Genomic DNA, 268,828 nt, shown 5'->3' on the forward strand with positions numbered 1-268,828 from the left:
CCCTTAGAACTAAATGGCAAAGTCTTGCTCCAAAAGCTCAAGCAATATGAGATATGGAGAAACTCAAATCTAATTAGAAATGTAGCTTCATTTAGTCTGAATTAATTATGTCACTTACATAGAAACTCCATGTTGCTACACCAGCCTGGTGATTCAGTGCAACATTTACAAAGTTTTTCTCCCTTTTATTTGCTAAAATATTAATGCAAATGCAACATTTGCCAAAGGCATTGGATTCAGCATCCTGTGGGGTAACATGCTAAAAAACAGCGACGTAAAGGGCATAAGAGCTGCAGGGAGAAGTAGTTTCCTACCCTGAACACTTACTCAGCTCGTCCTCAGGAGGCCCTGGGGCTCTCTCTGAACCAGCTCCCTCCAAAGTTCTCCAGAGCTTCAGGTTTCTCTCACTGACCCTAAGCAAAAGTTCTGAGACACTGCATTGCTTTCCTGTACTTGGATCAGGAACAAACCAGACCTTGAAGTCTCAAGGGCTTGATGGTGCCCAGAAAAGTCCCCGGAGAATTATCTGTTCTGCCCTGGATACCTACCTCAGGATGAGCTGAATCACCTTTCAGAGGTTCTGTTACACTTGCACAAAATATCCTGTAGTGCCTATTGTTCTCCCAAAATATGCACACATGACCACCTCTGTCCAGACCATGGTGCAGGATCAGAGGATGCCACAGGGCAAGGACCGCAGTAATCAACTTCTCCTGGCTCCGAGTCTTTGCAAGATAGTGCTAAGCATCATATGGCATCAAACATAAGTCAGAAAATCAGACAGCCCTCAGAGTATATAAATATTGTTTTGAACAGGGATCCTAGAGCAGGTAAGCGATGAGGAGGCAATGCTGCAGGTGGATACTTTGTTAGAGATCCAGACACCTACTCAGGGCTGTGAATTTGCCTAGATTATAAATTAGCTGAGAGCTGGGCATTGCAATGCCTAAAACACATTATGGCCACATCTTCTAGACCCTTCACAAGAGGGGAGTGGGAAAAACAGTGAAAAACTTTTCAACACACTGCTCCAAGCCAAAGCTTCATCTGACTGAATAGTTATAGAGTGAGAGTAACTCTCTGGGAAAGTATTTTCCCTGCACCGGCTCAAATTCAAGGTTATTATTCAGAACACTTTACTTCTTTCAGCCTAAACAAAAGCACTGATCACTTTAAGTAGTGCCCACAACTCCTTACTTCTGTTTTTATGCTTCTGTCTTTACAAGATTTTTTTTTCCTTAAAGCTCAAGATGAACATTATAAATTGCTTGCTACACACAGGGAAATGCCACTAAGTTGCATACATGGCTCTGCCTTGGGAAAAGTTGGAAGAGAGTTTATGAGAAAACTCAGGAAAACAGCCTATTTAACAATGGCCATGCCATGTTTTTCTGCTTGTGATTAACACCGGAGAGCTGACACTGCTTAGCTCAAATGGTGTTTTCAGCATAGATCTGGGAAGGGTCCAAAGCTTCTTTCTGTTAATTTGTCAGAGCGGATTAGTTTTTCAACAGCCCATTACTTGAATGCAGCCTGCCCAGCTCCAGGCTTCATTGTGAGGAGCCAGTGATACCGAGATGACAGCAGTCGTGGGCAGACAGACAGAGCCCAGATGTGGCACAGACTGCAGGAACTTTTTGAGGACATCTGGAGATCAGCTTGCTGCTCGTGAGTAAGATTCAAAGGATGTATCTCAGACAGAGCTTACCTACTTCCACCACCAAGCAACCACTTCCCAAACAAATCAGTGCCAGAATCACAGCTGCTGGTTCTTGGAAATTATCTGCCCTTGACTTGCAGCTGGAATGGGACACCCAAAAAGACAATATACGGCACAAATGTTAATCAAACAGTGGATACCAACCCTGAAATATTCCACTAAACAGGCTCCTGTTTAGCACTGACTCTCATTTAACACCAGTAAGAACTTCTAATGAGGATCAAGTCCCAGGAACTACAGACAACCAAGGAGAAGCTTGGTCAAATCCAAACTTTTCATCATTGGGATAGTGAAGGACAGAGGTATCAAAACAAATGGTTGTGATGAGCAGGTCTAAGACTTTTTCAGGCAGACTCTGAATTAACCATCTCTGTCCTGCAATGCAGAACTGCAGCACAAAAGGATCAAACTGCTGTCTCTGAGTGACTTTTTATCTCTAGAACAGCACAGAAGAAACTATCTCAATATAGCACAGACCCTGGACAGAAGGTATGGGAAGCTGTGTTTGTCGGTCCAGTACTCTTTATTTCCAGCTAGACAAAGGTTGCTGTAGTAGAGACACTGTTCCCAGTCCACACACATCCACAGGGTGTTAGAAGTGTCCCTGCTTCCTGCCCTGTTTGCAAAGCCACAGGTGAGTCTGTACATTATTATGTATATGAGGTAAATGAGAAAAATAGGTCTGATTCAGGCATAAAAGTGGGTTCCTTTTCAGCAAAACCAGAACACTGTACTTTTTACTCCTGTGAATTCAGTAATTGCAGTGGAGGTTCTGCTGATTTCATTGATGCATTTATTGACCATTTTCTCTTGTGCAACCTAAATCAGCATAACTCTACTGAATCCAGTGCTTTGATGTGGCACTTACAGACATGGTTTAGTGGTGGAATTGACAGTCCTGGGCTAATGGCTGGACTCAATGATCTTAGACATCTTTTCCAACATTAATGATCTTATTATTCTCTTGCATCCTGTAACAGATCAGTGTAGAAGCTTCTCTTTTCATTTGCTATTAATTAATGAATTAATAGCATGGGACCTTCTTAACCTCTTATGTATACATTCACAAAACAGATGAAACATCAATCACTAAAAATATTGTGATGGAAAAAAGCAGCATGAAGTGAAATTCAGGCCCTTTGCCATCTGTTCTCCTAGCTGTTCTCTATTCAAAAAGAAAGATCTATAGCACACTCATTGGCTTTACCTGAATAAAGAAGAGCTTGCATAAATCAACACGAATGTTGGGCGGGTTAAGTCTGAAATTCATGAGCAAATGACAATGACAATTGAATGAAAAATAACAATGGAATCATTGGGAAGACTGCAATGTTAAACATGATGGAACAGCTTGCAGACACCAGCAGTGAAGCCTGATTTGGATGTACCTTTTATTTTTTCTGCAAGTGCGGGGTTACATTCTCAAAAGCTGCAGATTCACGTGGCCAAAAACAGCTCGTTATGAACCTCAGGAGTCTTTGAGAGGAGAGTTGTTTTCTGCTGCCCCAAGGGATGCTGAGGTACAGGGTCCTGTTCCACCAGAACTCCCCATCCCAAAGTAACTGTTTCTCTTGAGTTTAGGTAACAAACTCTTAACTCGTTAAACTTTTCAGCTTTACAGTGTTGAATACAAAATCCTTAAGCGCAATTATTCAGAAAGGCAAAAAACTTACAAATTCTTTGAGGTGGACTCCCAAAAAGTAAGATTAAGACATTATTGTGGCTGAGTATACAGTGCCCATTGTGGCTGAGTATACAGTGCCCATTTTCTAGAGGAGTGCCTGATCATCAGGATAGAGGACTGAGTATCACTCAGTTTTGTGTGTTTCTTTGTATATATGTGTGCGTGTACATGCCTTTTAATGTGCTTCCAGTTCTCCAGCTGAAGTTTTCCTTTCTGCATGGGATGAGTGCTCCCTGCGACAGAAACCAGGAGTGATCTCAAAAATGTGTCTAAGTTCTGTGAGTGAAATATGAGAATGAACAGTTATAGCAAGAGCTGAGTTGTGCTCTTCAGACCCCTACAACTTCAATATTAATAAATCACCTCATCCCTCACTCAGAAAAGGAAGAGCAGCAGCAAAGGCTGGCTTCTATCTGAGGTGCTGAGCCTTTCAGTGCTACAAAGATTCATATGCACAAGGGCAGGAGTAACTTCTACAGCAGCAATCAAGGTGAAGACTTGAGATACAAAAGACCCCAAACAAAAACTTTGCTAATTCTCAGATCTTTCTATCATAAGTCACAGGCTGAAAATTCACAGACGCTCATTATTTTCAGGGCATGGTGAGCAGCTGCACCATGCACTGTGTCGTGTTTATAAAGCATCTTTGCCCAATGACTGCTCAAAATACACACCACTATTAAGTTATTTTGCCTCTGCTGTTATGAGGCAGCAAAGGACAATGTGCCCTTTGAAACATAATGAATACACTCATAGAAGTTCAGCAAGGAAATTATGACCATGTTATGAATAAAACCAAAGATAAAATATGACACTAGAACCACATGACATGCAACTGAGGTTGAAAGATTTAAAAATTCACAACCAAGGCAATCTTGTATTTAGAAGTTTGCAACTATAAATCACATTGCAAAGGTCCCTCTTTCAGAGGAGATAGCTGGTTTTGAGACAAATGACTCTAAAGCAATATTCAGAGTCCTGCACTGAGCTAATCAGTGCAAGTCACTTCCATGGACCTTGAGTCCATCAATATTTCACACATTCAAATGGAAGTTCTACTAGCTTTTAGAACTGTTTTGCCCTAAGTAGTTTTATTTTACACAAGAATGCGCCCATGCTTCTGTTATTTCCATAGGATCAGCAATAAATTCAGAACCCTGCTTAGAAATCAAAAATATCACTCTTCCACATCATCAATATCTCACAATTATCATGAGGGGAATTTGGTTAGAGTCTTTTTGAAACATGTCCAGATTTCCTCTGCTCTGAGCAGTAGATAACGCTTTTCCACCCAAGCACAGTTAGGAAAAACATCTCCTTGATTAAACATATTACAGCCATGTTGCCATAACCTAAGCAGGACCTGTCTTAGGCCATATGGTTGCTCCACTCCACAGACTTTAATGTCTCATTACGTACTAAGTGTCTCATTACTCTCTGGTATTGAGACATTCCTGTAGCTTGGACATCTAAAGGAGTGTTCTGACCTGAGAGATCTGAGTTTGAGCCTTTTCTTCCATCAGTGGCTGACCAGACTAAGAGCAGAGCTACAACAACCCAGACCCGCCTTCTCCCAGGCAAGTGCCCCATCTCCTGTGTCATTTTGAATGAGCACAATGTCTACACAGTGACAATACTCAGTGCAGCAGATCTCATAGGGCATTTAGAAGCAGAGAATTTCTCCAGTTATTCACAGCATCGAGTCTTAAATATCCAATATTGGCCATAGCTCTACACTCAAAAGAGACGTAAGCACTTCTGAAGGAAGGTAAGAATCATAAATAGGAGATTAAAGATGCACTGATCCACTTCCCACCTACATGCTAAAGTTGCCTGACATTTGTTATCCCTCTGCACACCTGAATTCCCTTTGTCTATATTTTTATATTGGTCTTGTCTGCTGAAATAGGCAGATACCCAAAGGTGGTCAGTCTCTTTGGGTGGTGGCCAAGGACTAGACACAATACAGTTTCTTGATAAGATGGCCAAACAAAGCTGCAGAGATGGGGCTTTTTCCCTGCTTTTTCACCGGGCAGAACACACTGCTGTCCTCTCAGTCATCTTGGGAACGTACTCTTTGCAGAGCACCCCAACACTCCCATGACCTGGGAAGAGGAAGGAGGAATCATTGCAGCCATGACAGAGTTTGATAGGGAGTTGGCACCCAGCTCCAGAAAACGAAGCCTGAGGGAGAAGTATCTGCAAAGAAACACCTCATTGTTACCCCAGCAGTCATGGAACCAGAGCATGTAACCCTGTTATTAATGGTATCCTTCACTGAGGGACGGAGAGGTGGCTGCCAACCCTCATCCTGGTTTTGTTTTGAATGCCTGATCCAAACAGCCTGAAGGCTTTCACAGAGCTTGGAGGGGGGATACCTCCTCACTAACAATATTCCTCTGCCACACTATCAGTCTCCCTGGGAGAGGAATGGCTGGAGAGGCTTCACCTCTGAGTGGCAGCAGAGAAGGTGTTCCACGCACACCAGCTTTCCCTGTCCTGCCCAACTCCCACAGCCCCAAGATGAGCTTTGGACACAAGATGCCATTTTTTCCTCTCTGAGCTCTGTGACTGATGCCTACAAACTCCAGCAAGCACTGATGGGCCCCGGCCCCATCAAGGGCCTCCAGTGAGTTTGTCAGCATGATGCCAGGGAAGTGAACTCAGGACCTTCAGCTTCTCAACTGCTTAAATAAAAGGAAAATCCCCGGTGACTACTTTCACAACAAGTTGGTTTCAATTAATTGGGACAACTAGTACTCAGGGACAGAAGTCTCACCCCATTGGCAGGGACATCAGTTGAAGAGGGTATTGATAGCTCAGGATATAGACAGCTCAGAGTATCAATAGCTGAGGATATTGATAGCTCAGGATATAGAAAGCTCAGGGTATCAATAGCTGAGGATATTGATAGGTCAGGATATAGATAGCTCAGGGTATTGATAGCTCAGGTTATTGATAGCTCAGGGACTGATAGCTCAGGATCTAGATAGCTCAGGGTATTGATAGCTCAGGGTATTGGTAGTTCAGGGTATTGATAGCACTATGCTATTTCTGGGTTGCTCTATCACCAGAGTGTGGGCCAGAGCACACCCTACATTCAGCCATAGTGCATTGCCCATGGGAGACAGTGTCACACATTATACAATTAGGAGGAGCTGTCCAGACCGTCTAATAGTCCTCTTTTGACACATATATCAAGGCCTTCTCTGAATTTCCACCTGATCCAGAAGGAAGAATGTCATTCAGAAACCCCCTACACTGATTAAAAATTTCCTGCCACATAGAAACCATCATATGTTAATTTCTTCCAATCCCTGATTTTTGCTGTTATTAAAAAAGTCTGGTTTTACGTGCAGCCTGACTTTAGCTTCAGCTTCACTACCTCCTGGTGAGTGGCATTAGCTAAGGAGTTTTCAGCAAAACACTTCCTTTCTTAAAAAAAAAATGATATGTGGAAAAGAGCTAGTTGTAATGAGGTTTCTCGATTCATCCCTTCATACCTGTTAGGCAATTTTTAATTGAAATATTCCAGATTACAAGTCAAGATCTAAGGGGTTTTTTTCTGTCACTATAATAGCTTGATATGAACTAGAAATGGCCCAAATTAAAATGACACATTCAGAAACTATTTACTCCTTCATCCTTTCACTGGAGGAGATCTGTGTGGGTGTATTAGACATAAACACTGACTGCTCTCACTGCTGCTTTTGCTTTTCAATGGCAATTTGCAGTAAGGAAGTAAATATAATTAGTTCACATTCAAATGGCATTTTTCCATCCTGGAAAACTGAGCATATTTCATAGCCAGTGTATAAATAAGCCTCTGGTAAATCACATCCCACTTGTTGGCCATACAGCTCCGGCCACACCAGGAAGAAATGAGATTTTTCTTTTGTGGAAGGTAGAGAAGACTTATCAGAAAAAGTTTTTATTGCTGAAAGTGGCTCATGTTCTGGAAATAAAGCTTTTAAGGCTTGAGCTTTCATCCAAAAGGAGCAAGTAACCTACTGGAGACTGTGACATAGCCTGTGTTACCAGGCAAAGAAGCCTCCAGGAGGAGGACTGTAGCTGGGAGGGATTTTGGAACACCTGGATGTTGGGGAGAGGGACCCCAGAAGCGGTGCTTAGATTCAAGAGGTTCTCCGTTTCTCAGACCTCTTGTTCCTGACCCTCTCCTCTTCTCTCCTTTCCTCTCCTCATCAATGAGCCAGAGTCCATTCCCTGGTGGATCCCAGCCCTCAGCAAGTGAGCTGGGGAGAGGCTCCTCCTCACCAGCCTCATCCCTTCTTGTGCTGGTGGTGTTTGTCCTCCCTTGGTGCACAAGGGACCAGCACCTCTGGTACTGCAGCCCTGACCATAGATCCAGGCAGAAAAACTGCTGAGATGCTGATATATTAAAGGAAGCATTAAGGGAGTCTCAAAAACACTCCAAAATTGTGAGTGGCAGCTTTCAGGGTCTTGTCAGACAGCTTTCAACCTTCCCTCCCAGGAAAAGCATCCTGTGGAAGTGCTGTCTGGGGACATGAGTAGTCTTCAAGGCACTATCAGTAGCAATCACTTTTTTCTGGTTTTTCAGTTAGTTCTCAGAAGCAAACTTGTCATTGCCAGACCACTTACAGTTCCAGGGGAAAAATTCTGCATTGGTTTTGGATGCAAAGTGACCTGTTCCGACTCACATTGGTTTGCTTGATCCCTCTTGAACTTTTCTCTTAAACTGTCCTTTTAAAAGATGCCAGGAATGCGCAGATACATTACTGGTACTGTAATCACTTTCAGAACTTGGACACCCAGGACAGCTGTGGGCTGAAACAGCAACATGCAGAGGTCCAGTTGGGTCTGTTACTTCAGAGCAGCACAGCGCTATTTCCAGAAAAGAAAGAAAATAATACAAAGAACAGTTCTGAAAAACCGTCTCATGCCTCAGAACTCTGCTGTTCATGGGTGGTCTAGAGGCTTCAAAAATGCAGGAGGAAGGAGAACTACTTCTGTCCCTTCTAAACAATCTGTTCATTTAAAACGTCTCCTCATACCAGGAATAAGGAGAGGACCATTCCTCATAAAGGGAATTTCAAAGACTTCTGCAAGAAATGGAATGTAAAAATTACAGCCTTTTCAAAAGCCAAAGGATGTTTTTCCATTATGGCACCACATCCCCAGAAAAGTGCTGTGGGGAGTTTTGGTTTCACTCATGATACAGAGTAACATCAGACTCCAAACACCAGAAAATAAACAAAGTCAATGCTCTGACAGAAACTACAAAGAAAGATACCTTTTCACTTAGATGTCCCATTTCGAGACTTTTAAATGCCAATTTCCATCACATCATTATAGCTTATATTTCTTCATGAAGTCATAATGAAAAGGGAAAGGTGTTTTCTAATAGCTCAAAGAGAGAAACTTGACTTTTTTACCCATCTGTTGTCACTCTTAATCCTCAGAAAGCTTTTGCTCCAGGAACATAAACTTGTTATGCAGGAGAAATGATTGAAGTTCTCAGGAGGTGCCAAAGGGGCAATGTTTGCATTTGGCAAAGGACACAAAGCCTTGGCAGCAAAAGGTTGCCTCCAAGACTGCATTTCCCCTGTTCAAGCTCAGACTCACCATGAGGATTTCCTCTCCTTCTCAGCTACCCAGAACAATGTCCTTCGACAGAAAAAACTATCCAAATACAGGTTTTGATTTTTGCCCTTCCACCACCACCCCTGCCCCTAATCCACACGTTGCTCAACAGAAAAATGGCAGATGAACCATTGAAAGCCAAGGTCCATCCCAGTGCTGTAACCCAGGTTTCTTCAGCAGCTGGTGGAAAACAGGGAGCACAGGTCCCCAGCCACATAAGAAATGTAGAGAAGGAAAAATCAGCCATAGGAATGTGGTCTGCCACAAATTACAGCCCTGGCCATAGATGGGCAATCTAGAGGTGAAATTAGAGGAGGATTCTAAGAGGTTGCTCAGAAAAGGAGTAACATAGGAGGGACTGGGACATGTAAAATTAAAAATGCTTCCAAAGAATGATGGATTGGGCATTTGCACAATAGCATACCCCTCTCCACTGATTAGAAGTTCCTCTAGTAGTACAAATGATAAGAAAATATCACATACACTCTGGAGAACTCTCTTTTATAATGAATGTCTTTAAATCAAAAATAAAGAAAAATCCCACAGGAATATTTTTCCAAGCGCTTTATTTAGACTATTATTGTCGAATTAAATAAAATAAAACACACTTGGATTTGCTTAGATCTTGGGAGGGATCCTGAGGCTTTAGTTTTACCAATTCATTTTTTCATTAGGGTGGAAGGTGAAAAGACAAGGCAGGTGTAACAAAAAATAAAATCACGTGGTGATTTTATGGAATTAAAAATGCGTCCATATCGGTGAAGGCTCTCAGCCTACAAGGAGCAGCAGAGGTCACTTGGCTTGTTCAGCTTGGAAAAGAGGAGACTGAGAGGAGACCTCATTGCAGTTACAACTTCCTTGTGAGGGGAAGAGGAGGGGCAGGCACTGATCTCTGCTCTGTTGTGACCAGTGACAGGACCCGACAGAATGGTCTGATGCTGTGTCAGGGGAGGTTTAGGTTGATATTACTGAAAAGGTTTTTCACCCAGAAGGGTGGCTGGGCACTGGAACAGGCTCCCCAGGGCATTGGTCACAGCTCCAGCCTGACAGAGTTCAAGAAGTGTTTGGACATCACTCTCGAGCACAGGGTGTGACTCTTGGGGTGTCCTGTGCAGAGCCAGGAGTGGGACTTTGATGATCCTTGAGTCCCTTAAAAGTCAGGGTATTCTATGATTCTGTGATTTAGAAATGTTTTCTGGATGATTCTGACAGGCCTGAGTGGTTTGGGAAGCAGATGTGTCTACAAGTGCACAAGAGCAACGTGAAGCCACCACTGACACATACATGTAGGACAGTCTACTCCCACCCCCCAAATTAGTGTCTACTCCAGCACCAAAAACTCAGACTGTCCCTCATGTCTCTCAGGAACTGGCTCCAGAGGAGCAGGCCAGGGAACCTTGCCATGTTTGACAGGCTGTAGTAGGAGTGGTGGATATCACACATACCTGGCCATGCTCATGGGCCTGACCTCAGTGCCCCAGTACGGTACCAATGGCCTTTGGTCATCAGAGAGCGGCCCCATTCCCTTGGCTCCTGTTGAAGCCTCACTAACAGGGAGCCTTGTTTGGTGATTACAGGTGTGGCCGCAGGAGTCCCCTGCCCCTCATTCCCAACCTGTCAAGGGGTCTGATCAGAGATTCGGTGTGGAGCACATTGGGGCACCTCCTCTCCTTCTGGAGACCTTCCTGAGCTCCCCACTGGTGATCAGACAGAGGGAAAACAGAATCAGTGTTGCCATCCATTAAACCCGACTCTGGAGTTTTTCTGTCCATATTTCCAGAAACCTGAACAAGGAATGTATCTTATCCCTCCCTTCAGCAAGCAGAGACCTCCCAAGGGAAATCATGGGCCAGTTGCACTCGAGTTTGCCTTGAGGACAAAGCCATCCATCCTTCTGGAGAGATCCACCTGGGGAACTGACTGGCTCTCATGATATGAGCAGCTGTGCCCCTAGAACACACTTCCCAGAGCATCCATGGCACACACCCCTCCAAGCAGCTCCCATGGTCGTGGTTCAGCACACACACAATTCCCAGTGTCATCACCCCAGCACCCCATGGGGTGCAATCATCCCAATGGTGACATTACATCACTGTCACTGGAATAGATCCATTCAGTGCCCAGAAACTGAAACCCCCCAAAGCAACTGATTTGCTTAAATATTTGCTTAAATACTACTGAACCACCACATCACTCAGAGTAAGAGAGCACCTTCAGCCCAGGGGTGTAGGAAAGCACACATAATGGTGAGCTGCCCTGTGAGGAACCAAAACTATTTCTGCCTTTTTGATTGGTTGTGTTTAACTAAGAGTCATTGAGACAACTGCAAAAATTAGAGGAAATTACGTGAGGGGGAAAGCTGCACCACCTCTAATGAGTGGGCAAGCAACATGGAGAATTTTTTTATTGGGGTATCTAAGGACACTGGAAACTCAGATCGGATTATTAAAACTGCACTACAATGAAACCTTCATAATGATTCTGAGCAGAAGGATTTCTAGGCCAGGCTAAGATGATTAATTGCTTGTGACACCTCCAGAAACTTGAGACACTCCATGCAGCACAAAAGGAAATTCAGATTCCCTGCAGCACCACAGGCATATGCTGTACATCCTGGCAGTACCATGGCTCAGGGAGCTCACTTTATTTGTGTAGCCCCTGGGGTGCTGGGAAGAATGGCAGGCAAGGGGTTAAGTAGTGGCACCGTGGTTTCTGGAAGGGAAAGGCACACCTCATTAACCAGCTGGAATTCATAGAGGATATGAACACCAGGGTGGACATGGGAAAGGCAGCAAACACCATATTACTAAGATTTTCAGGGTACATTGAACACAGGTCCACCAAGGAGGTCAGTGCCGATGGCCAGATGGTAGCAGGAGGGGAAAAGGGCCCTGAGAAGTCAGGGGCAATGGGGAGAGAGTAGAAGACCAGGGTGGATGTCTGACTGGAGCAGCCTTCCCTGCTGCCACCTGTCCATGCACAGCCATGACTTCTGTAACAGCCCCATCTGCCCCACCAGATAGGAGGGTGACAAACGTGCAGTCGATGCTTTGAAATCCTGAGCCATCGCTTCCATGTGTTCATCTGCTCCCAGGAGTGCAACCCTCACATTTCCAGCCCATCTCACTCATTTACTAAGCTAACGTGGTACAGCTACATGACTCTGTGGTTACCAATCCAAGTTTCCTGCAGCTTGCAAGTGGTGTGAAAGTGTCCAGCACAGGCACTTCACTGCTCAAGGCTCACTTGCCCCAAGCCTTGAGCCCAGCAGATGGCACGTGACAACTGCAGCGCTGCTCCTTTAAATACAATGTCATGTTTTTCCCCCTATTATCAACTCCAAGTCCAGGACTGCTCAGGTAGGCACAAAAAAATCCAACTGCTCAGCTGTTCAAAATCTGCAGTATGAAGAGGGATGGCTTTTCAGAGCTCTAGTTTTATGCAAATTATATTTGTGCCCTGTGACACAGTTTGCCTTTGAAGTCATAAGCTAAAACCTCTCCATACTCACACATAACAGAATAAAGCATGATAAATCCCGTTACAAAACTCTAGGGTTAAACTGAGGCATAAAGAACAGATTCACATGGAAAATGAACTCAGCATCTCTTTACCAAAAAGGTCAGTGATTAGGAATTTCATTCAGGAAACAGGAAAAATTGATTTCAAGTCCTTTATCTGTCCTGGGGAATTTGAAGAGTGTTATTCTGGAAATAATATTTAACTTTAATGTAAAAAATCAAGCAAACATGGAAGTGAGAGAGAGGAGCTATGCATAATCTCCTACAAGAGGGATTCATGGTAGGCTGGCAGAAAAGCAGTTGTCCTCTGCTCCCTGGCTCTAAGAGTGTTTTAATATTTCACATGACACATTGAGCACAACACCAAAGGTGGAAACCAGACAAGCCCAAACCTCTGTATGCTTAAGATATTCTTTAGTGAGGTAAGAAATACAGATTTGACCCCAGCCCTAGTGAATCCAGCTCTCCCATACTCCAGGTGACTGGTTTTGCTCCATTGCTAGAGCTAAAGGCAAACCATCAACTCCTGCCCCACGAATTTTGACCGGGTTTTATCCCTCAGACAAACTATTCAGCACTTTTGAAACAAATTGAGAAATAGTTACCAAACAACTTCAAGTCTTTTCCTTAGTTCAAAGGATTGCAGTCTTTCTTTATCTTTAGTCAAAGTCTTCTTAGAAATGCAAGTCCCTGAGACAAAATAGGAGCTAGAAGGTACATGAAGGTATTGCTTGTGTTGTGAAGACAATGAGACTACTTGTGTTACATCTTTTTAACTAGGGCAAGGCTGGGATGGGCTTGTCTGCTCCTTTTTATTTCAAACTTCATCTGGAAGATTTACAGAAGCACTAGCAATGCTAAGGGAGGACTGTTCATCCATTTGCAACTCAAGTTTGGTTGTGATTTACATTTGAAGCAGATATTATAATCCCACAGTTGTATATCAGGTATACTCAGATTTACCACAGTTGTTCTTTCCTCTGGTCAAAAAAAGTCATTTGGGAAAATCATACACATAAATCCATTCATTTATAACATTTTTAAAATGAGTTTTGCAAGCTATCTCCCAGGACACAGCATTCTAAATCTGAAAATATGCTGTCCTTTAATCACCAAGGCTGAGGGACTGTATCATTGTTGGAGAAACACATGGCCAACAGAACTGACCCCACTGACCTCACCCTGTCATTTTGCTCCTCTACACCCTCAGCAGAGCGTGTTCAACATTCCAGCTAAAGCACCTGGCGATGCATCATGGCTTGGGACCTGCCTCCTGCTTTATTTCTACATATTAGAAGCAAAAATTACATCGCAGTTCAATACTGAGCCTTTCCATTAGAATCTTCCCAGGACCAGACCTGGAATCGCTCTGCTGTGCTCAAATTGCCTTCCCAGGTGAAGCCACCTCTCACCAGCCAGCCTGACCTCTGACATTGCCAGTGCCACCAGCTGCAGTTACTCAGCTTTGCTCTCACCCTGCAAGAGCCAGAGGAAGTATTTGTGGGCACTTCTAATGCAGCTTTCCTCATCCAGGGAAAAGCCCCAGTGATCCCAAAGAGTGCCAAGAAGACCCCAAATGCCACAGGTCTGTGCCACCATGCAGCTGTTTGGCACAGCACACAATCCCTTATAACATCCTCAGTCATCCTGTGGGCAGGTCCACCCACCTCCATCTCTCCCTTAAGGCTCAGGAAAAGCTCTGGGTAGTCAGAGCTTTTGATCTGTATTTTCCTTGCTGGCATTTTGTAAACCCTCAAGATTCTGGAAATAATATTTCCATGCCTAAATGACAGAGGAGCAGACCCCAAAGCCATGCAGGCTTCAGCAGTGTCTTGATGTGAGAAACACTGAGTTCTATGACTGAGGTGATGTGAAGTAGTGCTTGGGAGGGAGCAGGGTGGCGATATCCTGTTGAAAACTCCAGAGGACAACAAGTGAAGAAGCTACTAAAATATTGCACCTTTTCTTCCATACTTTTTTTTTTCTTTAAGTTCATTTAACACTTGCTTCTGGCACAGGCATGGTGTCTCGGGGACAGACCCAAAAATCATGAGATCACTTGGGAGCGGCCCCTTGAGTACCACCCCATTGCTCAGCTCTGCTGCCCACATGTACCACAGAAGCTGATGGATGGGCTGCAACCAAAAAAACCAAAAAGGTGCTGCCAGTTCCCTGCATGCAGAAAACATCAGCCTTGATTGCTTGCAGAGGTGTGCTACTCTTCCAAAGATTTCTGTCAAGCAACACCTATGCCAAAAGTGAGGATGCAAATTCAAATGTATTGAAGCAAACCAGAGTTTATTTAGCATTTATTACCCATTTTGTTGTCAAATGTGACTTCTTCTGTGTTGGTTTTCCTCTGGTAAACAAAGACTTTTTTTAATTTCATTTTTTTAATAAAATATATAAAACATTGTGCATTGCTATCCATAGGAAAACTGTAGTTTAACAACAACAACAACAAAAAAGAATAAGGCACATTCCTGTGCAGCATCTTCAAATATATATATATATATATTTAAAACAAAACAAAAAGAAAACCTTTTTCAACCTCTTTGAGGTTGTTAACTTCTCACCAGTCACTGACACATCTCTTATATAACTGTAATTTCACTGTTGGAGATGGGTTGGGTTGTGTTTGACAGGGGCCAGCAGGGAGAACAGACTCAAAAAAAATAATAGGATTTTATCCCTGAGGTGTCAGTAAAAAAACCCTAAATGTTCCCATTGAAAAGGAAGATGAAAAGACAGCCATAAATAACTGAATACACTATGGCAAACATCCAAGCACCGAGATGATTTCACGATGGAAGAATCCCCCTCCCCCCCATCCCCCAGTTCTTAACAAATCCTATTTGCTGTTGGTTTTTAATTAGGTTAAACTCATGGCTTCTGAAGTCACAAGACAGTCGGTCAGGATGTACCTCCCCCTCCCTCCCCAAATCATCTTTCCAGATTTGTCCTTTTGTTCACAATTCTGCCACAGTCTTCAGGAGAGGGAAACCAAAAATTCCTGAATGGAGACCAAATCCTGGACAGCCTCTGCCCAGAGAAGAGAGGAGCACTCACACCATGGCGTGTCCAACGCCATATCCCACATGGGAGGACTGCCATTGTCTCCTCCCTGCCTGCTACTCAGAAATGAAGTTAGCAATCACTTCTTTGAAACCAGAAGGTGTCCGTGAAGAGGGGTGATATCAATATGCCAGGGAGAGAGAGATGGGGAAAACTTCATTGCTGTCCATCCACACCGCTCCAGGTGGCACACCTGACAGGAAAAGGGGAGACACCCACACTGTATTCCTTCCCTCCCTCTCCTCTCTGAGGTGTGGGGCAGCCCCGGGGAGAAGGGCAGGAGTGCTGGAGTCCCCAGGGCTCAGTAGTAGCGGTTGAGGCTCCTGGTCCCGGGAATGTCGGGCTGGCCGTTCATCCAGATCTCGCGGATGATGCGCTCCCGCTCCTCCAGCCGCTGCGCTCGCTCCAGCTCCTCCGCCGAGGTGAACACGTTCATGTTCAAAGTCCTCTCGAACCTGCGGTGCCTGCGGGCAGACAGGTCCGACGTGGTGTCCGAGTCGTCATCGCTGTCGCTGCTGTCGCTGTCACTCTCCCGCTCCCGAGGAGGTTTTTTGGAGGAGGAGCGCTTGCAGTCCGTCCGGCAGGACACCCTCAGCACCAGGGCCAGCAGGGTCAGCACGAGTCCAATGCACACTCCGGACACAAAGTACAGGGCAGCCCGCTCGGGGTTTTCTGCAAGGAGAAAGGAGATGATGGAGGAGAACCACCCTTCAAAGAACAGAACACACACGGCCCCTCCGTGCACACACCAGACACGGTTTGAGTTTCCAGTGGCTGCTTTTACTTCCATGCCCTCCTTTGTCTCCTCCCCCCAGGGCAATCAGCAATTTAAACAGTGGATTTGCTGCCAAGGCATTTGCCCACATGCAGAATGCGGGTTTGCTGCAGTTGTGTCCTGGAGTTGTCTGGAAGGGAAGGGAGCAGCCCACAGAATTAAGTCTAATTCCCACGGGGCTGACACCAGGGCGCTGCACACCCAGTTGCAGGTAAATGCATATTACTGTCACATCCACTGCCTTCAAACCAGGCATAAAGATGATTACAAAACTTTATATGCCCTGTGCTGTGGCCCAGCTGAAATGGGAGGCTTGGCAGCATGGCAAAAATGCATACTATTTATTCACAGACTTCATTTGCTTATCTAAGGGAAGAGTGCTGGCTTCCCGCCCAGACCACCAAAATATATACCTGTGCTCCACAGGCAGAGCTGGAGTCAGTGCACCAACAGGATGAGTCCTGCATAGCCACATTTCTGAGGTGATATAACAAGATTCCAAAGGATCCACAGTGCCTTTCAAACTAGGTCATCTTGTTTATTTACCACCTTTTTTTTTTTTTTTTGGCTCATGGGACTACTTAGAAGTGTAATTACGATAAATGTTGTTACTGCCATTCCCCTGGGCTGAATCATCTTGGTTTATAGGTACACTAAATGGGTAAAGGTGAACTGAGCAGAAGTGTCAAGGCCAGATCTACTCTGCAGCGTCTGCTGGGTGTCTAGAGCTCAAGGATGGAGTCATTTCCTCAGATGAGTTTTATTCCCTTGAACTCAGTGATGGATCCGTAACACCTTCCACCAGCTGAGACTCTGACATTTTGCCCCAGAAGATCTCTGTAGCTAAAAGGCTTAACTTCCCTGCACAGCGCTTTTAGAAGTGCCCTTTCCAGCTGATCTCCTAAAGCAAAGTTTGTAAAAGGTGAACTGCAAACTATTTGGAGATGTTCAAAATTCACCAGGGAAGACACTGCTGTAATTTCACAGCTGGCTCTAAATTTGAAGTTAGCCATATTCTGAGCAGGAAGTTGGACCTGGTGACCCCCCAGTGGCCTCTTCCAACCTAAATTATTCTCTGAGTCTGTGGTCAGAGTCCAAACACTGCCTTGTGCTGTTCTAGGCAGCATGTAGTTCAGTGCCTGGGGGTGCTCATGGAACAGCTACAGAGATGAAATGCTTTTATGCTCTTCACTTCACTCCCAAATGAATCTCAAAGGTGACTGACAAGCCAAAGTGGAAGAAGATGTCAAGATAGTCTGAGAATTGGCTAATAAAACATTAGACTGATGCAAGAGTGGTTGGTGTGGATGACATGGTGAAAAATCAGGCTGAACATAGGACAAAGAAAGATGAGGGAAGTGCAGCAGGTAAGTCCAAAAAAAAGAGAGAGGTGGACCATCCTCCTGCAAACTCAGCTGTAACACAGAGAACAAGCAGGACACTAAACTGAATGTGCCAGTGGGCCCATGACACGGGGGTTGGAACTGATGGCCTTTAGATGGTCTTTGAGGTTTCTTCCAACCAAACAATTCTATGAAATGCAGCAGTAGTTGGAAGGTCAAGTGAGACCAAAGCCACAGGCTTTAAACAATGGTATTTTGATAAAAGCGAGACAGCACAATTCCGAAAGTAAAAGAGAAGATACCAGAGCAGGCAAGGAGAATGTGCCAATGGCCCCTGCAGCAGCTTGGCTGAGTGAAATCCTAGCTCCAGTGAAGGCAATGGCTACTCTGAATTCAAGGGTCAGGACTCAAAACTGCAGCCTGCTTTGTGCAGTAGCAAAGCTGCTGCTGCTGCCCATCCAGTCCTAACTGAACAGTAAAGAAGTGGCTTTAAAAACCCCAGGAAAAGCAGAATCACTACATGATAACTCTTCTGCCTCTGATGCCTAAAAACAGAGGCTAGACAAAATTAAGATAATAAAAGCAGGTATATTTATTGAAGGGCCTTTGGGTACACTTTGGGCAGTCAGAGCCCTCAGGGACTACACCCAAAATGGATGCCCGGGTCACAGGTTTTCATACTTTTATAAGTTTGGTCCATTTGCATATCAGGGTTAATCCTCCAATTACAATTTCAGGTAATTACGTCATTTACTCCAAGTTGTTCCCCCCCAACCTACTGTTGTTTACATTTCTCAGGACCTGAGACAGTAAGGTGTCCTTGAATTTCAGGCCTGCAGAGGGATTGTTTTGACTGACCAAGCTGGGAAAACAGTAGCTAACACTCTATGTGGAGTTTTAGAGTTACACGCTAAAGCATTGCAGAATTACAAATATATGAAAAATATAAAAGCTAAAATCCTAAGGCATCACCTCCGTGTGCAATTTAACTGAGGACAGTAATCACCCAGCTCCTTCTGCAAGAAGCTCTAAGAAGGGCTCTGGGGACAGGCACTGGGTGCAGTCTGCCTTGGCTCTGCCTGGCTGTCCTGAGCACCACGTTCTGCACACACATGGGCTTGATTTGGTTGCATTAGTTCCACTGCTCACTCCTTTAGAGCAGCTCATAAAAAAACCATAGATGGGAGCCTGAGACACAGACACATGCGGTTTCTCTGTCCCTGATTTTGCCTGTGTCCTGCTTTTCCTTTCTCCTCCACACTCCTTTTTCCATGCTACTGTATCCTGTTCATGAGCAATTTTACCTCGATTGCTACTTAAGCAACCATTTTTCTTCCTCTGCTTGTGCTCCTCCATACAGCCCTTCATGCAGTGCAAGGGCTGTAATTGAATCTTTGGGCTCCAGTGGCATTTATGAGCTCCTACAGCTACTCTGTCAACATCTGAGACACGGTCTGGACTTCCTCATGGAGCTGTAACCCTGTGCTCAACTGCAGTCTTGGCATTTATCATACATACAATCCACTTGCACAGCAGCATCTCTTTTTTTTCACAGCAGAAAGAGCAACTTAAGCTAAAAACCACAGGCTCTGCTTTTTCTCACTTGAAGTAGCCAAGTCACCAATAGCCTAGATTTGGGGCTTTGATGGTTGACTAGTGATTTTGAGAGCCTACCCCATTGCATGTCTACTTGTAAAGACCAAAAAGAGGCACCCTCTTCAACAAATGGATGCTCAGAGCACCTTCCAAAAGCTCAAAGGTGGCCCAGATTCATCACACCAACAGTGAAGCTCCTCAAAACACTCATTATACTTGAAAAAAAGTTCTTTAAAAGTATATGGACATCAGTAGCAGGAGTTAGCACAATTTTGGTATGCATTCTTGTCTGTGTATCTCTAAAACATAGATTTTGACCACTGAAGCTTTTTCTTCCAATGCTGTGGATGATAGCTCAGAGCTTCCAGCAGGACCCAGTTTCTGTCAATCTCTTTGGCTGGGGTTACCTTTCCCCTTCCTTGTATTTCTCTCTCTGGATTGAAAGCATTGATGAAAATGTCACTGATTCAAGCCTGAATTTAATCCATGCAGACAAAAGATACATGCTCTACACAAGCCTCTACACAAAAGCCACCATTTTCTAGGCACTCAAACTGGCCAAAAAAAATTAGAAACACATTTTATTTTATTTTTCCAACCAAACCAGCAGCAATTACGGGGCTTGTTTCCTGAGAGCTAACAATCTGCTGGGAGCATCAGCCCAGACTGCCATTAATTCCCCAGGAAATGCCCCAGGCCAAGGTTGTTATTGCTATTACAATAAATTGTTTCAATAAATAAAAAACAATGTAGGCATTAACGCTGCTGGCTTCCTGTAATGGCTTCATGCATTCCAAAACCTTAGTGGGGAGGAAAATTTCAGAGGGCCCCCAATAAAAGGTTCAGCATTAAGCATGGCCAGACAAACAGTAGGAGCACTATCTTCTAGGGAATTTACAGTCAGCCCCACAGGCTGCCAAAATCCCCTGATAGAACAGAGGAAGCTCTCCAGGAGCCCCTTATTAAGAAGGCTCAGGCCAAGCAGTCTAAAATTTGGAATGATCTCCCCTGGGTTGTATTTTGGAAGCCCCTTGTTAATAACTTGGCAGCAAAGCTTTGCTTTTGGAAGAAGAATAAAACAGGGATTTGTGGAGGTTTCCCTCCAACTGCTTTATCCTGAATGCAATGACAAAACTGGGATAAGTCTCCTGTCCAAAAGGAGGCACTGGAAGAGCTCTGATACATTTTGAATGTTTAATATTTATGTAGGGACGTTTCTGGTCTTGCTAATAGACTGTGACTGCAAAGACAGTTCCAGCTGCCACTGAGGCTGGTGAAGTCTTTCCAAACACTCAGACAGGTTTTGGAACAGGTCCACGACAGATAACAGGTCCGAAGTTTGTAGGCAGAGATTGCATCTAATTAAAAACCTAATTCTATAAAGAGAATTAACTTTCAAATAAAGGGTGTCTCTGAGTCTTTTGCAAGACTGAACTCTAAATAATATTTATCTGTTTGATCAGCTACTAATTTCATTCCTTATTGACATTATTCACACTTTTTCCCAGTTTCTGAAGAAATAGCTTCTGGAAGCTGGGATGAGACTGACACCTAACTGGCTTTGATACCTAACCATGATAGCCGCAAACCAAGACTCTTTTGCTTCCTGCTGTGCTGTGATTTTTACTATTCAGTTGTCCATAGGAAGATTCCCAACTTTTATATGGGACTATCAGTCAAAAAGATGGTGGAAGTGAGCGCAGAGGCTTTTGCTAATACTTGCACTTCTCTGTGCAATGTGAGACTCTGCATGTGTGACTGAGTCTGCAGACACTTCACCTGCAGACTCCCACCCAAAACTGCCATTTTGAGCAGAAAACGTGAACACCATTGAGCACAGAAGGCATTCCACTATTTGTGGATGCTCTCCCCTGGCTAAAAAACACCCCACTGCCAGGAGAGAGGAAAGGCAGCAGAGAGGATCATCCTTTCAAGCCTGCACTTTACCCATGAAATAGCAAAATACCCACAGCTTCATTTTCCTGCAGTGGGTCTGAGGGTATCCACCACCCTCTGCCCCAAGAGAAAAAATATTTTTCTATATTGTCCCTGCCTATTTACAATTTTCTTTTGCAAACTCCTATTCTGAGACAGCTCACCAGCACAGGGAATCCCTGAATGCAGCACTTTCAGTCTGCAGAGAGTACCTGAGGGACATTTTCAGTGTCATGGAACAGAGCAGTTCTTGCACTACTGTTTCTCTTTGGCACCAGGGCCATGGTCAGGAGCAGTGGGAAGATGTGTGACACAAAAACAGCCCTCCCTGGCTGCTCAATACCCTGCCTCTCCTGAGCCACTATAATGGATCCTCTATGGACATCAGCTGTGGCTTGAGCTGCCTTCAGGGCCCCAAACTCAGGCAGGCACAAAAAAAATCCAACTGCTCTGCTGTTCAAAATCTGCAGTATGAAGAGGGATGGCTTTGCAGTGCTCTAGTTTTATACAAATTATATTTGTGCCCTGTGACACAGTTTGTCTTTGAAGTCATAAGCTAAAAACTCTCCATATTCACATAAAATAAATAATGACAAATCCATCATTTTCACTAAAAGCAGAGGCTAAATTACATGCAGCAAATAAAGATGGTTTAGGACATATGCTGTTTCAATCCATGGGTTCAGTCATCAATTACTTTTATAAGAAATAACAAACTGGACATACACGTCATGGAGACTAAAACCCATCTAACAGACATGGTGAGGAACATGGGAACCAAAAGATCTTTAAGGTCCCTTCCAACCCAAAACATTCTATGATTCCATGATACATTGGAAAGCATAAGCAACCAAGTCCTGAACTCAGCACTGGAAACCAAAGTCATGAGGTCTGAGTTTACCTATTTGGCATCCAGTGGATGTGCAAACAACACAAGGAGACCACATCAAGAGAGGGCAGACAAATCCCACAGCAACAGGACAGTTAAAGTTGTTTGTGCTACAGTAAAATCTGGAAGCTCTGGACAAGGCTGACAGCTTGTGAGGGGGATGAATCAAGACCCTGTGCCCTAAAACCAAGGTAGAGTCAAAGAGCTCTGCTGTGGTCAATGGAAGCAAAGTCCATGGGGTGTTGTCAGCAGCCCTGAATCACAGTCCCAAATATCCTATCATTAATCCTACAACTTTCTCTGCTCATTACTGTTCAGATGGGGAACACAATATTAACAGCATTTGGTTTTATAATAGGGATGGGAAGGTAGGTATTTTCATGTAAAAAAATGGTAGCTATAGGTAAGGGTGGAGAAGTGGGATGGATAGATAGAAGACTCCTTTAAAGCTCGTTTTTCTAACTTTTCCTTGGAGAAACCCATGCAAGAAAACAAATTATCCTACTCAGCTATCTTCTGTGAAGAACACTACTAATTCCATTTAATCTGCCTGACTCTTAGGGGTGGCATGAAAAGATGGATCCTGATGCTACCACTGAATGTGTAGAAGAGCAGAAATTTGTATAACCATTCATGGTCCTTTTAGAAGGACCCTTCACTAAATAATATGCAGAAACACTCTCACTAATCTACTCAGTGGTTCCAAAACGCAAAGCCCAAGTCAGCTACTTCAAATTCAAACACCTGGATTAGCAGCCAGGTGGTATCTCAACAAGAGCAAGAGCATGACACCAAGAATGCACTACTGTTTAATGAATTAGCAAGACTGAATTAGCATACAGACATGAAAAAGTAGCTCACAAATGCTGGAGTTTTAGTTTTAGCCACAATCTCTCTGGGCCACCTGTGCCAGTGTCTCACCATCCTCACAGTAAAGAATTTCTTCCTAATGTCTAATCTAAACCCACTCTCTTTCAGTTTAAAGGCATTCCCCCTGGCTTTGTCACTTTTCTTTCACCTTTTAAAGTGAATTTTTTTAGAAGACATCTCCCCTGTTACTTGAAAGATACACGTGGGTGAAAGATAAAATATGATCCAAGGAAATCTTACTCTAAACTAGATTTAAATATACAATTAAGTAGACTCTCAAGTTACTTCATCTTCACACTTCTACTGAAGATAAGCCAAATTCTCTTAAGCAGTGCAAAGATTTGAGTGCTGCTTATTTTCCAAATTACAGGACAACAAACTTGCCTCCCTAATGAGCCAGGCTTTGATCTCCAGGAAAATGAAGCACTAGGAATAATACCATATGTAAGATTACATTGTATTTAACTCCAGATGAGAGCAAACCCGGTGGAAAGCAGTGCACGATAAACTCTGTTATACACTGTCTGCTAGAGCTGCCCCGGTCAGGCCCTTCAAAGGAGAATTCGCTGAGACGAACGAAATACACAAACAGTTCAGAGAGGCAGATTTAGCCCCAGATGACTGTGAAAGGAGGGTATACTGAAAGCTTGCAGGAGCCCAGGGAGATGTGAGGCACCAGACGTACCTGTGATGAAGGCATAGGCTGCCAGGATGTTGCTGAGCAGGGCCATCTCCGTGCTGACGCCCACGGGCTCCATGCTGCTGCTGCTGCTGAGCGCCGGCGGTTGTGTCTCATCCACAGGGAGCAGGAGGGGGGTGTTGTCTACCGGGTAGAAAGTGGCTGACCTCCCTTTCTTCTTCTCTGCTTTGACACAGAAAGGGAATGAGGGATGAGGAACGTAGAACGTGACCCAGCCCTACGCTGCCTTATCCCCACCAGGTCAGCATCTGTGTTCAGAAATCTGGAGCTGCTCGACAGGGAGACACCCAAATTTGCCCCTTTTTGGGGGGTAACTAAACCTTCTCAAGCAGCTTCAGCTGAGCATATACCCCATCTGCATCCAGGCATCATCATCTCTCACCCATCTCCTGCTCTTTCATGTCACCACTTAGACACGCCCACCTATGCTACAGCAAATGTATAATCAGGTTTCTTTTCTCTTATGTAAATCAAAGGAACCTTTATCAACAGTGGGTTCAGCTAGGCTTCAAAGGAGGACTGGAAAACACAGGCAGAGCCTGCAACCCTCTGCTGGTGTGGTGCTGTAGTGATCCATCCACACCTGGCAAACAGACATGCTTTCCCTCTAGCCTTCGTGGGGAAGGGCAGACCTGAGTTTATGACTTCCTTCAGAAGCCTGCTTGTATTGTGTTTCACCCAGACACCATTTCCCCTCTGGAGAGGTGAGTGAACATGGGTTAATGATTTGATTTTATTTGTTGAAGACTGGAGCTAAGGAGGCTCAAAGAGACCCTTTCCGACCTTATCAGCTCACTGTTGAGGGCTCCCCACACCTTGATCTGCAGGCAGACACCCCCACTACTCACAAAACAGTAATTGTTTTCAACACAGGAAAAAGTGCAGAGGATCCAGCTCCATCATCCCTATGAGTTTTTAACTGTAGATTTTCAGGCTCCCTTCCCTGGGTGTCTAGTTCTGGCCAAAAGCAAGAATCACTCTGTAAAATCACAGACTTGCACCTGGATTCCACTTATCTGCAGGTATTAAATTCAGGACACTGCCAGCTCCATCTCCAATGATGCCATCAGTGCCATGCAAGCAAAGCATTCTGTCAGGAGCTGTGATGTGAGATGGTCTTTGTTCCTTGGCTGTCTGATCCATCTCCTTTCCCTGCAAACCCTGATGCCTTAGGTTTTAACCTTTATATTTTTCAAATTCTGTATTGCTTGGTGTGTAACTCTGAAGTTTCTTGTAGCCTGTTAATTTCTGCTCTCTCATGCTAGGTAGACATAACAAAGCCTCTCCGGGCCTGCTCTCCAAGGACACCAAGACTGTCCTAGGTAAAAAAGTATAAACCAAAGAGCCTCCAAAGGTAGGGTGAGCTGTGGGGAAAACTGAAGCTTTAATTGGAGAATTAACCCTGCTATGCAAATGAACCAAACCTATAAAAGGGTGAAGAACTTGTGACCTGGGATCCATCTTGGGGTCCATCTTGGCAATAGCCTCTGGCTCCCCAGGGGGTACCTTTGAAGGCAAATAAATACCTCTTTCAATTCTTTACTCCTGTCTAGTCTCTGTTTCTAGGAGGCCTCTCAAGGCATCAGCCCAGCAGCATGAGGCATCACGTTCAGCTTCCTGCTGTGGGCACCAGGAAGCAGCTCAGCCCAGGGAAGCAGGAACAGAAAGTGTGGGGTGTCAAAGAGAACAGGTAATACTGGATGGAGAGGGACAGGGCAGGAATGTGCATGCAGTGATGCCAACTCCTAATCTCCCTCGAGGAGAACCAGAGGGGATGGAGTCCAGGTGTCACTGTGAGGGATCAGCCCCAAGGAATGTGGGCACAGCTGTACCTCTGCCACTGAAGAGCTGCATGGCCTTGGGAAAGCCACATGTTCAAGGCTACCATGGTGTTAATGACTGGCCTTCAGGCAGAGTGTTTAAACAGGATTGCTTGGGTGTCATTTCTCAAATGGTAAAATATCCCAAGAGCCTCTTTCTTCAAGAGAACAGACATCTCTGCAGATCCCTTGTGCAAATGGGACACCAAAGATCCAACAGCACATTCAGCAGGAAATCAATAGCAACATTTCAGATTTTTTTAATTCAAAATTTTTTAAAATTCAGATAACATGCCCCCTAACCTCTCCTTTTTTCTCCCTGTCTGGTAAATCTGCCTGTACAAATGTTTTAATTTTTCCCTACCACTGCTCCAAAGAAATCCACGGAAGCAGGGTAAACATTTAGTTTCTAAAAACTGAACCTAAAATTTGGATATTTCAGAGCATCTCAAGTACCACCATGCATCTAAACTAAGGCAAGAGAATCCTGCTATCAAGGGATGGATAGCAGAGAGTCATTCATCTCTCCCCACAGCAGACACTTAAAGCTTGATGTACTTGCTTATACACAGACATCTAAGACACCCCAGGGTCAGGAGGACATGAAGGGATGTAGGGGAAATGTTCACCCTTCTAGAAGCCAGGTGAACACCCCAGGACATCACAAATGACACATTTATATGAGGGTAACTGAATCCTGCCTGAGATGTCTCCTGACTGTTAATGTAAAATCCCTTCACAATCGAGGAAGATGAAGGGCACCACCAGGATATAATCCCATGCGTATTTCATATGTCAGATGGACACCACCTCTGTTAGGTATGGAGCAGCCCTTGTAAACCACTGTGCAACAACAGTGTCTTTAGGAGACAGAGTAAGGGATAAATCCTCTTGAGATGTGAGATGTAAGAAGAACCCTTTTTGGTTTTTTTTTCACTTCTAACTTGTCCAAAGAACAGATGCAATCAAACACGTTTTTAAATGAACACTCATCTGCATACACTAAACTCCAGCAAAGAGCACCACAAAACCACAGAACTGGTTTTATCATTGGCAGGATTGTACAAGCACAGACATGGAAGACAGAAAATGACTGGGCTTATGCAGGAGGGAAAAAACAAACAAACACAATTCCACAAGGGCCATGTGTTGCTACACTGTGTGGTTCCCTGGTCTGCCATTCATTACAGGATCATACCAAAAGATATTCCCTTGCCTCCTTGCTAGCCTTGAAGAATTGTCAATGCCTAGTCAGCTCACTACTACTGGTTTTCTCCTCAGTTCCTTTCCTAGCTGTTCCCAGTCACTTGAATGGTTTCCCTGTAAGTTTACACCAAAGCTGAACAAAATTCTTTCCGCCAGCAGTAAATTTGCCCAACAGCACAGTGTAAGTACAGGAAAGGTTATTCATGATCCCAGGCTGACATTAGCAAATAGATTTAATAAAAGAAATAAAACAGGAAGGGAGATTACAGAAATATTTTCTTTTGTTATTTTTGAAACATTCTTCTAGCTTTTAATTTCAAAATTACATCTTTGTTTGAAAAGTGGTGCATATTTTGAAAGTGAATGAATAAACGATGTGAAAACTAAACAAAAGGTGTCATTTGTAGAAGTGAAATGTTTAGATGATTAGAAATGAGTTCAGGATATGTTTCCTTGCATAAAAGAATCTCCAGGATCACAATATTTATTTGGAGCTAACTCAAAACTCTTTTCCTTGACAGTTTTTCAGTAAGGCCTCCAAACTGACAAATCTGTTATTGCCAGTTCTTATTTATTTGTGAATTGACTATCCAAGCTGTGGATTAACTTTGCCAGGAGTGTAGACAGAGACAAGCTCTGCCCATACCCACCCTCGAGCTGAACCTCTGGGAGCACACACTGGAATTTCAGTAGTGTCATAAACCATCTCCTGCATGTTGGGAAACACAAAACCACCAAGGAACCCAACACGTGCTCACTTGTGCTTTTCCTTTATTCATACACCAGCCCTGCCTCCTACTCACCTATCCCTAGAGATGGCTAAGATCTGGCTTCATTCATATCTCTTCCCTTTGCATTTTATGAAAAGAGCATCATATTTCAAAGCTCAGTTGAAAACGACTCTGTCCCCTGTGAGGCAGAACTACTGTCTCTGCCCGGGGTTTTTTCTTTTCTTTGCCACTGTATTAGACAGGCCTGAAAAGTATTTCTGTGATGAGTTTGGACACGCATGGCCATGACTGCTCTTCCAAGAAACCCGGCGTTTCTTGAACAGTTTCACAGTTCACTTTAGCCTGTCACTGGTCACGTCTTAAAGCTGTCACAGCCCTTTCTGACTGTGACATGGATGGGATTTAGGAGCAATACAGAAATCCAGAAAAGGGGAGATGGAAAGGAACAGTTACCACAACACCATTAGGTTTGGGTCAACATCACAACAGTCACAGCTACCTGGGAGAGCTCGTTCTATGTTGGAAGGAGAGACATCCAAAAGGAACACACCGTCCCCTATAACATTGGGATCAAACACTCCCGGCTGCAGTGGAAAATGTGGCTTCTGATATCCTTGGTAACTGGTTGGTCTTGCCTGAGTTTCATGCAGAAGCTTCTTGGGAACTGAAAGAGAGGAGCAAGAAGAGCACAGTTGTTAGAGTGAGTCATTTCAGCTGGTCAGAATGAGCATTGTCACATCAGGCTACGGGCTCAGTTGATATTTAATTATCCCATGTGCAGCCCAAAGACACTCATTTTCCACTATGATGAATGCTCTCCAAATGCCAGCACAGACACATTCAACGAGAGAATGCTGGAAACTATAGAGTGATTAAGATACTGTTTATTTACAATTAAGCCTTGAGACTAGTCTAAAGACCAGATTCAAACATTCTGTTTAGACACTCATCTTAGAAACTGAAATAGAGCCTAGTAAGCCAGGCTTTGGCCTCAGCTCTAGGCTTCAGAGCACTCCAGTTAGACGTCTCTGTTCCTACCATGACAGCAGGCTGGACAGGATGCCCCATAGCAAGGGGGGCTATAGCTATGCCTGAAATCCTGCCTCTCTCCAGGTGTCAAGCTGCTGGCTCAAGACTGAACATCAGAAGTTTCTGTCCACTCCAGATTTACAAAACCAGACTCTAGAGGATGCTGTTCATGTGAAATCATAAAGCTTAAATCATCCACCACAAAAATAAAAATCCCTGCTGTAAGAAACCCTCTGCACCATGTGAGATCCAACATACACTGCTTCCCATTCGGTTTTAGGCTAGTAAGATGGGAAAGGCCCATTCTCCATTCCCACCATCCTGAGGAGCATGAAGACTCAGCTAATCCCTACTGCTCTCTGTGTTTTGTCAGCCACAGCACGAGCAATATGCATGTGAAATGATCGATTAATACGTGACAGGTTTTTGGACATCTTTGGTCTCTTCTTTGGACCAAAGCACGGCCTAATAACAGGAGTGTTTTCTCCTCCCTGATGTTCCAAGGCCAGTTCTTCAGCTGTACAACCAGGTAAAGAAATCAAAGCCAGTGTAGCTACCTCAGTGTACACCCACTGAAGGTGAATCCACACAGCAAATTCACTGATTTCCCCTGTAGGGACAAAGAATGGAGTCATCGATGGAGCTGAACCAGTTCTCTGCCTCAGCCACAGCCAACACCTGAGGCTATTTCAGAGCAAAGTGCCTCTCCGTACAAAGAGAAGAAACATATATACAGGTCATTTTCTTTAGAAACTAGAGGAATTGAGTGATGAAAGACAAAAATAAATTAAAACTTCCAAAGGAGAAAGATTTATTTTCCCTGTCAGTGACTTTATACTAATGCAAAGCAGATAACCAAGACTTTAGTGTGCTGAAGACACAAGACTGTTGAGCACTAGGCACAAGTTCAGTAGAACCACATGAGCTTCAAGAGAAGATTTCTGGGATGCCCATTTCCCCTTTCTTCAAGTCTAACACCATTTTCCTCTCTCATTCTAAGGAGGCTGCCACCTCCCAGTGCCTCAGTTTCCCCAGGGCCCCATTTGGGATCATGCTATCTCTCATCTCCACCCTTCACAGGGGCGTGAAGAAGCGCAATTAAAAATGCAAAGCACTTTGAGATGCTTGGCAGAAGCTTGAAGGAGGACTTGGAAAGAGGGCAACTCTGGATCAGAAAGGAGATTCCTGCCTGCCCCCTGCAGCTAATCAGCTGCCAGACTGGAACAGGAGATTTAATCACATCCATTAAATTTGCCTGCATCACCCACCACATTACTGGTGAGTGAAGTGATCCAACCACCTTGTTTACATTATGTTCAACTTACTGTCTTTGCTGAGGCAAAGAAAATTGTAACTAGATTTACAGACTGACCCCTGGTATTAGGCTGCCAGGACACCAGCACTGAAGTTCTTGCATTATTAGTGGAGTCATGCTAGGTCAGGAAACAGACAGAAAACCCCACAGCTTCTGAATATCAAAGAGCTGGCACAGCGGTTTCTAGTGAAACCTGAATTGGCAACGGTTAGAAGGCAGCAAAAAAACACATCCCCTGGTAGGAACCAGACAAGAATGAGGGGGATACCTGTGCCAGGGAAATATCAGAAAGTCTGGAGAGGAGGTGGGTAGAACAGATTATCCTGCAAACCACAGCCAGGGAGAACTGCAGTTCTGGGTGCTTTATTTGAGGCACCCAAAGGGACGCAGAGGGCATAGGGCTCAGCACCCTCCAAAAATAAACAGTCCTATTGCTGTATCTCAGACTGAGCACCTGATAGGCATTTAAAGACACAAGATAGTTTTCCCTTACACACTTTTCACCCAAACTGCATCCCAGTAACCTGTCAATAGGCATCCAGTGAAGAAAATGAAGCAAAAGGCTTTCATGTTTCAGACTTCCACTTCTTCACAAACATCTCCTTTACCTCTCAGCATTTGTGACCATCTCCAGGGCACAAGACAGGCTGGGTGGATCTGCATCTTTCTTAGAAAAAGTGACACTACCAGACACTTAAACATTTGAGTCAAGTAGGAGAAAGAAACACCATCTTTTCCTAAGCATACCCAGAGAACTGAGATATGGCTTTTCCATCTTGGCATCTGTGCCACCACCACTTGAATGCTACCTACAGGACCAGGGGAAGAATCAGGTAAAGCAAAACATTGCTAAATAAGACAGAAACTGGTCAACACCATCCCAAGGAAGAGTAGAGATTTAGAAGTATTCAAGGAGAAGCACTGATAGAGAGCATTTATTGTCACAGCACCTTATGGAGTAGGGCTGTGCTGTTATCTCTTTGGGATGGCCGAGGAAGTAAGAACACTATCAAGTAGTCATTTGGTGCCTTAAACACAGGTGGCTGTGAGGACAGATTCCGAAAGGCAGGCATGTCCTTGACATCTGTGGTTAGCACACACTTTGGTACTTTCAAAAATCCCAAGAGGTGCTTTTCTTCCCTTCAGCAACTAGATCCCTTTAAAACTCTGGAAGAAACTTAGTACAGCACAGGATGTCTACAGCACATAACCCTGGACTTTTGCATTTCAAGGGATCATTTTTCTCTGTGGACTCCATAAACATCTTGAGGACATTTTGCCAGGAAAGGCCCATCTTTGCGAAGAGTACACAGAGAGATGGCATGCAGCAAGCCTGCTCTTTTTCTAGTTTATACAATGCTCAGCTGATACTCAGCTTTTCTTTGATTTAGAAAGACTGTGAAATGAAAAGCCTTTCTCAAGTGTAAAATACCTCACAATTTCCAGTTAGCTCCTGTGTGGCAGCCAACTCCACAAGAAAGATTAAACATCTGGTTCCTTTGAAATGCCCTCCTTAAATTCTCCAGAGAGGAGTGCATCTGACACAAAGCATGGCATGAGTTGAAGCAAAGTGTCAAAGAAAATTATTTATTATTAAAACCACCAGAGAAAAAAGTACCAAGGATTTTAGTCTTATCTCAGTATTAAGCACAGAAATCCTGGCAGGGAAGGGTTGGCACTTGTTCTGCTCCATTTAATTGAGCAGAAAAATTAAAGCAACTCAGTCAGCAGAACAAGTGATGGATGTGGACAGGAGGGGAAGGAACAGCTTCAATCAAAGTGCTAGCACATCTCATAGTCAGGAGCCCTGCACCTAAAAATGAACACGAGAAATGAGCTGGGATCATCTGGAATAGAGAAGAGTTGCTCTGGGGACCTCTAGGGACTTTCAGTCTCTCAGGGGGCAGCAGTCAGCATTGAGATCTGGGTATTTATCCAAAAGATAAAATTCTACAGAACTTGGGCTGTGCATCTGAGAAGCACAGGCAGAGATGTAACTTTCCAGATGGCAAGCCCTGCTCAGCCGCCCACCCTGGGATTCAACTCGGGCATCACCACATGGATTCCATGTCAGCCAGGACTTGATCTGGAGACAAAGTGTCACCATTGCTGTGACATTCCATGAAGGCACCTGCAGAAGTTGGTTCTAGGTTATAAATCTGCAAGGGAGCTTTCGGACCAGCAGGTTCATTCCTCTGCCATTACAGGCTTTAAAGTCTTTATATAATCCCTCTGTGTCTGCTTTAAAAGCAGTCCCAGCTCCCACTGCTCATCCGCCCAAATCAACATCATGCTAGCAATAATTTATACCAGTTCCCAACCCAAGACCTGCATTACCCATTTGCAATGAATTAATGGCACCAATCTTACAACAAAACCTCCCCTCCACTGCCTGGCAGCCTCCCCTCTCTGCAGAAACAGGGGTGAAGGAAAATCAAAGCCAGAGTGTGCTCTCATGGGCAGAGCAGATCCCTCAGAGTCAGTATGAGCAGCCAGCAGGACAGTGTGAAAAGGCGCATGCTGGTGCTGCTGACAGTATCCTTATTTGTACTTGGTGGAGATGCCTTCTGCTGGAATTTTCGCACAAGCAGTTTCTTGTGTGGCCAGAAAACCCAGGGTTGATGAAAAGAAAAAGTTACTGTGTCTGCAAGCAGCAACATTCCGAATTACAGTGCTAAGAGATGGAAAAGGCCAAACAATACCTCACCTCTGTTCATTAAGGGCAGAGAATCACAGACTGGTTTGGGTTGGAAGGGACCTTAAAGATCATCTCATTCCAACCCCCTGCCATGGGCAGGGACACCTCCCACTATCCCAAGTTGCTCCAAGCCCCATCCAACCTGGTCTTGGACACTTCCAGGGATGGGACAGCCACAACTTTGCTGGGCAATCTCTGCCAAGGCATCACCACCCTCACAGTAAAGAATTTCTTCCTAATATCCAATCTAAACCTACTCTCTTTCAGTTTAAAGCCATTCCTCCTTGGCCTATCATTACATGTCCATGTTCCCCCCCAGGTTCCTTATAGGCCCCCTTCAGGTACTAAGAGACCATAATGAGATAATTTGCTGTGTTTCCTATGTCAATCTATCTAGTTTTAAACACACTTTAAACGGCTGGGGGTTCGACCAATTGCCACAATATATTATTTTCAGAGGAATACTGCTCTTTCTGTGTAGTTATTTTCCAATGTTGCTGAGTGTTTCAGTTTAAGCACATATATTATTCCCCTAATCAAAACATTTGATGCTATAGACCCCAAATGTTATGGATGGGGAATTGGCTCAGGGCCAGAGTTGGGGAAGTGTTTAAATATCAAAACGATTTGCCCAATCTCACAGAGGGAGTCTGTGCTAAAGAAAGGAAACAAGCTCAGCCTTGCACTCAAACCATTCCCCCTCTCTTTGCTAATTTGATCATTTGATGTTTTCTAATGCTGGCTCCGTCCTACACATGCTTAAAGACTTCCACTCCCAGGAAACAATTATCCCCTGACCTCCATCTTCACTGGATATGCACATCAGTCAACTGGAGGGGATCAGTGAAAGCTCAGTGTTAAAAACATAGAGACAAGGGGGTTGTCATTCTCCAGTCACCTGCTCTATATTCTCCTGTGCATTTCCAGCCCATAAGGTTTGCTCCCAAAGCTCGGCATGATTAAAACAGATCTGCAGGGCCTTCAGCAAACCTTCCTGAGCATGCTTGAAGCAGAGCACAATTTGAACAAAAACATTACTCCCTCACCAAGGAAAATTACAACCAAGCCTTTTATATGGGCAGGTTTGGGCCAGGAACTGTTGGTGCTCAACTCTTTTTTAAAATAACAATTAAAAAAAATCCTCCCGTGAGTAAACACACACTACAAACTACTGCAGGCTTTTAGAGGTAGTAGCACTGAAGGATTTTTGTTTGAGACTTGAAAATGCATGGTATCCAGCCTGAAATGGGATCATTCATGATTCCAAGTTGTTACAAGAAAGCAATTCCTTAGCACACATGTACATGGCTCTTTCAGATTGCAGAATGAAATGTGCTTTTTGTGCACCCTTTGTAAAACCCAAATTCACTAAGCAATCAGTCAACAATACCTATTAAAATAATGAATTTTGGTTGTGCCAGACCACAAAATATCACAGTACAGAGAGCAAGAAGGAAAAATCCTGTGCAGAAGAAGACTCTGCACTGGTTACAACAGTAACACCACTGCGTAGCTGGAAACACGGGGGTGGAAGATGCTAATTTGATTCACAGAAGTAAATTGAGGCACAGCCTACCCCCTTGGCTTTATCCCAAGGGTCTCAGATATGGCCAAGGAACAAGTCAAAACCTTTTCCACCTTATCCATGCCCCATCTAGCTCAGGGCCTCACATGGAAAGAGGTTTTGCCTCTTCTCATGACCACATGTGTTGTGTCAGAAATCTAAAGCCTACCTTCAAGTCCTACCCCACCACCAGACATTCTGACAGGGGGATTTTTGATCAGATATGAATATAATCACCTGACAGGAGATCTTCAGATCCTACAGCTCTCACATGTCTCCATGAGCCATGGAAAAGGCCGAGTGCACTCAACATCAGCTCTGTGCCTTGGCTTCAAAGCCATGTCATACCATCCTATATCATATTTAGAGTGAAGGCACAATACAGTTTAAACAGGAAGTGTAAAGTGTCCCAGAATACAACAGGAGACAAGAAGGGACTTTCTGCAACAGACCATAAGTCTGAAAGTTGGGATTTGATCAACAAGCTGCCATGAAAAACCTTCGCTCTCACAAAAAAAAAAAAAACAAACACCAGGTCAGAGACTTAACAAACGCAAGTGGTCCAGACCTCAGCTTCCATCTCCTTCAGTTATTTTAAAAAGGACATTTTTTCACCTAGCATGGATATAGGCTGCAATCCTGAAACTGAATGCAAAGCCCAAGAGCAGAGGGAGTTCCTCAGCCTGCTGCAGGCATGTTTTTCACACATGGTGGTTCCAAACCACCAATAACAAGGAAGTGACTCATGCCAATTACAGTAAGGCCACTTCCAAGCACCATGCAGAAAGCAAGAGAGACTGTCTGGGAAAAGAGCTCTGTCATAACCAAAGCCACCTACACCTCCCCAAGCCCACAGCCTGAGCCAGGGCCCTCCTTCCCTGCCCCTCCCTCCACACTCTGCCTGAAGCAGGAATCTGTCTGTTCTGCTGGTGATTTGGGGGTGGTGGGAAGTGGTACAAGCTGGGATATCTAACACAACCCATACAAACTTTCGGATCACTCTGCCAAGACTCCTGAGACAGCCCAGATGCTTTGCCTTTTACTGGATCCCCTGGCAGCAGCCAACTACAGAAATGTAGTGCAGTAAGGATATAAATATAATACAGACAGCCCCTTCTCTTGTTTGCCCTCCACAGAAAAGGACATGCTTATCCTTTCCTCATGCAGCTGCAATCAGAGAAGCAACTTCAGAAGTGGAAGCAATTCCAGTCCAGAAACAAAGCCTGTGGAACACAAATTAGCTCAGTCTCACCATTCCTCCCAGAGAAATCTCTCGCAGGTAAAAGGTCCAGTGATGTGAGAGGCTTTAGGAGATGAAGGAGATTTAGGAAACACTGCACCTCCAGCTGAGACTCCACAGGGAAGAGACAAACATTCCCTCCCAGGCTCTCCTCCTCCTGCACAGGGCAGCAGAACACTTTTCCCTGGCTCCTCTGATTTCTGCCTGCCCAGAAATGCAATAACCTTCTTAAAAGATACAATTCACCTCATCTGGGAACTCAACCCATGCATGCCCTGTGGGTACCTAAGGAAGAAGTCCTCCTTAAATAAGCTATGTTGCTAAACTCCCTGTATCATCAACAGTGCAAGGTGGGTGCCTTTGAAAGCCTCCAGGGGAGATTCTGTCTACTTAAATTTAGGAGCCTAATTAGGGATAGTTAATGAATCATAATGTTACCTGTGGATTTATTCTCCTGAGTGTATCTGAGTTGAAATCTTATGAACTGCCTGACATCTTTTACTCAGATATTTTTCTTCTATCTTGAACTTTCCAAATCAGAATTTGAAGCTATAAACACCTTAGTTTCTATCCAGTGATGCATATGCTCAATCTATCCACAGGCAGTTTTCCTACTGCTTTCATAGCCATGAAAGTTAGTTGTTCTTCCTTCATCATCTGAAATGTAATAACAGAATATGAAGCATCTATTGCCAGCAACGCATAAATCTCCTGCTTGATGTGGCTTTTGGTCTCCAAAGGGCACAGGGGAAAGCATCACATGCACCAGTCTGCTCCCTACATGTTCTATTTGGAAAGAAAAATGGATCAAAAGGAAGAAAGCCCTGTCAGAGATACCTGCAGATACAAAGAGTTACTTTCATCTGGTAAATTTCTGCCTGCTCCCAAAGTCAGGAGAGTTCTGCATTTTCACAAGATAACGCATCTTGAGGAGGATGAGACTCAAGCTGATTCTTGTCCAAATTCCAGCATGCTCAGCTACATCCAGCCATGGGACCTTTGCCACCCGTAGCTGGAGGACCTCGCTGGAGTATGGCTGCATCTCATCTCCACCAGGCCCAGAAAAATCAGATTTATAAGGAAGTCAGGCTCATTCTGCCAATCTTCCCAATTCCCCCTGTCTGGGCTTCATTTGCCACATACTTCCATTGGTACTTTGCAAACCAGCCGTGGCTTTCTTAGGCATTTAGGGAATACTTGTTTATTGGTGTCTTCAGAGAGACTTACTACAAACTGGAATTTTATGCAATGCTCCAAATATATTCACCTCGCTTTGGATCAAAGTAGAGCTACACTAATTTTCAGACTTTGACATAATTCCTATTTCTTCTCATCATCTTCACCCATTTTAGTCAGACACTTAACACTGAAGGACTTTAGCTCAGTTGGTTAGAGCCTGGTGCTAAAAGTGCCACGGTTGTGGGTTCAGTCCCTGAATGGGCCATTCATTTAAGAGCTGGACTTGGTGATCCTTGTGAGCCCTTTCCAGCTCAGAGTATGGTGATTACTCTTATAATACAGAACTGGTTTGACATTTAGGCTATAGGGCTTGGCAGAAATTCTTTTGTGCAGCTTATCTATTTTTCAGGAAAGTATGTGGCACAATATGTGGCTCCCAGGAGGATGCTGACAGAGCAGTGAGTATTGTGTGTTCAAGTGTGGCTGATCCAGAGCCAGGGCTTTGCTCATGCAAGGAATTGCTCACCAGCAAGGGAGAGTCTCTGTGCTCAGGATGCCAGCACATACCCAAGTGGTTCCAGCCCTGCAAGTTATCAGGAGTCAGCTGAGTCACAGCAACCAATTCTGTAAAACCTGGGCCAAAAGACACTCCCTTAAATTTCAGTGAAAGGTGTACACAAACACTGTCAGGGAAAGTGGCCCTTGGAGGTCATCATTACTGTGTACCCAAAAGCAGTGGCTGGGTGAGCATTATCTATCACTGTGAGACACTTAAATGAGAGACAGGGCAAGGTTATCCAAGATAAAGTAGGGAGAAAGGAATAGAGTAAAGGGCCAGAGGTCCTGAAACACTCTAGAGCTGATGGGAAGCCATGCTAGCCTCCACCAAGGACAGGAGAGGAATGGCAGGGAAGCAGAAGCCCAGACAGGAAAGGAAGGTACCAGGGAAAGTAACATCTACAGCTACATTGCACTGCCCAAATATTTTTGAATATAAATATACTCTGATATGAATATATCAGAATAAGAAGCCTCATGCTTGAGCATCTGAGCCAACAACTAGCCTGACATGATCCAATCATTATATTCCAAGAGTTAGGAATATCATTTCTCCTCTGAGACTACTGACCAAGATAGATATTTTGGGGAATTCCTGTGCCTGTCTCTGAAGCAATGTCACCCACCCTGTAGTCCACTGACCACTGATGACCCATGAGACACCAGAAAAGCAATCCAGAAAAAAACCTAATTCAAAGAGAAACCACAACCAGCATATCTCTGGATGTTCCCCCATGTTTTGTCTGTGTCTGCTGGCAGGCACAGCTTGGAGATTCTTCCCATCTGCTCTCCTTGCCTAATTAAAATGTTTGTAATTATTGCAGCAAAACCATGCTCTGTACAAAAATATTTTCTTTATATCCAAGTGCTACTTATCCAAAACTGTGTGCTAGTTCTTTATCAGTTCATCAGCTTTTCCTCTCTGCAATCAAACAGTAGAGAACTAGGCAAGGGGCTAGAAGTTTTTCCCAAAAAGATACCAGTGTCTTGATAGCAGGAGCTGAGGAATGTCATCAGAAAGCAGCTGGCAACCTCTGCCATTAAAGGCAGTGACTTTGTCTGGTCACATGTTTGACTTAGTGTGGCAATTTCCAGAGTCCCATGAGATGCCCAAACTGGAAACCTTGCATATGGAAAGGTTATCAATGGCATTGGAATAAAGATTAGGAGTGAACAAAACTGTGTAAGGCAGCTACAGTGCTAAATGCCCTTCAGTTATACACAGATGAGTGCAGATCAGTATTTACTGAACAAAAACACAGTTTAGTTTGAGACCCAAAACTCAGTGTGGGGATCACTGGCTGCTCAGTGGTTCAGCACTTGGCTTATAGAAGCCAGGCTACACTAACAAACTTGAAATCCAAGGATCTGTGAACAAAGTGGCAAAACTGTTTTCAATATAAATCCTTCCATTCACATGGTCATAACCTGTGAGACATCCTCCTTTGGGACTGATATTTCCTGAGCACAGTGGAAAGTTTGAGGAAAAACCCTATAGATGTTTTTTAATTACGAGAGTATTAAGCCTCCCCTGTTTTTTCAAAGAAGTACATTTACAGGCAGAACGTCTCTAACACACAGCATCAGCTTTAAATAATCTGGCTTAGAGACTGTGAAAAGTTCTTTGCATGGTTTATGTATTTTATTTTATTTATTTTTCTGGTAGAAAAACACGTAGCATGCATCATCTCGCTTCCATGCATATCCCGAGGGAGCAGTAAGGACTGAAAGGCCAAATCTTACTACAATTGCTACTGTGAGTAACTGCCAGTTTTGTGAAACAGCAAATTATAGTCACTTTCCTGACGCCACATAAAAGCAAATACACACCATGGAAAACAATGCCAGGGGTTTGTTATAGCCCAGCGAGGATGTTCCTGAGCACCTACCCCACGCTCTTATGCAACTTGCCCTGCAGCTACAGTCTGGGAGCACTGGGAAGAAAGTGTGGGAAGAGCAGTGCTGGATTCTTGTGGCAGCTTTCCAGTACTTAATAGTGATTTTTTTTTTTTTTTTTTAAGAGAACACAAGGTTTTTTAAAGCTAAGTGTTTATTTCTATTAGGCTTCATGAAATGTTCAGCAGGGACATTTCATGTGCACCAGTCTGTTCTTTTCCACTCTCCACACGTGTTATTAAGATTTATTTACATGAATATCTCAAATGATACCTGGATTCATGCCACGTAATCGAAGGCACTTTACTGGGATGGGAGGTGGTTAATTTGTCCCTCCATCAATTATACAGGTAGACTGACTAATCCCTCAGTTTAACCCCTTCTGTTGAATACCTGCATTAGTGCATGTAAAGTTTTGCAAGACTAAGCTGCAAGCTTGCAAATTATGTATGGATAGACATTCAGGAGTAGAACATTGCCGGGAAAAAAGCTTCTCTAATTTATTCCAAAGTTAACAGAACTGAACAATCCTGAATCAAATCCTACCCACCAATTGGTGCAGAAATTATTCCAGGACTGCTTGGGGCTCCCTTGAGACCCCTCGAACAGGCTGGCAGGTCTCTGAAGATCCTGACCACTCCCAATACTTCATTCACCAGGTTGCCACCCCAACAGAGCCCCAGGGGATCATTCTGGGAAGGTCAGCAATGCTCTTTTTCTGGTGGCCTTTGCTAAGCACAGCCCAGTTTCTGCCTGTTTTCGTAGCAAGGTCCATCCACTGGCATCACTGCCCTTTCAAAATTACAGAGTTCAATCAGTTAAAATGTGTAAATGGAGACACATCTTATCCTGCCATATGTTTGAAAGTGTTTCTTATCACATATTCCAAAGGAAATGCAGGTTGCTAACTCACAGCCAAGGAACTCCATACTGTAGGACCTCTATTTTTAGGCCTCCTTTCTGGGATTCTTAGAAAAAACATGAAGACTTTAACACATACCTTTGCTGCTAGCAACCTGAACCCAGGGCAGAGCCTTTATCTGTCATGCACTCAGTTTAAGGTGCCACTTCTTTCAAGTGGAATATAATGCTCTGTACTGCAGTATTTGTTCCCTCCACTGGATATCTTGAGCCCGCCAAGGCTGATATCTTATCATCAGATAAAAGGATTAATCCAACACAAAGAGTCTATGAACACCTTTTGAACAAGTAAACCTTTAACAAACAAATTTCCTGAATGAGGGGATAGACAGGGGTGGTTTATGAGACCCTGTAAACAGCAGAGAAACTCATAAATACAGTCCTTCAAAGTACTTCTGTCCCATGCTGGGATGACCACACCTCATACCAAGGGAGCCACTGCCCATCTCTGTAAAGACACGTGCTGCAGGATTTGCTCAGCTCACAAATAGGAGCTGCCAAAGGAAAATGAATCCCTATCAATGCAGCTGCACAGGATAAAATCTACCTCACAACCTGCTTGGGTTATAATGACAAGATGTTATTAATTGCAATTCCAATAACCATCCACGTTACTCAAACTCTGAAGTAATTCACCTTAATTGCCTTAACTCTAATAACTGCATGGGATCATAACAGCTAGAGGAGAAAAATAGTGGTTAACTTCTTGACTGCCAGATGCAGACTGCTGATAGGAGATATATCAAATATTAAAGTATTAAAACTGACCTCAGCTTGGCAGGAGAAGGCTGTGATTCATGCCCATAACTCCTGGGCACAGGGGGGGTACAACAACTAATTGAAAGAAGATCAAAGCATTGGCTGTTTCACTGGAATAAGATGGAGATTAAACTCATTTACACTCAGGTAAACCTCCTTCCTAACTTTCCCCCAGTTCAGCAAAAACTTCAGCAAGTCCACTGTACAAATCTGTTAGATCACTGCCTTGTTTAGACCTCTACCATTCCATTAAAATCAATGTTACAGTGGAGGGTGACAACTGGATCTCTAGTCTGTCTAGTCTGAGCTTTCCATCTTTGAGTTGTTTCAGACTTCTCTGTTAAAAATAAATAACCTATCTTAAAAATCTGTATTTAAAAAAAAAAATCTTGCATCAAAGCTAATTTTTGTCACCCTTGAGCAAATAATTCACTTCCAATTATTTACCAGGTAATGGAAAGTCTAAGACAAATAGATATCAAAGTGAGGCCCATTGTGAAAGAGGCACACTAATTACAAATGTTGTCTGGAGAAGAAATGGCATCTTTGTGATTGTACAGCAGCTGGTGCAAGGAACTGCCTGCCCAGTTTCCCAACAGCAACACAAGCTCTGGGGGCACCCAAGTACCAGTTTGCAGACAAGTTTCACAGAGCTGGAAACCAAAACCCATCTTCAGGCTGGTCTCCCTACAGCAGGCTGATAAAAGGAGTGAAATGGCCAGGCCATTCTTCAAACCCAGGCATTTAATGGGACATATGAGCAGTAACTCTGATATCCCACCTGTTTCCCAGGCTCTTCCTAGAGGAATCACAGCAGTTTGCACAGCAGGGTCTTGCACCAAGCCTCGTGCAGCTTGTACCACCCTGTAAATCTGCTGTCATAGGACTGAAAGGACAGAGGTGAGACAAAGAGTCAGATGACTCTTCAAATAATCATAAAATTGTTTGGGTTGGAAGGGACCTTTAAAGGTCACCTAATCCAAGCCCCTGCAATGAGCAGGGACATGTACCTGGCCTTGAAGTCGCAGCCTACCTGTTTCCCTGCAGGCCAAGCAGGCAGTGAAGTGCTTGGTGATGCTTGTTATGCATGAAGACAATGTCCACCCTCAGATTTTTTATTTCCCCAGATTGTCTTCAAAGGCAGAAAATATTCTGCTTCCTCAGTGGGGTCTTGATGTCATCTGAAGATGTGTTTTGTTAGCTTTTCCTGAAAGGTCAGACTAAATATCCATCAACAGCTATCTGCAGGTAATAAACACCTGGGTAAGGAAGAAGAGGGATGCTGTGATCTGAAAAGGAACCCACACATAGGAGGGATGACTCTACCCCCATCATGCAAAGGGTGCCTGACATTAAAGAAAAGGGTGCCTGAAATCATCACACAATCACAGAAGCATCAAGATTGGAAGGGACTTTCAAGATCAACTAGTCCAGCCATCAACCCAGCCCCACCATAATCACCCCTAAGATAGATCCACATCCAGACACCTCTTGAAAGCTTCCAGAGAGTGATTCCACCACCTCCCTGGGCAACTTACTCCAATATCCAACCACTCTTTCAGTGAATTTTTTTTTCTAATATCTAATCTGAACCTCCCCTGATGCAACTGAAGGCCATTTCTTCTCATCCTTTTACTTGAGACCTGGCAGAATAGACTGGCCCTCACCTGGCTACAACCTCCTTTCAGGGAGTTGTAGTGAGCAGTGAGGTCCACCCTCAGCCTTCAGATGAAACACCCCAGCTCCCTCAGCCACTCCTCACAAGACGTTTTCCAGACTCTTCACCAGCTTCATCGCCCTGAACAATGAGGAAACTGGGAAGGGGAATGTGTGTGGTCCTTCCGGTGTTCTGTTTAGACCTGTGAAGATTTTGTGATAGATAAAATAAAGATCATCTGATCCTTGGAACTGTTTACAATGACACAAAGAACATTAACCTGCACTCTTACATGTTCTGGAAGAAGTAAACTGTGGTTGCTGTGATGCAAGAAAATTAAACACGCCATTCACCTGGTACAGTGTGACTTTTGTGTTGTTAAACTCTCTTCACACTCAAAACAAGGTGACTCCATCCAAAATGCCTGCTGGGAACAGCATGCTGTCCCTGCTGACTTCTAAGCCATGTGCAGACCGTGTAACACAAAATGTCATTTCTGCAACTTAGCAGAATGGTCCCTGGATTTCCAGTGTCACAGGATCATAGAATTATGGAACCATAGAATGGTTTGGGCTGAAACAAACCCTAAAGGCCACCTAGTTCCAAGCCCCCTGCCATGGCAGGATGCCATCCATTAGATCAGGTTGCCCAGGGCACCACCAACCAGGCCAAGGTGTCAAGATCTGGGCTTTGGCACTGTTTTGTTCATCAGTACAGATGTGCTCAGTGAAGTCCAGAGGTCAAGCACAAAGATTAAGCAGCTGCCCAAGCTTGGGAGGTCACTGCTGCTCCTCAGGGCTCAGAGCATGTGGGACATCACATCACAGGTCTGTGGCAGCACAACAGACACGGGACCCAGTGATGACCTGGAGATGTGTCCGGCCAAGCAAAGAGTTGAATTTGCTGCCTGTCCACAGCAAAGAAAGCTGGAATAGCCCTGTGGGACTGTACCCAGACACAGGGCTGTGACACATATTCAGCTCAGGGATGTTATCAGCTGTGTGTTACCCGAATAGACAGCCCTTTAGAAACACTGAATGCTGAAATGCTCCACAGGCAAAGAAGATGGCTGAAAAAAATTGCCTGGACTCCCCTGAACTGTCCCTGCACACGTTCCAGCCATGTCTGTGGCAAAAATACTGATTTATACAGAGGTACCTGCTCCAACAGCCCACCTGTGCTGCGCCATCTGCCCTCATGGAGCATGACACATCCCTTCAACTTGTCAGAGCTCCATGGAGAGCACCTCTCAGCCTCCTCCAAGGATGAAGGGACTGAACTCAGCCAGCCTGAGCTGAACAGTTATCAAACTACTTTTATCAAACTACTTTATTAGCACAGCGTAGAGCTGCTACTGCCCAGAAGCAGGAAGGAAATGCATTACCATATCTTTTCCTAATGTCCTCTTGTCCTGTTAAACACAAGAAACACAAACGTTGTATCAGAGAGTCCAGCAGGCTCATGTGATTGCGAAAGGATTTCATGCCAGGCACCTCATCCATCAAGGACACCAGCAGGGTTTAAGGGAGAGATGGTGGGATAAAATAGTCTCCTGGGTCAAATTCAAGCTATAAATGTTGTTCCTTTTTATGTCAAAGGGAAGTCTTTGACTTTTAATCTTTCCATATTTCAGTTAAATGATGCAAATAACAGAGAACTAAAATAGATGATAGATGCACAGCTAAACCTCCCCCATGTTCTTGGGTTCCTAAGATTCCTCTTTTAAATACCCCTACAACTACTCTGTAAAGCTATGGTGGAACTTACTCTTAAGCCATACTTGTATCAATCATTTGATTTAATGAGCAAAGATTGCTTCCCATCAGTGCTTTTTTCCTGTGCTAGAACCAACAGTAGAGATAAAAGATAACTTCCTATGCTCATACTCTCAGCCCGCAAACATCCCCATCTAGACAAGGCTTCAGAGCCACACAATTGATCATGATTGCATTTTTGCAAAAATGTGTTGTTATAGTCAGATATTAAAAATCCTTTTCCCTCTCAGTTTGACTGAGTGAAAACCAAAGTCCATTTTCTGATGGAGCTTGCTCAAGCCAAAACCTCCAGCTCTTTAAAGAAGAGTGCCCTGACTAAAGAGGGTAGATTTACATTGCATATTAGGAAGAAATTCTTGACTCTGAGGGTGATGAAGCCCTGGAACAGGTTGCCCTGAGAAGCCATTGACACCCTATCCCTGGAAGTGTTCAAGGCCAGTTTGGATGGCGCTTGGAGCAGCCTGGTCTAGTGGAAGTTGTCCCTGCCTATGGCAGGGGGTTGGAATGAGTTGATCTTTAAGGTCTCTTTGAATCCAAACCACTCTATGATTCTGTCATGCTTTGATTTCTTACAGGCATGTTTTGCATTTATTTATTTTCTTGTATTTCTATTGGTATTTATCAGGTGATTTTCAGCACGGAAGACCCTAACTGTACTCTCAGAAAAAAACAACAGAGGAAACAGTCCTGGAGAAATAAGTCCATGTCAGCACTGAGAGTGTGGAGCAGAGATACAGCTCTCGCAAGACAATCACCCACAGACACGACAAACTGCATCTTCCCATTTCCACAACAGCCAGAGATTACAAGCACTGCAGCTCTCCTGGGACAGAAACTTTCCACCCAATCTAAGTACAGATACAGTTTACCATGGCTGTGCTCCCAGGCCTGGCTCCAATTCCTCCTAGGAATGATTGTTAATGGAAGTCTTGCCCCAGAACACCTTGAAAAAGAGCTCAATAGGATGTCTTACACTGGCTTCTGCTACTGTTGGCGTATGAGCACAGATGGACACAAACCACCATGAAAGATGGACTGTCAGGAGAGGGATTAAAAGCTGGCTGTGCCATTAGTCCTGACCCAGCCTTCTTCTATCTCCTTTGTTCTGTGCTCCAGCTTTAGCACTAATGGCAGCAAAGAGCTGTAAAAATCCTGCTGATAAATGTGGGCTTTAATCAAACAAAGCACTTTTAATTATTTGATTAGGAATCATTTCATTTTTACAAATATAGGGAAAATTCAAAACAATTGAGGCCTTCTATGTCCATAGGGTGGAAGTGACCACTGTGGAATTTGAACAGAGTTTGCTGAGGTTTCTGACTGCCAGGCCAGCATGAACCAGAATCCCGGTCTCTTGGGAGGAATGTTTGGATAAAGGAATTGCTCTTTTCCCCAGGTGGACACAACCAGTCAGGCATCAACAGATTAAGATTCAAGCACTATGCAGATGTCAGTCAAAAAATATGCCAAAAAGGCAAAAGATTATGTCTGAGTGACGAATTAAGTGAAATGAATGTGCTACCCCTGTTCCAGCAGTCAGCAGGAAAAGTCACAATTACCAACAACTCTAACAGGAAGGCTTGTTGGGTGTCATGGTTTGAGTGCTGAAAACATAATGAATGTCCCTTCTACCCTGGGACATCATGGCTCTCGTATCCAGATGTGGTTGTTCCAAAGCTAGCTTGTGACAGGGAGGTGATGTGTGAGGCTGATATGGCTGAGACTGTGTGATTTCTGCTGACAACCAGTGCATATCCACCCCAGGCTACAGCCCTGTCAGCTCCACAGCCTTCATTAGTCCCTATTTGCAAGCCAAATGCTGAACGTTACAAACTGTTTATAGACTGGTCCTGTGTCTCTGCCTGCAACAGACCTGAAGAGTGTAACAAAGGATACGAGCCAGTGACCCAATAAAAACCAAATTAAATTTGATTTGCATATTAGAACAGAATATTCCACTGCCATACATGCATTACCATCAAATCTGACTGAATGTATCCTTTGTCAAGAAGAAAACATTTCCTTTCCTTAAAGACCACTTTGGTCCATAACAGATAATCACCAACTCTTTCTCCGCAAAAATGAACCCAACCAAAACATTTCCCAAATACATGGTACATTGAGTCTACAGGCACATTCCCCCCAGCCACCAGGTCTTAGAGGTGCACTGGCTCACACCACAAGCACTGTCAGCTCTCAGAGCAACCACAAAAGACGGGGTTAGAGCTGGCACCCTGTCTGTCTGGGTGCTCCCAGCTGAGTGTCTGGATACCTGGCCAAAGCACCAGGAGCACAGCACGGAGCTTCTGTCATGAGTTTAGAAGAAGGTTTCAAACACTGGATTTCTGGTGTGAGTCACTAATTGCTGCAAGAGTACAGGGTTCAGCTGAGTGACATGCTGTTCTGCCAGGATGGAACTCCAACACATCCTACAGAGCTCAGCTGCATGGTCCTCCCAGCACTGAGCTCCCTGGTGTGCTGGCACTGCTGCTGTAGGTCCTCCTTGCAAACTAAGGAGGCCCAGGGCATTGGTCCAAGCACTAGCAAGTGATCATTTTTACTCTTTAAATGTTCAAACAGTGCTCGACAGCAACTTGGCCCATGCTAGCTAGCACTCTCCCCAGCCACAGCTGGCCGTAGACTGGATCGTTGCCCTCAGGTAGTTGGGATACGTGTTACTGCCTTGCTTTGAAGGAAAAACATCTGAAGTCCTGCTGTGCCACTCCTCCCTAGGAAAAGAGAGGCTTTGCTACATTTTATTTCACAGGACAAGTGCAGTCCCTGTGCTTTGAGCAGTGCCTGTTCATCACCCTTCATTAACACCTAGCACAATGAGTTTTGGTAAGGAATAAGACCCCCAGCACAGATGCTCATACCTTCCCATTTGCGGAAGAGAGAGCAAGCCAGAGTCTGAGCTGATTTAAATTGTCCTGAGAAATCTGGCAGGGACTCCTGTTCTGTAGAGTGAAGCCAGCTGGAACATAAGGCTTTCCACTCCATGCTCTGTGCACCCAGCCAAAAATCACATGTGGGTAGCGTCACCAAAAACCAAACACCTTTTCCTGTCCTGCCTCAAGTTCTGTGTGAAAACAAACGTCCGCCTTCACGGTTGGAAAACCCATATTTCAAGGTAGAGTTTTGTGCTTCAGGAAAAAACATCCCAAAGTGAAAGAGCAGCATTAGCTTTGGCACTGCTGAGGAGAAGTCCACAGAGAGTTCGACGGGCAAACAGTCAGAGGAGAAGCACAGCAAACCCTGGCCCTCTGAACAGCACACTACATGGGTTTAGGCAAGTCACTAGTTCAGCCTGAGGCAACTGCAAATTACAGCGTCACAAAGAAACAGGGCTGCAAATTACTTTGCTGGGTCATCTGGTCTATGCCTCTAGACCCGTAGCAGGATCCCATCTAGCTTGCTTTTAAAGACCCTCCATGATGCAGACCGCATGATAACCATTCAGACTTTTCCAGAACATCTCTCTTTTCACCTCTATAGCATTTTTCTGAATATGTAGCTTGAAATTCCTTTGCTGCAATTAATGCTCTTCGCCTATAATCCAAGGTGATCAATAGGCAATCCTCCACGTCTCTGCCACAGCCTTTCATCTGTCTGAAAACTGCTAACCTACTCTCTTCCCAGACTTCTAATTTTAGGCTAAATGAGTTCAAATTAGGATCATTTTACCCAAAGGCAAAAACAAGGCTGAGGTCCTTCCTGGAACCACATAAACATAGTTTAAGAGGGTCTCTGCTCCAAAATATTTATCATCAACAGCAAAAATAAAGGGAAGATGAAAGCAAAAGGGACAAAGAAATATTTATTCCTATTTTAAAGGTAGGAACTTGGTACAGAGAGACATGTGTTTAGTCTTTTCAAGAACTCCCATAGCTGCAAAGGAGTTTACAGAGGGCTTAATTCCTAACCAAATTATTGCATTTGAAAATGGGGTTATTTCTGCCTTTACTGAGCTTCTAGATAAACTATTTTGAATTACAACCTGAAGATGTATGAATATTCGTGACAGATCTGGGAAACACAAACCAGATCCTCCAAGTGCCCCTCCAAAGCCCTAATCTCAAAACCATTCTTCCTTGTGGGGGAAGCAAAGATGATTAATGGCATTTCTCAAAGCTCCCCAAAGTTCATATTTTTTCTACAGGAGCTTGAGACAAAATGATCATTACTTGCCTGACACACTTACGTGCAAGGCAAACCCTAACAATGTATACAAGTTGAAAGGATTCTGCATATCAAATTTATTGTACTTGCAAATTTCCTTCAGACAAAACCATTAATAATTGTCTGAATGGTAAAATTTAGGATTTTCTAAAAAGACCTTCTGAGTTTGTATGTGCATTCCTTATTGTCCATCTGCTTCACTGAGCAATCACTCAGCATTTTAATTCATTCTTTTTGACATTAGCACACACATAAATTCCCTGCTTGTTGCAATTTTATGCTTTAGCAACATTTTACATGCCCTGCACTGCCATGGTTTCAAATTCAAATAACTCACACAGGAGAGGCAAGCATAATTCCAGCATATCCCCAGAATACCAGACAGTTTATGCCAATCCAGATGACTGCAATATTAGAATTTATCAGACCATTAATATATTGTAATAAATGTAAAGTTAATGCCAATGAACCAAAAAAAAAAAAAAAAGCAAAACAAAAACAAAAACACAAACACAGGGAACAGAATGCCTCTAAATAAATATAAACACTACATAGTTGATTTTGTGGTGGGGTAGGAAGTTGCATATGAGGATGGAGTTAGACAAACAACTTGATGAAAAAATCTGGTCCTAAAAGAACCTCAGGGGAAGCAATAAATCTTGAATTGCTCAGATATTGTAGTGGTTTTGATTCAAAATATCCATTATTTACTTATTTTTCTTCTGTGAGATAAGAATTAGGAGAAAAGCAAAGCAGGCACAAACCTTAAACAGTTGCAGTACAATGAAAGAGCTTTATTACTAACAGAATTAAAAGTAAAGAGAAAACAACAAAACAAAATTAAAGTAAATTCCCCCCCCCCCCCCCCTTTCCAGCACTTCTCTCCTTTTATCCAGCTCACACAAGGGATAACAGAACATGGGATGTTAGTCAGTGTTGCAGTTCTTGAAAAGTCTTTTCTCTTATGCTTAAGGAAGAAAAGGTTTTCCTTCAGTTGCACGTGGTTCCCAAACTGCCACCAACAGCACACCCGCCCGGAAACAAACAGTCTGCTGTGTGTAGAACATCTCTCCCATGAAGAATTTCACAGTTCTTTCATACTACAAAACATGGGCCATCACATGGGGTTATTCATCTTTTTAAGGATAAGTTATTTTGGCCTGCACACAGAGGCTTTTCTTCGCCACAAGTCTCTAACAGCCTCTCACTACTTCTATATAGCCTGACATAGGCACTCTTCACAAACTTCATAGGCACACGAGGATACTCCATCCCCCCATGTTCTTCAAATGGATTAAAGAGACAAACAGTTTGTGGTATTACGGTTTCTTACCACGGCATGCAAGAAGGTTTCTTTTAAGCTGCGCGCCAGAATCGCGGCACCGCCCTCTTCTCTCCTGTCGCCATTTCCAGCTCCGTCCCACGTGACTCACTTCTCTTTCTCTCTGACTCTGAAGCCTCCATGTTGAAGGGTGTTCTTGTTCAGGCTTTACGGTGGGGAAAGCCTCGCTCCCTCTGTGCTGCTGGCTGCGTGGTGTCCTCTTCAGTTCAGCACGAAGTGTGCTGGCTGCAGACAGGAGGCTCTGCCGGCTCCCGCTGGCTCCGCCGGCTCCGCATGGAGAGGAGAGGGACCCGCCTGTCCCCAGAAGCTGCGCTGGATGGGTTTAGCTGTGAGCAGTCCATGGCTGGTTTTAGCTGCCTGCGGCTCTGGGACAGTCCCCCCCAGCGACCCAGGGTCCGTGCCGTGGTGCTGAGAAAGGGGGAAAGGGGCAGTGGCCCCGGCCCGGCCCAGCGGGGCCGGGAGGCTCGGAGCCCCCCCACCTTCCAGCAGGCGAGCTCCGACCAAAAAGGGGAAGTCCCGCCTTTCTGTGCGGTTTAAATATGTAAATTGTGAGAAGCGTAATTGGTCTTAAAGACTGTCCATCAACTCAGGGTCAACCCAACACATTCCACCCCTCGCTTCTTAAAATTTACATATCCAAAAGTTACTTAAAATAGCAAAACCAGAGCTAAAAGAAAACAAATTACATAAACCTCCACCCCTAGAATTTTTACCACTACTACAAAGCAAATTTCTTCTATTATTCTACTTAATGTTATAACTTTCTACTTGCTCTGCTTATTATTTTCTCCTAATTAATCTTCATCTCACAGCGCTCATTAATTGCCCGCATTCTCCACCATTGATGTAGCGGGTTGAGTTCGAAACCAGGCAGAAACACCAATTAAATGTAGTGGTTTTGATTCAAAATATCCATTATTTACTTATTTTTCTTCTGTGAGATAAGAATTAGGAGAAAAGCAAAGCAGGCACAAACCTTAAACAGTTGCAGTACAATGAAAGAGCTTTATTACTAACAGAATTAAAAGTAAAGAGAAAACAACAAAACAAAATTAAAGTAAATTCCCCCCCCCCCCCCCCCTTTCCAGCACTTCTCTCCTTTTATCCAGCTCACACAAGGGATAACAGAACATGGGATGTTAGTCAGTGTTGCAGTTCTTGAAAAGTCTTTTCTCTTATGCTTAAGGAAGAAAAGGTTTTCCTTCAGTTGCACGTGGTTCCCAAACTGCCACCAACAGCACACCCGCCCGGAAACAAACAGTCTGCTGTGTGTAGAACATCTCTCCCATGAAGAATTTCACAGTTCTTTCATACTACAAAACATGGGCCATCACATGGGGTTATTCATCTTTTTAAGGATAAGTTATTTTGGCCTGCACACAGAGGCTTTTCTTCGCCACAAGTCTCTAACAGCCTCTCACTACTTCTATATAGCCTGACATAGGCACTCTTCACAAACTTCATAGGCACACGAGGATACTCCATCCCCCCATGTTCTTCAAATGGATTAAAGAGACAAACAGTTTGTGGTATTACGGTTTCTTACCACGGCATGCAAGAAGGTTTCTTTTAAGCTGCGCGCCAGAATCGCGGCACCGCCCTCTTCTCTCCTGTCGCCATTTCCAGCTCCGTCCCACGTGACTCACTTCTCTTTCTCTCTGACTCTGAAGCCTCCATGTTGAAGGGTGTTCTTGTTCGGGCTTGACGGTGGGGAAAGCCTCGCTCCCTCTGTGCTGCTGGCTGCGTGGTGTCCTCTTCAGTTCAGCATGAAGTGTGCTGGCTGCAGACAGGAGGCTCTGCCGGCTCCCGCTGGCTCCGCCGGCTCCGCATGGAGAGGAGAGGGACCCGCCTGTCCCCAGAAGCTGCGCTGGATGGGTTTAGCTGTGAGCAGTCCATGGCTGGTTTTAGCTGCCTGCGGCTCTGGGACAGTCCCCCCCAGCGACCCAGGGTCCGTGCCGTGGTGCTGAGAAAGGGGGAAAGGGGCAGTGGCCCCGGCCCGGCCCAGCGGGGCCGGGAGGCTCGGAGCCCCCCCACCTTCCAGCAGGCGAGCTCCGACCAAAAAGGGGAAGTCCCGCCTTTCTGTGCGGTTTAAATATGTAAATTGTGAGAAGCGTAATTGGTCTTAAAGACTGTCCATCAACTCAGGGTCAACCCAACACAGATATGAAACATCCAAATAGGAAACCTGTTGCTGGTCATTAGCCACAGGGCATGCTTGGGTTGATGACCTCAGTCTGCTCATGCCCACACAACTGTGGCAGCAAACCTTCACTCAGCAGAGCAGCAGGGCAGGAGTAGAGTCAAATCCTACCTAAAGGATGGAGTTTTGGCTCACTGAGAGGGTGGTCAGGCATTGGAACAGGCTACCCACGGAGATGGTGAAATCACCATTTCTGGAAGTGTTAAAAAAGGTGTGGATGTGGCACTGAGGGATATGGCTTAGTGGTGAACACAGTGGTGCTGGGTTAATAGATGTCAGAGGTCTCTTCCAATTTTAATAGTTTTATGATTCTTGTAGTCTATTTGCTTTAACTTGAAAAAAGATGAAGACACAAAGATGAGTTTGTCATGTGATTCAAGACCTGAAAAAATGCTTTATGCTGGAAAATGAAAAGAGAGCGATGTTTACTGTATCAACATGGAGTCTGTGAAAGATGCCTTGATGTATGAAGAGAAGGAAACTGCCAGCTTCCAGTGAACAATTCAGTCTAGCAGGAGTCATAGCACACTTCCCAAATTATAGAAACATTGCAGGTCTTAAACAGCCAGGAACACTAATCTTTACTATCACTGCCAGAGGTGTCTTGTCCTTCTTATGGGTTCTCCAGACAAGGTCTAAACCCCAAGATGGGATGTGTTCATTGTACTGAGCTTAGTATAAAGGTACATGGGTAAGATGTAATTAGATTTATATGTATTACATCATGTTGGATGATCCCACAGTCTCTTCTGGCTTTTCAACTCCATGAATGAGCCTATGACCTTTATAAAGCACTGGATGTACTGGAGAAGATATTTAAATGCATGCATAATGAGTTTCCCATTATGCTAAGGCATGCATCTTTAACTCTGCTTCTAACATCACTTAACCTCATGTTTTTCCAAACATGGCCCATATACTCCCATACTATCAGCTCCTGCAGTACTATTATTATTTATGTGCACACAGAGGTAGTGTTTCCTGTGATCTCAGCACCATCAGACTCCCTTCTTTTCTGCCAGCATTGTCTGGTCCCTTCCCAGCTCGTCCCCACATACTCATGCAGCCAACAGTCCTCCTGTTCCCCCTAACTGGTGTCCATCTTGCTGTTCCACCCTGCTGTCTCTGAGGAATGCCCCAAATTAGACATCACTTCTTAAACTCTCTGCCTTGCTTTGGGCCAGTCCTTCAGGAGCCATCTTTCTCCTAGTACACTTAGGGATGACTCCTCCTTAGCTTTTAATCCTCTCTTTTCCCACCCCAGACCTCCCAGACAGACAATTTAGGGCATTTTGCACCAGTTGTCCTGTATCCATGTCTATGTGTACAGTGGTAGCTGAAGATGACTGTAGGGTAAAAGGTTTTAGTTCAAAGCTCTTCATTGTGGTTCAAACAGAAACATCTAATTTAAAACCAAAACTAAAGGCTGAGACTTTCAGTATGCAGAGAGAAAGGTTACATAACCATCTCAGCATCTGTCCTGTTTCCCAACATCCTATATGCTACCTGCTGCAAATCCCTGAGCAACCCAGTCTGCCCTGTAGCTGATCCAGCTTTGAGCAGGAGGTAGGACCAGAGCCCTTCAGGGCTCTCTCCCAACCTGAATTACCATATGGCAAGTGATCCTATGATCCTATTTCATTGCCTGTTTGTGATGGAATTCTGCCTGCAGCCACTTGCAAGAATCAGGGTTTATTTTACCTGGTTTGGCTCTGGGTATGTTTCTGTTCTCAACACTGTGGATCACATGCTTGGGGGATGAAAAATAAATGAGCAGAAAGGCAGGAAGGTCCACCTGACCAGGAATAGTATTTAAAGTAGGCAACAGACTCTTATGCATAGTCATCTCTCTAAGACGAGCTAATAAGACCCTCTAACCTAAATAAATGCATTTTGCATGTGTTTATTTCATGTTAATGCTCATTTCTCACATTCCTTATTCCTGAAGGCTACTTGAAACCTTCCTGCATTGGCATCTGTCCCATAGAGACAACATGTAAGTCACTGTGTCTCACCCTGCCACCTCTGAAAGTTGTCCCATGGCCCCTCCGACCCAAACCCCTCTTTGTTCTCTGCCCAGTTGTTTCCCTTCCCTCTCGAAAAGCCAATGGTTAATGGCAATCACATGTGCATGAGGTGTCACCTCCCCCCCACCCCCCCAGGACAGGCCTGCCTGGGATTTATCACCCGCCACTTCCTGGCACATGAGGCAGCCCAACATCTGGTTGTGACTAGTGCCCCATTTTGGCTCGTTTCATTTTCTGAGAGCACTGAGAACCAGCAATGAGAGAAGGGGCAAACCACACCCCACTGCGCTGGGACAGGGCTTGAGTCTTCCCAAAAGCAAGTGGGGAGCAACTTTCAGCAATGTGCATCTACAAAACACAGTCTGTTTAATTCCTGTTTACAGCTCATATGACCAGACTCCCCTCTATGTCCTGCTGACACTCAAGATGAGGTTTGCAAAGCACTCAGAAATGGCTTGTTAAGGAAAACTTATTTTTATCCTCTTCACCTTTAAAAATTTGAGGAGCTTTCCCAGTCTGCTTTCACAGCATGCAGATGGCTTGAGAAATAACAACTTACGTGGCAGAGGGTTAGATCAGCATGCCCATTCTCACTGTCCAACTCAGACATCCTAATTATCATGAAATCTAAATTCAAGATGATGATGAGCAATTCAGAGAATTGCCAGAGGCTCAGAGCTTGGCTCATAACATCGTTAACAGAGAAAAATAATCACTGATTCTATGCTGGAAACGTGTAACAAGCAGACCTCATAATTGCCAATCAATCAAAAGTGTGAAAAAATCAACCCTTAATCAACATCATGGAGCTGGTAAACCTTGACAGTGGACCAGTTCCTGTTGGAGCAGCTAAGGACATTTTGGAAAGTTTTTTAATAGACAATGATCAAAGTGAGGACTTAAGAGAGACCTGCCTGTGAACTTTCAGAAGTATCATCTGGAAAAAAAAAATATCCCAATACACTTCTACCCTGTTCCATGATGTAATTCCCATGGTAGTTCAAACTCCTCATTAGAGGTGCTGGTGTGACAGAGCAGGTGCTAGTACATAGGTCCATTTCGGGACCATTATTACACAAAGTCAGAAGAAAAGAAGTTTCATCCCTAGTCTGGAGACCTGAAATGGCCTCTCAAGGCAAGAAGTGACAGACAATGCTGACAGCTCCAGAGCAACAAATGACAGCCTGGGAACAGCAGGCCAGTGACTGAGGTTACTACTAATGCACCTGAACTCCAAAAAGAAACCATTCTTCTGATGCAATGTTTCCCACTGAGGTATCCTTTATAGCTCAGGGTGAGTTATTCTCCCTTTCACATTTTGGCTTTGAGTGCTTTCCCAGACCATCTTCCTGACCTAGGAGAGACACTTCAGAACAACAAGCCTGAAATATAAGCAACAGAACAAGAGGCAATGAGCAGAAACTGATGCCCAGGAAATTCCACATGGATATGAAGAAATTCTGTCCTGTGCAGTGATCAAGCACTGAAACAGGTTGCCCACAGAGTGTGTGGAGTCTCCCTTATTGGAGATACTCCAGACCTGTCTGGACAATCTTGTGCCCTGTGCTCTGGGTAATTCTGCTTGAGCAGATGACCCACTGAGGTCCCTTCCAACCTGATCCATTCTGTGATTCCATGAAATCTACAAAAGAGAGTTGCAAAGAAATCTGATGTATAAAACAAACAGAAAACCTCTCAAGGTATGTTAACAGGAGTCCAGATCATAGAATCACGTAATGGTTTGGGTTGGAAGGGACCTTAAAGATCACTAAATCCAACCCCCCAGAAATGGGGATTGAGGTCAGGTTGCTCAAAGCCCCATCCAACCTTACCTTGAACAGTTCCAGTGATGGGGCATCCACATCTTCTCTGGGCAACTAGTTCCAGTGTATCACCACCCTCTTTTTTTTTTCCTTATACCTAATCTCATCTACCATCTTTCAGCTTAAAACCATTTCTCCTTGTCCTGTCCACAGGTCTTGGCAAAAACTCTCTCTCTGTTTTTCAGGCTGCAAGCTCACACTGCTGGCTCACATCCAATTTTCATCTCCAAGTCCTTGTCCACAGGGCTGCTCTCAATTCCTTCTTCCTCCAGTCAGTATTGGTACTGGAGATTGCCCAGGTGCAGGATCTGGCACTTGGTCTTGTTGAACTTGATGGAGACTGCCAAGGTCCCTGTGGGTGAGACCTGTTCCCTCAAGCTCATCAGCTGCATTGCTCATCTTAGTGTCAAACCAGGCACAATATCCAGTATCTTTGGTGTGGGAGTATGTGGTGACCAGGGGATTTTAGCACCAATAAATGCTTCTGCTAATCAGTATTTGCATCATTCAATGTCCTGAATATTAGCTCCTCTAACAGAAGGGATAGAAGCCTAGGTAGAGACTAAGCATACAGAAATGTCTTGCTTCATCTTTGTCTTGATGTTTTAATGTTGATAATTCCATGTGTTCTGGCCTGATATCAAGCTTTCACCCAATGTCAGTCTAAAATTTAAAAGATTAGTTTAAACTAGAATGGAATCCCCTATGTCACTAACAGGTGGAGACAATTCACCTTCCCAAGGCAATTCAGCCCATCCTGCAATAGGTGCTACTGATTCTTGGACTGGCCTGTTCTTTGAAGTCACCTACCCTTCTCCATCACCTTGAAAAGTAAGTGCTCACCAAAACACTTAAGCCAATTAAGAGCCTGCTGTTGCAAAAAAGGGGAGGTTTTAGTTTCCCTCACCTCTGTCCTGCTTTTCTCTCCTTCTGACCCTGAATCCCTTTTATTTCCCTACTTCTAGTTATCCCCACACCCACACTTGATCTCTTTCCCTGCCCAGTCAAAAGCGAGCTGGTTTTATTTGCAAATCCAAGCAGTCACTTTTTTGCCTTTTTAATTTTCTGCCATTTTAGTGAATCGAATGAGCCAATTTAGCAAACAGTTGGCAGGAGCAATCAGCCAGGTTTGTCCTGCTTTTGTGTTCAAGAGTTTGTAATTAGCTCAAGTCATGAAGCACATGTGTAAGCATCCTCATACACTCAGCTGCTCACAGAAAAAAGTTAATGAGTCAAAAATCTAAACAACAGTATTGCCTTTCTCCTCTCCACACCATAAATTAGGTATTAATGAAAAAAACTATTTTGAAGACTAACCCATGGCTCACAAAGTGCTAAGCCTAAATCACAAAAGACCCTTTGTCCAAACAAATTCAGGCACATGTGAATGGTCATGAAATTCACCTATGTGCAAGTATTAACATCTGGACTTAAAAACAAATCTGGCGGAAGTACAAGGGGAAGGAAACCTTGCAAATAAATGAAAATGTGTATTGAAGTATTTTATACCTTTTCTTATAATGGAAGGGTTCTGCAGCCACTATGTCTCTGCTTATAAATAAGACAGGTCAAGGCTCATTCTCTGACCCTCAGGGCAACAGGCACAGCACAGATTGTGTCCATATGGCTAGACTTTCTCCCTTGCACCCTCTCACATGGTATGGCTTCATTCTTACTGCTCACTGGGAAGAGCCATGCTGGCTCCCAAACCATGTGTGGATGAGGGTTATGTAGCAGGGGGAAAAGCCAGAACAAAGAGCACAGAAACAATTAAACCATTTGGATGATACTTGAGCCCAGACCTTGGACCTTGCTGGTATGGATGCAGCCAGTGAGAGCAGTCAGAAACACAGGCAAAAAGCCTGCATCTGAGTACTTAATATAAATAGCTTGATCAGAGGTGAGCTAAAGTCGGATCTGTGATGCAAACAAACTAGAAAGAAAATTAAGTTTTACCCATCTCCCAGTGAATGTAGTTGCACTATGAAAAAATCCCAGCAGCAAATTCCTACCTGTTTATATGCAGTATCATAGAATTGTAGAATCATAGAATGGTTTGGGTTGGAAGGGACCTTAAAGATCATCTCATTCCAATCCCCTTTCCATAGGCAGAGATGCCATTCACCAGACCAGGTCACTCAGGACCCCATCAAACCCGGCCCTGAACAATTCCAGGGATGAGGCACTCACAGCTTCTCTGGGTATCCTGTCCCAGTGTCCCACCATGTTATGAGTACAGAATTTCTTCCTGACATCTAATCTAAACCTGCCCTCTTTCAGTTTAAAACCATTATCCCTTGTCCTGTCACTGTCTGCCTGTATAGAAAGTCCATTTCCCTCCTTTTTATAAACCCCCTTAAGGTACTGGAAGGATGCAATGAGTTTTCCCCAAAGCCTTCTCATCTCCAGGCTGAACAACTCCACCTCTCAGTCAGTCTTTGTAGGGACGGTGCTGCTCAGATCACCTTTGTGTCCCTTCTCTGGACCCACTCCAACAGGTCCACCTCCTTCTTGTGCTGAGGACCCCAGACCTGGATGCAGTACTCCAGGGTGGGACTTATCATATATTCTTCCTGGCTGGATCTTATTTATTATTGTTGGTAAGATTCCTATGTTTTAATCTAGAAAAATGTCTTCACAAACCAGCACTTGCCAATTCTGCAAATAAAAACTATTTTCCAGGTGAAGGCTGGCTGCTGACTTCCAATCGTGCAGCTCTTCAGAAAGGTGTGAGAACACCAACACTCATTCTAGACAGTATTTCCCTGTCTTGGGAAAGGTGTTTTGGAAAGGGAAAAATTCATACACCTCTAGTAAGAAAGTCAGTGAAATGTTCTGAAAAATGCACTGTTTGCCTTGTAGCATCAAATGCTGTGTGGTCTTGAGAGCTGTGCGGCTTCTCAGAAAATGAAGGGAAAAAAATGAGCAGTAGCCTTCAGTGTGGCCACTGATTGTTCTAGCATTTCATTTATGGTCTGCCTTCACCAGAGGATTAATTTACTGCTAATCTGAACCTTCCTTATGCAGAGATTCCACATCATCAGTGTCCTGGAAACAACAGTGTCTCTCAGGACCTTCTCATAATCAAACTACAGAAGGACAGTGTGCTCTTAAGGCAGGAACCAAACTAGCTGGAAAAGTGTTTAGTGTGTAGTTATCAAGGATTCATTTTTCACAGTGAAAGGATACATCAAGTGGGGTTTTGCAGAGGTCAGTCCTAGATCCGGTTCTAATGAAAATATTTTCATTTTCCTGAACACAGAGTACCTGGATAATGACCAGGATGCTGGAATATAGATAATGTTTATTACATTTGCGGATGATACCACACTCCAATAAAATGAGAGTGAGACAATTCAAACGTGATCTTGAGAGACTGGAGATACAGGCAAGTCCAAGATACCAAAATCAGCCAGGAACATTCCATGAGGCAGATACAGGATGAAAATCAGCTTTCCGCATAGCAATCCTGCAGATCAGAATGATGAACATCAACCAGGGATGTCAAGTGGCTGATTGTTGGGGAAGATGAAACAGGAAAGCCTTATAAATATGATTGCCTGACAAAAGATTTTGGGAATATGAAAACTACAGGCAACATCGAAATGAAAGCCACTTTTGAAATACCAAGTCTTAGTTACTGAACAACTAGAAAACAATGGTATGGCCGACTGAAGGTAATCCCCTCTTGATGGAACAATACCCTCTGCTTGCAAACAGGTCCAAGGGTCAGAGCAGACCCTACTAGCTCAGCAGAAGGGGTCCAAAGAGTAGTTTTTAGAAGTTAAGATGTAACACTCTATGGTAATATAAGAACTCTTATAGGCTGTATGTAAATGCTATAGGATTTGTATCTTGTATTAGATTGGTTAGTGACAATTAGAATATTCAGTACAGAAGACGATTTATTGTATTGTAACCAGGACTTCAGACACTTCCACTTCTACTCTTGCTCTTACTCTTACTCTTGCTCTTACACTCTCCCTCTCTCTCTCACCCGCTTACTCTCTTGCTCTCTTGGGCCTGCTCAGAGCTGAGTCTGGCAGCTCTGAGCAGTGCCCCTATACCCACGCCCTTTGCAATAAACCCCATGTGTCCCAAGACCTGCCTATAGAGATCTCTCGTCTCCGTCCGTCTACACCCGGTCCAGACTGAACACCATAACCTACAGCTGATGAACCCCAGACCAGAAGATCTAAACCCTTTCCTTTTGCTCAGCAGTAGTAAGATCTCAGCTAGAGTCCTATGTGTGGTCTGGTGCTCTGGAATGCAAGTGAAACATGGAGCTCCATGAGAGATTCCAGAGGAAAAAGAACAATCACAAATTTTAGGCAGCACTGATACTGTCACTATAACAGCAGGAGACTGAGGAGGAACCTGGGAGACATGAAAACAGGCTTCAAAAATACAGAGGTTGCTAGACAGCAGAAAGAAAGAATCTGTTTTCTGTGCTCATTTGGACATGTGACAAGTCATGGGCTAAGAGAAGATACATCAGGAAAACCTTGGTTAGTCACTAGGAAAACACTTCTAATGGAAAGGAAAGCATGGAAGTGCATTGCCAGAAGAGTCTCCCTGCCTGAATGTCTGTCAGGAGTGGTCAGTGTCTACCCTGCTTGGTGACTAATGAGCTCCTAAAAGGAGCTCTCAGTTGCATGACTCGGGAGTGAGCAGTTTCCTCTCCATGTGAACCAGAAGATGCTGACAAAGCCCACCTGCATCAGCAGCTTTAAATTGCCTGCTGGTCATAGACATAGTACTATTGAAATCATGCTTGGTTTCCCAGTTACTTTCCCCAGATCTCCAGAGCCTTCTAGACTCAATCCACACTAATTCAGTCACAGTTGTTTGCTCAAACATCAAATCCCCTTACCTGGATGTGACAGCTGAGTTTTGGTCACCTCAGTTCTAGGTGGCAGTGCTAAGGTCTGTAATAAGTCACTGAGGCATCATGTACCCAGCTGACCAGGAGCTCTTCCCAAAGCATGATCTGGATGGGAGCTTCCACAATGCGGTGTTTCTAAAATCATCACCAAAGTGTTGCAGAGAGCTAAAGCCTGAAATAACCGAGTGTTCAGCGAGTGACCAGCAGTGACCTGATTCTGGCAGCCAGCAGTGTTGTTCTAGCAGAGGATGTTGCTTGACACCTAACCCAAATAAATGCATCATCCTGGCAAAGCAAAGAGAAAAAGAAGAGAAGCAGACAAGGTTGCCTTTCTCTGCAGACACTACAACAGACAGAGGAGAACTCCAGAGCTGTGACCACTGGCATGAAGGATTTTGTTGGTGTTACCACATCAGCCCTAGCAAAGACAAAACCATAAGGTTGGGCTCTCCCTGCTTTTTCTTTGCCCTCATTTTATTTCTCACCCTGGGAGTACCACTGGAGGTAGGATTCATGACACAGCAATCAGGCACACGAATTTCACTTCAGGGAGAAGGTACACTAACAAAATGAGTCACAAAAAAAATACTGATTTCCTGCCCAGGCACCTCACTAAATTCCTTCACACCTAGACTTCCTTTGACATCTAAGGCTGGCATCCTCTGCATGTGCCTGGGAATGCCACTGGCTCAGCTAAGCACTCCTGAAGGACTCATCTTCTCCAGCAGGATCTTGTCACAGTGACAGCCCAGGCTTCAGAGCAAAGCCCAGCAGTCACAGCCACAGCCTAGGCTTCAGAGCAAAGCCCAGCAGTCATAGCCACTCTCCATCAAACAAGTGCACACCAAAGCCACCTTCTGCAACATTGTCAGTGGAGCTCAGGGGACAAGAGCTCCACTTACAAACCTCAGCTCAGCCTCAGGAGGGCTTGATAATTTCCACATCATGAAGGGACAGAGAGGCTTGCTGAAGGAATTGCCTTCTCCTCCTGGGGAAGTTCAGCCCTGCATAGCCCTGAGCCCAGAAGACACAGGGCAGAGCCTTGCTGTGAAGCTTCTTCACCGCATGGGTGGATTTGATTTTGGCAACCCCAGTGAGGAAGGGCTGTTTCTCTGACAGCAGCCATGATGGTCCATACTGCTGCTCTTCTCTCCGGAGCATCCGTAAGGAGAGCCTGGCCCTCCCAGTCATCCCATCTAGGCAAAGAAGATGATGAACTGTTCCTTGTTTCAGACATCAGCCACACAAGGCAGACACCTGCTGGGTGCCTCCAGTGGGCCTTAGTCAGGGAGCCATAAAAATTGCTGGCAGCATAGAATTGAGCTCTTGCAGCCTTCCAAATGGGACTGGGAGAATGGGTGTGTGGTCCTGATTCCTGGCTGATGCACACAAATACCTAAGAGCTCATGCAGGTCAGGATTTACACCTCTCCTGGCCTCAGTCCTGCATTCAGCACCTCTGTGGGGCACTGAGGGCTGACATAAAGCTTTTCAGGGACAGCGAGTGGGACCCATACACTGCTCTCACAGGCAGGTACAGCCTTTCCCATTGCAAGCACTACAAGAGGAAATGAGTTAAACCACATCCATGTTCTCTCCAACCTCCTTAGTGAAGGTTACTAGCTGGAGGAGTTTTCATAGCAAGAATCCAACAGCATCCTGAGGAAAGAGGAACTAGAACTAGAACATCATGCTGTCAGGACTGTCTCATGCTTTCATTAGCCCCCACTACAGTGTTTTTATGGTTTTCTTGCTTTCCTTTCTGCTCTTTTTCATGGTCCCCCAGAGTTTCAATCAAAGTTGCATTTCTCCGCTTCTTGTCCCCCCCAGCCCCTTGCATTCCTGGAAGGAAAACAAGGACAGACGGAGGTGCCTGACTATAAAAAGCTGTTCTTACAATGAAAGCAGTGCTTTCAATAAAACTTAAGCAGTCTGGCTGCACTGCCTGTGCTCTGCTTCCCTGCTTAAGGGCACATCTGCAAAGATAGAGCAACCTCAGATGGGTGACATAAATAATACAGAATCATTCTTAATAATCAAGGAATGTCAGCGTTGCCAAAAAAGTAGCTGATAACACCCATTCCAACTACTGCACACTTATAAATACGTTGATCTCCAGAATCCCCCTTCCCCCAGAGCTGGTGACTGAGCCAATCCCAAGCTTGATTTTTCTTTTAGTTGGGTTGTTTATTGCCAAATTCCAAAACAAAACTAAGCAAAACACACACACAAGTCACTTTTCAGATGTGACTTATGAAGTGTCTCTAAGTAAGCGCATGCATCACACATAAAAACACCCCAGGCTGGGGTTCCAGCTGCACAGGAAAAACAGCAGCAGGAACTCTCACTGCATAATAAACTACCTGAGCAAGCCCTTTGCTTTGCCTCTGAAGGCTTGGGGACAGATCTTCAGGGAGAGGCATAACTGCAGCACTTCATTACCTTCCTTCAAGCTGTGAAATTATGTCTTTTTTGTTTCATTCTGAAAAGCTTCTTTTATACAAAGGCACACACGCACAAGAAAGGCAACTATCAGCTTTCGGTCAGTTCACATTACGCCATTCCTGCATGTCCAAATAGTTTAACACCCCTAACTTTTAGCCTTTACTCTTCTTTACTCTCTCATAGAAGAGAAAGGCTGTCTAATTTTATTCTAAAGGAGGAAAAGCACATTAATTTCCAGCCCATCTTTGGTTAACAACAGTGCTGTGTACTCTGTCCCAAAGCACTGTCCACTTTCACAGCTATTGGCAGAGCAGAGGCTCTTGTATCACTCTTGTAAACTTAGTATGTAAGTCACTGAGCTGCAAAACAGGGTTTTCAGCAAGGACAGAGGTCATTTGCATACTCTGAGTGGCTAAATTGAGCGAAACATTTTGAGCCCCATTACACACTCTGTGGTAGTGCCTGGTCCAACAAAGGTGTTGTGGCAGGGTGTTGGGGACCTGCAGCCCCTGCTCAGCCCTGTGCAGAGCTCAAAATTGCACCTCCAGAGGTCCATGCTCTGTGCTTCACCCTGACTCCTGCTCTCCTCCCCAGGCCTGTGGAAGTTCAGATATTTTTAGCCATTTGCCATGAGTGAAGGAATGTCTTTTCCAAAGTTACCTCACTCCTAAGGGCAGCTCTGCCAAGACAAACAGGTCCTAAGTGTGATTACTCCAACCGCAGCCAGGGGAGAGAGCTCACACCACAGTAATGTGCATGCTCGAATCCTAAGTACTTGGAATTATTACTATTTATGGTGCATGAAATTACATTCCTCGCTTCCTCACCTGGCCACACAGATAGGAGGGGGATGGAATTTCAGATCCTTCCTGCCCTTACATAGCTAAGCACTTTTGAAAGCTCTGAGCACTTGTGAAAGGAGCAGCCCTGAGAACCTCAAGACTGATGAACGGTGGGACTTATCATGGGATGCTCCCTGGACTGGGGCCTTTTCAGGAATACATGCCAAAAGGAAGGCCAGAGGCCAATACCAACTCAGTTTCTCACCTGGGGAAATCTGTTCTACCCCAGGCTTGTTTTGTTAATCACATGCTCACCTCCATATGCCTTTACTCTCATCTTATTAGGGCCATCCCATGAGCATACAGCAATTAACATCCCCCAGAGCAAAGGGACCAAGAGCTCAGTGAATAACATCTACGGAAAACTATTGTGCCTCAAACACCAACTAATTAATTCTCAAAAACACCATCGATGTTTTAAAACCAGCATAGCATTTACCTCTCACAAGTGTGAAAGCTGAACTGTGGAACTTACTTGACTTGCCCATGGCCACCGAGGCAAATCCGTGTCAGAGGAAACCAAAGCCAGCAAAGCTGCTGCCCGGCTCTGCCCCACACTGCCTGTGTGATCCTAGGTCTGAGGCACCATATGATGGGAGAACAGGACCTCTGCTTCTGAGGGCTGTCAATAAACACCTTCAAGGTGTTCAGACACAATTTTACCTGCAGATACCACATAATGATGGCCACTGCTTGGAGTTCTGAGCTTAAGCACTCCAGCGGTGCCAGGTGGGGAGATTTAGATATTAAAAAATTCAGCGATCTACCACTTACCTATTTTTAAAAATTTATCATCCTCCTCCCAGAAATATAAGAACAGCTAGTTGAGTGCACAGATGGAACTTTTCTCATGTTATCCACCACTAGCAGGAGGTGCCCGATCCACAGGGAACCAGTAAACAAATAGGGTTAAGATGGGGGAAATATTGATATGCAGTCCCTCCCTGCTTTATCCATTTTGGACACTGCCTCAGAATCACTGAGCAGCCTTTGGCCACAGCCTCAGAGCTGCTCTGCACTGCCCAGGCTGTTGCCCAGGCTGGCTTTTCATTAACAAAAATTGTAATACAGGTGATGACAGGCAAAGAGACAACAACATCCATTCCCTCTCAGGGACACGAGTTCCTCATGGTGGGTCTCCTGCACAGCATTTATCATCCTCCCAGCAGTGACAAACTCAGGACCAACAACAATAACAACAACAACCAACAGGCTTAATCCTTTCCAGGGAGTTCTTGTCTGGAAAATCCTCCTTATGAAAGACAGATGTGAACCTGCCAGTCCAGTCAGATGCAGAAAGCCCTGGTAAATGCAGGAATGAACATTCTCGAACACAGAATTGGCAAGGAATAACGGGGAGATTCAAACAGTGAAAGATGTAAATCATTTCAATATGACAGGCTGGATTTGAGAACAATTTCAGGCCATGGACGTAGAAATCAAAGACCATCATCTCTGGTAATCCCAAAGGAAAACAATCCTTTCCTTTCCCCAGAAGGTAAAGTTAGAAGTGAAGGTGAAGCAAATTGAGACTGAGGAAGGGAATGATCCCTATCCAACAAGGCACATTGCAATAATCAAAGCACACATGTTAGCGGAGATGTAATTTAAAGCAGAGATCAAATTCTACAAAGCAAGACACAAAAAAAAAAAAAAAAAGAAAGAAAAGTAATAGTAAAGCAATTCTATGAGCAGCAGGAAACCTCAGCACTGACAGGGCTTTGCTGAGCACTACACAAACCATACAGCATAAGCTGCACCTGAGAGGACCTTTCCTATTGCACAAGTATTCAAACCCCCTGCCAGACTGTGAATGTGATTTTGCTCTGCTTTTCATCAGCCGGGATCAAGATCCAGCATCTAATGAAAGCTCTAAGTCTCTCTAACCAGCAGGAATAAGAAAGATGCCAGCTGAATTTCCTGGATTAAGACAAAACAACAGGAAAGCTTGGGAGGTCTAAGTCTTACCTTGGACTCCTGGCAGCAAAGTGTGACAGCACCACATCTGCTTCCCACATCAAAGAAAATGCCCAAGCCCACTTTAAGGGTGATGTGAACAGCACCTTTCCAAACTAAAAAATCACTACTGTTCAGAAATACAGAGCACCCAGATAAAACCAGTGAGGCGACAAGTGGCAGTCCATTGCTGGACATCACAGTACAGACACACCAACTCCCCGAGTTACTCACCCAGAGGGGAAACTCCCCACTCTCAGAAATGCATGTTCAGGTGGTAACCTGAAAAGCCTGAAAAATGCACTAGGATGGAGAACCCCAGTCCCAAAACAATGGTCTCTTCACCCACCAAATGTCCTACCCTTGCTTACCAACTCTGCAAGGACAGGAGATACTGGTTGTATTAATTCTCAGCCTCCATGTCTTGTCCCTTTTTTATCCAATTTGAAATCAATGTCTCAATTCTCCCCTCAAACAGATTATTAGTTCAATTACTTTCTTGTTTCTTTCATTCATATTAAAGGGTTCCCAAACTTTCTAATCAAAATAATAGCAATTTAGAAAGCTTGATTTGTAGGTGACTAAGGTCCTTTCACACCTCTCCGACCTGCAAATCTACTAGCTTTGACTCTCACAATAACCTTGGGAAATTGGGATCACATTTTAGGGAAGGATACTGTGATTAAGAAAGCACAAAATATGTATAGCATTGTTTGCTATTCTTCTACCACCTCAAAACCATTTTGGGGTAACGTGGCATTTCTACACTTCCTTTCTTTGCATCAACTTTCACATCTGGGGACACACAACTTCTCCAGTCTTCCAGTTGTTTTTCTCCCCAGAAGATGTCAAACCTCTTTTGCAAGCTGCAGGGATGTCCTCACAAGTTTCTAATCACAAGGGTTTCTGCTGTGGGTGACTGCAGGTGACAGTTCAAACTGTGCAAGTCCTGTTCCAATGGAAAAGCAAAAAAATGCAGCTGCTGCTGCTTGGAACGAGGCCACTGCCCAGCAGAGCACAACCACCCTGTGCCTTCCTAGGAAAAGCAAGAGGGAGTCATTTGTGCAGCACGTGAAATGTTAGGTAAAGCCGGGAGATTTACAGGTGAAGAAGAGGTGGTGATTCCAGCACCATCAGCTTGGGCACCAGTGCAATACTGACTCCTGCAGTGACCCCCACAGCTCTTCCCAAATGCCCTCTTCCTTCTTTAACCCCAATGAATTCCTCTGCTGAGACAAAAAATCCAGGAACTGGCTTGCTGAAACAATAAGAGGATCTTAGTGCAAATTGCCTTTTTTCAGCCTTTTTTTTTTTTCTTTTTCTTTTTTTTTTTTTTAATAGGAGTGCTAAAACACTGGCACAAGTTGCCCAGAGAGGTGGTAGATGCCCCATCCCTGGAAACATTCAAGGTCAGGTTGGATAGGACTCTGAGCAACCTGGTCTAGCTGAAGATGCCCCTGCTCATTGCAGGGAGCTTGGACATCACGATCTTTAAATTCCCTTTCAATCCAAACTATCCTGTAACTCTGTGAATCTGTTACAAAAGCAATGCCTGTCCTCTCCTGTCCACCCAGGGGTGTCCCACACAGGCTTGTAGGTTGCCATAGTTGAGGGGAAAAACACAAGCAGCTTCACATTGTTTCTTTCTTTTCACAGTTCTTTTTCACCTGCTATCAGTTTCCCATATTTATCACTGTGAAATCAAGTTATATATTTGAAAATATATATCAACTGTCTGACATTTGAAAATCTATTTACAGTGCTTTTCTTCCCATTACCCTGTTTACTTTACAACTTTGATTTTATTGAAATGCCATTTTGGAATATTGATTTCACTTGAACTGCAAATAGAAATGGGCTTTCTTGGAGAAAATTAAATATATATTTCATATGCAACAGACAGGAAAATCTCTCTGAGTCACTCTTGCATAGAGAAGTAATTGGCCTATTTAAGAGGGTTGTGTAATGTTGTGTAGCTCAGGACACTGAGGGCTAAATGTTGATGTGCTGGGAAGATCGGACATTTAAAACCTTCTCACAGTCCAGCACCATCAGACCCATTTATTCAGTTTGTGTTTCCACTTTTCATAGTCCTGACGAGTAAAATCTCTGCAGCAAAACTTGGCATTTGACTCCTTCTGTTCTCTACTCTCTCTACCACCAGCTCTGCATTTCTCTCTATAAAGCTTTTAGTGAAAGGTGGGTGAGCGGGACTGGGGAAGGTACATGAGGTTGGCTCCTTCTGTACATAAACATTTTGCCAGTAACACTTTGTCCATGAGACGTTGTGAAAAATGACACAGCTGACAGGGCTATGCAAACAGAGCAACTCATGCTGGGGCCAGGAACCCCATTTGCTGCTTAGTCTATCCTTCTAAGCAATAAACTACAGGGGGAAAAAAAAAAAAAGCCAAAAAACAAACCTTTTGTCAGAGACTAGGTTTGTCTTTACTGGGAAAATGTATTAATAGAGTTTGGTTGGTAGACTTGCAAATCAAGTTAAGTAAAGCAACCCCTGTATTAGAGGAGGAAGAAAAAAGGTGTGATTACAAAGGATGAACAGCCACTAGAGATGGATCTACCTTTCTACCAGAGAGAACCCCTAAAATCCTCTGTGATGTAGTCCAAGTGCCTCCCCATCCCAAATGGAGGCTTATTGTGAGCTAAACCCTGCATACCAATCCTTGCCCTACCACAGGGGAAAGCGTCCATGCATTCAAAGAAGGAGCTTTGCAAGCCCTTATGGGGCTTCACATACGGAGCATTCCCATGCAGACGTTTGCTTAGAAAAAACCACAAACATTCATGAGAACTATTGCAGAAAGCATCAGACCTTGAAAACCTAAAGGGAAGAATTTCGGACTCAGGGAAGTCTTCTACATCAAAGGAAATGGGACAACTGGAAATATGGAAGCAACCCAAACTTGCCACAAAGTGTCTCTGCAACTTGGTACAAAACTGACAGACATCTGTATTCCCTCGTGCTCCTCCCGTGCTTAACAACAAAATAAATCAATAGCTGCAGTTATCTGTGTCCTGAAAGAACAGGCACATCCTGTGGCAAGTGCCCCAGGGTGTCAGGACTGAAACTGGACCCCGGAGAGCCCAAATGGGCACAACCTCACGCCTTGGGCTGCAGAACAAGCAGTCCCTTTCAGTCCTACAAGCAGAGCGGATCCGTGGGGCGCAGGGCTGCGGAGCCAGAGCGGCTTCAGCGGAGCCAGCCTGCTCACGGGCAGCTCAGCAGCGCTCCCTCACAGCAGCAGGGGCGGGTCCCAGGGGGTGGGACGGCATGTGCTAGGATAGCATATCCCTGCAGCACCTCATGGGCTTACAGCTGGCCCCTACAGCAGGTGGGCTGGAACTAACGCCTCCAGCCGAGTCTCCAGCTCAATGTCTTATTAATGCAAATCCCTCCATGACGCTCCTAACTCGTCCTGGCAGGTGCCATTTGCTGCTCACGAGAGAGGCAACAGGAGCTTCTGGGTAGGAGGGTCCTCCTAGATACAAAACTTGGTAACAAGTGATGTCTGACTCCAAAGAATATGTATTACCTATGAGCCAAACACCAAGAGGAGAATTCTGAAATTTTTGAAGCAGTTATTAATCATAGAATCATTAAGGTTGGAAAAGACCTCTAAGATCATCGAGTGCAACCACTAACCCAGCACTGCCAAGCCCACCACTAAACCAGTCCCTAAGTGACACATCTACAAACTTTTGAACACTGCCAGGGAGTGATTCCATCACTTTCCTGGGCAGTCTGTTCCGATGCCTGACCACAACTTTAGTGAAGAAACTTTCCCTAATATTCAATCTAAACCTTATCTGGTGCAACCTGAGGCCATTTCCTCATTACCTGGGAGAAGAGACTGACTTCCACCTGTCTACAACCTCCTTTCAGGCAGGTAAAGTCACCACTGAACTTACCAACAGATACCAGAAAGACATGTAAGATAACTTCCCTCTTTACTATAGTAAACAATGTCCATTAGCCAAAGTGGCCTTTCTAGTGACAGACAGGATGTACACATTAATTTTAATGTATACAATAGGAAGATCACGGAACAGGTTGCCTGCATTGTAGATACTTGCCTTGACAATGCTGTCATTGCACTGCTTGCATTGCCTCCTAGTCCATCTGCAGGAAACCTTCAAATTCGAAAAGTTATTAAATCGAGAAATGATAAATTATCTACAAGGAAAAGGGAGAAAAAGTAGCTCCTTTAATCTCCCAATAAAGAAGCAAAGGAAATTACGTCATTCCCAGATGGAAGACCAGTGTGGCTGGCCAGGCAGACAGAGGGATCACTGCGTTGGCATCAGTGATGCTGCTTCCACAGACACAGACAGACAGACAGTTCCAGAGAAAAGGGCTAAAGGGAATGCCTAGATCCAGCTCCCTCCGGGCCATCTAAGAGTCTTGACACAATCTTTGTATCTGGTTACTCTTTCTCATATACAGCACATCAAATCCCCGGCCCTAATGCATGGGGGAAATGAACTTTGCTGCTCAGACACATTTCTGATGCGGTTCTCAAACAATGTGGGAAAGACAAGTTGTAATTCCCTTTGGCCAAGTGCAAAACCCACCAACTACGAAGTGAAGCTGAGCTGAAAAACTACACTTGTCTTAATTTTTAGAGGAATGTAAAAAGAAATGAGAAACAGATTTTGACTGAGTATTTTTGTTAGTACTGCAATTTTTTAAATTTTTTTTTTTCTGATGCATTATCTCGTCAGTAGCAACCGAGTTTATTTTCTGGCCTCCTTCCACAAGCTCTCTGGGTGAGATAGTGGTATTTGTTTTAACGTAATAAATATTGTTGTTAACCAAAAAGAGGCAGATGTTTATCCCCAGAATGTTCCCCACACGTTCTCAGCCCCCATTCACTGAGATTATTTCTTGTCTAAATTAAGTGCATTTAAAAACCTGTCTGAATTAACTACTCCAGAGGGCAACAAATAACTGTTCCTTAGTGGAGAATGATATCCTGTAGTCTTCGTTCCTTCTGGTCATGCCCTTCACTGTTTACACCTCCCCAGAGCAGAGTAACTGTTGACAAATTAGAAAAGCACCATTTCAGACTTGGTTTCAGAATCACAGAATGAGTCAGGCTGAAAGGGACCACAGAGATTCATCTCCCAACCTCCCTGCTCAGGCAGGGTCACCCCATAGCACATGGCACAGGATTGTGTCCAGATGGGTCTGGAATATCTCCAGTGAGGGAAACTTCACACCCTCTCTGGACAATCTGTTCCAATGGTTGGTTACTGCACAGTAAAGAAGTTCTTCCTCACATTCAGGTGGAACTTCCTAGGCATCGGCTTCTGCTTCTTGTCCTACTGCTTGTCACCACCAAGGAGAACTTGGCTCCATCCTCTGACACCCTCTCTTCATATATGGACTTATAAGTCTTCCCTTCTTAGTGCCAGTTAGGAGGTTTTTCTGTGGATCTGCCCCTCTGAAGACTTAATGTATGGAGACCCTTACACCATTAGCCTTAACCCAGCTGTAGTGACTCTCCAAAAATAGAAGGAAAGGAATAGCAGAAATCTGCAGGAAGCCAGGTTCACAGCTGACTAAATGAAGGCAGATCAGTGTACCATTGCCTGAGACCAAGCTCACAGCCAGTTTCTACAGAGCCACCGAGAAGCAGCAACTATTGCTTGTCTGAGCCCTTCAAAGCCCTGATATTCCATCTGCTTCTGCTCCATCAGACATCCAAACTGCAGCTTCGTGCTCACTGGGGACCATCCTACAGCTCTGACAGCTGAGGTGTTGCTGCTCACTGATACAAGATCCAGTTTAGGGAACGGTTCTTCACCTTGCCTAAACTGGCCATTACTAAGGATCCGATGGAAAGCTGGGTGCAAGATCAAAGACAAATATATATCTAACCCCAGAGAAGCAGAAGAGACATCAACAGCACTGACAGGGAGCTCCAGATTTCTGCAGGGACTTCAGCATCTACATATCAGCCTGAATGACTCGGCCAGGCAGAAGTTGACTCAAAACCACAGAAGGGGGGAAAATCATTTAAATATAGAGGCAGGCACATTTATCAGCTAAAGGAAAAACCTCCCTCTCCACTGGGGTTTGCCTTGGTAAACACAGAAGACACAAGTCAACCGGATCGCCTGGCCAACCCCTCACCCCACACCCAGCCAACACTCAGAGCCAGTCCCCTCTGCTCACTCCAGCAGGACGCTCTGCAGCTCCCCTCCTCTGAAGTTTGCTTACATTACTGCCTCTCTTTGTTGACATTGGCATCTTTCTCAAGCCTTTGCATAACTATTTTTTCTTGGATATACTTAATCTATCTTATTTTTATCCCATCTGTGAGAAAAAGCAGCTGCAGCGCAAACCAAACCGCTTTGGCAGTTCCGCCAGCCCCGCAGATCCCATGACCCCCTTGCCAGGCTGCTGTAATGTTTGCTGTTTATCTGGTGCTGCTCTTGGGCACTCACCCATGTCCTATCCCAAACGCAGCAGGAATGTGCAAGTCCTCCTAAAGGCCTCTTTCAAGGTGAATTAACCGAGCCTCATGCATACAATATTGCCGAGTGTGGACTTTCAGACTTTTCTTTTTCCATATAAAGTTTTAAATGGGTTTAGACTGAAAATTTTCCTGAGGGATCTCACGTGTTCTGCATACACAGGTCCTGCAAATTAAGTTGGATGTACTCCCTGGGAGAATCTACTACAGCTGAGGAGGTTTCCAGCAAGGACACAAGGACCACTAATGTTACATCCTCTGCTTTAAAAGAATACAAGACCAAAAGGAGAAACAGTGACAGCTTTACCCGTGTCAGCTGCTGGCAGAGGTGGAAATACCACTGCCAACAATGAAAAGACATTTTTCATATTTTTTCACAGAAAAAATACCACATGAAAAGCAAGGGTGGGATGCCTGTTGTAATTGCCATGGGATTTAATCCAAGGTAAATCTGTGGCTGCTGTTATCCAGGAAGATGGACTGAATGGTCTCACTAGTCCTTTTTGAGCTTTTACTTAGGTACCTAAACAGCTGGGTTTGCCTGCTTTGTGAGATGCTGTCCAGAAGGAAGTGAGATGGTGGCCAGTGATGGGTGCTACACCCTGGATCATGCTGGCTTGCCAAGTGCTGGAAAATTCTCCAGGACACAAGGAATCATACAACCATTTAAGCTGGAAGAGACCTCCATGATGATCAAGTCCAAACATTAATCCAGCACTGCCAAGGCCACCACTAAACCAGGTCCCTCAGAGCCACATCATGTCTGCTAAATCTCTTCAGGGATGGTGACCCCACCACTGCCCTGGGCAGCCTGATCCAATGGCTGACAACCCTCTCTGTGAATATATTTTTCTTAATATCCAACTTAACTGCCCCTGGTGCAACTTGAGGCCTTTTCCCCTTGTCCTGTCATTTGTTACCTGGGAGAAGAGATCAACACCCACCTGGCACCAACCCCCTGTCAGGGAGTTGTAGAGAACGAGGAGAGTGAGGCTGTTTCTCTCCTTCTGCCACCCGAGGTGCTAAGCTATAGTTTGGAAGCATGAACAATATGTCATTGTCACAATGAGATCTGCAAAACCACTTCAAGCAACTGTTTGTAAATCCATTTGGGTTTCTAAGTCCAAACATTTGTAAATCCATTCCCACCAACTGGGAATACATGAGTCAGTGACTATCTGACAAATCCCCACAGTTTATACAGGAAGGCATAAAGACATCACCCTTTTAAAATCAATATTTTTAATCAAAATTTCCTGAAGCAATTGAGTAAAACAAAGATTTTATTAAAAAACCTACCTAAGTACTTAACTCTCCCTTCCACTCTCCTCACTTGTCAATGAAGGAGCAGGACACAAAATGGTCCTTTATCAACAAGGACTGACAGGTCAAGTTATACTCTTATATCACCTCACTATCTCACTTTAAAAAATCCATATCCCACCTTGCACAACATTAGAAAATTATTTTCATTTATACATAATTGGGTAAACTTTGAATATTTACCTCTTTATTTTTATTTCCCCCTTTTTTTTTTCACTGGCCAGCATAGAAATGTACAAGCATGGGTCATCTTCATTTGTTTGCAGAATGCTTCAGACTTAGGGATTAATTAATTCAAAAGAACCAGAGTACATGGAGTTCTTGGGGAGAGGGATATAATTACTACATTTAAAGTTCTCCTGGAAAAATGTTAAAGTGGCAATTTTTTGGAGTTAATGTCTTTTCCTGCTGGTCATTCTGGCTGGAGGCATCCTCCTGTCTTTAGGATAAAGGAGATGTCTCCTGTGAGATTGGGTGGGGAAGAAGCTGTGGTCCACAGGTGAAGCAGGGAAACACAAAAGACCTGGAGTGCTCATTTTCCTAAGGATTTCACTTAATCAAATTATCACCAAACTGCAAGCCATTTCTAACCACTAATTACCCACTGCCTGGAAACTATTTTGAACAAATGTAAATGTACAAAATCTGGTTGATGATAGCCTTGAAATGTAGATCCTGGGAAGCCTGTGAACTTTAACAACTGTGGAGAAACAAAACCAGAGTTTCTTCTCATAACTTTGATCCTGTTCTAGGGGCAATACACAGGCACACGTAACAGATCTTTCCTTCCTCTCTATTTTCCTGCCACAGATACTCTTTGGAAACAGCATTGCAGTTACTCCACACAGTTTATCCTTCAGAATGTATCAGATGTTATTTAAACAAATGCATGCTAGAACTTTTCTACAGTGCCTCCTGGTAAACTGCAGCCATGAAGAACCTGTGTTCAGACTCAAGGGGCCAAAAAAAGTTGAACTGAAGTCAAACAGAACAATTCAGTCTCATCCTACAGTACCAGACTCTTCATGGTGATATTACAGATTAAACAATTATGAGAAGGAATGAGGGACCACAGGTGTTTCCCCACAAACACTGCAGCCTGCCTTAGGACTGACTTCTCCTTCTCCTTTGAACTGTACAGGAATGACTTGTCACTGTGCATTGTACCACAGCAGTGCCACAGCTGAATCAACCACCCAGGCATGGATGGGGGGGAAAAAACCCCACAGATACCCTCAAGCAGTCCATGGCTCAATGGAAACATGAAGGTAGAACTAATTCCCTTAAAAGCCATGGAGATTTTATTTTAAATTTTCCCATACTAAGTTTTTAATCTGAAGATCCTTATGGCCCTTTGCAGATTGAAATAATGAGTTTGTTTTCTGCAGATCAAAGTTCAAACCCTGATGGAGGTTCACCTTTTCCACGTAGCCATTTAGTCCCTACAGTCTCCATCACAAAGTTTCTGCTCAAAATCAAGATCCAAAGCTCAGGAATTCAGTGAGAGGATAGAAGAGATGATGCAGCTCCTCAGCTGCCTACCCTGCAACAGGGTCTTGAAATTATAATTGCCCAGAAATAAAATTTATGCAGATTCAGAAGATAAGCAGGACACGGGCAAGCTGCATCCGTTCATCAGTAAAGCAAAAGCAAATACAGATGGAACGGGAGATTTTTTTCCTGAGCTCCTGTTTGGAATCTTCTTTTTCTTCCAGGATCAACAAAACCTCCAGCTTCAAATTTTTGCATATATGCTTTAAGAATTAGCATGCTGTGAGGTCTCGCTGCAGACAGCACATGTTTTCTCAAGCAACATATACAACAAAAAGTCATGGGAGTTTTTTCCACCCTTCCCTCCTTATTAACACAAAGCAATCACTTAGAGCTTTTCAGTTTTCCAGGGCACCACAAGCAAGAAGGAATGAAACCTCTGACAGATGGCTTTGAGGTAGCACCCTCACTTTGCAATTTGATGAGATGACCTTCCTCATGTCATAGATGTTGGGCGGGGAGAGGTCACAGGCTTCCTTGCTGTTCCAGCTGCACTTGGTCTCCCCCTCAGGTCCCGCACATTAGGTCCCAAGAAGCCACTGAGACAGGGTTATAATTTAGGGTGCTTGCGTCAAGCTGTGCTTTTTTGAAATTACTCTAGGATGTCCAGGAGACATGGAAAGACAATGTAGGAAGTTTTGTGTCCACTTCACAAGCTTGCTTCTCTTTAGTAGGTGGTTTTCCTCATATCTTTGCCTGCATTCCTGTATTTCACAGAAAATACCTTCATTCCTTCCTCCCTAGGTCAAGTTTTCTTTTGCTTATTGCTGTATGCTTTCACTTCATCTCTGAGATGATTCACACTATGTGATCTCTGCCATGAGGGAGAATCAAAGGTCAAGAAAGCTCTAGTGGTGTTTCTGTAGCAGTGAGTTCTGTAGCAACGAACATTGCAGGTTCTGGAACTTTTCTATCTATGCTATTGCACAGCTCTCTCACAAGGTTTGTGCTTGAGTGTTAGAACAGGCTGCCGAGGGAATTGGTGGAATCATTATCCCTGGAAGTATTCAAAAAGTGTGTAGATGTGGCGCTAAGGGACATGGATAAGTGGTGAACACAGTGGTGTTGGGTTAAGGGTTGGACTGAATGAAACTAGAGGCCTTTCACAACCCTAATGTTTCCATGATTCTGTGATTTTAGTCCAAGCCTACTGGTACCCACCGAGGTAAGGCTCAGGAACCTGACTGTGTCAAGTGCATGAACCACTGGAGCACTCAGTGTCTTCAGACACAGGTGCTTCAACCTTCCCAAAATTTCCCTCCAACATCCATTGTGGCCACCAGACATCAGCACTTTGTCCTAAGCACCTGTCTCAGAGGGAAAGATGAAAATTCACAGTTTCTTATCCATCTCCTCACAAAGGTTTGCAACACACACTCACTTCAGAGTAGGGAACCTATTTGTCTCATTCTGGAGTCCACTTGGACTACTGTGACAGCAACATTTACACTTGCTTTAAGGATATTTTATATACTCAGGAGGTGGTGGAAGCAGCTTAATGTGCCTGAGAATTGGTTCCACAAAATCTCCACCTTTCCTTTAACTGCTATTCTCACACAAAATGGGAACAGCAAATGTTTCAGAGAACAAACCGTACTGGTTTAGGGCAAATGGGTGCAGAGGCTTTATCATTGTTGCAGTGCCAGGAAAATGAACAAATTTGCCCCCTGGGTTGAAGCTAAAGGAACAAAATTCTTGAGCCCTGCCTAAAATCACATGGGTCTGTTTGGCTCGTCTGATGTTGTTCCATGGTGATTCACAGGCATTGCTCTGCCTTGCTGTGTGATGCTTGGCAGCCAGCTGCACAGTCAAAGCTGTGCAGAGAGCAAACGAGGGCCCTGATGCATACTTTTTTTTTTTTTTTTCTTGCAAGCAAGCTCCTGCCTCAGAGACAACTCTAGAAATCTACAGAACAGGCAAAGTCCAGACAGAATCAGCAACTATTTAGTGTTGCTGGAAAATAAAGCCAGATTGCACAGCCTGATAGCCATATGATCCCCTTCTAACATGCATCATTTCTCTTAGTAACAGCAACAGGCAGTGCTTCACACACTGCTTTGCAAATAATGATTAAGGTCGAGAATACCTCCCCAGCTTGTACCCTGTCCTTTGCACCTGCAAAACCTGAGTTGTGGAAAGTTGACTTGAGGCCACGTTTAATCAAAGCCTTACCTACGTGTCACAAGAGAGAACCTGTAGCCATCCCACCCAGCAGCGTGACCTGGAGCACCTATTTTAAGTGTTGAGGTATCCAGCAGAGTCAGAAGGAGTCAGGAGCACTGAAATTCTGAGTGACTCAGAACCTGTACTGTACATGTAGGGTCCGAGGAGACAGGGTGTCTGGGAAGGGCAATCAGGTGTTGCCTCGTGTGCCCAGTGAGGAGCTGCTGAGAGCCAGCCAGCTGGAAACACCAGGAATGTATCTGAACAGGCACCTGCCTCCTGGCTTGCTCCTCTCAGAAGCTGGCTGACATGGCACAGAAGCCTTTCCTAAATACCAGCTGGAATTTCTCACAAGTGGTGCAGGAGATATTCACCACACAGCATCCTCCTGAAGGAAAGGTGATGCAGACCCATTCAGGGAAGCATAAGCTGAAGGTGGAAGTTGGCTTAAATATGACCACAGTGCCCACGGGGTACTTCTGTCTCTCTGGGAAGGGTTTCTGCTGCCACTGTTGCTGCCCTTACATGAAACTCATGTCTTGAAGCAGTTTGTCAGGAAGCATTAGCATGCCTGGCAGGTTTGCCTAGCCTGGCCTTCTTCAAGTAAGCAAACAGAACGAAGGGAATTCCCAATTTTGCATGTTTAAACAGTAAGACTAAAAGCTATTTAGAATCCTGCTGACCAAATCTCAGATCTTGCAGGCTTGGTGCTGTTCAAGCCTCCTTAGCAGGCTGAAGAGCACCCTTCTGACTTCTGAATTGCAGCAGAGAAAGAAAACACAGAGCTTGTCAAGAAAAAAAAGAAAGGAAGGAGGACTGGCCACTGACAGGTGATCCCTCTCTGCTTCTACCTCCTCCTGCTTGTGAGAAGGGATCTTCCCTACACTTTGGGCACATCTTTATCCCCTCATTCCTGAGCACACCTGGCACCACACACTGCTGTGACATTCACGGCATCATTGCTCCCAGGAGAGCTTTTAGTACTTGCTCCGTAATCCAAATCTACTAAATACACATTAATCTAATTGTAACCATTGTATCAGGCAGAGGAAAAGAATTGAGAAACTTCGGCTTACAATGTGCCAACTATTCCAAAAATCAGATCACTGTGGATAATAAACAGTGAGAAACAACAAAACAGGAGTCAGAGGAATTGGAGGCTTTCATGGTCACTGATGTAGTAAATCAGCACTGAAGTTTAACACAGACAAATGTACTGTAAAGTAATATATCTGAGGGAAAGGACTGGGCTTGAAAGCACATATTTAAATGTGACATTCATGCAGTACACTAGCCAGGAAAATGAGGCTGATTTCATTAAAGAAAAATAAATCTCTGAAGACTATACAGTCCATGGATACATTAATAAAAAAGAAGGAAAAAAAAAAAAAACTAGTCCAAGTATAATTTAGGCTATGTCAGAGGGGAATCACAGTGACCAGTAAAATAAAAGGAGCACAAGATAGATTTTATTAAGTTAGTGAAATAAGTCTGGATGGGAAACTCCAGAAGACTATCTTACAGGTAGTGTGTCAAGTACCAATGAGGATGGTATGTCCACTTCAGCTGCTATCTCTATCCTTAGATAGAGGGTCTGAGGACCAAGAAAAAAACTCAGATTTAATTAGCAAGCTCCCTTTATATATTTAAGATAGCACCTGCATATTTAATTTATGGCAACTTCAGATGTTCTCAGCTTTCCACTGCAACAGCCACTGTGGAAACAACTCCCACTTCAAGGACAAGCAAAGAGAAGAGAGCAGGGATTAGTGGTCTTTCCATTGCCAATGGTCAGCGAAGGAGGAAAACAGAATTATTGTGGTCACAGAGGAAATCAGAGCTCAGATCTGTGGTTTTTTCATAACCACAGAACACCTCGGAGAACTCTTCAAAGTGCAGGTACACAGACATATTTGCTCCAGTGAAAACCAGCCTCTGCTGGTGTGTGAGGGGACAGACTGCTCTGTGCTCGCCAGCTTAAGAGCAAACTAACTCTGGCCAAGGACACTGGAGGAAAACTCCTTTCTGTTAGCAAAGCCATGGTTCTGCAATGGTGCAAATGGCCTGGGATGCTCTCAGAGACTCATCCCTAGTGAACTGCTGGGAACTTCCATCAGGAAGATGAGGTCCAAACAGCTTGAGCTGTGATTTCTATCAGGTATCTCAGGGTGAACACCACCACACTGACCTTCCTCAGAGGCCAGATTTATTCTCAGCAGAGAAAGAAAACCTCTCACAGTTGCCAGATTAAGCTGATCAAGAACTAACAAGAACTGGAGAAGCAACAGGAGTAGCCTCCTCCGCTCTGCCTCCAGAGAAAAATCTGGCTTTTATTACAAAATTCCAGCCTGGAGCTTCCTCCCACAGGATAGACCAAGGAGGCCCAGACTTGTATGAATTAACCAAAAATAACACTTCCAGGGAGGGAGAGGATGATTGAGGGAATTGCTGATGTGATACAGAGGCCTCTCACCTCCTTCTCACCAGTTCAAGTCCAGAAGTCAAGAAGAAGGAGAGAAGGTCTCTGACTTTGTGAAGTTTGTTGCCTTTAGCTGATTTACTGGGAAGTAAGTGACTGCCACAACCACCATCATGTCAGGCAGCCCCAAGCCAGTGGACAGAAGAACAAAAACTGTCCTTCCCATCTCCACAATAATCCATTTTAAAGAGCTGTGGGTTGCATGTGGCAAGGCTCGGACTGATAGCGAGCTCCAGGCTCCACCAGCAAATATGTTTAAAAATAGCCAAAGCAAACAGGATTCTGTTTGGGGAGGGAGGGAGACAGGCACCTTTTTGGCTGTGTTTGGCCAGCAGTAGTACGGTCTGGTTGATCCTGACCGTTGATCTCCACTATACATCCTCATTGCTATGGCAATGTCCCATAAACAGAGCAGGGATCAGCAGCTCCCTGGAGCAAGGAGGCAGCACTGTCCTCAGGTAGTGGCACTGCATTAGAAGAAAGAAAACGTGAAATTTGTGCAGGCAAGCTGAAGACTCACTAGAGCGTGTAAATGTTACCTAAATTTGTGCATCAGCATTTAAATACCACGAGAACAGAAGCTGGATCTAAGCAAGAGCAAAGCAGATGAACACAGAGTGTCTGATTCAGCCTGGGGAGACAGGGAAGCACAAGGAGCTGGGAAGCACCCACAAACTGGGCCAAGGCTACCCCAAATGCTGCTGCTGTTCCCCAGGAGAAGCCTATGAGAAACTAAAGCAGATGGCAGCCAACATGCTGGTGGGCAGCAGCAGAGAATCCTTGGATGGGCAGCAGCAGAGAATCCTTGGCAGGACAGAGAGCACCACACCAAGCACTGAAGCAAGAAAAAGCAGCTCAGAGAAAAGGACCACCAGCACCATGAGAAGCCACCAGTAATGGAAGATCTCTCCTGGAGATCTCAGTGGCCATCGCGGGTTTGTGGAGCTGCAGCGGGGTCTGGCTCAGGGATGGGAAATAGCACAGGCCTGCTGTTACAAAGCAGGACTTGTTTGCCCTGCCCTTGTGCAAGGTGAGAAAGGGCGAAGGGAAGCACGTGCTCACCCCACTTTCCTGCAGAGTCTTCACAACCTGTGGCCTCTTAGAATACTGGTTCCCCCACTGCAGTGGAGTGGCCGCCGAGAGAGGCTTTACTCAAGGTAGTACTTTGGTGAGGTAATCTAAGACAACAGGATTAAACTGAAACAGACAATTTATGTTGTGCAACAGGAAATATTTCCAGACAGTAAAGTCTGTTGGGCTCCAGAGCACTTTCCCAAGGTAAGCAGCAGAACTGGAATGGCCATCCCTTGGCTCATCTGTCAAGGCTACGCCAGCGTAGTGTGGTGTGGAGAGCACGCTCACACAAGGAGAGAGACGGGACAGGGACCCTGGGTTTGCTGCTGTTACAGCCGTTCTGTGTAAAAACAGGGACCCAGCATTTGCTTAGACACAGAGCAAGTTTCTATTAACAGAAGAAAAAGCTGAGGTCTAGGGCAAGTATGAAAGCCAAAAAAAAGGCCAGAAAGGTCTTGGTGATACTTGAGACCTTTCAGCTCCATCATGATCTCACCCTGAGTGGGTTTCTCTTGTCTTCCTTTCTCCTTTGCAAGTGTCAGAAAAAAGCAGATATTAAGGGACTGATCCTTACGTGCCCTCCACTGCTGTAAATCAATAATAACATCACTGAAATCAGCAGGGTGATCTCAGGTTAAAATGAAGTGGGTTCACACTTAAATCCAAGAAAATTAAGGATGAAATTATGGTCATCTCCCAACATAGCACACGTAGGTAAAGTTTTAGGAAAATGACTCCCAAAACCTGCATTTGAGACAGAGGTTCATCTCTCAACAGCTGTATATATGGGTGGATTTCCAAAGGACTGGAGGTCCTATTCCCCCCTCAAGCACCCAAAGCAGCCCCTGAAGCACAGCTAGCCCTGCAGTCACCTTGCACAGGCAATGAATCTATCTACCTCAGAGCTGACTTGCCTGTTGAACCCCCAAGAAAATGCCAGCCTGTCCCCCCATTTCCTTTCACATTGCGAAATACAGAGCGCAGCTCCAGGTAAATGCTGTTTCTCAGGCTCCCAAGAGGTGCCAGGAGCAACTCCTGCTACAGTTTCTCCCCTCGCTCTGCTACATGAGCTCATTACTCTCTTGGCTATGTCTCTGCTAGTAAACTAACCCCTGCCAGAGCCCATTCTCAGCCCTGAAGCCAATTGGCACGACCTGACACCTACATATTATTAAACTCTCTTACACTCTGAAACAAGGTGACTGCATGCAAACTGCCTTTGGAGTGTCTTGGCCCTTCCTAAACTCCAGCAACACCTCGAAGTTGTCTCAGATCAAGCTGTGTGCGGAAGCACACACCCTCGAGACCAGCTCACTGGTACACGTATAAGCCAGCTGTGAGGATATTGAAAGTGAGTACTTTCTGATAAATCCTTCAGTAGCACAACACTCAGAAAGAGTCTGGGAGATTGGAAGACCCAAAAAAGGATTTCCTACTCAACTCGATTAAAAAGAAAAAAAGTGCCTTTCACAGAGGAACTGTGAAACAAACTTTGAGCTTTTACCTAGAAGCTGTCAGTAAATGTCTCCTGGGTCCCTCATTGCCTGTGGCAGCAAGACAAGGGGTGCCAAGGCTGGACAGGGAGCTTGAACTTTCCCCAGCCATGGGAGGCGATGTGCCTTGGCTGGAGGCAGGAGAGAGGGACAGGGTGAGCCAAAGCCCCCTTCCTACATTCTTGCCTTGTAACTCCTTCCACCACTTTCCCATTGGGGAAAGGGGGACAGAGAGGGCTCTACTGCCAAACTAGCATTAAACGAGGGAATTGAGAGAGCAACATGAATCAAACAGTGACTAGGAGGTAAACACACTGTACACAAAGCCTTGGGATCATTTTTCCTAGGGTCAACTCCAAGGCTTTTATTGCCTCACTTACAATTAGCTGGTAAATATTGTACATGTAATTGACCTTTCTAAATGCTGCTGGGTAGCTGGAGGTGTTGGGAGCTAATCCTGCCTATGAAGACCTGGGGTTGTGCAGCACTGACTTTATCTGCTGGTGTGTAATGCTCTGCAAGCGCTTTTTTCCCTCGCTTACTGACACATTGAGATTTACTGCCCTGTGTCAGTGAGTTCAAGAAAGCCTTTTAACTCTGGAAGCTCCGGGAACCAGCTCCAGCACATGCTTCAGGATTTATGCGTCAGTTTGTTATGCCTTGTTTGTCCAAGAAACAGTCAAGACTGAACGAGTCAGGAATGACAGAAATAGTACATGAAGTCACAGTTGCTCCACTTTAAAGCACAAGCATTTGTGTCTTTTTCCTACCAAATATACGGGCATTCGACGAGCCAATAAGGCAATGGCAGAGGAAAGGCAACACAGGCAGGATTTTACAGATGCCAGCTGAGTTGTGCCCGCTCCTCCAAGAGAGGGTAACACGGATTTCCCCAAGTATCAGCTCTTTCTGCTCAGAAAAGCAATCCCCAGAACTGTACACACTCACAAACCCCGTGAACGCTGCCGCAAGCCAGCCCTGGGAAAAACCTGTGAACACTAAACTGAAGCCGAAAGACAAACACCTAAGAGAAAACGCTGAGCAGCCCCTTCTCCTTCCCTCACCTCCGCTCACTGCCTGCCCGGCTGCTGTACATCCCCGTGCTGCTCTCTCCCGCTGTTAAACAGCCCTTTTTTCCGTCACTCACATCAAGCCACCAGCACAACAGCACCAATGCCAGCCCTCGCAGCTGACCTGTCCTACGGAGTGAGACGCGCACCGGGCTCCCGTCCCCTCCCCGTCCCCTCCCCGTGCCCCCGCAGCCCCTCGCCCACCCAAACACCAGCACCAGCATCCCGCGGCCGCCTCGCTCCCGACCACCTGCACGGACAGGAGCACGGCGGCCAAGTTTGCGAGAGAAGGATGTGTTTGCTCTCACCGCCTCAGGTTCCCAGCAGCCCGGGAAGTACAGCGAGCTGCGTGGAGAGAAGAAAGTTGTTCTGGCGTTCGGCTTCTTGGCGCTCCTGGCAGCGGGCTGGGAGCTGAGCCCGTGGGGGCAGCAGGAGCAGGAATGCGGCGTGACAGGCGGCAGCGTGAGGTGTGCCCAGCCCTGTCACATCCTCCCCAAAAGCCGCCGGCCGGGAGGGCGGACGCCCTGCGCCTCTGCGGGAGGGCTGGAGCGCGGAGGGAGCGCGGCAGCGAGTGTCGGGCAGGGCAGCAACAGGAAATGACACAGAAACTTCACCAGGCTCCAATCCAAACTTGGCCCCTGACATGAAAGAGAGGGGAGGCAATTGGGGGCGGAGGGGGCGAAAGAGAAATTTTTCCCCCTCATTAACCAGTGTAAAAATCTGCTGACTGGGGAAAAAAAAAAAAATCACTGTGACAAGTTTTATTAAAGCAAGGAATGAAGGGGGGGGGTAGGGGGGATTCCCATCAGAGTTTATTTATTTGTGCAGGAGTGGTGCGATGATGTTAGACACTGAGAGCAAAATGCCATTTTCAGCAGTTTCCTGGCTTTTCTGAGCTCTCGGATGCTCCGATGTGTGCCTGAGGGCAGCAGGCAGGAGCGAGGTCCCCACGCATCCTGTGGCTCTGCCCGGGGTGTCAGGGAGCCGCTCCGAAATGCAGCACTGCCGCAGCTCCCAGAGCAGAGGGGATGGGCCGGGGCTGCTGGGGACCTGTGCCCAGCCTGCAGAGGAGCACACGGCCCCACACACCTCGGGGACAGGGCAAGTGGCAGCCCAGGTACCGGCGAGACGTGACAATGGCAGGAGTCGCAGAAGTAGAAAATCACACTGAGCGTGTAGTCAAACATTTGCTTGGATGGATTAAAGAACTGCCTTTATCGAACAAAGTTGGGTGGATACTTCAGAATCATAGAACCATAAAATCATTGAAGTTGAAAAAGACCTCAAACGCCACCAAGTCCAGCTAACAACACGTTCAGCACTAAACCATATCCCCAGCTACCACATCCACACACTTTCTGAACACTTCCAAAGATGGCAACTCCACCATGTCCCTGAGCAACCTGTTCCAATGCCTGAACAGTCTTCCAGTGAAAAAATTTTTCCTCATATTCAATCCAATGCATTTTCTAATAGCATTATTCCTAATCTATTTGGATTATTTTCCTAATATCTGCTCTAATCTTCCAGCAAGACAAATCCTCTGAACACCTCTCTGCCTGTTGGGTGCAAGGGAACAACATCTATTGAACTTGGTGGCAGTTTTTATTGCATCCTTTAGACCTAACACCTAAAATGTGTCCTCACAGGCAGCCCAGACCTAGCCTGACTTTAGGCTCTCTGCAAATCCCACCTGCCCTTGCAGTAGGCAGTGCCATAAACTCTTTGACAGGACACCACGGGACTTTCTGAGAGGTCCTCATCTTCCTGATTTGGTTCCCACACCACTGCTGAAAGGTGGATGAGATGCCCACGCAATGAGGCCACTGTAGATTGAATAGCAGGTCAAATGGAAACTTTTCACTTCGAAGAAGCTGTATCGCTCCTCCTCTACTGAAAGCTGCCCTACCAGATGTAGTAAACTGTAGGGACAGTTGGAACCCAGGTCTAAGCTCCGAATTAACTCTTTCCTTGAAAGAAAATATAAACATAGCTATTCTGCCCACAAATATGAAAGTGGTGAGAGATTTTTTCCTAAAAACTGGGCTTTCTCAAGCTAAAGATGGCCTTCCTGAGACCTCTCCATTTACCAATCAGTTTAATAAGAATACAATATTCCCACTAAAACAAGAATTTTAAAATATTCCTATTTGATGGGGATATTTTAAGGCCAGCTGAGATCACTCATTTGATAATTTCCATCACCTGGCCTGATCACCTGCATAGCTGAAGCCACAGAATGGTGTCCCAAAACAACACCTGAATCATTACAAATTATGGCACATCATGCAAGGACACATGCCTCCCTGAATCAGAGGCTTTCAGGGAAGCACAATCCACCAATAACAGATAAGTTATTTCAGTGGCTATCACCCTGTCACAAAGAAGGGCTGCCTTTTTGATCTGCATTTGTCTGGCCTCACTCTCCACCCTCAACCCTGGCCATCGCTCATCAGTCTCTCCAGGAAGCTGCAGATCAGGCATGGACAGAGAAGGCTGCAGCCCACCAAAGTACAGCCCATCTGCAGTTTACCCCCAGAACAGCAGGAATATTTCAAGCCCAGGCATAGCTGGGGACCCTCTGATATTTTGGTTGAAAGCACCCAGGCCGTGCAGCTCTGAGTGGAAACTGGAGCCTGCTGCTCCCTCACCATGCAAGCTCAACTTAACAAAACCACAGACAAGTCATCTTGTAACCTTGTCCTGAATAAATAAAAAGAGCTGAGCTTTTTTTAGTCTCTCATGGTAAGGCAGATTTATGGACAAACCACAAACCATGCCTGTCACTCTTTCAAGGTCCATTTCCATTGCATTAAAGTTCTTTCTGAAATGTGCCTACCAGAACTGGATGTGGTATTGCCTCACCTATCTGTAAATTTTTAACAGACTTGGACTCCTATCCAGTTGCTCCATCAGATGCATCCCTCTCTTTGCTGTGCCTTTGTGAATGCAGTAGCAACCTAACAAGCTGAATTAGGGATTTATTGTTATAGTATCATTTTACTCCAAACTTCAACCTTAAACACAAAACACTTTCAGATCTGGCATTTATACAGTGTTCAACATATGCTTTGATCCAAACAAGGGCTTTGACCTGCCTAATCTTTGGTGTATTTTTTTCGCTCCTGTGAATGACTTGAGCACAATCGTACGGTATCAGCTGTCACTCCCTTAATGAGAGGTTATTTTCAATTAATCAAAGAAATATAAACAGAGCCTTGTATCGAGTTTAAATAAGCTCAGAATAGTTCTGACCTTAAAACAGATGTCTAAAGCTGTGTCTCCTTTCAGATCAGAGCTAGTGCACTGTCAAGAAGAGATCTTGCAGATCTGTTTGCTCAACCAGCTCAAAAAAACAGCTATCAGCTCCAAACCCTGACACAGTCCAGTGTGGCCCATTGAAGTCAGTGAATCGGGCAGCCCATGATGCAGATTAGGGTAACCAGGCCAAAATCAGATTTGTGAGGTCTTTACAGATTAGAGAGAACAGCAGAAGGGAATTAGATAGCACCATATTATTTCAAAGTAAGGCTAGCCCTGTATCAAGCCCAGCACACCATAGCTGCTTCCCTATGGTTCTGATCATGAAGAGGTCAAATAATAAAATCAAGAGGAAGAGATTAACTAAACAGGGTCAGGGCTGGGTTTGGTCCCAGGGCCAGCAGCCACAGCCTCATGCACTCTGGGGGCTAAATGCCCTTAACCTCCAAAGGAGAATGGCCCCATCCAGACCACTTGCTGGGACCAATCTCTGGTTCATGCTACAGGTCAAGCTATGCCAGAGACTTGGCACCCAACCCTGGGTTAAACAGGGACCATGATAACATTTAACATCATTAAAGTTTTCCAGTGATGGGGCACTGGTGCTCTTTTATTAACTTAACCAATAAACTAAATATAGCTAATTTCAGAATGACAAGTTACCCAAAAGACCCACAAGACTTTTTCTTCATCCTGAAACCTTGGGTAAATTCAGGCTTGCCCTGTAAGTCTCAGACTCTTCCACACAGCTTTAACATCCTTATTTCTTGCGCTTCAGACACTGGTTTTTGTAAGATCTCCAAGGTAGGGAACACATCTGTTCCTGGAGCTTGGCCCTTGCTTGTCATTCAAAAAACAAGTGTTTTAATCTCTGGGATGGGATGCATCTGCATTCTGCTTAGCCACCTCACAGGTAGATCTGAGCTAAATATCTGTACTGTCCCTCTCTAGTTAATAGAGACTGGCCCTTGTGGAGGATAATTTGTTTTATCCAAACACAGTTTAACACAGGTGAGATGAATCCTCTCTGGAGCTGCCCCTCCTGCTCCAGGGATTATTAGCCTTGCTAATTACTTCAATCTCTGCGCCTAATTTTCTGTGTCTAACAAGGGGGCCAAAAACAGGATATGTGTTTACCTGTCAGAGCAAAACATACATTATTTAATATCTATAAAATAAACATTATAATAGTGTTGTCATGACTTTTGATGCCAGAAACAAGCCATCTTGTGCAGCCTCTAAATGAGGTAAACTCTGATTAGGCCATTAAGTTTTCATGCAGTTACTGCTGGAGCCCAAGACACTGTGTGGCACCAAAGTACATGTCAGCAGGGATCCACTCTGGATTACAAGGTGTCAAGGGAGGGGTAAAGCCACCATGTCTTTTATTAACTCACTATCCTGAGGTTAATAAATGATTTTTCAAGGGGAATTAATCTGAAAGAGCTTCCTGTACTTGTTTTTGTTGTACATATATAGATATATACATATAAATAATGAAATATCTCTGTACTAGGTGCTATTTTCTCTCTCTAAAAATACTCACTATAATCAGTCAGCTTTTTTGAAAGTGTGTTCTGATCATCTGAGCTCATTCACAAATAGCACCTGCAGCAACACCCAGAAGAGGTAGGAGAACACATTTGAGAGTATTCCCTTGGCAACTTGCTTCCTTGAAAATGGACATCACATTTCCATTTCTACCTAAAAATAAGAGTAGAGGAAGGGAAATGTCTTGGACTGGTTTTGCCTGTTTATTTGTGAGGATGTGCAACATACAGCTGTTGAGATTCTGGGGTGATTTGGCTTCTACAGAAAGGGAATTTGTGAGGGTTTTCTTTTACTTGCTTGTCTTTGTCTGTCTTGCTTTTATTTCTTTTTTTTTTTTTCAATCCAAATGGCATCATGGTCTCTGATGGAAACCAGTGGGACCTGTGGCTGAAGGACCTGCATAACAAACCCTGGATAAGGCTAGAAGAGGGGAACCAATCTTTTTTTATCCTTTTGGCAGATCTATAACTAAAACCACAACATGAACCATGTGCCAAAATACTGGGTTTATTAACTATACTCTCACCTGGGAAAACTATTTCTGTTTGAAAGAGTACCTTAAACTGCTTACAGCAGCAGGATTAAGGTATGGTGAATTCAAACAGAAGGAATAGTCTTTTTTTTTTTTTCTTTCTTTTCATGCTAGATTGTCTGAATCCCACAAGAAAAAATATAATACCTCAGAGATATATCCTTTTCTGGCCTTTACAGTTTCATAGAGATCACTGCAGTTTTCATATGGTAACATTGGGTTATCTGCTTTTTAAAAAAAAATTCATATACCTTTCCATGCATGTCTGCTCCTTCTCATGTTGTTTTCGGTATTTATGAAGCCAGCTACACAAACTTCAGGGGCCAATGGCCTTTAAAAATTAATGAAGATCTGTAACATCTACATCGTATGTATTTTACAAAAGGAGAAAAGCTGGTTTCTTCCTCTCCCCTCTCCCCGCTCCCCCCATCCCCAAACAGATAGGAATTGTTTCTCTCAAGTCTGTCTCTCTCCAGAAAAATCTGACCTACAAATGGCTTTCTCATAACTCAGCAGACTAGTTTAGTCCTCATATGGATTTATCATTAACCACATAAGCACATGTTGTCCATTTTACCCAACCTAATGAATGTGCTATAAATAAAATAACTCTAAAAGCAGGTTTCACCATACTTATCCAAGCTGTTGCTGCAAGTCCTTGTAGCTCCCAAACCCACTTACATTAGAAACATTAATCACTTGATTATAATTCAAAGCATCAGCTCTCTACAGCTGAAACTCCCTAGCACTTGACTTTGGCTAGACCTCTAACCTCAACTTATCACTTTCAGGCGTACTCCACATTTTCTTCTCCAATCTGTCACTAATGTAGGAAAGACGTGGGAAGTCGCTTTCGGAAGGTATTTTTAACCGAGGAGTGTCTCATTAAAAAGAGAGCTTAGTATAGAAACTCTAAAACAAAACCTTTCCCACTTCACTTAGCACAGAAACCTGAAAATACCAGAGGGGTATTTCACCACAACTCATGTCATTTTAAACCAAAGCAACGTAAAGGAAAAGGAGGCTCTTTTGCAAAGACACTGTTGAGTGTAATTCCTACCGACCCCGCAAATATTTTATGTGATCATAGGATTATCTGTAGAGATTTGTATTTTCCATCTTGAATGAAGGAGGCTGAATCAAGCCATCTATTATTCTCATATGCCTGCTCATTCATTAGGAGTGTATTTGTACAGTTTGGGTTGTTTCTACGTATTTCAGCTGACAGCATGGAGATCATATTCCATCTTGACCAAAGGTTTTAGAAGCTGAGAGAAACAAAAGATTAATCATAGGATATTATTTTTAAGCCTCATGTGCCTTAGTCTGGAAATAGAAAGACAAGGATAAAACTCCCAGAAGGACAGCCACAACTAATGAGAGCTTGAGAGGAAATGATCACACATTCTTAGTTCTTCTGATGGATGCCCTTCTAGCCTTGTTAATCAGAACTTTGTGATGTCGATATATCACCAAAGTATGATAACAGATGAGGGTGAGTTTGGATGTAAAATGATCCATGGTGAAGGATTACAATAAAGGAGTAAAAGGAGGGGGAGCCAAGTACTTTTTTATAAACTGCATCCTCAGCTTGTGAGGACTTGTAGATAATAAATGTCATTCCTTTTCTACATTATCTAGGAGATTAAGAATGTTTCTTGATGTATAACTGCTGGGAAGCCTCTGTAGCACCTTCTCCAGTTACAAGGAGGTTTATATTACAACAATTGCTTTAATTTTCCATCAATTATCATTTCATTTACAAAGAGGAACTTAGAAGTACCTTTCTTCCTTTGACCTCTTCTTGAGGAAGTAGGCTCCAGAGGCTGGAAAGGAGAATCCATGCAAGACACTGATGGTTTTGATCTTGCAAGGTTTGGCAGATCCTGCTTTGAGATTCCTGCAAGTTTTCTAGTATGACCTTATCCTGCTTGAATGATCCTATGGCACAGGGGTGTCAGCAAGGTCTCCATGCCTCCAGTCACTCTAGATACAGTCATTGGTTTCTATATTCAGCAAAAACCACCCAGCCATCAATCCACGTGTCACAGTTTGCGGTTTTCAAGGAAAGCATTTCCCAGAGCACTTAAGAAATAAATAAATGCATTTGAGATGCTATTACTGATGAATCAGTTCCATTCCCTGCTTTCTACCAGTGATTTTTATGCTGCAGAATACAGCCCCGGCCATCTGAAGCAAACCAAAGTCATGCTTATATACAGCAAATTCAAAATAAAAGGTTACTAAAATGAGGCAGTTTGCCAATAAGGAAGCAATGAAAGCCAGAGGTGTAACAGACACCTAAGAAAGAAAGAACAGAAGTGCACGAATGCCTTTGAGGATGCAACCAACTGAAATACAAATTTGGGTGCTTCCCTGTACCTTTTATTAGGTTTGTGCCATAATATGGAGACATCTCCGAGCTGATGCCCTACCAAGCTTCGCTAAGTCATGCTGCAGGACTGCACTTGGTAGGGAAATGCATCATCTTAGTCCAAATGCAGTGAAGTTATGCCAGGGACATCGCCTGTTAAACTGATGGACCCTATCCAGAGGCACATCAGCTTGGATGTTCCGTGGGTGTCGGTCTTACTCCATGTGGAGCCAGCCCAAACACGTCCATACTGTACTGTATTCTGTATTCTCTAGGAATATAAATTGGGAATATAGTTGAGTTTCATGGCACTTCTCAGAGCTTTCCTGGCTGGGATGACTGCTGAGGTATCTCTGGCACTATCTGCCCAAACACTCCCAATTCCAGGTTGCAGCAACTCACAGGGAGGTAGAGCAACTGGGCAGTCGAAGGGACAGCCTTTGAAGTGATTAGATATTTCTGAAGAAAATAAGGCAAATTTATCCCTGTGATGCCTACTTTGTACTCCATGGAATAGTAGGGACAGCGTTTCTGTTATCTCTGTTCTGCATGTAGCTGTTTAATGGGAAGTACTGAAAACACACATGAATGGACATTAAATTACAGAATTTCCCTCCAGGCTTTCTAAGCCATCATGAGCGTGAACAGGAGACAAGTACATCTGAACATAAATTCTAAGCTGATATGTGTCATTTTACCCATATAGAAAGTGGAGTGAAGGGAGAAAACCAGGAACAAAAGACAATGAGAAAAGAAAAGAAAGGGGGGAAAAGCCCTATAAGTAAGCTTTAGCATCTGAGAAAAACCAAGCAGAATACCTGGTGCCCTGTGTTGCAATCTGAGGTCTGCTGTGAATGGATGCATAAGTCTGTGGCATGGAAATGAGTCAGAACTGCTGTCCCAGGGAACACACTCCACTGGAGCAGTCTAACTCCTCTCAGGGGGGTATGTTGGACTTACAGACCTGATTCTTGCCAGATGTCTGGCCATGGTCAGCTGATCACCAGCAGATTATTTTAAGATAGACTTCCACTGAGACACATCACTTCCACCCCAAGAGCACCTAATTCTTAAAATTCAAAGGCTTGAGTGCTTGAAATCAGCAAAGGAATATCCTTAAATTACAGTTTCATGCCGCAAAGCCTCTGCTCTTGAAATATGGAGGCAGCTCAAAGAAATAGAGGGGTATCCAGGCCCTCATTCCATTGCTCTTGAATGAGTATGGTATGGATTTCTAGCCCTGGATTTAGGCCTGGAAGCACATCTGGAGGGCGTCTACTCCTTGCATATGTTAGACTTGTGCTACATTAAAGAAATCATGACTTCAACAAATATCATAAATGATTAATAAAATTCCTGGCCTGAAACAAAATATTGTTGTTTATTATGTTACATTGAGACTGACTCCTGCAGAGATGATGACACCAAAGCCATAAAGCATCCAGGCAGAGCCTTGAACTGCCATAGCAGTGTTCCTGTGAAGGCAACTGATTGAAACTCCACCATCTTGAGCTAAGGCATCAAATCTTCCCGATCCACATGGTCAGTCTGCATTTGGCACAAGAGCTAAAAAATGACACCTATCAAGCAGGATTCACCTCACTGCAATATTCATGATTATCTGCAGGAGAGGATGAATTGCAGCACAAGAAAAGGAGGAGTCTTGGGCAACAGAGAGCAAGAGAAAAGAACAAACACAGCCCTTCTCAGCAAGCTCACCTGGCACAGGAGTTGGAGATAAAATACTACCAGCTTCCAGTGCCAGTGATATGACCAGGAAGAAACCTTCTCCTTCCTGGCAAGGTATTTGTTAACTTGAATAGCTCGAAAAACCTTTAAAATTGGAGGTGGAGCCACCTCTGGTCACAGGAACAGCCCTGTCTCCAGCAGCAGCACTGCTGCTAGGGAGCATTACATAAACAAGTTCATGTCAGGTCACAATCAGAAGACAGGCAGAGGCAGAAACACTCCAGCAGGCATTATTTTTCCTCAGCACAGCCAAAAGCAGGTGAATTTTAAAGAACAGTAAAATACCACTGTATCTGTAGACATCATTTAGTAATAGCAGGATGAATTTTCAGTCACTTTGTACCACTGATACCAACACCATCTTTGCTGAACTAAGTTGATGAAAGTGACATAAATTTCCAATGAACAATTATTTAAATCAAGGCACAAAACTCACTGGGAAACCTGAAAAATTCTCCATGTTCTTGATTCCAAAGATCTGTTCCCAAAGCCAAATTCATCCAGTAAATACTTATCCATGAGTGTGTCCCGTGTGCTATAGAAGAAAACGCGGGATCAAGGATCCTGTTCTTGAAAATTAAAAACATAGTAACACACAGAGGAATGATTAAACCCTTCATCTCTCTTGCATTGCACTGCTGATGCTTTCTCATTTTTTATAGAGGTTATAGAGCAGAGAGAAACTGAGAATCCCGTGAAAGTGCAGACTGTGGCTCAAGAGGCTCAGCAAGGAGAGTATTTTCTCCCCACGGGGCAGGAACAGGGGTTCCCAAACCAGGATGAATCCTGAGTCCTGGACTGGAAATGATCAGAGACCTGGAAGTGCAAAGGAAAACTGTACTGTGGTTGCAAAAAGGATTTCACAAAGAGGAAACTTTGGGAATTGCTGATCTTACGGGGTTTAGTTAGATGCTTATAGTCAAGTCATGTGAAATTTTAATTGTTTTCAATATCTCAAAGTTGCATTTCTACCCTTAGGAATGTGATGAATTTGAGCAAGGGGCTTATCATGTAAGCAAGCTGTCAGAAATAAAAATAAAATTAAATTAAAAAACAGGACAAATAAAACCTTTCTGATCTCCCTGAAGCCTATAAATTTTGCCCCAACTTATTATCAGATAGCAAACCCCTCTCAGTAACTCCAGTGTGCATCAAAACTGGCCATTGCAAAGAAGCACAGTCATGTTCTGTGAGAAATACAAAAAATGTCTCTATTTATAACACAGCTCTTCTTGGGTTTTAGCCATTAATCATTGGCCCATCTACCCAGAGCTCAGGTTTGCCAACATGTTCCAGACTCTGAGCTAAGATTCCTGAATCAAATATTCCCCCTTCCTAATCTGTGCCACTGTAACATTTCAACCTGAAATCCCCTGTGCCTCAGAGAGGGAATCTTTCTTTCCAACAGGCAGTAGCACAGCTGACAGGGAATGCGGATGCTAAGCTCCCATTCACTGCTATTTTTGAGTAATGTCTGTCATGTCAGGCTGGAGAGACAGATATAACAATGGGACAGATATGGGCACAGAGATATTTGATACAAGAAGCTCATCTGTCTGAGAACAGATTTGCACAGCAAATCTCTCCTCCATTGTCTATTCCAGTTTCCTGAAGAAGTCTGGAATTTTGTGCCTGCATCTTTGTTGTCTGCACTCAGAATATCTCCAAGACGTAGTCAAGGACCAGAAGAAGACAATGGTTAGCAACTATGACTCTCTGGATCAATGGGAACAGAAAAAAGGATCTCATCAAAATGGTGGAACAAATTCCTTTAGGAACAGCAGGCTGCTTCAAATCCCATCACTAAAGCTATGTGGTTCAATTCTTTTGCATCTGCTATGAGAAATAAAAGTGCAGCTACTGCTGTAAAAAAAAAAAAAAGTTTCTATAAATATATTACCAGCCAAAGGAGGGTCAAGGAAAATCTCCATCCTTTACTGAAAGCAGAGGAAAACATAAAGAACGAGTAAAAAGCAGAGGTACTTGCAAGGAGGTTGCAGTGAGCTGGGGATGAATCTCTTCTCCCAGGTAACAAGTGATAGGACAAGAGGAGATGGCTTCAAGTTGCACCAGTGGAGTTTAGATTAGATACTAGGAAAACTGTCTTCACCAAAAGGGTTATCAAGCACTGGAAGAGGCTGCCCAGGGCAGTGCTGGGGTCTCCATCCCTGGAGATACTTAAATGATGTGTAGATGTGGCTTTGAGGGATGTATTTTAGTGGTGAGCTTGGCAGTGCTGGGTTAATGGTTGGACTTAATGATCTGAAAGGTCTTTTCCAACCTTAATGATGCTGTGATTCTGAAATATGTAAGAGGATACACATTTCACAAAAGTCAAACTGCCTTAAAACCCTAAGAAAATAGTGTGCTGCACTTCAAACACTCTTCCCCAGAGGAGAGGTTATAAAAACAATAGTTGAAATATGTATGATCATTTTGTGTAATGCACTACCAGAAGATGTTCCAATGCTCATCTGATAGGTGCAGGAAAAGAATGGAAAATAACATAGCTGGGTTCAGACCAGGTCAAGTGATCTTCCCAAAGATTCCTCCTGTCTCTTTTCTCAAGATTCTGTATGCAAACAGCTACTCAGAAGGGAGTATGATACAATAATAAAAACCAACAGACACATTTAGAATAATATTAAATATTAAAAGCCCTTAGTGAAATCCAGTGGCTTCTTGTTATATATGCCCCCAACCCACTGCAACACAATGCTTTCCTGAAACTTCGGGAAGATTTTAGGAGGAGGTAAATAAGTGATGCTCTCCATACACCACACACATTAAAAAGGGGTAATTAGAGCTATCATCATGGGCTTGTCAGATGCACATCAATCATGGGCAAAATCGCAGAACATCTGTGACAGGGTTCAACAAATAAATAATTAATATACATCAACAACGTGTAATGGAACAGGAGTCTTATTAATTAATCCAGTCTCGCCTTTTGATGAGCCTACAAACAAGATTGATAAAAGTAAGAGTGTTGAGGTAATGGGCTTTTGAAGAGCACCAAATTTGAATTACTGAGTAAAATGCTTGGCTGGTTTAAAATAAACATAGTACAGTGTAGATTAATTGGAGACCAGCTGATACCTTTCCAAATTAAATAGTGAATGGCAAATGTTCACTCAGCAAGTGAATTTTCAGCCCCTTATAGATGCTGGCTTACCAGTTGCAATTTAATACTTTTATTGTTGACATGGAAGAAAAGGTTAAACTATTATTAAGTAAGTTTGTGGAATTTTGGGAGGCACATGGAATATGGAGGACAATAAAGCAAAACAATCCAGAGAGGAATTCAGTAAACTGCACACAAGCCAACAGCATGAATTTCAGTAAAGTCCTGAATGTAAGATTAAACTGTGGAGAACTTGCTTCTCAGGCATGAGAAAGGAGGCCAGAAGCAAACTGGAAAAAGCCTAGAAAGTGATAGAATCTAAGTGGTTTAACACAGACATCTTCAGCAGCATAATGCATGTACTAGAGATGTAAACTCAAGTAGAAGAAGCAAAGAAATTATATAACAAGCCAACCTGGCATTGGCTGCTGGTATTCAGAGCCTATTTTAGAAGCTGCAGGAACTAAAAAGGAACTAAAAATAATTGAGGGAAAAGACACAAGAATGAATAAAGAATTGGGAAACCTCATTCTGGAGAAAGACATGAGAAGAATTACCTCTTTAATTTTACAAAGTAAAGGCTGAGAGGTTTCTTAATCACAGACTGTAAGTATTTAAAGAGAGAAGTGGAATTAGCTAATAAAGTTTCTTCAACCTTAAAAGATCTCATAGTGGCCAATAGGTAGAAGTTAAATCTAGACATTCAGAAGAGAAATAAATCTAGTTTCTTTGACAATTTTGCATGGGTTGTGGGATACTTACAGTCACTGGGAATCTTCAAACCAACTTTTTTAAAGTTTCACTCCAGTTCAAACAGCAATTAATTTAGGGAGGTCTTATGGCCTCTTGGTCTCAGTAACTTATCATTTAAGTGACAGGACTTCAAATGCTTCTGTGGGAGGCTATTTTACAACCTAATAAATGTCATCTTTGGGAAAAGTTTCATGGCATTCTGCATTTGTCTTTAATACACTACTAATGGACCACAATGAGTAACTGAATCCCTTATTTTCTGTTCTCATCAAAGCACAATTAAAATAATGACCTTTCAGCAGATAATAACACTTTTTCTAATACTTGTAAAGAATAATCAGAGAATGAATCAAGCAATTAATTCTTAGTTCTCAGTCATTCCTCCCACTCAAGAGCCAAACCAATGTTCAATTAAGCACAGGAATATGTGAGCAATGTTTCCTTCAGCCAAGCACCGGAGAAGAAGAGGGAAATTTGGCATTTGTGACCGTCAGACTGCCACAGTTTGCAGTATCTGTACCCAAACCAGAAGAGTATGCAGAGAAAATGCAGATTCTTCTAGGGGCTGAAATAAATTTGCTCCTGTGGTTCACACTCAGTCCTTCTCTCCATCTTCACTTGCTTTTTGGCTGTGGTTTTTCCCTTTGGTCGTGCTTTAATTTGCTTCATAATCTCAATCTTGCTACTCAGTGTCTAAGCACAAAATCATAAAGCGTAGAATGGTTTGGGTTGAAAGAGACCTTAAAGATCCTCCCATTCCAATCCCCTGCCATGGGCAGGGGCACCTTCCACCAGACCCGGTTGCTCCGAGTCTCATGGCCTTGAACATTTCCAGGGATGGGGCATCCACAGCTGCTGTGGCCAGCCCGTGCCAGGGGGGGCCAGGGGCTCACCACCCTCGCAGTAAAGAATTGTTTTTCTGATACCTGGCCTAAAAAAGCAGCACCTGAGGGGGCACCTGGAGTTGAACCAGGGACCTGTTGATCTGCAGTCAAATGCTCTACCACTGAGCTACACCCCCTACCTGGACAACTGTGCTGAGTAAAGAAACTCATTAGGACATTCCCTGCCCCAGGGAGTTCACAACATGGAATATGAACCAGCCTTGCAGAACTGGTCCAGCACAGACAACCTCACTGTATTTTTTCCTGAGCCTTGCAGAAGACACACACGGGGGTGTAGGACTCCTGGGGCAGCACAGCAGTGTCTTATGAAGGAATAACAACTGAACCTTACAGATAGTGCTGGACAGTGCCAACCAATGCATTGCAAAATGATGAAAAAAGTGCTCTGCATTCCCTTTAACTCCCTCCCTGCACCTCTTTCCAGATATGGAACAGGGTTACCTGTCCAGCTCCTTTGCCCAGATGTGCACAGCGGGGCCAGCTGCATTGTCCATCCCTTTTCCCAGCCAGCACCATGCCCTTCTCCCCTCACCAGGGCAGGTGAACACTCACAATCCAAGTCAAAAGATAACTGTGACCCAGTGCCTCCAGGGACTGAATCTCCATCTCAAAGCAATGATGATATTCCCCAAATGACAGTCCTGACGTTCAGCTTTCATTGAGTAAATCCCAGGCCTCTGGAAACAGGCTGGACAACAGTAAATTTAGTAAGGAAACAGAAATCCTACGGCTCCCTGTTGCTTCCCCAGCCCTCTGTCTGAAATACTTAGTAGTATCAAGATGCTTGCTAGGATCACAATACATGTTCAAATACCAGGACAAGGAAACAGCATGTCCATGGGGTCAGCCAGGAGGCGCTGGGATGGAGAATCCAGTGTGGGCAAAGTCAGACAAACATTAGATAAATAAGTGGGAGAAGCTGAATCCTAATGGAAACTAAGAGAATGTGTTTGCTCTAAATGATGAACCACATGGACTGAGATTTCCAAGCAAAGCATCTACAGACAGGTGCATTCACTGGGACTCTGGGTAAGGTCCCCAGACTGAACTTTTTGGCATAATCATTTGCTGTGATTTTGATTTATCCGAAGTTTGCCAGATCAAAATTTGTTAGTACTAGTGCTTTGGAAAGCATGATCTCTCCCACGATGAGCACCATCCCAAAATGAGCTGTCATAGCCAATCCTCCTTCCAAACTATTAATAAGGATCTTAAACAAAAACAGTCTAACATTGTTCCCTTCTGTTCCCTGAGGTATCTCCCACCAAGTGCTGGCATTTATTCATCATTATGTGTTTCTGGAGCCTCCAGCCTGTTTTCAGTCTGCTTTATAGTCTTCATCTCCAGTCAATCTAAATTAATTTTTCAGCTCAGTCTTCGTGAAACAATATATTAATTGCCTCAGTACATGAATAGGCATCCTATTTACACAGATTAAATGACCATATTCTTTTCATCTACTTGGCCTGCAGTTGGATCAAACAAAGTGATTAAGTTTCGTCTGGATTTCCTTCCTACAAATCTATGTGTGTGTCATCCATGTTCATTTTCAATGGTGAAGTCAACATATGTAGAGGGGCTGCATACTTCCTACATGCCACTAAAGGAATCAAATTAATAAATAACGTGTGCTCTAAGTCACACAGAAAACTCAGTACACTCTTCTTCACCAGGGATGAGGTTTGTTTTAACTGCTTACAGATTTGCTTTGTTTAGTCCTTTCCCCAGTATTCCATGACGACAAAATTCACCCCTTCCTTTTTCCACCATTTCCATCCATTTTGGCAATTCTCCTGAGGGTTAGCTAATATACATATGGCTGCATGTGAATGCATGGCACAGCAAATTCTTCTTCCTTCCTTATTTAGACTCCTTCACTAGACATGGAAGCCAAATTTATTGGATAGTTACTAACTCTTTTAATGATTGCTGTTCATTTGTAAAGATCAATACAATATATTTGCCTCTGTCCTCTGGTTCTCATTTGATTCTTCTGGTTTTCAGAGACAACTATGTGAGCCAGCTCCTTGACTAATTGCAAGACAAACATAGCAGGCAGATCTGGTTTCCCAAGTTTCATTTCTAAGATTTTCTTGTTTCCCATGTCCCTAAAATTCATCTCACAGAGGTTGTATTCTGCCCCATTCCTGATGTATTCAGTTAATGTTAGTGTCAGGAGATAGCACAGAGATTCAGTAAATCCAGCAGTACTGACTTCAAGTTCTCATTCTGTGGGGCCTCCTAATGCTGTTAGACAGTTTGAGGGCTAAAATGGGATGAAAGGAGACAAGGCGAGGTAAATATGTCACTTCCACTCACGGCGCTCTATGGATGTTTCCCAACTCGGTGAAAGTCAGCTAACCCACAGGAAGGGCAGTAAGGTATATTGGCATGAGAAAAAGTTAGTGCCTACAGACACCCTTTTCACAGATCAGAACTCTTTTTCCACCATGCATATGGGGTCACCCCAGTACAAGAATAGGATTCTGGATCAACATCATGTCTGAATTGTCAACTTTTTGTAATTTAAAGCAGGGGGGTAACACGGTCATGAAGAAAGAACTCTTTATTTCTTTGCGTCATTCCACTAAACATAAATATGAATTTCCATTAGCAGTCATGAAATAGCTGTTTCAACAGAGTTCTGGAAGTTTGGAAACACACACACCCCAAAAAACAACCAAACATCTGAGCAGGAAAATGATGTAAATTGGAGAAAATGAAGTGTCCTGTTCATGGGCCCTACCCTTTCAAAACACAAACATTTCCAAAAATTAATGAAGAGAGAAGGTTGTTCCAGCTGCTGTGTGACTCAGACTGGCATAAGTAACTGGCCAGGGCAGTTCTGGGACAGCAAAGTGGGGAGAAGAAAGAGGCCAAATCCTGCCATGGTTCAGAAGATGTGAAACTCTGAAATGAACACCAGACTGTTGAACATCCCTCACTCCCTACTATGTCCCACCAGCTCCACGTATCTGCTGCACACACAGGCCAGTGAAGCACAAGCAGCAGCCTATATCAAATACACCAGTCACAACTGTATCTGTGATACTTCTGTCTGAAAACCTCATCACTCACTCGGGTTCTGAAAAGAGATGTGAACAGAGCTGAAGATATGGTGAAGATCTTCAAAATGGCCAGTTTTTTAGGGAGCTTCGGGCTTGGGCTGTGGGTCCTAAGGAAGGATCTCAGAGAGACACAGTTGTGGAGTTCAGCAACGATTGTTTGATGAGTTGAGAAAAGCAAGACAAAAAAGATCAAAATGGACTAAATAAGTCTCTTGGTATCAGCATCTGTGACTCTCTTGCTATCAGCATTGTGACACTGCATTACTTTCTTCTGTTGTCTTGCCTAAGACCTATTGAATTGAGGAACAGCACATCTCAGACAATTTGTGGAAATCACTTCAAGTCTCTGAGTGATGTTAATGATCAGTGACCGAGGGTGGAGTGCAGTGAGGTGAATGGCAGATGAATGGCAGATGACAGCATCCACCTTAATGGAGAGCTTGTATCTGAGCACTTCCATGGACTCTCAATACACCTCATCACATCCTACTCTTTACCTTACTTACCTTCATCACTCCTCTGCAAAGTACCCTCATATTTCATTTTTTAAACGCAGGGGTGAAGAAAGGAGGGAATAATTGACCTTTCTAAGGTCACCCAGATCTGTCCAAGCCTCCAGGACTGGTTCAGACAGAGACCTCACTCACACTTTCGGAGCTGCAGACAAATCTTATGGGTGCTTGGTCCTTAAGGATGCACTCGGAGCTCTGCTGCTCTGCCCCCCATGACACCAGACACTGCAAAACCTGTCATGAGCTGGCAGAACTGTTAGGGCATAAGTACCAGTGTCAGATTTTGTGAAGGTGCTTCAGGTTTGGTTCATGTGCTGTAGGAGCTGCCAAATTTAAAGAGACTCAAGAAGATTTTTGCAGAAGTATTCACAGAGACAGCCTGTCTCCACACGTCTATCAATAATGCTCAAGTGTCAACACTTCCAGGCTTGGATCTGAAGATGCCTTCACTTGCTATAGGTTTGCTAATGGCCATTATCTGGTTCATAAATGGGGAAAGTCAGGAACACAACAATAAAACAATTCTTCTCCAGTAACTCAGATCAGAGCTGGAATATTAAAAAAAAAAAAAAAAAAAATTGAAATCCTGGCTCAAGTATCCTGTGTTATCTACAAAGTGATTGAACTGCTGCTCTCAGAGTTTTCTCTTTCATTCCTTTTCCATCACTCCCACTTCTCTCCCATTGCCAACCATGTCTCTAATTGCCATTTCCCTTCCTGTAGTCTTTTCCACCATTCTTATCCCAGCAATGATCCCTTCCTCCCAGTTCTGCTGCTTTGCTGCAGGTCTTTCCAAATGCCATTGCATCAGGCCATCTCTGTGGGACCAGAGCCACTTCTCTGGAGGGGAACATGCAGCTGTTGGTGTCTGGAAAGCAGCCAGAGGACCCCACACTCCCCCCAGCTATGCTGCAGCATAAGAGTCAGCAAAGAGCAGTAAGAAGCCTTGGCTGCCTGTTCAATACCTGGAAGCATCCCCTAGTCGCTGGAAAAGGGATCTGAAGGAGGAAGATTGCTCCCCCTGGCCTCAACCAAATGATATTTCATCCAGCGTGAAGGAGATGCTGACAGAAGTGTCTGTGTGTCATCACAGATGAGAGATTTTTGGTGGGTAGAGATGTGCCTCCACCAGTCACATCCACTCCAGCAAGAGGCAGGACACTATCAGAGGCTCCTGCTCGCCCACAGCCAGAGGTGAATGCACAGCATTCCAGACTGCTTGTAATATGGGCTGTCAGGGTGGGCAGAGGGAGGGCACAGGCAGGACAGCCAGCTCCCCTTGTTATGTGTAAGGAATCAGGGTTAGAATTGGCTTTCATTAGGGCATTGCTGCTTTGATTTGAGCACACTGGGGTTTGAAAGTGTACAGTTTTCATGTTAACTTATTTTGGAACTCAGGAGGAAGGGTTGGACTTGCTATTTGGGAGCATCTCACTGATCTGCTCCTTGGGTCTATTAATCCATTGTGTCCTTCTCCAGTGCATCTCTCCCAGGATATACTTCATTAGTTCAACCCAACTACACACAGTTTGCTCTCAGAACACTCAAAGGCCAAATAAAGGGACTAGTATGGCATGCAGCCATGGGAAAGGGGTTTGAACAGAGCACAGGTACTCTCCAGGCCTGCCTTCCCAAGCAGCGTGTCTCCAAGTGATGGAATGCAATGCTATCAAATATCGTGACAGAAAGCACAAATATATAAAACATGAGGGTGCCTCTTAAAAATAAATGTTGCTCCATGATCTTTTTCCCAGGAGAAGGACGTTTCCAGAGTGCTGGCTCTCTGCGTGTGGTATCACATATTGCACGGTCTGTTCCCTATAAGCTCTCAACATATGCTACGAATCTGCCTCTGCACTACAAGTATTCTAAATCAGATGCTTATGCCTCCTTCTGATCTTTTGCAGTCACACGTACGTACATTGAATTTTGCCACAGGCTATCCATCATTCCTCCCTTTCCAGCATCTGAAACGCATGACCCGCAATTTGGTTTTATGTGTGTTTTACTGCAGTTTCCATATAATCACACTGGAAACTTTAATTCTCACCTTATGAGCCCAAGGCTGCAGTTCTAATCCTTGTCTCTCAGAAGTGTCATGACTGTATGTCTGGTCACCAACACTCCGTATTTCCCACAAATGAAGGAAAAATCAGATTCAATTGCAATCAAAGACTTACCTCTCACAATCAGTTGTTTACATGCATCACTTTTCACCCTCTACCCCAAAGTAATATTTAAAGCCCTTAGGCATTTTGCCACCCTCTGCCTCTGAGTCTCCTCATTTCGGCTGTGGACTAAGCACTGTGTTGCTGCATGAGGTGGACATTTTCCATCACCACAGGACAGACAGCTCTGCTAAGGCATCCATCACCCTCTAATGACCCAGATTTCCTGCAGGCATCAAGGGAAAGCTGCCTCATCCACTGTAGACCTGTCATGTCTCAAGACTGTGACTTGCCCTCTCATTCCTCCCTCTCCTCCCTTTCTACTCATTCACCAGGAATTCACCATGCCCATCCCCTTCCCCATCCCAGACTGGAAGCGGCAGACACAGCTGGTTGGCATCACCCACCTTCCAACTGCCTCTTTTTAAGGCCAAAGAAGGAAAAGGGGCTGTAGGTCACCCCAGCCCCCGGCTTACCCCAACCCCTTACCAGCTGTACAAACTCTCTTGCCTCAAGGATTGACATAATTTGGCACAGCACACACCAGAACAGTGCTGTCTGTACACATGCATGTACAACACCTCACCAAGTGATCCTGATCCCAGAAGGGCTCAGGCACCACCCTCTGACATCATGTTGTATGTGCCTCATCCCCTGCAATGACACATCTCCGTTTACAGTGAGAGGGGGGATTCTAGCACTAATTTGTCCTTGTTGGTTGAGTGAAAGAAGATGGAGGATTTTTTAGCTCTCTGGAAAGGGGCTAACTGGGAAGGGGGGACAGGGAAATGGTCTGGCAAGATACCTGCCCTGTGCATGAAGCAGATGGCACAGAGGCATCAGAGAAGCCCTGTAAACAACCAGTTAAGCTTTAGTCACAAGCCCTTTCATCTGCTTCAAATATAGGCTCTACCACCTTCCAGCTGGGGCTGGAAAACATCAGGTCTGCTCTGCCTGCAGGGCTTTGTGAGTTTGTATGTTCTGAACTCCTGCCAGGAGTAACTTTGGTGCTGGAGGGATCAATGCTGGGCTCTGTGCAACACATCCATAATGCAGTGACTTATGCATGGAGGAGGGATGCTGGGGAAATTCCCTCCCGCTATAAACTTTTCTTGGCTCTTTGCATTAGTTGTCAGCCCTTGGGAATATATTTTCCCCTATTCCCACTTTTCTGTGGTCTGCATTATCATTTGCTAAATATTAGCGTGTGCTATTTATCATGAGGTCCACAACCCTTGTCCACTCCAGGGAGTTTGCAACTAAGTCACAGCAATAAATTTTCTGATATTCTATGGGCTTTACAGCACTAAGAGGAACACAGATGAAATCATTATCTCAGAGCCTTCAACCCCTAATCTCACAGTGAAACACTCATCACCAAAGGCAGGGAGGATGCACACGAACACAGGTTGTTTATACTCACAGCAGATTCAGATTCAGGCTCCAAGTCTGCTTACTAGTAATGATGATTACTTCAGCTCCTCTGGTTTTATAACATGTTTGAAATGCTCAGGGAAACCACATTCTCTGCAACTTTCTTTCAACAGCATGTTTGGTTCATAAGAGCTGCTGGGTTAGCAAAGGAAAGGGTGTGTTTGTGGACTGGGGATCTGCTGTAATAATATCATGGTGGCCAAAATGAGCACCATGGTCTACAATTACTGCTATCCCCCTATGTTTATTGCAGAACAGAGTCACCCAAGACCTGACTCAAAACCTGTTGATTCCACTGAAAGTATTTTGCAGCAGGTCTTAGGAACTGCTTGGACAAGACACCGTCTCTTACTGACTTGCTCTGCCCACTGTGTTCAGCAATAGCTGTTATCTAAGAAGGGATTCGAACCTTGACTAGAAAGGTTTCTTCAATATCTCCATCTTTTGGATCCCAAAACCCTTTCAGAGTCATTCTTGGTTAATGACTAGAAATGTTCCAGCTTCTCTTGGCTATAGGATCTGATCCCAAGACCCTTCAAAGCAAACCAGAGTTCAGACTGAACTGGGAATATTTCATGAAGATTTGGAGGGGTAATTAAAGAAATAAATTAAATGCTACTAGAATGTGCATGTCCAAAGGAAACACTGGTCTGAGGAGTCTGTATTTTTCCAAGTTATCAAATTAGCCCAGGCTGGTTTCCACTGCCAATCTAAATAATGATGGATGTGGTCCAATCTCTTTTCCTTCCAAGTAGGCTGAGAAATCATGGACAAGGTCATTAGTATGAGAGAAGAGACATCCTCCTGCTCTGAATGTCCCAGACAGAGGTACATGGAACAGCTGCTCCTCTCTCAGACTTGAGCAGCCAAGTGGCTGTGTCCTGTGCACGGAGGGAACAACTGGCATTAGCTGGTTTTGCTTTGCCAACCTTATGGCAACAAAAACAAGAGAAAGAACTGGACAAAAATATTTGAGAACAGCCTAAGAACAAAAAATAGGGCAATTTCCCCTGCAGTGCCAGGGCACAGCCCTCTCCTCTGTTCCTCTCTTGCTCTCTCACTGTGATGGGAGGCAAGTTCAGGGTTCACTGGCCATTCCCTGGCCAATGCCAGACTCACTCTCCAACACACAAGGGCCAGACAGTTTCAATACATCCCCTGTATTTTTTGCAGCCCCATAGCCCTTTCTGGCAGTGAAGCTGTGTTGATCTGGAGCAGGGGTGTTTTTTAGCATGTCAGGATCATGAATGCCATAGCCTTTTATCCCAGAAAGACTGAAGAATAAACAAAGAGGGACTGCAAGAATAATGATCAATAAAACTCTTTGATCTGAACTTCAAATCCAGGATATATCTGTATTAATAAACTAAAGGGCTCAAGCACTGGCTTGGAATTGTACACAGGTTGTAACTAATAAAATTTCCAGAGATGTTTTGGTCTGTTCTCCACCCTGGCATGGCCCAGGAGACAGCACAGCCAGGGACTTAGCAGCTTGTTTGAGTATAGAGAGTTCCTCTATTCAGATGTGAGCTATGCCTTGCCACTTTACCTTAGGGCCAGGGAACATTTTTATTGTAGAGTGTAGCCCATGGGGACTCTCTCCAAAACACAGGTACATCTCCAAACTGGCTGCCCAGAATAAGGGATGCCTGGCAGGTCACATCTGCCTCCTTGATGTGCTCAGACTCATCCCCTGCTCCTTCTGCTGCCTGGGAGACAGCAAGTGCACAGAAGATGCTGGGAGCTTCAAGGCGGGGGGGACTCACCCTGGCATAGGAATTTCCTACCAGTAGGCACTGAACCAACACCAGCAACTCCCAGGACACCTCCATGGGGCAGGGATAGTGGAGTGGCCAAGCATGGCATGCTGCAAGACTGGCTGATGGTACTAATGGGTTTGGGGCCAGCTGGAAAAGGCTCTAATTAGGCTGTGTTGGCTTTTGCCAAGATCAGGGCTGGGTAGTTCCTGTAGAGCCTCACAAACCACACAGTCTAGTTGGAAGCTGCATGCACTAAACACGGCTTAGAATGGAGAGCTTCCCTGTGTTACTGGAGGTGTTCACTTCACTGGAGGGGCCTAGTCCCTTCATCAGGTGACACAGGTTGTCCAAGCAAGCAACTCCTTGCAGGCGTGGCTGCAGCATGTCCTTCAAACCAGGCAGAACCTCCCCTGCAGAGCTGGGCACACAGCCTGGCTGGGCAGTCAGAAAGCAGGAGGGATGTGGAGGTGCTCGTGGATCTGCTGGTGTCACCCCAGCTACTTCCATGTGGTCAAACACCACACAGAGCTGGTGAAACTGGATCTGCAGGAGCATTCTCCCTGATACAGTGCATAAACACCACCAGGAGCTTTGACAATGGGACAAGTTATCATTCTTGTATTGGTTCAAGGCATTTCTGGTTGAGAATTGCTATGTTTTCAGTGTTACAAGCTCTAGCCCTAACAGCAGACTCCTGCTTCTGAGTTGGGTAACTTCCACTAAAACAAAGGATTGGGAAAGGTTTTCTTTTCTCACTAAGTGGGAAAAGGAAATGTACTCCAGAAGGACATGGATTCCTTTGATGTCTCAAAATAGAGAAGAGGTTCTTTGCTTTTCTGTGCCATAAGAAGGACATCATTGCCGTGTCCATTTTTGGGATCCGTTGTTTTCAAAGATGGGTAAAAACAAGAAATAAATAGCAACACACCTCTCTCCTGCATTCTTGCTGTCCTTCACAGGGACAGCTGCCAGAGCAGGGAAACTATATTAAGACCACTGCATCCCTCAGACAAAGATAAACCCTTCCCAAGGTTTCATCTTTGCACAGTGACAAGAATCTGGGAAGTCAACATGTAACTGTCCACATAGGCATTCTGTGTGCAAGATCCCATTATTGTCAGCACTGGTCCAAGAATAATTCAGCTGGTCAAATACCCATGATCCAGTTAAATATGACTGTTGAGTGCTTTTGAAAGGCCCTAGGCTGAAACATCAAAGATAGATTGTGCAAATATTAGGCAGGATCTATAAATAAACCAAATTGTCTAAAATATCACTTTATGTGTATATATGGGCAACTGAGCCCTACATATCTAGTCAGTACAAAAACAAATTTCCTTGGCTACAGCAAGAGTTGTGGAACCTCTGGGCAACTATATTCAGAATCAGAATCAAAACCTGAGTCCCATCCTGCAAAACTGGGTTCAAACCCACCAAAGGCTAAGAACTCTTCAGAAGATCTGTTATTTACACAAAGCAGATATTATTTAACTATATACTAATTTTCTACTTTTCTGGTAATAATATCTGAAACAGTCAAAGACTAATAAGTTGGGAAAAAAAAGAAATTATTTGAAGCATTTTAGTCAAATTGTAATCAATAGTGTGCTTGAAGTTAATTTAGACATCATGAGGTTTGAAGACTTAGGAAAGTAATGACAAATAGTTATTGAAAATAGAAAATTTTCTAGAAAACATATTCAAGATAAGAACTATCTGGCCTAACTTCAGGTGTCAACACTGCAGATATTCACATGGTGTCCAGTCACCACGGGTTCCTTTAAAAATGAAAGAGAGAAACAAGCACTTGTAAGGGGTACCTGAGATACCTATTGAAAATGAGATAAACTGCAACCTAGAAATGCCTTTTTCTTTTCGTATACTGACTACAAAGGGAGGCCAACATATCTAGTCCATATGTAGCTGATTATACTGTAGACAGCTACATCTGGTCAGCATTAGAGCATGTTTAATAACATACCTGTTTGCAAATGCATTCCTATTCAGATCAATATGTCTGTGCACTCAGTACTCCAGCCTTCCACTTATACTCCAGGTTGCTAATCCGAACCTTTAGTCTTGAACTTCAAAGTGGGTTGGACCCAGCTACACTGAGACTTACAACTCACTCAGTAAGGTCCCTCAGGAAAACACAACTCTCCAAGCCAGGATGAGACCCCTGAGACACAGAGATACAGAATTCCCTTCAGGAAGTCTGCAGAGGAGCACTTGCAGAGAAACAGAGGGATCATTACAAGTCCCTCTACATAGGAAAATATTTTTGCCATAACCAAAATGTCAATGCTGATGGTTAAATACATTTCCTTGAATAAAATCTGCCCAAGACTTCAGGAAACACATTTACGAAGAGCGGTCGTGCCAGAAAGTAAAGCAGTTTGTATGACCTTGGGTTCAAGAGCCCCAGGTATGTAAGGAGCTGGTGAACCTTTTCTCAGTCTAGGACAGCTAAATCATTTTTTGTACCAGTCTGACTTGAGAGCCCAAAAGCCTGGCTCAGCCATGAGTGTGTCGGCATCCCGGGTGTGGGGCGCAGTTTCTTGGCCAGCTGCAGAGGGAAGGTAAGTCAGTCAGCCAGCCAGATCCATAAAGCAGCAGCTCACACTGTTCTTAGAGGCCTGCCTCCCCATCTGGAAATTAAATGCAAACATATGCATATGCCTAAGTGTTGCTTAAGAGAAAATCACTACCCTGACAACGCTGAATGTGAACAGGAAGGAAAGAAAAACAGAAAGTACAAACCAGTATCTGTGCCTTCCCCATTTAATTTTCTGTACCCTCATATTTAATTAAGCACAACTTAAAGGACAAAGAATTATGAGGTGAGGAAGGAAAGAAAATCCATTTGTTTGTTAGTACAAGCTAAGAAATATCTGACAGAAAATTTACATTACACATGTTCTAACTCAAATTTACTAGGTGGCTCGATCCTCCCAAAAGAGAGCCACAACATGGCACCGACATCCTATACTTCATTCTTCACTGATACCCAAGACATCTGCAGAAGGTTTTGATCTCTAATAGCACAGAGGAGAAAATTTACCTTTCCTCCCTGTAGGAATCATGTACAGCTTTCACGCAGCAGACCCTTTGATCAATATGCAGCATGTTAAAAAATGTGTGTTAGTATATAACCCTGAGTTATATCCCTAATGATTTGATTTTTTTTCACTGGAAAAAAAAGTAGACAGGAAGAGAATTTAATATTAGTTATTTTTCATAGTAATAAGAATTAAAACAATAAGAAACAACAAAAAAAAAGTAAGATAAATGTGAGACAGTCACTGAATTCATGACTGAGTGAATTATCCTGACAGCAATGGACATGTCAGACAGGAGCTTAACACCTGATTGTTCCGAAGCTTCATGTCAATAAAGTTCAACAGCAACTGTAGGCACTGAAAGCAGAAACTCCTCACATCTGTGTGATCATGTCTGCACTCATGCATAAACCCAAACCCCATGGGCGGTGGGGAGGCTGCTGCTCTCTCCTGCCAGATGCTGAGCAAACAGCCCCAGGGCATGGGGTCTAACCACACCAGGCAGGAGGAAGCCCAGTGTCTGCCCAAAGAGCTGATGATTGATCCAGGTTAAGCAGAAAACCTCTCGCCATTAGGCCAGTGCCCCTCCCCTGGGCCGTGCTGACTACCGTGCCTGGGGAAGAGATGTAGTAGGGGGTTGCCCTTTTGTAAGCTGTTATTTTCTTTCTAATTCTTCATGGGCCATTTTAAAATAGGCATTTCTTGTCCATTCGAAGAGGTATTTTTTTCTTCTAAAGAAAATACTTTGAGAGCTTCATCAAAGTTTGAAGGGAGTATATATGATCCAGGGACTAAATAGTGCAATCCCCTTTTACAGGTTGGTCCTTGATGCATACTCCCTGAGTGCCTGCAAGCTATGAGCGTCCAGGCTGGGGCAACTTTTGACCCAAAACAGGTTTGCTGGACTCCAGATGGAGCTGCAGTTTTCTGCCTCTCCCTGAGGCTTTGGCTTGAACCAAAATGGAGTGACACCCATTCAACAAAGAGACCTCCAAGACTCTGCCCTCCCTCCGTTGCTCCTTCCCCTCAAGGCACAGACACCAAGGTCCATCTGCTGGGATTAACCAGCCTCCAGAGTCTTTACATGCAGCTGTGAGATGGCTTTCAAAGATAAGAGGTGGCCCGGGGTGGGCTCATGGGTTAGGAATTTAGTTAAATATCTTTGAAAGGGATCTAGTAGGATTTGCTTCGTTGTTTATATTATGGAGTATCAGTCATCCTTAAGACCCCAGGCGTGTGTGTCAGTAAAGCTGGAAACACAACCAGCCAGCAAAGGATCCTGATGCTGTTCCCCATGATCCTGTTTTCCCCATACAGAAATGCTTCCCTACTCTTACATTCAGAAATTCCTACATTCTTTGGCTCAGTTCACCTAAATGAGGGATAATAAGTGAAATACTGAGCAGCTGAATACTTGGAACTGAAACTCCAGAGAGTCAGCTTTTCTTCCTGGGTAATGATGCTGCTCCTGCCTGATGCTGAAACAAACTCATGGCTAATATATGGCGAAGAGATTTTAAGTCTCTGCTGGCTCCCAGAGGGAAAATAATCATAAGCCTGCTCAGTGTTTGTTAAAAGGTACAGGTAATTGAGGAGAAGAGCAACAAAAAGACAATTGAGTGGCTGGGCAGGTTGATTTATGAGGAAAGATTAAAGGAGCTGAACATGAATGGCTTAGCTAAACAGTGACTAAAACAGGACATGAAAAGTAGCCACGGTCAACAGTATTTGAAGTGTCTGTCTGAAGGGGCATTAACTGTTTGGGTGTGGATATTTTGAATAAATGGAGGTCTCGAAAAGGAGGTCGGAAATACAAGTGCCAGATGAATGTTAAAGAAAGTTTCCTGAAGAACAAGACTTCCACGGCAATCTCCTCCCCACTGTAAGGTGGGGTGCACCCCAGAAGTTCGTCTGTGCTGAGCAGACATTACCTAAGGAGCTTCTGGGAGGTGTCTACTCTTAAATGCCTCACTGGCATCCCCATCTCTAAGCACCAGCGCAGAGACGACCAGACACTGTAAAAGCCCACTCCAAAACTTCCATACAAACAGAAGATAAAATATCCATGCCTCAGGCCTCAGAGATCAAGCAGAAATGAAAGAAAATCTCCAAAGTGAGGGGGAAGAGTGATCCTCTGGGATTCTCCCATACTACTGAAGGATGAAATAGGGCAGGGTTTGTTCACAGGTAGTGAGAAGACTCATAAATATCCGCATCTACACCCTACCATTACCCTACCATTGGCCTCTCCCAAACAAGAACTTGAACTGGAATAAGGGAAATGCTCTTTAGTGATACTAAAGAGACCCGGGTTGGTCATCATTCAGCTGTTATAAAGCACATAACTTACATAAGGCACAGCAGCCTCCTCCCTGCCTAGTCCACACAGGACTAGTGGCTTGACCATGGAGAGCCAGACCTCAGGTTCAAAACAGCAATAAATTAGAAATTAACTTGCCATATCTTACTGCTTTCTTTTTGTTTCATATAATCAAAGATTGCACAGGAAATACTGTATGGTGAGAATTCCACCTGGAGAGCAATGCATGTATCTACTCATCTAACAAAGCCAGCACAGAATATACATTGATAAGAGAGTTGATAGTTCTTCGGTTCAGCTGGCATGACACAAACCCCTGTGTAAATGCTGTCTCCACACCCAAAATCAGACTAACACTTTCTCCAAAGTTTGGCTGATCCTGCCTATGTAACATCACTCATAGCAGGAAACGCTTCTTAGCAAGTGAGTGCATTGCACAACAATCCATGCGGAGGCCTGTAGGTGTGGTAACACTCACAGAACCATCAGTGCACTTCCCAGCAACTAAATTACACATTTGGTCGTAGAATCATAGAATCATAGGATCATTTAGGTTGGAGAAGACTCTAAGATCATTGAGTTCAACCGTTAAGCCAGACAAGTTCATCAGTAAACTACATCCCTCAAATGTACTCATGCCCATGTAGCTCTCGTCAATGGTCTATAGACACCCCTGAGTGCCTATTTTATCGATTTTCTATTACAGCAACATCTCACAAACCTCAACTGTACCAAGAGACACCACCACAGAGGTCATGTATATTTGCATCTTTGGTGACTTTCAAAAAATTGCAATTTTTTTCTTCTCTCTGTCCTGGTTGTCTAATTCTCTTTTCATGGTGTGGCAGGGCATATCACCCCTCTCCCCACCACAGGTGGCTGGTGCAGATCAGAGAGATAACCCAGGTGGGCAAGGCCCAATGGGTATCATCTCCTGGTGCCAAGAGGTCTGCCGGCTTAACAGATGTGGGAAGAGATAAAAAATGTATGTGATCAAAAGGCCTGTTTTTACACTATAAAAGTATCACAGTTTATCACACAGAAGTCTCTTACAAACTCCTTGGGAAGGTGCAAGACAATTTCTTCCCGAAGCTTGGGTGCAACTTCGTGGTTACTTTTCTGGAAATTGAGGGAAAGGATTTCGATGTGTGCCCCTTCAACAATTTGGTGCTAAGAAACATCGGATCCTAAGTTGTATTATTTCTTCACTAGCAGTAAAATTAATAGGTACCTTTAACCCCACGTGTAATACTAGCTGTCTCTTTTTGTCTTACTCCTGTGTAGTAATAGTCTGTTTTAAGTCTTATGTCTGTTAGTTTTGTGTCTATTAAATAAATAATTCATTCTATAATAGTCTGAATCCACCATTATTAAAGAGCTTATGAATGAGAGTGGGTCTTGGGGTGCTGGCCACCTCAATAAAGCGACTGCCTGCTGCCAGAGGCCTGGGCAAAAGGCAGGGACTTATTTAAACCCACATGATCCATTCATAACAATGGTCAGGAACATATTTTCCAAATTTTCATTTTCCAAATCCCAGAGTATTTCCTGTTTGTTTCACATTAATGTGGAGAGAGAGCAGCTAGAAACCAGCAGGGCAGTGGTAGGTGCACAGCAGAGAAATGTGCACGTGCTGGCAGAAGGGCACCAACTGTGAATCCTTCTATAAAGGGTGCAAGGAAATATCATTGTCTTGATATGTTTTTAAAAAGGAAAGGCAAATATATATAAATGCAAATATATCTTAATCGGTCATGGTGTCAAACGCTCCCTTTAAATTTAATCTAACGGGTGTTTCACTGAGCTGTCAGCAATCTTCAGTAGCCTCCAGGCACTAATGAGTGAGCATCAAGGTGTCAATGCTTCTGGCATTAACCTCAATTAGGAGGAGTTAAGGTGAGCACTGAATCAAGGGTCAGCCATTCATTGCTGAGACATTCCTCTGGCTGCAGCCTGCAGTCTCCTGCTTGAAAAGGGCTGGCAGACTGGCTGCCAACCTCCTCACCGGTAAAGAACTCTCATACCTGCCAACATTACTGTTAATTACTATATTTGAAATCTGCACAGGTCTCAACAGGAATGGAGACACAATAGTAACCCCATTTATGAGGCTATTCAATGAAGTTCCCAGGTAAAAAAATAACCTGTGGTATTAAAATTATAAATAGCTAACACTTACTCATGGTCAGAATTTTTATAACATCATTAAGGGCATCGATACGGCAAAGAATAGGAAGTCTGTACTGCAGGGTTAAGCTTGCAGAAAAAAAAAATCACCACATAGACAACCCATGTAACTTTAATTCTGCTCCACTTCTCTCTCTCCAGAGCTCCTCAAAGATTTCCTTTAGACATATGACATCCAGATGTCACCTTGCTCAATCATTTTCAGGTAGATCTGCTTTTCTGGGGTGAAATCATGGATGGTTCACAAGTGATTTTGAGGCTGTACCCCTCCTATTCAAACATGGAGGTCTCAGAACCGCCAGACAAAACCCCCCAGATCCACCCCAGGCCTGAGATCCTTTCTCTAGATGGAAGATTGCTGTTCAGCCTCAAGGACATGTGCATATTTATGCCAGAGGAAATCATTCAGTGAGACAATCTGTTTAGTAATCTTGAAGTTGTGTCAGCCACCATAAAATATTGGTTATATTACAGTTTACTATTATAGTTATTACAGTAGAAACTCCAGGTCCATTATAAAACATTTCCTAAATTTATAAAATTATAAAATATATGAATAATACCAGAATGAAAAACAAAAGTCCCACCTGCCTCCTTCCCATCACCACTCCACTACGACAGACTGACCACCCTTCCCTGCAGTCTTCTCCTGTGACTTTTAGGCCATAGTCCTTACCAACTAAAACAAAACACAACAAAACAAAATAAAACAAAACAATACAAAACATAGAGATAAAAGGAATAAAGGTCTCAGGTGCACACACCTTATGAACAGTGCAGGTCAGGGGCTGCAGAGCACTTTAGTTATCTCTTTATGGGACATTTTCCATAGCAGAAGGTCTATATGTCTCCCAGAGTTGAGAGACCACAGCAGCAGACTTGCAAACCCTGCCTAATTGTAAGGTAGCACTTGTCTTACAGATCATTCTGCTTAGGATCATCATAAAAAGTGTCCTTTGAACTCCCTCTGTGCTTCCTTCAGCCCCGTCTTCCTTCCTCCCCATCCCCAAGGCAATGATTTTTATCTGCAAGCCTCAGTTTCTTCTCTGCAGGAATCAAAGGGTTTTCAAGCCTTTCCCTTGAGGTGACAGCATTACCTGTTCCTCCTCCACCTGAGATGTAGAGCTCTGCTTCCTCAGAATATTTATTTGCCCTAATCTGTGTCAGACACAGGCTCATTCTGCTCTGGTAATGAAGAGTTGCTGTGTCTGAGCCAGCCAGGCAAGGCGTGTTTGGAGTCTCCTGGGGTGATTCATATCAAGTGACAGAGAGCTGTACAGTAAGCAAACAGGAGCAGCACAATGACAGCTTTCAATTACCTGATTTACCAAGCTTCATCTTAAAACTAATGAGGCTGTTTGTGTCATGTTTCACATCCCAGTGCAATCACCAATGTTAAACATAAACAGCTCTTTGTCCCTGTAGCATGTCCCTCCTTGGTGCAGGGTGGCAGAGCTGCTATTGCCTGTTATGAGCAGGTACCTCCAAGCCCATTAGTAAAGCACGTGCCCCACTCACTTCAGCACTGGCCAGCAAAAGAGATGGCATCTTGCCTTTACCCTCAGGTAATCCATGAACTCCAACAGATCCATGCCATGTATCCAAATTATGAGTCTTGCTGACTGAGGGGTTTCCTCTTTGCTTCTCTCTGAGATCCAGGAAACTGCACCCACAAAAATTGTTAAGTCATCATCGAAGGTGATAAAATCACAGCCTCAGAAGTCAGAAAATGTCAGCCTTGACCTATCTGGTCACCCATCACAGTGCAGTCTTTAGTTACACTGCCAGTGCTTTTTTAACAGGTACTGTGAAATATTACTAATTCTGAATGCGAGGTCTGAGTTTCTGAAAGGACAACAAGCTCCTTGCTTTTCCTTCACCTGGATGGAAATGGGCAGAAGTCTGGAAGCAGGTTCAACAAGTCCGTTTGCTTGCAGAAACTGGTGATGTAACAGATATCACATCACCAATGAAAATCTACTCTGCCCCCTCTCCCATACCACCAGCTGCAGTCCTTGACAGTTTAGAACAAATCTGACCTTGAGAACAAAAGTCCAAAATGAGAACAACCAGACAAACAAAGAAGTCAGCAAATATACTGACCCCATCCTAGCTCCTGGAAACATTTAGGGAATTAATAAAGATGAAATGCAGAAAATGGACCTCAATTCCAATGCAAAACCAATTAATAGGAAAATCCCTCTCCAAACCCAAGTGTAGAGATCGATATAACCTTGAGCTGAGGTGCAAGACACCAAGCTGCTATTTGAGAACTTTTTCAGCAATAACACTCATGGCTAGAGGTAATTCCTTAGGAACTTAAACAAACATCCTGTTCCTCTCTTACTTGGATAAATCTATAACAGGGGGAGATCTGTCAAACAGTGGGAGTGGAAACCAATAAATATAAGTAGAAAACACTGGTATTGTCATTATGTGGCAGTGATAATTTTGACCAAAATAAGCATTTGCATAAGAATATTGTGGTTGAAAGCACCTCACCAGATTATAGAACCATGGAATCACAGAACAGTTTGGGTAGGAAGGGACCTTAAAGTTCATCTAGTTCCAGCCCTCCCCCACCATGGGCAGGGACATCTTCTACTAGAGCAGGTTGCTCAAATCCCCATCCAACCTTGCCTTGAACCCTTCCAGGGACGGGTGGATGTAGATGTAGATATCTGCATTGTAGAGGCTCTACATGTAGATAACAATATATCAGCTAAGCACCAGGAGCCCCTTTACAGTCAGTACAGGAGAACTGTCACTTCAAATATGCAGTTCATCTCTTTCAGGCACTTACTTTGGGATGAGATGATTTGTGCCTCAAAAGCAGCTGCTTCTCCACATTACCTGTAAAAGGAATTTGTCTCAGATGGGAATGTCTACACTATAAATCTCTATGGCTTATATGTCTACACTTGGTCAGATGATTCCCACTTCATGAATTTTTCAATATTTGTAGTCATTACATGAGGACAGGATAGCTTTTTAAAAAATACTCTGTAGCTTGAAGAGAAGCATAGGCTTGATACAAAAATTAATGGATAAACTTCTATTAACTTAGGAAAATAAGAGAAATTATTTGAATAGATGTCCTATCTCTGAACTCAGTGTCCTGACAATGAAAGTAGCCACATGGAATTGTATCATATCATTATTCTGTTCTTTATATATTTGGTAGGTCAAACCTACGTGGCCATGAATTTCAAATCTACATGTCTGTGAGTTCTGTTTCACAGCATTATACAAGAAGCCCAGTTAAACAAACATTATCAGACATTATACATTCAGTGGAACATCCCTAGAGCTAGATTTCCTACAATCTTTATTTGTTTGTAAACAGCAATTTTATTTCAACTTTTGAAGAAAGAAAGTCTGCATCACACATTCTGCATCTGTCTTTCTCTAGCAAGACCCTGCCTGCATTGCCCTGTTTCAAAGGGGTGTAAAAGGCTTTTGTTTTTTCTTGGAAGTCTGGAATTGCTTCTCTTCTATTTTTTCATATCTTGGAATTGAGTTTTATCGCAACAGAAAGCACTTTTGCAGTGATAAAAATACATTTTCTACATTCATGAATTCATAAATTTTAAGAGCAAAAGGAACCATTACATTCATCCAGCCTGAGGCATTGATAGATTTACTGCACAGGAGCTAATGGACCAGAGCACAGTCCCTTTGAGATGACAGGAGAGAATTTGTGCAGCTTTTTTGCCTCCCTCCTCATCACTGTCATCATGAGGGCAACCACCTCAGAGCTGCCTTGTTTAACACAGACCCTGCCTCTACTCCAACTTGAAAGAACATTTATTTAAACACAACATTTTAGAGAAAGACAGGCTGCTTTCCCAAGCACTCAGAGAAAGCAAAGGTCAGCACACCCCCATCACCCCAGAGCACCTCAGCCACCTCTCCTTGACCCCGTTTGGTCTCCCAGCAGCACCAGACACCCCAAAGCAACAGTAGCTGCTGTCCCTGTGCTCAGGCTTTGTTCTTTACCTGCACAGTTCTCTCGTTGGGATGTGAAGCACTTGGCCCCTGGGACTCAGCTTATTGCCTCATAAAGCAGGATGGCAGGATTATTAATGTGGCAGAACTGCAGGATTTTCCAAGCAATTTATGAGTTACCATGGCAGTTCATTAGCTCTCAGCCCAATGACTCCTTCCTGGTGAGCATGAATCAAGCAGGAGGCATGCACACATCTAAACATACGACAGATATTCACATCAAAAACACATCCAAGGCCATATTTCCTCCATTTTGTTCAGCACGTGTCCAACCGCAGCACTAAAATGTCACCAGTTATCAGGACTGATAACCAACCCACTGAAACACATCTAGACACAAAGGAATTCACAATCCCCATCCTTTTCTTTTATTCTCATCAAGCCATTTCTGATGGATGCCTGCATTTAAAGAGCAGCAGGTCCTTAGCAGAGGGTTTACATTTGCAGCCTCCATGGACTGCACAGGGAGGCAGGTCTGGCACTGGGGAACAGTGGACACTCTGAATGGCTACCTTGACTTTCAGTGCTCAGAATAAGGTTTCACTTTAAACACAGACAAGCCCCTCATCCCCACTCAAGGAAGGATTTGAGGAAATATTTAACTTTCATGGTAATTATCCATAGGTCTTAAAATAAAGCACACAATTCAACACTTCCTTGAGTCCAAGTGGCACTGTGTGAGTGAAAAAATTCCACAGGTTTTCATGCAGTGCTGAGTTAGGACTTCAGCACAGGCCAAAAAAACAAGTCTAGCAAGCTAGAGAGTAAAGAGATATAGAGAAATAAAGGGAGCCTTTGATGTTAATAACCGGACAATTAAGAAAATGAAAAGATCGTGAGCACAGTAAGTTTTATCAGTAAGTACAAAATCACTATCAAGCTACTCACAAATATTACAGTGTTTTATACCTAAGAAAGACAGAGAGAAAGAGAGATGCTTAAGGGGAAAGGAAACAAGGAGAGAAAGACTTCTAGTAAGTCTTTTTTGCATTCTTTTTCTCAGTTGCATTAATGCTTTTTTATTTTCTTTTCTCCTCTAAGATTTTCAGGGTATTTTAAAGAAAAGGCAGAGCTAAAATTTTTTATCTGCCTCTATTACAGCTGCCACACTCAGAACTCAACCTCACCATGCCTTATGTGCTTCCCAGAATTAACTTGCCTTTTCCTTTTTTGAAAAAGTTATTAATGTATTTATTAGTGCAGTAATGTGACCCACATACTGGAAAATCCCACCTTCCACAACATTCCATTAGCTAAATCTGGCTTTGGGCCAAAATTTCGTATTTCAGCTCCTGCCAAGATTCAGGTTTGGCATGTTTTTTTGTTGGAGGATTTTTCATCTGTTTCCTTGGCTGGGCTAATGGGACCCTAATGCAGTCAAGAGATCTCTATCACACCAGGCTGCCGGGTACTTGTTTGCTTCAATCATCTCATACATACACACGAGCTGGTGGCATTTCCCTCTCAGCTAAGGGATGCCAATAGGTCTTGAACCCACGATGCAGAGGGGTATCATTTGTTAATGAGAACTGCTGACTTGAGACATTCCCACTGGCTGGAGTAATTACAAACAATATTTTAAAAATATACAGCTGTGCAAAAAGTTAGATAACACCTTTATTTAATAACAGATTCATCAGCACAATCGTGTGTGTCTGGAGGGAATTCTCACGTCCAAAAAAAATGGAGGCTAGAGGAAGGAACCTCCAAAAAATATGGCTATGGCTTAAAGAAAGCAAAGCTGTTGCTTCATCCATTCATCTCTTGGAGATCTGGAATAGGGCCCAGCTCCTGTTGTCAGGCTAGAGAAGAACAGTGTGGACATGATGACCTGAGAGACCTTGCAGAGGTCCTCCTGCCAGGACTGGGAGATAAGACACCTCACCAGCTCTTCACTAGGCATTGGTCTACACAACCACCAGCCTGTCACAAAGTCCATCTCAGTCTTGATTTCTGCAAACAACTCATGAGCTTTCAGTTAATTTTACCTTTTGTCACCTCATTACTTACTTCCTCAGCAGATTTTTTTTTCATGAGTTGCTATCAGAAGAAGACATATTGATCTCTTTCCAGTCCTTCCCATGCTTTAGCCCCAAAAGCAGAGCTCAGCTGCTCTGTCCCCATAGTTACTGAAGTTCTTCACATGTAAAATGTCTGCATGAAGACTCTTCCACCCACATGGCCACATGAATAGCTGTTCTTGCTCTCACCACCTCTTCCAAAGCAGCACAGCAGGTCAGTAACACTGGTGAAGGACACATGGCAGTTTTTCTCACAGGTAAGACCAGTGACACATGGCAGGACATTTCTGACACAGTCTGGCAGACGGAGAGTGACAGAGAGGAGCAGACTGATGGCACTGCCTGATCTCAGAGAGTGATGGGGTCACTTATTTGAAGCAGCAACAAAAAGGGTTGAAGTGATGCTGAGAGAAGCCCATTTGTACACCCATCACATTTCCCAAGCTATGCCGGGGTCACTGCATCTTTCACTGCTCTCCAGGAAACAGCAGCAAGGGACAACATGTTTCCAAGTGCAAGAAGTGGGAAACGGACATGTACTGAGATACAGGCCACAGGGAACTGTCCATTTGTCACAGCCTGTCCCCTTTCACTCCCACAGGTTTGGTGAAAGTAGGAGAGCACTATACCAGGAGCCATAATGTGTGCAGCTTTATGGAAACCTGAAACAAAGAGACAGCCAGCATGAGGTTTTCTACATGGCTATCATCTCTAGGCCATAAGAATATCAAATTGTTTGGTTTTATCACTTCTTCTGAAAGAATTCCAGGACATAGTTCTGTCTGGCACAAGCACATGGAACTGGAATTTGATTTCTTGTTTATTTCATTTTCCATTTTGAAGGACTTTGCTCGTTGAGGCGAGAAATATGTGTCTGTTGATCACAAAATCCAGCTCAGAGACATGTCTGAGATCATGGTTTTGAAAAGGAGCCATGGCCACCTTCAAAGGATGAGGCAGATTTCACCCACGGAAAAGCAAAACATGCCATTTTGTGCTCTCAAGCGTGACTCATTTCCTAATGCAGTTAGGCTTGGACTAGAGAGTTAAGGTCAGATTAAGAAATCATTAGTGCCTTTTGTAGTGGACTTTGAGACCAGGACCAGAATGCCAGAATAAGTCTGTGGAGGCCTTTGAAGGAGAAATCCTCTTGGAAATACATAATGGGGATCTGTTTGTTTTCCCTGGATTTTTGACGGATGGAGCTCCTGTTTCTCCTGCTACATTGCCTTCATTTCTGTCAAATCCCCATGAGGATAAGCTTCTCTCCAGTCTTTTTATGAGAAAAGTGATATAAAAACATCACCTTCCTGACTAGAAAATTCACAGGGCTTTGCACAGATAGCCTTGCTACTTTTTGCCGCATCCCTTCGAACAAAACCCAACCTTCCTGCCACTCCAGCCAAATGAAACAACAGCCAGACAAGCTGAGAGCCTGATGCTCCTGCATCAATGTCTCTGCTCCTCAGGGCACTGCACATCCACCATGCTATAGCCACTACACAAAATGTTATGGTGACTCCATTTCAAATTCTTTCTGTCACACTCAGCATCCTGCAGTTACCCACGCAGAGTGACCCACAGAACCATTGTTGTCTGAGGGCACAAAGAGCTTCTCCTTTACTACATGTCCCACTGTCTGCTCAGCACATTCAGTACAGCACCAAAATTTCTACTTCTAGATGGATGCAGAAAGGAACACAGAGAGAAAGAGAGACTGAGCTAAGCCTAGCAACAACTATGTCAGCAAAACTCTGAAGGAAATATTTTTCAATATGTCAGCTACAAATGACCAAAATGTCATCACAGTAAGAAGACATATGTTGTTTTTATACTACAGGACTCAGTCAGGAACAATTTTTCCTCTGTTGCAAAATAAGATGACTACTCAGGTAAGAGCACAGTGTCTGCTCAATGCTATGACTTAAGCTCCCAACTGAGAGCTCCAACTGTTTATTTATTTTTTTGTAAAGAACAGTATTTTGTTAGAAAAATTGTTGCAATGTTTACCTGAAGATTTTGGGAGTGATTTCCTACTAACGCAGTGGATGAGTATGGATTGGTAATCACCTGGTTCTATGGTACAAAATGAAATAAAGACAGAACAAAGTAATAAGGATCCTACTGATAACCACAGCTTTGCTGCAGGATGCCAACATTCAGTGTGTAAACATCCACTGAGCAGATTAACCTCACCACCCAATTTTCCTGCCTTGAAGAAGCACTGAATGGGTTAATAAAATACCACTTCCACATTTTTTGCTTTTTTCCATCAAGCCAATGAGTACAAAAAGCGACAGAATTAAACCACTCTGGTGATCCAAAGCTTTTGCATGTTGACCAAATAAGAATCACCACGTTCCACCACATTGAAAAACTTTTAAAATCTTGTTGTTGTCTGCACATCATTGTTCAACAAACATAGACCCCAGTGAGAGTTAGAGAATTTTGTAACTTACCACAGGTGTAGATGACATTAAGATGCTTTTGGATGCCTGGGTAACAAGGATCTCCAAATTCATAGGTGCTGGCATATATGCTGCAGCTTCTTTTCCCATGACAACGCTTGATCATGAGCTGGAGAGCAGTAGCTGACTGACACTCTAAAAGGGATAAACAATACCTATCCATGAATATTTGTCCATTCACAACAGAAATTGCCTAAAAATAATTTACCAGTTACAGACTGTGAGAGTATATACAAGATTTCCATATTTCAAAGTCTTTGTGTTTACATGGGAAGGTGTATCTGAGTCTAACACACCTCTAATAAATTGAAAGAATACTGAAGAATCAGAAACCTCTATACATCCGTAGAAAGAAGGCTGAGAATAAAAGATATTTCATCTTTGTAACAACCACAAGAGGTGTCTCAAATCCCCCTCTCTGGCCCCTGCTGAAGACAAAGGTGGTCAGTGTCCCTGTCTGCTCTCACATGTAATAATTATATGATCATCTACCATATAAGTAGAAATACTGTTTTAATCACATTTATTCCATACAAGTAGAAACACTTCTCATATCAGAAATTTAGAATATGGGAAGTTCCAAAAGCAACTGTTTTCCCAACTATTTTTCTCTACCTGGTGGTTTTGCCTGTTTTCTTACCTAGGGTGGGAACAATTTGCACAGATAAGGTCTTGAGCTTTTAAATGCAAGACTGACAGTTTCCTTTCACTGTCCAGCCAGGACCAAGCTCAGGGGGAAACTGGCAAGCAGACATTTTTTCAACACTGAATTGTTGCTAAAAGGAACAGGACAGCTACAAAGAATGGAATACAAACCCCTTTAGGTCACTAATCAGGAGGCAGGGAAAGGGAAAATGGACCTCAAAAGGTATTGAGTTCTAGAACCAGCATAACAATAAAAGCCATGAGAGACACAAGAAAGCCACAGAAAACCAAGCCCAGAGGGTAACGTCTTTTTCTCAAATCAAAGGCAGAATTTGATTTCACATGCTGCAAATGACTAAAGAAGAAGGCTCCATGCGAACGTTTTCATACCGAACCATCCAAGCTTCCTTAGGGGATTTTCTGATCCAATGAGTGTCAGAGGTTCCAGTGGAAACATCTGGCATGCAGCAATCCTGATTCATTGTCTTTTTGCGAATGTCCAGTTAGAGAAAGTCATCAAATCTAAGTGCTGCAGAGGATTTCATGGAGGGTGACTATTCTTTTTACTTGCTATTGTTCACACACAAAACAGCGAACATCCTACAGCTGTCTGCTCAGGGGCCTCGCCCTCTGGCACAGAACCATACTGTGTCCATGGGAGTGTGGGGAATTACCCATTACTGGTTCTGTGAGAGGCACAACAAGGCTTTTGCATCCTGCATCCCCAGAGATGGGCAGCCTCTGGGACATTCCTCATGCGGGAATATGTATGCACAAACAAACTACAGACTCTGCTTTCCACCTTAACAGATTGAATTGACTCTTCAGGTGCCAAAGCTGTAGATTCAGCACACGGAAAACACTTCTAAGAGTTTTATTTGTCATATACCCTCACACTAACATTGACAGCTTTTCTAGCCATCACTAGTCACATCCTGGTATTGATGGCCTCCTTCCTCCCATGCAGTTCTGAGCAGGCCATGGTCTCCATCCAAATTGACTTTAGCAGCATCTGTATCAGGAAACCAAAGGGGCTAAATTATGGACACACCTTTATTCCCTTTGTTTAAGCGCTACCCTTTACCTTGGAATGATTTTGCCAACTAGCATTAGTCCAAATAGGTAATACAGCCTGAGATACAACAGGGCTTGTCCTAATAGTCAATTTGCAGTACTATGTGGTGGAGGGTTTAGTTGCATGGACATGAGGTCAGCCACCACAGGGCCAGGCAGCAGAGTCTCTCTCTCTGTATCCAATACAGACTAGCTGATGTGTCCATGGGAGGTGAGCACAATCCCAATGTTACCTTTATCAGATAGTAGATGCATTTATTTTCCCAGCCCTGTCCATGATACCCACTGAAAATAACAGGTCATACTGCCCAGAGAGAGCTGTGGGACCCTGCTCTAGACCCTTTACCATCCCAATGACCAGTGCAGATGTAGCTTGAGTTATAAGAGCCTCTTCCACGTAGCCCAAGACACCCAGATTCTTCTAGGTAGTTCCATCTGCCAGAGAAGATCCTAACACTGCAGTCCTTTGTGGCATTTTAGCAGTGCCCAGGTCCAGCCTGCACTGTTTGGGTGCACATTCAGTGGTAAAAGAAAACTTACCTGGAGTTTCTCTGGCCCTGAGGCCAGCTGTGATAGGACAACCCACTATTAAACACTCTTACTCTCCAGATCAGAGTGATGATACCCAGTACTTGTCCTACAACCAACTTCAAACCATCCCTGGAACTGTTCAAGGCAAAGTTGGATGGGGCTTTGAGCAACCTGGTCTAGTGGAAGGTGTTCCTGCCCATGGTAGTGGGATTGGAACAAGATGGTCTTTAAGGGCCCTTCCAACCCAAACCATTCCAGGATTCTATGATGTTTTGGACCAGGAGAGAGTTGTCTGGGCCAAGGCAACAAACCATGCCATGGATCATGCTACAATTTCACAGTACAGACCTATTTCCAGTACCTGTGCCCCTGGTGCTACTCATTTACCTGTATACATGTAACCCTACATACTCAACTTCTTTAGGCACAGACCAGGCCCCATATTCACAAGTATCACCTGTGAAGTCCTCAGCTCTGCAATTGCCAGGCTGCTCCACCTCAACCTATACCAGCCAAAATGAAGAGCAGAAGGGCAGAAGGGACTCTCTATGCTTCAACTACAGGTGAAGATGAAAGCCCCTCACTTAGAAAGTAGGGCATCAAGATTTTAAAAGCCTCTTTTACGTGTACTTTTTGCAAATCATAGGATAAAAAATATATCCAGGGAGAAACATCACTTGCTGGGACTGCAGCACATAAACCACCCAATAATTTAGCTGAAAGCAATATCTGGAGCCTATCCACTCCAACCTCCTGCCCAAACAGCAGGCAGATTTGATGTTACATCAGGTTGCTCAGGAATTCGCTCAGACAAGTTTTGAAAATCTCCACAGAGAAATATATCCCAAACTGCTTGGACACTTGATCCTGGGTTAAGCCCCTCTCCAGGTGAAGAATTTTTTCCTTGTATGTAATCAGGTTTCTATTGCTGCAACTCGTGTTCATTGCTTTTGGTGTTCATCTGATGTTTTCTTCTATGTGTTTCCAGGAAGAATCTTCTGTAGAACCACCTATTCCTTAGTAAAAAACAGAAATAAGATCCCACCCTGAGCTTTCTCTTCTGGAGACTGAACAACCCCATGTCCCTCAGCATTCTCCCACATGCTGTCTGCTCTAGGCCCCTGACCAGCTTGGTGGAGTTTCACTGGACTTGCTCCGGTTTTTCAACATCTCTCTTTACTTGGAGAGCCCCAAACTGGACACTACAGTACTCCAGTTAAGCTGTAGCAACTGTTGTGCCCAATTTAGTACCACCTACAAACTCTGTCCCATTATCCAGGTCATTACTGAAGATTTCAAGCAATCTGACTGCTTTTAAGTGGCTGCCAGCATGACTTCAATAAAGCACAGTGGAGGTTTCTTGTAGTACTCCATTTTCTTGGCTCTTGCTGCAAACAGTCACAATTTAGGCACGTCTTACTGTTTTCCCTGACCTCCAGACCCTAATGAACACCAAAATCTGGTGAATGCAGGAATGGCAGAAAGTCATCTGAGGCACCCATGTAACAAGATCCAGCTAAACTCTACTGACAACAACAGGCTCCCACATGGTAAATCCAAATACTCTTCTCATTTTCCCCATGGTAAGACTTGAGCCATTTTCTTGGAAACAGTGATATTTTTCCAGCGCAAAAAAAAACCCAAATGGGGTCTAAGCACAAATTCTGACCAAGTATTTGCTTCAAAGACTTCTTTTGCTCACAACGAGGAATTTTCCCTGGTTTTGCCTCCACACAATTTCTAAGCAAATGTGCCTTGTGCTTTCCCATAAAGGCCAGGGCAAGCAGCCTGCAGTGCTTTGAGGGAAGACTGCGCCAACACTGAAATTAGCTTTGTCTCTGGTCTTGGATTTCTTGGTCTGTCAACAAGTTCATCCTCCACATAACACATTGAACTGGAAAATGTAAAAGCAGCAATCAAAATCTCAAAATGGGACCATGTTCCTTACACCTTTCAAAGGGTTTGTGATAAGGAGTTCAATTAGCTGGATGCCAAAATGTCATATTCAAGCATCTTTACTCCCTTACTAACGAGCACTGAAGATGTCAATAGTACATCTGAGAGGTGGCTGAGTGACAGATGAGGCTACAGCACCTTCATAAATCACAGTCACCACCATGCCATTCAGAGCTCTAGAGGGACAACATGGTATTTTCTTTCACCCCTGTGTCTCAGGCTTATAAAAACACTGAACTTCACTCCTGTTGGATGTTATAAAGTGCACACAGGTAACTTAACTTCCAAATGTAAATAAGTCCTTGGGGAGCTCATTGAAGTGAGAGCTCCAATTATATTAGTACCTCTTCAGGAGGTGATTCCAGGTCAGAAGTCTTCCCTTCCAGGTGCCCATCCTCAGAGCTCAGAGAGGCAAGAAAACACAGGGGTTTTATCCATAAATCATGCAGTTAGCCTGCCAAAAATATGCAGGGAAGCCAAACCAAGCAATGTGGTGCAGCAGAGTTGGGCTCTGGTCCCCTTCAGCTGGCCAAATTCATTTTTTCCAGGTCTTCAGAAGTGGGAGACTAGACATGGCATTTATTGTACCAGATGCCATGCTCATTCAGGGCAACATTACAGTTGGCCTCAATGATCTTAGAGGTCTTTTCCAACCTTAATGATTTTATATTCTATGATCTCCTTTCTTCTGCTGCTTGTTTGCTTGCTAAATGCAAATTCCAAATGTTTTATGAGATACCACCCTGGCACCAGTGACAAACAAGTGATCCCATGTGTCAGAGATGTGGGAAGGACGCTCACAAATGCCAACATCATATCACTAAGTCTGAGGTAAGTACTGCTAAGCAGAGCCAGGCCCCTGCCAAGAACCTCTTAAAGTCCACAAAGCTCAAATCCCATGGTAAGGCAATAAAAACTGCTTTAAGACCTCATAGATGATAGAGAGCCCTCTTGAAGAGGTCGAGCCAGAGCTACCCTTGGCTTTTATTAGTCTTGGATTGCTTCAGTAGACTGCCAGAGAGCAAATACGATCCTGGCTATGGTGAAATTTTCACATGTGAAAGTGTTTAAAGGTATCAGCTATGCTTTTTGAATAAGGTATTTTCAGCTTGGGGCTGGGGAGGGAGTGGGATCAGCTCACTTTATTCTCTTTACCTCTGGCCCCACTTTCTAGAAGTTGCACGTCCCTCCAGCCTTGCCCCTGGTAGAAGGCGAATTCCCTTTCCCAGGATCACTTCACAAATGCAGACCACTGGCCAGTTGGATTTCTCAATAAGCCCTCAGTGGGTAATTCATCTTACCAGTTGCATTTAGTATGATACGACTCCTTGATCTACTCCATCAGCCCAGCCTCTGTCAGAGTGAAAACCCAAATGAGGGCAACAGAGCCATGATGGAGGATTTTACCAGCTGCAGCTTGCAGACAGAATTGGCTTTAAAACTGGAATTGGTCTCGGTGATGTAATGTCCATATCATCAAGCTCACCACAATGAATGGATTTTAGTCAGTCTAAGGCTGCTTCCCAGCATGACTATTTCTTTATTACCTCTTTCTGGTGAAAAAAAAAAAAAATAAACTGGAGCCAATGCCTATTAATCATATCCTTAATTTTGGTTACTCAGTGTTACTTGTTTTTCTCCAGCAAGGGTGACACATCCAAATCTGAGATCTGAGCCATATATCCCTGCTTTTGATTGAAAAACCTATCTGGGTTTGAAAGAATGTTTCCAAATTCTTTAATTTTTGCATTTTGCATCTTAGATGCTCTGGTGGAGATAGGAGCCTCTTCCAAGGCAGCAGCCATCACAGATGGATCCACAAACAGATTTAAACACTGAGTTTTGAGAAGGGTGACTAATCCCACAGTGAAGTTGGGCTCATTGCAGATGTTTGAGAACATCTGTTCATCTGTTTATCTGCTCAGGATCAGACTCACCTGGCACAGCCACGTTGAGCCTGCAAAGGTGGGTTCCTGCACAGATGAGACAGGCTGTCCAGAGCAAGCAGGATCACACACAGCTGGACAGGTGAATATGTGAGCATGCTGTAAAGCTGCCAGGTAGGAGTTTTCCACAGGCTGTCCATAGATCTGGAGAGGCAGCAGGGCATGGAGCTCAACCCAATACTAACATGCACACACTCCAAAAAGAAAGAAAAATGGAGCCTGAGAAAAAACTCCACCTACTCGTAAGAGGATGAGTCAGACTGTCTGAGACTGAATTTTCAAGAAAAATGGGGCAACTACCTTTTGCAGCCAACAAAATATAAGACCTTGAATTGTCAAAAGGACCAAATGACTGGCCACAATTAAAGGCTTCAGAAAGAGAATCACTGCCTAAAATACTACGCCTAGCAGTGCATATGAGGTAAGTGATTAGGAACTGGAACAGGACTGGTGGTACCTGATCAAGAGACAAACTCTGTGGGATGCTTTGGCTCAGTGTAAAGGCATCGGGACATCAGTGTAAAGACCCACATCTCTAATTTAAACCATCAATAGAACCCTAGCTTTCCTTGCTGTCTTTTGAGGACCAGGTGAAAGGATTGACTTAAGATAAGTTTTCCCTTGAGGAAAGACATTTACAAACAATGGACAGCTCTAGGTGGACAGTCCTCCCAAGCAGAGGGCAGGATTTTTCTCCAAAACTTGCAGCCTGATTTCCTGCTCAAGAACAAGAGAGGAAAAGTTACTTGCTGGGAGCTATGAATACAAGAGGACAGAAGGAAAGATGGAGGGAGTCAGTTAACTAAGAGGGGAGAAATTTAGTTCCTGCAAAGAAAGCTGACAGATGTCTGAATCAGTGCTGTGGTTATCCACTTGTCTGCCAAAAGAGAAAGCAAATTTCAATGGAATGGCAAAAAGGCCACAGGCAGGAAGTAACTCCAACCTTGCACGTGAGGCAACTGCCTAAATTCCTTCATGTTTTACCTAGGAGTGGCTGCCTCAATCTGCAAAATAACCTCTATCATAAGCAGGATGGAAGGAAGCTCTCCTGGTTTTAGGCAGTTTCTCATATATTTTAAAGATGTTCCATTAACTATGGTTGTTACAAACATCAGCTCCTTCATAAAGGGGCAGCTGCTAGAGGTGCCTAAGCCTTTGCTTCAGCCAAAATTAGCCATCCAGCAGCCTGTGAAGGATGTCTTCATTGAATATCAATGAATCAGTCTGCACTCTGTGCAGTACATCAAACCCCAGGCATTTTCGACTTAGCCCATGCCCATTAAGTTTGATGTTCTCTTTAAAAGCCAGTGCAGAAGACTGTTAATAAAGATGGATTTTGTCCACTTTCTCTCTCAGTTAGCAGCCCTGGGAGATAATTTCTTTATTAGTGTAAAGCTGTCACACAGTTTCAGCTGGGGACAACTGAAATACATTGGATTTCTCCTCCCTGCAACGGCACACAAGCCCCTGTAGAGGACACAAGAAGTGAGTTGGGTCTAGATCCACAAGACAAGAGGGAAAAAGCCAATCTATAAATACTTAAGTATCCTTAAGACCAATGTGAAGTTCAACCAATAGAAACCAAAGACTGCCCTTAAACAAAAAAAGCACAGAAGCAGCAGTGTATTTGCATACAGAGGAAAATGAAGCTCAAGACAGAAACCCAAAATAATTAAAAACTTAAAGGTGAAGTTCCCCACTGGTATTAGTAAAATGATAAATGGTCAACATCATCATTACAAATAGCAGCAGAGAATTTAACATTGATACAGCTGTATATAGAATGTATGTCTCGTACAATGTTGCTGAAAACAGCTGGCTAGAAAGGAAATCTATATCCAGACATTAGAAGGATGTGCAGAGAAGGCCAGCTTTACATTTAAAAAGTGTGTTTTCCAGAAAGAGAGAGAAAAATCAGTCACCACACAGTTCATAAAACTTTGGAAACTTCAGCAGTAGGCCAGAAAAAAGAAAATTATCTTAAAAGAAACCAATCACATTTAGAGACTGCAACTGAAGGATTGATTACAGGTTTAATTACAAATCCTATAGTTACATTTAGAAACACTTGGTTTATTAATGTGAACTTAAATCATCTTATCACCCTTGTATCTGGAACCAGAACTCATAAAAAATATATGAGACTCCAGTTTTGCAGGGACTGACTTAGAGTGTGCAAAGTTGACCAAATTAATAACATTTCTCAGGTTTGGGGGATGAAATGAGAATCCAAGGACAGCTTCAAACATGGCTCCAAGAAGTCTCAGAGAACAAAGAAGTTTTGGTCTGGCAATGGCAGTAAAATGTTATTATTTAATTTGCAGCCGAGTTGATTGTGGTCTGTAAGGCATTCAAGATAAGAAGCAAAGAAGGTAGCAGCTTTAGCATCACTCAATAGAAGATAGCGATGGTGCTTTCAATGCATCTACTGCCCTGTGAAGTCCTTGAGTACATTTCTATTTCCTATTCATTACAGCCCAAAAAAAGTATTTTCCTGAACATGGGGATAGTCAACATGTTCCTAGACCTAGGCTGAAGCAAGGTCTGAACTTCAGAAGCTGCAGGACTGGCCCATTTTCTAAAGAGATTACCCAGCTGACACAGCCTGCAAGTCACTTCTTGCCCTTGGTTCCTAAAATAAAGCACAGCGTGCCTGCAAACTCACAGGTTTCACATTACCTTTGTTATTCAGGTTCAGAATTCACCAGCATGGCAATTTTTCAATATTCTTGAGAGACATCTGAATTATTTTAAGATTATCAGTTTTGAACAAGTTACACTGGTTTTCATTCAGAGCAACTCCATGGGAACAAACTGAGATGCTACAGATTTAAATCTCCTAAATTCTGCCCTTTTATTGTTAGGATTATATTTTGAGTTTGCTTTTAACTAATAGTTGGGCAATAGGCATCTTATAAGATCAGCCACTAAAGAATTTCATGTTACTGATACAAATCCTCACTTTACTTCTTCAAATATCGTTCCAATAGCATCACAGAGCCTGCTAGTGCTATTTAAATTACTAGTCTCAGAATTTTTAATTACAATCACTGCATGGGGTCATACTCCACTGTAAACAGCATTTCAAAATCAACTTGAACCTTGGTTTAGAGAAAGATCTTGTCCAGACTCACATTTGAATGGACTTTTTCATTAAAAAAAAAAACTATTGTGTGCATATAAAAACCACTTCATATAAATCATTTTTACAGCTCTATGGAATCCAACAATAGTTGGAGTTTTCTAGAAACAGCTGTAAAGTGATTTTAATTACCTCCTGGTGTTTTGAGACAAAAAGTGAAACACTAAGTATCTAAAATTGAAGAACAACTTTCTGAAAGCAGGCTTTTTCCCACTTTAATTCAGCGTTTAAAATGGGAACTGCATTTCAATTTAAATTTAATAAGGTAAGATATGTGAATTAAACAGTAAATTATATTTATTTGGCCTTCAGATTTGGATACTTGTGGGTTTTATTGCATACAAACAGATTGGCCTCTAAAAACATGTTCTTAATTATGAGCTATACACATAATAAAGTAGTTTCTGCCCTGAATGTAAAAGAAGTATACACAGAGTCACACCTACAGGAGGGTGCTTTGGAAGCCTGCTATGCTCTATAGAGAGGAACAACAGGGTCTGACCACTCCAACTGCTGCTCATCCCACAGACCCAGCCTTGCAGCTGCTTTAAAAGCCAGACAGGGAAACCAGGATGAAGCACGAGAGTCTTTCAGCCACTTGGATCCACTGAAGGTCAGCTGTGCTACATGGCATTGTCTGACCAGCACAGATTTCCATGGATATCCTGTCCCTTCTCACAGTCCCAGCCACCCTTCCCCCATTAGTGCCAGGTGTTACTACTCCTCATTGGTCCAGCTCCACACTTTAGGCACTTTTTATTTTCAAGCATTTGTCTTAAGACCAAGATTAGAGCACAGCCACAACCTTGTACTGATGGGAATGGGATGGAAAATGGTCATGGGTGGTGAAGCAGAAGAGAGACAGAAATGCACAGCTGGAGGGGCAGCAGTTTCTTAAAGCCAGCTCTTGTGCGGGCAGGAACATGTAGCCTGGAATAAAATGGATTTTTTACTGCATGTATTTCATATTAATTCACATGCTAGATCTGATCACAGATAAACAAACTAGAAGGGTCCATTATTTATATGGTGTAATAAATATTTATATGAGGACTCTGCTGCAAGTCTTATATACATCTGCATTAAGAGGGAGAAATCAAAACAAACTGGGTTGGATCACCTTCTGTCACTGCATTAAACTGCCAGGCAACGAGCACCTAAAGCACTGGCTTATTTGCTGAACTCCTTCCTCTGCTCTTCCATTATCAGATCCTATGAGTTAGAGAGTGCCACTGACCATCTAAATTTCCTCAGGGCTTTGTAAACACATTCATTTTTCCCCTTTACAGAGGCACAGGAGAGAGCTTGTATGTTAAGTGGCAAGGACATTTCACTCTCAGCAGAATACTCAGCTTGACCCACACCCCAGGACCCAGAGCAAGGCTGTGGAACTGGGGTTCTCACGATCTCGCACCGACTCCAAAACCAAGCCCAGATTCCTTCTACCCAGGATGAGAAATTAAATTGCTTTGGGCTTTTTGTACACATGATGGAGAAAGACAGGGTCCTTGAGAAGGAGTCCAGGATCCTATGTTAGAGTTCATCTGAATGTGTCCATCTCACTCTGTGCTTCGGGGGGGAGCTACAGTAAAAATGAATAATGTGAGCAAGTCAGGTGTCCTGAATATGACCAAAGATATTGCTCCACTAAGCAATAAAAATGGTAATAATTTTACATTCAAGATCTTCCTCCTCAGTCTTCTGATTAGATCACTACCTTGCACTCAGATACGTGTAGGAAAAGGACATTTTTTAAATTGCTTCTCTTGGAATAAACAAGCCACTTGGAGATGCAGGCAGAGACAGCTGTAAACAGCAGGAAAAAGGGGCAAAGGGCTCACTTGGCTGAGGGATATTAATGGTTCATTGCTTGTAAATAGCCCTTTCCCCAGAGACCTCCCCATGCTCTGTGTATGCTCTCTGCACACGCTGGCAGCAAAGTGGAGGCTTTATTAAGAGAGTTACAAATAAGGTCAAATTCTTTTAGGAGCTTTTCAGAGTTCGCAAAGCATTCAGGGAGGGGTCCAGCTGTTTGCAGGGGTTTCCCATTGTGGTCAGAGACACAAGTTTCAGCATGTTTGCAGTTAAAAGAGGATCCTGACAGATTTTCACTTTAACGTGACAGGGATAGGATGGAGCTCTCCACCATAACTTTCTCTTCACAGATGCTAAGCACATTCATATAGACATTGTACAGAGAGAAAACATGTGTCTGGCATGGCATGGCAACTTGGGGATCTTTTATCACCCAAAAGCAGCACAGTAATAGCTGGGTTAAAAGGACTGCAACACCAGGATACATCGGAAACCACCTGAGCACCTAAGGGAGAATCCCAGGAATTCACTGCTAGTGGACTTTATCTCCTCAACACTTCTGCAGGAGTATAAGGTCTTGTTTTTCAAGGCAGAAACAACACAAATTGAATTGGTTCACCTTACATATGCAAAGCTCTATTAGGCCACCTCTTCTCCCCATCTTAGACCTCAGTTCTTTAAAAGCCTCACCTGCAGATTTCTAAATTCAATCCAAATGTGCATTTTGTCCACAGAAAGAAAAATGGAATTAAATTTTCTGAACTATCTTTCATTAGAAGAGGAAGAAAAGATAATCTTCACCACTTTTGGGGCAGGTATGACTACTTCTCTCATCAAGTAGCTCAGGCTGCATGGATATAAATAATCACTGTGAACTTGTGCAGGGCCTACTTCTCAGCAAAAGGCCCTTTGCCAAGGCTCAGACTTGACACAAATCATCAGTCCATGAAATTCGAACATAATAAATCTCCCTTATTTAAACCCTCCTTGGGTTCTGCCTTACAGGAACTGGATGTTGCTGCAAAGTCTGACTCATACGGTTGTGTTTGTAAGATCATCTCATTGTGAATGTCTGGGATCAAAGGCTGCCATGGAGCAGCCCTTCCCACATTGCAGGGCTGTGGAAACATGCAGAGAAATGTTCTCCAGCTAGCAAAAGCTTTGATTTATAAATTGTGATGTTTCCACCTGCTCCTGAAGGAACAGAGTTGCCTGCTGGGCTAGACAGGCCCATGAGAGGAGCACAGTTTCTGAAGCAGCTTGGGGGATCCTGAGTGCTGCTCCACAATCAGTCATGGCAGCTGGGAGCACAACCTGCTCCTGTCACTGCTGTAACTGGAGGCAGGAATGGGAGTGTTGCAGGGTGCCACATGGAAGGATCCTACAGCGGTTTCTCCTGTGGGGCCAAGAGAAATGCTAACAACTCACCTTCCCATTCCTGCATCCCCGGAGTTCTGCCCTGTTGGGTCAGCTCACACAGGTAGATGAAGGGAAGGTCATGATAAGCAGAGACTGCCTCATGCCAAGGGGATCAGTGAGCTGTAGCTGAAGAAACCTGAACAACCTCTCCCAAACATGACTGGGATTTAAGAGATGGAGCATGGTGAATTGGGGATGACCATCTGCTCACCCCCAATTTTCGTTTAGTTAAGGTCACCCCCACAATTCGCTCAGGAGTTCAGCATGCAAGGAAACATCAACATCAGCAGCTATAGTCTGTCTTTCACCCTACACACACAGTGCCCAAATGCCTGAGAAAGCCTGAGCAAGTCACTGCTCCATGGTGAGTTCCTCACATCTCTCCAGCCCTGCAGGGCATGCAGCCAGCAGATGTTCCAGACAGCCTTCCCAGCCTCCCTTTGCTGTTATGCAGGCAGGACATACCTACTCCCACAGCACCCCAGGAGCACCAGACTGACTTAAGATACTTGAGACCCCAGCAATCCCAAACATGTGGATATTTGCTCCTGTCCAACAACTTGGTCATTTTTAGCATCAATTTACAGCTTAAAACCTTGAGCCAGATTTTAGTGTAAAGCTTCCTCAGCATTCCCACCCCTGACTTGGCATTACACTCTCTTGTACTGAGCCTGCTCATGTAAGTAGTATCCTTTAGGAGCTGCCACTGGAGGAAGGGCCCTGCCTCATCCCAGCAGCAGACTGTGTGCTGCACTCTAGGATCTGACACCTCATTTCCTTGGGCAAACACCCCAATTTGTAGAGCTCACAAGGCCAATTTGAGAACAGCAGGGCATACAGGCTCTAGAGATCCTATGGCGCGTGTAGCCCTGCTGTCAGACCACACTGCTTGTTCTCCCTACCTGTGCCTCCCGTCCTGTTTTCTGGTGCCACATACCCTGCTCTCAGCCAGTACAAGTTTCATGACTTTGCAGCTGGGCAAAGAAGAGCAAAACTTTACCCTTTGTGGCTTCACATAGAGTTTTGTTTCACGCTGACATTGAAGAGTGGGTCCGTGTGCTGGTGCCTTGTCCCTGGTGTGTGCCTCTTCCTGCTCTCTCAGCATGGACAATGGAGTGGGGCACTCAGGTCTGCTCCAGAAACCCATCCTGTTTCACTGACTTGGCAAGTTCTCACCCAGCAGCCCAAACACCATAGCACCCAGTGAACACACTCAGCCCTTCCCAAACACCACACCAAAGAGGTCCAGGCTAACCTGCCATACACATCTCTTTTGGCTTCTGCTACCTAGCAACTGGGGGACTACAGAAGCACATCTAGGAATGCTGGTCACTTCAGGATACTGGAGATAACTTTTTGCAGGATATTGACTCTGCTGTCATGCACCTCACACATGGGACTGGGAAAGAGACCCTGCACTACTCAGCTGTGCTGCAAGTGCTCAGATTTTCAGAGCTACAGAAGTAAAACGCCACGCTTCACAAATAACCTGACTGGCCTCATTCCACCTCCGGGTTTCTATTGGCACCCATCATCTGCGTATCATATTTCCAAGCACTCACTTGACATGCTTCCATTTGAATACCATTTAACTCCTTAAGGGCATTGGATCAGCAGCTGTGAAGCCAAAGATCCCCAGATACAGCTGAACAGATCCCAGCACAGCAACAGCACCAGATCAAGCTTCCCTGTGCATTCTCCCCTGAAGCCTTTCCCTTTCTGGAGGCAATTCCTTTGGGAAAACAGTTAATTCCCTCTCAGGTCTGCAGAGAATTATGAGGAATGCTGAGCACAGGATTTTATGCTGTGATTGTTGCTCTCTATGTCACAGCCTAAAATACTCAAAGTCATTTCACATAGGTTCAAGAACAGACAGTTCCAGTGAATGTTTTTCAATTATTTATCTTTAACTCATGACTGTAAGAGACTCTGATAATCTGAGAGTAAAGAACCTACTGAAGGTACTGTAAGCCAACTGTAACATGATGAAACTTAACAATTTGCTTTTTGAATTTGCTCCCTTGCTTTAACTTCGGTAAAAGTTTAAATGCAATGTCAAGGCTTCAGTGGCTGCAGATGGTACATGACATCCCCAGATAATATGGTCCTCCATATTACAGGCAGAGGTTCAGTGTATGAACCACCACAAAGACAGAAAATGGAACAAGAAATTCAAGCACCTTCAATCATATAATCAGATGAATCTGTGAAAAGCCTGTGGCTTGGTAACTCAACTAGCACATACAGCTGCACCTCAGTTTGGTGCTCATGATGAAGCTCACTATGGTGCCCCACATCAGGAGCACCACCTTGGCAGGTTGCATGTCCCAGTCCCGCTTTTCTAACCAGCATCTGTGCCAGCTCTGCTGTGATGACAGTAAATGAAATCACCCTGCTCATATCAGCCCGTCATCAAGCCATCCCCCTGCTTACCAGTCATGGGCATCCCTAGGTTTTGGTATGGGCACTCCAGGCTGCCTCCTTGTGTCCTCCCAAAGACAGCAGAGTAAATGGCTATCACCATGCTCTTCTTACAGCTCAGCCTCAGCTTGTCATCTTCACAGGCTACTTTACTCTTGTATTCATCTGGAAAGAAACAAACACTTAATTACTCAGCTGATCCAGAGGTGGGCTCTCAGCAAGGCAAGACCTTCTTATCTCCTCATGGGGTAAGCTCGGCAGAGGTAGAAGTGATTCTGGGCCCAGGGGTGCACATCAGCTCCCAGCACAACCCCAGCCTGAGCACAACCCCAGCCTGAGCACTGCATTTGCTACAGGAGCACTCATCTCTCCCACTGAACATTCCCTCTCTGGCATTATCAGCACATTTAATGAACATATTTTAACCAAGCACATGTCAGTTCTATTAAATAGCCAATAATTTCATTTTGCAGACCGGTAAGTGAGGAGGTGTGGCACTTGAGTGGTTTCTACATGGTAATATGGCAAGGGAAGGTAAAAGCCAATCTTCAGGAACCTATCTGACCCATGGAGCAGCCCTTTATGTGCCAAGCATTTATTCTGTATCCCAGCAGCTCAAATGCAAACACAATCATGCTCCATGGCTTTTTTTTCACAGCACTTCTTCCACAGCAGATACAATAGAAGATATATTAAATTTGTTAATTATGGAAGCTGCTCCCACCTGTTGCAAACACAGATATGCAAAAGCTTGTCCCCAGATCCTTCTTGAAACGGGCACTCTTGCTCTTGTAAACACAGAACAATCACTCAGTTTACATCTCTCAAGAAGACTGGACAGTCATTTCATGAGAAATCACATGTCATTCCCTTCTCTTTACCATTATGTTGGGGTTTTAGTTTAGTCTGTTTTTTTCTCTGTTAAAGGAATTTTCTCCCATATGCATGTTGCTAGGGGACAAATAGCTGTACTTAAGAAAGACAAAAGGGGAGTGGGGCGGACCTGGCTACTCCTTTGTCTACACCTGGGTGTGAGTTCAGTTCGCTCTGAACGTCCGGAGAGAGAAGCTGCAGAGAAAGGAGCTGCTGCTTCTTTCTTTTTGGCCGTTCTTTCTTCCTGCTGGAAACAACGCCGGGACCCCAAAAGCCGCTTTCCCTGCCCTGCTGGAGACCGAGCTGTGGCTGCCCTGCCCCGCTGCTGCTTCGAGCTTTCGCTACGCTGTAGCCCTGTTCGCCCTGCCTGCCTGGGCCTCCGTGGGTTTTTCCCATCTGGATACATCTCGTCTGCCACCCGGGATTTGCGTTCGTCCCTGCCGTTCCAGCCTGCTGTCCCTGAGAGCCCGGGATCAACTGCCCAGCGGTTTGTGAAGCCTTTGTTCCATCCCTTCCCGGGATCCCCGGAACACCGGTGCCGCGTGTGTCCCGAGCTCGCTCCGGAGCGCCCCCTGCAGCCGCGGGGGAACCATCGCACCTGCCCTGCTCACCGGGAGCCGCCAGCGCCCCTGCCGGCTGCGAGCGGAACTGCACCCGAGGGGAAAGGGTCTGACAGCCGAGAAGGCTGGCACTGGGTTTGTGATTGCTGTTACTGCCAGAGTTGTTGTTGTTTTGTTTGACTGGTTATATACATATATATATATATAGTAAAGAACTGTTATTCCTATTTCCCACATCTTCGCCTAAAGGCTCTTGATTTCAAAATATAATAACTTGGAGGGAAAAGGGGTTATATCTGCCACTTCAAGGGGGGCCTCTGCCTTCCTTAGCAGACACCTGTCTTTCAAAACCGAGACACATTATTATTTGGATTATGGGAACCTCTAGAGGACCCAGCCTAGAACAGGCCCTTCCCATGTGTTCCTGCTAACACACCACAGAAAACAAACACTATTTTGAAAAGCTGAGTCTTTACAGCAAGAAATTTACATATGTGAAAGAAAAAGACTAAGAAAATGGAAGTGGCATAAAGAGACTAAAAAAACTGAAGTGGCATGTCTATGGACACCCCAGCCAACTCAGGGCACAGCCAGGAATATAACCTCAACCTGCCCAGCCTCTATAGAGTGACCTTCCACTTGCTTGTGTTATTTCCCATTTGAAATGTAGCCACAACAGCATCCAGATTGCTAAATGGAAAGGGTCCCATGGTAAAATCCTAAGCATGATCAGTCATTTCCTCTTGAATGCCTCTACCTGGACCAGGTCAAAGTTGTGCCATAGAGCACATGAGCATCAGCCAGTGCCTGGGGCTGCCCCTGGCCCTGTGTCACTTACTGGCATAGACATGATTTTTGTCCGTCCCTTACATGGTTCTCTGTGTCTAATATCACACACACAGATATATTTATGAGAACTTATGCAAAATCCATACTCATAAAATTACTCAGCAAATGAGAACACTAGCTAATAATTAGTTTATAAGTTAATACTTAAGTCTTTAGACCATGGCATTTAGCACTTAATGTGACTTTTTTTACTCTACTGTAACTCTAGGTTCAAGAATCATTTTTCCTTATTGGAGATGGAGGGTAGTTTTTCCAAGTTGAATCATAGAAGAATTTCGGTTGGAAGACTTCTCAGGAGGTCATCTGGTTTAATCCATGCTCAAGGAAGGGCTAATTTCTACCTTAGATTAGACTTTTTCAGAAGAAAGTGCATGGAGAAAACATGTATTATAGCAAAATGGGAGCATGCTGATTTAAAAGAAATATCCCAGAGCAAAATGACTCCTCATGCTCAACTTGGAAATTCCTACTTGAAGCCAAAAAATAGCCCCCTAAAAATAGCCTATTACTTGGTGATGAGAGCATCAACTGGAATGTGAAAACCCTGGTCCAAACCTTCACAGTCCAGATGAGAAGCTTAACCTTGGACCCTATTCCAGTACATAATTTTCCTTCACACTCTGCAGCCTTTTCACAAAAACCTCTGAACATTTCTAGGTTTTATCCCACTGCAGAGAAACTTTCAAACCTCTAAAATATTTAGTGAATTTGAAAACACTTTCTGATTCATCCCTCTAGAGGAAGACACAATTAAGACCTCACTCATTCATGGGAGGATGTGTGCAAAGAGCAGACATCCCTCAGCAGTACCTACAGGAATGAACGACGACCAGCTGAGTGTATAAAACAGTGGCAGGGATCAGAAATAGAAGCTGTCTGCAACTTCAGAGCATGTACAAAGAGAGAAACCTCAAATACCTGTGAAGACTCAGTGGTGGACTTGATAGTGTCAGGTTAATGGTTGGACTTGATGATTTTAGAGGGCTTTTCTAAACCAAATGGTTCTATTACTCTATGACTGTTTTATCTATTTAGGTATTTCATCTTCAATCACCATTAAAGCATCTGAAAGATTCACTGAACAGACCAAGGGGTTTCATCTTCACCTGTAATTGTCTCCCGTAGGAATTTTGTTCCTTCTATGAGGAAAATTAAATCAAAGCTTTAACCTGCCCATACAGTAGAAAACTTAACAGAGTATAATAAAACTTTATAGACTTAACAGAATTTCTTTCTCCAATAGGGAAAAAACATGGATTCAAGCTAAGAGCACAAAGACACAAACTCTCCAATAGGACAAGCTATACGTAGTTTATGTTAAACCACTGTCACAGAAAAGAATACTTGTGACTGGCTGAAGTGGTTGAAATATGAAATAGGTGACTGAGTTTTTAAAAAGAACAATTATGAAGTCTCTAATGAGGGGGTCCTCTGTGAAGGTCTCATTTCTTACAAGGCACTAACTCAATTTCCTCTTTCAATTTGGTTACTATTAGCTACATCTCCCCATTAACAAGTATAACTGCTTAACCACACATCCTATGGTCTCATTTAAGGTCCTTAGATTATTTATTAAATTCTGCTGACCATTCAAAGTCAGGGCTTGTCATTTGGAAGCTTGCCTGGGATTTAAATACAAAAAATATTGCATTGAGCACAGTATATCCTGGGATGGACAGACATCAGCATCTTTGCTGAAGATCAGTCCAGCAGTCATAAGACAATTAAAAACAACTTCTTCCAGTTCCTAAAGGGCTTACATGAGAGGCGGAGAGGGACTTTTCACAAGGACGGGTAGTGATAGGACAAGGGGGAATGGTCTTAAGCTGGAGGAGGGCAGGTTTACACTGGATATTAGGAAGAAATTTTTTACTGTGAGGGTAGTGAGGGACTGGAACAGAGAAACTGTGGCTGTCCCATCCCTGGAAGTGTTCAAGACCAGGTTGGATAGGGCTGTGAGCAACTTGGTCTAGTGAAAGGTGTTCCTGCCCATGGCAGGGGGGTTGGAACAAGAACAAGATGGTCTTTAAAGTCCTTTCCAACCCAAACCATTCTATGATTCCATGATCGTATGAACAACAAAACACTGTCTCTCACATTCGCCGTTCTAACCTTCACAGCCGCTCTGGGAAGTTGGGTTCAGGGCTTGTGGGGAAAGCTGCCTGATGGAAGGCTCAAGAAATCAGCCTGGGGAGGTGAACCTGAGTGCAGGCTCCTTGGAAATAAGGAGAGTTTGTGGATGATGTGTTCCTGGTACACTGAGGTGTGGAGTAAGAGGGTTGTGCCACCTGAAACAGATGTCACCTCACAGTCACTGAATTCTGCCCCAGGAAACACCTCCTGGAGCTGCCAGTTCCCAAGGCTCTGGCTGAGTCCAAATTGGTTAGGGCTGCAGTTGCCTGGGCAGGCACAGAGAGAAGATACTGCTTTCTTAAAAGGAAGGAAAAAAGAAAGCATGAAGTGCACAGTAGTATTTCAGACTCTCAAAAGGTTCCCTAAAGCTTGACCACTGGAAAACAGGGAGTCTCAGTGTTTCTGGGCAATCTGATAGAAATCTGCATAAACAAACAGCTAGAAAGTGATGCTATGGAGGACACAAGTCCCTGGAATTATGTTGTACTTCATAGCATTGCCACCTCCATTTCAGCCAGGATGAACCCAAGCCAGACATTGATGGCTCCCAGGCACTGGATGACAGTAAGGACTGTGATTGATATTAAAAAAATGCAGAGCTAAGCATCATCCATATATTTACTGGTACTTCACACCATAATAGCCTTACATAAATATTGAAAAGAAGCAAGGCAGCGTAAGTGACATAAGAGAGCTGGGACTGGGAATAAATATGAATTTTTCTCTCTCACTCTCCCCAGCAGAACTGGCCTCCTACAGATCACTCACAATCTGGTCCTAAGCCTGCTCTAACTGTTACAGTCTGGATATAATTCAGGCCAAATGCAAACATTTGTATTAGTGGGTTTCATGTTTCACCCTGAAAAATTAAACATGCTTAAATGGCCTCGAAAAGGTGGCAGTGATATTCAGCAAATGGCTTACTCCACTCTAATCCCCCGTGCAGTCATTTGTAGGGCAACAGAGATTTACCATGATTAAGATATTTGCTAAGGATAATATCCCTTTTATTACTGCCTGGTTTCAGAGACACTGGCTTAAATATAAGTCAGTAGAGAGAACCCAAGGAGGGAACAGCTGCAGGCTTTTCTAGACACGTTTTTAAAGGTCAGTATATGACACAATTGTAACTTAGCTCAGACAATTACAGGGAAACAATTATAAATGTTTCTAATAGAAAAATGGTCTCTCTCAAACAGTAAAGTCAATAAGAAGACCTTTTGTAGTTATTGGATGTGTACAATAATACTAACCTGTATGACCAATAGGAAATATTTATCCAGTATCTTAAGAACATTTTCACTTAGGGCTTACAAGAATTTTCTGAATGATCATTATTTGGAAGCTCAAAACTAAATGTCAATGCCTCAATCTCTGCAAGACCTTAGAGATAAAAGCTCCTGAGGAGATTCTGCTTCTAACAAAATGATTAAGTGCATTAATGCCACCTTGCCTAAAATGATATTTTTGAACAGAACTTGTGGAAAAAATTATGAAATTTTGCTAATCAAAGTATTCGTACTTCACATAATCAGTGCATAATAGCTGACCCTATTTCCCAGATCAAAGAGCTGGAAATACATGTAAAGAGAAATCTGTTTTCTTCACAAAATCCTAAAGGACTTAAATCTTAGAATTGAGAATGTGAGCAAAGAAAGTGAATTTGTAAGAAACAGGGATGGTTTTGCCCAATTCCTTATCAGGTCAGGATTGTTTCCCACAGAAGACTCTCTTATCTAGGTTAAAACTGTTAAATTAACGTGACTGCACCCAAGATGTCACTTCAGAACTAAACTGCACTCCATCTAAGCCAGTAATTTCTCTTTAACCCAATTTTTGCCTTGCTCACTTCCCCACTCAGCCACTCTCTCCACAAGAACTGTGTTAATGGCAGGTACATCACCAGTGTTCTGTGTCACTCTTCCCTCCTCCAGCTCCTACTGCACCTGTCAGGCATGGATTGATTGTAAAGTGGAACAGATGAAGTGCACAAGTGGAATACACAACCTTTTAGCAACCAGCTAAAATTCAACAAACTTTTACAGACACTGTAAGACATCCCCAAGTAATAAAGATGTTGATAATGCAAGTGGTGAGATTTTGGTGATTTCAGCATGGTCTAGGCAGAATACTTACATTGAAAAGTCACCACATAGCAATTTTTTGAGTCATCCTAAAGAAAGAAGCCAAAGTAAGGGTTAACCTTGGAAATTTGAACTTTTTACTGTGGATGTAGTCACTCCAGACCATAATTCACTGAGTCACTGAGGATAGAAAGCACCTCTTTCATGGAGAATGTCTGGGTCAACTCCTTGTTCAGACCAGAGTCAACTAGAGCAGCAGGTGGCTGAGGGCCATACCCATTCAAGTTTTCAACACCTGAATGATTGAAACCTCACAACTTTCTTGGGCAAGTTGTTCCAGCTATCCTGTTAGTCATGTGAGAGATGACTACAGTGAGTACCTGTTTCCATCTCTTCTGTGGGAACTAGGAAAATGAGTTTCCAAGACAGGAAACCTATTAAACACTAGGACAGACACCTCTAAGCAGCATCCTTGAATAAGAGTGCTGTTCACAGGACTGCCCATGAACAGCTCATCTTGGAGATATCCATTCAGGACCCTTCCTGGTAATCTGTGACCCCTGTTTTTATATTTTCTTTTTCTCCACAATCAGCTGATTTCCAGGAACTTCTGGAATATTTTCTGTAGAATATTTTTTATTTAGAGAATATTTTTAGGGATAATTACAACTAAGTCCATTCCATAATTAAAATAAGAGAGTGCATCTCAAAACAGTGAGAGCAAAGGTGCCTCGGACAGCATTCACCGACTATTACACCCTGCAGAGAAGAAGACAATTGTAATAAAAGAGTATTTTCCAGTTGATGCACCACCTCAAACCTTCTCCCCAAGCTTCTACCCCTATGTTATGTATTTACTTACTTTTCATTTCAAGCAAGCCTTTATTACTTCAGTACTTTATCCTCTTTTGCTCTTTGAGAGATATAAGCAGGTTCTGGCCTTCAAGACCCTAAATGTAAATCAGAGATTCATAGAATCTTAAAATGGTTTGGCTTGGAAGGGACCTTAAAGATCATCCCATTCCAACCCCCTGCCATGGGCAGGGACACCTTCTACTAGACAAGCTGCTCACAGCCCCATCCAGCCTGGCCTTGAACACTTCCAGGAATGGGGCAGCCACAGCTTCTCTGGGCAGCCTGTGCCAGTGTCTTGACACACTCAACGTGGAGGATTTCTTCCTAATATGTAATCTACCCTCTTTTAAAGAGTAGCTTTAGATGAGATATTTGTCCCTATCAGGGGACAAGTCAACATAGATTGGAAGTTTCTCCCAGTGACAAATGCCTACTATTTAGACCAGTTCACATTGCAAAAAGCTCCTTCCTTTTTTGTTTTCTTCCAATTTCACTTAGGACATGCTCTTCATATCCCGAGTTCCAGAGCTTCCTCCTAATCCATGTGAACTTGCTACTAATGAGAACTTTCTGTTCATATCAGGATGTGAATAAATCCATATCAATCCAGTCAGCATTCCCTTAGGCAGGGTTGGATGGAGGAAACCTTTCCAGAAGAGCAGAGGTCTCCAGAGTCCTCAAGTACAGCCCTTGCTATCACTTCCCCACAAGCATTTTACTAAGGGCTACCTGGTGACTCCCTCATTTCAAAGGAATCTTAAAAGGATTTTACCTTTAATTTGGAGCATTAAAAAAGTTGGAGTGTCACAAATTCATACATTTGCATGGAAATATCTTTTAACATTATTTCAGTTCAATTTTCCCTTGAGAAACTTTTTGTGAAGATGGTCTAATTTAAGTTTTAAGAACTGAAGTTTGCCACCCTCGGCAGCCTGGCATGCACCACTTACTTCTACAGGAGATAATCTGAAACTCTGAAAGGTACAATTCGGATGACAGTCCAGAATTATATTAAATAGGCAGCCTGCCAACTTCAAAAGTGCCCTGAAAACTCAAGAGTGCCAAGTTTTGGAGGTCTGAAACCCTTTCAACAAGAAGATTGTTCTTTGCAAATGACCTTGTCAGATTCCTTTAAAATTACACTTCTGATGCACCCATCCAATTTGCAGTGTTTAAAAGGCACCTCTCCCCACTGTCACTTTCATTAGTCTGAAGTAGTTGTCCTTTTATATTCTGCTGTGGAAGGGTTAGCAGTGCTGCAAATTAACTGCTAAATTTCATTTCCAATGTAGAGTTCAGATGCACCTAGTTGCACTTTCCTGTTGGACAAAGAGGTATATGGTTATCTAAGGAGGAAAAAAGGAAAAAAAAATCAAAATATGTGCTCTAGACTGTGAGATGGCAGTTAAAAATAACACCTGGGTGCCCAGGACAAATTTAATTCTCTTCCTATTTCTTCCATTAATGAAATTGGGCTGATTTTCTGAAGCAGCTGTGACTTACCGGTGCTCTGCTGCCTAAGCCTCTGCCTCACCATTTGTTAGTCCTGCTTCCAAGGACTGACTAAAGTTCAGTGAAATTTGACAGAAACATTGATTTGACAAATGTAGTGAAGTCCCTGTACATTTCTTAAGAACTAGTAGCCAATTTCAGAAGAGAGCCAAACCAGTGCCAAAGCTGGTTGTAATCATTGCACTGTCCCACCAGTCAACCAGCATGGATTTATGACCTGTAAACCAGCCAACTAATAAACTGTAAACTTGGCCAGCTAGCATGGACTTAAATCTGGACTAGCTACACCATAGGAGGCAACATGGGAAGCACAGCCAAAACTTTTGTACTCCAATGAAAAGATGGGAGAGATGCACTAAGGAAAAGTAACTTAAAGATGTATAAGGAAAAAGACATCATTAGCACCACTGCTCACAGCAGTTTTGTTTTGCCCTTCCAGTGATTGTATAAATCTGGATTAATGCTGCTTAAAGTTACTATTAAAATAGCTGAAAGGGAGAACTTAGTCTTATATCATTAAAATAGTCTTCTCCAGATATTAAAATAATGGTGATAATAATTCTGACACAGGAACATTAAAAGGATACCTGATTGATATTTTTACATATAAACCACTGGGTTGTCTAAAGCACACAATATGAGAAAATGAGGTCTACTAGAGTAAAAGCTAGCTCACTACTGTCTAAAATAATTAAATACACAGTATTCCCTCAATGGCTTTGCCTAAGAAGAAAAAAAATGTAGCTGGGAGAAATACAGTAACCAAATTTTCAAAATTCATCATGGATGCTTTAGAAGTCCCAGTTCACAAAGATGTGAATAGGTGACAACCTCCAGTGCCTTTGAAGTAGTCAGAAAAATAAGTGTGTGAGAAGAGCTTGATACATCATTAGTATGATAAACCACTGAAAATATCAGGAGATACCTGTTTTAAAAATGTAAAGTTAATTTGCAAACCAAAACTAGGACTGATATTGAAAAAATAATGAAGAAATTGGAATTGAATTGGAAAGAGTTTATTACCATGACAATAACCCAGCAAAGATTTACTCTTCTCTGTTTTTTTCATTTTATTATTTTTTCTAAAAGACATCTGTTTGAGGAGAAAAATTGATCTATATTTTCTGTCTTGAATAAGTCTATATATAGGACCTCCTGCAGAAGCTCTGTATAAATTTACTTCTCTGTTCTGTGAGTCCTACACTCATGGTTTAAACTGTGGAGTCAAAACAACAGATCCAGACTTGCACAGAAGTCAACCTTTGCAGCATCTCAGTTTGGTTTTAAGAATATGGCTCCTGGGACATGCTTTTCATCTCAGTTCTTCACCAGTACACCAGAAAATCTTGAAATCTGTTGTTCAGAGCTTGCAAACATCTACCATAGTAGGACTGTGTTGGAATTTAGACTTACAGGCTCCATTTTTCACAACTTGGTTTCCTCGTGTTCTGGTTAATCGCTCCAAGGACACTCCTTGCTTTTCTGAGGAGACTCCCAGATCACTTTGCCTCTGCCAGCAGCCAAAGCCATTTCTGACACCTGAAGGACCAGCCACCACACAGCCCTCCACTGTCAGCACAGAAAGGTGCCACAGGTGCCAGAGTGCCCAAGGATGGGCTGGATCTCCTGAAGATCAGGGGGAGCTCCTCCTGACACTGCTGTTGACCCACCTATCCCAACACTGAAAGACCATGGTCTAACACTTCCTCGTCCTTCACTTAAAATTCATTGATTAAGAAAAGAATATTGTTATCCCTTGTTTGTGTGGGTTTTTTCCCAGGATCCCACAGAAAAAAAATAAATGACAAGGACAAAGAGGATCTGTAAAAGTCACAGCTCTAGGATTTATAAAATTTAGGCAGATTTCAGAATTTGTCTTTTTTAGTGGTTCACATCTGGATACTGGAGACCTGATCTAGCAAAGGGAATCCTTATATCTACATGGTAGGAAACACCATGGTTTTTCACTGACTCCTTATTACATCAATCAGGGCTGACTGATTATGTTTGAAAGAAAAATGGGATTCTTTTTTGATTCTTTTTTTTTTTAACTCTCCAAGGTGCAGCAGCAGTTTCCTTCTCTGCAGGGGCAGGAAATTATGGTTATAATAAAAATAGTGTAATATAATTACATCAGTGATAATAACATATTTCCATTTATTATATTAGTTAATCTATTGTATTAATATTACAATCATATTTATAATTAAACTGACAGCAATCTCTGTATTTGCTGACAATGGAATCACACGTTCCTCTTAATCCTCCTCCTGGCAGTTGAGTGATTAATGTGCTACAGAGATAGGGCTATTTGACAGCTCCTGAAAATCTCTGTGCATCAACAGCTTAAAACAATATTAATCATTAGCATTAGCATTTCTCTGGCCCCAGTTGGGGGCTGATAGATCTGTCCTCTGTTATTTACAACGTTCCTTTATTTACACCTTTTCATCACCACAGCGGTCGCAACCTGAGGTTTTATTGCCCTTATAAATTTCCACTCCCTGCACCACCTTAACAGTTTTGAAATAATACAGATAAGTAAGAGAGAGCTGGTGAATGCAGGAGGCAAAAGGCTCACTCTGTTGCCTCTGTGGCTGGGCCAGGGGGATGTGCCCATTAAACATTTCCAACCCCATCGTGCTGCTTTGGGAAGCCTGGCCCACCAAAAAGCAATGCAGCAAACAATGCAGTGAACTTCTCTTGCCACCAATAAACCTGTCTGATGAAGGAGATAAATGCTTTTCTGAAAGAGTTGATGACTACTGAATTACTAATCTATCCCAGCACTAAAATCAATCACCAGCATTAAAGCAACCAGGAATACATTTAGGTCCCTCTTTGGTCTCGTCTGAAACTTCTACAAAACCTCTGTGCTTTCTATAGCCCTCTGCCTTGCTCACAGTGTTTTACAAATTCTGTCTGGGGAATGAAAACCTTGAGGATGTGTGATGAGATGAGGCTTTTCAGGCTGCGTTCACTGAATTTAACAGAAAAGGTGCAATCCCCAGCCAAGCAAAGCCAACAGCAAAGCCCACACAAGATTCAATACTGAAGGAATGGGTTGTAGGGAAATTAAAAGTTGAACAAGAGGCACTCACTGCAAGCCTAGGTGGTCCTTCCAAAACCTCCTTTCCATAATTTTCAGCCAATTCAGCTGTAATCTGATGAGCAGACCCAACCATTTCACCAAGAGACATGGAATCACAGCACAGAGCAGGACTTTTCACAGTTCTTTAATAGCTGGAGTAGCTCTGGCAACACTAATGGTATTCTGCTGTTTTCACAGGTTTTGAAGTATCCCTGGCAAAAAAATTACACATCCTCACCAAAAGGCAGACACTCCTGGGACACAGCATGGCAGCTCTATCTCTATATGATAGAGAGCATAAATTTGAAGATGACACTTTTATCAGAAGGTGATCTAATTGGAATTAATTCCTAATTGATTTTTAAATTCAGTTGCTTTCTAATTAGAGTTGCCTGGGGCTGTTAAGAAAAATAAAGTTATCTGAGTAAGATTTTGGTAAGGACATCAGGATCGGCAATTCCATGTTTGAAAAAAAGCCATTGACTTTTTACAAGAATTAACTGGGCTTCTTACATTTTTATCTCACATTTTATCAAATCTATGGTGAAGAGAATGAAAGCCTGTTCTCTTCAAAACATGTCCAGTCAATTCTCAGCCCAAAGGTTTTCCCAGAAATCAAAGCTACAGGTTCCAAACCAGAGCGAAGTGACCTCCCTCACCCCCCTTCCTCCTTCTAACCCCTCTCAAACTTTTGGCACTTTACCCTTTGCCAACAAACATAAGTTTCCTTCCCAGATACATTTCTCAGAGCCTTGATGTGCCTTTCCCAAATATGTTTTTGTATTGTTACAGAGGGATTTCAGCTGAAATTGGAGCCAAGGTCACAATCCAGGCTTTCTGAAACTTCAAAGGCTTTAGGCTTACATTTATGAATAGAAGGTAGAGCAGCAAAGTTTGGATTTACACTTTGTTACATCACTGGGATGGTTAGTACAGGGGGGGGTTTCATACCCACCATCCTTCAACTATCACATCCAGCTGCTTCACTCAGCATTTTAAAATGAAATAAAAATAATAATAATTTTTGAAAACATTGGATGGAGATTATCCCTCCCAGAGTCCTTGAAGTCATAAGCTAAAGTAGTAACTGCCCAAGAGAAAAGAGGGAAAATATCACTATAGCATTATGGGAAGCTGCAGCTTTAGGCTCTTCAGAGCTGAGAATTAATCAGTGTATCCAGGATGGTATGGCAATGGCAAAGGAGGACACAAGAGAAAGGAACTGTGTGGGGGTCTCATGGAATAAGTCAAATAAATAGGGTAGAAGCCCTCTCCTTTCTCAACAGCACTGCCAGCATATGGCCACTCACACAACACATCCAAAGTATTCCCTCTGCAGAGCAGGGCAAACATTTATGCCCCCATTTTGTTCAGGGGCATTGACACTTTTGAAACAGCAAAGCCAAAAAATAACCAGACGACCAAAAAGTCACAATGAGCAAAGAGCTGCTGTGCAGGGACAGATGGATCTCCGCTGGTGCAACAGCCCAGAGCAGCGACTAACCCCAGTAAAATCAGCTGCAATGGCATTGCTGGGGTGCAGAGAGGTGAAGTTATTTCTTCAGCATGACTTGGGCAGCCCCACAGATCCTGTTCCCAGCCAGGATTAGATCCCATAGCCCCTCCAGAAAGTCTGGCACACAAAGCAAATATTTCCTAGCTTACAATAACACACGGTCTTACACGGTTCTGTATCTCTGAAGTGAGGGGGATGAACAAACACTGAATTGTTTGAATAATATTGGTGAATCCAGATTTCAGTTAGAAGGAATTCATGTTAGACCAATTAAATAGTATGTCAATTCCCTCTAATTATCTGTTCCTGCAGCCCACACGGTAATTACACTTAATAGGTCTAAATCAAATCAGCATGTTACCTGGGAATTAATTGGATTTATGTGCATTTTTTTAATGATCCTGGATGGTACCCTGGAGATTGAAGTCCTCTGTGTGTTCAGGGTTTGATCCTAAGCTTCAATGTGCTTTGGATGTGGATCTCAGGATACATTGGCCCTGATAAGTTGAATTCCCATTCCCTGGCACCGAGGCCCACTGGCATGGGACCAGCATTCTCATCAATTTTTTTAGCTTCCAAAACAGGGTAGTAATACCCAGACTTTCCACTGGAAACCATCTCTGGCCAGTGCTAAATCCCAAACTACATCTACACTAGGAGAGAACAACTCCAGGCTTCAGTTCTGCAGCAACACATCCCCACCTTGAGCTGCAGGGACCCTGCAGGGGCTCTGCTGAGGCTGTGGACAGCAGGAAGATTTGCAGAGGCATCTCCAAGGTTAGAAGCAGAAGCTGTGCTGTGCTGAGACCTGTACTGTGCCTTTGAACATCCCCCCAAAGGGTGGTGCACGTTAGAAACTAAGGCACACATGATATAGAAAAATAAAATCATAAAATCATTGAGGTTGGAAGAGACCAAGATCATCGAGTCCAAATTTTGATCAAACACCACCATGTCAACTAGAAATAAAATCTAAGCCTCTATACACTTTGATGAATCTTGGCCCTCTAATCACATAGCAGTTTTAAGTAAATCTCCCTTGTCCGAAATTGACACAGAACAGAGCATTTTATTGATCATTTCTGATCTCCTTAAACATCCTAAATTTTAAAATTGAAAGTACACACACATATAGCGTATTTATTTATTTACAGGCACAGAGAATATGCAGGACTGCCAAACTCCTGACACTTAAAAGCAGTTCCATGCGCATATCTGAGTCCTGTACATGCAGGATGAGTGTCTATCAGATCCCAGATCCATCTATTGGATCAGAAGGAACTGTGAATAGCACAAAACTTCCCAAAAAAACACACAAGAAAATTCATTTCTCACTGCTTCTAGTTAAGTATGCACTTCTCTGAACTATTTCTTTTAATTTCTAGAGGAGGTGAGCCACAGTACCTCTGCACAACTTTTCCCTGCTTCCACTGAAAGCAGTCTCGGAGGGATGAGCACAGGAGACATACCCTCATTGCCCTCTCCCCCAGAGCTCCACCATCTGAAAAATCTTTGTCTTTCAGGTTCAGCATGATTTACTGTCCTCCATCTCCTTGAAATTCTGCCCACAAGAAACCAAAATAGCACCCTGCCTTGTGCATGAACCCCACACAGCAAGCGAGCATCGAAACCACTCGATTTCAAGCGCAGGGGACTGTCAGGGAGACATAACTGCAGTGACAGTGGCTCGAGGGGGTGACTGCACCGTCTCGTTATTCTTCAGCAAAGGTACAAGCAAATGCCACTAACTTCAGTTTTGCTTTCTTTGAAGGAAGTCTTTCTCTTTAGATAACTACCTCTGTTCAGGGGCCCTTTGAGGCTCCAGCATGACTCTGACAGTGGGAGGGCTGGGCATCCTTATTTTGCATTAAAGATGTCCTGTCCAAACTCTACAGGCCACTTCCCAAAGTGCCTCTAACACCTGTATACAAAAAAAATCACATTCATTTTACCTAGATAGGTGCTAACCAAAACAACTTCTTCAGTGACATGATCACAACAGGCTCCTTCAATAAGCAACAAAAAGAAATTTATATCCCTATCAATTCAAGACAATTCAGACCTTAAACAGCTTCTTATTAAGGTATCTCTGTTACGTCTGCTGTTAAGAAAGACAAATTCAGAAACAGAACCCAAAATATTGTATTTGTTTTTTGATAAAGTTATGGATCAATCCCTGTGCCAGGCACTGAGCTCTTCACAAAGACTCTCTGATTACAACTCTGTGTGCTCAGACTTTCTGGAGCAGCTCAACACAGTTTTGGGGTTCAGCCTTTAAGCATATATTCACTTACAGCTCATAGACAATACTCAAATAGTCAGTAACCCAAAAAGCCAACCAAAATTTCTCATGGTCCTGTATTTTGCATTCTATGGATGCATCATTCCTCAGTCCCCTCATTAGCCTTCTCCCTACAGAAAGGTGGAAAGGCTTATTGAACTCACAACAGCACTAGGTACTGTTTGTGAGACTCAAAATTAACATTTTGAATTATCAGGGAAAGCCTGACCATGACCTGGTGTCTCTGGGCAAAGCTAATTCTCATGTATTTCAAACACCATTGTTGACCTAGTAGGTTCTGATTAAAAGTTTGCCCAATCACTAAGAAACAATAATTTCTGTCAGATTACCCTGTTTCACCCTGCAAAATTGGAGCTGCCTGAAAAATGTCTTGGGGAAATGTTTTCAAGCAGCTTCCCCTGCTCCCTTTCAGGAAAATCACTTACTCTACACACTGACAAACTCCTTCTTTTCTACCATATCCATAATTAGCAAAGAATGCCAAGCCATAAATATTTATGCACAGATGGGTCCTGAAGTACCTTCAGAAGGTCAGCACAGGCCTCAATAGTCAGATTTTTCAAGCGAGCTTTGATATAAACCCTGCAGGTTCAGTAGGACTTGTCAGAACACCCTGCTAGTCACCCCTCTCAAAACGATGCATTTCTCACTCGCGAAAATCCCACAACAACTGCAGGTGCTTCATTACCTACTTCTGATTTGAATTCCTCACAGATCTGGCCAGATCCCCTCACTTCATTAGCACAGGTCTCTGCCTGCTGGGGCAAAAAGTCTTATTCTGTGCTGCTGCTGGCAAAGTCTGAATGTTTCTGCTTTTGTTTCAAACCTTTTCTGAAGTCAGATCTGTTTTTCTCCCCTGTGCAAATGGTCCTTTTTTGTTTCTTCCCCAAAAAATTTTGCTGATGTGATGCCGGGACCACGTTAGTTATGTCATCTAAAAAACTTGAGGCTGGTCTGAAATGCTATGTCGAGGCTAATTGCCATGTCCAGGTAATTCATAGAATCATTAAGGCTGGAAAAGACCTCTAAGATCACGAGTCCAACCATTAACCCAGCACTGCCAAATCCATTGCTAAACCATGTCCCTAAGCACCACATTTACACATTTCTGAATACTTCCAATCACAGTGATTCCACCACTTCACTTGGAAGGGTGGAACAGGGCAGTTTGTTCCAATGTTTGATCATCCTTTCAGTAGAGAGATTTTTCCAATTTTTAGATCCTATCTAAAGCTCCCCTGGTGCATCCTGAGGCCATTTCCTCCTATCATTTGTTACTTGGGAGAAGAGACTGACCCCCACCTTTCTACAACCTCCTTTCAGATGGTCACAGAGAGTGATAAGGTCCTCCCTGAGCCTCCTTTTCCCCAGGCTAAACAACCCCAGCTCCTTCAGATGCTCCTCATCAGACATGCGCTCAAATAGAAACAGGTCCTGTTCTCCAGCTGACATCAGCTGGCACAGTTTGTCCACATCAAACATGATCCACCTCCACACTAATGTGTTTGCTTCCAAAGCCCTGATGGAGAATGGTGTCTAGGCTGTGCTAACTCCCCTGCTGGGGCCAGGAATTGGTTGTCCTGAGCCAAAGCTGCACTGAGCTCACTCCTCTGCAACACGCATGACTGCACTCCCAGTATCCAGCCCCATTTAATTTCAACACAGCTAATGAGATCATGCAAAACACAGGTTAACATTTCCCAGCCTGATCTGGGAGCAATTAAAAGCTGGCTTATGGCATGGTGTGGGCAGGTGAGGTTCCCATCACACCACCATCACCAGGGTCTGCCTGAGGCACCCAGCTCTGAAGGAAGACTTTGCCCATGTAAGGAGCTCCCACTGCCTCTGGAGGGGCTGGCAGAGAGGGGACAGAGAGGGTCCCTCTACCCCACCAGGGCAGGAGAGTCGCTGCAGAAGGGAGCAGGAGAAGCCCACCCACTGCTGACAGCATGAGCTCAGTGCTGGCAAAGGCTGGCACTGGCACCTGCAGAAACAGTCTGCAGCTCAGGCTGCTGGAAAGCAGGAAGGAGATGGAGCAGCAGCATCCCAGCAAGGCAGCAAGTGAGGGGGAAAGTGGAAATGCCCCACACCAGGGGGTTATCTTACACTGAAAATAGAGGTGGAAGGGAACAAGAAGTCCTAGAAGGCCTCTCTGGTGAGTATTAAGTATGAGAATGCCTTGGTCTCAACAGAGCAAACAGACTGGATAGAGAAACACTTACTTGGCCTACACTTGTACCACACAAGGAGGTACTTGCCAGTCCCGGGGCACGGATCCATCCCGAACAGCCGGCTGTTGACGAGGAACTGGCAGCTCCGCCTGTCCTGGCACTCATCCAGCATCTTCTGCAGCCGGGAATGCACACAAGAAACAGAGAAACAAAAGCACATCAGTGTCCCCACTAAAGGGAACGTCAAACAGAGACAAACTGGAGAAAGGTGAGGCCATCCTTGCCTCCACAACCAGCCCTGGCACAAGGCAGGTGATGGTTCTCAACACAGTGAGTACCACAGGAGCCACGGACTCAGTGCTCCTTGCACTGTTTTAAGGAGCAGGTTTTCATCCCCTTGCATGGGTGCAAAAGGGAGGACTTGCACTGGGATGGTCACAGAGATTTTGAAACACTTGCATGCCTTTTAATCATAATATAAGACAGTACAGTCCCAGGAAAAGCAGCTTTGAGGATATGGATCCACCTTGATAGTTAAAAGTAAAGACTCAAACTCTATCACCACCAATCTGCTTTAGATTTCTCTGGAAATGCACAATTTCAAGAGAGCTCTTGTCTCAGTCATATAAAAGCTGGTACAAATATATATGTATATAAATTGCTGGTATTCCAAAAATTAGTAGTTGTGGTGGAAACACTGTTATACAGCCAACTTAGTCATTTTTTAATAGGGTTCTTTCCTCTTCCCCCATGATTATCACATTCTTTTAGCTAAACTCAGGAAGGGGCTGTGAGTCAGAGGGTTCTGTCACCACTGGCATTTTGGGTCCTATCCCCTTGTCTGCTTTTCCTCTAGCACTTGCTCCCTACTCTCTCATTCATAACACTCACAAAAACTCCATCTCAGAATCCACAGGGGCAAGGCATTCTGTCTCCTGCTAGAAAATAGCTTCATTAAGGAAGATTAATGGTTTCTTTTAACCCTATGATCCTCTAAAGCAGTGGTGTGGGGGAGAATATTATTGAGTGGGGCAGTAATTAAGTTTTAAATTCAGCTGGATGGCTTTGGTGGTATTTATGTACTCCTGGAGAGCCCCTAAAGTGCTAAAATTACCATAATGTTTGCCTGACACACATGAACCTGTCAGAGCATTTTGAGACCTCAGAGCGAGGTAATCCACCAGCCTCATTAAGTCCCTGTGATACAGAGCTGTGAATTCCAGCCCCAAAACAATTAATTTTCACTTGCAAGGAGGCACTGGAAAATCCTTCCTCAGAAATTCCCCATGACTCCCCTGGTCTCTTTTGTCTTCTCTCTGTTCATTTTTCTTACACCCACCTCGATATTTAGGCTTTCCCACAATCTTCTCCCTGTGCCATTAACATAAAGGCTGCTCCTGCTCTACCATGAGCAACCCAAACCAATTTTCTCTCTTCTTCAGTGACTACTTTCTATTTTTGAGTTCTCCCTGAACATAATATATAGAATCTTTAGCATTATAACTCTGAATGTTATGGTCTGAACAACAGCTGTTCCAGTTTCAAGTGCAATTTGAAGCTGCCTCATTTGCGGTTGCTCATAACTTCCTAAAGCTTTCACTTTTTGGGCTGACACATGCAAAAATTCATGCCTGCCTCAAGTCTGACCTTTATTTTAAAGTTCAAACTAAAACAATCCAGGCCTTTTCTAGCGGGCAGAGAACATATGCTGTTGTTTTCCACTTACAAAGATAATAAAATGCAGGCATCTCGTTTAAAAATACAGGGTTTAGGATGGAAAGGCTGAAAGGTGAACACTGAAGGAGGTGCCCGGGAGCACTAGCCCCAGCTTGACCGTCACGTTAAAATGCAGAGAAAAAGCATACTCTTTCCTCTAGGCTCATAAGGGTTGGCTGCTCACTCAGCATGTGAAATTCAATTTAATGCAGAATCCAGTGAGTTGCAAAGGAATTTAAGTGAGGATCCAGCACAGATATCTCTTTTCATCTCAAAAAGCAAAGAACAACTAGAAACAGCTCTGGAGGGCTACACATATGGAGAGAAATTCTCTCCAAATCATTGTGCACCTGAAAGGATTGACTGGCACTAGACAGCCATGGCTGTGCTTACACACAACTAGAGCTCAGAATATGGAGCAAAGGGAAAGAAGAAGCACCCCAAATGTTTCCTTTCCCTCTAGAGAAGCTTTCTTCCCTCAAAGGCAGTACACTTGGGGTTTTTATCTACAAACCTATTCACAGCAGACAGGTGAGCATTTCAAGAGCCTTCAGCGCTGTGTAATGGATGCTATTAGAACTGGTTGGAAAACCTGCCTGGGTTTCAGCAGAGACCAAGAAAGGCCAACAAGAAAACCACTTTGAAAACCTCAGCTGAGATACCTGGGCAGCACTTGCTCATCTGTCCTTAGGCTCAGCACCAGGAGCAAAGGCAACAACTCACTGACCTCAGGAACCATGGACAAGGGCAGCCTTCAGGTATTGCCACTTTGTCTTGGCTCTGCTCTAACGTTTGGCAGCTCTTACTTTTTCCTTGTATTCTACGTAAGTGAAACCTCCTGAGTTTACTTCCTGTGGTATGCAAAGGGTGGAAAAGGGCAGCAAAGAACAAAGCCCTAGGGAGAAATTAGTAACTAAATTAAGGAGCAAAAGTCATCTATGTCATTGTGAGACCACAGAAAAAAAGTGAAGTGTTCTTGGGGTTCAGTGTGCCTTTTACTAATTTGTTGTAGTGTTTAGCTACAGTTCCAATTTAATTTGACAATAGCCATGTCTCTGAGAAGTTTCATAGAGGGAAAGAAATCAATATTTCCTTTTCATTCCCATAACTGTATTTTACCTCCCCCAAAGGGCAATATTCTTCCTGAAAATATAAAAAAAATCATTAAGATTTCTGATTTCCTGTGCACTGTTTGAGTAAAGTCTTATGCATAATGAAATATATCCATAAAGAGTAAAATAAAAAAAAAATATGTTCAATCCTCAGTGAAATACATCAAGAAAAATGCAAAGAAAATTAGCAGTAGTTGACTCTGCATTTTCTTGATTAAAAACAAAAATAAAAATAAAGTTGTTACACTGGTCTTAATGTTAACTTTAAAACTTGCACGTATAATTTTTACCTATCCTTGCATGCACAGAAATCTTCTTTCCCGTTGCTTTCACCAGTATGTGCTATGTACCATCATCTTTTTAAACACTGTGCAGAACATGTGTGACCAGATGATCCCCAAAGGTACAGTTCCCTGCAGGTCCAGGGGTTCTGGTATCTACCAGAAGCCAAGAACTTGGCTTTCTGGCCTTACTCTCAAAAATCATATGTCAAGGCAGTTTCAGAGCTCTGGCAAATGTCAGATGTTGTTTCTGAAGTATTTACAGATGATCAGCTACGCTGACACCAGGAAGGCTGGGAGCTCACTTGGTAGTGAGGGAATGTCTTGAGCTCACATGGTTTTTGCTCAATGGATGGAAAAATGTAGGCAATTCATTCTTTTCCTTGTTGTTCTGGTAGTCACTGTCAGCTGTAAAAGTGGGAAAACACAAAACCAAACAGAAAGAGACCCACAAGCAATCCGAACTTGCACAGGAATAGCAGTAGGCCCCCACAACCCTCCCTAGCTGGGATGTACAATCAGCTCCTTATGTCTCCGAGTCTGGTAGGCCCCCGACTAAAGCCAAAAAAAGTCACCTCGGATTAGATTATATTATAAAAATCACTCCAACTGAGGAAGGTGGAGGAGGAATTCAGGAATTCCTGTGTGGCGTGAAAGGGGAGGGAAGAACATTAATTGCACTGTGCCATTTTATAATTGCATTACAGTGGTAAATCAGGCCTGAGGGCTGACAGCCAGTGCTCAGGAGGGAAGTTGCGGCTGTTTAAACCCATTCCAGTCCCTGGTTCATGACTGAGCTAAGAAGCTGCAAGATTTAGAGGAGATAAGAGAGCAAGAAATGTGAATTCAAGTAAAACAAACACTAATCTAACACCTGTGATTTATGCCCTGGATTAATCTCCCTGCGGTGACGTGGGTCTTAAAGCAAGGGCAGCCTCAAGCTCAAAATCATGTCTTTCTAGTGGCCACTGCAGATGAAACACATTTCTCGTGCTCATTTTGTTGTGCTCATTAGCTAAGTAATTGCTTGTGCTCATTAGATAACAACCTCTTAAATGTGGAGCTGGATGTGAGCTCTTGCAAGGAGGCCATCCTCAGCCATTCCCAAGGGTGCACTCGTTTTTAGCCTGTCTCTTCAAATCACTCTTCAAGAAGTGCTTCCCCTGCACGAGTAAAACAAACCACAACTGAGCTTAACACCCAAGGCAACTAAACTTACCTCAGTTCTTGGTCCCTCGGAGCAATTCATTGATTCACGCTTAGGGTGAAACTTTGGACCCATAGAAGCCAATGGTGAAACTCAACAGGAATGAAGACTTTGCCACGGGGCTGCTCCCTGTACAGCCTCCATCTTCAAAGGAGCATAAGGATGACTGCGGGGCATGTCAGTCATGCATGAAATTACAGAGAGGAGCCCAACTAAATTGCCCAAATTGTGTGTTGCTGGGGAGAGTAACTCACAGAGCAAGCTGCATGAGTGTTTAAGAGCTGTGTGCAGTCAAATGAAGATGGGCAGAGATTTGTACTAAGAACTTTATGCAAGAAGATACCAGTAATTTTATGCATTTTTAGGTCAAATTCAGTCCATGCATGGCCACTATGGCAGAGTTACACCAACACTTACATTGGTGCACCTTCAGAGTTTTTGCAATGGGAAGACCTAAGTACAACAAACAAGGCAGAAGGAACTCTCACTACAGCACAGTGCATTCATAATGCCTTCATGTCACATTTCATTTGAATTTTGATACTCTTTTATGTACCCTTGAACACTGGTAATACTTTAAAACTCTCTATAAACTTAGTGCTTTCAAGATGAAAACTTATTTACAGGTCCTGTTTCTGAAGACTGAACATTCATCTCTATTCATTCATGCAAATTACTGAAGTCCATGGAGCGAGAAGATTTTCCAAGAATCAGCAACAGGGAAGCACAGACTACATGAGGAAGTGAAATCCATGCTGATGAGGTGCAGGTTACCTGCCTATGGCTTCATCAGGCCACCTTCCCAGCCTGCTCCTCTAGAAACTCGTTCAGCTTTGCCCAAATTACTGCATTCCACCTGTGCATCACTTGAAGAAGAGATCAAAGGCCCTGAATCCTGATCTATAGCAGGTTTTAGTGCTCTACTAGCTATGTCCTATTGCTCTCCCTTGGACCTTGCAGTGCTCACAGCAGAGTCAGCAGAAGAGAACTATGCCCATACATTTGGTGATTCACATAAACATGCCAGACTGTGAAATAGAGAGCTGAAAACTGGGCATGCATTCCCTGTCACCAGCTCTGCTATGGGAGGAGTAAATGCCAGCAGGACAGTAGAGCAGACAGCACTCGGCTGGGATGTCAAAACACCAGCAGGATTCAACAGTGCTCCTCTGGCAGGGTCTTGAAAGAGCCCAGAAACAGAGATTCACAAAGAGCAGGAACATATTCACCGAATAGAAGGACCCAATAAAAGCTGCAGTACAAATATCACCTAATTAACATTACCTACATTTCCTAACAGTAGGAAACTTAATCTGTATGCAAGGTCAACTTCAAAGGGAGAGGAGGTCTAAACTGAAGAAATGCAAAAGGGTGCATAAACAAAAGTCATGGGATTAAAGAAAGGGAAAGCTTAAAACACAAAGTGGAAAAAAATCCCTGAGAGCAAACTATTACACTGTCAAGCACGGTCTTAGTGGCAATGATGGAAGCCCCATGACTTGGAAAGTTTAAATTTAGAGTAAACAAAGCATTAGGAGGCTTACACCCCGGGGAGCAGTCCTGCCTCATCAGGGAGACAGGCTGCACTGGCCACCTCTGCCTCCAGTGCCTCTTCTCCTGCAGGACATAATCACTCTGCTCTGATGAGCTATTTCAGTCAAACCAAAGATTTCAAAGACACAGCAATTTAGAGATTGTCTATGACCTCTGCATCCAGAAGTTCTACAGCAAATAATTAGCTGGGGGAACCACTTGCCAGAGAGTTCTATTTCAGGCAAGATTCATGAATGAAACTGCACCGGTTCTGTGATTTATAACAGCAACTTTGGCAGTGCAGTAACCTCTTCTGGACCCTGAGCTCACTGCTCCCCATCCTCTGCAAAGTAATTAATATGGTCTGAAAAAGAGTTTCCCAAACTTCTCTTTAATTCACTGAATTTTTCAGACTGAAACTTTCCTTCTTCAAACTGCCTAGAAACCGTGGAGGTCTAATATGCAATATAACAGTGGGTTCTCCTCCCAGTGGTACTGATGACCATTATTCTTCCTTTCTACCAATTTCTTCCTTCTTTCCCCCTGACCATCATCATTCTATAGATGTTAAGAGTCATGAGAAAGGGCCCTTTCTCATGCTGAGGCCGCTTAGGTGTGTGACATCAGTGGGACCGTGCAATATCCAGTGACTGGGCATGTCAGGAGCCATTGTCCTTGGCCTGCCAAGAAAGCTGGAGCAGTTGGGAATGTTTCCTTCTACTTGGTATTTTACTTTTAATCCAGAATAATTGGGGAAAACAAAATCCACTTTGGAAAGAGCAACACCAATCCTCTCTTTTTGTGATCAACAGCTGGCCTGTGCTTTGAGAGCCATTTCTGGAAAGCTCATCTCATCTTTCTATCAGCGAAGAGTCAGCTCACTTTTACTTCTTTTTTTTGGTTTCACAGAAATCTTCCTGGTGGGTGAAAATAAAAAAAGGGGAGGAAGGGTTCAGGGAATTCTGTGGTCAGCATGCAAGGAATCTGCTCCCTTTTGGAGGGCAGCTGGAGTGACAGCAGGAAATGGTGGCAGCAAAGGTGTCCTGTCTCTCACCCAAAGGGCAAAAGGAAATACCACATCAGCAGCACTGGTGATTCTTGTCACCAACGACTGGTTGTCCTGGAGAGTGTTGAAAGAGACCCAGGGCACAGGCCATGCCCACAGGCCCTCCCCAGATTAGCTAATCTTTTTAAAGAGAGTCAGGATTCAGCTCCGGAGCACCTTCTAAGCACAGCTCCTCTTGGGGAAACGAGTCACACTCACACGGTCAAACGTTGCCCTTGAAAGAGCATTTATCTGCTAATTTCAGTACCTGTGCATATTAAGAGAGAAGTTAGACCACAATGTTGTTGATAAATTTCAGGGGGCAGAAGCACAACAAATTAAGTGGCTCTCCAGGGCTTTCTGTTTTCCTTACAAATAAGCTGTGGTTTTATTTTCTGCCAATTTATCAAAATGAGAAAATTGCAGGTAATCAGCTGTAAAGTGTAATATAGTTTTGTGGTAATAAGCAATAATTTTAGCCGACCATTAGACATTCTTCCATATAGGCCTCGAGTGATTAATTGCTGAAAACAAGTGGCATCAGAAATACTGATCCAGAATTCATCCTTCCAGTACATAAGGGGGGCTTACAAGGGGCTTACAAGAAGGGTGTTCAGTCATACAACAAGAGGGAAAGGCCTTGAGGTGAAGAAGGGCAACTTTAGATTACATATCAGGAAGAAGTTCTTTACTCAGAGAGTGGTGAGGCACTGGAACAGACTGCCCAGTTCTGGCTGTCGCATCCCTGGAAGTGTTCAAGGCCGGGTTGGAATGGGCTTTGGGCAACCTAGTCTAGTGGAAGGTGTCCCTGCCCATGGCAGGGGATGGGAACAAGATGATCTTTAAGGTCCCTTGTAACCCAGACCATTCTATGAATCTGTAATGATTCTGTGAATGTCCAAATTCTTTATGCATTTGGAAAGCTCCCACTGAATCTGACATTACAGTGCTAGAATAACAGAAATGTGTAGTCTGGGGTCACTGGGTCACTGCCTTAATGTCTTGGACATGCTCTCCCAGGTGGTCTGTGTTTCATTCCGTGCAAAAACAAGTGACTAAAGCAAGGAATCCTGGCAGCCAATCTCATAAAGCTGAATTAGTAGAGGTTGTCTCAGTGCGATCAACTCTTTCTTTTCCCTTTTTAACACAGAAACAGTGTCTGAACTGGACATTTACAGTGGAGAGAGATTCTAAATGGGAGTTTACACTCATAGCTAGTGTTTGCAGGGAACAGAGTTAATAAATACCCCTTATACTCCCTCCAGGCCACTCTCCAGAGAAGCAGCAAATTTATACAGTCATGGGTTTGATTAGACACAGTGATTTTATATACTTTGTTTTGAAGGGTTTGCTTTGGTTGTTTTTTTCAATTACTGACAACCAGAATACACACACAATTGGTCCTGCCTGTAGCAGACAAATATCTGAGTTGTAAAACCACAAAAATACATGCCATTTCCTTGTCTACAGCTTTCCAATTTTCCTACATACATGCATTTCCTACCAGCAAGCTGCAGGCAGCTTGCCATTCCACTTGTAGAGTTCCTGGCTTACCCTTCAGAGAGGCCTCACCCCCTCCAGGACTGAGAAAGAAGATGAGATTCATCTCTGGCATTCAGACTCGTCCTACCCTGGGCAAGCACAACACATTAAAGGATCAAACCCACATTTGTGGGCACCAAAGAGGCTGTGAGTCTCCTCTAAAAGGACTCAGGAGCTTGCCAAAGGTGTCCCAAGAAATTTGTGGCAGAAGAGAGAATGTCAGCTACTTCCCCAGCACATCTGCATCCCCGAAATGGGTTAATAATAGTGTTTTGGTCTCAGTCATGTAACAAATGTACTGCACAAGGGATCTACTGCAGGACTACCTACAGGGAACACAACTCTCGCTCTGATGAACAGGGATTGGGAATTACAAGCAGCCTAGAGTACTGAAGGCAAAGCTAATGGGGAGCAGCTCTGAGGACATAAAGAGCTAAGAGAGGCAGGTAAGGATTTCATTTCAATCCCTCTTACACATAAAACCATGAAATGGAAAGCCTAGGGTAATATCTTCCCTCTTCTCAAGTTCTTCCAGATGCCTTAAGTGGGCCGCTCGCCCACAAGGGTTGAGGCAATGCTCATAGCTATCAATCACCTTGGTGAATGAAATGTTGCAAGTAAATTTTTCAGTAAATCAATAAAAGAAAGGAAGGCTAGACTCTGTCAAAGCTTTTTCTCCATGTTCTCCCTAAACAACATAGCTGCCTCTTGTCTGTTGCATTATGAATTTTTGTTATCGGATCTGGGAAAACCTTCCACTGATAAGAACCACGTCCCCCCATACTACAGCTCAGTCCTTTGCTGTGCAGTGGAAGTGTCTTGAGGGCAACTTCAGATCTGTCAGCTTAAGGGTTACACTACAGCCAAACACCAACCTTGTGCAAATTCTTGAGAACTTACCACTGACATTTGGAAGCCAAAGCACTCATATCAACTTTTTAAAAAATGCTGTAAATGTCTCTTAAAAACCCTGGATGCAAGAGCAAAAAGTGATGTGAAAAGTACGGCCTTTAGCCAAATTGTAAAAGAAATTACTCACTAGCCCTGTAGGTTCATTAATCTAGTCTGCTACAAATTTTTATTAAGAGTTATCATTGATTCTTAGCCATAAACTCTGCCTGAAAGTGGATGCCTGAAAGATTTGCCCAAAAGTTTTCACAGTCCCAAATCTGGCAGTCGGAAAAACTTGTGCTTACTTCAACACCCGGGAGCAGACCCTATTTATCTCAACAACATCAGCCAACTCATGTTTCTAATTTTAGTTGTTCCTACTGAGACCTGAGTAACACTGGCACCTTCCAAGTAATCCTTTGATTTCCTGACGTCACATGTACTCTTGGGAGGATACACAGAGACAACATTCCCTATACAAATGGTCAGAGCTGATTAACTGCTGGGGGATGTTACAAGTTTAAGTGATGTATGACCACTTACAGTGGCTTAAGAGCCAAATGAGTCACAAGAAGTAAAGCCAAGGATTCTCTCTGGGTTTCAAGTTACCAAAGTAAAAGCCTCTTGAAATAGGATCTAAAGCAAAAAGAATGCTACAATCATCTCTGAATGTGTTGAAAAAGCTAATCATTGGGAAAGAAAACTATAAAAATAATGCTCTTCAAACCCAGTCAAACATACTGTAGTCTTGAAGTGTAATTCTCCTTCAACCACATTCCTGAACTGTTACTGATTAGAGTTGCAGGAAAACTAAGACATTTACCAGCAAAATCTAATTCAATCCTGTCTAAACTACAAGGATGAATTATCCACTGAGCTGTGTGAGACATCAGAGCTCCCATACTGGGTAGCCCTGCTAAGACAGGTCTGTGCAGCACCAACACAGAGAGCTGCTGCCTGGCCAAGGAAAGGTGAAGTCCAAAATTAAGAAATGCATTTTAACAATACCTGAAGAGAGGTGCCAACTGAACAGGTAACATCTTCTTTAATTAAAGTTGCATAGGAGTGGGGATAGCGAGAAGGACACAGCTGATGACTTGGTACAATTCGGCCATAAAAAGAAGACTGGATGCTGATGGTGGTTCTGTGGGGACATCTCAGGGACACATATTCTCCATCACAGGCATGGTCAGTGTAATTCTTTAGTACCTGTGATATGTAACCTGCAAAAGCCATGACAAAAACCATCATTAGTGAAAAGTAGTTTATATTTAGGTGATTTACGGCAGTGCAGCCAACAAACACAAAATAACAGGCAATGAGGGATGCAGATTTTATTATTCGAATATCTCATAAAGGTGCAAAGGAGAGACACGATGACAGGGAGACTAGGGATGCTTGGTGATTTGATCTTCAGCCATGTTTCATATCCTTATGGAAGCACAATCTGGATGCTCCAAACTCTTAGTCGAATCACACAACTTATTTACATAAGCATATCTGTCAAGTTTACAGGAAATGCAGCTGAGCCAGACTCATCATTTAGACTGCATCTAAATGCCACATGCAATTTTTGGCCCCCCAATACAAGACAGATTTCAACAAACTGGAGTACAGAAAGCCACCAAGAAGGCTCAGAGCTAGAGCATTTTCCCTGTAAGGAGTGGCTTCTTCAGCCTGGAGAAGAGACATCTTTGGGGGAAAATAATAGCAGCCTGCCAGTATCCACTATGAGGTTATCAAAGAGATGGAGCCAGGCTCTTCACAGTGGTGCACAGTAGGAGAATGAGAAATAACAGGCACAATAAGAAATGAGAGTTTCAGACCAGGTATACGAGGAACTCCTTCAGAGAGCAGTCAAGCAGTGGAGCAGCTTGCCCAGAGAAGCTGTGCAGTCTACATTGTTGTAAGTTTTCAAGACATTACTGGATAAAGTCCTGAGCAACCTGGTCTGATATTCTAGAGCAGTAGGTTAGACTAGAGAACAGCAGTCCTTTCCAACCTCACTTTTCCTATAAACTAATGATCATGGGCAAAAAGGCCGAAATGCAGAGTGACTAAGGGGAAAGTTGGGGTTACAATTGGTTGTATGAGGTCCTATTCCATCCTGACACACCAGGCACATCTTTGGTCTCCTTTCACATTATACCATTTTAATTCTTCTGGCTGCACCTTCTGTTCTAGGCCTCTGACACTTCCTCAAAGCTTTGCTTTCTCTGTAATTCTGCAAAGTCACAATCTTTTTAGAAGGAAAACACTGTGCAGAACCAAATCTCTCCTTGTGTCTTAGAGGATTATGTTATCCGCTATAATGAAGTTGTTGACAAGAATAAAGCAGGGGGACAAAGTCTCATTAAAATTACACTGAGTCAGAAGGGCTGATTACAGTTGGGTTGCCATGGGAACTCCCAAACAATCCTGGCTTTGCCACACTCAAGGAAACCTCCCTGTTGCTGATACAGAGGCATCCATACAGGGAACACTACAGCATGTCCCACATCAGTGTCAGCCATGGTCCCACTCAACCCCACAGATCTCCTCTTTGCAATGGGTTTGAAAGTCCCCTTCCCACTACTGCCACCAACACAAGCAGCCACCCCACCATGCCTGTCCCTATCTTCCTCTTCCTCTGTGGAGGAAGACCAAGAGGACATGGTGGGATGGCTGCTGGTAGACGCTTTTCTTAAGAGATACAATAGAGAAAAAAGACAAAGCAATTAAAAGAAACAAGTAATCCCTGGACAAATTCCCAAAAGGGAACATAAAACTTGTTTTTTAAAAATAATGACTATTCTCTTGGTGACCCATAATCACAGAATTACTTAGGTTGCTGGTTGCTAGCTCTGCAAGTCATCTAGTCCAGCCTTCTGTTCAAAGCAGGGCAAACTCCGTCCAGGTTTCCCAAGGCCTTGTCCAGTTCTGAACACCCCCAAGGCTGGAGCCTCCACAATCTCTCTGACCTTCCTGTCCCAAAGCTTAACAATTTCCATGGTGAAATTTTTTTTTTTTAATTCCATGCAATTGGAATTTCCCATATTATGACTTTCTTTTGTTCCCTCTGGTTCTTTCATTGGTACATTTTTGTACCCTCTGGTACATTTCAGAGAGAAGACTGGTTCCATTTTTTCTATAGCTTTAGGTACTCTAAAACAGTAATTAGACCCCACTTTCCTAATTTTTTACTTCTAGATGAACAGACCAGTTCCCTCAGTTTCCCATTATTCACCCCATATTCCAGCACCCTTCCCATGGCAGCCACATGCACTCTATCCAGATCTTCAACACCTTTGCTGCACTGAGGAGCCAGCTTGGCTCGCTGTTGTAACCCTCCATACCTGCAAGGTGCGCTGCTTCCTCACACTCACCATCCTGCCTTGCGAGACATGACAGTGCCTCCAGGGAAGCCCAGCTCTTGTGGTTTGAGAGAATTCACATGGATTGCTCATTTCAGTAGCAACTCTAGCTTTCCTTGTAGACACATCTGTAGGGTATATTTACTCCAAGTTAAGCACTCCCAGGGTTTTTTCTCTGTCCCTAAAGCCATATCCAGCAACTTCCTCCTAATCTCCAAAATTATATGACTTATATCCAGAGCTTTTAATGGGAATAGCTCTTCTTCCATACCAACACCAAAACCTAGCTCAGGAGTTCTGTGAAAGACCACCACTGTCAACAAATTTCAAGGTGTCTGAAACACCTACAATTACTGTTCTTAGAGAAAACCAACACACAGTAATTTAACTTCAGCATTCAAGCTGCCACTGTGGGGGCTGGATTCTCTGATTTCTCTAAATTTTAGCCTGTTGTTCTTACTCAACAGTTCTGTTGCTGCAGTGCCTCGAGGTGTGTGCCAAATAAATGTTTACTCAAATCAGCATATTAATTTGCACATCCCCAGGGCAGCATTTGCTCATAAGAAAAAAGCTGAGACACAGCCCCAGTTATCAGAATGAGGGACAGGGCTGCATCAGATCGGGAAAAAGCACTATTTAATTTAGTGTCTTTATCTCACTTGTTCAAGGAAGTACTCTGGGATAAAATGAACTGTTGGGGTGGACCTCCTTTCCCAGTCAGTAGAATACATGCCCTGGGGGATGCTGCACACCTAGTCCTGGAATTAGTTCAGCTCTCTCCCTCTAAAGTAAGGTAGCTATGCAGGATGGGCATCAGGACAAGCAAACTACAAACAGAATCAGAATACAACACAAAATATTGAAACACACTGTTACTCCAGTGCATTAGGACTTTTCCCCCAGGCCAACCTATTAAGGAGCCAGAGAAATACAACTGAAGTGCAGTCAAAACTCTACTGTCTCCTCTGAATATTCAATTACTCTGTCAGAACAGCCATCCTACGGCATGCCTTTCATATTGCCAATTCAGGATCAGGGAAGGTTTCAGCCCCTGCAATTAGTGCAGATCACTTGTTGAAACAGCTCCTTCCTCTCATCTTCCATCAGCAATCTCAAAATAACTTCGGTTTGCTCAAGCTCAAGATATTGAAGGGACTGAATGCTTTGATGGTGACTGACTCATAATAAAGAACAATGTCTGAAACATCGGGCACTGACCACTGTCAGAAAAAAGATACTGGATTAGGCACGGGCACGGTCAGGGAGGTGATGATGTTCTTCAAAGAGCAAAAGAAAGTGGCTGTAGAGAATTATTGGTTTGGTTTTTTTTTTTTTCCTCTTTAAGTGTGTCAGATTTGTACTATTTCATTGGCATTTCTTATGAAAGTGTTGGCATTTCATTACCCATTGTTTCACGGTTCAGTAACCCAAAATCTGAATTGTTTTCAGGACCCTTGTTGAATTTTCGGTAAAAAGGCTCCAGGTGACCTTTTGTACCATTATATGTGGTACCAGGGAGAGAACTACTGCGATTCTCTTCACTGAATGAAATACTTAAACATGAAGCCAATGGCAGGTGTTTGAGGATTTTAATGGCACTTGTATACCAGGGTAAGACAGTGCTAGAGCAGGTGGTAATTTGAGCTTTTTTTAAAAAAAAAGAATTTCATTTGAAAACATGCTAAAAGCAACAAAGAAATCAAAAGAATTAAGCCCATCAAACCTTTTCTAAATGCTTCATGTTTTGAAAACCTGGGATAACAAAAACTATCTCAAAATGTTTTGGGTTTAGCACTTTTCTTTTTTTAAGGATTGTGTTGAGGACATGGAATCTTTGATAGTGGGCTTTCATACTCCCAAATTAAGTCAATGTACAGGACTCCAGAGTGAAATGTCTCCTTGATTTAAAAGACCAGTGTCACCACCAAAGCAGGGATTTACACTCTAGAGACAGAATAAACAACTGAAAGAAATGCTTCACAAAAATGATAGACCATTTTTCCCTCAAAAAAGAAGGAAATGTTCCCTTCAAACACCACTTCTAATTTATTTTTCCACAGTGCAGGGTTTGCCTCCTATCAGTCATCAGCAATTATTCTCCACTACTCACCAAACACAATGTTTAATGCTGACTGTAATTTTATCCGTCCCAGCAATGTCAGCTCCCAAGAATCCTTTAAACCATTACCTCTCCAGAAAACTGTTGATCAGTTCTCATCCAACAGTCAGTTCTAAATTTTAACACATATGGAGGAAAGCGAAACATAACAGCTTAGTACAGAATATCACCATTTTACAGGAATTGTAAATCTAAACATCCTCCTTTATTACGTTCATGGAGCTACAGCCCTTCCTTTTTGAAACCAAAGCAGCTGATGGAGCAGTTCACAAAAGCACAGATGGCACAAGAGCTTTCACCCCATCCAGAAGCAGGCTAATTCAACCTCCAGTACATAAAGGGGCTTTACAATAAGGCCAGAGAGGGGCATTGCACAGGGACATGAAGTGATAGACAAGGCAGAATGGCTTTAAACTAGAAGAGTCTCCTCTTAGAAGGAAATTCTTTACTGTGACGGTGATGAGGCCCTGGCACAGGTTGCCCAGAGAACCTGTGGATGTCCCATCCCTGGAAGTGTTCAGGGCCAGGCGGGATGGGGCTTGAAGCAACCTGGTCTAGTGGAAAGTGTCCCTGCCACGGCAGGGGTTTGGAACAAGATGATCTTTGAGGACCCTTCCAACCCATGTTATTCTATGATTCCATGAGTCTGTGAGTCTGCAACTGTTCTATGATAACCGTAGAGCTCACAAACATTTATTCATATATCCCATTTGCTTATGGCTGTCTAAAACCAGCAAGTTCTCTTCTCCTGCTTCCACAAAAACCAGTTCTAGTCTTTCTTGACGTGGCACATAGCAACGCACCAGCTTGCAGAACACAAATTTCATCTTTCACCAGGGAACATCTCTGTAGGAATGTGCTGGAAGAATAGAGACAGTCACAATCATAATAGAACTAACTCTTTTTACAGTTTGGATGTGATCCAAAACTTTTAATAAATTACAAGAAAATTCAAAGGATTCTAATGGTTAATGAACTACTACATATAATTAAAGCCAGAGGTTCATAAACATCTGCATTGAGCTATATCCAAGCTATTGTAATGTCTTCTTAAAATATCCCATTTTGAGCTCTTGTGGTTACAAATACAGGAGTGCATACACATCATAGAGAAAAATCAACCGCATGAAAAAAACTACTTTATACTTAGAAATAAGTTCTTTCCCATTATCTGAAACACATGGAGTCACTGCAATTAACTGCTAGTGAATTAAGTTATTTCCTTGTTGCTGGTTGACACAGATTCTTTTGTTTTTAATCCTCTTATTTTCCAAATCCATAATGGTTTTTTCAGTATCTGCTGCCACTTTCTTCTAGTTTCCTCAGCTTCCTTGCAGAGGTTTTAGAGACACTGAATTCAAAATAGAACTTTTTTCCAGGGGATACTTTAATTGGATACTTTTCTGGGGTTCAGACAACTGCTAAACCACACTAGTTTGCAGGCAGGCTGTGGACTGGAGAATTTCAGCTCGTTCTTTATGGGCAGAGCACTGCTACTCGTAACATCTCACAGAAACAGTGCTGAGCCAGTGGAGTCGAGTGACATGCCACGAGGATGGACCAACAGGGCTGAAATGTGACCCCAGGCAAGCCTTGAAGCCAGAGCAGGGAACTCAATGAATGCATTTCATACCAGGCATTACTGATAATCCTGTGGTTGTAGCAGTAAAAGCAGCTCTCTCAAATCACAGAGCAGCCCAATACAGACAAGCAGGGTTTGTTTTGCTTTGTTACTAATGCTGGAGATTAAAACGTGCTATTACAATCCTTCTACAGAGAGATTTGCTTTCAGTTCAGCTACTCCCCAAACCTTTCAGCTTTCAGATACCATACAGCTCTGAAAAACCTGAACATCTTGTAAGCATATTTAGGAAAATATTTTTGTTTTAAGTCAACAGTTCCCTGCCCACTATTTGATCTTCTGTACCGCAGTTACAGCTCCAAACAGCATCCAGTGTTAACTCAGAAAAAAGGTTTTGAAACAAGAGTGAATTTAGAACTACAGCTGAGCGCCAGCATTTCAGGGCTAAACAAGGTAAGGTTTTGTAAATGCTGATCAGTATTTCATAGGTCTCCCGAGTTTGTGTAGGGATGAGAAAGTACTGGAAGTTAGATTGGTGAAGGTGACAGGAATAAAAACACCGTCATTTTCAACTCTGCAGGCTTGAATATTACACAGATACTACTGAGGATTATTGCTAATTATTCCCTTAAATTCCCTAACTGTAAACTCCAACAAATTTAATAAAACACTACAGCCTTTCCGCAGATTGTTGGAATTACTCTGGAGAATTTAAAAAACAACTCCAACTGCAAGTATTTTGGGTCTAGGGCTTTAAACAATTGCTCTGAAAATTCAATACAAAAAATCTTTTTTGATGTTTGAATATCATCTTAGATGATTTTCTTTGAATGTCCCATAAGTCCATAGTTTCTTGAGAGCTTACTGTTTTCTAAAACAAGGTTTAAAAGCCTTTAGAGATATGGAGAATTATTTTTTCTGATATTCCACATTTCGAAAAGACAAATTTACAGAGTTTAAAAAATAATCTTTTTTTTAATTCTTGAATCAGGGAATATTTATCCTGGAAGGGCCTCCTGCAGGTCACCCAGCCCAAACTGGAGTAGGGTCAGTATCAAAGTGAAATCAAGCTGCTCAGCACCTTGTTCAGCCCTGAGCAAGGGCTGCCAAAGACAGGGATTCTCCAGCCTCTGAGGTACCTCTGCCAGGGCTTCACCACCCTTGTCATTAAACTTTTTTACAAATTTTTTTTTCAAATAAGTGCTCAGAATTTCCCCTGTCACAACTCAGGTTTCTTGCCTCCTGCCTTGTCAGTTTGCACCTCTGAGAGGAGCTGAGCTTTGGTTTGTACCTACACATTTTCAGGAAGCAGAAGGAAGAATCTGGGTTCTGTCTAGGTTTCTCTTCTCCACCATCCCTCCTATGCCATGTGCTTAAGGCTCAAACTATCCTCCTGGCCCTCCAGCGGACTCCCTCCAGTTTGTCAGTGTTTCTCCTGGAATTGTGTACCAGTATCATGACCTGTAATTCAAGGGGTTGACCATCCACTTCCTCTGCATTTCAGGAATTTTTTAAAAACTCTTGTTTCATTAGCTGCATGGTTGCAGGCAGCCATGATGTTGCAGTGCAGAAATCTGACAGTACAGAGAATTTGGTTGGAAGGCGCTGCACCGGGACTTCACGAGCTTGCAACCCTCTCTCCAGCTACTTATTCTTGCTCCCTTATTCCAGATCTAAGACTCTCCCAATGATTTGTGTGCATGTGGTGTATGGAGGTGACAGCAACCAGAGCTGGAGCACAGGTCAGAGTGTCCATGGATATGTCCTGCCAGCCACTGGAGCAAGAGATGGCATGCACAGTGCATAGGTACATCTGTGACCACTACTATCAAGCTGGGCTGGCTGGAAAGTAGAATAAAAGCTTTGGGAGGCAGGTATGAAAGCAGCCACAAGACAAATACTGCAGAGACCAGAGAGGCTGTGAGTTGTCTACAAGAGGTCCAGGACAGCTATGGGAAGACCAGGAGTCAACAGAGAGGCCCCTCTGCCTGCTCTCATCAGTGTGAGGTGATTAGGGATCACAGACCCGAGTGCCACATGGACTCTCTGGGGCCAGTTTCCAGAGGATCCACACTGAATGTAAGTGCATATTTCCTACTAACAGGCTTTCATCCTGCTCAGCTGGAGAGAGGAACAGGATGAGGCCACTGGTGCTCTGTTTGTGTGGAAGCCAAGTGTTTCTGCCTGTGATTGGAGTGCCCTGACCCACGCACGCTCTGTCAGGAGTAGCTGCTCAGCACCACAGCTGCCTGCACCTGGGGACACGGGGCTGTTGCTGCTCTGCCTCTATCAGGCTGCCAGATTTGGCAACTCCTAACCCTTCCCACTAAAAATTCCATATGTGTGTACATCTGTGCATGTATAAATACAAAAAATATATTTATATGTCGACACACGCACACACACGTGTGTTAAAAAAACAACCAAGCAGCTTTGCAGAATATTTTACCTAATTTAAGTTGCAGGAGACCCTGAACCCCCCTATAACTGGGGAGTTAATTTTTTGTAGTACTATATTTCTTAGAATGCTTTGTTAAAGTAGTGTCATAACTTTATAAATATTAATATATTATATAAGTAATATCATAGTGTTGCAGCATTATAAATATTAACGTCTTGCTTTAATTGAAAAGAGAATAACTTGCAGTAGGATGTATTATGTGTCAAATACATTAAGTATTCCACACAGCACAATCAGATTTATAAAATACATCTTACAGCATAACCAGGTTGTCTTGGGAAGCCTTATGGGGTTTGTTCAGTACTCAGAGAATGAGAGCTGTAATTTTGAGAGAGATTTAGAGTATACTTCCAACAGCCCCCAAAGGTTAATTCCACACACTGTGACAAGCTGGGCACTATTTCATTCCAGAGATGCAGCTGCAGTATGGCTTAAGGTCATCACTTTACAGCTGAGGGAACTGCACGGGTGGCACTTCCTGAGCAGCTTCAATTGGCTCTTTCTCCTTGACTCTCAACCAAGTCCTTTCCCAAATACAGTCATGTCACACATAAATCACAGCACTGCTCACTCTGGCCTTGCCATTGCATTCTAAGCAGCAATAAAGAACTCACACCACCACAGCCATGTAGCTCTTCTAAATTAAGTTATAACAGATTTATTTTATTCAAACAAGAACAGTTTTATCTAGGTGGTTTATATACAAGAGATTTTAACAGCAAAACTACAGTGATATAATTAGCGTGCCATAATTATACCCATGTAATTCTCCATAGTACATGCATAACTATCAATTCACCTTTCCTCATATATAAAAGTCTCACTAGTGTTCACTTGGACTTGCATTTTCACAATAAAGTCCTTTTGATCCCACCCCTTCAGGTGACAATTCTTATGGAAAATTCAACCTTGAAAATCAACATCATTACAAAATTAAAATGGAAATGGAAAGAGCCTAGCTAAGAAAAAAACAATCCCAAAGCTTGGTGTCTTCCTGCAGCCAGGCTTAAGAGCTCAAACAGGATCTGTCCCAAAACTCAGACTTTTCTACAAACATCTCTGGGCCTGAGGGCAGGAGATCTAATAGCTGTTCTGCACCTTCTGGTCCAGTCACTAAAATTTCTGAAATTTGTGTCATTTGGCACCTCTATCTCCATAAAATCCCTTCTTGGGCCCTCGTCAGCTATATCAGAAGTCAATGCTGGCAAGCACAGTGCCTGACAGCAACCCCTGCTGCACCCTCATGCGCAATGAATGCACCAGGGGTTTTTTCTCTAGTATTTAGAAAGCATGGGATTTACCATTTCACCACATACCAAAGAAAATTTGGTCCCAAATCTCCTCTGGGAATAGGAAGTGGTTGGCATTTGTCATGAAAGCAGATGATGTTTATCTCTGGTAAGGTCTGTGACAGCTCCTTCATGTCCTCACACAGTGTGACAGCAAGAGACAGAGCACCAACCTGGGAAGTTTGGGAAGGGTCCAATTTGACCAAAACCCAGGCTTTCACCATTGCAAACACAGAGAGAAAAGCTTGTTTTTGTACCAGTAACATGCAGCAAGGGAATTATAAATCAGCCATTCTCTGACTGTGAACTACAGCAGAAGATGTGACTAAAATCAGCCTGGCCTTTGCCCACAGCTTTTCTGGGAGTGACAGGGAAGTATCCTGTTACCACCCAAATTAGAAGAAAGCTTTTGCACAGCATATCACACTGGGACAAAGAAAGTGGTTATTTGACCACACAAGTGACAGACAAGACTTTAGGCACACTGACCAATCCTTTAAGCAAATCAGGAACTCAGCTATGACAATCTGACAAGAGCTAAGAAACACCAACACTGAATAAACAGGTTTCTGCCCATTCAGAAGAAATTATTCTGACAAGACTATGAGTACAGGGCAATGGCAGATTTATTTAGACTGGGGCAAATGGCAGGAGCAAAGGCAAAAGTGCATAACCCCACAGGAGCTGCTGCTAAAGCCATCACAAGCAGATGTGAGTGCTTTGCACACAGTGCCAGGAGCCAGCTCTGGGGCTCTCAGAGTGATCATACATCCCTGAAAAACGTAGATTTCAACTGGCAGGTGAAAATGTTGCACAATTCTCGTGATCCCAGAGAGGAAATCTAAAATCCTGTTACTTTGCATGAAATAATACAGTGTGACTTACATGTGCAAATACCAACTTGTCAGGGAAGAGTTTTCCTACAGGAAAATTCTTCCAATCAGGTTTTAGTCTCCCCCACTGATTTTAAAAAGCAGTTCAACACTACAATGGTTATTTTTATTAGAACCATTTTTGCCTTGCAAACTAAAATTCAAGGCCTCTCTCATTTGCTGCTGTGCAATGATGTGTAGGGATAGGCAATCTCCATGCTCAAGGAGGTCAAATCACTCTGGATTGCTTTCCCACCTGGCAATTTTTCCAGTTAAGAAGCTGAAAATTTTGGAGGGTGTCCTGGGGTGATGTTACCAAGCTGCTTTATTCTTTAACCATCCACTCAATGCCCAAGGACTTGGTGCCCTTAAGATGGACCCAGGGGCCGGAGCCACGGGCCGAGTGCGGGTCGGTTCAACGGCTCGGCCCGAGGGCTCGGGAGGGATGTGACAGGAGCGCTGTGTTGATCTTTGGGTTTCTTTTGTGTTTCAGCTAGCTGGGAATAGGTTCTGTTGGTTTTTCTTGTTCTTTTTTCCCTTCCCTACCCCTTGCCTCACTGCCTCCCTTCCCTCCTCGCCAGTCCGGGGAGCCTGTGAGGTGGGTCCAGCTGGTCCGAGCCTGGGGGTCTGTTCCCTCTCCAGGAATTTGTTGTATTTTGAGGTTTGTTGTTTTTTTTTTTTTATCCTGTTCTACCCTGTTTTGTTTGGGTGTTAATAAACAGTTTGCTTTTTTTCCACTTTCACTTGCTGTGACCCACTTGTCTTAGTGGTGGAGGAAAAGGGGATGCCCTTTTCCCTTCGGAGGAGACACTCACTCCAGAGTATTTCCTCCTGAAGTTTTGTCTCCAAAACTGAGACAGAGGGTAATGACAAATCACAGCCTGCATTGGGAAGGGCAGCTACTGCTCACAGACATACAGCATGAGCTCTGCTGAGACACTGCAGAGAACCCACATTTGTGATTTCCCTCCAGACTGGAGACCTTGTGAGTAATTCTCCCAGAACTTGCCTCCCAAGACAATTCAAAAGTTAGTCAAAAGCTTGTTTCCAGCACCAGGATTTTCACATCTACTTTTTCCTTCTGCTTTACATTCCATATTTTATTTATTTATTCTTATTGAGGGTAGATTTGTCAAATTTAATGAAAGCAACAGCTCCGAAAAAAACTTGCATCCTTTTCCCCAGGACCTGCAGTAAGAACTATAATGCTGCCCTCTGCATGACCTTCGCCTGTGAAAAGTATATTTCTCTTTTCTTTGGCCAGGCCTTGGCAGCTTTATGAACCCCAAGAGAGAAAAGAAAATGAGTAGAGACTGAGACAAGATAGAAAAGGCTAAACAGCAAAAAGATAAAGCAGAGTAAGGGAAAAAGAAGGAAATGAAAAAGGGAAAACAAAAGGAGACACAGGTTAGAGTAGACATATAAAAAAAAAAAATCTCTTTATCATTTTTCAGTTAGAAGTGCAGTCCCAGGAGCTTATCCTGACAGCAAGAATCAGCTGGAAGGATTCTGGAGACTAGGTCATTTTAAACTGGAGGAACAGAGAGAAGCCTTAAAACAGTAAAAAGGAGAAAAGACAAAGATTTTGAGCAAGACTATCCATTTCTAAGTGACCTGTCTTTATGTCGTCATGAGATCAAGCTCCAAATCACACCTGCTTGCAAACAGGAAAAAAAAAATTATCCAGGAAAAAATGGGAGCTCAGAGAGGCTGTAAAAAGGAGAGGGGGGCGATGTCAATTAAAAAGCAGGTTTGCATAAGTCTTTCCTAATTTCTGATGTGCTCTATCTCTGATGGTCTGGCTACAAACCACAAGTATTGCCTTAATAGAACATGCAGTGTGTTGCATCTCCCACAACCAGGCAAAACTGCCGGATCAGCATCTGCTGTTTAAGCCATTGACTTATCCAAGAGGGAATTTATTATTCATCAGAAACTAGACAACTTTAAGCCATGATAAACGTTGTCAGGATAGCAGGAACAATGATTTCACAGGTGAATTTCTCTTTTATTGTTTGATATAAACAATACTAACAAGAGACAGGCATCTTGAGCATCACCAGTCCAAGCTGTAACACTGCCCAGCCAGCCTGAAGTCACCTAACCTCAATTTACCACATGTTCCTCCTGGAAAAGACAGGAAGTTAGCACTTGGGAGTAAAGGCAGGACTGTCTCTGTACCTTGAACTGAAGATCAGGTATTAATGCAGGGGTTTCCTTTCTACCTGCTAAACAAGCTATACCTTCCTGGTGCTCAACTGAAAAGCTTTGAGCAACCTGGTCTAGTGGAATGTGTCTGTGCTCATGGCAGGGGGTTGGAACTAGATGGTCTTTAAGATTCCTTTCAAGCCAAACCACTCTCTGATTCTGTGATCTGAGAATGGTCACCTCTGGCTGGAAGCCACAGGGCCAGATGGAGTTCCCAGAACACTTCATCTGGTATCAGTTTGACCTGCACTTCAGTTTTCCAAATATCAGCCAAAGATGATTCCACATCTAAATCCATGGGAAGACCAGGAAAAAAAAAAAATAAGGGCCTGAGAATGTGAAGTAGCAGGGGTCACAGAAAGCCTGGGGATGAAGAGATATAAATGCAGACTGATTTTTTATTCAGGACCATTCAGTAGCACTTCAGGATGTGACAAAGGGGATGAAAGGATACACAAAGAGAGGGAACTGCTTAGTCTGGAATATAAGTTAATAATAATAGTAAAGACATCTGACTAACAGAGAAAAGGCAGAACAGCCCCATTCTACCACATCACCCAAATAAGCTCTATAAAGGCAATAAGAGAGAACACAAAAGGTATTTCTCCCCACCTCTCACTGAAGCCATTCCCCATATTTGCAACTTCTTTCAAGGACAGAAATAATATTTGGCTTCCTTGGCAACGAGGAACAAAGGGACAAAAGGAAGCCGACAGTGGAATTTATGAAGCCGAGTACTGCACTCACCCCTTGTATGGGGACAGCAGTCAGGCAGGGCAGGAAGGCCCCAGCACAACAGCAGCTAGAAAAGCTGTTTGGCTAAAAGCTATTTGTGCTGCTTTGACACAGAGCAGTTGTTTTGACTAATAGGTTAGAGAAAGGGATTTCTTTAGCAGAGTAACACTTTGAAGGGCTCTTTGCCTCACAGCTGTAACAGCAGCTACATCCACAGTGCACGTTTTCCTCGTACCTATTGTATTCCAGACCAAAACACACCACAGGCCCAAACAGCTTCAGGGGCAGCTGCTGGAAAAGTCAGTGAGAATTGTGCTCATATATGGACAGCATTACAGCTAAAGGCTGTGAGTAAACTTCAGGACCCGGGAGCATTTCCGAGTTGCACATCCTAGCTGTATCCCAACCCCATGCTGGATTCAGACACATCATCCCTCCCCAGAAAAGGTGATTTGTTTTTAATTTTTATTTTTTCTCTTCAGGCACCTGAGGTTGAAGAATATCCCCATCCTACATTATCCTGGTTTGGATCAGGACAGGGAACTGGTCCCAGGTTTTCTGCTGTTGTAGCTAATGTTGTGTGTTTTGTTTCACTAAGGAACACCTCTGAAGCTGCGCATGGCATCTGCATATTTGCAGATAACACAGAACTGTTATTTGCAGATAACACAGAACTGGAAGGAGCAGTTGATAGACCAGATGGTTGTTCCATCATTCAGTGGGAATCTTGACAGTCTGCAGAAATGAGCAAACAGGAATCTCATGAATTTTAACGAAAGGAAAATGCCAAGTCTGCTCATAGGGAGGAGTATCCTTGTGTACCGTGTTGGGGCACTACAGGCTGAAAAGCAGCTTGGTAGAAAAGAACCAGGGTGCCCTGGCAGATGCCAAGGTGGCCATGAGGCAGCAATGGGCCCTCACAGCAAAGCCAGCCTTTGGCAGGAGCATCAGCAGCAGGACAGGAGAGGAGAGGAGAGGAAAGCCTACCCCTCAGCACTGGTGAGACCCAGCTGGAGTGTTGTGTCCAGTTCTGGATTCCCCCATGCAAAAGAGACATGGACACTCTGGTGTGAGGTCATCAAAGGGCCAAAAAGCTCAAGGGATGGAGCACCTGTTACATAAAGAGAGGCTGAGAAGCTGGGACTGATTGGAGTGGACAAGAAAAGGTTCAGGGGGATCTTGTCAATGTGTACAAATAACTGGTGAGACAGGCAGTAAAGAACACAGAGCCAGACTCCTCTTAATGGTATCCAGTGAATGAACAAAAGGCAATGGGAACAAAATAAAATAAAGAAAATTCCACTTAAACATGTATATGTAACAGTGAGAGTGACCAAACTCTGAAGTGGGTTGCCCAGAGACATTGTGGAGTCTCCAACCTTCCAGATATTCAAAATCCAACTAGACAGAGCCCTGAACAACCTGCTGTAGGTGACCGTGCTCTAAGCAGATAGGCTGGACAAGATGCTCTTAGAGGTCTTTTTTAACTAAACGATTTTATGATTCTGTGATCTTCCAGCCTCAGTCATTCTGTGATATAATCCCCTCCCAGGATGCATTGACAAGCCCCAGTCTCCTTTAAAACAGCTTGAAAAACAGAAGCTTTATTCAAAGGAGCTCTGTTTGTCGTGACCTCAGGTGCATTTCAGCATCATCTCAGCTCTGCTCACACAGAGATGCTTATTGGTTATACTTGAACTGTCCTGCAGCAGAGTTTGGGGAAGCAAGAAAAGACCCTCCCAGGTGCATCTCCTGCCCAAGCAGCATCACTGACCTTTATATACAGCGTTATCATTCAAGCAAACTGCTCCTCCAGACAATGGAAATGGCATTTGGCACCCTGACTGCTGAGTAAGTGCTGTAACAATATCACCTTTCAGGATTTTAGTCTTCACATCTATGTTTATTGATTAGATTTACTCTGATGCAAACAGGGATAGTGCTACAAGAACATAGTTTTAGATAATAAAATCTGAAATACTTGTTGTACGGAATGACTTAGTGTCCAGATGTTTCACAACCTACAGCATTTCCTTGTAGCCTGCTTGACTACTTCTTCTGAAGTTCTGTCTCCAAATCTCAACAAATACCTGGATCATCACAAGCAATATCTCTACAGAAAGGAGAAAAATCAGGCAGGCATTCCTGTAATTTATTATGCTAAAGCATACATCCAGCCCAGGTCTGAATCATCACACACTGAAAGCACTCCCAAGTTTACTGCAGCTACTGAAGTTTGTTGAAAAATCCATATAAAAGTCAATGTAAGTAAATACAAAGTAGCACGTGATAATTTGCTTGTGAGTAGCAACAGTTCGGTGAAAATGTAAAAACCAATATTCACTAATAACCAGGGAAAAAGCCCTAGGAATTGTTAGGAATGAGTAGAAGCCAATGCAGAAACCACCATGGTGTCACTGTATAACCATTCAACACTCATACCCAGAAGAGTGTCTGCATTACTAGATCCTCCTCCCATCTCCCTCCCCACTCAGAAATCATGCAGAGAACTCAGAGACATTTAAGAGAAAGGTGTTAAATTGCAACTAACCCTCTTCTACCTGGAAGACAGACAAATGGGAGGTGAGACAGACCACACAGAAAGTGGAAGTGAGGAAGGGAGATGAAGGGATTGAAAGTGCTGTTTCTTTCAATTAAAATAAAAAATGTTGGTGAAACAAAAGGAGGAATTTTCTTACCACCTGCAAAGCTGAACTGTGGCACTTGTGGCCACTGTGCACCTGCAGGTCTCAAACATTCACACGGATCAAAAACACCACAACATCAATGAATGGAAGAAAAACCCATCAAGAACTGGTGAACTCACACACAGCTCTTGATTTAAGAAGTTCTTGAGCTGTGAGGCTGGTCAGACACTAGAACAGGTTGTCCAGAGTGGTTATGATGGTCCCTTAGCTCTGGAACATGTTTAAAGTGCATACATCTCTACAGTGCCTATGCAGAAAGCCCAGGATAAGGATCTCAGGTATAGAAATCCGCATGGTACACTCAGAAGAAGTTAGGAGAGAGAAATCCCAAGCCTACTTTGCACTGAGTTTTGCTCTCAAGCTACCCAAATTATCAGAAGGTAAAAGAGCAATAATAATCATGATAATAATAAAAACAACAGTAGTTGAAATCTCTGGAAATAAGCTGGAGCATATTAGTTAACATATTAGTACAGAAAAAAAGTCAGTAGGCCTCTATTATTAGCAGATACAGAAATAGTGGAAAGGGACATCTTTGTCACAGTCCCATGAAGACTGGCCTTTGCAGAGTGCTTCAGAATCAGGTGGCAGGTTTATTAACTGGGTCTGTCAATCTGATTACAGTATCTGTCCCCATTTCCATAGCCTGGAGTTGTGGATTGTATTAAGCAGAGTGAAAGACAAAAGAGGGGGAAAAGTGAAACTGGAGAACACTGGAGAGCATGGAGATGAAAGACACACAGGAGGGCACTGGATTAATGGACAAGCATTTATGTTGTGATCAGCTAATGCACAGAGATTAGCATACAAGGTATTTTCTGAAGAAAAAAAAAATAATGTCCTGTCAGCCACAAAGTGATATACAAAAGACAAAACAGCCAAATGTCTAGGAAGCTGTAACTCCATCTTCTTTCCACTGTCTCTCACCCTTGAGGTGGGAGGGAGGTAAGCCAGGAGAAAGGTCAGGGGATAAAAACAACAATGGGGAATTGGCAGAATGCCTCGGGTTCTGTGGAGCAGAACTGTCCTTCCCAGAGGACAAACCAAGGGCACAAATCTTGGGTTTCCACAACATGCGCCGTAACAAGGAGAGAAACTTCTTGGATACAATTTCAGTGTAGACATTACTTTCCGTGCATTGAGGAACAACAGAACTGTTATATCTTGGCTAAGCAGTGGGAAAAAGCACCAAAACCCTTCTATATATTGTTTTTAAAGTCATAGGGGTCAAGCAGAATTATTCTTCAAAGGAAAACAGAGCATTTAGGTGGGATGGAAACCTTCCTCCTCTGGAAAGAGTAGGACAGCAAGGAATAATTCCCAAAAACAAATTAGCAATTCCAAAGAGCAGCTTTCAGAGCTTAGTGACTCTAAGATCTCACAAGACTGAAATAATTCCTCCCAGCAGCTCTTGCCCCACAGGAAAAGGAAAAAATAGTAGGCTCCTGGGATACTTAATTCAGCAAACCCATCTGGGAACAACAGCTAAAAGAGACTGATTTGCTACTCAGGGCCTCATACGCAGCTCTGTGATCCAGGGATTTACAAAACCAACAGTAATACAAAGAGCCTTTCAACAATCTGTCCAACCCAGGCAGAAGGGCTGGTTGGAAGAATATTAAAGTCTGTTTCTTTCTGTCAAGTCACTAGACCTAACAAGAGTGAAATGGAATTATTCTTCATCAGGCTTGACCCAGCCTGGGTATCAAGATGTTTTTCAGATGAGATGAAGGGGGACAGGATCATTAATATTTGGAGCAGCTCTCAGCGTAGCTCATGTGCAGACAGGACACATGGCTGTCATCAGGTTCTCGTGGTCGCTCCAACCCCTCACGTAGTTCTCCATCAAAATCTCAAGGGAAGATTGAAGGGCACAGTCTTCCCAAAAAGTGCTGGAGGTAGCTGATCCATGGCAATCCTTCCAAAGGTAGAAGGAAGGCTGGTGTGAGCCAGAAGCTTTTGAAGTTCTTAACCAATATGCCCATCACTGAGAAGGGTAATATTGACTCAAACCCATGTTAATGTTTTCAGATGACTTGGAGCTTTAAAAATCACAAAAATCCCCATATTTTAGCACCACATCACACTCCTCAAAATCACATCTGAGAACACTTCAGTCACCAGATGAAACATCCACTCATCTGAAAATCGGTGTTCTCCAGAGTAAATACAGGAAATGGGAATTTACCCTGTTCTAATGCGAATGATACAAAGTTTACCCACTTCTGCCTTCCCTATTTGGAATACTGAACACATTTGCTGCCACAATACCCATACAACATCCTCATTCAAACCTAAACTCCCACACCAATGAGCAGAGGAAAGCATACCTGCTTTACCCTGTTCACACCTGACTTGCCACCTACCCCTACAGAAGCAGATCTAAGCTGATACAGACTGTGTAAGGATGTTATCTAGCAGGCATCGACCTCATAATAGGGCATTTAAATTTACATCAAAATCTGGACTATCAATGTTTGTATCTCTTTAACGTAAACTGAAAAACAGCCAACTCACAAAGACAATTTGTGAGCTGTCCCAGATCCTTTTACCATGAAATTGTGTAATCTCTGTTCTTGGTGTTGCTCAAAACTCAGCTGAACAAGACCCTGAGCAACTTCAAAACCTCTGTGGTTACAGCTTTGTTCCAGCTCCAGGAAAGCAGTTAGAGACACTCTAAGCATGTGCTGAAATCCTCCTCACTTCAGCAGCCAAGGGACTGATGATTCGTATCTCCCCAGCACTCACAGAAATCCCAGTCAGACAGAGATGCTGAAAAACTGAAGAGAGCTCACCAAAAGGACCATGAAGATGATTAGAGGGCTGGAGCACATTAACACAGAAGGGTAATGAAAGTCTGTTTGTTTAGTCTGGGAAAGATTAAGGGCAGGACCTGACTGCAGACTTGCACTTCCTGAAGGGGTTGGTTATTGAAGAGAAAGCCAGATCCTTCCCAGAAGTGCACAGAGAGAGGACAAGACACAAAGGTCACAAGTAGTAACAAGGGAAAACCCAACCAAGCTAAATTTTTCACCACCAGAGTGGTAAGTCCTGCAACAGGTTGCCCAGAGACCCTGTGGAAGCCACATCTTTGGAATATTTTCAGGGCATATCGGGCAAGATCACACCACCCTAACACAACTATGAGGTCCATCTTACTTTAAGCAGGGACTTGAACTACAAGACTCCCAATGGTCCCTTCCTCCCTAAATCCATTTATGATTCTCTGACTGAATTCCAGTCCCTTGAAAGTGTTTAATTCTCTCATATAGGCATAACCACATGGTACAGCAGCTCTCCACAGGACAGGTGTGATTTCCTGAGTCAGGGAGCTGTTCCTTTATCTCCTCTTCCCCCACAATTTTTAATCAAAGTTTCCTTGCCAAAAGATAGAATGTTTTATTAAATGTGTTTTGGATAATTGGAAGAATTAAAGCTTGTAATAGTAGACTAATTTCTCCATCTCCTGCTCATCTTCAGGTAGCTCCCAAGATTTCCATAATTATCATAGTCTTCTCTGCTGGACTGCTGAGAATTAGTTATAATCTACAAGCCTTAAAATTGTATTTCATACTGCACATTGCATTTCTGTGAGGGAGGAAGCATTTAGTATGTTAGGAACCAGCCCAGTGGCAACAATAGGAGCTTTTGTACCAGGGAATGGGATGTTGCCTGGGAATGGGCCAGAACAACAAATTGATACGACAGGCTTTGCCTGCCGTGGAAGTTTTAAATCTCAGCTAATAGTGGAACTATCACCTTTCTCTGAAAAGCACCATGATCTGAGTTATGCTGCCCCTTAACATAAAATGTAAATGACCCATGGACACAAGGGGAGGCTGGTGTAAGTCCTATTCAGCCTGGAGGCTGGGAAGGCCATTTCCTAGACATCTCCTAAAATTAAGCATAACAATATGCAACTCTCCCAGTCCCAGACAAGTGAGTCTCTGGAGCAGGGAAGCACAGAGAATTAGATTCAGGAGCACAGGTCCTCTCACAAAGCCTGTGTTTGCACATCAGTACACTCAAGTCAGCTCCCTCATTAAAGCCAATGCCAGGACTCCCTCACCTTAGGGCTATCAACTCTACCAAGGCACACTTTGCAGAAGGGTAAGGGCTGGCAGATTTAGCTAAAGCAGCAAAGCCAGTAAAATACAAAGTCCTCAAGGATAACTGAGCCAGTGTCACTCATGTCCCTCTCTTCTCTCTCAGCTGAGCTAATTGGAGTAGTTCAGGCCCTGGAAACACCCTAATGCTCACACCTGGACCCCCATGAGGCAGCTCAGCAACAAGGAGTGTCACTGGCTATCCCAGCCTTAAAATGACTTTTCCTCTGCCAGCAAGGTGAGGGAATGCATTTGGCACTGCACTGGACATGTTGCAGTCCAGGACTTCATGCTCACTTTAGGTTAGGGAGAAGCATTTTTTAGGTATTTGTAAAGCATCTCTAAAACCAGCATTGCAGTCCTGGTCAGGCCATAGCAAAGTGTTCAGGGTCACCCATTTAATATCACCCATCTACTGAGGTGTGTAGGAGTACCATCACCCCAGAGTCCCTCTGCCATCTGTGGCAATAGAAGAGCACTTCAGCAGGGCTTTTCAGCCAGCCTGGGATTCAAGTCGGCCTCTTGCCCCTCCACAGATCACAGGGTGTGCCCAGGACACATGCCTTCCTAACACAGACATTGTCTTTAAATACAGGAGTGAGCAGGTTACTTCCCCCAGTGCTGTTTAAGCCTTTGACAGATGTGAATTCATCTAAAGATAAGAAACATCATCTTTTTCATGTCTGAGTAACAGCTTCACAAATCTGAGCCATGACTGTTTTAAATCCCACCCAGGTATTCCTAAGCATCTGGATCTAGGACTGATCTAGGATTTAGCTCAGGATTTCCTAGCTTAGATCCAGGACAAGCCACCATGTCCCTGCTCCTCAGAGCGGTATGTGCTGAACTGGGGTGAGAGGTGAGCTCATGGAGGAGGAGAAGCAATTACCAAACAACTCTGCCACAAGACCTGGATGAAGCTTCAGAGTTATATCAGACCCCTGGCACTTCATCAGAAGTGCACAGTGAAAGGAGATTGAAGCAGTTTGGGATTTTAAAAGAAAAAGGAGGGGGGGGAAAGAACACCAGCAACACTGTCAAAATGCACATTCAATGTTCATTTATCTCCTAACTCTTTGTCTTACTCCTTTTTCAGGAGAAAAGTCATCTGAGCTAAATTAGTCCAAAGGTTTATGAAGGAAATAAGTAAAGCAGACAGCAGAAAGAGACTACTCCTTAAATCTGTAGAGATAACAAGGGAAGTTTCCCTCAGCAGTGACCATAAATTTCGCAGAACCAACCTCTCTTCATTTTATCACTGTGACCAGCAAGTTTCCTAGAGTTCTTGGTTACAATGGGAAAAATATAATTAGCACATAGACTGCCTTTAATTAGCATATCTATTCAAAGAAAGGTGCTCACTTACCAAGTGCTCATGAGAAATAATTGACCTTTTTCTGCTCCTCTAGGTGTGCCCCCACCTGATCCCTGTGGCAGGGAAAGGAGAAGGTAGAGGAAGTGTGGGCAGCACCTGTACAACTCAGACTCTTTCATCCAGCCCTTTCCCAGGATGAAAACTGGAACAGCAGAAGTGAGAACTAAGGTAAAAGAAGGATGTGAGGAGACAGTGAAATCTGACCTATTTGTTTGCAAAAAGAAAGCTGTAGGTTTCATCAGCAACGTGCGAATTCACTATCCACTCTAGGCAAAGGACAGGACCATCTAATTTTCTCTCAAATCTCTCCCTCCCTGTGAAGATGAAGGGAGATTCACAGCTGAGATTTCCACCTTTTTTAAATCCCATACATGCCTGAGACATGCAGCTCATGAATTATAACTCAGACAGGCTAACTCACTGCCCTAACTAGTAGGTCATCAAGAGTACAAAGAGCTGATCTGGGCAGTCAGGCTCTGGTTCCTTGTACAGACAACACAGAGAAGCAGAGTCCATCACTCAGACCATCAGAAACAAGTGCCAAATGTATCAGTTATGGGAAGTTTTCTCCATTGGCTAAATAAGGCAGTAATGACAAGTTATCCCAGAGCATCCACTCATACCACAGCCAGTCAACAAAGCAGAAGGGGCAGTGGGAGTTGTTTCAGAGAAGGTTTGTCTCCCAGAAAATGGCCAGCTTGCAGGAGAAGCGAGAAATGCGGTTTATAGCAATAACAGAGGGGAGAAGACTTGGCCCTGCAACACCAGAGCTCTTCTTCAAGTTTGTTTTGCACATTAATAACCCCACTCATACAGTAAGGGGTTTGTGGCTTCAGAGATTCACTGTCTTTGTATCATATCACATCAGGTACAACATTTACAGGCTTTAAAAAAAATCAGCCTAAAAGCAGCACTGGTCTTTTTGGAAGCTCTTGCCAATAAGGCAGCCTCACAAAGACTCTTAGGAAGGGGGATTTGCAGGGGATTAGGATTAAGCCAGTTTCAGTTACTGAAAAGTGAACTTCTGCCCAGGGAATTAGGGCTGGGATAGCTAATTATTTGGCTTTCTTTTGCTTGTATCTTTCACTACCAAACATTAGAGCATGCTAGGGAGACACAGAAAGGGAGCCAGACCTTCTGCAGTCAACAGGGCCACACACTGTCTGAATGAGCATAACATGAATGGGAAAAAGAAACCCTCAGAGAATGTCCCCATCGAGGCAAGAATCCAAGGGGCAGAGAATAGCTCTGGGTCACTCCCAGGGCAAGAACACTTTGAGGCTGAGGGAGAAGTGAAATCAACCTTCATCACTTCTGTTTGAAGATCTGCAGAAATTGCCTTGAACTTGGTCCTTACAGAGACCATGAGAGCACGAGAGACACTGTCCGAGGTTCACTCGTGACTCGGCTCACTCCACACCACATCACACGTATTGCTGCTATGGCTGCAACCTTAATAAAACATGAATGTGCCAAGAATGGGCCATGAATGTGCCAAAGTCTAATGGTTAAAGGGATAGGCTGGGTTTCTGGGGCTCCAGCCATGTCACTGAACTGTTTTGTGGTGTTCTGGAAGTCTTCCTTCATTTCATGTAACTTCCCATTCTGTCCTCTCCCATTATGCTCCAGATTTTGTGCCTGAAAGTCTCACCAAGTGCTCCTACAGCACCTATTTTGCCTATACGATGGCTATACTATACCTGTAATATAGGTATACCTGTATTACCCAGTATTAGAGTACCAATACCTGAGCATCGACATTAATAATTTTTGAATCCACTCTCTGCTGCAGTTGCCTTTACAGTCTGCAGCACGAAGAACACACACCCATATGAAGACTAACACTTAGATTCTGAAAGCAACTAGGCAGGTTTTGGAGAATACATGAGCTAGGGGAGTCACAACAGGGAAATCCAATCTCTCATGATCCATCCACTCTTTGCAGGAGGGCTGTGTCAGGCATTGCCTTCTGTGCAAAGGTGTTATGGTAATGGAAAAATTTGAAGTTCAATTCCCAAGTTCAACAAAAAAAAGTCTCCTGGTTTCAATAAACTTCCCCTGCTTTTCTGTGCAGTGGAAGTTTTAGCAGCTGCCCACTGTTTGTCTTTGACTTTCTCACTTGCAAGGCTTTATTTCAAAATCCCAGTGATAGTCTCTTCTGCTGTAGGTACAGTGAAAATGGCCTATTTAATTGAAATTAACCAAAGAGAAATTAATTTCACTCATGTAAAACAGCTTATCATGGCAAAGTGAAAGCCTAAGCCAGAAAGGTTTCTAACCTCATAAACCACAAGACTCTAACGGGAAGAATCAAGAGACTTTTATAATCCAGCTCTTTGCAAGAACAGCCACTGGAGTACATCAGGCCCCCTGAGCCACTCTGGGAGAACAAAACCACAGCAGAGCAGTTTGAGGAGCTAAAACTTAACAGAACTGAATATTCACTTCCAGAGCCTTATAAATATGGATTGCTGGGGTAGTCATAGCTTGATCAAGTGTTAAGTTCAAGAACTGGCATCATTCCTGACAATAGACACTTCTTCAGCCAGAATCTAGTGCTACTAGGTCATTTAGGTCTAAATACAGGCAAATATTTTATGTATTTGACCCCTGACTCAGGCAAGATAAACTACTTTTGAAAAAGTGAGTATGCATTCACTCATGTCTCGATAGACCAGGGCCTTGGTCTATGCAGGTCTGAGGCACTAAATCACCATCTCTGCTAAGCAAGGTGAACTCTGCTGCTTCTGCCTCCCAAAGAGGAGTCTGTGCAGATGTATCTGTTACCTGAGTCAGTCTAAGAAAGGCCGTGCAAGACACCAGCACTTTAATTCCACAAGAGCTGAACTAACCCCCCACACCACACAAAGGTCTAAACTTCTAATCATCTCCTTCATGCTAATACTACTCGTAATTTTACAACAACAGCAACAAAGATTACAAGCTCGGCTCCAGAACCTGCTCTTTGGCAAAAAATGCCACAGCTTTATTACAAGAGTGGCAATTTTCCACAGCCAAATATAACTGCACCGCAATGTCTTCTTCCTTGCAGATGTCACGTTAACATGATCTGACTGATGGCACTCAGTCTCACACATGCCATGATACCTCTGGTGTTCCATCTTCCCTCTCTGCCTCACACGGTGAGGAGTTCAAGCCTGCTTGGGGAGACTGTGGAACTGTGTCAAGAATGAGGAAGAAGGGAGAAAGTAGGATTTTATCAGACAAATCCACAAATCATCCTAGGCATCTGCTCCCATGATTAGACTTAGAGAAAACATGAGGCTGTTTCAATCTTCTGCTAATTAGAAGTGTAGTCCAAACTGGGATATGAAATAGGGAAAATGCCAGACAGCTACTATGCTGATCATTCATTTCCACGTATGAAGAAGAAAGCCAGCACAGCTGTCTTGCTTATCATACCACACAGGTAAATCCTCCCGACTGAGTATCAGCAGTCCCTCCCCACACCAGCCTCTCCCAGCACTTGTTCCCATCTCCAGGCTCTGTGTTTTGTCTAGCAGAGAGCAGGTGAGATTGGCTGTGTGGTCCCATAAAACAAAGTAATCTTTAGCCCAAACTTGCCTGTTTGATCCTTCTGCCTAACAAAAAGAAATAATTCAGCTTTCAGCCTAGTTTACGTGAGTGCTTAGACGCATTTTGGTTCAGAGAGCAGCAGCTCAGGTGCCCCTGGCAAGCAGGGCAAGAGATGTGCTGCCCTAACTGCCCCAAAACAGAGGCTCTGGGGGAGGCATTCACATGCAGCCTTCGGCTGTTCTTCTGTTTCACCACAGCCTTCCACATGACCACTACAGCAGTCACAGGATAGGGCACATGCAAAATGTGGTGACATTTAAAATTTAGGTGTGCCTACCTGCACAGCTGTGGGCTGAAAGAACTAGAACCCATTTAAAAAAAAACAAAGCTACTTCTGTGGGTAAGGATCCAAATAAAAATGCAATATTTCCACACTTCCAAACTTGTTCCCATTATTGTTTCATTTTGATGGGGATGCTTCCTGACTCTCAAAGCAAGGTGCTAGAGGAGCTACAGCCTTAGGGCAGTTGATATGGAAGTCCCTGGGCTGTCCTATATGGGATTGGTTCTTGTCCATGAATTCTCTATCTTGGGCAACATCCATAATGTGCCGGTTTGAACAAATTTAGAAATATATCCTCTGAGAGAAGGCAGGTCACAACCATCCCTCCCCCACCAGGTTTGGGGAAAAAAAAAGAATTTTTTTCCTTGAAGGAAAGTGAAAGAGATAAAAACTATTTATTTAACAAACACACCGGAAGAGGATAATGATGCTAAATAATAAAACCTCTCACTGTGGAGAGAAAAACCTGGGAAAATTTCAGAGTCCTTCTGTAGATCTCTCTCTCCCCCTCCTTGGAGCTGGGATGGGATGGTGGGCCCACCTCCAGGGCCAAGGCCTCGGTGGAAAATCCTCCCAATGTATTCTGATGTTGAAACCATCCAGCAGAGAAGAAGGGAAAAATCAGAGTCCCAGGAAAACAAAGTTCAACCCTCCAGAGGAAAAGGAGCTGAAAAACTGGCTGAAAGCTGGCTGAAAAAAAAAAGCAAGCAGGGTGCTTTCTCCCACTCCTGCCGCTGCTGAACACAGAGAGGAGCTTTATCTGTGTCCTTGAAACATGAAAACAAACTGCAAACTGCTTTGAAAGTTTTGCTCGATTTTGTCTCTCTCCCCTCTCAGGCTCAGTTTAAAGGCATAGAAAGGCACAAAAATTAATTTCTGGGCATAAGGCAGCGATATGGGATACACGTCATAAAGTCACCCCAAGACACATAACTACTGCAGTCTTATCACAAAGTCTTACATTGGAAAAGACCTCCAAAACTGTCAAGTCTCTTCTTTGACCAATCACCACCTTATCAAATAGACCACAAGGGCCATGTCCAGGTCATTCCTTGAGCATGGTGAAGATAAGGTAATATCTCATTCATAATATCAAAGGGACATTTCACAGGATAGAGCTTAAGCTGGGGGATTCAAAAAGAAATGGACTCTATATATTGAGCCTTCAGGCACTTGAATATGGCTCTCTCAGCTTCCAGGCAAGTATCCAAAAATAAAGTTCATTCTAGACACGGGGGTAAGGGGAAAGAGTTAGTGTCTCTGACTCTGAAAAAGTTAAAGGATCGTCAAAGTCAAAAGCCGCAAAACTTCTCATGACATAGAGATTTTCTGTCCCTTCCTATCCAAGAGGTCTCAACATCCCAAATCCCCATTCTGCCTTCGAAATACCAGCCTTAACTTACATGAGCCACTGTTTTCCACACATCAAATTAAGTCAAGATAATTAACTGAAGAACAGTGAATAAATACCTGCTTAGATTAATATTGTTCTCTTTCTCACACAGAGAGGCCAAGTTAGCCCAACATGAATAACCCCATCTATCACCAACAAGTTGTTCCACACTTACTGAAGACTTGATCATGGGTGACTAAGTGGCTTGTTCAAAACGGGGACAGCATTGATTTGAAAGTGGAGAAAAGATCAGAGACCCCCATTAGTATTCCCCCTGCCTGATTCCCAGCCATAAGGGAAGGAGGATTTTCTCTGTGTTTTTTCACCTCCCTGTCACAACAAGAGTTTTAACTAGACTTCATGTAATGTTTGGATGCAAAACAGATGTCACTTCCTCCTCACATCCCCCTGAAGGAATTCGGTGCTGTTTTCATCTGTACTGTCTCCCAGGATCCTGGGGATATCCAATTTCCCATTCAAACACAGGCAATAGAAAAAGCTGAAAGGCAGATTTTTGTGGATTTCTCTTCTGTCCCATGCCTGAACCTGTAACATGAATGAGGCTTTTGGTAGCTTTGTCCTTCCTTTTTAATAACTACTTCATTTACCTCTTACAAAAGCCAGTCTTTCCTCATTGCAACCTCCTAATAAGATTCCTCCCACATCACTGAAGACCAGTTGTGCCCAGAAACTGGGTTATTCAGGAAACAAAAAGTTTGAATTACAGAACTATTCCTGCTGGCATTCAAAGCCACTGCACCCCACCCCACCCAGCTCAGCTCTTCAGCTGGTAGTGATCCTCTTCCACACTTCCAGAGTGGCAGGACAGGCTGAACAGCCACGTACTTTCCCTCCCTGCCCAGTTTACATCTTTGGAAAGAGAAATCTCTTGGATGAGAAAGCAAAATTCTGCCGAGCCAATTGGCCGTTCCACCTCATCCAATCACTACTTTCCCCTGTCAGAAGTCCCTCTCCAGCTTTCTTGTAGCTCCTTTAGGTACTGAAAACTGCTACAAGGTTTCCCCGGAGCCTTCTCTCCATCAGGCTGAACATATACAGCTCACTCAGCCAGTCTCCACAACAGAGCTGCTCCAGCCCTCTGACCAGCTCATGACCTCCTCTGGACTCATTCCAACAAGTCCACATCCTTCTTGTGTTGGGGCCCCGGAGCTGGATGCAGCACTCCAGGTGGGGTGTCACAAGAGCAGAGCAGAGGGGGAGAAGCCTCTCCCTTGACCTGCTGCCCACACTGCTGATGCAGCCAAGGACACATTTGGCTTTCTGGTCTGCGAGTGCACCTTGCCAGGTCACATTTGAGCTTTTCATCCACCAGCATTCAAAATCCTTGGCCCCAGGGCTGCTCTCAATCCATTCACTGCCCATCTTGTATTTGTGCTTGGGATTGCCCTGATCTGGGTGCAGGACATTGCACTTGACCTTGTTGAACTTCACGTGGTTCACATGTGCCCACCTCTCAAGCCTGTTCAGGTCCCTCAGGATGGCCTCCCTTCCCTCCAGCGTGTCACTTGCACCACACAGCTCAGTGTCACCAGCAAACCTGCTGAGGGTGCCTCAGTCCCACTGTTCGAGTCATTGACAAAGGTGTTAAAAAGTGTCAATCACAATACCAACCCCTGAGGAATCACACCCCTCACTGGTCTCCATTTGGACATTCAGCCATTTTTCATAACTCTTTGAGTGTGACCATCCAACCTATTTTTTATCCATTGAGTGGTCCATCTATCAAATCCATGTCTTTCCAGTTTAGAGACAAGGATGTTGTGTGGGTCAGTGTCAAATTCATTGCAAAAGTCCAGGTAGATTACATCAGTTGTGCTTCCCTTCTCCACCTCTGCTGTAACCTGTCTTGGGGTATACCATCACAGAGAGCCACCAAATTTGTCAGGCATGATTTGCCTGTAGGGAAGCCTCATCTTTTGAATTCCCCCTCCTGTCCCAGGCTCCATTTCAAGCCACCAAGCTGCTGTTATGAGCAGCTGAAAACCTGCACCTTTTTTTTTCTTTTTTTAATGAGTTTCCCCCTTTTATCTTCTTAAGGCAAGTTGCCTCTTTTTCCATGCCCAGATGCATTAAATAAAGAAAATGGAGGGATTTATTACCCCTGTAAGTTCAGGGTCTAACTCAGTCTTACCATCTGATTCAGAAGAGACAATAGAGGCAAAGAGGAAGAGGAGAGACAAAGAGAGATGAAATGACTTAGGGAGTTCACATTGGAATTCAGTGAAAGTACCAGGGAACAGAAGCCCAGCCCTGTGCCCTCCTGATACTGCTCCACTCATCTAACCATTAGACCATGAAATCTCCATTTTTCATGGCTGAGAAGAATTTGAGGGCTCTAAGCAGTAATAATAGGAATAATCCATTTGAGTATCCTAATTACAAACTTTGATTTGGGCTCTTACTGCAACAGTATAGCTGTGCCAGGTCACGGTGTTTCTGACACTGTCACTCGCAGACATTAGTAATAACGAGCTCACTTCAGCCCACTTCCGTCAGCTTTGATGTGTTCTTACAGCAAAAAATGAGTCAAAAGGAGGAGAGCATCATTTGGCTATTCAGCATTTTGGCTGCTTTGAATTTGGCTGCTCAGTGCAACCCTGACAGCTTTGTAATAAACACAGCAAATGTTTTGGAATGACAGGCAGGACTTAGTGCTCATTTCCTTGATCTTGGACTGTTTGATATCCATTTATCACACTCACACAAAGCAAGGTGTGTAGACAATGCAGGGCAGGGAGAAGACTTCAAAGCAAACTCCTCTCCACAAGGGAGTGTGGGGTCCCCTCAGAAAGGAGCTGTTCCACTTGTCAGGCCAATTAGTGGCAGCTCTATTGCTTTGGTGGGAGAAGTGGGGGAGAGGGTCTGGTGAGGAGAGGAATGAAACCCCTTCATGATTCTTTGAATCACCCCTGAAATATCCTGGGAAAATCTGCATGCAGCAACATCTATTTCCTCAGACAGTCAGCCCATGTGAGGAGGCTGCCAAGAAACACTGGGTTCATAGAAAGCCCAGTTCATGACTCTACATTGACAAGCAGTGAGGGACCTCCTCTAGAATTTGCCATGGAAAATCAGAGAGAGAGGTGATGCACTTCAAGTGCTTTTCCACACCCCCAAGCCTTTGACAGTTCTCCCCCAAAAATAAACATGGATCAGTGATTCACAAGGAGCCAAGCACTAGCACCTAAATTAGAAGTCTTACAAGGAACAGCTGAGGGAGCCAGGGGACTCAGCCTGGAAATAAAGGAGGCTCAGGAGGGTCTTTATTGCTCTCTACAACAACCTGGAAGGAGCTTGTAGTGTGGTAGGGGCTGGTCTTCCCCACCAGGTAACAGGTGACAGGATGAGAGGAAATGCTTCAAGCTGTGGTAGGGGTGGTTTAGATTGGATATTAGGAAAATTTCTTTCACAGAAAAGGTTGTAAAGCATTGAAACAGATTGCCCAGGGAAGTGCTGGAGTACCATCCATCCCTGAAAGGGTAGAAGAACTGTGTGGATATGGCACTTGAGGACATGGTTTAGTGGTGAACATGGTGGTGCTGTTGGGTTGATGGTTGGACTTGCTGATCTTAATGGTCTTTTCCAACCTTTACCAATTCTATTCTAAAAGGGGCAAAGCAGACCAACTTCTTGCCAACCATTAAAACAGCTGAAGTAAAACTGGTACTTGCAAGCACACCGTGGAACTAAGAATGGCAGCTATGAGGACCTCTGACCCTCTGGAAACACTCGTCCAAGCTTTTGTGTGGCACCAAGTTATTTCTTAAGCAGTCTGGCTCCATGAATATGTGACACTTGGGACATTTCCTCTCCAAGTTGCCCTTAGATCATGAGCAATGGACCAAAGGAACTATTCCTCCTTCCAGAAAGGACAAACACATCAGAGCTGAAGGCTATGTAAAATTAGCCCAATCCCTGAACTCCTGAAGAGAACACGTTAGTGATTGTGAACACATGATATTACCTGTGTGCACACAAGGGCAGCCTTGGTGCTCTCTTTGAGGCCAAATTTGAGGATGTCCACAGAACTTCACCGTCTGCAATGGCAGCACCAGTGGAGCTGGTGGTGTTTGAGACAGCCTCAAGAGCATTCTAAATTTTAGATTCTGCTCAAGGCCTTGCGTATCTCACCACTTTACATTTCTGCCCATCTAATCCCATTCACCTTTGCTGTAATGCCGTAACACTGATACTGCCTGGAGATCTTCCTAAAAGGGAGCTCTCACAGCCTCCTGCAAGAGCTGGAGAGATCCACAGTCACTGCAATTGCAGCACACCCGACACAGAAACACCTTCTCCAGGTGCCACAGCATGCAGTCACCCATGGGTATACACAGCCCGCACCAGTGTCTGCATCATCTTCAGCTGACCCAGGTGATTTCCCACCCTCTTTGGGCTTTACATATTTGCAATATGACAAGAAAGGATGCCCCAATCATCCATTTTCCTTGTACAGCCTGAAAAATAATTAGTGGTGGGTGCGATTCTCTTGCCCTGAGACAACTAGCCTGGCCTTGGCTATGTGGTTAAACCCTTGTAGCCTTCAACGCAGGCCTCTGGGCCTACATGCCCATCCTTCACTCCAGAAATTGTACAGAAACTGTTTAGGAAAGTGCCAAGGGACCTGGTGTCAGTGTGAAGGACTATCAAAACACCTTGGCACCGTGGTCACGATCCATGATTTCACCCATAAATCACAAGGGAAAAATAAGCCATGGTATAGCCAATGCCAAAACTATGGCTTAGCAGGAACTTCTCAGGAACACTTCAGTTGTTACTGTACTTTGTGCAGAGTCTAAAAGTGACTGGAGGATATCAATCCTCAAAATCTACAGCAACCAATAAAATCCAGAGAGAATTATGGCTTATAAAGACAGAAATCAGCAATTCAAAATATCACCTGCATGCTGAAGCATTCCCACATTGCCAGAAAATAACATTAAAGAACAGTGATATTGCACTCACAAAAGCAGGTCCCATTGTCTGAAGGTACATCTTAATTTCTGTATTATTCATCTTCAGAAAAAGGGCTGTGAACATTTCCAACAGCATGAAGCTGTCTGTTAATTTGATTTCATCCCCTAGATGGGCTATTATTAGGGTAGATGTTTGGTCTGAACTTGTAAAAACATATTCAGGGTTCCAGTGGGGTATATGTGAACATTTCTGCCTGTGCAAGCAACAGCTATTTTTCAGGCTGAACTGCCATCTTTTATAATCTTCACTATTGATTTTAGTGTTGGTTAAAAAACTCCTAAAGCAGTTAAAAATTCATTGTGGCCAAAGGCCCCTATCTGTCTTAGATTATTAAAAATTAAAAGAAATTGAAAATGTGACTGTGCACTTCACTATTGATTTTTCTTATCACTTCTTCACTTCTTTTTTTTTTTAAAAAAAAGGCTTTTTGAGAAAAAGGTTTTTTGTTTGTTTTCTTTGTTCAAATTTGTCACCTTATTCAAAATTTTCAAATTCAAAAACTGAGGTGGGAAAAAACTCATAGGAAAAAAAGAACTTGTAGAACCTGTTTTCCTTTTCATTTAAAATAAAAACTGTGTCTGTTTCTTGGCATTATGTTTTACAGTGAGATGTTTTTCCACCAACATGATAATAATTGACACATTTGAGTAGTCATTTGCTAAATAGCTTTGAACTATTTGGCTGGTAGTCTGTTAAGGCTGAGGTGAAAGTCATGGTCCCTCTCAAGAAGCAAAATTTTCCATTAACCTGTTTGCAAAGAAGTCCAGCACTGAACAGGCTGAATTTCTCTCCATCAAACCTCCTCCCAGGATCTGCTAAGCTTCATTTGTGCACAGCCAGCTCTCCCTTAGAAAGCAGAGCCCTTTCCAGGCAAAGCCCTGCTTTCCCAAAGGCCACGGGAGAGCACATCCAGGCCAGGCAGGGAGGAAGCAGAAGCAGCCGGGGCAGGGGGAACAGCAGGGGCACAAGAGCTTTGCTGCCCATGGGTCGGGAGGTTCCCCTCTTTCAGGACTTTCTTTTGAAAGCTGCCAGAGCCAAAAGAGAGTGGCCTATTCAAGTTCCAAATGCAGAGGGTCTCTTTGGCACAAGTTTTTTAATCAGTAAAAAGCAAGTCTTAGCACTGTGTGCAACCCAATTACAGAGGTTTCAAAGCCAAGCAGTGCCATTAAGGCTCTTTAGCCAGACCTCCACGGTAACACAGGCCTGAGGTGTTCACACGACAAACTTTTCATTGAAGCTCAATAACTTCAAAAAGAAGCATTGCACTTCGGATTGAAAAGCTCCAAACAAGCAAAAAATCTGTGGCATATCTTCATAAGCTACACTAACAGTTAATTACCCTCCTCGTTAAATGCTCATGTCTTGTTTCCAGTGAGCATTACTCACAACTGGATACAGGCCTAGGCACTCTCTAGCTGAGGTAAATTAGAGTATTTTTCTCCTCTCCGTTCCTTTCCCTACACTTCTGGAATACAAAATGAGATCCACTCATGGTGATTGAGCTGTTGACAAGTCTTCCCAGCCAGGGACATAGAATTAGTGCTGCTAACCTTCATAATTTAAATTACAAACCCAATGGTAATTGGTGTTTTTCTTGGAGCTCCATCTCCAGGAGACAGGTGATTATGGGAGAACCTGTATTTCACTTCCTTTCAAAGTACATTTTAGACACCGTGGAAAAATCTAGAAATGCTTTGAGTAACCCTAGCAGAAGTATGGGTACAACCACAGACAGATTGAATTAATTCTAACTTTACTTATTTCTCAATAAAGTAATTATTGTTGCTATAACAGATGTCATGATTTGCTGGTATTGAATGTTTGGAGTGAGAGAGACTGCAGTTATCCCCAAGACAAGTAAAGGCTGAGAATATCAAAAGAACCAAAAAGCCCTTCTTCTGGGGCTGAGAAAAAAAGAGGTGACCGTGAGTTTTGAGGCTTGGACAGTCGCCACTGGCAGAAATGACACAGGCACCAAGGGAGCTTACACCAGCACTGCTGGTAGCTGTGGAAGATCAAGCATCAACACTCACCACTGGAAAAGTCCAAAGACTGCTTTGCCAAAGGAAATCTTCTCTAGCCAAGAAGACCTACCAAAACTCTTCCCTGTGAGGGTGGTGAGACCCTAGCACTGGTTGCCCAGAGAAGCTGTGGATGCCTCATCCCTGACAGTGTTCAAGGCCAGGCTAGAAGGCATTCTGGGCAACATCATCTAGTGGAAGCTGTCCTTGCCCTTGACAGATTAATTAATTAATTAATAATACCCTTAATTATCTTTAAGGTCCCTTCCAACCCAAACCATTCTGTGATTCTATAGCTCTGTGCAATATCAGCTGAGACACAGAAAAATCAGCATGCTCCTGATCTGAACATATCAAGGCAGATGCACATCCTGCATATTAAAAAATCCTGATATTAAAAAGCAAGTGTTGGCACAAGACGTGCAAGTTCTACACAGCAACTGAGAAATGATGACTACTGTAAACTATCATTGACACTATTTACTGATGATTTATTCATTGAAAAGTATTTGTGCTACTCTATTATTTGAACTAGTAAGTTTAACAGAAGATAACTGAGATCTAATTGAAGCTTCCATACAGGTTGGTCCATGCGGATTCTAAAAACCAAGACAAACACCTTTTACAACACAGGGTGACCTCCATGTTTAATAAAAGGCAGCATCAACTAATCTACAAGAGCATACAGGATGTTCAGCTTTCACATTCCTCACATGTTTTTCTTCTTCTGAATCTGCACCGTCAATGTTTGTCTCCCAGTTCAATTTGCCTTAAGGGTAATATAACAGTCCTCGGATTCTCGATGCACAGGGTTAAGTCAGGCCAATTCAATCAGTCTCCCACTGAGCTCAGACAAATAGCCCACCCCAGGCAGAGGGGAAACCCACTACTCTGAGAATGACTTCACACTATTAGTAGCAGTTGACACCCTCTTCTATCAATAAAGTGACATTTTCCAGTGTCTGCAGTATACATGGAAGGTGTTTTCTCTGGGAATTCAGCCCCCCCCCGCTCAGTAGGAGAAAAATCTTAGTTCACATATAACAAATTACTGCATTATTTTTGACTATTCAATGAAAATTTCTATTCACTCAAGGCTTGGTAAACAGATTATTTCCTGAATTAGTGCTCTTCCTTAGATGCGGTCCCAGGAGACAACGTCAGAGGTCTCCTCTGAGTAAATGCTGATTTTCAGCACTGTAAATGCTTCACCCTTTTTGCATGTATTTGCTTTCAGTGTGTGGCAGGCAGAAGATAATCCCACAGCTGGGATGTAGTGCATAATCTCACCATGTTTTTGTGTGATTTTCCCATTTATCTCTGTCCTGTACAAAATACACCTGACCTGCTCAAGCCTCATCATTCCCAGAAAAATTTCCCCACTGAGTCTTCACTCGGATGAAATCTCCTTCATAACCCTTGGTATTCAGATTACACATATCTATAGAAGGTTTAATTGTCCTTAATTTATTAACTCTGATTTCCCCTTATCTCAAAATACAGTCCAGGGGGAAAATAACTAACTTCCACCTATGCTGCTTCTTCAGCAATGGCATCAAATACCAGTCTGCCACAAACCTCTCACTTACAAGCCCATTTTAAAAGCACCAGTTAATCCTGTGAGAAGTTTAAAAATAAGTTAAATATTAACTTTATATGTACATGTTTTAAAAAGTTTATGCTCCGTTGGCTTTTTGTTTCAAAAGTGATTTTTGCAAAAACAAGAAATGTTTTCAAATAGGAAATTCCAATTTGATTTGGCTGAACCACTGCCTGTTCTTTGTAAAACTATAGAAATAATTTATTTAGTTATGATATATGTAATTATATTTATATATAATAAATACATATCTTTTTAAAATCCAGATACACACCAAAATTTAAGATTTCCAGAGAATCATTAAATACTGAGTTTCAATCTCCTTTACAATCGCAACAGACAGAATAAATACCTCAAAACAGAGAGGAATAAGTGAGGAATCCAGGATTGCTTTTGAAAGTAGAGTAAAAAGAATGTATCCTCCTCCTAGAACTGTCAGATGGTATCAGCTTCTGGCTACATCTGCAAATGGGAAATGATAGTGCAGAATGACACTCTCTAGCTGCGCTTGATCAAGACAGCATTTTCAGCAGTGACAGCTGAAAACACAGCAGGATTGATGGGAAAGGCAACCTTCCCAAAGGCATGTGCAGAGGCATTAGGCACCTGTTTGCTTTATTGACAGGGCGGGCTTTGTTCCAGAAGAATAGCAGGTATATTTAATCTTCATGCCAAAAGACACAGTGGCATTAAAGGGCAGAGAGCTACCTCAGGAACAAAACTACAATCTTTAATCATCCCAATCTCCATTGTCTGGTCACTGGAGCTGGATTCAATAACTTCACCCTTGTGCTCTTACTCCCCACTTCCACCGCACTGACTTAGAAAGGTCGGGGACTTCAGCCCTCATTCTAAAGGTGGTAATTACACAAAACTGGCAACACCAACAGGTTCTCAGAGTTCCAGATCAAGTAACACCAGAGAATAAGAAGGAGATATTAATTATAGAGAGTGGATAATTGCTTCCTTAGCAGCTAATCCTCCCATTTATCCACCCAAAAGGTCAGATACAGAAACCCAACACCCTTTCAAAGTACAGTGAATAATCTGTCCTCGTGGCTCTATGCCAGAACTCTTGGCTATGCCTTAATCTGGACTACTCAACAGCAGAGAGCCTGCATCAGCATTTAAAGAAAATGTAAACACTCATCTTTCTTCCTGGCCGCTTGAAACAGGCACCTTCAGAAACAGGCATAAATGCAATTCATCACTGCCCTTTCTGTTGTTTAGCCAAGACAAGCAATATTTCGGTGTCTCATTATGCAAAGACAAGGCAAAACAAGAGGGCTGCCAGTCTGTCTCCACATAAAGTGGTGTGAGGCACGGCAGTGTTTAAATAAAGATCTGCTGGCTGAGGCATTAATTTCCTATAATGAATCCTATTGATCAACCACCTTGGATGTACAATGTGTGCAAAAAGCCACAGCGAGGTCTTTCAGGCAAAATATTCCTGGTCTTTCACCACTCTTTGAGGAGCCCATCACATAAGCAGACTTGCCTCATTATCTCTAGCTCTTACCTCCAAACCACACGCTCCATTTTATTTTGGTCTGACTATTCTTACATCCCCATGCACAGGCCGTCTCCCATGGCAAGCAGAGGGACAGCAAGCCACGAAGTGGGGGAAAAGCCATGGGGGCAGGAAACAGCTGGAAATCTGCTCTCTGCTGTGATCCCTTCCACAACTCCCATATGCATTTTCCTTATCCCAACTGCAGAACAAGACCACACTTCCAAATTAATATTAAATTAAACCCATCAAACTCACTTTTAACAACTTTGAACACACAGAGGAAGTTCTTGTATTACAATGCTCAGCATTTTGAATCGCAAAAGCCCTAAAGTCAGATTTCCTTCTTGGTAAGATTAGACTCCCACAGCAAAGTTTTGTTCCATTCCGTATTCCAAAGCCAAACCATCCCGTGACTTTAAGACTCAGATCAATACAATATTTGGCTCTCCAATCCAGCTTGGAATCCTTACTTCCCACCAAAACACAACCAAGAAGCCAGGAGTTTGAGCAAGACCTGAGATGCTACTTGGTTAAGATCCAACTTAAGTCTCAGTGCTTCAAAGTCCATTTGGAGGAACTGACTCCTGGAGCTGTATCTCGCTCCTTGTTGCCCATTAAAACAACTATAACAAAACTGAACATGGAAGAAGCTAAACTCCAGCCCCCCAGGTAAGGAGGCATCATTGCAAAGCAGTATTTTCACACAAGAAACCACCTCAGACCAGGGAAGAGCAAGCCAATTTTGCTTTATTTCCTGTAACATCTAAACAACTCAAATAAGCCTCAACAGATTTTTATACAAAATTGGAGAAACAAAGTAATGGGGCTCACACCAGAGAGGTGAATGAATGCATCAGACAGACAAAAGGATATTCTCCATAACATTTTTAAATGATGCAATATAGTTTATTTCATTTGTTGACAACAAGTCTCATTTTTTTTCTTTCTTGATGGCACCTTTTCTCCCCACACAGATCAGAATATCGATTTGTTACAGGAAAACAGAAACTTTTTGCTTTAGATATTTAATATCAGCAGTTGGTTTGGCTGGCATGGACAGTATTCTAAGGGCATATTTCCCAGTCCCTGCTGAGCTTATTGATCAGAAAGCGACTCTGAAGAGCTGGGGAAAGCTGGTCCCTCAGCAGCAGCTGAGATACAGGCAGAGATACAGCCTGTACTTCCCTCTTTAGTTATGTCTCTGCTGCTTTGGAAAGAAAGAGCAGGAGGGAAAACTTCACAGCCTCAGATTTGGTAGGATTTCCTCTTCCCTTCAATACAGGAAACACCATAGAATCAAACTCTGTAAAAAATAAATCAAGGTCAGTTTTCAGATACAATCCTGTGGCAAAAAAAACTCCACTATCTGAACAGTGCCAACTCTGTGTCTGAACTACATGTTTAAGGTTTACCCCCTAGTTTTAAACTTTTAAAAACTCCTTTTCCCACCCTACTTGTGAGTCACTCTCTGCCTGCAACTTTCCTCAGAGAAATGCCTTTGTTTTCTTTCCCGTGAGGAAAACGCCTGCCGTACAGCGGGCACTGCCACAGCCTGGTAAGTTGGCACTTTGTTATGCTTTTCCACTCCAACAGCTCCCTGCAAGCCATCAGCTGCAAAGCAAGCTACAGAGGCTGCCAATTAATTTACTGGGCCATTAATTGATGTATTCTATACTGGTAACTCTCAAGCAGGTGAAAGTCATGCAGGACTAGAGCAGAGCTGCCAGACTGCCCATGCTTGGCTGAGCTGTTCTTGATTCAGCTTCTTCTGAGGGTAGAGAGGAAGAGGAGAGGTTGGAAAGCAGCTGGGAGGGCTCCAGTAGATGTATGATGGTATATTAAAATCAGATGGTTGAAGCTATTTTCCTGCCTCCTCTCCTTTGACAGAAACATCCAATTCATCCCAGAAATAGCCAGTTCTTACTGTGGTTAGTTGAAGAGGTGCCCAACCTTGGCTAGGGCAAGTCAAACAGGCTGCTCATTCCAAACAGCTTTATTTACAATGTGAGCACAAACCAGGTGCAGGGCAGGACATGAAAATCATATGTGAATCCAAATATCCATGTTTCTGTCCTGTATATACAAGCAACAGAAGCATTTTTTATCAAATGACACTTGAAGAAGTACCTATCAGGTGACATGGAATCAAAAGAGTCCCTCTGTAAGACTGGCGCAGGGAGCAGGTCACAGTCATAGTTCAGGTGACCAGAAACTATTCCCTGTCCACACACTGAGGCAACTCAGGAAAGAGGATGTCTGGGAGCAGAGAAGGTCAATTTTCCTGGCAGAAACCTCCATGTCAGGAAATTCAGGACACATCTAAAGGTCTGCCTTCCTGAGCACAGGTCCCCAGACACGCAGCATATTTACATCTCGCTGGGGGCTGTAAAACCACTGGGGCTGGCAAAACCTTACTCCAGGTCGCTGGGCTGGCATTGAAGTGTGGGAACCCTGCCCTGTCCAGGTGAGGAGCACCTTGCACCGTGCTCAGGCTGCAAGGGCACAGGGCTGGGCACAGAGGTAACCTACTTCAGGCACGTGCTGGCAACCACCACCCCAAATACAGCCCATCCCTTCTGCAAGGGCCCCACAGTGCTGAACAGCATCATCCCAGGACCACCTATAGAGTGCTCATGGGGGCTAACTCAAGTTAATGTTTACGTGGGGTTTAATCTGACCACTTCCTTCCAGGCTTTTACTACCAGCCCAATCTGAATTTCCACTGTTCATGGACACAAGCGTTACCAGAGAGAGGAGCATTGAATGTCTCCAAGCCCATTTACCCTCCACCTCACATGGTACAGGGGTGAGTCCTGTATAAACAGGTTTTTTGTTTGAGGGAGCTTGACAGAGCAGAGCCTGACCTTTCCCCTTCAGGGGAACAGCAGGCTTCAATCAAACCTTGCTGAGGATTGGGGCTATTTTCCTTTCTCCAGGGTCAGGGTGATGCTTGAACTCTCCTTGCCTCAGCTTCCCCACCCACCCCATCAATCTCCCTTCTGGCCCTCATGACATCTGGGGCCAGTCTGATTTACAACAGGCCTCCCCATGGCTGCATCTTCATGGGGACTTTCCCTGACACTGCTGAGTGCCTCTGCTCACTCAGTGTCATGTCCCCTTACAGCAGGAGAACTCATATCCTTTACAGAAGGAAGAAATCTCTTGCCAGATAAATGTTTTCCACATTAAATTCTGTGTCCAGCACATGGACTGCTGGTAGGAAGGCATTGGGTTGGAAATGGCTCAGCTGTAGATATTGTGTCAAAGTGTCCCCATGTGCATGGCATTTATAGGTTAAAAAAATGTATTGATTTTGATCCATGATAATGTAAATAGGATTCAAGATGGGAGCTAAGAAACTACAGCCCCTATTAGTCTTTGGGGATGGAAAGGATCCAGCTATTTTAACCTGAGGCACTCTCAGGTCGTACACAGATCACTATCACTGCACCATCGCTGCCATCAGACCTACATTGCTGTCCATTTGCTGAAGATCCAGCCCGAGAACTTTCCTAATACCAAACACACTAGACCACTACGAAAAAGTTCCTCCTTTCCCTTCTGCCAGGAAATACAGCTGCTGACTGGCTGTGTCCCAGTTACAAGTACATTTTTCAATAAGGCTTCTTATCATAAATACACTTTTCATTATTTCACAGCCAGATGAAGCCTGGCCACTATTCTGGACACTGCTTTAGAGACTAAGAGCTCTTATCAGACTGTTCCAAGTTTGGGCATTCCTCAGCAGAGCTTTCATAATGGCCCAGAGCCCAGAACAAGATTTTTCCTACACTGGATGCTCACTAAAAGAAAATAGCACTGGGGTGCTGCCAGGTAAAGTGGCCAGAGTGTGCAATTGGATTTCCTCAGCTTTCATTTTAGGCCATAGAGCCAAGCTTGGCAAGCCCTGTTTATTGTTTTTTTTCCTGGAAAAATACTGGTGACAGTAGGTGACGGAGGTAAGGAATGAGTGCTTGTGCTGAGTGTGGAGCAAAGCAGAAAGGAGAAGGACTCCATCCAACTTCTCTCCACTTACCTTTGGGTATCTCTTGGGCCATAGCCCTGCAGAGAGACTCTGGATGGGAAGTGCCTCAGTGTGTGCTGGTACCAAGAACACAAAAATAAAGGAGCCACTGGGTCCTTTGTGAAACCAAAACCTGGTGACGGTGTCTCAGGTTGGGCCAAGCCAAAGCAGAGATGTTCCTGTCTCAGAGGCGACTCTTGGAAACTACAATTTTTTTCCTTCTCTATTTTTTTATCCCCCAAACCTCTATCTCTTGCTTACTCCCATAAGAATGAAAAGACTGGTCTCAGAAAATGAAGAGCTGAGACCAAACAAATCATTGTGCTGAAAGAGCCTACAATCTCATCCCAAAAACAAATATCAGGATTTCTGAAACTAAAACCTTGCATATTTGTGGATAAGGGGACACCAAAAACACAACTTTCCCTACAAAAATATTTAAATTATCGGCCTCTTCTAAAAGAATGAGATGTCAGGATTATTTCTTCTTGCCCAGCCACTGATCATCCAAGCACATCCATATAATGCCAGCACCTCTTTAATTTTTGCTGGAGGACTGTCTCTTACTGCCCAAAATTGGTCTAAAATGCAAAAAAAAATACGGCAGGCCTGGGGCCTGGATGGATCCCAATTCAGCTGAGAAATCACAGTTTTTTAGCTCAGAGAAATCACATGCCACCTCTTCCTATGGCTTTTGTTCCTCAAAGCTACTATTGGCTCTCCTTTCTCCCAAATTAGTGGAACCACTATGCCAGGCCATCTGGCACATCAAAATTCATCTTCACATTTCATTATCCAACCCGATGGCCCCAGTGTTTCCTCCCACTGACTAATGAGATAAGCCCATCACCTCCTAATTGCAGCAGTTACACCTCATCTGCTTTACAACAACCAAAAAAACAATTCCCCAGGTTGTTTCAGAGTAATGAATGTCATTCTGTTCTTTAAACAAGGACAGCATTTCTAAGAATAGGGGATGGCACATACATCAAAATGATGAGTCCTTAGGATGGAAAGTGAAAAATAGAAAACCCAAATGCACTCATCTCAAACCACCGAGGCCAGCATGGCTCCTTGGGCTTTTTTAGCTCCATCAAAGCAGTACAGGGAGTTTTACCTAGTGTTCCTCAGGGTAAGGGAGCAACTGCAAGAGCAGTAATCCTGCACAGACATTCCTCGTAAGGACACTGACAGAGGGAGGTATTCCAGCTTCACACCTCACACCGCTAATAGGAAGTTTCCTGAAAAAAGTGTCCTAAAAAGACAGTCAGAAGGAACCAGCGACTGGGGATGGGATGCCAGTGATCTCTAGAAGTAGCTGTAATGCAAGTCAGATGATGCATCCCCTAGAAGTCCAAAGCAACAACTTAGGTGAGATGAAGGTCTCTGGAACAGTTGAGGAAAACAGAATTCCACTGCCGATGATACTCTCTCTGCCTCAGTTTCTTCATCTACAAAACAGTGCCGTTGGTATTTATTCTCTACTGCCATGAATGATCAATGATCTCTAACTATGAGTTCCTCTTGATAGATTTATTGAATGTGTTTGAACACATTAGCTGAAGATCTGCTGGAAATTCAGGACTCGAGGAAGGAGTGGGAAGAAAAATTACACTTTCAAGTAAAGCTAGAAAATTTAGTTAAGCCACAAACAAAAAGCTCCTGGTCCATCTTGCCTTGGAGGCACACCAAGCCCCTAAGGTGTTTAATTCATGGCCTTGCCTTTTACTACTGCAAGTTTTAAGTTTCCAGAGCAATCCTAAAAGCCTCATTATACACCAATAATTATTTATCCATGAAGTACTAGCATGAACAAGCCATCAGACTGAGAATAAAACAACCTTCCTCAGAGTGTTGAAAATACACCAAGCTTTGCTTGTGCCTGGGCATTGGGAAAGCTGGATCCTCCCCTCACATGGCCAGGCAAGATTAAGATGGAGAACAGTCTGGGAGAGTAAACTTTCACCTCTGTCCACCAATTTCCTGCACACTCAGTCTCTGTTTAAACACACCATCAGACAGATATTTCCCTACCTCTTCCCACCACATTTCTGTCATAAGTGCTCTTTCCCCATGCCTAATGTCCAAGAAAACTTCTTGCCCTCATTGCACATCCCACAGGGGCTGGAGCACAGCTGAGCTCTCTTATCACATGAGCCAGACACCATCTACATGTCAGCTTCTCCACAATGCAAATCAGGCTCATTGTCACCAGTGGAAAAAACTCTAAATGAAGTGATTGCCCCTTGATAGCCACTCCCCCAGAGCAGAAAAGGGTGTTGACCACACTCTTGCTCCTCCACCACCAGGCCAAAGAGGAAAAGGCCTAATCTCTCTCCCCATCCATCAGTGCTGCCGTAATGCCGATGACATACAGCTGGGATGGAGGCACTCTGATGTTCTTCAGAAAACTATACTAGGAAATGGGCCAGAAAGGCCCTGAAACAAGGGACTAGGCATCTGGCCAGCCTCCCTCCCCATCCAGCATTCTCTAGCTTGGGCTGCTTTGGCCAGCAGACACAGAAATGCAGCTCTGCACTAAACCACCAATACCGACAAGGCTGAGGAGGGCATTATAAGGCAATTCCACATCCAACATGCACGGATGCAAGGGTAATACCTTCTCACTCAGGGTACTAACAGCATCCTGCAGCCCTCTCTAACCCTACAGAAGAAAAGTAGTTTTCAACCCACAGAAAAGTTTTGCAAAAAGGGACAAGTCTGAGTTTAAAAATAATTCTGAAATCTTATAATCACAGAATGGTTTGGGTTGGAAGGGACCTTCAAAGACCAACTAGTCAAACCCCTCAAACATTTTTCACTAGATCAGCTTGCCTAAAGCCCTCTCCACCATAACCTTGAACAGGGATGGGGCATCCACAGCTCCTCTGGGTAAGCTGTTCCAATGTCTCACTACACTGATCATAAAAAAATTCTCTCTTATGCCTAGTCTGAATATTTCAGTTTAAGAACATTACTTCTTGTCCTATCACTACAGGCCTTGGCAAAAAGTCTCTCTAAGTCCCGTTCAAGTACTGAAAGGCTGTGACAAGGTCTCCTCTGGGGGTCAAGGTGGGTCAGGCTGATCTGATCCTTAATAAAACAAAAATAAAGTTTAGATCAAGATAATTCTGACACTGCACTGGGGAACAGAAGAGGGTAAACCACAGCTGCAGTAGTGAAAAAAAGTAGAAGTGTTTAATTCTCTACAACCTCCACAAGAGAGATGTGGGGACACTAGAAAAGGTAACACCACCTATCATCAGGCCAAGCTGACAAAGAAAATGCTCCCACCAGCCACATCTGCCTGGTACAGGCAGGCAGCCACCATCAGTCTTAGAGGCTGACAACACTTGCTGCAGCTGTGTCTTATCAAAAGCATTGCAAGCACACTTCACAGATGTGGAGATTCAACCCTCTGAATGTTACTTTTGAGCCTAGTCCAATGTTTGGGACTGCAGCAGTGCAAATAAAGGCACCCTTTCCAGGAGAAGCTTCATCGAACTAGTCACAGACAGGATCACTCACTCGAAAGCAGAGGACAGACAGGGCTATCTATCTGACCCTCTGTCTACTTTGGGAGACCTTTCTGTATCAGAAAGTCTTCAGAGAGGCAGCGCTGTTAATGGAGGAGTACACACATCCTTCAACTTCTCAGCCCCCGAACTACTCAGAAGTCACCACAATTCAGGTAACTGTGGAATCTGGGCTCCAAGAAAACCAGCAAGGACTCAAGCTACAGTGAAAAACTTATGGAGACAATCAGGAATCATATAATGACAAGGGACTGGCATGAAAACAGAGGCAGAGTCCCAGAGACCTCAGGCTCTCACAGGGAGCTTCAGAGCTCTGGAGGCAGGGACACAGGAGTTTTGTGACAGTTTCTTTAATCACAGGCTCCTCTCACACTTGACCAAGGCTTGGAGCTACAGCCTCAGACTGCAGGATACCCAAGGATTGTGGCTCCCATTGACTTGATGATATTTCATCTCACTGCATGTGATTTCTTTCCCACATGCCTCATTCCCCTCTATACACATAAAGAATGGAAACCTTGGCAAAAGGACTGAGAGAAATTCAGGGTGGGCATTAGTTACTATTTTCGACAGCACTAAAACAATATATGAAAAGGGATTTTTGTTTTGGTTTTGGTTTTTGCTGTGATTTGTTTTCCCTGAGTTGCAGCTTAGAGGGGGGAAAACAGAAGACAATGTCCCATCTGATGCCTGCCTGATGGAGTGACAGAGGCTGGCTCTGCCACAGCACTGCAGAATTTGTGCTTTTGGGGAGTATTGTTTTTATTTCAGAAGGGGAAAAAAAAAAAAGAGGAAATGAGCAATCCCAGAAGGAAAGGGTCTGAATGCTTCCTCAGGCTGCACCATGAAGAAAAGAGATTGCTATTGTCAAAGGGTGTTTCATTGTTCTGGTCTTTCTGAGAAACCTTAAAATATATCCAGAAATGTAACAAGAACAGAAAACAGATCTGTTTCTTTGGCCGCCCAATTGCAGTCTGGCTGATGAAGCACAGACCATAGCTTAGCAGGGTTAGTTACCCTGCTTAACCCTTGTTCTTGACAATCACATTTAATAAAAATTTTTTAAAAATAACTTAGTATCCATCAGGAGTGGGCATGTAGAGAAGCCAACTTTCCCTCATGTGAATAGCCCCACTGATTTTTAGTGAATTACTCACCAAGTCAGGACTCCTCACCATTTCAGCATCAGCCTCCAGGCTATTTAATAGCAACTAGTTACTACAATAACTGGCCAGGCTCATTTTTCTGTTGGTGCCACTTTCAAATATCGCACCCACAGTCTTCTCTCCCTGCTAGATTACTTCAAGCACAAAATTCCATCCAGGAGTCAAGCTCCTGGCAATACCTCCAAGATCAGAGAAGTAGGACATATGAGAGATGCAAGGGCACTAGGATTTCCTTTAGGATCAAAAAATGGAAGTCAGGAAGCAGTGGGATTCACCCCTCTTAGCATCCTAATCAAGGCTCCATCTCATGGGAGCAGCTGGAATCAGCCAAGGCTGTACCTCTAATCCCCCAGAGCTAAGGAGTCTCAGCAAGAGGAAAAATTGTTGATAATACAAATAGATAGATAGATAGATAGATAGATAGAGATAGACAGACAGATAGAGTGGATCCAACCACAGCACCCTCATAGCTCAGCACTGCTCCTGAGCCACAACATCTGCCCAGAAGCCTTTTGCAGGCATAGCCATGCTGCTCTCCTGCTGGCACTGGTTTCCACAAACCCAGCTCAGGGCTCTCAGTCCCACCTTCTTGATAAGGAAGCTTGGACAGTCTGTGGGTGCAAACAACCACTCAGGAGCCAAAACTGGCATGAAGAAGGACAGACAGAAAGAACACAGGTCATAGGTGAAAAAGTTTGTCTTTCTTTGTCCCAAAAATAGAGTTTCCTGTATTCAGATGTTGTGGAGGTTGGTGTGAATATATCCAGATTTTCTGATCTGTAGATGACAGCAATGCTGAGAGGCAGAAAAGGATCATCAGAAAAGGCAGAACAGGTCAAAGCAGTGACAATTGGCCCTTAATCTTCAGTACCCTGTAATAGGCAACTTAATTGGTCTTGTGCTCCAATGAGTTAAATCAAGATAAACATTTTAAAAACACTTTATCATACCTATTGTGATACCACACCGACCAACCAGCCTATTTTTCACCCCTCAGCAGGCTTTGCTTGAGCAAAATCACCCCCAGCTCCACCACACAGATGTAGGAGCGATGGGAAAACGCAGAGGAGGCTGAGTGAACAAAAGGCACTTCAGGCCTGCTGGGGTCAGAGTGTGTATCTGTACGGGAGGTTGGACTCATCACTAATCCAGCTCTGTTTCTAATGAGATTGGTTCCCATTGTAGCAAAAGGAGATCCATGGCTTAATTTGCCAAGAGGACCATTGTCATGCAGCTTAGGGAAGCAAAATAATCTTATCAGTTTGAACTTGAACCTTGCCCTCCAATTATGTGAACAATATTTATAAAAAGAGATAAAGAGATTTTCATTTATCCAGCAGGAAAAATGGATTGTCTAACAGCAAGCATTCCGTTTCCTGCAGCTGCTGGTAGACCTTTACAATCCAGCCACTTGGCTGTACCACTGCCAAATGCACTAACTACTATCTGTGCACATTAACTCTGGACCAAACCCAGGGCAAATGGCACTAAACATATTTATAGTGCAAGTTATTGGTACAGCAGAGTCTCTGCTCCTGTAGAAAAGCCAAAGTGAAAGCCTGGGGCCATCAGCTAAAGACAAGCAAACCCAAAGGGCTGAGAGAATCGGAAAAAATTTTCACTCCTTCCTGAGTGTCTCTGTGTCCCTCTCCAATCCATCAGCTCCCCTTGGCTGCTACAGAGGCCATCCTCTTCTGGGAGTTCTGCATCCCCCACATTGCAGTTAAAACAAAGAACATTATGGCAAATAACAGCCAGGCTTCATCTATTCTTTTTTCTATACAATTCATTCCATCAGAGTTGTTTAGCCGAACAAAACCCCAGCGCTATCCTTTATTGTGAGGCCAGCAATAAACTAACATGTGAGCACAGCATGGGTCACAGATGTGCACACTCCAGCATCAACTGTGGAGCCACTTCCTTGCCCAACTCACTTTTATAAAGCTTTAACCTCTTTGAGCTGGAGTTCAGATGAGCACATAAACCAGGAAGCAAAGAGTGTTAACACAACAGAAGTGGCCCCTGTACAAAGGATATATGAAGAGACAGACATGCTTTGGAAACAGTCAGAACAACAACCTTGGTTTCCAGGGGGTTCCCACACAATAAAAATCCAGAGAGAAATAAACTGAAAAAATCGCAGAGGCTCTATTTTTAGCAATATCACTTGCATTGCAGGATCTTTACTTGTGCCTTTGAATAGACACATATCCTTTTTTTCTTCTTCTTCTTCTTCTTCTATGAGGGGACAGAAGCAAGCAAGCAAAAGAAAGAAATTTGGAGGGGGGAATGTCTTCAAAATTAATTTTTAAAAAACTTTTAGAATGTGTTTCAAGGACTGACCCCAAATTTGTAACCCAATTTTAAGTACTCTTATCTCATCCCAAATAAAATAACCCTCAAAGCATGACTGCTCTAGGGAAAGGAAAAAAAAAAAGGAACCACAACAAAAACTATGCAAAACCAGACCCTTCTCACAACTGCACTTTATGGCTCAGATCATATCTGCCAGCTGAAGGTTTCCTACGATAGCAACCTCTAGCTCATATTACACATAAAATACAGGTGTAATGTTGCCCTTTCCTCAGCGTACTGTGTCTGGCTGTGATGGAGTTAACTTGTTTTTTTGTAGCAGCTTGTATAGTGCTGTGCTTTGGATCCACAACCAAAACAGTATTGATAATATATTAATGTTTTAGCTATTGCTGAACAACCTTTGCTCCGCATCAGCACTTTGTCTGTCCCTCACTCTGCCCTCCCAGCAAATAGGCTGTAGGGAGCACAAGATTTTGGAGGGATACAACCAGGCAGGTGACCCCAGCTAAGCAAAGAGATATCCCATGCCATGGAGTGTCATGTTCAGCAATACAACAGAGTGGAGCGGGGTAAGTCAGCTTGGGAACTGGTTGGGCATGAGTCTGCCTGTGGGAGGCAGTGAGTGATTGCCTTTCCATCAATTATTTTGCTTTCTTTTTTATTTCTTCCACTTCTCTTTCATTATTTTTATCTCATCCCATGAGATTTCTTGCTTTTACTCTTCCCTCCCTCTTCTCCTATCCTACCTGGGGGTAAGAAGGGGAGGCAAGAAGGCAGCTGGGTAGTGCTTGGCTGCCTACAGGTGTTAACCCACAACACTCAGTTATGTGCACTTGACTTTGCAACTGAAATGTTCATTTTAACCTGTGCAGTCCATTTGCATATAGATATTATAATATTGGAGACGGAACTGTGTACTGAGTACCCCACATTTCTTCCTGCTTATCACAGCTTAAGAGACTAGGTAAGGGGCTGCTCCTGGAGAAGAAGGTAGATACTGAACAATCCGAAGTATTGGTTAGTATCAGCTCTGGATGCCAATCTCTCTGCCTCGGATCCTCATCTGTGCAGTGCAGGTAACATTCCAGGCTTCTTCCAGAAGGGTAAGTACATCCCTGTAAGTACATCCCTCACAACAAGCAGAATAGGGTTTAAATAACATTATAGGATTTAAATACCATTAAACATACAGGAAATAAGGCCCCAGGGCCATAAAGAACTGGAAGGATGAAGAAAATCATTTTAAGGCCACTGTTTTGTGCCCTGTACAAGACAAGAGCCCCCCAGAGTATGTTCTCATTAAAGTGTAGTGTAAAAACCCAAAGGACTGGACTCAAGTAGTTAAAACTACCTTAATTTTAATATTTCTTAACTTCCAAATGTTTGATTTTAAAGTACAATACTGTTATTTGAATGTTTCACACAAAAGCTAAACTTTTTCAAAATCAAAGCGCAGAATTGTGTCCCACAGCCTCCTATGGGCACTGCCAAGACCACAGCAGCACTGCAGGTACAGGCACCACACAGACCACAGCAGGAAGAGATTTCCCAAAGACTGAGGCCCAAAACAATAATCTGTAATCCACCCATAGGAGTTCAATTTACCACCTATCACTTTAATTGTACTAAATGTCTGCACTCTTGGCCCAACACAACTTTTACGAAAAACATTTGAGCCAAAAGCCTTTGCAAAATACAGTAAACATGGGAAATTAATGTCAGGAATTGCACCTGCTGTAGCACACCCTTGATATCAACACCAGCCCACAGTGTGATATAAAAATCACAGAGTAAACATTAGCAGAAAATCCCCACGCTGCTGTTTGTTTTCATATTTACTAGTGGGAGTAAAAGCCCACTTTAAACCCTTGAGGCTGATACAACACATTGATAATATCATAGCAGCAAAACCACAGGCATCTGATAACAGATGAAAATAAAATAACACAAGCACACAGGGGGTCTCAGAGTAGGTGGTCTTAATGGCCCCTTCTTGACAAGCAGCACCATCAGGTACCCAGTCTGTCAAAGATTTAGTGTATCTCACCTGAAGTCAACTCCCTCATACCCTGAGGATTCTGATTCTTTTATGGGCTGCTGGAGGAGTGAAAAATGTCTCTCCTGGCAAACAGTGAGTTGATATCAGGTTAAAAATCGATGCACAAATGTACATAGTGAAGTTCTTTGATTGTAAATGGCTGATGAATCTCCTCTGGGTCTCTAGGCCTTCTTCTCTAAATCTCTAAACGTAACATTAAAAAAAGGAAACATGTTTTTTAAATCTTTCTTCCTCATTGTTAAGGATGTGGGATACTTTGCCAGCAGCTGGATGTCAGCTCTCCTGCCCACCAAAACTAAAGTGCTTGGACAACATCTACTGCAAACTCTTCAGGAGCATCTACATTCATCTGTTCATTCAAACACACTTCTGACACCTGAGCCCTCGGAGGGTTTGCACAAACTGCAGGTCACACACACACTGCTCCACCTTCACGCAAGGATCCAGACGGATCCAAGAGGGGTTATTAAATAGCAAGCCTTAGCACCCAAAGGAGCCCCATCAACACTGACACCACAGCATCCACCAACATAGCTCAAGAGCGCAGAGTATATCTGAAAAGACTCGGCCAAGATTTATTTTCCTGTGCAACCCAGAACTACCAAGTCATCATCATCTCTTTGACATGAGAAGACACACAGTGGGCTCCAGGCAGCCAGGCACTGCATATGCTGAAAGAGCAGACATTCATAGTTTTAATTACTACAGATAAGTTCATGCCCTCAGTGAGCTGAGCCAGGCACATTTGGATTAGCCCAAACCCAGGCTGAGAGAGTCACAACTCACCATCCTTCCTCAGCCAAAAGGAGCAGCTAAGTAAATTAATTAATGAATAATAATAATAATAATAATAACAACCCAAGCAGCTCTCTAAAATGTGTTCCCAATTATTACTTCTACATTAAATTAATCTGGAAGAAGATGAGCCAGGATTAACTTCTGTGCTTCTGTTCATTCTGCACAGCTCTTGGCAAGTCAGCAAAGTTGCCTCACAGCTGAGCAGATTTTGGCCCATGGCTGTCTTTTGGAAAGCACACAAAAATCCCAGACAACAGCAGTGCTGGATCAGTGAGGCATAGCACTGGCAAGGACACAGGGAGCCTTGTAGCATGGTACCAAACCAACCTGTCCAAAAATCCTCTGAACCACTTTAAGGAGCACATTGGGTCTGTGCCTGCAGGCAGTCACACACCTTTCAAGGGACAGAATCTGTGAAGATCTTGGATATGTGTATAAAGGAATTACAAGAGCACAAAAACCCAAAACAAAACAGGGGTAGTTTCTTCAAATAGTCCTCCCCGCCCAGGGATTTGGATTGCTATTTTGGAACAGAAAGAAGTTCAATCTATACCTGCACAAACATGCCAAGCATAAGCAGCCAGTCCCAAATAAGACATGTAAACAGCCCTGGTGTTGGCCAACTAAATCACTGCACACCCACCTAAACACAGCATAGGCCAATCTTCAGCTCTGAACACCAAGCACTTTGGGAGATCAGGCCGTGTTTAAATTAGCATCAACAAAAGGATCAGCACGAATGCCAAGTGTAAATACACAGTTTTTCTCCTCCTGCAGAGACTAAGTTTATTCTCCACACTCCACCCCCCCCCCCCCCCCAGATTAAATTGTGAGTTCAGCTTCTAAGTATCTCAGTTGAAAAAAAGGGTATGTCAAAATTCTCACTTTTTTTTTTTAATTGACCAAACTATTTCTGACATATAAAATCTGCTTTCACAGCACCTTAAGTCAGGGAAAATTTTTACCTGAGGACATAAACAGTTGCTTTCTTCAATTCTGCAGCATTTGTATCCCTATTAACACAGAGACATAGGAAGAATGCTGCAAGGACAATTTCCTCAAATTGTCTATGCATCTAGTGGGATACTGGGATACTTTGAAGGATTAAAATTACCACTGTATATTTTTTTCCCTTTTTTTGTTAATACTACTAATTAAATAAAGTGTTCCAAGTACTAACAAAAGTTTTCATCAGTTTCTGGGCCCCTGCAGTTAGTAGATACTATATAAATATTGCCAGTCATCCCATAGATGTGCGGATCCCTGAGGTCCCTTGGCTCTTGCTGACAGCTGTGATGGCTAAACCAGTGGATTTTCATATGACAGGAGCCAGATGCACACATATGGCTCTTGAGCTTGAAGTCATTGCCTACATGAGGTTTCACACAGACCCCTCATGAGACAACCCGGCACCCACAGCAGCCGCATCCATCCCTCCCTCCCAGACTGTGTCTCCTTTCCCTGGTACCACAAACACCAACAAGCAGCTGGTTTTTTGCAGCAGTAACAGCAGTGCCCCTGGTCACAACCCAGGACCACAAACACACGGAATTGGAAACACGTGTTTGTCTTCCTGAAGCTCAGTTTGGTCCCCTTGGCTGTCAGTAAAAGTAAATGCTGAATATTTTTTGAGTCGGCAGGCACAGACTCCTCCCTCACAGCATTTTCATCACAACTGTTGGGAAATCCACAGTGTTTTCTGGAGCGTGCCCCCAGACAGGGGTGGACAGAAACCTGTATCTTTGCTTAACATGGTATTTAGTCTTGGTAACATGGTCCTGCTGATGCCATAAAGCCACAGCCTCGATGATAAACCAAAAAACTCTCTCAGGCACCAAAATAGCCCCAGCTTCTGTGCTGATTCTTTTCCTGCTTTCCCAAGAGCAGCAGATATGGCACTTGATACCCACGCAAACCCCTACTGATTTCCTTCTCCAACACCTCCCAGCTCTTTGTGGTCTTTAGACTCTTTTCCGCTGGCAAACAGACATATGTGACACAAACCCCAGTTGCAGCTTCCCCCTGTGAGAACGCCTCAGCCGTGGCTCCCAGACCCAACCACCCCCTTCAACTCCTGCCCCGTGCAGCCACATCTCTAGAACGTTACCAGAAGGGGCCAACAGTGGTTTTAAACCAGCTTTGATGAGGTTTTCAATTTTGTCAGCTCTGAGAAGGAGAATTTCTCTACCCCAGCACAGGCAGCTTGCCCTCAGTAAGCCAAACTGCAGCCCAGACAGATGTGACAGATGGGGTGGCACAGAAGGCCTCCAGCTGAGGAGGAAAAGATCACCTGGGGCAAGGACCTCTGTAAGCAGCAACCTGAGGTCCATCCTACCTCATCACTCAGAGCCCTTTCCCAAGACAAGGTATGGAGGTGGCCTGGATTTGGCCCAGTCTTTAAACAAAGTCTAAAGCATGTCTGCTTGCCCCTGGGGTCAAAAACTCAACTCTCATTACTGAGTTACAGTTTCTTTTCCAGTGTGATGGTGTACCTGCCTTTCTCTTGAAAATGCCCTCTTTTACAGCCTGAAACCTTCAATACATGGAAATCATAGATCCCTCTTGACACCATGGACCCATTCAGGGCTATTAGGCATTCAGAAGCTGTTAGCATGTAGATTTTGGTGATAATTTGGTGAATGGAGTTGTCAAACAAATTGCCTTTATTATGGACTGATTAAATGTAATCAGGGAGAAGTGCCTTTCCCCTCCCCAACTCCAGCCTTCATCAGCTCAAACAAACACACTGAGCCAATTAGCAGGGAGGTGGCAAAAGCAGCTTTCACTTGAAACCTGATATTCTTGGGGAAAAGAAAAAACAGCCAACCACCACCACTACTAACAACAACAACAAAAAAAATCTCTGTGCTTTCAAAACCAAGATGGGCCTCCAGGGAGAGGTTCCAAAACCTACCCAGGGCTCACCTGCAGGGTGTGGATGGGAGTTATCAGTATTTATCTGGCTCGATGCCAGATCAGCTCCCTTAAGCAAAGCACTGCTCACATCCAGCTTGTGCCAAAATCTAATGCAAAGAGCACAAACATTAAAGCAGGCCCAAGGAGAGCAGCACTACTGGGGCTGCTTTTTCCTTCAGCTGAGTTCTCCTGTGTCAGAAAAGGCATGAGCTCCCAGCCAAGCTATTTCCATGCCTAGAAACCTACATTTTTGGCTGAGGTCCTTGCAGTGGATTCTCTGATGTCTGTAAATGCTTGAGTTCACAACCCTTTCTGCAGTAGTGGAGGGACCTGTCTCCATCAGCATTAAACTCGTGGCAACCACACAGATCTGATGCCACTACCCTTCTGCCCAACATGCCTGAAATCAGCTAATGAATGGGAAAATCCTTGAGGAGAATTGGAGCACGGCATGATAACGACATAAGCTTAATTCCTTGCAGGTATGCAACTGGAAGTTAAATGGTCACCTTGGCAGCAGTGGGCAGAGCAGAATTCAACATGTATTTGCATGATTTAGCTTCAGAGACAGGAGCATCGAGGCTGAGCACAGAGAGCACACAGGATATGAGCAACAGCTGTTGACTGAGATTTCAACACCTGTATTTAAAGTTAGCACCAAAGCCTACTTTTGGCACCATTTTCATTAACCTTGTCCCTCTAAGGAGCAAGGCCTGCACACTGCACATGGATCACTGCCTCCCAGAGCCTATGCAGAGGAACTATGGCATAGATTCCCCTGGCAGGGCAAGGACATTGCTCTGTCTTGGACTCTCACTAAAAATAGAAGGGGCCTAAAACAAAGGTGAAGTTTTATCTAACAGCAAGGATTTTGGAGAATTCATTGCTGCTACTGAGATTAGGACTAGAGGTTTACAGTTATGTACAGAGATTCAAAAGATCAGACTCTTACCCCACACCTCATCACAGTCCTCAAGTATCACCTTGAACATAAGGGGTAAGTGACACATCAAGACAGCAGGTTCTAAGCCTTCAAACAGTCCTGAGCACAAGAAGAGATCACAGAATGAGATTAGACCAAGAGTCCAGTCTGCAAGCAGCCACAGAGAAAAAGTCAGGGTCTTCTTAAGAAGTGGCTGCAAAGTGCCTGATAACTCCACTCTCTCCCTCAGGACCTGCTTCCTACCCCCACACCCTGCTGCAAACATCAATGGTTAAAGAACTATTAAAGAAAACAACTTCAAAACTCTTCACATAGTTCAAATACTTCACTTAAAAGGAATTTGAATTCTTACATCTCAGATTGCACCAGTCCCCAGCAGGATACGCACTGCTCATGTTCACATTGTGGCGTTTGAGCTGTTCAAACAGGAGGGATGGAGCCCCAGTGTGAGACCATGTGCTCAGGGGTTAGAAATTCCCACCAGCCCTGCTTGTGGTCCCTTGTGACAGACTCAGTCCACCACATCTCTGGGCACCTTCTCAGGGTGTGCCTTGCCATGACCTACGTAAAAATGAAATCTTCCTGCAGCCGAGAGACACATATCTTGAAGAGCCAGACAGTGGGACAGTACTGGGATGTGGTTGGGTGTGAAGTTCTTGGTAAGTCTTTCATCCAGCCCTACTGCAGAGCTGCCACATGAGAGTCAGTCAGTGCTGCTAGCTTATGATCTGGTTAAAGCTCAAGACTGGCTGTCCCTGAGCTTTCCTTCCAGGGCTGGATCCACACACTCTGGCCCACCACCATAAGGCCGTGACTTATTACAAACAGCAGCACCTCCCTGGTAATGCTGAGTTGAACCAAGTGGAGAAGCCAGAGAGGTTTTGCTGCTAAACAAAGTCTACAGGACTGAGTTTTAAACCCCCATTCTTCCCCAGAGAGCATCAGCTGCTCTCTCTGGACAGTACTGCTGTTCATTTGCAAGCTGGAAGAGCCTTTACATCCCAAAGACCTATGTCATCTCCCTGCAGCACCAACTGCTGCAGAAACCTCTGTGGGATTACAGCCAGCCTTACATTCCTCAGCAGTAATACCCAATACCAATCCACTCATCTTCCTGGGGTGCAGAAAATTTATGTTTTGGATGCACCACCTCTAGGTGGGATGGCATACAGTAAAGCTATTAGGCTTCCCCAAAGATGTTCACCTGCTCAATTCCAGTCATGCCAGAGAAGAACTTAGAAAACTGTGAAGTATAGAAAAGTGTATAAGAAGCCAGAAATAATTATAGTCAAATAATGTTAGAAGGCTGCCTTCCATTCCTTATGCCAGCTGACAATTCACTTATAGGGGTAACGGGGACAAACGAGATGCTCCATCAGGTAGGAAGAGTTACCTGGGCCACTGCTCCTTCAGAGAGGCACATGGTGCACACCCTGATGGCACTGGAGGGAGGCAAATGGGGTCTCTGCAAAATGTGCTGGGAAAGCGTAAGGTGTGATTTGGGAAATGCTGTACTTTTTCCTGCCCCCTTTCCTCTTGTGGCTACTCAGCTCCTGAACTTACAAAACTATATTTGAGCTGCTACATACTGGGTCCAGCCCTTTCCTGCAGCAAATCATGTTTCCTGTCCTGCAAGGTACAGTCAGTTCAACAAGACTGGGGACATTCGCCAAGCCTGCTATCAGAAAACTCAGGTTGGACTTGGCAGAAGGTTTCAGCAGTTATGGAAACTCATGGGAGTTTGTGCTGTTGGGATTACAGACCCTGCTTCAGAGTACAACCTTGCTACACACATAGACACAGAGATTTAAGCCACCCCTCTTCTCCCAAAGCATGACAGTACAGTTGGATGTTGCAGAAAAGATTATTTTGTTATCAGCAACCTTCTTATCCATTTTTTAAAAGAACAGCATCTGCTCCCCCTGCCAGCACCACTGAAGCCTATCGAATTTCCTTGCACTGCTCCAGCTATGTTGTACAAACACAATGTAAAGCACCTTTGCCCTGGGACACCTGTACACATTTTAACGCTTGGCAATTTGGCCTGGCTGGGAAAACTTTATCTACATTTTAGAAGGACAATTCCTTTCCCCATTGCAGCTTTTGCTCCTGTTGTGCCCACTCCATACACCCCTTCTGCATCAATGTGCTTGCAAGCAGGAGCACAGAGAAAGCTCGGTGCCAAGAAAAGGATAAAAGCACACTAGAAACAGGGAAATGCCTCAGCCCTTTCCATTCAGAGGCAGATCTGCCTTGAATGGGAGCCCCCAGGACTGATCTGCCCCCAAATGAGACTGAGTCACAGGCAAGCCAGCCCCCTTCAATTCACATTAAGGTTTCAAGCTACTGTATATATTCTTCCCCCACCTCCACCACAAGCTCCTCCTTTCTAACAAATTTCTCACAGCATACGGACACATGCACTCCCAGGCAGTGAGCAGCAGTGCTGGGATGTGTTGAAACCCAAGTCCAGTGAGGTTCTACGCTTGCAATGACACTTTTTCATCAGCAAACTATAATTGGCAGCTCTTATCCACTAAAAGAGTTTTGCAAAACACTCCTAAAGAGTATGCCAGACTAGTTCTTCACACTAAGGCCCAAAATTAGAACCAATATCTTAAAAGAAAAGTGGCTCTCACTGGCATTCCCGAGCAAACTAATCAACCCTACTGAAGTTGCAAAATGAGATCTGTTATGTTTTCACAGATCCACATGTTCACTCACAAAGAACAGAGGCAGAAACATAATTTTAAAGCTACTGATGCAGCTATAGAGTTATAAAACTTACATGGGACTCCAGACCTTCAAAATGCTGGGTATTTACCTGCAGTATATGGCTCAAAACAAATGCTATTAACATTTCTAGATTCAGAAAATATTGAGAAATGAGACACTTTTTCTTACAGCTTAAGAAAACACAGGCTCAGGATATAATTCATTCTGTGCATGCAACATCTCTATCTCAGCTCAGGGGGCTTTTGCAACAATCAGGAGCTGTATGTTAAGAGGAGGGAATCTGGTCCACTACAAAATCATTTAATCTTGCTATGTTAGCCTTAATTTATGTCCTAAACCTTCCCAGTCTCCTAATCCACCTCTTTTCACTCCTATGAGAAACACAGCACAAAACCTGCTAAAAACTTTCACAAGTTAATACCGTTCCTGCTACAAACTTACACAAGTTAACACTATTCTTTTTCTTGTTCCCAAAGTTAGTCAGACTAACTCTTTTGAAATAGTTTTGCTAATTATTGAGAAAGGCTTTTTAAGAAACTCAAAATCCTCTTATGGAAGACACTTTTCATCTTCAGCTTATTTTTAAAAGATTAAAATTACTCCCCACATAACTATCCCAGATCTGCTCACATCCACTTTCCCTGAGCTGCTCCTGAGCACTGGAATCAGAGTTCCCGTGTATGAGCAGCACACGAAAGGATCAGCGCTTCTCCCTACCTGAGAAGTCTGCAGAAGTCTTGGCAAAGTTGCTGAAAGCTGTCAAGCACATGAGTCTTAGGAGGAAAGTGGAGGTGAGAAACACATCTGGGCAGCACATCCTTAGGTGTCCTCACAGCTTGTTTTCTTCCAGAGGAAAGGAAAGCGGTTTCTGCCCCAGCCCAGCACTCCTCATTGCGCGGAGAGCAGCGTTAGTCCCATTGCTTGGAAGGCTCACAGCCAGCGGCGGGGAAGGAAAAGCACTCGGCGCACACACACACACACACACACACACACACACACACACACACACACACATCCCTGGGAGTGAATGAATCCCGGCTGACGAATGAGACAGACCTACCTGAGCCTTGGCGGAGTTCCCAGGGTCCTAAAAGCCACCTCTTTGCCCAAATTTGCTGCAGACTGTTCGTGTGTAGCTGTCCAGCTGTGGCACTGCGAGCTGCTGGGGGGCAGTCGGGGAAAGGGGTGCCCGGGGGGCTGGGTTGGAGTAGCCCGGCTATTGTTGGATTAGATATCCAGGGATCTTGTCTCTCTGGTGCAGACAGACAGAAGGACGAGCAGAGTTTTCAAAGGAGGGAGCCCAAAACAAAGCACCTGAATTCACACGGAGTTCTGGTATGATGGGTATTTGTAGCTGCTGCTGAAAACAGTGTGAGCAGCGGTGTCCTGCCAGACTGGACAATTCTGTGTCCCCTGTTGAGAACGATCCTACAGTGGAGGAGACTTTGCAGAGGCCCAGGCATCAAACCCTCCTGGATCTCATTGCAGGACTGGGACTGGTATCAGCCCATATCCAAAATCCTCCTTTCTTTTGACAGCAGAAAGCCATGCCAGGCTCCCTCTACCCCACCAGACCCCTCTATCATCCATCAAACTCAGCAGATCCAAACCTGTGGTTTTCATAGGATCGCGGAACGGTTTGGTTTGGAAGGGACTTTATAGATCATCTAACTCCAACCTCCCTGCCATGGGCAGGGACACCTTCCACTAGACCAGGTTGCTCCAAGCCCCATCCAGCCTGGCCTGGAGACCCAGGAGTCCTGGCTACTCCCATAGCAACTACTTTAACCTCCAATTAGCGTGGCCCTAGATAATCACTGAGCACTGCTTACCCTGCAGTTAAAGGAAGGCTCCAGCTCACCTGGAAGCCCATCCAGTATTTGATCCTGCCTGATTTTCATCCTTATCCTGGCAGCATCTAGTGAGTCATGCTAACTTGAGAGACCTCAGCACTGGGGACACAGATGGGTGAACTCTGTTGTCGCTGGGCACGGGAAGGAGGTCTGGGGCTTTGGTCACCAGCCTTAGCTGCAGCTCAGGCATATGTTTGCATGTAAATAAGGGACATATCCCACATACCCAGGCTAGAGCAGAAGCCGAGTGTTGGTGCAGAGAGAGGAGGATGTATTTCACAGGCAAAGCCAACACCAGACATTTAGCAGCATGTGTATCCATATATCCAAACCTCCGGAGCAGCACTGTGTGGGGCTGCCAAGGGGAGATGGGGCCAGGCTCACACACAGCTGCTGAACAAAGCTGCAGCTCCTATCCAGCAAAAATAACCTCAGTGGAAACATCCAAGGAAAACCACAAGTGGTTTTTACTCCTCTGTCCTGTTCATCCTCATGGAATTAAGTGAAACTCTCCAAAAACATTGATCTTAGAGCTAAAAACAAGTGTTAGAAACTTCAGTCCAAAGGGCTCTGGGGTTTTTTCTGAGTTGAGTGAACTTGTAAAGTGTTTCTTATTCTGAAATTTCTAGCAAAGTTTCAGCTGTTCTCAGATGAATATCAGACTGGCTGCCTAATTATATGTGAATGACACTTTCAAGAATGCTGCCATGAGCAATTTTTTCCACCAGAAGTCTGTCCTGGGATGGTCTGTGTGCTAGAAGCAGACGCCAAGGGGAGCTGTAAGTCCTGTGGACCTGTTTGCCTTCTGCCCATACAGCTACTTGCTAAGTTCCAATCAGCCACACAGAGGATGAGAGCAGCGTGGTAAATCTGGAGTTTGAGCTCAAGTCCTGTCAATGACCATGGTAACAAGAGTCTGTCCTGGCCTGATCAGCACCTAAGCACCTCCTTCCCACAACAGCTCTTCACACACTGACGGTCTCCAGTGAAGCTGCAGATGAGTCTCCTCAAGGAGAGTGGTGACTCTGGGTTGACCTGACAGCACAGACACAGCCTGAGGTCCAACAGGCTCTGTACAATCCAGCCCCAGTCCCTTCTCTCTGCAGACAATTCTGCCACCTTACTTTTTTGCAGAGGGCTACTTAAGCAAGATCAAAAAACCAGGAGCTTCTACAGACTGCCTTGCTCTTTATTTCACTTGATACTTTAATCCCACCTGCCAGAACTATCTGACCCATATTTTTCCAGGCTTGACCTAAGTTTTAAAGAGAAGATACCAGGAGATTTGACTCCTGGCATCTATGTATAATTCTTGTCTCACCTAGTTCTGCTGCCCTTGCCAAGAGGAAGATTCACCTCTGTTGCCTTACAGGCATGAGATAACCATACCCATTACCAGATTATCAGTCAAAGCTCCTTATCAGCAGGACAAAGAAACAATAGGACCCCTGGAAATTTATCAGCCTCTGGAAAAGGGAAGAACTATTTGCTGAAAAGAGCCCACCCTGTTAGCAGGTGTTGATTTTACTGATTAAAGGGTAATTAGGTTTGGCTGACTCAGTATACGGGGAAGAAAAAAAACTTCTGGTGACAAAGGGTTTAAGGCTAAATATGGGCAGCGTGCTCGAGCTTTTAGGTTACTGTGAATAAAGTCAAACCAAAGGGGAGGAAGTTTACATCAGTGTCCTGTCCTCTGAGGGCATTGATTTTAAGCAAGCCTGTATAGATGCCTTCCAAAAGGAAAGAAGAAAGCAACTCTTGCCAAAAAGAAAAAGAAAGAAAAATTTGCGTTTGAGAAACAGACAATTCAGTTAAAGCCCATCTCCATAATGCCCTTATTCCCTGGGGCATGTGGGAACATCGGCTGTGTGTTTGGAAGGCAAAGAGGCCACCTGTCCCAACGCAGCACAGACAAAGGATGGTCTGTCATGGACAGTCTCATGGGGTAAACATGAATCAAGGTGACATCAAAATGGAGCTTTACTTTTAGGAGTAACAGCCCTTGAAATCCATCCATGCCTTCAAATATGTCTCTGGGGATAGGTAATAACACATATAATGACACACATTCTCTTGGATCCCTTCTCCCCGAAGCCACCCAGAAGTGGGAACTGGCCAGTACTGATATAGTCCAGCATTACATCCTAGCTTTGAGCAATGATATTTGCTCTCTTTCCCTCCACAGATTACCTGTGGAGAAGTCTCACTGAGCCTAAGATGCTTAACAACTGTAGCTCAGTCCTCCTTTTTGACTATGATACTTAAGTGCATTTTTCTCTCCTCCATGCTCCTCTCTTGCAGATCTTCTCCTCCTGCTGCACATAAAACTGTAATATCTGAAATGTGCATGGAAACTCCCAAAGTGCAGTTAAGTACAACTGCAACTGGGGAAACTGAGGCAGTGAGAAGGGAAGCATTTGTCATTCAATTTTATGACCCCAACATTACCCAGCTCATAAATGGTAATCAGGAATGGACCCAGTTAGGATGATTCCCAGTTTAATGCTGTATGTGCTGATCTTCCTTCCAGGGCTGAGTTTTGGTAATGCTTTTCTATTTTTTACTGACTCTGCATCATTAACCTCTTCCTTGCTGATTAAACCATCAACAGCTAAAAGCTGGTCAGTAGAAGAGCTGGACCAGGAATAGCTCTCAGCTAGAGAACTATTCTCAGCTAGATGTAGGACTGAAGTCCTGTTTGTTTACACAGTCACAAGCAGATTTATTAGTACAAATTTTCTTAGACTAGTCTTTTTTTCTAACCCTAGTAACATTACTCACTTCTGTTTTTTTCCATAAGGTCTCAAAGCACTCTCCAAAAGGCTGCTGTTGCATTCTGCCACTTTATGGATGAAGAACAGCCATATGTTTGAGGTCACTAATTTTTCAATGTCAGCCAGGGGAAATTGACAGAGATAAGAAAATACTAAATACTTTTTAAGTCCAGCCAGAGCTCTTTCCACTTGGCCAAGTTCCTTCTAAATGAATGTAAACTAATAACAAAGTATATGTGCATTTATACCTACAGAAATATATGTAAACTGGGTGGTCAGAACTTCAATATAAAATAGCAAAGCTTCCCAGCAGAGTACAGCTCTTTGTTCTCTTTTGTTTTCAAATCTTTCCCCTAAGAGTGTCTTATGGAAACAGATGGGGTTACTCATGGAAGTAAGCACTGTTTGCTTTCATCAATTTGAAGGCAGACTTCACATAATGCAGTTTTGCAATACAACACCAAGTATCTCACAAGTAAAATCCTCCTCTCTCTCCATATTCAATGCTAAACAACAGCTGTGCAGAATATTCAAACTGAAAAGCCTTTGAAGTTTTCACATTTTGTGTCACTCAATCACTTCAGTTTACAAAACGAACATAAAACCTGGAGGACTTTGCTCCTTACTGGGACAGGTTTGGAGTGGGGGTAGTGCTTCAACCAAATTCTGTGTAGAGCAAAAGCCCCAAGTGATGCACTTATCCCACTGAAACATTGGGAAACACTAAACAAAGCATTGCAAAATCCTCCAATACACAAAAATGCCAAAAATAAAATATTTGGAGACTACAAAGTGATTCACAACAAAGCTGAAAACTTTCTCCTCATGTTGCACCAAGTAATTGATGTTGAAACCTCTCTCAGTTGGCATTCTCTTTATTATAATGATTCCATGTTCCATGTTAGAGGATACTGTGCAGTCTGGTGATTTTTCTGGGATTGGCATATCCACTTGGGTTTAGTTGGTGCCTTGTGCACAGGATGTTCTTGGGTTAATCACATCACTAGAATGACAGGAAATTTGGAGCCAGCTTGATCTTTGTACTACACTGCAAGTCACATAAGGGTTTAAACAGACAAGGATTTCAAGGATCAGAGTTCCTCAGCTTTGAATTGGGTCCTTCCTTTTCACTGTGTTTCATCTGTCCCGCCTGCTTGGATTTGCTCCCTGAGATTTGTTGCTATGTTGGCATGTAGCACCAGCTGGGACCCTGAAGTTCACTGAGACGTGCAGGACCTGCACTGTCTTCTGATATCTGTAACGTGAAATTATTCTCCACTTGATCTGGCACAAAAGTAATCTTCTAACAGTTTTTCTGGGTAGATTTTTCCATTAATTGCATGATGGTATGTACTGGCTTTACTATATTCCACCACTATCTTTCCATCAGTATATTCAATAGCTCTCTGGAAGTGCTTCTTAGGTGACAGGCTGAATTTGACACCTGAAGATATCTATCTGACCTGGCTGGTCTTGGCTTTGAAGAGCAGAGACATCCCATCTGGTTCAATGTGAGCAACAGTATGTTTTTCCTATTATCTCACCTATGATAATCAAGGGAGAATTGTCTCAATCCTGCTGTTATGTAGGCATGAGTCACTTCAGGTTACAGACTCCTTTAATCTGGATCTCCACTATGTTCTTCCCTTTTGTTTTTCCTGTTTTACTACCAACTCACAGATAATTTACACTGTCCTTAATTTCCACAGCAGCCAATTCTTTTTCAGATTAACTTGTCTAGAAGTTCTCTGCCTGTCCTGTGGGAGTAACACACCATGATGCTATTTGAGAAAAAATGGGAATCATATAAACATTCATTGTTAAAATGCTTCCACAGGCATTTATCCCAAACCTCTGTACTCCACTTTGAGGGCATGCAAAGGCAGTAGCATGAAGGACAAAAAGAGTCCTTTAGCACTCTCCCAGGTTCTTCTGTCCCTCATGGGCACATATCCTCTACACACAATCACAGCCCATCCTTATGGAAACTACTGTTATAACTTACACTGGAAAAGCCATTTTTGTTGCCAGAGACCTTTCCCACAAAAAGGATTGTTTCCAAGCATTGTCATAAAGCCTTTTCATAAAATCCACCTTTATATTAATAGGCTGAACCACGTAAGGGTCTGGGCACAGGCACTGACACTCACGTTTTGGACTAGTCCTTGGTTCACTTTTGACCCAGGCCACCTGATATCCAGAACATTTCTGAGCATGGCTTGGGAGTTGGCAGGAACTTTGGCCATTCCCAATAGGCAGGAAGGAATCCTGCTTTGGAGTTTGATGGCATGAACACAACCAAGATGATGTGTTCTAAGAGACCCAACAGTGTTTCAGAAGTTGGTAAGAGCCTTGGTGAAGACACAGTGGCATGGGCTGAGAACTGAAAAAATAACCCCAGACCCAAGGCAGACTGTCTGTCAGTGCTACAGCATCTTCTCCATCCTGCTACCTTGGCAAACCTGATTAGAGCTGCCCAGGAATGACAGTGCATCCTGCAGGCTCCAGACTCCAGCACAGCTACAGCCCAGGTTGCTACGTTTGTGCTCCCACCTATTTAGAGTGATCAGTAGGACAGACCTTTCCTTCAGGAGCATTCAGCATAGACTGTGCCTAAGTTTGATCTGGAGAAGTCAATGAAAAAACCTTATTGGCTTCCCTGGTTCCAACATAACTCGGACAGATCAGCTTTCACCTTGGACTTATCATTGCCTTGGAGCAAGGTATGTATGTAATTTGCTGTCTTGTACAAAACCAAGGGAAATACCCTTGGTTTTGTACAGGCAGCAAATTACACAAAAAACCTCTGGCTCACAGATCACAAACTGGTAAAAAATCAACAGGAATCAGAGGAAATGCTTTTCTGCTGAATGGGGAAAATTAATCCTAAGCGTAATTTCACTGGCGTCAGTGCAAATTCAACAATGAAATACATCTACCATTTGCAAGAAGAACAGGTTTGTCTCCTTTCACATGTGCTTAAACATACATTTTCCTTTCCTCTTTTAAATCTTTTCCATTTGAGAGGGCTGTTTCAAGAGTAACCTCATGCTTTCACATGCATTTTAGTACTCAGCCCAATAATATCACCAGGTATTTGTTTCACAGCAGTCCCAAGAGACTATCTAGTGACCAAGTCCAGGTGTGCTGGACAGTGCACACAGCACTGGACTCTGTCATCTAAAACAGCCAAGGAACTTACAATGGCATTGAAGTCCAAGCCACCCAAACCTTTGCACTCTGTAGCCACAACACTGTCATTAGGGAGCTCCAGTTAACTTGCTTCTAGGGCAAGAGATGCTTCCCACTGCAGAAAGCTCATACTGAAATTTGACTGCAGTCATTGTCTCTGGGCACCTGGTTCACACAGCACTGATCCCTGCTGTGGTAACACTACTCACCAGACCAGCTACATAGGATGCAGAGGAAGGAAGGAAACTTAACAGGTTTTTACAGCTTTTTTACAAGAGATTTGCAAAGGTCAGAGTTCACCAGGCTGGGCAGTGCCTGGACAGACAGCAGTGTTATGTGCAGAGCTGTGTGTGTGCAGGCATATCTTAGTGGTTGCGGGCATCCAGGGACTACACAAGACTAGTATAAAATGTCTTTTCTAACACCAACTACTTGCCTCAGAAACACCTTAGCGAGGTAAAAAGAGACTAGAGCCCACTTAGATTCCAACACCTTTTAAATTTTTGCTGGACTATCCCTTTGTGCCACGCCTTTGTGCTGGCTTTGACAAGCCAGCATCATCCTCCCAGCCTTTCCCTGCCCAACACTCTGGTGCTGTGCTCTGCTCTGTCCTGCACTTATCCTCTGGGTGCTGTTTCATGCACAGCCCTTCCCTGGTTGTCCTCAATCTCAGATGTCAAAGGAGAATCTCTTATATTTATTACTACACTGCTGGTAATTTCTTGCTGCACTTGCTAACTCCATCTTGGACGTGCAAAACTAATCAAATCCCCTTCTCCTTTCCCACAGTAGCAGGTAAAATCATTTTTTTTCAGTTCACCAAATCTATCCCAACACAGCACACCAGCTCATCTCCCCCTAATGCTCCCTCTGTAAAATGTACCTTCTGATATCTGATGAAAAGCAGTTTTGACCATTAAAAGAAGTCTGATTTAAGGCAGTTTGGTTTCCACCCAAAGAAGATGGCCACAAATGATGCTGTGAATAACTTGGAGAGCTGAGGCCTTCTTCAGCTGGTTGAGGAAGCCAGTGTCCAGAGCTGCTGCTGCTTCTGGGGTAGAAGAGGCAGAGACACAAAGCTGTTAAAGCCCAGTTCTCAGGTGAAAGCCCTGCTGTGAGTCCAGAGGGAAGCAAAGTGAGACATAAAACAAAGCAGCAGTTTCTCTCTCCCACCTATCTTCACACAATAGTACTGCACACAGCTGAACCAGTGCAGTGGAAAATAATGTTACGATTTCTAAAGGGGTTTTGCAAAACAAAGGATATTGGATCACATTTTCTCTTCAGGTTAGTCACTAGTCACACAATAATGAAGAGCAGAAGTTGATTGGCTTTGTTAAAAATAATGAGAAGCCACGGCTTTGAGTAATTTGATCATAAATTTTTACTTGCTTTTCCTCCTGCATATGGAGATTGAGATAGTAGATATAATTTACTATGACAAACACCAGCATTAACACATTAATTAAGAAAAACAAATGGTCCCTCTTTGAAATCTCCTGCCCACCTAGAGAGAGTAATGGGGTTATAAATGGAGAAAGAACAAATATTGACTCTATGAAATGTAAAGGTACCTGGGAGTTCACCCATCAGTCTTTAGATTACACTTGCCTTTCAAGATGAATGGGATTTCTTTTATAATCCATTTCAATTGGCGTTTTTTTTAGCATCTCAGGAAAAAGGAGGGGGACATCAGTGGTCTCTTTAGGTTCTCAAGGTGTTCCAGACTGTTTCTGAAGGACAGTACCTCCAATTTCTGGAATGGGGTAGATGCTCCCAATCCAAGACATGTCTTTCAGTTTGAGATAAGTACTGAAGGAGCTGCCTGGACTAATCAATGAGTGGTGCTTCTGGTGCAGCTTTCTGTAGGATGCATCCAGAACTCAGCCTCCATCACCCAGACTATAGAAGCTCAGAGGCACAGACAAACCTTGGCATCTGGACACACACAGGACTCAAGAAGACCCAAGAATTTACTTCCTAAGGGAAAGACCTCTGGCATCACATACTGAACTTAATCTTACCTTGTCACACACTCTTCATAACTCTCTAAACTTGTAACATCTCACTCTAAAGCAATGATATACTTGTCCTCAACACAGATTATTGGGTTATTGGATTCATTTCAACATTGGCTTCCATATTAAATACAGTTCCTCTTTAAAATGTATTACTAAATCAGAAAATTAGGAGACTCGACTGTTTCATAAATGCTGAGATCAGCCAGTCTTGCTGTCCCTTCTATAACCTGTAAGGGTGCCACAAGTCCCAGAGGGAGCTCAGTTCTGAGTGGGGACATAATCAAGAGGAGCAGGGACATAATCAAGAGCAAAAGACCCAAGAAAAACTACAAAGACAGTAACAGCTCAAATTCTCAATTATCTGAAAACATCACAGATTCCAAGAGGAATTTAAAGACACTTCTGACTCTGAACACAGAGCCAGTATCTACTGAGGGGCTGGCAAAGCTGCCAACAGACCAGTTCACATTTCATACATCCCCTGCACCCAGATAGAAATCATTGGCACACAGTTTTTTTCTTCTCCCATACAGGTTATACAATAACAATTTACCCTCCAGGGCTGGAATTCAACAAAGGGAAAAGGAAATGGAAGAACATAGGTTCCATGATGTGCCATGGCATAGGTCCTATGGAAGCCTCAGGCTCAGAGGAGCAGATGTGTGCACTTTCCCAGCACTGTACACAGAGGGGAAAACATTCATTGGCCTGGCAGGGTTAACTGTGTGTGGCTCCAGCAGGATGCACGCTCCGAAACAACCGAGGAGGCCCGAGGCTGTTTTGACAGAAGGAGCAGAAGATTTTCCAGTCCATCGCTTTCCTGAGCTCAGTGCTGGGGCGCTGTGTCTGAGGAACAGCTCTCCCTCTCCCCTTTGCTTGCTCTACAGTAAGGTAAAAAATGTAATTGTGGATGCTTGATGGCCACCTTAATGAGCAGCCACTCTATCCAGAGGGTCTGGCATCTGAGGTAATTTTAAGCAACATTTTGGGATTTCTCTGATTATTTTCAGCTAGGTTAACTCACCTTCAGTTAACCAACAACTCATGTCTCATTAAAGGGAAGCTTCCAGAAAGACTAGAACTGCCATCAGATTGTTTAAGGTTCTAATAAAATCCAGTATACTCAAACCTTTCCAGAGCAGTTTATAGAGCTGCTTTGGTACCTGGGATAAACAGGACACAGAGGGATCCAGGCTTAGCTTTGTGTCTGTGCTGACACAGGTTTGCAAGAGAGCCTGAAGGATTCAGATACCTCCGGACAGTCTGAAAGGAGCTCTGTCTGCTCCACCAGCCACCAATAGGGCTACACCAGCTATGAAGGGCTTGACAGGTGTTCTGAAAAGGGCACAATTTAGCTAGAAGATGAGGTGGAGAGGCCCTCCATGAGCCAGTCCCACTTCTTCTGTAACCTGGGGACATCCAGCTGCCTCTTCTCAACCCTGAATGGACAACAAACCACATCTCCAGAGCAGCTCAGCCCCTTGTAGACATCTCTTTCTGCCTAGAGACAGAGTAGTAATAACAACAGGTGTTACCATTTTTGCTGTGTTTCCTATAAAAAGACATCCTAGTTCCCTTGGGCAACATGAAAATTCACTCCCTTCTTCACACCCTCTGACAGGCCACAGGCAGCTGTGTTGGGGCTGCTGCAACGTGGCTTCAGGTGTTCAGAAGAAATCTCTGGGATTCAGACTGCAATGCAGACTGTTTTGGAAGGTGATACTGGCAGCCCTGATCCTGGTGGTGCTGGAACTGAAGCACTGCATTCCTGGAGACATAAGCAGGTTAAATCCAGACAGGTAAGCAGGTTAGCTCAGGTTGGTACAATCTGTTGGGCATCTCCACACCAGAAATGTGCACTTCTTCCTTACCTTCCAAATGCAGCATACGGTCTGAGAAGGTCTGTTCTTCAGGCTTTGCTACAACAAAGTCGAGTAAAAGCACAGAAATCAAAAATGAATGGCTCAGAGTGACAAAGAAAGGGTGGAGCAAAACACAAGGTCTCCTTCATCCTTAAACATCAGCCTTTTTTCCTCTAATGAGCAGGACCATCATTCAGTGAAATCTTTAACAAGGAAGTACAAAGAGGGATCAGTTGTACTGCTGACCTGGGAGAGAATCTGTTAACTTTATTGATACGACTGCAAGGACACATCAAGGGAGGAAGACACTGAAAAGCTGATGTCAAAAGAGATTTGGGTTTCAAATAGGCTGGAGGTGACAGTATGTCCAGCTGGATAACTGAGGGTGTTTGGGGTGACTGTGAGCACTGCTGAACTGCCGTGTTCAGTTTTGAAACAAATACCTCAAGAAGGTTATTGAAATATGGGAGGAGACTTCAAAGACACTAACATGAAGGATTACATTTAATGGAAGATCTTGGCCACATCCTACTTACATAGATGAGAGGGGATCAGGCTAAGCACTATTTTCTACCCATCCTGCTTTTCTTCCCAAAGAAACTCAGATGTGAGTAGTAAGGAACCATAAGTGAACTTGCCCAGGATTGGACAGGAGGGACTAGAAATATGTTCAACTCAATCAGAATTAATTCAGAGAAGTACCAAAGTCTGTTTAATCACAGAATAAGCTGAGTTGGAAGGGGCCCTCAAGGATCATCAAGTCTACCATATGCCTGAGAGCATCGTCCAAACGCTTGAATTCTAAACTCTTTAATTCTGTCAAGCTTGGTGCTGTGACCACTTCTGTGTTCAACCATGCTCTGGGTGAAGAACCTTTTTCTAATATCCAACCTAAACCTCCCCTGACACAACTTCAGGCCATTCCCTTGGGTCCTGTCACTGGTCACCACAGAGCAGAGATCATTCTCTGCCCCTCCTCTTCCCCTCACCAGGAATTTGTAACTGCAATGAGGTCTCCCCTCAGTCTCCTCCAGGCTGAACAGACCAAGCATCCTCAGCCACTCCTCATACGGTTGCCCCTTAAGGCCCTTCACTATCTTTGTTGCCCTTCTTTGTTATACCACCTGAGAACAGTGATGCTTTTCATTTACAAACCTCACCCTACTCCAGTGATTATAAAGTGATCCAGACTTTCATGTTATATAGGCAAGAAAAGCAGGGAGGCAGCTCTTTTCCTACTCTGATGTGACAGAATGAAGAAACTCAAGGTGAGTGTCTTGTACCTTTATTTCAAACTCAAGAAAACTGTTCCTGAAAAAAAGAGACCAAACAATACACGATCCTGTGTCTTGATGCTAGGGTGCCTCAACAACCCGCGCACGAATTAGACACAGGGGCAAGGTTATCACACCTCAAGAGAAGTGAGGTTCACTTGGGAAGCCCTTAGCTCAGGGCAATTCCAGCCTGCCAAGATGGTTTTGTTAGCCTGAAATCCTCAGTGGTCTGTCAAGGAGTTAGAAACAGCTCCCTGACACTGAAATATCCAATTCTCTTCTTTAAAGACAGTTGCGAGCTACAAATCTGCAGTTTTCTAAGTCATAGCCCACACATCTCCTTACAGCTGTTTTGTTATCTCCTCGATCACCATTAAGTTATTGGAATTACCCCTACGTGATAATTCCGCACCCCTCGAGATACATTTTTTTACCTTTTTAATAGTGCTTACGTAAGGGATAAGAACAGTAAAAAAAGAATAAACTTGAGAAGGAGTGGCGTAGTCGGTGCTGGTGGAGATTCTTTTGCATTTTAAGGGTCAGAGTGCCCTCTTCTGTTCCATCCATGTCCTGATTATTAACTCACTGTTAAATCAGCAGATTGTAAAGAAAAACTGTGCCTTGTCTTCTGCGCACCTTATTGTCTTCTAAAGCACAGTTAAGAAACCAAGAACCAGACCACAAAGTCGGAAATTACTCTTGTTAACACGGGGGTTTGGGCAGTAAGCTGCAACCAATAAAAGGGGTTGGGGGAACATCGGAGGCAACATGATGGAACTAATTAGTTCATGAGGTCTGGGATATTTTGAAGTGAATCTCTGCAAAGTTTAAACAGTGGGGTGCTATTTATAGACCTGCGTTTAAAACTCGCCTTTCTCCTGCCTCTCTGGCAGCTAATTGAATCCAGACTGATGGCCACAAAAACCTGACTGACACAAACATATTGAATGTACCTCAATAGTACTTTTGCATATAATAATTTCTAAATTAATCTTGGTGAAAAGCACTGGGACTGCAGGATATCTGAATTACGGACAGAGATAACAATGGCCTCGAAAAAAAATTTTAGTTGAATGTTTTTATCGTGAAGACACACAGAAGTGTGTTTCTGGAAAACGTATCACCATTTTCATGCAGCAAAGCCAGAGTTTATTAACTGTGGTGGATCCCTGTGGTGTCCAAGGAGCTGCTACGAGTGTGCCTGGCCCGTGCTCCCACCGCCGCCGATGGTCCCAGGGGATGCACTGGGAGCTCCAGCTCCGCATCCCAGGGACAGCACCTGCCCCTCTCCCCTGCTTTAGGGCCGCGGTCCTTCTGCCACACCCGAAATCTCCCTGAGGGATGGAGGTGAAAGGGGCCGCTTTGTTTCCTTTCATCCCTAAATCACAGAACGGTTTCGGTTGGGAGCGGAGGCTCTTTAAGGTCCCTTCCAGCCCCAGCCGTGGGACACCTCCCACTAGACCAGCCTCATTCAACCTGGCCTTGAACACTGGGAAGTCCACAGCTCCTCCGGGCAGCCTGTCCTAGCGCCTCACCACCCTCAAAACGAGGAATTTCTTCCCAATATCCAACCTAAACCTCTTCCAGTTTAGCACCGCCCCGTGAGGCGGCACCGCCGCCGCGCTCCGTCCCGACGCGCTTTGTCCCGACGCGCTCGCCGTAGCGGCAGCGCCGCGGCCGCCATGGCGGCTGCCTGTGGGAGGCTGGCGCCCAGGGGCGCCGCCATCGCCCTGCCCGGCCGTGAGCATCGCCTGGGCCCTCGCCCTCACCCCCTCCCCGGGCACCCCCGAGCCTCCCCCCTGCCCGGCGCCCTCCCCCTGCCCTCCCTGGCCCACAGAGCGGAGGGGAGGAGGGCTGGCCTGGCGGCGGGCGGGTTGTGGTGCCGTGTCCTGCTTTGGTGTGGGCGGTTCAGCTTGAAATCACGGGTGCTTTAAACGTTGTTTTGAATTTTACAGGGTGTTTTTCTTTATCGGGGTACCGAGTGAGCAGCGATGGAAAGCCACCGAAATTCCAGCCGCCTCCGAAGCCCGTCATTATTGACAGGAAGACGCAGAAGGAGGAGAGGAGGTGAGGGTGTCCCAGTGCTCACCTGAGCTTGTAGAGCCTGGGCTTGTGTCCAGCGCTGCGCTCAGGCTGGCCACTGTGTGAGCACTTACTGAAAGAGTCAAGGCATTATTACACAAAAAGAAAAACTCAACACGGTTTGTAAAATTCTAGCAAGGATCATTTGTGTTGAAATATGTTCAAAACACCTTAAAATACTGTTCCTGGTGTTCCTGAAAGCAGTGAAATGTGAAAAAAAATGTAGAGCAGAAAATACTTCTGCAAATCTGGGGTTAATGTGGGAGACTCAGTCTGTTAAGGGCATCTCTTTAGTTAAAGGTATCGCTTTAGTGTGCCAGGGGTGACAGGGACACGGGTCCTGTGTCTGCCTTTGCCTTGGACCTCGAGACCAGCTGTGAGCGTGTACATCCCTGGTTGTGACATGGACCTGCTGTCTCTGGTAGCCTTCATGAGACATCTCATTCTGGGCATTTTTGATGTCACCTCAATCCATTGCATAGAATCACAGAATGGTTTGGGTTGGAAGGGACCTAAAGATCATCTGGTTCCAAGCCCTCTGCCATGGGCAGGGCCACGTCCCACTAGACCAGGTTGCTCCAAGTCCCATCCAGCCTGTTCATCAACACTTCCAGGGCTGGAGCATCCACAACCTGCCTGGGTTTTAAACCCAATTTGCACTGCTTTAAATGACCCAGTGGTTCAAACTGCAGTGCTGTGTCTGGAAGGAGAGTGGTGGTACTGTATTGTTCATTTGCCCCCTCCAAAAAACCTCACTTTGAACATCATGAGTAGGTTTGGTGTTGTTTATTGCCTGCGTGGTGCCTGTGGGCAGCAGCACCAACCAGAACTTCTGTGGTGCCCCCACAGCCCCCATAAGGTTTGTAAGGCAGTTTTGCATTTGTTCTCCACTGTGTTGGGCACTTCTCTCCTGGTCAGATCCAGGACTTTTAAGATGAATCTGTACAAGTGAATTAAATGAGTCCAGCTTCATCCATCAGCTCTGAGTCCAAAGTGGTCTCTCCATCCAAACCAGAGTGAGCATATTCAATTATCTGTTGGAAATGGTTCTCCGCTCAAGCCAGTCCATGTCAGGAAGTGTGCCTTCAACTCAGCAGTCAGATAAGTGAGGCCCAGGCCATGGGGAAATTCCTTGGCATGGTTTAATTTTTTTTAGCAGAAAATAGTTTTACCAGTCCCTTTAAGCTTTTGTAAGACAAAAGGAGATTTATGTGGTGTCTCCTGTAGAATCAGTTTGTGAAAACTGTAATAGATTCTTCCATATCTGTTATTATAAAGTCAACAAATAGTGTTCTGTCATGTGGATTACAACTAAACCATGAGATAACCTGTTCCTAAGCTGTGACAGCACTAACTGAACTGTCCTCCTTCAGTCAGCTCCTCTGAGACTAACATGTATTACTGGTTTGGGAAAAAATCTGTTTAAAAGAACAGCAACAAAACAAACAAACAAAAAAGTCCACAAAAAGACCCCCAAACCAACATCAAAACCCCACAAAAATTCTTTTTGGATTAAAAAAAAAATAAAACAAAATTGGTGACTTCATGGACTGCAGTTAATATCTCTGAAAAGGCAACTGGTGGTGGTTAACCAGCTGGTAATTTTTAGGCCAAATACTTGGAATTCTCTAGTATTTTTTATGCCAATGCTTTTGTTTCGTACTTTTGAAAGTGTGGCTTTTCTTACAGGTTCCTGAGCCCTGAATTTATACCTCCCAGAGGGAGAACAGATCCTCTTAAATACTATATAGAAAGAAAGGATATGATACAGAGAAGAAAAGTCTTCAACATCCCAGAATTCTATGTTGGTCAGTTAACAGCACTAAAACTGTCATAATTCTGTCAGTATTTTACATTGTGTGGGGTGGTAGATAGTGTGGTCATATGTAGAATAGCATAAAACATAAAGTCTCAGGTGTGTTAGATCAACTAGAATGTGTTTTTATAAGATAGTATGTCGTATTTTAATCTCATATATACATCCAGATTCATTAAAAGAATAATCCTAATGTGTTCCTTTATGTGGGTTTTTTCAATCCTGGCACTTGAGCATATGGTTTACCAGTAAAGCTAAAGAAAAAAAACCCAAAAAACATTTGATTAATTATATTCAATTTGGATAGGGAAGAGCAAAAAAAATAAAGGTGAAGAAGGTTTGTAGTTCACCTGCAGAATCCCTTCAACCTGTATCAATTCAGGTCATGTTAGCAGTTTTTTGTGTTTGTAGCAGTTCTGATGGGAAACAAAAATATTTTCAAAATGCACCTGAATAGATGCACTTTGTCTGACTCTTCCCCACATTTTGGTACATACTAACTGGGACAGGCTGTTTATTTTAATCCATTTTTTTTGGCAGGCAGTGTACTAGCTGTGACAACTGCGGATCCCTATGCCAGTGACAAGTCCAAGCGGTTTGTTGGGATCTGCATTCACAGAGGAGGGAAGGGACTCGGCGCTACCTTTGTCCTTCGAAATGTCATAGAAGACCAAGGTGGGGTTTCAGCTGTGGTAATTATGCTACAAGTGTTCAGCAAAAAATGTGTTAAGTTGCAAAGTTTAGTCTGTGGGGTGGAAAACAGCAGACTGAAGTGAAATTGTGAGTCTGCCTGTTAAGAGTACTCTGCAAGTTTAAAACTGTGTACACAGAAAGGTTGATGTGCTCTGTACTTGATGGCATAGAACTGCACAGTAATTTTTTTGTCTATGCACTTGGTGATTTTTACACATTCTGTGATGGTTGTGCTTATGTCTGAGCCTGGACTGTCTGCTGCCATGTAAATACCAACCCATTTTGAGCACAGTGTATTTGCATGAACTGGGAACGTAGGCGTGAACTGTTTAACAAGCAACAAATTAGAAGAGTTTTATCATAGGATCACATGCTGGATTATGACAAAATTGGGGGCAATGCAAATAGTGTAATTCTGAGGGCAAATCTGAAAGGGGTGGGTGTCCTTTCATACACACTGCATGTACACTGAAATGGGTAATAACAGCCATTGTAACCAAAAGGGAGTGAGGTTTAAAACCCAACCTCATCTTCCTTAAACTCAAGCCATTCAAGTCTCTTAAACCATTCTGTATCAAAGATTTGACTTACAAAGAAATGTGCAGACACAGTGCACAAGTACCATCACAAGTGCACACAGCACTGTAGGTGCTCTAAGAACTAAAAAGCAGATTGCAATGATACAGGAACTGAAGCAGTACTGCTTGGGTGTTGGTATTTCTCATGAATTTGGTTCCTTAAACCAGGCTTTCTGTCTCTAAGGGGTTGAAATCTGCTATGAACTGTACAGTCCTCGAATCCAGGCGATTGAGGTTCTGAAGCTGGAGAAGAGGCTGGATGAGAACCTGATGTACCTGCGAGATGCCCTCCCCGAGTACAGCACTTTCGATGTCAATATGAAACCTGTGCCTCTTATGGACCACGAGGAAATTCCTGTGAACAAGGTACGAGCCACGTGGTTCAGAGGGAAAGCACAGGATTATTTACTTAACTTCCATTTATGACTGTTATCCTGGCAGGCTGTAGCAGCTTTTGCTGCATCAGTTACCAGGGTGACAAAAGTAGGTAAAATCAGGCAAGTCTTTGTGCCATTTCTGTAGTGAAAGAATGGTGAGGATGTAAACACCTACCATCCTCAGGAGTTAATTTTGAAAACATGCGAAGAGTAGCAGCCTCCACATTCCTCTGTAGAACAGTGCAGAGGGGAAAGCTTTTCTTACAGAAACATTATTGTTAATGTGGTTACTGATTCAGGAGTGGCTGGTGTCAAGAAACAAGGTAAGAAAGATCGAAGGCTCAGCTAAAATCTGCATGTCAGGAAAAATCCAGAGACCAGCACACCCTGCCAGAGTGTTGTGTAGAAACTCAGTATGATAATTCCTCCCTTTCCCGCCATCATGCTACTTTTATTTTTCCTTAATAAAGAGCAAAACTGCAAAAGGTGAGTTACCTTCAATGTATGTTTCATTTAAGGACTCTGTGATAAATCAAGACCGTGTTAACTAAAAAGTTTCTTTATAACAGTCATATAAAGTAGTAGTTCCTTAACACACTGACAGATTGCTCGCTTTTCTTACTTCCCTTCTGTTAGAGCAGCACTTGTCTCACCTTTTGCTAAGCTCACAATCAAAAATCTAATTACTTAATACCTTTTGGAGTTTTTTTAAATTTTTTAATCTTTCGCTTTAGTTGCAGGTACGAATGAAACCTAAACCATGGTCAAAACGGTGGGAAAGACCCAAATATAATATAAAAGGAATAAAGTTTGAGCTACCAGAACATAAAATGAAAGCAGCACAGAAGTGGAGCCAGCCATGGCTGGAATTTGACATGCTGAGAGAATACGATACTTCAAAAATAGAGGAAAAAATATGGAAAGAACTGAGTGAAGAACTTGAAAAATAATAATGTTTTTTGCAGTCTAAAATTAGTGAGAAAATGAATATTTTTAGTTTACTGTATGGATGATCAATTGTCAAGTTTTGTATATACATGGGCAAAGCAAACAATAAAGTTAACCTTTCCAGATTTCAGCGTGAACAGATTTCTGTGGCTCAAGTGGCCACTGCCCTCCCACTGCTTACAACTCATTACAAGGAATCTTTCTTCCAGAAACAAACATGTACAGAGCTAAATTGTGATAGAACATCAATTACATTTTTGTCATAGCACAAGGCTGGTGCTAGAGACAAGCTGGGATGAGACAAAGCAGAACAAGAGAAAAGCAATGAGATCATGAGCTTGTGGGGATTGCTGATGAGCAGTTGCATTTTTGTTGGCATTCTGAGAGGAAAAGCAACAGAAATTGATTATTAGAAAGCAGTATTTATAACATAAATCCTAAAGCTACTGAAGGTTAATGGAGCTGGAGGGTTTTTTTCTTCGTACGTCTTAATAACATTTTTGTCACATGTTAAGGAATTGAAGAGTCATTACCACAGTATTTTATTTTCAAAATAAAACAAATTATTTTTAATCTTTTGTCTGTAATACTGATCAAAGCTATTTACAATTAAAATATTTTACAAAAATATTTTTTTAACTTAAAAAATATAAAAAGAAAGCATAGGGATTAAGTCTGCTAGAGTTAAATTCTAGTCCCAGAAGATTTTGGAGAAATAGTCACAAACATACAGATTCTGTGATGCGCTACAGTTTTTACAATGAAACATCCTTGTTATTCTCTAACAGTATTTATTGCAAATATACAAAATTAGAAAACATTAGAAATCTAATAAGGATATGAAGAAGTAGAGCTCTGTAGAGCTTACTGGGAAGCAATGGGAGATTTCTAGAATTCCAGTTACTAGAAAGTAACTGAAGCTGTTCTATTCTTCTCATCATCACCATGGCTGTGATGGAAATCCTGACTCCTTACCTGCACACTGACTCCCCTTGTTTCTGTATCAGCAGCATCATGAACTCTTTTTCACTAGGAATGGTTTAACAATAACCTTACCAAAAATCACTGTGGACCACAAGTCAGAGGAGCTCAGTGACTGCTGAGTCAGAATGATACTCAGCAATTAATACTGAAAATAACTCGTCAAGTTGTTTACTGGCTAGCAGTGATAAAAGTTCACAGGCACTTTCTGTTTGCAGGATTCCTTCCAAGAAGGATACAGCAGTAAAGCACTGTCACACATTTTAGAATGCCTGAACCATTGCTTTGACAACTGCAACTTCTAAATACTCCCTAATCTAGGAGTAGATGGCAGTAAAAGACATTGGAAAAAACACCTCAAGTATTTAACACCCAGACAGTGATTACCACTACCTCTTTGAGTAGGCAGGATCCACTAATCCAATTTCATACTAGAACTGGTTTAGTGTGAATACCAGGCTTGTTTCAGTAATGTAAGCATTGTGTCAAAAATTTCTATTTCCTAATCATTGGTTTAAGGTGTTCAAGTTCATGCTCTTCCATGAAGCCTTCTACGATATGCAGAGCTCCAATTTTCACCAGCAGGAGAAGAACTTCTTTTATTTCATCACTATTTAAGAATAAAAGAAAAAAAAATTATAGCAGCACTTCTATGAACCTGACTTAAGTACCATTTTTGTTTCATGACCTTGGCTACTCTTGGCTACTCATTAAAAGCATGCATCATCAACCACCTCAAATGCTCACAGTAAACAAGGACTGCTGAAATGCTCCTTCACATTAGACTCCATCTTCCGTTTCAGATATAAATATATATATGACATGAACATACTTTAAAGTGCTAAATATATGATATTTACAGAATTTAAAAAGTTCTTAACACAAAGTATTTGGGGAATCCCAAGGACAGCCTCATCCATTACCTGTGATTGTCCTTGTGTAGCACACGGGCACATTGCAGCAAGTGCTGGCTGAAGTTCAGTAATTCAGGGAGAGTCGATCCTCCCTTGAGATCTTGGAACCATCTTTCTGGGAGGCATGCAACCACCTGTTGATACCATAAATATTTGGAAAAAGTTTAACAAGCATTTCAATTTAACCAAGACACATCACTTCTGACAGGAACCTTCTGGCAAGTTTAGCTTATTACTGTGCTTTTTCTTTCAAATGAGCATTATTTCTCCAAGTTTAAGAACTCTCTCCACGCTTAAGAACCGACAGACCAGAATTTTCTCTAAAATGCTCTTATGCAGCAAGGTTGTTAAAAAAGACAATAAAACAGATTTTAAATGTTTAAATTTTATTTTTTTAAATGTTTCATCTTCAGTTTTGACCCCTACTAATGAAGAACAAAAGGCTTTTAGCATACACCCTCTTCCAATGAGCATGATCTTTTACCTTATTACACTTTTCTATATTATCCAGCCCTAGAGGTGTGTTTAGGATGTTCAGGAGAAGGTAACGATTCAGCAACTTGTTCAGTCCCAAATCACGGACTTTGTCTTCCTGGATGATCCCATCCCAAAGAACAACATTGGAGAGCAGCTGCAATAATGAAGAAACAAAGAATCTGCATAACTGGTGGCTGTGAGCTAAAAATATTAAAAGTTTCATGCAAGACAGAGATAAAAAGATAATATGTGCACCCAATTCAAGTATTCAGACCCCAGGATTTACACTCTCCAAACTTCTGGGCAGTTAGCCACTAATAATTTACTGCATATAGTAAATAACCTAATTAATTTTAAAAGTGCATCTCTATATATGTATATATACACCTGTATATGTGTATGTATGACCTCCCAAGGCAGGGAAGAGCATTTTACCCTTCTACGAGGTTTAATAATTTGCTAAGTACAGAAGGCAACTAAAACTGTCAGAGAATCCAAGACAGAAGTGAAAAAGTCACTACATCTGCTCAGGACAAGACTACACATAGTCCCTCATAACATCATGATGTTACAGTTTGTGGCACCACAAAGATTTTTTTGTAGTTCATGTCAGTATTATTATGTAATGGTTTTTTTCTGTTGCCTCTATCACTATAAATCCTTACAAATGTCATTTCTGAGTGTGGTGTAAGGCTATGTCTGTGAAGGTAAAATACCCTGAGGTTAAGTTACCTGAAAATGAACCTGCTCTGAGTCAAGGAGGAGGACAGGCAAAATGAATAGCAGGGAAACTGGAATATTGTCTGGGGTTTTAATGTTTTCAGTGAAATGAATTTCAAAGAAAACAAACAGAACAAAACCAGCCCTATTTTTCTCTACCTTAACAGCTGACCAAAACCGTCTTTCTTGAAATTTTGAACGTAGTGATGACTTGTCTTCCACAGTGCTGGTCATGGGAAGAAAGTTAAAATAAGGATTATTTTTTGTTTGATTTAAAAGAAGATAAACAGACATCTGATCTCTCAGCTATGGATATCTACAATATTTCTTTTACATCTATAGGGGAGAAGGGTAGAGGAACTAAAAAAAATACAAATTTAGGAGAGTCACAGGGTCTGCTTACCTTTTTGGATAAAGAGGAATAAAGACATCTTCCTCTACAGATTTCTTCATCCTTAGGACAACTGTGTTCATCAAATCCTATTAAAAAAGAATAATAATGTGTCCTCAGAAGAAAGACTTCATATTCCATTTGTAACAACTGCAATGGTTATTTAGTTCACCCAGAGGTCTGATACCTTAGAGACAAGTGCAGCTGCCATTTGTATATAACACACATTGAGATCCTGAATAAAAAAATAGAAACAGCAGACAAATCACAGCTGTAATTATCTATAGGCTTAGCCTAGAGGGTTTTGCTATATCCCTTATATCCCTAAGTGAGGCTTTTTTTTGCATGTTAATCTGCAGTGCAGCAGGAAAACTGTACATATTAAAACCAAACTAAGTTATACACATGGGATCTCCATTAAAAGATGTTAAATTCTATGTAAAAAAAAAAAATCACCATAGCTAGGATAGTATGCATTTTAGGGCAACATGTTTTCAGGTGCCAGAGATTGCCACCAACCTTTTTTTTGAAGCCTATTTATTTATTTTAAGTTCTGGCTAAGATCAATTGTATCTCTTGCCTTTAAGCCATGATTTCAAAACAGCAAATTTTGCAAGGCATAATCATTTTCTTTAAAATATTTCTTTTCATATTCAGGGCTCAAACATCTATCCCATTTCACCAGTTAATCCACCCCATTTCCACTAGATAAAACTCCTGATTTACATCAGAATAAACCCAGAATCAGGCTAAGAAGGGCCTGCTAGAGTGACTGTATATAAGAGTAATTATTAAAGGATTTCTAGGATTACATAGTAGTTTTTCTCCTCACCAATTAACCAACCTTTGGGGATTCTCAGGTTTTAAAATTCTAAGCTTACTTTATAAATAAAAGCTTAAGGAATGGACCACTGAAGTATTACAAGCAGTTAAAACTCAAATTTGGAAAGATAATTAATGCAAATCATTGTTATTGCAGTGAAGAAAGATTAGATCTAGAAACAGATTCTGGATAGATACAGGCAGAATTTTTCTACGAAAAGGAGCTAATTTCTGCCTCATCATCTTCAACAATGAGAGCATCAGAGAGCTGGAAGTTTAACTGTTAAGTCATCTTAATACTAAGTGACAAAACAAAAAAGTAATCAGAACCAAAGAACTTCAGGACAATGTTCTCAGTGCCCAGAGAAACACACACAAAATTACACGGAGTGGGTGAAGTTCCCCTTTCTCACTACCACAGGAGCTTTTACCTCTCTTGCTCGACTGGATTCATTTTTGGAAAGGATTTGTCTTCCAAAGATGTTATTGCAAAGCTGTACAAGGTTCTTTGTCTGTGAAGTAGATAAAGGATCCCACACACTCTTCACAAATGCTGAAAAAAAAAAATACGAATTTATTTCATTCATAATATGCAAGTACATATCTGTCCTAGTTTCAAGCCATTACAATGTAACAGAGGTAAACATATAAAAAGCTCAGCCTCTCACAATAATTTTAAAGAGGCCACCTTAGCCTCACTCTGTGGAACTATGTAATCACTACATCTTGGAGCACTGTGATATCACCAACATTATTTGATATTATAATTTTTATTTAATGTTTGATTGCATAGCTGCAGTGAACATTTTCGATACAATCTTATCATACCTGTAATTTTAGGAAGGATAGTTTTTTCAATCACTCTAGGCAAAACTTCTTTATCATGATCATCATCCCTTTTTGATTCAGATACATTTTCTGCATCACTGAATTCTTCTATAGCTCTGAACCAGGGCATCTCTTCCAGCTCTGTAAAATTCTGCTGAAAGATGACTCCTGTTAGTTGTTCAGCTGGTCAGCATTAAGAGAAAAGCTCTATCCAATGACACCCCAGATTCCCACTTGATTTCAGATCCACCCTCATCACTGAATGGGCCAACACAGCAAACCAGCAAAACTAGATTTAAAGTTAGAATTTAATGGGTGGGATTGTTCAAGTGTCTCCAAAAGAGAGAACTGTTTTTACAGGTGGTGTTGCAAAAGGGGCTGGAGGTAAAAGGGAAAAGTTAATAAGATTCCATGTGCTTCAATTTTTTGAGACAACACAGTAGCTTTCTTAATTTCTAATGCATTGTGTTATGTATAGGGGAAAAAAATCATTTTTCAAATTAATACATAATACACAAACACAGAATTTTTAACAAAAATGTCAGCTGATGCACCTACCTCAAGAGGATTCCAACTTATTAATTGAACTCTGATCAATGGATTTAATAGCTTAGGCAGGCAAAAACTGATGTAAGCATCACAGTAGGAGTCAGGAAACTTCTCTTTCCATTCCTGGAATTTCAACAGGATTTTTCTGATGTCACAAAAATCTGCATGTACATCTTCAAAGATTTTCCTACTATCCTCTAAAACGTTATCTATGGATAATATTCATTGGGAATAAAAAGAAACAATCACAGAACTTATTGAGGCATAAGCTAAAGAGTTTATGCATCTATAGGACCTAAGAGATATTTTTATGAGAATTGCATTTGTTATTTGTCTTTGACACATCTGACATTGAAATGGTTTAAAAACAGCTCCCAGGAAAACCCAGTTTTAGAAAAAAATGGTGTCAGAAGACCAAGGAAAGGCAAGTTTCTTCATTATCTATTTCACAGATTTATAAAAGCACTAATGTTTCAAACTTTATTCCAGAATGATAAAATTTCAGGCATGAAAACCCTTCTGCTGTTATGTGAAGAAAATGTATTATGCCTTTCCCTACTCCTCTTCATCTATTCACTCAAGATAATTAAAACACCAACCTTTAACTCACTCTCTAGCTTCAGGAAATAAATTGCCTTTATGAAACAAGTTGCAGCACTGCACTGAGTACTGTCAGATCAGCTTTGGCATAATCTGACAGATCTTACCTCTAGTTTAAAAAGCCATGCATAATGCTGCCACCACATAACTGACACCAAAAGAAATCTACAACCATTCATTTATTCTTCCCAAGTCATTAGCCAGAACTGCCTGGGTACATTTTTTTCCTACACTGTGCAACTAAAAACATGGAACTCAATTGAAGTATTCCTCTACCCTTCCTTAAAAAGAAAATCATTAAAGAAGTATCAGCAAGAGATCTTGTTCTAGGACATTACATTAGGACTGTCACCAACCTTTGCTCTTCTGGAACTCATCCACCTCTGTGGGAGTCAGCTCCTCGTCACTCGACAAGCCCTCGTGGTGATCTCCTTCTCCTGATTGTTCCCTCGCCTGCCGCCTGCAAGTCCTGCATTTTGGAATGAACTCAGATGAGTTATCCTCTCCTGTGTGTGCAGGAGAAAGCTTAAAGAAAAATAATCCAACTCCAAAAAATGTACTTAAAACAAGCCATGAGAACAACAGCCTAAGGAGAGGCAATGGGCAGAGCAACAGTAACTACAGAACCAAAAGGACTCCTGAACTGTGGAAGGAGAAGGGGATTTGGGAACTGAAATCCAAGGGCTTAGAGCAACATCTCTGACCTCTCCCACAAGCTGTGCAAAAACCTTCCCTTCACCTCATTCCCACTGATGAGGCAAACAACTCATCCCATCTGCAACACCAAGCATCTGGCATGGAACTGGATCCTGTCTGATAGTTTAGTGTGTAGTAAACAACTGAGACCTCAGACTGTCCTGTCAGTCCTGGATCACTTGTTCAACAACCTACATGAAAGAGGTGATAGCCCCCATGTGCCAGTGGGGTTCTAAAAACTATTGTACCACGGCATCAAGAAAAAGAGGCTGCAAAATCAATGGCTTGAATTTCTACCACAGAAAGATGATACATGATATGGAAGTGATATTGCATAAATACTTTTAAATAGTTATTTACATCAATTAGCAATAAAAGTTAACTGCTTTGAGTGGAAGTTGGTATTATTATATCACTTTACATCCATTACAATTCCAAGGCACTTGCTGCTTCCAAGTACAGTTATGAGTTAGTTACCACTGCAACTGTAAAACTTTCAAAGCTCCCAATAATATAAAAAAAAATGGTACCAATCTCTGAACATCCAAAATGTACCGTCTGTCTGACCTACGCTGATAGCAGACCTGGGGGCTAGAGGTTGATTTGCTTCACTCACCACCACCTCTCCAGCAGAAACAATTCTGCCCAATTTTGCTATTTATACAGTAATACAAAAATATATTTCTGTAAAAGTTCCCATTATTAATTAAAATAGGAAGAAAAAAGCTCCCCTCATAGTTTTGTCTCACTTAAGTCATTTTAATTTAAAATATCCAGCTCTATTAGCATTCAGTTTCAAATCAACACGAAGAGAATGACATTAACACATAGATGGCTTCCAAGTACTTCAAGTTTTGGAAAGCAAAAACTGAAATATTTTTAGTGCAATCTCATTTAGTAATCCTCCAGGTTTACATTCATGACTGCAGGAATGACAGGACATCAGTGCACAGCACATTTATCAGAGTTAAGTGCACCTCTACTTAACAGTTACCTTCGATGCTCACACATTTCCAGAATCTGGGTCTTCTCATCACCTTCCAATCTACTTTTTGTTGGTTTGTCATTCCCACCTATGAGAAGACAGAAACAGCCAAAAATAAAGTGGTACATTTTTAAAGTTCCTGTTTTGTTTTCAAACAGGAAACAAAGAATCTCCTCCTATTGTTTTGTTGTTTGGGTTTTTTAAATTTAGAAAATAGCCAACAAAAGCACAAACCTAATCAAAATTCTAATAGTATCCAGAGTTAATCCAGAGTAAATTCCTTGTAGCACTAATAAGTGGCTTATACATGCAAAACATGCCAAAGCAAAAGGGTGTACTACTACTGAAGTACTATCATGTAAGCAAAAACAGCCTTTCCACTCTATTAAATACAACTAGGAACATAAAAAACAATGCTGTGTGCTGCTAAACATGCAACCACAGTCTCATTTGTAATGAGCTGGAGGTAAAATCATTTTTAATAGCAACTCTTGCTATGGCATTATTACCCTTTTCTCCTTACACCTGCTGTCAGTATGCTACACCATTTTACAAAACCATCCAGATCTGCTACTTTCTCTCATCAGCAGTTTATCCCCTGAAGTGAGAAGACTGAACCCATATGATTTAGTATTTACCAGGATCCAGTGCATCTGGCCTCCATCTGTTCCAAGCAGCTCCAAGCATATTGCTCTCAGGTTTTCCTAAACAGTTTTAAAGAGTTTGGTTTTGGAGGTCTGGTTTGTTTGGGTTTTTTAAATAGCAGCAGCTAGAGATTCACACAGCATACAAACAATACATTGGAGTGGAAAGAAACTATGAGCTGAGAAAACTGTACTAATTTTTCCTGCAGTGACTGAAACACAGTTTTCTTTTAGATAAAACCCTTACACAAAGTGGCTTCTCTCTTCATGCTTTGCCACACGTGTGTCACCTCCTGGTTTGAAATCTCCAATTTGAGCACATACATAGCCTTACAGACACTCTCAGGTAAAAATGATTTTTCAGATATTGACAGAATATAATAAGCAAGAATTCTCCAACTTGAGACCTCTTGGAAAACTGACTCCCATTTCTCTTTTTAAAAATTGATGGGAAATTGCTGAGTTGAACAACTAAAAATTGACAATGTACTTGGTCATGTTATATTCAGAGAAATTAAACCAGAGAAAAACAGTATCATGGGCATTACCAAGGTAAGAATTTTGAATGAGGTACAGCAGAACACACCTACTGACAATGGGAAGGGGAAAGGAGAGCAAAGGTGAAATTTAAAATCAACCCAAAAATTAACTATTTCTGCTCGAAGACAGAAGTTATTTTCTCACTGAAAATCTGAACTTCATACTCACTTGTCAGATGCTGAACATAAGCAGATTCATTTTTCAGCTCCTCTTGCCTTCGCTTCGATACTCTCAAGGCTCGTTGCTGAAGAAGTGCATGTACAGCCCATTCCAGTTCATTAATGTCCTTCAGCTGAAATACAGTAAACACTAATCAGGTTTTCAACTGATTTAAATCTCATAAGCACGAACAAAAACCAATTTCCATGGGTTTTTCATATAGCTGAGAAATTAGAAGAGAAGTATCATAGATTGACAAGTAAGTTACTGGTCACTGGAGTTTTTCAGGCTTCTTTTATAAGGCTGAAAACACAAACCAAAAGCCAGTTACTCATCAAGGTAACAATTTCATACAAAAGGGTTCACTAGGACAATATTGGTGCCCCTTGTTTTCTGTCAGTTTGCTTTTGAGGCGCTAGCCGTTGAAGAAAATGTATTCACTAACTAACATCTCTTCTCTTTAGAGTTACCTGAAGAAATTCACAACTGCAAAGTGACACAAGATTAAATTTGATTCTGATAGAACTGATTTTTAACTGGGTGGTATTCCTCATTTTTCATAGACAGAATATACCTTTATCATCTCAAAAAAAAAGGAGGAAAATATACATACTTTTTCATTCAAACAGTTTATCAAGTTTTCTACATATGTTTTCATGGCCCTGTAGAATTTGTAATTCAGAGCTGCTTCTGAAGACTTCTCTAATTCCTGGACAGACATCTTTGAGCTCTCAATATCCTCCATATATTTTTCATACTCTCTCTGGTGGGCACGGTGCACATCCTGTAATGATGTGATCCTAAAAGAGAGAAAGCCAGGCAATCAGAACCATTGCCAACTTAACAGCTGATCCATTCCAAAACATTTTTCCCATTATAATCACATAAAAAATCTTTGCCTGTGCTAATAATAGCGCTTGCATTTGACCTGAGCAGCACCGAAAGATTTACCCATGCCAACATTTGCAGAAGCACAGGCTGTGGACAAACATCATGCTTTGGAGACCCAAATGTCATTTATGTGGTGCTGGTTTTGAAAGCACCACTGATATTTTACTTGGACTCCTCAATACACCACACTTCTGAAAAACAAAAAAGCCAAATTATGTGATTATTAAATAGATTTTACCCAACATAATCTGGGGAGAACTACAGCTCACATCAACATGTCCATACCAGTGTAACACAAGTTGCATGGACAGCAGTACCTGTAAGCATTCACAGTGTGCTCACTATTAAATACAAACCAACTGAGAACTCTTACTAGTATATGATAAAATCCAAAAACTTCGGTCTACAGCTGTCACTATTAGACAGGTAGCACACTAACATTCACATATATTACAACTCTGCTTCCTCTCTTTTTTACCCCTTCCCTCCTTACACATCCCAAGTGTTTGCTCAGCTTGAGCAAGCCTGTAACAAAATCAAGACAAAGACCACATCTTACTTCACCTCCCTGAACTGAACGCTTCCCAAAGAAAATAGCTGGACTAAGCTATTGCATTCTACTGTGCTACAAATTAAAAAGAAAAAAGAATAACCTATTTCAGCACTTATTATGTTAAAAACATCTACAAAGTTTACACCAAACAGGTTCCCCTTCCTCTTCTTGCTGTTTTCCAGACAGGTTTCCCACTCTTGACAGTTGTATTCTTATTTTCCTTATTTGTACATAAATCTGTACATAAATTCCTACTTCAGTTAACTCAATTCCCTTCAGATAACTAAAGCTAAGAAAGCATACAAGTTCAAAAAATATTTAGTCCAACTTAGCTTCAATTCTCTAAACAAATGCATCAATGATGGTCTGTACAAAGCAACGCATATCCAGAGAGAGCCTGGTGCAAGTTCACAGCACAATTTATGTTTCAGTTGTATTAAGTTACTTGTCTAAACTTATCTGAACAGCTGCTTCCCAGTGCTGGGAGGGATGACAGGATGGCTTACCTTGGGATGCCTGACCCCAGCTATCCTTCCCACACGCCCTCTAGGAGGTTCCCACATCCAACCCAGGACACTTCAGCTGCCCACACAGCAGCTGAGCCGCTCAAGAAAAGTCACAGCCTGGCACACAACTAAAGAAAAAGATCCAGGCACGTTCTGAACAGCCTGTAGAGAACTTAGGCTGCTTTAGGAAATACTGGGTTATTTTTGCAGCTGGTCTAAGAATTACCATAGGAGGGGTGGGAGTGCCAGCTCCACTGCCCGCAGTGAAGTTCTGCTTGCTGGGCAAATGAAACATCGAGCCAAGGCTCCTATCAAGAACTGCCAGCAAGCATAAAAAGCTGCTGCCAAATAAATAAAATTTACTTCCTAAAGTTCAAGTGGACAAAAACAGTCTTGGAAAGTCCAAATGCTCCCCTAAAACAAAGCATTGCCACATAAAGTAAAAAATTTGTGGTACTCCATTAGACATCATTACACACGAGAACAACCCAACAAAAGCCCAATACTCTGGAAAAAAGAATAAGACTTTGAAGCTATTGTCTCATTCTGTGACAAAAACTCAGACAACTCATAAGTTAAGGAGTTACCTTTCAGTCAGTCGCTTCTTCACAATTTCCAAATTCACAGGTGGTAGAGAAACAGAGGTATCAAATTTGGGTTTGGCTGGTTCATATTTACGCACAGAGGCATCATCACAAATTTCCTACAAGAATTAAGTGTCAATTTTTAACACACCACTTACACCATTTCTCCCTTTGCAACTCTACAGATCAACAAGACATCATTTGAATACTGGACAACTGATATAGATACATATTTCAATCACAAAAATGTCTAGACAAAACCCAACCAACTCAAGCATGAGGTCCATAACTAACAAGGTCTACTGCTAAAAATTGCTGCTGTTTCCTGAAGAGCAGAATTAACTTTTCCATAAACAAGTAGAGTATGAGGACCTAAGAACACATATCCTACTGGATTTGAACACCAGTCTCAGAAAGATGTAATCTTCTCCCACTCCTGTACTCCCCAAATTGGAAAAATTTCTACAACTGTCAATTCTGATAAAGAGCTGGTTATTCAGATGCTCCGAGACTGATCCAGAGTAAGTGATCCAAGCGAGAAACAAAACTCCCAGCACATCAGAATACATTTTATTTTTGCCAGTTACTTACTGGGAAAAAGACAGCATTCTGCTGAACTGTGGAGACATCTCTCAGATTGACATTCAACAGAAATTTAGCAGATTAAAAGAGTAATTTTTGCTTTGTGACCTTGCAACATTTGTATTACTTGCATATTCTTGCTTTCAAGACCCCTTGCATGGCAGAGAGATCAGAATTTTCTTCTCTGCTTCTTGCGATCTCTTATCACAACAGGTACCTGCCTTTGGGGCTGTCACCACCATGTTGCTCCTCAACAGCCAGACAGAGATTATAGATTTTCATTATGATCTTCCCATCTTTCTAATCATCCTTTCCCTAAAGAATCAGGGAATAATTTCCTAAAATCCTTTCTAATGAGAGGGCAGGAAGGACATATAACAGTTCCCCAGACAAGCTCTCTTGCCTATGAGCAAAAAGCAACTTCCAGTGGTTAGGAAAGCATGTGTCACCTGAGAGAGTTTAACAGCTTTCTTTATCTGCTGTTCTTCCCACTTGGCTTCATAATCACTTGATCCATCACCCACAGACACTGGAAGTTAAAACAATCATTATTAGATGGAACTACGCCCTTTTTTTTTTCCCGTCTCGTGTTCTCCTCCATCTAAAGCAACAATGGGTCTCCCAACCACTACTGAGAATTGATACACCCAAAAAATAGCAGATGAAAAACCTGCAGATGGAGGACTTCAAAACTGAAAGGCAAGGAAGGCTTGGAAAAGGCTACTGGGATTTGTAGAAGTCACACTAACATTAATTTCCCCAACTATTTCTCAGACAACTACTACTGCAGTAGGAGGCACATAAACATCTTGTTTTTATGTCTCAAAGCAAAGCTGTGTATAATACATGCAAACAACAGTATAAGTATAGACACTGACATTACACCCAACAAACCCTTGAGCATTCCAAAACATACACTCTACTACAGATACAAAAATCTCATTAGCATTAATTTGAATGGCAGATTCTGCTCATAGTTATACATTCCTTATAGCCCTTATTCAAATAATAAAGTAAACCTGCGCTTCATAAACAACACCATAAGAAGCTCTAAGAGAATAAAAGCAGTGGGAAAGCCAATTATGTTGTGCACGCAGTACGTTTGTTTACTTCTGGAGGGCTGGAATACTGGCTTGTTTGTTTGTTTTTCATTTTTCAAAACGAGTTATAATGTCACTGCAGGGAGAGCACTTAGAAGACCAGACCAGAAGCAGGAGGCAGAACTTACAGTAATTTTATTCACAGTAAATGTGCCTTCTACAAGGCCATTCTTTTTGCAGTCAACAAGGCCAAAAATAATTTTTTTAATGTTTCTCAAAGTATCCTGTACCCCCACAAGTGAGACCTGAACCAGGTTAATGACCCATATAAACCTCAAGTACCAACTGTACAGACTTTTTCCAAGAGCAATAAGGACCAAAGCCTCACTCCTTACTGGACAAATCCCACATGGTTCCAGACGGTAAAACAAAGCCTCTGGGAGAAACAACACAAACTCACCCATGTCTTCAGTCATCCTCTGCCTAAGAGTTCTCATTTTAGGAGCAAAATCGAGATTTGTTGTTTCAGACTCATCTTCACTGTCTAAATCACTATTTCCTCTTCTCTGAGGGACCAGAGGACTGTTTGACACATCCAGGGGAAGATAATCATCCTCTGTCCTGGCTAAGTGACGCTTCCTCCGAGCAGCCTCAATGTGAGCTGCACTGGGGATATCGCCTGCTTGAAAGAGAGAGAAAATCTAAGCTAAAGACTAAAAGCAACACTCTACACCTAATGCCAATCATCACAACTGTTCAGCACCACTGTACCATTTTGGATACAGGACACAAAATGGTTTTCTACCACACTGAATTCAAAGAAATGGAAAATGCATCCTTAAAAAGTAGTGCTCATTCCAAAAACAAAGCTCAAACATTTTTCTTTTAAATAAATCGGTGTTAGCCTGTCCTCTGTTTTTCTGTCTCCCTAAAAGATCAGGGTTAGGTAACTCAGTGAGCTTACAAAGGAATCCAGAGTTTACAAATCAGCCTCGGAGTGAAGTTTTATTTTCACCTCATGAAGGGAACTGTGCATCACTAAAGAGGAATTTTCTGCTGCCTTTCTTCTATAACCAATGCTCATAACTTCTGATCCATTTCCAAAATTAGCACAGGAAGACAACAAATGTTTGCAACTAAAAATACAGGGGAACCATCACTATTCTTCCAGAAGGGTAGGCCTGACTCAGGATAAACTGATGCCTATACCTTAGGTGGTTTAAGCTGAGTAGGACTTATCTTGCTCGTCATGTACTTCAAACACAGAATGTTCTAAAATAGCTTTCTTAAAAAAAAAGGGAACTAACGTGGTGATAAATCCTTTCTCCTCTGTGGAGAGCTGGATTCATTTTCAGAGTCTGAGCTGTTGTAGTCTTCATTCAGTGAAGAATAAGTTTCATCCTCATTCTCCTCCTCCTGCTCTTCACAAGTGCCTTTGGTGTCGCTAGTTCCAGGCTCCAACTGCCAGATTTCTGTATTAGGGGGGGAAAAAGTATGATCCATTATTTCAGTTTCAGCTGCTGGAATATGATGTGCCATAACTGGTTACCAGAAATTATTTATGCCTTGCTGCAGCAAAGGCTGGTCACTTGTCTATCTCCACCTGTTCCCATCAAAACATACCAAATTGTATCATTCCAAACAGTCACTTACAAGCCAGTTCTTGTATTGAATAAAAGCATCTTTGATGATGCTTCCCATAGAAAGACTACGAGTCCTTCTGAGACACAGAGCATATTTACATGCACAAAAGCAATGAGATCAACTCCCAGATAACAACTAATTAATATTCTGATTGCTTACAGCATATTTGGATTCTTGACTTGAAAAACTGCATTTAGAAAGCACTTTTTTAAAGCATTAACAATGAGGGAGCTCTTAGTTAAACTATAAACTTATATCTATCTTGTCTCCAGTTATTATCAAATTGTTTTAAAATATTTATTTCTCTTCATCTGCCACTATACTTTCAGTACATCATCAGATTACTGAACAACAGAATGTACAACCTTTTATAAGAATATGATATGCTTTTATAAGAAGTTACTAAGAAAATTTACCATCTCATCTGAATCATAACCTCAAAGGGAATTATTCTTCAGTCTAATTTTTTTTTATCTAACATTAGCAAATATGCTATATCTGTGAATTGACAGAGGTGTCAAAAGGGGAATACGTAAAGAGAACTTTCAGACACATTTGTTTCTAAAACACACAAACTCCAAATATTCCAACAGGAAACTTACTACAGAATGGCTTGGGTTGGAAAGGACCTTAAAGATCATCCCGTTCCAACCCCCCTTCCATGGGCAGGGACACCTTCCACTAGACCAGGTGCTCAGGGCTCCATCCAACCTGGCCTTGAACACTTCCAGGGATGGGGAGTCCAGAGCCTCTCTGGGCCACTGTCTATAGTTCAATGAAACTAGGGATACTACCAGAATAATCAAAGCTATTGACTGCATTCAATTAAAATATTTAAATGCTCTAAGAGCACACAATTTAATAATGCTTACATTAAGTTTCATCAAACAAAATGCTACTAAGCTCACATTTTCCCTCAATGCCAATACTCAGATCAAACTGCAATTTGACAGCAATAAGCAATGGATACCTGGCCCATAGTTTGAACGATATGATGTTGAGGTATAAACTTATCAGAACTTTGTTAACTTTGATGTAGTACATGGTTCTGGATAATCAGGTTTTCTCAAGAACAGCCTCCAAGTTCTGATAATCTTTTACCAAGGTCAAACTGAAAATAATTTCAGCACAAATACATTACAATTATAAACCTGTAAACTAACACTGTAAGTATAATTCTGGGTTCAATTAACATTTAACAGCAGTATTTTTACATCACTCTTCACTTCTTAATACATTTAACCAAAAAAAGGACTTACTTTTGCTTTCTTCAGCTTCTGTCTGTGCAGGCAATAGGCTTTCCCTCTTTTTAATTCTAAAGGTTACTTCATTGAAGGATGGCTTTTTAACTTTAAAAAACTCTTCACCTACCAGATAAAACAAAGTGATTCTGAGTAACATTAATAAAGCCAACAATATACACACATATATATGTATGTACTACATATAAAAGTGCATGTAATCTCTATGTGTGTACAGCATAACTTCTGAATCACAGAATCAATGAGGTTGGAAAGGACCTCTAAGATCAAGCCCAACTTATGACCAAACACCAACATGTCAACAAGACCATGGCACTAAGGGCCACATCCAGGCTTTCAGTTCTGACTGGATTAGTTCTAAATATAACTATGGCTTTATCACTCATAATCCATCACCACTTAGTTAAAAATTGTGCAGCTCAGCTGTCTCAACACAGCAATGTTGCATTGCTGAAATGCAGGGTCTCTTTGCAGCTTATCTCCACCAAGGTGGCCACATCTTACCATCAACCACAACAGTAACAGCTCAAAAGTGTCAATTAAACACTTAGGTTTCATTTATTTAAGCTTGTTCATCATTAACTAGTCATGGCATCACACAGTACTTGTTCTCTCTGGTTTTCTCCAGCTGTAAGAAGATTTCAAGTGTTTCCCAGCCAAAAGAACATGGACATAAATTGTCAAAGTACTTTTCACAGAATCACAGAATTGTTAGGGTTGACAGGGACCTCTAGAGATCACCTTATCCAACACCCTGCCAAGGCAGGGTCACCTGGAGCAGGTAACACAGAACATGTCCAGGTGGGTTTGGAATGTCTCCAGAGGGGGAGACTCCACCCCTTCCCTGGGCAGCTGTTCCAGTGCTCTGCCACCTTCAAGGTAAAGAAGTTCTTCCTCAGGTTGAGGTGGAACTTCTTGTGTTTTAGTTGGGCATCACTGAAAAGAGTCCGGCACCATTTTCCGGGCATCCGCGTTTAAGATATTTAGATGGAGTGATGAGACCCCTCTCAGCCTTCTCCAGACTAACCAGGCCCAGCTCACGCTTTAGTATGGGTTTACCGTGCAAGCCCTCCCCTGACACAGCACCGCTGGCTACGTTTACAGCCAGAGGCAGGAGGGTGCCCGGCGCGGGGCTCGCTGAGGCGGGAGCCCAAGGCAGCCCTGTCCCGGAGCTCCCGGCCCTGCCCTCCGGGACACACACACACGCACGGTCCCTCCTCACCTTCCCGTTCCTCCTCGCCGCCGAAGCTCAGCAGCTCCTTCCCGGCGCGGCCCGGCCCCGCTGCGGCCCCGGTTCGGCACTGCCCTGGGGCTGTGCCCGCCCCTGCTCTGCGCGCCCGGCCGCGGGAGCTGCGCGCCGGCTCCTCCGCGGGCAGCGGCCCCTCCGCGCCGGGCCCCGCGGGGGGATCCCCCTCGGCCTCCGCGTCCCGCTCCGAGGGCGAGCTGGCGCCGGAGTCTGGGGACGGGGCGGCGGCCGGCTCCGGCTCTGGCTCGCCCTCGCTGCTGCCGCTGGAGGCTGCGCGCCGCCGGCCGCGGAAATTACGCGGGGGACGGCGGAACATCGCTCCCGGGGAAGGCTCCCGGGAACCCGCAGGATCCCAACCTGGGCCCCGGCGCGCACGCGCGGCGACCCCGGCGCACCCCGCCCGCGGGTGGGCGGGAGCAGGGAGGGATGGAGCGGGAGAAGGGAGTCGGCCAAGGTGTCCCGTCAGGAGAAAGTAAAAGGCGTTTTTTTAGTGTTTCATTGATGCCTAAACATGTCATTTGTTTGACGAACCGTGAACCGTTCAGTGCAAGGGGCTGCCGTGCTGAGTGGGTGCTCCCCCCTCCTCCGCAGTACCATCGAAATTTTATGGGGTTCTGGTATTATAAAATATAATTTATAAATAATATATGATAATATATTATTTCAATATGCATAAGTTATATGTAAATTGTATTGCCATCATTAGTGATGAATATTTATAAACTTCTGTGATTGTTAGGTATTATGTAAATAAATAGTAAATTGAAATGTAATTGCTAATGCCTTACTACACATAAATAAAACAGTTATTTTAGAATTAGTAATAGCACACAGTAATAGCAAATAAATACACTTTATAAGGCCAGGGTGGAGCTCTAAGCAACCTGGTCTAGTGGCAGATGTCCCTACCCATGGAAGGGGTGTTGGAATTAGATGATCTTTAAGGTTCCTTCCAAGCCAAGCCATTCTAGGAGTCTATGATTATTACAAATACAAAACTGATTCTGTAGCTTGTTGTCAACAAGTAATCACACATTTCTCTCCCTTTCCTCAGGCTGAGCTCACAGAAGGAGTCAGGCAGGTGCCAGTGCTGGTGGAAGGGGAGGGGAACATATGGCTGGGAACAGAAGGAAGGTGGGAATGTGACAAGTGATGACAAATTGGTTTGCTTGGAGAGGAGTTGCTCTGTAGCTTGTACCAGCCTTTGATTTCTGCCGTGCTGACTTGAGCTATGTGTGATTTGCTCTGTGGAAAGAAAGTACATCCCACTCCAAATGAAACCATGAAACCAGGCAGAGCAAGTCCTTCAAGTAAGCCTTTGTGTCCCAAGAGAAGTATCCAAAAATAGCAAATGTTTGAAATGTTCTTGCTTAAATTGCTCCACCTTTCTGTCCTTCATCTGCAAGATGAAGATACTAATATTAACTTGCCTCAGGAATCTTGTGAAGAAAAAGCTGCGTTTGTGAAGCACCAGTTACAGTAAGAATAACATAAAAACCCCAGAGAAAATCAACTAAAATATATTTCTCTTCAGCACTGCTTCTGAATGTTTATTAAATAAAACCCAAGGCTAATTATTGAATAAGGAAGATTATAAAAACTTTAACAATTCAGGAAGCACAATTCACCTTGCAGCATTATTCATTTTCTGCACTGAAAAAGGGTGGGGGTCTGGTGGAAAAATAGTTATGCAAATGCTGAAATAAACCTGTCCATGGATTTGTGCTTAAATTGACTTACTGCAGGCTCTGATTCAAAGCTGCCTTATTGCTGTGGAATTGATACGGAGTTTCCCTGGGTAGTTTCTCTGACTGAAGGGTGAAATTGAGGATAGTCTGGGGATGCACAGGTGTATTGAGTTGTTCCATTGTGACCTGGACAAAGCAGAGTTTGCTGATATAGATTTACCTGGAATAATGCCGGTGAGGTTTCCTGTTTCTCATTTACCATCCAGGACTGATGAAGACTTCATGCCAAGCAAAGATGTTATGAGTTTTACCAGGAACCTTTAACATCTTTATAATAGCGACAGAGCTTCTTTCCCTGGTCGTGTCTCTGTATTAAAGTGTTTCTTCTCTTTCATCTGATTTTAAATCCTGACAGTCTAGTGAGTGCTACTCAGGCAGGACTGAGCTGGCTCCTTGTAAGACAAAATGGCCCAGGACCTCATCATGGCAGAAACATGGGACACAACTACAGTTTCAGCAGGTTGAAACTGCCATGTTTGCAGTTGTCCCTTCAGTTAATGTGCTCACTAAGTGCCAAGATAATAATCTAGGCAGTGGCATCCAATCCATGATGATCCCAGTTCAGAAGAGGAAAAGCAAATTCAGCGGCAGCAATGCAGTGCAGCATTTCTTGGATGGACTGCCAGTGCCAAGTGCCAGTGGATTTATCTTCTTAGGCAGTAAAAGCCCTTTTCCTGACATTGCTGACACAGGACAAAAGGATAATTTTGCCTTAAACTATTTAGCCATGAAGGTTAAAGGTAACAGACAGGTGAGGGTTATTTGTCAGAAATAGTAGAATCATTTGGTTTTTTACTATTTTAGTGACTTCTGCCAAACCATTTCTCTGGCAAATGAATTTCCAGAAAGACTCTGAGTAGATCAGTGAAGTAGATCAGCAAATTGTTATAGATTTCCCTTTCCAAAGCAAGAAGCAGGATAAAAGCCAGACAAGCCTTTCATGAAAATTCAAGTGAAGCATTAATGGCTGATAGTATGATCTCTTTTCACACTCCATTGATTTCATCTCTGGCTTGATCTCTTGTTAAACTTTAATATCAATGTAAGTTACAAAGTGACTTACTCTGACAGACTTACCTCTGGTCAAAATCAAACTTTCAACTGCAAAAGAAAAAAAAAAAACCAAACCTTAATCTAAGAGGACAACTCAGTTTTGGGAAATGACTGCAAAACGAGATCCAACCCTCTGAATGCAATAACTTTGTCACTGATTTGAGGTACAGCACAACGTTATTACTTGCAGCTAGTGGAAGAATTTGCCTTTGCTTCCTTTTTTCATGGAAAAGTCCAGCAGGATGTCAGGCAGATGGGGGCAGCAGCAGCACCTCAAACTGTCAGCGTTACACCAGGCAAGCAAGAGCCACAGTCAGGGCAAACCTCTGTGTTTCATCAACACAGAGCTTCTGTGTAGACTTTCATAAACCAGCTTAAAACCACAGTGATCTGTTTGCCCTGTCAATGAATCCCTGTTTTTATTAATTATGTTATTAATCATACATTTACTTTACTGTCTTACACAGTTTTGCCTATCTTTATCATAGTATATACTTGCTCTATAGCATGCCTGCATCTTTCCAGAAGTCTGTGAATCTGAAAAAAATTTCCTTTTCACAGCAACTCACAAAACATTCTGAAACCTGAAAAGATTTATTTCAAATTTTCTCAATGTTTATGTCATTCGTCCTTTAAAAGCAATGTGTAATTCCAGAGAACCTCACAAAATTTGGTACGCAAGAGGTACACTATTCAAAACTAGTACTGGTCCACAGAAGCCAACGGTATGTAGCAAATAACAGGTTTTTAGCACCTAAAACGGAAAGATTTGTGGGGAAAAACCCACATTTGTAGCAAATGCAGTAGGGGATCCCAGCCTATTCGGATTAGACCGGCTTCTTGGCTTGCATCAAAACTTGAGTGTGGAGAAACAAATGCATCTGAAGTGAACCTGCAACTCTGACTTACCAAAATATTATTTACTAATTATGGCAGAGGGATTGCAAATTGCAACAACTAACCTTGCTTAACCCCATTACTCTGTTATTGTCAGCACTTGACACTTGTGAAATTTCTGCGTGCTTGAGCGTTTCTGCCTGCACTGCAGCTAGGGATAGCAAGTAAAACCCTTGTGTCTGCTCAGCAGTTGGCAAAATTTTATTTGCCATAATTCAGTCTGCATGAGTCAGCACTGCCTCCCTTCACAACATGGTCTGGCCTGTCTGGAAAGCTACTTTCTCTATGGTTACATAGATGTTCTGTAAATCTCAAAATAATTTCAGTGCGGTAGGCAAAGAAGCCTTTGCCACACTGAACAAATACAGTCCAGCTCCCCATCCACTAGTAAATAATATCAGTGCTTGGCAGGGAACAAAGTTAGGACATGAATGTTTTATTTTATACAGCTATGAAGTAATAGAAAATCCTGCAAAATTAATAAAGTAGCCATTTGTTATTTTAAAACCTGCGTGGGCTTCTGGTTCAGAAACCAAACCAACATCTCTAGAAGTTCTATTTTTGATCCAGTGCGTGTTTTGTGCCTTCTACGCCTTTTTGATAAATTGCTACTCAGAATTAATATCAGAAATGCACCACTCCTGTTCTGTCAGGTGTGGAAAGCAAATATTAACTTGTCCTTTTGTTTATCCTGTTGTGTTTTATGCCTCAATTTTTAAATAAAGATGTGGGTTAAAAGACAGTATCTAGCATTTTCTCAAAAGGAAGAAAGAGGTTGAACACTGCTGTAAATATGAAACCTTCAGCAGCACTGAGTGAGGGCTTATTGCTTCTGTGTTCTCTAGAGGGAAAAAAAGGAGGTGCAAAAGAAAATTTAGCATGAGTAATAGACTTGAATCTAATAAGGAGGTCAGAGCTGTCACTCATCAGGTAGGTGTGGCTGTTCCTAAGTAGTTCTTTATAGCTGGGACAACAAGCTGGACTCTCCAGATGAGGAAATGCCGCTCATTAGGAAGCAAAATTAAACAGGTCAGTACAGGAGCAACATGTGCAGGTTACAATTGAAAAATTACTGCTTTGTGACCACTCAGAAATAGTTGTCGCTTTATGTCCCTTGATCCCTGACCAGTAACTGTGCACAAATCTTGGCTTATTCTTGCAGTAACTGATTTCTAGTGTCCATTTGGTTCTGGCTTAACTTTATGTGTTTTAAACATACGTTTGCAGGAAGATGTCTGCCAACAAGCTTAGACACTGCCTGGTCAGAGGGCTTGGACAGGGAGTATAAAGCATTCACTTCTGATGTGTTTTCTGCAGCAGAGCAGAGAAAATAAACAGTATTACGGAGTAGACTAAGAGCAGAGAAGACGTCATGTTACCTACTGCCCTTCAGTTCAGGCTAAACAACTTTATTCATGATCTTTTTTGCTGTCAGTGAAGATCTTTCATTATTAATCTAAAAATATCAAAATTGCTTGTAACAGGAAACTGAGGACTGAGTACAGATAATGATCAAAGAGTAACACCTTAGTGTGAAAATGGAGTTGCTTTTAATAGTAATAGTTTCTCCGTCTTCATTATATCTTGTTAGGCTTTGCTGTTATGTGTTGGTTTGGGCTCAGACATGAGAAGGAGATCATAGAATCATAGGATGGGTTGAGTTTGACCTTAAACATCATCTAGTTCCAACCTCCCTGCTGTGGGCAGGGACACCTCCCACTAGAAGTGTAGGATAATAAATGATGCCATAACAATCCTAGAAGATGAAACATTATATATAGTAAATCCTACTTCTTTTCTGCTCCTCCCATACTTTCACCTTAATTGATCTCTTCTGAGTAGCTGTTGTGCTGTAAACGTGCCCCTATGCCTGGAACGAGCCTGTATCTTATCATACCATTGGTTTCTTATCCTTTCAGCTCCCTTTTATATTATCAGTTATTATTAAGCAATTTCTCTTAGTTTAGTGGCTTTTTGAAACAAACTAATTAATTCCTGTTTCTTTGCCACTGTCTACTCATTGCTACAAGGGTACTATAACCAGAAGGGACTTTTATTTCACCTGGTATTTGACATCAGCCCCGAAAACTACATGTTGAAGCTTGCAAAAAGCACTCTCTCCAAACCCCAAGATGCCCAAAGGCAGTATCTGCAACAGTGCCTGTAGAAACTGCACTTTCATAAAAGTAGTGCTTTTCTTTTGAACCTACTTCAAGCAGTAGTCAAGCTCTGAGTGGAAACAAATTTCATTCTCCATTTTAAAGGTATAATACTAGTTTGTGCCTCAGACATTAGTAATGAAACATCTCTGTAAGATCCTTAGTTTGAGTAAGAGTTCAGCTTTACTTCAAGGATGCATTTTTTAGTACCTGACACTAAACTTTGGATGTCTACATACCCCATTTCCAAGGAAGAGTGACTTGAGGGACTGCTGCATTCAAATGTGTCTGCACAACAGGTTGTGAGTCCTCCTCCACTTCCTGATAATTAATCTTACAGATATTTATTATTCTAATATCTCTGATCACTTCCAGTTCATTGTGATAACATAGATAAAACAGCATTGAATTTGTGCAGAATCAGAGTACATAAAGCTTTGATGTGCTAATTTTTTTATACCAGGTTATCTCGCTAGGGAGTCGGCTGAATTTTTAATTCCCTACAAGTCCACCCTTCCTAGGCAACAGGTCAAAAGAGGTGATTCTGTGACCCTATTGGGTGTCCAGCTGGGGGGTCCTCAGCACAAGAAAGGTGTGGTCCTGTTAGAGTAGGTCCAGTTCAGACCACGAAGATGCTCAGAGGGCTGGAGCACCTCTGCTATGAGGCAAGGCTGAGCGAGTTGGGATTGTTCAGCCTAGAGAAGAGAAGGCTCCAGGGAGCTCTTATTGTGTCCTTCCTGTACTCAAACAGGCCTATGAGAGAGATAAGAGGTATTTTCACTGGGCCTGTTTCAACAGGAGAAGGGGTAATAGTTTTAAACAGAAAGAGCGTTGATCTAGATTAGATATAAGGAATAATTTTTTTACAGTGGAGGGGATAAAACACTGTCAGAGAGGTTGTTGGTGCTTCATCCTTGCAAACATTCAAGGCCGGGTTGGACAGGGCTCTGAGCAACATGATCTAGTTGAAGATGTCCCTGCTTATTGCAGGGGGTTTGGATTAGATAACCCTTAAAAAGTCCCTTCCAACCCAAACTATGCTACCATTCTGTGATTTTCCTGGCCTCAGTTTTGTCAAAGGAGGTGTTAGGCAACACGTAGTTACCTCAAATGAGGTACACTGCTGCTCTCCTATAGGGATCTCACATAACATTAATAAAGCAGATGGGTCATTCCCCCTCTGTCACGTTTACAGAATCAAATATCCCAACGTCCTTTATACATTTCCTGCTTGATGTACTTTGTCGCCTCAAAGCCAGTGGTTAAGCACAGACACGGCCCAAGTCCATTTGCTTGTGGGGCCTGGCAGTAACGTTAATAACAGAAGAAAGGAACCGTGAGGTACCTTGAGAAGTCACATAGTTCAATGTTCAAGGCATGATTGACTAACTGTATTTACCAAACTCCTCAGATATCTGTCTAACCTGTTCTTAGAGACTTCCCTTCACAGATTTTTACACTGCCCTTCCCAATACTTAACTACTGTAATCAGTAACCTAATGTTCTTTGTCTTATGAGAAGAAACATATTTATCTGGTTTATTGTTATCTTAATTCTCTCTACAGTGGCCTTTATGAACCAAGTAAACTGTTATGCCTGATGCAAGCACTTGTCTTCAGTCCAGAGCAGGCTGGAGGTGTTGCCAGCACAACAAAGTCACATTTAGAACTGCTATATCACTATAATGTGTACTAAACAGATTAAAGGCTGCATTTTAAGGGGTGTTAAAAAGTAATTCAAGTGAAAAATGTCAGATGAGAGACTTTTTAATTTGGCTTCAGAGAAGCCTGTTCTTGACCCAGGGCTGCTTTGTTATCCCAGTCAATTATTTGGAATTAAATGAAGCACTGCTCATGAAATCTGCAGATGACTTCAAAACAGCCCAAGGCCACCTGGGCCCCTTGAATAACACATGTTTTAATCCACCTACACAGCAAATACCTGTGCATCAAAGCCGAGGTTGAGTCTGAGCATAGGACAAAAATACAAAGCATGGGTTTGGGCTGGGTGTGAGGGAGGAGAATGCTGTATCTTCAAAAGCAGTGAATCAGATGAGGGCTGAGGAGGTCACGAGGGGTAAATTCATGAATGCTGCCAGTGCAGTGCAGCAGCTGCAACAGCAAATGCAAACATCGGGTGTGTGCTAGGATGTGGCCATGGCCATTGCATGGCACAGGAACGTGACTGTTCTGGAATCACCGTGAATGATAAAAGGTGTAACAAACTGGAAAGGCTCATTAGGAACCCAGAAGAATGAGTCAGTGGAAAAATCTGC

General features: G+C 43.4%; 3 protein-coding genes and 1 non-coding gene across 9 annotated transcripts; 1 reads left to right on the forward strand and 3 right to left on the reverse strand.

Moving 5' to 3' along the window:
• Positions 1 to 14,824: 14,824 nt before the first annotated feature.
• Positions 14,825 to 224,747, reverse strand: EVA1A (eva-1 homolog A, regulator of programmed cell death). 4 transcript variants are annotated; one of them, XM_032104468.1, is made up of 8 exons: positions 224,673 to 224,747; positions 165,914 to 166,128; positions 155,630 to 155,753; positions 137,645 to 137,797; positions 122,675 to 122,818; positions 27,987 to 28,151; positions 23,716 to 23,895; positions 14,825 to 16,294 (listed from the first exon to the last, which is right to left on the reverse strand). In XM_032104468.1, exons 3-8 carry the CDS (start codon positions 155,748 to 155,750, stop codon positions 15,924 to 15,926), a joined length of 1,134 nt encoding a protein of 377 aa, XP_031960359.1. In that variant the 5' UTR covers positions 155,751 to 155,753; positions 165,914 to 166,128; positions 224,673 to 224,747; the 3' UTR covers positions 14,825 to 15,923. The 4 variants fall into 4 exon arrangements, with proteins under 4 accessions (XP_031960359.1, XP_031960356.1, XP_031960357.1 ...); XM_032104465.1 differs by lacking the exon at positions 224,673 to 224,747 and adding an exon at positions 224,330 to 224,540; XM_032104466.1 differs by lacking the exon at positions 224,673 to 224,747 and adding an exon at positions 224,330 to 224,538 and having other exon boundaries at positions 23,716 to 23,892.
• Positions 97,723 to 97,794, reverse strand: TRNAC-GCA. The gene has a single exon. It is a non-coding gene; the product is annotated as a tRNA-Cys (tRNA).
• Positions 224,748 to 238,219: 13,472 nt separating the features above from the next.
• On the forward strand, positions 238,220 to 243,208 carry MRPL19 (mitochondrial ribosomal protein L19). The gene is made up of 6 exons (XM_032104108.1): positions 238,220 to 238,328; positions 238,544 to 238,655; positions 240,360 to 240,478; positions 241,027 to 241,161; positions 241,942 to 242,123; positions 242,869 to 243,208. The coding sequence occupies exons 1-6, from the start codon at positions 238,271 to 238,273 to the stop codon at positions 243,082 to 243,084; spliced, it is 822 nt and encodes a 273-aa protein (XP_031959999.1). The 5' UTR covers positions 238,220 to 238,270; the 3' UTR covers positions 243,085 to 243,208.
• Positions 243,209 to 243,314: 106 nt separating this feature from the next.
• On the reverse strand, positions 243,315 to 261,080 carry GCFC2 (GC-rich sequence DNA-binding factor 2). Of its 3 annotated transcripts, none has more exons than XM_032104105.1 (18): positions 260,673 to 261,080; positions 259,448 to 259,555; positions 257,852 to 258,016; positions 257,005 to 257,223; positions 255,954 to 256,033; positions 254,926 to 255,041; positions 253,002 to 253,188; positions 252,398 to 252,521; positions 251,055 to 251,133; positions 249,721 to 249,833; positions 248,774 to 248,973; positions 248,216 to 248,369; positions 247,819 to 247,940; positions 246,578 to 246,654; positions 246,334 to 246,400; positions 245,462 to 245,608; positions 244,987 to 245,111; positions 243,315 to 244,673 (listed from the first exon to the last, which is right to left on the reverse strand). In XM_032104105.1, the coding sequence occupies exons 1-18, from the start codon at positions 261,010 to 261,012 to the stop codon at positions 244,559 to 244,561; spliced, it is 2,538 nt and encodes an 845-aa protein (XP_031959996.1). In that variant the 5' UTR covers positions 261,013 to 261,080; the 3' UTR covers positions 243,315 to 244,558. The 3 variants fall into 3 exon arrangements, with proteins under 3 accessions (XP_031959996.1, XP_031959998.1, XP_031959995.1); XM_032104107.1 differs by having other exon boundaries at positions 248,216 to 248,366; positions 257,005 to 257,226; XM_032104104.1 differs by having other exon boundaries at positions 257,005 to 257,226.
• Between the last annotated feature and the right edge of the window lie 7,748 nt (positions 261,081 to 268,828).

This window comes from Corvus moneduloides, chromosome 3 (assembly GCF_009650955.1).
Source record: "Corvus moneduloides isolate bCorMon1 chromosome 3, bCorMon1.pri, whole genome shotgun sequence".
Classification (NCBI taxonomy): domain Eukaryota; kingdom Metazoa; phylum Chordata; class Aves; order Passeriformes; family Corvidae; genus Corvus; species Corvus moneduloides.

What these genes read in the sequence shown, in the direction of transcription:
- EVA1A (XM_032104465.1), bottom strand. Translation starts at nt 224,429, where the DNA reads ATGTGCTGCCCAGATGTGTTTCTCACCTCCACTTTCCTCCTAAGACTC. An exon ending in GTGGTACAAGTGTAGGCCAA is followed by an intron (nt 137,798 to 155,629) that starts GTAAGTGTTTCT and finishes GTTTCTTTCCAG; the next exon opens with ATGAATACAAGAGTAAAGTA. An exon ending in CATAGAACGAGCTCTCCCAG is followed by an intron (nt 23,896 to 27,986) that starts GTAGCTGTGACT and finishes TCTGTGTCAAAG; the next exon opens with CAGAGAAGAAGAAAGGGAGG.
- MRPL19 (XM_032104108.1), top strand. Translation starts at nt 238,271, where the DNA reads ATGGCGGCTGCCTGTGGGAGGCTGGCGCCCAGGGGCGCCGCCATCGCC. An exon ending in ACGCAGAAGGAGGAGAGGAG is followed by an intron (nt 238,656 to 240,359) that starts GTGAGGGTGTCC and finishes CTTTTCTTACAG; the next exon opens with GTTCCTGAGCCCTGAATTTA. An exon ending in AGGAAATTCCTGTGAACAAG is followed by an intron (nt 242,124 to 242,868) that starts GTACGAGCCACG and finishes CTTTCGCTTTAG; the next exon opens with TTGCAGGTACGAATGAAACC.
- GCFC2 (XM_032104104.1), bottom strand. Translation starts at nt 261,012, where the DNA reads ATGTTCCGCCGTCCCCCGCGTAATTTCCGCGGCCGGCGGCGCGCAGCC. An exon ending in GAGGATGACTGAAGACATGG is followed by an intron (nt 256,034 to 257,004) that starts GTGAGTTTGTGT and finishes TTTAACTTCCAG; the next exon opens with TGTCTGTGGGTGATGGATCA. An exon ending in TGAGTTCCAGAAGAGCAAAG is followed by an intron (nt 248,974 to 249,720) that starts GTTGGTGACAGT and finishes TATTATCCATAG; the next exon opens with ATAACGTTTTAGAGGATAGT.